General features: G+C 39.0%; 11 protein-coding genes across 29 annotated transcripts; 7 read left to right on the top strand and 4 right to left on the bottom strand.

The window, feature by feature from the left end:
• Positions 1-3,307: 3,307 nt before the first annotated feature.
• Positions 3,308-8,852, bottom strand: LOC121527179 (diamine acetyltransferase 1-like). The gene is made up of 6 exons (XM_041813982.1): positions 8,620-8,852; positions 7,561-7,612; positions 7,393-7,473; positions 5,638-5,739; positions 5,507-5,547; positions 3,308-3,778 (listed from the first exon to the last, which is right to left on the bottom strand). Exons 1-6 carry the CDS (start codon positions 8,680-8,682, stop codon positions 3,602-3,604), a joined length of 516 nt encoding a protein of 171 aa, XP_041669916.1. The 5' UTR covers positions 8,683-8,852; the 3' UTR covers positions 3,308-3,601.
• A 3,544-nt stretch (positions 8,853-12,396) lies between these two features.
• LOC121527178 (acyl-coenzyme A thioesterase 9, mitochondrial-like) lies at positions 12,397-26,873 on the top strand. 3 transcript variants are annotated; one of them, XM_041813979.1, is made up of 16 exons: positions 12,397-12,569; positions 15,474-15,568; positions 17,197-17,223; positions 17,870-17,915; positions 18,071-18,241; positions 18,319-18,356; positions 18,437-18,520; positions 18,696-18,799; positions 19,882-19,955; positions 20,119-20,186; positions 20,295-20,406; positions 21,644-21,734; positions 22,040-22,125; positions 23,253-23,340; positions 23,766-23,916; positions 26,265-26,873. In XM_041813979.1, exons 1-16 carry the CDS (start codon positions 12,556-12,558, stop codon positions 26,318-26,320), a joined length of 1,305 nt encoding a protein of 434 aa, XP_041669913.1. In that variant the 5' UTR covers positions 12,397-12,555; the 3' UTR covers positions 26,321-26,873. The 3 variants fall into 3 exon arrangements, with proteins under 3 accessions (XP_041669913.1, XP_041669914.1, XP_041669915.1); XM_041813980.1 differs by lacking the exon at positions 17,197-17,223; XM_041813981.1 differs by lacking the exons at positions 12,397-12,569; positions 15,474-15,568; positions 17,197-17,223 and adding an exon at positions 17,315-17,499.
• A 1,410-nt stretch (positions 26,874-28,283) lies between these two features.
• pdha1b (pyruvate dehydrogenase E1 subunit alpha 1b) lies at positions 28,284-42,174 on the top strand. Of its 5 annotated transcripts, XM_041813888.1 has the most exons (13): positions 28,284-28,443; positions 30,200-30,220; positions 31,166-31,321; positions 33,851-33,916; positions 34,086-34,259; positions 34,546-34,672; positions 34,768-34,859; positions 35,000-35,092; positions 35,186-35,341; positions 36,847-36,918; positions 37,206-37,273; positions 37,666-37,774; positions 39,822-42,174. In XM_041813888.1, the coding sequence occupies exons 1-13, from the start codon at positions 28,384-28,386 to the stop codon at positions 39,984-39,986; spliced, it is 1,359 nt and encodes a 452-aa protein (XP_041669822.1). In that variant the 5' UTR covers positions 28,284-28,383; the 3' UTR covers positions 39,987-42,174. The 5 variants fall into 5 exon arrangements, with proteins under 5 accessions (XP_041669822.1, XP_041669825.1, XP_041669823.1 ...); XM_041813891.1 differs by lacking the exon at positions 31,166-31,321; XM_041813889.1 differs by lacking the exon at positions 30,200-30,220.
• A 2,328-nt stretch (positions 42,175-44,502) lies between these two features.
• LOC121527168 (ribosomal protein S6 kinase alpha-3) lies at positions 44,503-129,449 on the top strand. Of its 6 annotated transcripts, none has more exons than XM_041813961.1 (22): positions 44,503-44,949; positions 58,983-59,042; positions 103,378-103,494; positions 105,435-105,516; positions 106,813-106,893; positions 107,063-107,142; positions 108,043-108,149; positions 108,764-108,801; positions 108,936-109,078; positions 110,243-110,313; positions 110,895-110,983; positions 111,873-111,937; positions 112,037-112,139; positions 112,250-112,374; positions 112,848-112,973; positions 113,050-113,139; positions 116,694-116,852; positions 120,527-120,688; positions 120,965-121,041; positions 121,188-121,305; positions 124,665-124,805; positions 125,719-129,449. In XM_041813961.1, exons 1-22 carry the CDS (start codon positions 44,887-44,889, stop codon positions 125,839-125,841), a joined length of 2,220 nt encoding a protein of 739 aa, XP_041669895.1. In that variant the 5' UTR covers positions 44,503-44,886; the 3' UTR covers positions 125,842-129,449. The 6 variants fall into 6 exon arrangements, with proteins under 6 accessions (XP_041669895.1, XP_041669896.1, XP_041669899.1 ...); XM_041813962.1 differs by having other exon boundaries at positions 112,250-112,359; XM_041813965.1 differs by lacking the exons at positions 44,503-44,949; positions 58,983-59,042 and adding an exon at positions 67,922-68,042.
• A 3,229-nt stretch (positions 129,450-132,678) lies between these two features.
• On the bottom strand, positions 132,679-138,581 carry LOC121527295 (protein krueppel-like). Of its 2 annotated transcripts, none has more exons than XM_041814199.1 (2): positions 138,045-138,581; positions 132,679-136,231 (listed from the first exon to the last, which is right to left on the bottom strand). In XM_041814199.1, exons 1-2 carry the CDS (start codon positions 138,558-138,560, stop codon positions 135,077-135,079), a joined length of 1,671 nt encoding a protein of 556 aa, XP_041670133.1. In that variant the 5' UTR covers positions 138,561-138,581; the 3' UTR covers positions 132,679-135,076. The 2 variants fall into 2 exon arrangements, with proteins under 2 accessions (XP_041670133.1, XP_041670134.1); XM_041814200.1 differs by having other exon boundaries at positions 137,579-138,180.
• Positions 138,582-141,381: 2,800 nt separating this feature from the next.
• eif1axb (eukaryotic translation initiation factor 1A X-linked b) lies at positions 141,382-153,492 on the top strand. The gene is made up of 7 exons (XM_041814376.1): positions 141,382-141,557; positions 144,030-144,113; positions 148,024-148,127; positions 148,330-148,380; positions 149,048-149,129; positions 151,607-151,698; positions 152,161-153,492. Exons 1-7 carry the CDS (start codon positions 141,542-141,544, stop codon positions 152,164-152,166), a joined length of 435 nt encoding a protein of 144 aa, XP_041670310.1. The 5' UTR covers positions 141,382-141,541; the 3' UTR covers positions 152,167-153,492.
• Positions 153,493-156,391: 2,899 nt separating this feature from the next.
• LOC121527042 (MAP7 domain-containing protein 2-like) lies at positions 156,392-204,379 on the top strand. 5 transcript variants are annotated; one of them, XM_041813716.1, is made up of 17 exons: positions 156,392-156,492; positions 157,711-157,794; positions 160,077-160,130; positions 162,732-162,892; positions 174,139-174,289; positions 181,330-181,419; positions 185,554-185,643; positions 187,427-187,545; positions 190,850-190,923; positions 191,015-191,214; positions 193,653-193,791; positions 193,993-194,173; positions 194,347-194,451; positions 196,781-196,844; positions 198,244-198,388; positions 199,230-199,524; positions 201,862-204,379. In XM_041813716.1, the coding sequence occupies exons 1-16, from the start codon at positions 156,456-156,458 to the stop codon at positions 199,519-199,521; spliced, it is 1,986 nt and encodes a 661-aa protein (XP_041669650.1). In that variant the 5' UTR covers positions 156,392-156,455; the 3' UTR covers positions 199,522-199,524; positions 201,862-204,379. The 5 variants fall into 5 exon arrangements, with proteins under 5 accessions (XP_041669650.1, XP_041669651.1, XP_041669652.1 ...); XM_041813717.1 differs by having other exon boundaries at positions 199,251-199,524; XM_041813718.1 differs by lacking the exons at positions 156,392-156,492; positions 157,711-157,794; positions 160,077-160,130; positions 162,732-162,892 and having other exon boundaries at positions 173,873-174,289; positions 187,451-187,545.
• A 2,995-nt stretch (positions 204,380-207,374) lies between these two features.
• Positions 207,375-223,347, top strand: zgc:112982 (uncharacterized protein LOC503771 homolog). Of its 3 annotated transcripts, none has more exons than XM_041814625.1 (11): positions 207,375-207,597; positions 209,685-209,728; positions 209,844-210,497; positions 212,094-212,858; positions 216,381-216,550; positions 217,228-217,348; positions 219,656-219,728; positions 220,366-220,487; positions 220,602-220,707; positions 220,813-220,927; positions 222,875-223,347. In XM_041814625.1, exons 2-11 carry the CDS (start codon positions 209,694-209,696, stop codon positions 222,886-222,888), a joined length of 2,175 nt encoding a protein of 724 aa, XP_041670559.1. In that variant the 5' UTR covers positions 207,375-207,597; positions 209,685-209,693; the 3' UTR covers positions 222,889-223,347. The 3 variants fall into 3 exon arrangements, with proteins under 3 accessions (XP_041670559.1, XP_041670558.1, XP_041670560.1); XM_041814624.1 differs by having other exon boundaries at positions 207,375-207,592; XM_041814626.1 differs by lacking the exons at positions 219,656-219,728; positions 220,366-220,487; positions 220,602-220,707; positions 220,813-220,927; positions 222,875-223,347 and adding an exon at positions 217,688-217,989 and having other exon boundaries at positions 207,375-207,592.
• Positions 223,348-227,092: 3,745 nt separating this feature from the next.
• Positions 227,093-239,229, bottom strand: lipib (lipase, member Ib). The gene is made up of 10 exons (XM_041814518.1): positions 239,124-239,229; positions 233,221-233,612; positions 232,575-232,683; positions 232,151-232,252; positions 231,969-232,058; positions 231,278-231,445; positions 231,100-231,189; positions 229,236-229,344; positions 228,455-228,628; positions 227,093-227,682 (listed from the first exon to the last, which is right to left on the bottom strand). Exons 1-10 carry the CDS (start codon positions 239,173-239,175, stop codon positions 227,598-227,600), a joined length of 1,371 nt encoding a protein of 456 aa, XP_041670452.1. The 5' UTR covers positions 239,176-239,229; the 3' UTR covers positions 227,093-227,597.
• Positions 239,230-247,038: 7,809 nt separating this feature from the next.
• Positions 247,039-256,163, bottom strand: LOC121527426 (stomatin-like). The gene is made up of 7 exons (XM_041814386.1): positions 255,933-256,163; positions 255,461-255,573; positions 254,561-254,633; positions 253,649-253,731; positions 252,375-252,578; positions 251,171-251,305; positions 247,039-247,511 (listed from the first exon to the last, which is right to left on the bottom strand). Exons 1-7 carry the CDS (start codon positions 256,015-256,017, stop codon positions 247,326-247,328), a joined length of 879 nt encoding a protein of 292 aa, XP_041670320.1. The 5' UTR covers positions 256,018-256,163; the 3' UTR covers positions 247,039-247,325.
• A 2,378-nt stretch (positions 256,164-258,541) lies between these two features.
• Positions 258,542-269,094, top strand: si:ch73-264p11.1 (uncharacterized protein LOC100000923 homolog). Its single transcript, XM_041814457.1, has 4 exons — positions 258,542-258,905; positions 261,007-261,070; positions 266,095-266,302; positions 266,381-269,094. The coding sequence occupies exons 1-4, from the start codon at positions 258,763-258,765 to the stop codon at positions 266,419-266,421; spliced, it is 456 nt and encodes a 151-aa protein (XP_041670391.1). The 5' UTR covers positions 258,542-258,762; the 3' UTR covers positions 266,422-269,094.
• The last annotated feature ends 3,409 nt before the right edge of the window (positions 269,095-272,503 follow it).

The raw sequence follows: 272,503 nt of genomic DNA on the forward strand, positions 1-272,503 counted from the left end.
CTTTTGAACTCTTAACGATTTTTCTTCAAATTTTTAACTGTCATAAGGCCTCATGGTCAGCATGCATGCATACATGATGTCTATGAATTTCACTACCACAGAGAGCAACAATAGGATACCTCACTGAGACATGTCACCTCCAGGCAGTAATTCTACTTTTATTTACATCTGTTCATTATTATGCTGAACTATTTGCTCTTGTTTTGTTTGTAACATAGACCTTTGATTCTAACATTTCTGACCCTTTCTTCCACTGTTTTATGGCCATCCTGGGATTTGATATCAAAACTCAAACAGTACAGTAGGTCAGAGTTACATCACTTCTGTTTGTTTGCTCAAACGTTACGTCAGCAGTCAGGAGAAATCAGAACCAGATGGAGGAAAAGAAAGAGGAAGTAAAAGAGGAATTTTAAGCATGAGACAGAACTCTTCTCATGACTTCTCATGTTTAAGTTCACCACAGAGGTTTTCTATACCACAACAGGAGGTCAGTGAACTCTGAACACACCGTCAGTCTGAACCCTTTCCTGTCACCTTAACTTAAACAACAAACAGCTGACAACAGAGAGACACAAAAGAACTAAAGGAGCATTTCAACAATTTTTAATCAATGCTGATTTCCCAGGATACTTGAGTCCATCTTTGGGTTTACTAAAATATCAATGCAGAAAGGTACAGTGACAAGTAAACTAAAACACAGCAGGTAAATAAGCAACTTCTATATGACTTTCAAGTCAAGAAGACGAATGAAATAATGAAAATATGAAAATAAGAATATAAACTAATATAAACCATAATAAACATTTTAAAAAATCTTCTTTTGACATGTTACATTATTTCATTTATTAAGGTAGGTTTATTTATTTTCAATGAATTGAATTGATCTATAACAATCTACTGTAAAATTGTTATAGTAGCCAATAGATAGATAGATTCCAAAAAGTTAGGGCACTGTGAAAAATGTAAATAAAAATAGGATGCCATGATTTTCAAATCTCATAAACCCATCTTTAGGGGTACTAGTGAAAAACAGCCAGAGAAACATTTTGTAACTGTATAGATTAACTGACAATGGATCAGGAACATGACTGAGTGTAAAAGGAGCATTTTAGAGAGGCAGAGTCTCTCAGAAGCAAAGATGGACAGAGGTTCACCAATCGGTGAAAAAACTGTCTAATTATTGTGGAGCAATTTTAGAAAAATGATCCTCAACATAAAATTGTGAAGACTTTGAATTTCCCACCATCTACAGTCCATAATATCATCAAAAGATTCAGAGAATCTGGAGAAATCTCTGTGAGCTAGGGACAAGGCTGAATGTCAATATTGGATGTCTGGGATCTTTGGGGATCTTTGGGCCCTCAGGGACCACTGTATTGAAAACGGGCATGATTCTGTAATGGAAATCCCTGCATGGGCTCAGGAACACTTCCAGAAATCATTGTCTGTTGACACAGTTGGCTGTGCCATCCATTCTTCTTTGGGGTAACATGGAAAACTGTTCTATGGTCAGATGAATCAAAATTTTAAATTCTTTTTGGAAACCACGGATGCTGTGTCCTGCAGGGTAAGAGGAGAGTGTGTTATCCTGGCACTGTTCTAAAGCCTGCGTCTCTGTATGGGGTTGCATTAGTGCCTAAGGAGTGGGCCTGCTTTCACAGAGATACAAAGTAAGGACTCCACTGTTCCCCTGAATGTTTCATTTGTGACAATGCTGTATTTATTCAGTTATGCAGTTATTTACATGCTTCATTGTCTCTTTCAGCTCACTTTGGTTAAGCCACTGCAGCAGATACTGTTATTAAGATTGGGGTAACTTTGAGACAACATAAGAGTTAATGAATTGCATGTAATGTTCACAGATAAAGTTGAGATTAAGACTTTATTTTTGCTACATTAAGATGTTTATCTTTCAATATTAAGACTTTATTTTTGAAATGCTGGAACATCACTCGCAAGATTTTACATTTTACAACTCCCTTCATTGTTTAAGTCTCATACTATTTGCAGTTATGAGAAAGAAAACATCCATTTCAGAGAAATAACTAATAATCTGTGCACCTTAACATGTTATTATTTCTGCACACAGCACAGATTTGACCTTTGTCACCCTCCTCATGGCGAGTTTTTTCCTCTCTGACCTGGAGAAATGTTTTTCATAACAGCAGCCTGCTGTGAATGTTTAACCAGACAAAGACTTCATAATTCAACATCTAAACAAATCTTTTATTGAGACCACAGGTCAGAGCTGTAAACGTCTGGAACAATTCTAAATAACGCCTTTTATCTCAGAGCACAAACAGTCCTTGCAGTTAACATCTGATCTCTGCAGAGACATTGGGCTAATTCAAAGTGAAACATAAGAAGATATTAATATTCTCAACTGATCAACTTTATGATGCTGTTTTTTTTTCTACTGGGGTCATCTTGTGCTGCGATAAGTGCTTTAAAACATGCTTCAGTTACACATTACATAAAGTTGCACTGAGGTCAAGACTTTGGACAAGACTGGTTCAATATAAGTCGAGTTTGTTGTGTTTACTGTCTGGAGCTGCTTCATACAGAAGATAAAAACAACTTCCTTTAAATTTTCACCCTTAAAACTTAAGAGCAAACATGATGAACCATGTCTTCAAACTTCTGCATGATTTTAAAGATTTAAAGCATCACTAAAGTCCTAAAATGCATCAATAAAAGTAAAGAGTCCTGCTGCACACACTGGACATGTTTTAATTGAAGATTGTAAGTCAAACATCTTTAAAAGTTGCACATTTTCACAAGAGTTTTTAAATTTTTTATCCACCAGCATTTTTAAATAATAACATCCTCTTTGATTTGTTAATAGTGAGAGTGTTAATTTTTTTGATAAACTTGTTCATTTTCCTCCTAAAACTCTATAAATATACATTGTTTGGCCACAGAAAAGTACTTTGCTCAAGTTTTTCCACATTTAGTTTCCTCTTTTCATCTATCGATTGATTTGTACTTCATAAACATCCCATACATGAGCACACATGCTGATTGTTTAAGCCAGACTGGAGTTAGCTGTGCCTAGAAACAGCTGAGCTGCATTAGTGGAACCAGTTGAGGCTTAAATTAAAGTAGTTCAAGTCAGGCCAATTCAGAAAAGCTCAGCCTTCCTTAGCTACTTTGATGGAATACCCCCTGTTCACTTCAGTTTAGCTCTGCTGTGCAACTCATACTTTGAGAAGAATCACAAATCAAACAGTGTTCGGAACCTGACATAAAGCTAAGATAAAAAACATTATTTTACACAGTTAACCTTCAGTAAATCAGACCACAAAGATGTGATTAATTGTTTTATTGCAAACATAAGTGACATAATCTCTTTTGCACATCTTTAACACAGAAAAACAAAGATTAATAAAAATGAAATCAGCAGAAAAATAAGTGTTTTTAAGCAACCAATTAGCATTAGATGAAAGCAATGTGAGGTTTTTAACTACAATTATTGTCTTTTTGATTAATAAAGAATTGCCCTTTTTTCTAAAGCTGAACTAAACTGAGAAGAGTCAAACACAAAGGTTCAACTCTCTGCTCTGGCTCTCACGCCTCCTCCTCCTGTTTCGCCAGGCCCTAGTCATTCCTCGGCCGGAGCGGCCATCTTGACGAGGCTGTCCTTGTCAAACCTGAAGAGCCTCCAGCCCTCCTCCTGGGACAGATCCTCAGCGCCACGTCGCTTGTAGAACTGAACGGACGGCTCATTGTTCTCAGCGACCACAAACATCATGCCGGTGCAGCGCGTCTTCATCGCCAGCTGGAAGAGAAGCAAGAATTAAAATCTGGGAGAGACAGATTTAAAAAGTGGTGACAGTGATTTTCTCTCCCTTCTTAGCAGCAGGGAAGTAGAGTAAGGGGGAAATTGAGTCGATTATATCCACTTCAGAGTAGCAGAGACAATTGCAGCAAACCCATTCACACAGCTGTACAGCTCTTCCACTGCACCTTTTTGTGTTCTTTGTATTTTTTAAATTTTCAACTTAGTTTATTTTAGCACCCTAACAGTAGGAGCCCTGCTAATAATTTTCTGGGGGGCCAGGTGGGAAGCTGTGGTAGGCGTGATGTGGCCCTTGGCCGGTTGATGATCACTGTCATCAACTAAGAGGGCAGAGTTTTATCTGCAGCCAGCAGAAAAGTAATTTATAAAAAGGCAAAAGACAATTCAGTTGTTAAAATGCAGCATTTCAGTCACTGCATTCATGGGTGGGGAATGTACCAGCTGACAAGTCTCTTGTATGATAATACGGTTTTATAAGGGTTAAAGAGAATGGTTTACCAAGGCTGCCAGCTTGAGCGCTGTCCATGTCTGGGAAACGCTGCCACTCCATCTACTAGTGCATCTCAAAAAATTAGAATATCATGAAAACATTCAATATTTTTTGTCACTCCTTTCTGAAAGTGAATCACATATATTATATAGACTCATTACACATACAGTGAAATATTTCAAGCCTTTATTTCTTGAAATGTTGATGATTATGGCTTACAGATAAGAAAACCCAAAATTTAGTGTCTCAAAAAATTAAAATATTACATAAGATCAATAAGAAAAGGATATTTTCAACAGAAATGTCTGAAAAGTATGTTCATTTTTATGCCTTCAATACTCAGTTGGGCCTGCTTTTGCATGAATTACTGCATCAATGCGGCGTGGCATGGAGGCAATCAGCTTGTGGCACTGCTCAGGTGTAATGGAAGCCCAGGTTGCTTTGATAGCGGCCTTCAGGTCATCTGCATTGTTGGGTCTGATGTCTCTCATCTTCCTCTTGACAATATCCCATAGATTTTCTATGGGGTTAAGGTCAGGTGAGTTTGCTGGAGATGCTGGTTTCATTTTCCAGCAGGACTTGGCACCTGCCCACATCGCTAAAGGTACCAAAAGCTGGTTCAATGACCATGGTGGTACTGTGCTTGATTGGCCAGCAAACTCTGAGCCCCATAGAGACTCTATGGGGTATTGTCAAAATATCCTTTTTTAATTGATCTTATGTAATATTCTAATTTTTTGAGATGCTGAATTTTGGGTTTTCTAATCTGTAAGCCATAATCATTAACATTTCAAGAAATAAAGGCTTGAAATACTTCACTCTGTGTGTAATCAGTCTATATATTGTTTTTCCTTTCAGAAACAAGTGACAAAAAAATTGAATGTTTTCATGATATTCTGATTTTTTGAGATGCACTAGTAAATGTTTGTATCTACTTTCAGTTGCTTGTTAGTTTTACAATGAATAAGTGATCACTGTCTGCTCACAAAGCTGCATCTGTCTTATCTATGCCTTTTTCCTCTCCAACACTATCTCTGACGGCTGTAGTGATCAAAAGGGGAAGGAGGACAGACTCCCCATATTTTATACCACTTCCTGATTTGTGAATGGTCCAGGCAGCATGGCCCAAAATTATCCTATGTTATGGTTCCTTCTGTTCACGCATTTATAACTGACTGGACTCTACTGTAAACTTTTATATCAGTAAAAATACTCACATTGCTGAGGTGCCGCAGGAGCCCCGAACCGATGCCGAGCCCTAGAAAAAAAGCAGGAGTACAACAAAAACCGTTTTAGTCAAGAAGAGGCCATCTAAAGCTGCTAAAAGTGGGTTGGAGTTTTTATTTACCTCTGTACTGCTCCATCACGTAGAATTCCTCCAGGTAAAGCTGCTTGCCAACCCAGGGGTCATACGTGAAGTAGTACATGGCGAATCCTACCACCTTAAGGCCTGCAGAGACACAAGATAACAAAAAGATAATTAAAGTCTATAGCTCACTAGCCAAATAAAACCAACAGTTAGGTATGTTAAATTGTCTGATTTTTCAAGGACCTTGTACGATCTAAAGTCATGTTTCTTTTCCAGCTCGGTTTCCATATGTATCATTTTTTTCAAGCAGTTGGCTGAACCATCTCATATTTTATCAGAGGTTTTACTCAGAGAATGCAGAAAGTATCAGACAAAGTCTAAATGATGTCACTCATATTGAAAACTCCATCTCGAACTAACTTTAAATCAACCTAGTAACAGACAAAAAGAGGATCCTCCTGACAGGCACAACACACTGACTTGCATTCATATCAGCTACACCCCGAATTATACAAAACTTTAATCCTTCTTAAGACAAAAATGTATGAGTTGTAAAAACATCCCCTCCTGTACAGTATGCCCCCATAAAGACATGAACTACTCAGATCAAAATAGTTAATTGCACCAGGCTGTTCTTCTGTTTATTTATGCTGTAAAAATTAACATTTAATATGGACGTGTGACTTCTGGTACTTCTGCAGGCAGCCTCTTGGAGTTGCAATTGTGTGGAGTTTGCTGCTTGGTTTTACTTCATATGTTTACACTTTATCTGTGTACAGTACTATGCGGAACTTTTAGGCATGTCTGGGACAAAAATTGAAACTGAATGAAAACGTAGATGTGAAAAGTAACCCTGCCTGAGGGCATCATTAGGCAAGGAGGATCGACACAACTCTGTGTTTTGGTTGCCTTTTCATGGGAAAATAATCTGTTGAAAAAATATTAAAGTCGACACCTTAAGGATGGAGTAAGGGATTGATGTGGTGAGTGAGCATGACTCAATGGACCATCTGTAAGGGCAGTAGGGTTGCTTTAAGCCCCTGGTCATGCTGGGGATGTCCCAATGGCCCATAAACCACTGGCAGTCTCCAGGCATATTACCAGGGGTGAAAAAGCTTGGACTAAAGAGATGTCGTCAAGCTTCACCTTGGCTGCTGAGTCACATATGTATGTCAACATATGTCAAACTTGACCACCCTCCCTCCAGCCCCAGGTTGTGCTCTGAATCTTTAGCATCCTACATGCCTAAACACAGGACTGTATATTTATTTGTTGATCTTATTCTAATAGAAACTGCAGTTAAGACTTCTTGTTGGCATTCTTGAAATAAATCAAGCCTTTGTTTTTCAAAAGCAACTGGATGTTACAGCTAAATATCCTGTTACTATATGAAGCAGGATGTATTCATTAGATATGAGTCAGAGCTGCTCACAAAGGAGCTTAACACCTAAAGTGAGGCAACTGTCTGACTCATTAACAGGAAAAACAAAGGCTATATGATCCTTTTGGTAAACACCTTCACCAACCATGAGCTCAAATAGATGTGCTGAGCTGGGAAATGAGATCAATGACAAAACTAAATGTGGTATTTAGTTTCATCTTTGAAAGCAAAAAAAAAAGAGAAAACCACAGAGTCTGCTAAAATACCAAAGCCATGATTCGGACATGAACAACATCAATCATCAAGCAACATACCTGAATATGTTCAACTTCACTGGCTCAGTCTGTGTCACAAGGTCTCAGTAAGGCTCAGTAACAAGCATGTTAACTCTGAGTAGGTGAGACTGTTCTTACCGTCACTGCTGTCCTCTCCTTGGATTTCAGAGATGATACAGTGGTAAAACGGGGTTTCACCAAAACCATCCTCAAGGAGGTCTACAAAGAGGTATAAAAAGTTAGCTCAATGAAAAGAATGCCTTTGCTTTGTGTTCATGGAGATTCAAAGGTAATCTAATCCCTTACCTTTTTCAGTCAGTGTCACCTGATGCTCCATCTCTTCGTATTTAGCAAGTTCCTGGAACAAGACAAAAGAAAAACATGTAATGTTTGAAGCCAAAATAACTCTTTTAAATATACAAATCAGCCATTTTAAAAGTAAGATACAGCATATTTTAAATACAATGGATTGGCTTAAATTAATTCATCTTTAATATACACTTTTGCTAATGATTTCTAGATGTTAGAATCACACTAAAACCAACTCAACCATGTTTTATGTTTGTATATGATCCTATAGACTCAAATTTAGGATATTAATACCAATGTCAGCATCCTGGGGGGGAGGGGTTTGAAGCTAGGTAAAAGCAAGAAACAGGAAAGTTGAACACATAACAAAAGTACTTAAAGAATACATAAAACCATCACTACATCCAAGATAACTACTATAACCAGTTATATTTGATCATATTTCATTATTTTGTCTATATTTTCTTATGTATTATGTTCTATAGTTTTCAAGGGTTTACCTTTTCACTTTGCTGTTTAAAAGTTAGTATTTCCCTGCTTTGTATGTTTCTTGATGAAAATATTTCAAGTTAAGACCCTAGTTTCAGTATAACATGGCATATAAATACCTTGTAGAAAGCTGGATTATTTTTATGTTTATATTTAACTTTTTTAAAAGTTTTATAGAAGTATTTGTAGCAAATACGTGTTGGCACCACAGTTGTGGGTCAGTAATACATATTATCAGGGTCAACCTTCATAAGAACATAAGCTGAACCTCATGACTGACCATATATGGAAACAGGAAATGAACAGTCTGCCATAAACAATAGGCCGCTGATAATCGGACATCCTCCGGACGTTTTACCAAGGCCATTTTTCAACATTTCACGGTGTAAGACATCATTTTAGGCGGAGTTTCACTTTAAATGTAGATGTAAGTAGAAAAAGGTTTATGTGAGAGCTCAAGTTCACGAAGAGTTCAAGTCTCACCGACAATTTAGCCGGCCGTTAGCTAAGCATCTTAACTCAAACCAGACGACCATTATGTTCGATTCACATCGTATAAAAGCCTACCTTCACCAGTCGTAATATATCAGGCACGTCTTTGGGTTCAGCTTTTCGTAATTTATACTCCATTTTCTTCTTTTGCTCTTTTTTCCTCTCGTTAGAAGTCCTCTGTACGTGAAGTGAAAGATTAATTGTTTCTTCATTCGCTTCAGAGTGGCTTTTCCCCCACAGTGAGCCTCGGATCCGGACGCGTTTGTCGAGTCGGGAACATGCAGTTGGGATCACCCTCGGCTGGGTCACTGCCGTTTAACTGAGCTCTCTTTGTTTACATCATTATATTTATACCCGGCTCGTGCTGGAACGCGATTGGCCAGTCTCAGATTTCTGACGAATCAGCGACACCCTCGGGCTGTGTTTTATCCAATTAGGGGAGAAGGTATGCTTACGTAAGGGCCTGTTTCCACTCAGTAAGTCGCTGGATCTTGTTTTGATGGTGAAGGTAGAAACTTAAAACTATTTTCTACTCAACGTTGAAGTGGAAATCATACATAATAAAATAGTTGCATTTAAAGTTAAAGCAATGTGAAGTTATACATACTTACTCGACTTGATTATTAAAGCACTAATAAGTGAAATATACTCAAATATAAAGTGCAAAAGTATTCCCGTAAACCTTCACAACAATTATTGTGCAAAGTCATTGCCTATGTTATATGCTGCAAGGACCAGACATGTTACTCACTCATTTTTTTTAGCTGTAATACACCAAGATATTACCCTGATAGTTTAACACAACCTTCACCAGTGACACAAGTGGAAATTTCCATCCCTCAGACACCAAGGTTAGGTAAGGCAAAGCAATGCTGTAACAAACCACAGCCAAAGTGATAATTTTAATCCAAGATTTAAGGGGATGTCCCAACAAGGTAGTTGCACCTCTATAAGGTTAGCAGACGTGACAGACATAATTTAGATGCAGATGATGAATCAGAAGTCGAGGTTATCGAGTATAATGGACAGACAAAAAAAATAATAATAATAATAAATAAAATAAAATGTAAAATGTATAAATTAGAATCTTGAAATGTGTATATGATTTTTTTTTCTTTATATCCTGAGGTTTTATTTTTAACTGCCTCTTCCAAACTTGTTTTGATTCTGATGTAGTCAGAGAAGCCATGTTGGGACATGCACTGAATAAGTGACTGTAAATTCTGCAGTATATGATATCAGTTTACATGATATGTACTGGTCTACATCCCCAATTGCAAAAAATGGGGCACTGTATAAAATATACAGAAAAACAGAATGCAATTTTCAAATCTCATAACCTCATATTTTATTCACAATAGAACATAAACAACAAATCAGATGTTGAAACTGAGACATTTAACCATTTCATGAAAAATATTAGCTCATTTTGAATTTGATGGCAGCAGCACAGAGAAACATCTGTGATTTAAGACTTGTAATTAATGCCAACAAGACCAAAATGATGCACTTGTTAAGGTCTATGTCACAAATTCAAGACAGTGCTCAGATTTTTACCTTAAATAATGAGGAAATTGAATGTACTCAAACATATAAATACCTTGGCTTTTTGCTAGAAGCAAATCTGTCTTTTAATCAACATATTGATTGTCTTGCAAAGAAAGTGAGGGTGAAACTGGGGTTCTTCTATTGAAACCAAAGCTGTTTTTCTTTTGTTGTAAGGAAGAAACTCATTCAGGCAGCGTTTTTGTCTGTAATTGATTATGGTGATGTTCTTTACATGCATGCAACCTCATCCTCTATGAAAATGTTGGACTCAGTGTACTATGCTGCCTCGTGATTTGTCACTGGTCTGGGTTTTCGGACCCATCATTGTGTTATGTATGAGAAACTCGATCGGTCTTCCTTATACAACAGAAGGATGGAACATTGGTATACCTTTCTTTATAAGGCTATTTTACATGAATTACCTTCTCATCTTTGTTCTCTACTGACCCCAAAAGCTGTAAGTAGCTTAATCTCATGATTTATCATGAATGAGATTCCCTGAACTCGTTCTGTCTTTGGTCAAAGAGCTTTTAATGTTTTTGCTCCATTGTCTTGGCCAGAATTACAGGGTCATCTTAAACTTAAGCATTGTATTAATTTAGGAGATTTTAAAGGTAGAATTAGGGAGCATCTGACCAGTGGGTGCATGTGTTTTTCAGCTGAAAGCTGCTGATTTGTTGATTGATGCCACCTTTGTTTTTTGTGTCCTGTTTAATGGCATGTGTGAAACTTATCTTGCTGATGTCTTGTCCAAGACTCCCTTGTAAAATAGATATTTGTGTCTTAGTGGGAATACTCCTGGTTAAATAAATATGAAATAAAATACAAAATAAACACATCTCAAAAAAGTAGGGACAGGGCCACGTTTACCACTGTGTAGCATCCCCTCCTCTTGTAACAACAGTCTGTAAATGTCTGGGAAGTGAGGAGACCAGTTACTGGAACTATTTGAGAAGGTTTTTGACTCAGTCTTGTCAGATGTAAGATTTTAGCTGTTCAACAGTTTGGGGTCTTCTTTGCAGGGTTTTTCTTTTTATGATGCTCCAAATGTTTTCTATTGGTGAAAGGTCTGGACTGCAGGCAGGCCAGTTCAGCACCAGGACTCTTCTACCCTGAAGCCATGCTGCTGTGATGAATGTGGTATGTGGTTTAGCAATGTCTTGCTGAAATACTGTAGTCAAGGCCCTATCTGAAAGAGTCGTCTGTAATAGAGCATATGTTGCTCTAAGACCTCTATCTACATTCCAGCATTAATAGTGCCTTTCCAGATGTGTAAACTGCCCACTCCATAGGCACTAATGCAACCCCATACCATCACAGATGCAGGCTTTAGAACTGTGTCAAGATAACATGCTGGATGGTCCCTCTCTTCTTAGACCACAAGACATGGTGTCTGTGGTTTCCCCAAAATGCCTCAGTCCATTTTAAGTAAGTGCTAGCCCAGAGGAGACAGCAGCATTTCTGGGTCCTGTTATCATGGCTTCTTCTTTGATTCATCTGACCACAGAACAGGTTTCCATTTTATCTCAGTCCATTTTAAATAAGCTTTGGCCTGAGACTTTACAAGATTATGTTGAAAGTTTTCTCAGAAATTGTCCTATAATTTCTAGATTCAGTGGTTGCAGACTGGTGAACCTCTGCCCATCCTCACTTCTAAAAGAGTCTGCCTCTCCAAAATGCTCATTTTATACCAGGTCATATTATTGACCTATTGCCATTTAACCTTATTAGCTTCAAAATGCTTCTTCAGCTGTTCCTCATTGATACCATGTACTTTTCCAGCAAATTGTTTTGCTGTGCCCACTTTTTTGAGGTGTGTTGCTGTCATCAAATTCAAAAAGAGCTAATACTTTAAAAATGAAATGGTAAAATGTCTCTGTATCAACATCTGTTAAGTTGTTTATGTTCTATTGTGAATAAAATATGTGTTTAGGAGATATGATGATTATTGCATTCTGTTTATTTACATTTTACACAGCACCCAACTTTTTGGAAATGGGGCTGTTACCTGTGAATTCTTGGAAGATAACATTTGAAAAAAAATATGAAGAATTCATGCGTAAATGGAGTATATGGGTAAATAAAACAGATGTGAACGAATCGTTAAAGGTAAATTAATTACTTAAAAATAAAAGAGAGCAGTAGAATCCCTTTGACTCTTCTGCGTGTCTTTATGTATCTTTATCTTATTCCCTTTTATTTCGTCTGTCACTCAAAAAGCAGCAGGACGACCGAAGTGACCTGCCCAAAGGCCTCAGTGAAGAAGAGCTATGGAACGTGCGTCTGACGTCATTCCGCAGCGGGCGAGGCCAGAACCAACACGGAAGTCGCTCTGTGGTCTTGACTGTCTGGTGCCCTGGCACTACGCTAAGGAAAAAAACTGTACTTCTAGTCATTTTTACCCATCTTTCAGACTTTGTTTGGATCACTTAAACTTTTCAATAGGACTTATCGGACACCATCATGCTCTCACCGAGGTTAGTGCGATGAAAAACACGGCTGAAAGGTCATTTAAGGCTATTCTCAGCCTTTGACGTTTGACATGCTAATTAAGGCAACAACGATGACTGAGAAAGCTGAGAATTGATGCAGGGACCACCTTGCATGCTTGTTAACCATATTTATCTGGGTGTAATGCCTTGGAGATTTCCTGCAGTCACATATATGAAGAAATCACCTCCACCTGTGAGTCTCAATGGGGCTCAAACGGGGTGGGGATTGGTGTCTTTGTAAAGGGTGTGTCATGAATGCCACAAAGTTTATTCAGACATTGGGAGTAGCAGGAAAAAAAAACAGTTGAATTTCGGTACGTGAACTTTTACACTAATTTTTACAACATTACATAGTTTAAAAAAAAAGCCAAGCGGACCCATTGAGCTTTAAGATCAACAGCTTGTAGTTTTAGGTCTTTAATGTGTAATAAAATCCATAAACTGATGTCTGATACTTGTAGCCTATTACAAGCAAACACATAAGGCAGTATGTTAGGCTTGTCACAGTCCCACAGTTTTCAACACTGACACATCCCGAATTCCCCCGAGGAGATAAATAAAGTATCTATCTATCTATCTATCTATCTATCTATCTATCTATCTGTGTATCTATCTATCTATTACTAGTAAAAACTAGTCGATATCCAAACTTGTGTAAATAAAATAGAGGTCCAAGTTCCAGATTTATTTCAGGATCAGAAAAAACAAACACACTGTCTTAATTGCACAGTAGTATAGACTGATATTTAAGGCTGATATTTAAGTGTTTACAGCTTTATTGGCCAATATTTAAAGCTGATATAGGCCCATAATAACTGCCAATATAGGTTGATGTTTACAGCTTATATAGGCTGATATTTACAATGGATAAATGATATAACTGGTAATAATTATACTATTAGCAGCTGATATAAGCCAATATTTACAGTATATATTGGCAGATATATACAGTCAATATATGCAGATATTTAAAGCTGAAATAGGCCGATATTTACAGCCAATATAGGTTGATATGATATTGGCCAATGTTTACAACTGTACAGACTGTTTTACAAGCTTTTTTGGGCCAATATTTACAGATAATATAGGTTTATATTTAAGGTAGATATAGGAAGATATATCGTTTGTAAATACTGGTCTAAATTTATGTATCTGCTAATACTGAAAATAAATTTTAAAGCTTGTATCTGATAATATCGATATCATACTTTAATATTGCGTCATCCATTTTTTAGGTGCTTTTAAGGGAAACAAATGCAATAAAATTGCAGGCAAACACTTTTGCTTTTACATTGCACAAATATGTTTTCAAAGAGTTTCTCTGCAACTTCTGTTAACCAGAAACAAGAAATTATTCAACTTTGATTCCCTATTACTAATATTATTGTTGCTGTGATTGAAACAGACTGTCTGAGTTTTACTGGAATCCAGTGGTGTGCATGGGGGGGGGGTCACCCCCCCTTGTGGCCCAATTGTTGAAAAACGTGCGCTAAAGTGCCCTCTTGGGAGCCAAAACACATGCTAAAGTGCCCTCTTGGGAGCCAAAACGCGTGCTAAAGTGCCGTCCTGGTTGACAAAACAAATGTAACTGCCCTCCTGGCTGGAAAAAACACACTAAACTGCCCCCTTGGCTGGTTAAAACATGATACACTGCCCACTTCGGTGGCAAAAAGTCATGTTTAAGTACCCTCCTTATTGGCAAAACACACTAAACTGCCCTCTTGGGTGTTAAAAACGCGTGCTAAACTGCCCTCCTGGTTGGCAAAATACTACTGTTGCAATGACTTTTATGTTGAGCCCTTTTTTGATCTATATTGAGCCAGAACAATATCTCACAGAACCAGTTTGAATTATCTGGTGCTAATATGGTGTTAAAATGCATTAGAATACAGGAAATGGCATCTACTTAATTGAAAATGTTCTGGGGGAAGACCCCCAGACCACCTAGGGATTTATTTATTTATTTCTCTGTGTTGTTCACAGTCCAACATTGAATCTACACAGTTCTGGTGGATGCTGATCCTAACTACCAACTAACTTGAGTAGTCTGTCTAGTTAGTCTGTTTTAAGGCTATATAATGTGCCATTTGTATAACATATAAACATGTCTAAAGTGCCCTCGAAAACACGCCAAACTTAGTGCCCTCTTCAGTGGCTAGAACTATGTGCCCTTTTTTATCTTTTCGCCACTGACCTTGAAAAAGGTCTGCACGCCACTGCTGGAATCATATCAAAATCAGAAAAATACGATGCTTTGTCAACCCTGCACTTGACATAAAGTCAGATATCAATTGGTAAAACCAAAAATGGATTATTTTATCTCTTTGCATAAAAACACCTTACAGGTTTATTATTTTCTTGTAAAAATCCTCTACATTAGAAGTTAAATTGTTGGCGCGCTGGTAGTCGAGTGGTTAAGGCGCATGCCATATACGCAGGCGATCCGGCCCGTGGCACTATTTCCTGCATGTCTCTCCCCGCTCTCTCCCCTGTTTCCAACTCTATCCACTGTCCTATCAAATAAAGGCAAAAAGGCCAAAAATAAAATCTAAAAAAAAAAAGAAGTTAAATTGTTGATTGGAGTAGATTTATTGAACAAGTCTGTATTTTTCTGTAGTTTATTATTCTTCTGTTTGAAAGAAATAAGAGCAGATGACTTATGAACCGAGCTGCTGACTTATCCAAAGTATCTGGTATCATCACTAGTTTTAAATGAGGCAGCAGACAGCGAAAGTGAGCTCAGCTGTTCAGTGTGAGCAGACAGGGTTTAACACAGATGTCCGGGTGGTTTTAAATAGAAGAGGAGGGAAACTGAGATGTAACTATTCCTAGGCCTTTAAGGTTGTCTCAGGGTTTGTTTATATTTGCATGTCCTTGTGTCGACTTCAGGTTCCTTCTGCTGCGGTCGGCTGCGTCCTTGACAACCAGGTCACTTTGCGCAGGGGGCGTGTCCAACAAGGGCAGGGCACCAGACATGGCTGAAGGTGAGACCATAAATGATGTTCATCCAAACAACTGTCAGTGTAATATTGTCAAATGTTTGATACTTCGATACTTTTCATTAGAGGCTGTCAAAATAATCACATTTTTTTAAAACTAAGATTAATCTCACATTTTTTTAGCAAATATTTACAGCCATTATGGGCTGATAATTGCAGCCAATAAAGGTTGTTATACAGCTGACATAGGCTCATATTTACAGCTGATATAGGCTGATAAATTCAGCCAATACAGACCAATATTAACAGCCATTATAGGGCAATATAGTATGATATTTACAGCCAATGTAGGCTGTATTTACAGTTCATAAAGGCTGTTTTTCACAGACGATATAAGCTGGTATTTACAGCCAATATAGGACATTTTAGGCTGATACTTACAAAAGATATTGGCCAACATTTACAGCTGATATAGGCTGATATTTGCAGCCAATATAAGCTAATATAGGCTGATATTTACAGTTGATATAGAATGATATTTACAGACAATATAGGCCAATTTAGGCTGATATTTACAACAGATATAGCCCAACATTTATGGCCGATATAGGCCAATATAAACAGCAGATATGGGCCAACATTTAAAGCCACTAGAGGCCAATATTTATGGCAGAAACAAGCTGATGTTTAAAGCAGATATGGCCTGATATTTACAGCTGATATAGGCTGATTTACAACCAATATAGGACAGTATTTACAGAAGATATGAACTGATATTTTCATCCAATATAGGCTGATATTTACAGCCAATATTGACCGATATCATTTTTTTTTCCAAATGTTTTAACTAAGATTAATCTCAGAATATCTGTGGGCTGATATTTGCAGCTGATTTTGGCTCTACATGTTATCTCAATTTCTTTAGTTCATCTTGAATAATTACACTTTGTGATGCACTTTTTAACTTCATTCTTGTGCATTTTAAAGCTGTTTCTGTTTTACTTTGATTTTTCTACCATCTCAAACCAAGGGTAACTGACTTCCTGTTTGGACACAGACCTGCTTTTATTTTGAAGGAAAATAAAATTCTTTTGGTAGATTGAAGATTTTAACCATAAGAAATAAGGGAACAGTAAAAAGTAAATGTTTGAAAAGAGAAGATTCAGATGATTTCTGACTTGTCCGCTGAGCTGTCTGTGTGTCTTTAAAGTGAAATGAGACATAAAGGAGCAGTGGTGGACTTATTTTACATCACTGTGGCTGGAGTGAGATGCTGAAGTGTCCTGAAAAGGGACAACAAAGCATGAGTTTGAAAACAGGAATGAACCAAGTATGAACCTTAATTAATCACTAGTATTGCATTGAATCTTGACAGCCCTAATATATCTTTTTTTAAATCTGCCAAGCCATCCCTTCATTTTTTATCATGAAGCCAAATGCCCTCAAACTTGCATGCCCAGCATCTTCCATGTGATTTGGTAACTTTTATAGATCATAAACATGTGATTTAATCTACACTGATAATTATCTTATGTGTTTTTCTAATTTAATAGCTTGTGGAAAATTATGTTTTATGATGCAACATACTGACATTTGTTTGATCAAATCCGAATTGATTGGTCTTCCCGTTTACAGATCCACTGATGTTTTGATCATTTTTCATTTCTCCACAGGAGATCCACTGTTACATGTGTCAAACGGTGTGTTGGTACCAAGACAAATCCTAACCCTCCAAAAAGCTGTAGTAATTCTGCTCTAATTTCCTGTGATTGCTCGTTTATTCTTCCAGCATGTTTGTGCACTGACTTGTCTGAATGAATGTTTATTTTTCTCTGAAGCACTTCCTGTTTCTTGTGCAGCAGCTTTTATGTTGCTCCTGAGTCTGGCTGTCAGTAGGTCTGGATTTTAAGCTCACCTGGGCTGGATTTCTCTTCCCACTCCTCAGTAGAGCTTAACCTTCCCTGCAGCATCCGTAGGTAGTCTGATGATCTTCTTCTTCCCTCTGAGCTTCAGTGTTCAGTTATGGCTGGTTTCTACGACATTCTGTCTCCTTCCACTGCTTCTTTTCTCTCTCTTGTCTCATACTGTCTCTGGCCTTACTATGCTGGAGCCTTCAGGAAAGAATTGAGGCATTTTACTGCTCAATTCATCATCAGACAAGACTTTACTCTCTGTAAAGTTAAATATGGCATTTCCGTGACTTAATATTAATGATATAGTTATGCCCCTTTCACCTGAAGTTTCCAGCTAAATCTAAAGCTCTGACAGAGGCGGTTTGAAACATGAAAGTAGAAGCTCTCTGGTTCTTTTAGAGGAGATCTGATTGTTTCTTTTTGTATTTTTCAGTGCGAAACAGACTAAGAGAAATTGTGGGAGCATCCACCAACTGGAGGTAATGACAGTTTGTATATATATTTTATGTAATTATTTATAATTTCATAAAATTCATGATCAACATACTACTCCGAAAAGAGAAAAATAAAAACTATGAAGATAATTTATGCCTCTCTCTGCAAGAGTTTTCCATGATATGTTTACTTTTCACAGTGACCATCAGCAGGCAATGGCAGAGCGCGTGTCGCTGTCGTCCATGTTGGCAAAGTCTCAAAACGACCTCCCAGCTAAAGGGATGAAGGACAGCTGCCTGGAGGTTCACCTGCCGCTCGGCTCTGAACCACAGCTCAGAGAGAAATATCTGACCTTCCACAACACTGTCAGGTACAGAAACAAACACACCAATATGAAGATTAACAAACTCAGACTCACCTTATTGTCTAACTCCTGCCTTTGTCCAGGTTTGGTCGGATCCTGGAGGACTTGGACAGTTTAGCTGGTAACACTGATAATTTTATTCAAACTAATCAGAGATTTAAAACTGAAACAGTTGTAAAAGTTTGTTTTGCCTCTCCCCAGTCCTCATCTCGTACTCTCACACTTATAATCCCACCCTGAAGAGGTCTCCTTTGTCCATCGTCACTGCCCTCGTGGATAAAATCGGTAAGACTCCTTTATGTTCAGGCTTCAGTTACAGCTTGATTTGGTTGTTTGAATATACATGAATGGAGTTATGGGAGTGCACTGATAAAGTAAAGAGCTATGAAGAGCAAGTTGATAAATGAAATTCCACATTCAATCCACACTTTAGATATTTCTGACCTTGTATCTCTTGCAGACATGAGGCAGCACGTCATCTATCCTGACTGTGACATCAAGTTCACCGGTCATGTGACGTGGGTGGGAAGGACCTCGATTGAAGCCAAAATGCACATGTCACAGGTAAATGCTTACTGTAATCTTTTTCCCACTCACAAACACATGAAAATAGGAAAATCTTTAAGTGTAACGTTTTAAGAAGATACTTAGTATTATTAAAATATAAGGAAGATACTGGGGAGAGAGTCCACCTACCTCAGCTACATAATCCATCATCTGCTAACTGCAAGCTCAACTGCAAACTTGGACTCATGCACGGGTTCACTGAGCAAGACAGTGTTGTTCCTGGTATCTGAGCATGCAGACAGAAGTCAGAGTCTTTCAATCCTTGGTCGTTCCAGTTTTACTTTTCTCCTGCAGGCATTGACTGATGGCCAGAGGTGCCGACTGGACTCTTTTGTGGCAACTTCTTTTAAGTGCATCTTTGGGAATTGTTTGGCAAGACCATGTTTTAATAGAGCGAAGATGGAAGTGGTCAGCTGCTTGATGTGGAAATGACAGCTGGGCTTTTACACTTACCTGGTGTCGCTTTCCTGGGCCTGATCCAGCTGGGAGGATACCTGGAGAGATGGGGCATGGGCATGGAGGAGGGCCAGAGCGGTATAGGACCAATTAGAAGTGGCAACATGCCGAACCCATGTATGCTCCCATATCTGACCTGACTGTAAGAGCTGCTGACCAACTAAATTCGTTTAGTTTAGTTTATTAAGTTTATTTGTGACAGGGAAAATGTACAAAATTACATTAGTCTCAAAAAAGAGAAAAGATGCTTTGTACCAGATTTAGCTTGCTAGCTAATTGCATCTGTAGTCCCTGGGCAGGTAAATAATGACAATGAAATACAGAACCAATCAATTGTCTACACACATGTGCATGTGCACAGCAACAATACACACACATTGTTTGACTACAAATGTGATTGTTTTTACATTTAGTGCAAAAACACTTAAGAAGAAAAGAGAAAAAAATCTCTGCTTCACAACAGATATGATCAGAATTAAACAGATAATAACTAATTTGTTTTTTTTCTTGTTTTTAACCTTTTCTTGTAAGGTGACCTTGAGTGTTTTGAAAGGCGCCTATAAATAAAATGCATTATTATTATTATTATGATAGTAAGGGTGATAATGTGCCTCTTTTTGCAGTACTATGATGGAGCTTACTCTCCAGTGTTGGATGCTACGTTCGTCATGGTGGCGCGGGATCCAGAAAATAAGAGGTAGGACAAAGAAAGAGCATCAACTTTGATCTGACTGTTTTAAAGGAATATAACTGATGCTTATTTTCTCATTCCTCTTTAGTCAGACTCTTCTTTAACTGATGCTGATGTTCTCATTTTTATTTAACTTGTTTCCATCCTCATGTCTTTGTCTGTCTTTCAGAGCAGCTTTTGTGAATCCACTGAAACCCGAGGGTTCAGAGGAGGAGAAGATTTTCCAGGAAGGAGAAGGTACAAGATATCAACATAACCTTATAGAAGATAACATTATTCTACCAGTTTATGAGACCCTTTTCCCCTCTTATCAGTGCATCTTCTGTTTGTGTTTGTGCTTTTAAGCCAACAAATCTCGCCGTCAGGAACTGAGCACGGCGTCGTTGCTGAAAGTGGCTCCTACAGATGAGGAGAGGAAGATTGTACACAGTTTGTTCCTCAACACCCTGGACACAAAGTGAGTCCAAAACACTGTGAAAGATAAATCTGCATCATGTGAGTCTTGGGGTGGAAATCATTCTCTAAATGTGTTCAGTTTCTTAATAATAAATCCTCAGTAAAAGCTTGCTGAGCTTCAGGTTTATAGAAATATGGCAGCACATGCAGGCAGGTGGCACAGGCTTGATGCTCTTTGTTACTTTTGTTCTATAGAGCATTGATGTTTTTGCTGTTGAAGGTATAATTTTTAGAATATTCACACAGAAATGCTCACATTAATTAAAACATGATGGCTCCTGTGTTATATATTTTCTAGATGAGTTCTTACATTTCCTCAAATACAAATACAGTTTTCAGTGCCAGAGAAACCGACATCTTTACAGTTATAACTGCAACTTTTTTTGCCATGGTGGCTTCTATCTTCTTCATTTATCTAAATTTGTCAAAGATAGGAGCAAAACATGAAATATAAATGCAACAAGAAAAAATAGCCAGTTAAAACATAGATCTTCTCCTCTATAAGGCTTTAAATTAAGTTATTTTACTTTTATAACATAACCCTAGAGGCTCTTTGTCCCCAAAATAATGTCAGAGTTCGGATTTGGCACCAGATAAAAAGTCTAAATTAGGAGACCTGGTTCAGTTTAAGCTTTAAAGATTGAACCTAAAAAGGGATATAACTGTTATTTATTTTCTTTGTATTTATATATTTATATTTGCCCTTTTATACATGATCTTCAGCTGATGTTGCTATATTTTGTGAAAGCTTGTTTTGAGTAAACAAAAGGAGTTTCTGGTGAATTGTAAGAGTTCCTTATATGAATAAAAATGGGGTAAAAGGAATAATAAATTTCATTATTGTTTACTTTGATTGATTTCTGAGTTGTGTCCACTTCTTTTTGGAGGTGTTTTAGCAACTTATTTGCTCTATGTTTTCCACTCTTCATTAATTTTACATTTCTTATCTTTATAGGAACTTTTTTACTTGTTTGAAATAGAATTTAAAAATGAAGGAGCACCATGAAGCGGCATCAGTTCTTTAGTAATCTGAAAAATTTGAATAAGTCTGAAAAACATTGGTTTTATCATCTGACAGAATGATTCCCATCTTTATTTAACCCTTATACCCCCAATAACGAGGATGTTTGCTTACTCACAAGAACAAAAACCTCTATTTTTGTGTTCAATAAGATAAAACTTATTTAAAGTGTGACTGTGTTTGTGTTTATTTGTATCTTCTTCTTCCTGTCGTTCAGGACAGTCAGTTTCCGCAGCAGAGTTCTTCCTCCAAACTCGGTGTGGATGGAAGATGCCAAACTGAAAGGACTAGAGATCTGCCACCCTCAGGTTGTTAGAGGCTTAATGCCTTTTCAAAACTCTAATATTTTTCTCTAAATGACATTATTTTAACCCCAACGGTGCTTGGAATATCATTCGAAACACCAGATTAATGTCTGTTAGCATAATTCACCATGTGCAGCCGGATATTAGATTTCTAAACAAGACGAAGGGCTGCTGTTCCTAACACTTCTCCAAACCATCGTCCCAGTTTTTGTCCAATCATCCAGTCCATGTCCTAGATTTATTCACTGGATTCAACAGGTTATTATATCTATAGCTATAAACATTTTTTTGTTCTGTTTGTCAACCAGGAGAGGAACATCTTCAACAGGATATTTGGAGGTTTCCTGATGAGGAAGGCCTACGAGTTGGGCTGGGCCAACGCCTGCTCTTACGGGTGAGAGCTTTTAACCTCCTAAGACCTGAGCTTAAGTAGGACTGGATACGTTTCTGTGGAAAATACAGCACTGAATCAGTTTTAGAGCAAAGGTTTTAGCTGTGTGATGGCCAGTTGGGCTGTTTTCGTCTGTCAGAAATTGTTTTGATCATTGAGAGAGGGATGGAGGAGTCATTTTTCTTCTTAATTTTTATTATGGAGTAAAAGAACTTTTAAGGCCAAGCATGAACAAAATTTCCACTAAAAGTTCAAAGCTTCTAGGAAATTTTCCTCCCTAAAATACACACATATTCCCTAAAATGTCTAAGAAATTATGTAAAGTTCGTAAACATGTATTCCATATAAAGTATAGTATAATAGTATAATATTTCATTACATATTACCCAAATATTTCAGTGAAACTTAACCATAACGCCTCAACATTAAAAAAAAAAAAGTTTCTCCCCTAAATTCCATTTAAATTTCTGAGAGTTCAAAGCAAATTCCCCATAAAAATAGATGTACATTCCCTGAAATTCCATGATAATGCCTGAAAATTGCAAAGAACCCCCCTCCGAATTCCCAATCAAATCCCCAAAAATTCATAAACTTGCCAAACTCCAATGAAAATACCTGAAAATCTCAAAACAAATTCAACCTCCAAAATTCAAACCAAATCCTCAAGAATTACATTTGTGGGTGTCAAATTTACATGAAAATGCCTGAAAATTTCAAAACAAATTTCCATGAAGATGCCCAAAAATTTTCAAGGAAATTTCCCTCAAAGCTTCTTATGAAATTCTCTGAAAGAAGCAAACATATCCCCAAAATCTCAGTTGAAATACTTGTAAATTTTCAAGTGGGTACCCCAAAATATCCAAACAAATTCCACCAAATTTCCATGACAAGTCCTGAAATGTTTCTACCAAACTCAAACATTTTAAGCAAATTACTTTTAACATCAATGGGCATTCTGGGCTCTTATCTAAAAAAACTTTAATAGCAGAAATTTTTACTGTGTTGTAGGAAAGCCAACATGTAATGTCCTCATGTGTACATGCAGGGTCGGGGAGGTTAAGGAAATCTGGAGAAAAATAACTTTGTTTTGTTGTCTAATTGTTTGTCTTTCTCTTCCTGGTGTGCTGCAGAGGGTGTCGGCCCAGTCTGGTGGCGGTTGATGATATCCTCTTCCAGAAACCTGTGGAGATCGGCTCCCTGCTGCTGCTCTCATCACAGGTCGGAGGCGTATTTCTGGACGTTTCGATAGAACAAACTCCAGTGACTCCTGGCCTTTGTGTTAAAAAGAAAAAAAACTAGCTTTCACAGTGTTATTGCTTATGTAAATCATAACTGTTGATGATAAATGTCTGGGATGGGTTTTCTTCTGTATGAATGATGTTATAAATTAAAAGTTGTTTAGAAGCAGCATAACCAGGCCAGATAAAGTATGTGTCAAAGGTCAAACAGAAAATATTTAGATTCTAAATGATAAAAATTAAGCCTATCCACTCACATTTTCCCCACTGCTTGTAGATTTGTTTTGTTTGACAAACTGTGGTTTCCATGTGTTTGTTTTTTTCTATTTTTGGTCCTTGATATCTTTTTTTATATTCCAACAGTTTCATCAGCAGCTTACATTATTTTGTGTGTCTCTGTTTCAGGTGTGTTACACACAGGGAAAGTACATTCAGGTTCGAGTTCATAGCGAGGTGTTTGACCCCCTGACCCGCCAACACAACACCACCAACGTCTTCCACTTCACCTTTGTCTCTGACCGGGATGTCCCAAGCATCATTCCAATGACATATGGAGGTAAGTCTGCCTCTGAACGTCGCCTGTTTTCACTCAGAAAAACAGAAATGTTTCAGCTTAGTGGTGATGGACTTAACAGCTAATCAAAGAGAGGTAGATAGTGTTGATTAGCTGAAAACATGGGAGAATTTATCGTCAAATAAATTACAAATACAGTTAGAGGTAACTCCTTTCAATGTGAAGGGCCACCACATCATACCACATCACACTGTGTCTCTCCTTGACTGCCAGGACGCTAAAAAAAAAAATCAGATTGATCAAGCTGATGTTGTTGTTGATGCTAAGTTGCATTTTTTGCAGTTAAGACATGCTATGACATGGAAACCATTGTTTATGCTCCTGTAGAGGACACAACTTTATAGGATACCAACCACATTTAAAAAAAAAAAAAAAAAAAAGGTTAATTTGCAATCTTGAGTTAAAGAACTACATTACCCACAGTCCTTGATGTCTTTGATTGGTGGAGCTCGCATTTACCATGGACAAACTTCACTGTATTACAATGTTTTTATTATCAACATTAAACCTAGAATAAGATAAATGCAGAAGGAACGTTGGTGTATGTTTTTAACGTTTGAAAATCTAACATGAGCAATAGATTAAGACAATTTCAGAGGATTGTGGTACTTGTGGTTCCATCAGCCTTAAGAGAGAGATTGTGCATATTCATGTACGTATGACTTTTCTCCATTTTCCAGTGCTGTATTGTTTATATGTTTTATTTATAATTTTTCAACTTTTACAAGAAAACCGAACAAAAGTGATAAAAGACAAACAACGTGGCTCGGACATATTAGAAAAAAAAAAGGAAAACGATGTGCAGAGCTACAATCGTACACTGTGACTCCATATGCTGTGCATTGAGTTTCGAGGCAGAGAGTTGTGTACAAATGAAAATATAAATGTAGAAATAAAATATTTTTGCATGCATGCAATGTTCATCCCACACTGGTCTTGTCGAAGTGAAAGAAATGGATCCCAGATAGCAGAAAAAGTCTTTATGGAGTCAGATCTTAAAAATCTGTGTCAACAAACTGATGGTTGTACAGAGGTCCCTGGTAGATTCATAAAGCTTCTTGACCTGATGTAAGATTCTGACAAAATGTTAAACATTAAAACTAAAATTCTTGGAAATTTCTGGTTTCTGTGGTTTTGAAAATAGCATAGTTGGTAGAGAGGAACCAGCCTCTAAATTGGCCTCCATACTAACCCAATAAGAGGTCCCTGGAGTCAAGGCACCTGGGGTCCCCTGCTGCCAGAACATCAGAGCTCTGAGGTTAGCAGCCCAATAGTAATACTTGAACACTGGTAGACCTAGCCCCCCTCCGACTTGTGTTTTTGCAGGTTGTTACGTGTGCCTGGCTCTGCATGTTTCCTCTCTCCCTGCTTTCTCTGATCTCCCTCCTCCCCCTACCTGTGGGCTGCAGCACACCTGTGTGCTGTTAGCACTCAGGGTGGAGGAGGGGGAGTATTAGAGCGGCAGGGGAGAGGAGCATGGAGAGCAGAGAGAGCAGAGCTGGGCCAGGCACCCGTGACACTCTCATGGAGAAGTGCGCGAGGAGGTTTGTTTTCTTGGTATTTAAGTAACTCTTTTTTTCGTTTAGTATTAATTCGTTCGGTTTAACCAAGCGTTTTGTTCCCCGTTCTCCTTTTCCTCCCTCCCCAGGCATGTTTAGATTGCTGGGTTTTGTTGTTTTAGTTTGGCTGTAGTCGTCGGTAGTCCTGTGTTCTCGTTGTGTTCTTTTTCTTGATTAAATAGTTAGTTCTTTTGGTTAGGCAGTTTTAGTTAGGGGTGGTGGCTGGTCCAATGGCCCATTGCGTGGTTAGCCACGTCCACCACCCCTCTTTTGTTCTTTTTGGCCGGCGGCTGCAGCCCTTTTTATTTCATTGATTTGATTAATGTTTAATTAACTAATTGACCTGTTTGTTAAAAAAATAAAAGCTTGGATTATTTTGGAACTCAAACCATTTGTCTGTGTCCTTTTATATGTGTTATGGTCTCTTTTGATACGAGCCTTATTTTTTTCCCGGTTTAAATTAATAATTTTTAAGAGGCCGTAACACAGGTATATTTTTGAGATCCTATAATTTTTATAAATCTTCCAATGCTGTTTTTGTGCAGAATAAGATGTTTTACTGTCATGAGTATTCATCTAGCTTGCTGTCGTGGTTCTTGGATTAAAAAATGCTGATATAAAGATTTTATGAAATGTCAGTGGAGGATTTGAATGGAATCAGAACCACTAATAAAGAGTGCAGTCACTGTTGAGCTCTCTACAGTTAAGCAAAGGTAAGATATTTATGCGGTTCTTCATCTCTGAAGCTGTTGTTTGTGTTTTTTCTGACAGAGTCGATGCTGTATCTGGACGGGAAGAGACACTTTAATCAGACCGTGGAGTCCTGAGAGCAGCTCGTCTGCAGCCCAACAAAGCCTTACAGTGTCTGACCCAGCTGAGTGAATGAGTGAGAGAGATTATTCACACAGAATGACTGCAGTTAGTACAGATGTTTTTATATCACACCTCATCTACTTTACACAGCTCACATGTTTAATATTGTTTGGTCTGTTACTTTATTCTGAGGGTTTACATACGGTTGTAGGGACAATGACTACAGAACAACAGCTTTTTTTTATTCTTTTATAACATATCTGCTCTTTATTTTTCTGTTGTATTTAGAGTTACTGTCGGCGTTTACAGCTGCATGTCTTACTGAAGAATAGACGAAAACGCCTCGCCTTACTTTACCTCATAGTCTTTATTCCTTTTCAAAGATTGCATGGCTTTACAGAAATGTTACATTTTTATATTCCACCGTCGCTTATACGCACAAAATTCTTTGACTTTTTTGAGTGAGGAACTTTATTCTGAATGTGTCAGACTGCTTTGAAAGGGAGAAGGATTTCCTAATGCTGTGTATTTACTCCTATGTAATAAAATAATTCTTATTTATCTTGACTGAAGAGTTATTCTCGTATCCTTTTCTTTTAGGAACAAGAGATTTTTTATGGGTGAATGTTATTTAAATTCAAAGTCAAACCTTGAATTCTTTTTGTTTCATGTATTATTTTTTGTGTTAAATCTGATTAAAAGAAACTTAATTATAGAAAAAGTAATGCCAATATATCCACACATTTTATATTGCTATATTTTACCATAACAGCTCAATTTCAGCAGATTTCTTGAGATTTTTCTCTTCTTTGTCTCAAAACAGAACCACTGGTTTTTGTTTTGATGATAAATAACTCAAGACCTCAAGATAAAAACTTGTATTTAATCCTTATCACTGGAAATGTAATCTATTGGCATACAGTGCATTCAGAAAGTATTGAGACGCCCTCCACTTTTCAGCTACAGTTGAAAAAATCTACACTCTGTACCCTATCATGATAAAGTGATTTTTTTTTGCAGATTTATTGAAAAATTACAAAAAGAAATATGACATTGGCATAAGTATTCAGACTTTTTGCAAAAACACTGTAAATTTAGCTCACGTTTCTCCCATTTCTCTGGATCTTTGCTGAGATGTTTCTACACCTTAATAGGAGTTCACCTGTGCTCAATTAAACTGATTGGACATGATCTGGAAAGACATACACCTCTCTATAGAAACCCCCACAGCTGACAATCAGAGCACAAACCAAGCCATGGGGTCAAAGGAACTGCCTGTAGAGCTCAGAGACAGGATTGTTGACAGGCACAGATCTGGGGAAGGCTACAAAAAAAATTCTGCTGCCCTGAAGGTTCCCAAGAGTACAGTGGCCTCCAGAATTCTCAAATAGAGGAAGTTTGGCACAACCAGGACTCTTCCGAGAGCTGGTCTCCCAGCCAAACTGAGCAATCAGGGGAGAAAGGTCTTGGTAAGAGAAGTAATTGTTCCTTTGACTTCATGGCATCTTTTTGTTGAATTGTAGGTAAAAGTGTATGGCGTTACAAGGCATATTAGACAATTTAATCTGAAGAGAATGTAGCCGGAACACAAACAAATATAAGCAAATGAAAAATAAAACAATAGTAGAGGCAAATGGATTCTTGTAGTGCCCTATTTTTTTGTAATATAAATATCAAAATATCCCAGGGATTTTGAAATGAAGTGCTTGTTATCTGCCAAAAAGCTTAGCAAAAAGGTTGTTTCTTGTGATGTCAACGTCCATTAATCCTTTTTTGTATGTAAATAATTGATAAATTCAAGAAAGGTGCCGTTTTTTAAGCAAAATTCTTACGAATATAGTAACAAGTATTGTAAAGGTGTATTAACGTGTGTTTTATTACAAACTTTTAATTTTTTTTAATAAACTGAATTTTAATTGGGCTTTCGTCAGCTATAAAACCCAGGAGGAACGTTTCTCTGATTCCGCCAGTTCTTCGCCGGCGACTTCCATCGGACGGACACTAACACGGAATTAGCAGCCTGCTGCGCGAATTAACACCCTTTAATCCCTCCAGAGCCGGGTCGTCGTTCAGTAGCATGCAAAATATGTTAACCATTATCTCTAACGCACTTTGCCGGATCACTGGCAGGAATGTGGTGAGTGGTCTGCGGGGAACCTTCGAGCTTTGGACTGGTTTAACTAGGCTGGACTGGTGGATGCTAACTGTTAGCTCTGTGCTGATGTTTGGTTATGAGGCTGACCTTGTAAACGGACAGAACATTAGCTTTGGAGGCTAGTTTGACTCCTGCTCGGCTGTCTGCATGTCTCATTCAGATAAACCCCATCTTTAGTGCCTGTTTTTCGGTGAATGATTAATCTGAATGATAAAGGGACCTGCTGTTTTTAACCAAATACCTACAGCCGCTCGGTGTCGTCGCAATTGTTCTTTCCTTCCTTTCTGTCTGTAAACTTTGATTTTCTCTGTATTTTTCTGCCCTTTTTGGGTTATTGTGATGGTTTATCTTATTAAAACAGATGGAGATGTACTGAGGTGATCAAAGCAGACCTATGTGTATTTAAAGTGTCAGTAAAGTTCATGTGAAAACAGACCGGTTCGTCTAACATAATTAGATTAGTGTGGAATAAGTACATCTTTCCCTATAATCTGATTAAAAGAAGGGGACTTTAATATATTCTAGATTTATTTCACATGAAAGTAAAAAAATTTTGCCGTTCTAATCGTGATGATTACAGCTTATGGAAAAAAATATCTCAAATGATGGAAAAGTACAACAATATTGTACTTAAATAAAATTACTACGGACGCACTGATACCACATTTTACCAAAAGTACAAATACTTGGGTACTGCTACTGAGTACAAATATGAGCACTTGATAATACCATATAAATGATACATGTTCTTCATTCCTCCTTAACTGTTGATTGGTGCATAGGTTTCATTCTCTTCTACTTTTGTCATCCTCATTTATATTAATAATCAACAAACAGATATGGCTCCAACTTGATGACATAAAAACATAATGAGAGAATAACATTATTATTTAAAATGGTAACAAGTCCAGTTTCTGCAACGTTGTGTGAGTATGAGTACTGAGACTTGGCACAGATACCCATCCCTAAAAAGTTGTGTTACTTTAATTAAAAGTAACTTAAGTAGAAGTAAAACTGCAGCTTTGTGAATCTTCTCAAATTAAAGGAAAAGGTAAACGCATTTAAAGAACTGAGTAGTTATATCTACAGACAAGGATTATGGCTAGGAGTGAAGGAAAAAAATAATGCTGTCTTTGAGAATAAAGTCAAGTACAATTTTGAGAAACAAACCTTATTAGACTGTAACAAACGGGGGATCTTGGACAACCGCACAGTGTTTATGGGCCAAAAGTTAAAGAATTTCTTTGTTGTTAAGTCCACTCCACTTCCTCCTTTTACATCAGTTATTGTTTTCGATTTTGTCCCAATGTCCGACAGGAGAAAGTTAACTGTATTTTAGGGGATAAGATATGTAGGTCTGACTGAAACACATCAGTACATCCACATTCAGTTTTCTGAGCCGAAGCACTGGCAGCAGCTTGTGTGCCTTTGTTTGGGTGTTTCATAATCAGCAGAGATCCTGCAGTCACTGGAAATGAATAAAGCTGGTTTTATATTTGATCATTTAGATCTTAAAGTGTAATGTAATGAAAATTGTATCAGCGAAAAGAAAAGTTCTATCCACTGTGACTGTAGGAGCCCTGTTCTTTCTGCAGCTTTGTGTTTGAAATCAGCACTTTTGCTTTGGCTCTTTCCCTCTTCCATCTTCACTCTCTAACACAATCACAGAGACACAACAATCCCTATTTATTTCTTGCTTTTCTCCTTCCTCTCCCCTTCTCCCTCGCCTGAACTGTAGGGGGCCCAAACAGTGTCTGAGGTAAGAAGCTCCATGCTCAGCTGATCTTTTGTGTAGGTCTGCTTCTATAGTTCCTTATTTTGTCAAAAAAAGCTCTTCTAAAGTGCTTTTTGATGTAAAAACTAAATGTTTTAATGGTTAAAATGATAACAGACTTTAATATTATCACACAGCCAATGGATCACAATAGTAGCTCTGTTTTTGGTTAAATTATCTCTCTGAATTCTTTGGTTTATTGTAAATGCACATTCCAAACATGCATTGCTTATTATTTAATTTTCTTGTCACAATGATGTTATTTATGGTGAAATTTACTGAACAGTGGTAGCACAGTCTAAAAGACATCCCAGGGATATTTCCCATTGGCACAACAAGTCGGGTTGTTTTTGTCCCTCAGCGTTCACGATAACTTTAAATCTTAAAAGTTACCACCCTGAGGGAACACTGATATATGACATTAAATAGTTCTTTCTTATTTTGCTGGATAAATGAAGGTTTTTGCTTAATTTTTTTCCTGAATGCTAATATTAGGATGAAGATAAAAGCTGGGACGTTATGTAAAATATGGTTAAAAAAAGAACCATGATTTGCAAATCCTTTTTAACATATTTGAGTGAATACAGCACAAAGACGAGGTATTCAATGAGTAGAAGGATGATTGATTAATTGATAATTGGGTTTGACCTTACCCTGCCTCCTTATTAATGTTACTGTAAAGCCCTCCAGTATCTAAGAGTTTTATGTTGTGCCAATGGTGCCTAAATATCAGAAGTAGACACTGTTGGGCTGTTGTTCCCTGCGTGTTTCTAGCCTCTAGCATACAGAGGTTGTCCTGTCTGTCTGTGTTCATTTTCCATGTAGCTGCTCCTGTTGTCACCTGTAGACGTCTCCTCACCTGTACCCCCTTTAGAACTCCTCTGGCTGTGCTGTGCTGTGCTCTGATTGGTTGGCTCCTGTGCTCCCCAGTTGCTGATTGACCTGTCAGAGTACGTGAATGTAACGTCGCCGGCAGCGCCCGCCTTGGCACAGACCCAGCGGCAACCACCTAAACCACCACCAGTCAGTGCTAGAGCGCCTGCTGCTGAGTTAGTTAGCAGCCAGAGCGACCAGCTAGACAGACCAGTAAGAACACGAGCAGCATCCTCCATGTCTGCCTGATCACTAATGGGGACTGGGACCTTCAGCTGTCTGTCTGAGCCGCTGTGGCTCGTTTTAATGTTAGTTTAAAGAAAATAACCTCTCTGTTTGCTCCTACTTTATATTTCTAGACTCTTTCTGAATGTTTCTGGTGTTTTCTGGAAAATGCTTGAAATCACAGATGAATGTGTTATCTTTTTACCTATCTACTGTTAAAATAAGGGCTGACTGAGTATGATTTGTGAGTCTTTCTCTCTGATGGTTTCTCTTTAAGAGTCAGAAGTCTACAACATCCTCTGAGCTATTGCTAACAGTTTCAAACATGCATGACTGTTCTTTAAAATCAAGTGTTTCTATATGTATATTTAATATAGGCTGAAGGTCTTTTTAAGCTGAGCGTACACTGTGTGATTTCAGGCAGACTCTATAACAGTTAGGGCTGAGTATTGCCATTGCCTGAATTGATTCAGATTCACTAGGTCCAAGTTCGATTCACGATTCAATTTGATCCACTTCAGTATCGAGGAATATTTTAGTTACATACCTCTTTTGCTTTAACATTCAAGAGATTTTGAGCAAACAAAAGTTGGAAGTAGTACAATGAACGTTCCGACAAGACACATTTTTAAAAATATCAAGGTTTGCATTAGAAAATGACCTCAAACTAGTAGTATTGACAGTATAATTTACACCCATGTGGCACATCTTGCACATATTTATCCAGCTCATATTGATAATGCACTCTGGATATTTAAAAAAATGCCTGGGCTTTAGATTCAAATCTGGAGTCTAGGTTTAAAGGCTTTTAGATGTATATATGAGGTAGATAAGATAATTTAAGAATTTTCTAATTAGTGCAAATGTGCACATGAGGTGAGACATTTTACCACTGTTTCATGGTAATTGAAAATACTGTCTGACGTTAACAAAAAAAAAAAAGCCCAAAGTTGGCATTTTTGCTCTGCTTTCACTATAGAGTCTGTGCAGTCTTATGTCCAAAATATCAAGTCAGGAGCAGCTGGCCTGACTTCCAAGTGAGTTGTGCAACTAAAAACTTGTGTCTGAATTGTCTGGAAATTGCACACTATACGCCTGGCTTTACTGGTGTCTGCATCTTCTCCTGTTTAATCTGCAGGACAAGCTTTACCTGCTAACATTGACCAGTTCTGTCCACAGCATTTAAGAGAGATGTTTCACTATGATCTGAGTTTATTTTCAAATATATATGTATAATTTTTCTAAGCTGACATGCCAGATAGACTGTTTCACATACACTATATGGACAAAAGTATTTAGCCGCTCCTGTTGTTGAAACATTTGTGGTCCTAAATGGGTCATTCTGAAGTGCTCAGTGACTCAGCCACAAAGCAGAAGACCACAAAAAATCACAGAGCAGGGTCAACAACTGCTAAGGCACATGAAGCGTAAAAGTGGCCAACTCTGCTGATTTCATAGCTGAAGAGTTCTAAACTTCCACTGGCATTAATGTTAACACTAAAACTGGCCAAACATCACCAAGTTTGGTGAATCCAGCAGAACAGTACCTTCCTGGCTGCTTTGTCTCCACTGTGAAGTTTGGTGGAGAAGGGATAATGGTATGAGGCTGTTTTCCAGGGTTTGAGCTAGGCCCCTTATCTCCAGTGAGGGCCAGTCTTAAAGCTTCAGCACACCAATACATTTTGGACGATGCTCTGCTTCCAACTGTGTGGAAAAAGTTTGGGGAAGGCCCTTTTCTATTCCGACATGACTGCCCCAGTTCATAAGGAAGGACTATAAAGACATGGTTTAATGAGTTCAGTGTGGAAGAACTTGACTGGCCCACACAGAGCCCTGACCTCAACTCCATCCAGCAACTTTGGGATGAACTGGAATAGAGACTGTGAGCCAGGCCTTCTAATCCATTCTGCCAAGAAGAGTTGAGGCTGTTAAAGCTGTAAATACAGTTGAATACTTTTGTCCATAGAGTGTAGCTGGCCAGTTCTGTATTTTGGAGTCAAGACAAAGAAATGACCTGATAATAAGATAAACCTGCTGAGTTACTTTCTTTATTTTTATGGCTGTTAGAGCATTCCATAGAATCAGTAATACCTTCTGAAGTTTGCCATTTTATTTACTCATCTATCCTGTATTGATTTATTTTATCCTGTAATGATTTATTTTATCCCCCAGCCCTACCAAGAAGTTGACTTTTGAGACAACTGAAACCTTGTTTTCTTTGCCTTTTCTGGATAAAAATTCACAGCCTCATTTCAGTTTTTTTTTTTTTACCATTTCACCTTGTTAGTGACCTCCACAGAGGTAGCTGGTAATAGACCAGAGTGAGTTCAAACCTGAAAACCTGATTATTTTTTTTCCCCCTCCCTTCCCCCTGTAGCCATCCTTACCTCCATGTACTGTGAAGAGGAGAGTAGATCACACTGTCTGTCAAAGATTTGTGTTTCCTTCTTATTAGTGATTATAGTCTTTGTATGGTTTTATAAAACTGTATTTTTTCTCTGTGTTTTTGATCACCAGGGGGCCAGAGTCGTGGTCTCCCGTTCCTTTGCTGACTTCACCCCTCAGGCCACATTTGACATCAAGGTGGGTCAAAACAAATCAAACAGTAGAATGAAGAAACTGAAAAGTGACTGTACTGAATAACAAATAAGCAAAACTTATCTTGCAAGCAGAGTCAATAGACTGTATACTAACTCATGCAAACATGTGCAGTAAATAAAGTTTTTTCGGTCTTTGTCTTCCTATGTGGTAGAAATGCGACGTACACCGTCTGGAGGAGGGTCCTCCAGTGCAGGCGGAGCTGACTCGGGAGCAGGGTCTGGAGTATTACCGGGTCATGCAGACTGTGAGGAGAATGGAGCTGAAGGCTGATCAGCTCTACAAACAGAAGATCATCAGAGGATTCTGTCACCTGTATGATGGACAGGTTAGAGCAAAAATATTCTAGGTTTCTACTGAAAGAAGTCTTGACTTGAGGCTCTAATGATTCCTCAATTCAGTGTTTTCCAACCATTTTTTTTCTTTGGTGCCCCCCCTACATGTACCTAAGAAAAGCAGAATGCTCCCAGGACCCAAGAGAGAAGAAAAAGTGATGCATGCTGTCAAAAATCAACATAGATTGATCTTTGCCCCTTGGGTCACATGATGTTTACTAATTCCTTTTTAAAGTATAGATTAATGGCAACATGACAGTCCTAGTGTCTTCCCTGCAGGAAGCATGTGCAGCAGGCATTGAGGCAGCCATCAACCCCACTGATCACCTGATCACCGCCTACAGAGCCCACGGCTACACCTACACCCGTGGAGTGCCCGTCAAAACGATCCTGGCAGAGCTAACAGGTGAGATAAAAAGTATCAAATCTGAAACTGCGTAGATGATTTCAACATTTATTTAATCTACGTTTGTATTTATTTCATCCACCTTTATTCTACAGGTCGTAAAGGGGGTGTGGCAAAAGGCAAAGGAGGCTCAATGCACATGTACGCTCCTCAGTTTTATGGGGGGAACGGCATCGTGGGAGCGCAGGTAAGAACAGAAAAGCATTTACATATGTAAAGTAAGCTGCACCACAGTTTTAAATCTTGACTTGGCATAATTATTAACAATTAAAAAGTCGTGATACAAGATCATCTTCTGATTAAAAACCTCTGCTGTGACTTGTTCAGGTCCCTTTGGGTGCTGGCATCGCTCTGGCCTGTCAGTACCAAGGCAACAATCAGGTGTGTGTCACACTGTACGGAGACGGAGCAGCCAATCAGGTAAACATCCTCCTGTTGTCTTTACCCAGATAGTCACACAGTACTCATTCATATGTTCATTAAAGCTCAACTCGTTGTGCTCCCATCCATCAGGGTCAGCTGTTTGAGTCTTTCAACATGGCCGCCCTGTGGAAGCTGCCGTGCATCTTCATCTGTGAGAACAACAAGTACGGCATGGGGACGTCGGTGGAGAGAGCGTCAGCTAGCACCGACTACTACAAGAGAGGAGACTTCATACCAGGAATCAGAGTGAGACACAAACATGAAGCTACAGGATGAATCTCAGCTCTGTTTGTAGAAGAAGTTCAGATTTTTAAACCTAGGACATGCATTGATATACAGGTACATCTAAGAAAATTGAATATCGTGAAAAAGTTGAGATTAATCTCATTCAAAGTTCAGTATGACTGAAGGGAAAAGTCTAGTAAGAAAAGGTGCACAAGTAACTGGGATGAGCTTAGCCTTCAGAGGAATGTCAAACAGAGCAGATTCAAGAACTTCAAGAACTCAAGAAGGGGGGCTTCACAAGGAGTGGGCTGAGACTGGAGTCAGTGGATCAAGAGCCACCACACAGACATGTCCAGGAAATGAACTACAAGTGGGGTGATCTTGGTGACAAGCCAGTCTGGAAACCCAGACAACATCATCATCTCACCTTGGCTAAGGAAAACAAGAACTGGACTGTTCCTCAGTGGTCTAAAGTCCTGTTGTCAGAAGAAAGTAAATTTTTAATTAATTTGTAAATCAAGGTCCCAGAGTCTGGGGGAAGATCAGAGAGGCCTAGATTCTAAAGCAATAGGAATCCAGTGTTTTTGGTTTCCACAGTCAGTGATTGTCAACGTTGTCGGCTGTTTACCAGGAGATTTTAGAGCTCTTCATGCTTCCATCTGCTGAGAAGCTTTATGGAGATACTGGTTTCCTCTTCACCTGTCCACAGTGAATCTAATACTACTAGAAACTGGTTCACTGACCATGGTGTTACTGTGTTTGATTGGCCAGCCAACTGGCCTGACTTGAACCCCATAGAGAATCTGAGAAGATGAGAGACACAAGACTCAACAATCCATACAAGCCGCAGGCTGCTATCAGAGCAGTAATTTTTGCAAAGGAGCTTCAAACAATAACTGAGTGCATTAGAGAGCAGAATTTTCTAGAAGGTCAACATTCCTGTATGAGAAATTGTTTTTGGACTGATGCTTTGTAATATTCTAATATTTGAAGATGGTGGATTTGTATATTTTTTGTGAGCTGTAAGCTGTGATCATCAAGATTAAAATATAAAAACCTCTGAAATATATCACTTTGTATGTGATAAATCAAGAATAAATGGAAGTTTCACTTCTTGAGTTAAATCACAGGAAGAAATGAGTTTTTTTATGATATTCAGTCTTTTGAGATGCACGTGTATTTTGGGCTCTAAAGAGCAGAACTCCTCTTTAATGTCGTTTTTTATGCTTAATCAGTTGTAGTTAAACTTTTGGGTCCTGGGCTGAAGCTGCAGTGTCTCTGTTGGCCGTACGCTGCAGCTGGCCTGTTCAGACCGAGATTATAACAGGAGGCTGACGATCCATCCTGGCAGTTGCAGGTGTGAGCATCCATACAGCTGTCTGATGCTCATGTATGATACTGCAGACAATTACACTGTTAGAAGATTTAATCAGATGTGCTTTTATGAATGCATGTTAACTTAATCACTGTTGTCTTTAAGGCTTGTTTGTCTCATGACCATATCCTCTTCTTTTCCCCATCTTTAGGTGGATGGGATGGACGTTCTATGTGTCAGAGAGGCCACAAAGTTTGCTGCAGACTACTGCAGATCTGGAAAGGTGAGCTAAGAACAGAATTCAGAATACTCATGTAAAGTAAACAAGCTGGTGGAAAGCTTGGGGATCATTATTTTTGTCTGTAGACAAAGTTTTCTCCTAGTTATGATGAAATTCTTTGGCTTGAAACATTGTTCTTTAACTTAAAAATAGTTTGATCCTCTAAAAGAATGCAGTGTGAGGTTATGGGTACAGAGTGAGTTAAATCTATAAGTGCTGAAAAGCAGCAGGGTTTCTCTGGGCATTGGGGTGTTTAAATGAACTGTGAGAATAACATGTCTACATCCCAGGGACCTATTGTGATGGAGCTGCAGACGTACCGTTACCATGGACACAGCATGAGTGACCCGGGTGTCAGGTAAGAAATCATTAACTTGTCAACCTGTGCACCTCCAAACAACTTCTTTTGTTGTTGTGTGTCTAATTCAAGTCTGGTTAACCTCTGAGTACAGGGATCGCTGTGTTATACATCCATCTCAGTCTAAGGCGCAACATTTCAGTGTAAAAATGTATCTGTCTATAACATCAGCTGGTTAAGTTGGAGGGAACAGCTGCTCAGAAGACTGTAGAAGAGAAAAGTCAAAATGAAAATGCTGGCTGCTTCATACTTTTCATACAGCTTCATGCAGAGGAACATCTTTTGATTGTGTTCTGATTTAGTGCATTGCATCCAGCATCTATCAGTGCACATTAAAAGATATTTGTGGCATACAGAAGTGTAGCAGCTGACTGTGATTTCACTTCCTGCAGCTACCGCACCCGTGAAGAGATTCAGGAAGTTCGCAGTAAGAGTGACCCCATCACCATGCTGAAGGACCGCATGCTCAGCAACAACATGGCCTCTGCAGAGGAGCTCAAGGTGAACAAAAGCATAAACACAAGTAAATCACACATAAATCTAGTGGCTATAAATGTTTTTAAAATTTACTTGCCCACTTACAGTGTTGAGGATTAGAGTTTTTCTCATTCTGATACCAGTATGGGAAATGCGTCCGATACTTCTTAAAATGCAGGTATTTGTATTAGCAAGTACATGAGCTTATGCACCGATCCATTTAGCTTTGGTTTAGCTTTATATTTTGCTGCATTTAGCCATGCTATTAGCAGTGTAAACTGGAAATCAATTCTTCTTCACTGCCAGAAAACACTGCATGCACGAGCTACCATTTTTAGATCAGTGAAGAAGAACCAAAGGACCCGCTGCAGCAGAAAAGATTGGTAGCTGCATGACGGTTTTTCTCTGAATGTGCCTTTTAGACCGGCTCTCTCGTACACGACAAGAAGTGACACAGTTTAACACACGTTGAATAACTTTTGAATCATAAATCGTTGCCTCTTACTTGTTTTTCCTCTTAAAGCTAGCCATGGTGCCTTCCCATTAATGCTATTGATGCCTTTGAATCCCTTGCAGCAGCATTTTCAGCGAGCCTGGAACTCGTGTGACTTTTTGGAATTTTAATGATTAAATTAACACCAGTAAACCTGATATTGGAAGTCTTATTTTTATCCATTGAATCCAATTACAATCATTTATTAGTGCTAGCTTGCTGACCGTCCTATTGTTTACCCTCTGTGAGGCTCTGTCAGCCAATGGCAGGCTGTTCCGTAATCACATCATGCTGCCTGAATAGAGCATAATGGAGCAAGAGATAGATAGAGCCTGTGATTCAGCCCCCTGTATTATTGTTGTTCTGCCATGTTCTGAGTCAAATATAGGTCTAAATTAATTTGCTAGTCTGAACAGTCAGTCCAGAAAGTTAACACCGGATCAGTACTCGGTATCAGCTGATACCCAACACCTTGGTATCGGAATCGGTATAGGGAAGGGGAAAAAATAGAATCAGAACATCCCTATTGAGAATACCCATAGTAGGTGTTACCTTCAACCAAAGTTGGGCAGTCACCCAGTTTTCTGACAAACAGAGCTCATGGGGAGTCTGTAAATGGCTTTTCACCTAAACACATCCATCGATTTACCACAAGGGCGTGTCCTCTCTCCCCTCCTCTTTATTATGTACACCAATGCTTGCAGGAGCATGCGGGAAGGCAGTCACCTGTAAAATTTTAAGCCCATACAGCTTTGCTATGCTTCCTCCAAGGTCTAGTGTCAGATCACAGAAAGGCTTTACCTGATTTAATTCCTGGGTGTGATGAGAACTTTTTAGAGTTAAGTGTTTCAAAACTAAGGAGCTGATCTTTAATTTCAGATGTAAGAGAGACAGCTGAGGAGTGCATCATTTATGGTGAAAATCTTGAGATTGTAAGGTCATACATATGTTTAAGCACATATTTGGATGATTAACTTAAATTTGATGTGAACACCAGGCTACAGTCAAGACAGGGCAACAGAATTTATCTTTTGCGGAAGTTGAATTCCTTCCCAGTCATTCCTGTCATCCTCTGTTGTTTTTATCAGTCTTTTTTTGACAGGCTTCTTTGTTTTTCTTTCATCTGCGTGTTTCACAGCCTCTCAGTGAAGGATAGAAACAAATTGAATTGGGGCCTCATACACAAAGGGCCCCTGAAGGCATAAGCAAACGTCAGTCAAACACCAAAATTTATTCCAATAACTAAGATGAGTATTTAGAATTTTAATGAGGTTCCCATGGTGGATAAAAAAGCATCCAAAAAAAAAAATGAGAAGGACTTCTGGACCTGCTTTTGAGTTCAAGCCCTTCAAAAAGCCTCCCAGTGTTGTCATATAAAAAAAAATAATCTAAGGCAGATCAATATAGAATTGTTGAATCCGTAGAATAATCCATCACTCAACTTAGCTTTTTTTGGCTTGTTTTACAAAGTGGAGATAGCTGTGCATTTATTATAGCCACGTTTTTGATCACACAATGATGTTGAAAAATGTCATGCATAGCTGCTTGGCTTAACACAAATCTTCTCTGTCTCATCAGGAAATCGATGTTGCAATCCGTAAGGAGGTAGAGGAAGCCGCTCAGTTTGCAACTTCAGATCCAGAGCCACCGCTGGAAGATCTCTGCAACCACATCTTCAGCAACAACCCACCGCTAGAGGTCCGCGGGACTCACCGCTGGTCCACGCTCAAGTCCGTCAGCTAGACTCAAACCCCTCACACCCATGCACCTTCACACACAGATATATCCAAACACTCCAACCCTCTGAGTCCTGCAGCTGCACCCTCACCGTGACTTTAAAATCGACGCTCAGCAGCTCCTTCCTCGATTCTAGATCATTCCGCACCTTAACAGGATTCAGCTTCGACCTGAAACCTGCCAGTTTTATTTATTTAGAGTTTTATAGAGAAATATTTAAGATGTTTTTGTCACTTCAGTTGTTCATCTGTCCAGTCTGGTGTTGCACTGTCGTCGAGCCTCTCTGTGCTGCTGAGTGTTAAAGCGTGCTCTGTGTGCACCTCATGTTTGAATTATTTCAGGGCTGCAAAATATACGCACAAAACGTCGCTGTCCTGTTTTCCTGTTTGTTCCTCGAACTTTTGGTAGCATTCTAGCATTTCCCCTGCTTTTGAATCTTCAAGACATGGAATAACGGGTAAAGAACCTTTTGGTGACTAGGAACCTGCAAATCTCAAAAAACTTGAGGAAAGAAGCTGGTTTGTACGTTCAACATGACAGTCTCATGGGAAAAAGATGTTCTCCTTCTATAGAGCTAAAACACTTTATCTTTGTGTGAGGTGACAGTGATACCCCCTGCACCACCGTCTCAGACCAAACTGCAAAAAAGTAATAGGAAGGAATCAGTATGTTTCTTGTAAAAAAGCTGGAAATGCGCAACAGAGCAATATGAACAAAACGAGTTTGAAACTGTGAGAGGAACAGAATACTTTGTAATTAAAATTCAGTTTTTTAAAATAATTTTCTGCAGCTTTATCACTAAAATATAAGCAACAGAAGCATTAAATTAACTATTATTGTTTTAACGAGGGCTGTCAGCATTAATGAGCAAATTGTGATTTATTAAGGCCCATAATTGGTGCATTCTCCTTTTAAATCGTGATTAATCTCACGATTTATTGTCTCTTTCATCGCCACAGTGATCTAAACCACCACTGCATCCAAATGTCTCATTTCACTTTAAAAATCTCAGACAGCTTGTTGGACAAATCTTTAAACTGTTCCCTTGGTTCTTTTTCAATCTATTACAAGTTCCTTTTTCTGCGTTAAAGTTCATTTTATGATCTTAATACCTATATAGAACCTATAGTTCCTTTTTTCCTTTTAAAATAAAAGCACGTCTAAGAATAAATCTAAAATGAAACAATAGTTTTAAAAGCAAAACTGTTGAATTTCAAAAGGTGGCAAAAAGGGAAGGTTTACTACAATTTACCCCAGAGATTCAGATTAACTATGATTGAAATTTTAACCATATGACAGCCCTACTGTTAATGTTTTTAGGCACTATTAAACAGGTTAAGCTACACATCTGAGTGTAATGGTCTCACCTTTACCTGCTACAACACTGAAGTAATACTCCTGTTATTTTCTTTTGATCTTTTAGTTTAGCAGCTAGGACCTGCTGAGACTGAGGTCTCCTTTCCCATGGTGCACTGCAGCAAAACAAATAAAATCAGAACAAAATAAACTTTGTCAAAAGTATGTGAACATACATTTAGACATGCAAACCCCTTTTGATAGTTTTATATTTGCACTGCAGCTGCTTCTACTTAAGTCACGTGTTATTTGTGTTGCCAATATCACTATATTAATATATGGATTTTAAAAATATACATCATGCTGACATTGGCCTTCCCTCATGAAAAGTCATTTTAATTTGAGCACTTTTATGCATATTTTGATGCTTATATGACATTTGCAGCTAAAAAAAGTTATTTATTCTGCAGTTGAAATATTTGACTATATCCTCCACTGCTGGTTTGAGGGTGTGTGTGTATTTATGTTGAGTTATAGGGCTTTACTTCGATGAGAATTTCTGATCAGTGGTGTCAGATAGCATTATAAGGGTTTTACTTTGCTGGTATTTCTTTCCTGTTGGTAAATGAATGCAATACTATGACTTTGTGGTTTTGGTTTAAAACATAAAGATGCACTAAAATGTGGAACTCCTATCGTGTTTTAGATTCTGAAGAGGTGAAACCAGCAGCAGCAGCTCTGACTGAATCTTGTGTTACACTTACCTCTTTGTTATTTACTCTAAAGTTTACTGTTACTGCACTCTACGTACAGAAATGAAGCTTTACTCGACTGTTAGTGTGTCTGTTGAACTGAGATGATGTTTGGCTGTAAAATAAATGCAGAAAAAAAGAAGGAAGAAGGTTTCTGTGTTTGGGTTTTTGGTGTCTGTCTCGTCAGTTGCAGGGCTGCACCAGAGTGTCACAGTATGACAAAAGTCAAACTTAAAACTTAAAACAGCACGTTCTAGTTAAGGTTAAATTATTCCCTTTAAAGTAAAAGTGTTGAAGGTTTGAGCATATTTTTAGAATAAGTGTCCAAAATATGGTTGGTGGGCATAATTGACTTAACATCACCATCATTATAATCTCATTAGTTTATGCTGTATATTAGCATTTTGTAGTTGTTGTTTTTTTTATATATATAAATTACACAATCCAATCTATGAGGCCCCCTTTTAGGGCTTAGGCGCTGAGGCCTTGGCCTTACGCCTCAGTTAGCCCATGCACTGGAACCATTGACTTGGGGTCAAATGTGCTCCATCAGCTCACAGCAAATTCTACAAATAAAATAAAATATGGCCTGTAATAAAACATGCTTGACTGTGTTGTGCTTTTTAGTTTCTATACTTGACAATGTGGCTGTGTCAATTCTTAAAAGAAAACTGACATAATTTTTCAGAAAAAACTGAGCCAGCAGGGTACATGTTTAACATATTGATAACTAAAATAATTTAATAAAGTTCTTAATTTATTACGCCCTGTTGAATAAAGACTAAATGATTACAGCAGCATGTAGCATGATGGATTGCTCTCATTGGCTGTATGTTGAGATGAGTGTCCTTTTCATCCCAACCAACCAGGGGGCTGATCCTGTGATTGTTACAGCTGACCAGGACCCTTCTGAGATCTGATTTGCTTCCCTGAAATACTTAACAATGATCGGCTATTCATCTTGCCAGCCAATAATGAAGAGCTGTGATGTAGGCTGTCGTTCAATCGGTAAGATATATTTTAGACCTAGACTGGTTTTACTAACTTTAACACTCTAAAAGGGAAGGATATCACAGGGGCCCTGTCATCCTTATATTTTTCTGAATGCTGCCCTCAAATAATAAGTTTGTATGCCTCTTTTGTAATACAAATGTTCTTAACACCATATGTGACCACTAGGTGTCAGCATCATGCTGTAAAATTAACTGGCACTATTAACAGTCAGCAAAGTATTACAGCTGAACAGCAGGTTTGGAATAACACAGGTGTGCTCTTATTTTATCAGTCAAAGAAAATTTGTCAATTCAAACATTCCAATGACTATAAGATCTGCTTAAGTGTTTAGGCTTGATATACACACATTTAGATCCCTTTACTGTTCCCTTTTAAAAATGATCCTTTTTAGAAGACTTGGCCCATTACTGGTTCTCTAAGGCGCTGGCTATGAACAGGTCTAGTCTTAGGGTCCACCACCACTTGATGTAAAATCACAAACCCAATTCATGAGAAATTGCAGCTTGGACCTTAAATTATAGAAGAAAAAAACACGACGGAACAGAGGAAGGACAAAACAAACATTCAAAAAGAACATCATTACAGAAGCCCTGAAAATAATTGCATTTATAGTTTTTATTTTATTTTGTTTCCTCGAATGTCATTTACTTTTAGGTTGGTGGATCTTGCAAGATTAAGCTGCTTCCATGGTAAAAAAAAAAACAAAAAAACAAAACAAAACAAAACAAAAAAGTTAATTATCCTAATAAAAGTACATAAAAATTCAAGATGTTGAGAAAACAACTAAAATTTACACATTATATCTATAAAATGGGGTAAAAAATATCAAAGATTTATGTCTGCTTCAGGCTGTAGGGCATGGACTTTTTGCAATACCCACTGAAAGCTGCTTTGCCACCCAACATTTTTTAAAATGTAATGTGAAATATGTTTTCGTTGTTTTTGCCACAAGTAACTTAAAGAGCCTTTGCAGTACTAATGTTTAAAAAAAAAAATCTCAGCATTTATACTACTAAATAATCCAAATAATATTTTCATTCACTACTGGTAATTTTTAGATTATATCAGTCTTTATATGTGTGATTATTTAAGTTAATTTTAGTGTTCAGTTATTCAGTGTTCAGTGATATTGTGTATACCCTCTCCGTATTAACAGGTTACTTATTGTTATTTTAGGTAATATTAGTTTTGTTACTACTAATTGTTGTCTGAATATATTTCATTAATAAAGTTATAATTCATTTATTGATTTGTTTAAATCTGACCCCTAACTTTTAAACTTTAGCCCATGTCCTAGTTAAGCGAACTGAACTTTTCTCATTACCTAAGCTTTATGAAGCATTCCGCCTCCTGACGTGACGTCAGCGTGACGAAGCGATCTGACAGACAGGTAAGCCGACACCGGCCGCCATATTGGGAAAGAACGGAAGTGAGTGAGAGAGAGGGAGAGCGGCAGAGCGAGAGAAGCAGATTGGGAGATAAGTGTGTGTTGAGTCAATCAGTTTCCGAAAAAGGGCGTCCTCCTCCTCCTCAGTCTCTCATGTTTGTCTCCACGGAGGAAGGGGCGGGCTCAGCGCCACAGCAGATCCGGAATCAGTAGGTGTTTGCTCGGCTCTGCTCGGCTCGATCTGTCGGTGAGCTCCGCGGGCGGTTCGGTTCTAAAACAGAGAGGTGTGAGGAAACGGAGCCGCGAAAAGAACCAAAACAGACTTAAACCAGAAAAGTAAGAAGAAGGGAGAAGCCGGGTGGACTCAAAGTGTCGACCGAGGGAGGGACGACAAACTCGGAGCAGAAAAGAGGAATAAAAGAAGAAGAAATAAAAGTAGAGGCAGAAGAAGAGAAAGATGCCTCTGGCTCAGTTGGCGGATCCCTGGCAGAAGATGCCGCTGGGGGGGACAGCTGGAGAGGTGAGACCTGATCCAAACACTCACAGACTTTGATTTGTCCTCTTAACTGACAAGTCACTTTCAGTATGGCTGTGGACAGGTAGTAGTAAACCCCACCTGGCTGAGAGTCACCATAAAACAGCAGTGACAGCTGCAGCAAATCAGATCTAAATACACTTTAACTTCACTGGGCACTACAAAATAAAGAAACACTGCGAATATAGTGGTTCATATTACACAGAAGTATCCTTAAAGGCACTAAAACCCAACAAAATGAGCTGTACTTTAGTTGGGTTTTAGTGTCAGTGCTTTACATTTTGTAATACCCCATATCAATAAAACTTTATAATCTCTCTATATCTATGAAAAAAGTACTTAATTAAGTAGCGATGCTTAAAAAAATATTTCTTCAGGCCTAAAATTGAGAAATCACAGTCTAAATTGCACAAAACATTGACAATATGTTGTGACAGAGACAATATCAATGTTTATGAGCAACTACAATGTTTATATATATATATATATATATATATATATATATATATACACATACATATAAACACATAATATTATTACTGTCCTTGCTCATATAAATTGTAATTTCTTATATGCAAACACTAATAAGTAAATATACGTCAGCTTAGAAAAAATAAGACGGTGTGCAGGAGTTTGTCAGCAATTATCACTGATTAAAAACAAAACAAAATCATCCCAAACTGGGTGTCTAGGACTATTACATTTTTGTTGTATTGTTATAGAAACGATTTCATTATATATTTTTTTACTTCTATGGTAATGAGGCTTAAAAGTCTGGTATTGCAGTAGCCATTTACAGTATTTGATTTGTTAAAAAATACACTGAATTCTCTCACTTGGCTCCAAAAGCCTCAAAATATTTGATATAAATCCCTTTATCTGTCTTATAATGCTTCTGAACGTGGCATTAAAGGGCTAATATGTGATTTTAACTCAAATTTATTTCAAGAAATGCTCTTTAACAGTGCTCCCCACTGCTGGGCCCTGCAGGCACTTCAGGTGGGCTGTGAGAGGCTTTTTACCTCATTTAAAAACCATGCATATAGTTTATAAAATACTAATAAAGTTTTAAGTGATTTTTATGTTATACTTGATTACACTTTTACCTGCTTTTGTTTAAGTTTGAAAAGTAACAAAACACAGCCAAATATTTAACCTACACTTCACCTTTAAATGTTTCTTGTCTGTTGCACAGAACGGGTGTCATGGTTTCACTGGTGCTGAATTAACTGATGACCCTCCATTAAACCTTCAGCTATTCTGCATTACTGTTTATGGAGGGTTTATGGAGTTACAGCATGCATGGAAATTAGAAAAGAAAATATAGGTGACTTCGCAGATGCCTCTTTATACAAAGTAAGCGCTGATGGCTCATTTATTGTACTTGATTACTTCTTATCAGTGGGCATTTGATTTCAAACCCTCTGTTTATGAAGTAAATAGGGATGCAGGATATTAGACTTTTGCAATATTCAATATGCCAGTATTTACAGATACTTTTCAGCTGATACGATGCTGATATTTAAATATGTTTTACAGACCTGCAAATTCAGTCCTTTGAACACACTTCAAGTTTTGAGGATGAACTAAGAAACTAACATTAGTCCCCAAAACAAACTTTAAAGTTAAAAGAATGAGGATGAATTAAGAATTAGACCTCAACTGACATAGGTCTGTTGGCCCCGCCTAAACTCCACTAATTTATCAGTAAACAACAAAAATTTACAGTTGATATATGCTGACATTCACAGTCAAAATACTGTTTATTAATATCAGCAGAAATTTTGATATCTGCCAATACTGATATCGATAATATTGTGCATCAAGTAAACCTAAAAGGGTAATACTTGAGACTCATGTTATGGCTGTAAAAGGGTCCCCAGAAGATTTTCAGGTCACAAATCAGCCCGCAGCGCACTGAAGTTTGGGAAAGGCTGCTCAATAACTTCATAAAACCGGCATAACATTATCTTAAGTGATGCAAATTCACTCTACAGAGTGGAGTACGGAGCAATAAAAGCATTATCAATCAATTACAGCTGATTTAGATAACTGTTCAGCCTTACAGGCTTACTAATGTACAATAATTCCATCTAGGAAGTTTAAAGGACTGATACAGCAAATATGGGTTTAAAAATAAAGTTTATCATTATAAACTACAGCTAATTATCTCCAAATGTAATAAGATATGAATATGAGCTATATTAAAGGGCAGTGCTATGGTAGATGAGTAATTAGGTGTAATTAATGCTTTGTAATGTATAGGATAATGCAGTGTATGGTTAATTAGATGCTCAATTAAGTTGCGAGTCTTGGCATCAGCAGCAGCTGGTAGAATTACACTTAATGAGGTTTTCAACTCTGTAAACAGGCAGCTGTGCATTATGGGAGACTTGTGCAGTATGTGTTTGATGTGATTAGTATATGCCGCACAGTTTTATGGTGTTTGTTCATTAAGTGCCTTTGTTTTTATTGATACCACGTCACCAGGTCTGCAGATCTATTTTTAATGCTGCAAACAGCTGATTTTAGGCAGCATTCAGGTTCAGGAAAGATTTATTTCAATTTTGAATGAAGTTTAAGAGTGTCATGCATTGGCATGTTTTTCATTATGTTATGTATTGTATTGTAATCATATGATGGTGTCTATCATACATTGTATTGTGTAGCTTATCATGGATTCTATGCATGCATTGCTGACCAGATCATCTTTTCATAATTGGTATCAGTGATATCAGCCCTGGTGACAGACTCAATACTGGTGTCCTGTACACCTAAATGTTGATTTGGAGAAGAAGAGGCGACCTGTTGGACAAACGCTTTTCACTTTTGCAATCAAAGAGAAATGTTGGCATTTTGAGAGATTTAAACCATGTCATTGTGTACTATTCTGACACTTAACCCCATGTTGTTAATACTGATACTGCCGTCTAGCTGAGTGAATATGGAGTGAAAAGATGTGGATGGGTAGGGATGACCTGCAGTGTAAAAAGAGCTTGGATCGGGGAGATGACAGCTGAGTAACAGACCGGATACCAGTCAATTGTGAAGTCAAATAACCCTTAATATAGTGAAGGAAAGAGTAAAATGTAGGTAACAATTTATTATACAGGTGCATCTCAATATATTAGAATGACATGGAAATGATTTATTTCAGTATTTCAATTCAAAAAGTGAAAAGAAGAATACTATGAAAAAGATCAATATTGTAAACTAACAGTGGTGTCCCACTCTAATTAACTACCTGCAAAGGTTTCCTGAACCTGTAGTTTGGTTCACTACACAGTCATGGGGAAGACTGCTGACTTGACAGACGGCCAGAACATGATCATTGACACCCTCCACAAGGAAGGTAAGCCACAGAAGGCCACTGCTAAAGATCATGACTGTTCAGAGTGCTGTATCAAAGCATGGTAATAGAGAGTTGATTGAAGGGGAAAAGTGTTGTAGACAAAGATGCACAATCAACAGGGATAGCTGCAGCCTTGAGAGGATTGTCGAGCCGGACCAATTCAAGAATTCAGGGGAGCTCCAGAAGGAGTGGACTGAGGCTGGAGTCAGTTCATCAAGAGCCAGGGCACACAGACGTATCAAGGAATTTGGCTACAACTGTCTACCCTTGTGTCAAGCCACTCCTGAACCAGAGGCAATATCATCAGAGTCCTGGGATAAGGAGAAAATGGACTGGACTGTTGTTCAGTGGTCCAAAGTTGTCTTTGCAGATGAAAGTAAATTTTGCAATTAATTCGGAAATTAAGGTCCCAGAGTATGAAGGCGGAAGCGACAGGTACAGAATCCTTCAGTGCTTGAAGTCCCTACAGTCAGTAGCTACTTTCACACTGCCTCTCTTTTCTGTGTCTGTTACGCCTTCTTTCCGCAACGCTGTTCTGTATGAAAGCGACCGTTCCGCAATGGGAGGTCGACCTTGCCCCACCTCTGATCCGGATCGAGAAGTAGTATCAGAACCGTAACAGACTTCTCCGCAACTAGTCTGAAAGGACGTCATGGCATTCCACAATGCCAAGTGTGCGCTGCTGTCTTCATAAACAGGAGATTTAAAAACCAGCGTGGTTTAATCGAGCGGCATTTCATCAGAGAAAACAACAGAGGGATAAAACAAAGAATAATGTAGATTAACTGGAGAGACTGCGAGGTTAGAGAGCTGATCACACTCTGTACAGGAGAGGAGAGAGCAGACAAATCTCTGCTCACAACAGCATCTGAAAAGTTCCATGATGTGTTCAAGTGAGCTCAGTACTCTGAATTTTCCAACCTCCGATGTGTATACGTGCGCTGTGACACTGCTTAAAGTCAGACCTTCAATTCAGAAACATGGAGGAAAAAAGTCTATTGGATCTAATCGATCAAAATGAATGTTCATGTTATTTTCCCCATATTTCATTTAGAAAATACAAAGTTTTGAACCGAGAAATCCAGAGTTTCAAGTTTCGTTGAAAGCAGCAGCTTGGGCAGCGTCTGCCATCTGATTACGGGACGCCGGAGTGTGTGTGTGTAAGCTCGGGCGTGCACGGCTCTGTTACACCTTTGTGTGAATTGCTCGTTGAGGAACAGAGACGGGCATTCCTTTTCACCTTTATTGCAGAATCTCTGTGTTAAAACGGCTAGTGATGGTTTGGGGTGCCATGTCATCTGCTGCTGTTGGTCCACTGGTCTTTATCAAGTCCAGAGTCAACGCTGTCCACCGTCTACCAGGAAATTTTAGGGCCCTTCATGCTTCCATCTGCTGAGAAGCCACAGAGAGATGCTGATTTCATTTTCCAGCAAGATTTGGCACCTGTCCACACTCCCTAAAGTATCAAAAGCTGGTTTGCTGACCATGGTATTACTGAGCTTCATCGGCAAGAAACTCACCAGACCTGAACACTGTTGAGAATCTCTGGAGTATTGTCAAGAGGAGGATGAGAGACGCCAGACCCAAAAACACAGACAAGCTGAGAAGGCTGGTATCAAACAATCTGGGCAGCATAACACCACCGCAGTGCCACAGGCTGATCGCCTCCATGCCACACCACATTGATGCAATAATTCATGCAAAAAGCATTACGTATTGACTGCATATAAATGAACATACTGTTTTGCATTAAACTGGCATTTTTACAGGCTAAAGATATATTTGGACCGATTTCACATATTGTGTTGAATCTAAGTTTCAATCAAGTCTTATTTTCTCACACCCAGAGTCAAAAAACTTTAAATATTTAACTTTTAAAAAAACATATTACTCGAATCAAAAGGAATTCCTCACAGTTAAAGAGCTGCTGGCAGTGAATGTGAGTTATTTTTAGAAGAAAAATGACAGAAATTATTTGTAGATTACCCAGATTGTTGTGGGGATTGTTTTGGCTGGATGATAATGTTGTAATGAGGTTACATAAATGCTTCCCAAGAACACTAATGGGGCCTAAAATGGTGCTCAGTGTTGAATTACCTCAAGGTGACATTAGTCACAAAATCCCTGCACATTGGAGGATGTTTTTAGTTGTTTCTGTTTCAGAATAAAACAGTCAGTCAGTGAGGGAAATCCTCTGCAGTGATCTGAAGCTAAAGATTTTAACAGTCAGTGTGATTGTTCCTCGAAAAGAGGCCTTGTCTTTCCCAGATTGAAACAAAAAGAGCTCCTGTGTCTGTTTTTTTATTTTTTTCCTCCTTCCTACAAGTTTTTGAATCCTGATAATGAGCGAAGAGGTGGAGCCAAACCGGGTCGCATGATTCAGGAAGAGCTTACGTCTGTGTGTGTCCACTTCCTGTATGAGGTGTCACAGGGCTGAGTATGTCACTCTGTGGGCAGATAGTGAATAATCAGTCCTGATTCAGGCTGAAAAATGCTCTGACTCACTGCCAGCTTTTCTCCTTCTAACAGGCCCCTACCTGTTCGTTGCTTTTCACTCATGACCTCTTTTAACCTCGCTGTCGTCCCGGCTCAGAGGATGTCAAAAATGTCAACCTTTGATTATTTTATGTACAACATTTTTAAAACTGTATGACTAATGTTGCTCAGTGATTGACGCTAAAAGTGGGCGATATGACCTGACATTTATATCATAATATAGATCTTTTTCTCTCTTTGCAGTAACTGTGTTATAGCTCAGTGCATACTGAAAACAGATTGGATATCTGATGGCTCAGACTGGATACAGAGGTGGTCTGAGATGCATTCATCCAGACTGGATTGGATGTGTAGACACAACTTGTACTGGCATGCATAAGTGTCTCACCCGTATACAAAAGCATGGCTTCAAATATAGCACTGTGCAGGCTGAAGTAAGGCGAAGATGTGGTGAGTAAGCTGCCTGAGGGCACCAGGCGAGAAGGAGGATTGACACAACCCCGGTGGTGCTCTGGATGTCCTTGCATATTACTAAAGGTAATATAATCGAGTCTACAGGGTATTGTCTGGGCAGGTAGCAGGATTGCCACAAACCTGGTTCCAGGGGCCTGAAAGCCACCGTTGGTCTCCAGGTGTATAACCAGGGGGGAAAAGCCCAGACAAGAGATGCCATCGAGCTTGACCTTTGCTCTTGAGTGATGCTGGTGTGTTGACATGTGCCAAGCTTGACTTGAATCCTTAGCACCCTACATGCCTGCAAGTTCTGCATATGACTGTACATTTGTCCATCCTCACTTGGAAAGACTGGGATTATTTGTCCAGTATTGCCCTTCCTGGTTTGTGTGAGCTACTTGTAAAGTGTTCTAGGATGGCTTTTAACACCAAGCAGGACTGGTACCCTTAACCGCTTTTCTCCCTCATTATGTGAAATTCATCCATGAATCCAGAGCATCTGTACTGTTTAGTAAATACACTTTATGGAGTGCAATTTTTGTTGAAGAGAATCTTTAATTTAAAACAAGTAAGCTGTGCAGGTAGATATGCAATATCCCAACTCAACCGCTTTGTCTTATATCAGTATTATTCAGCCGCATATTACATGCATAACACAATTTCTGATTTGAAATGTGTTGCTCAACATTCAATGGTAAGGCTACAACAGCTGATCTCTGTGAGGAGGTTTGTTGTGGATGATCTAAAATGAATAGAGCACACAATAATATTCACAGCATCAACTGCATAAAAGCTCTTGAAAGTAACAGGAGAGGTTCATATTTAACATGGGGTCAACAGTAGGTATAGGACACATGATGAAAATGTCACCTGCGGTACATGATGTGCACGACATTGCATTTTTTTTGTATTCGATTTGGAAATACAGAATAATTGTGCATTTTTATTGCTGCAGCCATGCAGCACCCTTATGTTTTCCTTCAGAAATGTCTGTAAATTTGAGTACATTACAGACTTCACCTATCCTGTGTGAATGCACCGTGCCAAACGCTGACATCAGGGGAAGTTCATAAATGACCAGAGGTCTGCAGATAATAGTTATTCTGCAGGAATAAGGCATTAGTCTAAAGTCACAGTAATAACTTGAACTTGAACTTCAGCTCCAACTTTCTTGTACCCTGAGGGGAATTTGCTCTGCAGCCACATTTTTTGTTATCAGTAGTGAAAATAAAGTGCTTTATGTAAAGCTGCCGTGAGAAAAGGAGAGAGCACATAGTTTGAATAGAGCAAATACTTCTGCACCATTTCAGTACTGAAGACTCTTTTCCTGGTTATTCAAGAGAAGATATTGGATGCATGGGACTTAAATTTTTTATTCTCTGGAACTGAATCAGATTCCAATATTATCTGATCTTTATTAGTATTGCATAGAAGTTTCTGGTGCTGTCACAACCCAACTCAGTGTTATGACTGTCTTAACCCTGTCTTCAGCGTGTCACTGTGCAGCGATGCGTCTGATAGCTGAGCGTAAGCCGTCATACAGGCTTTTTTTTTCTAGGCCACCGCTGGACAAAAAGAAAACACACACTGTCACAAACAAAGGAGTGTGTTTTGAAGTTGTGAAATGAAGGAGAGATGCTTCTGTGAGCTTTTTGCCCTGAAGGGAAGATCATTCAGCACAGACAGCAGAGAGGGGCTGCACTCATCTGCTATAATGTGGAAACATAGATGTGTGCAGATCAGCGGCTAAAAGCTTTAATGTTTTTATACTGAACATTAAAGTCCATCAGAAGAACAGGACGGGAAGTGTTGAAATGCCTCCAGGGCTGAAAGTGCTCATTACTTATTTGTCATTTTCTGACTGTGATGGAATCATTTTTAGCTGTAAATGAGCCTCAGCTAGAGCCTACACATTTACACTCAGGACTCTCAGGTTTATTTAGCTTCTGTCCTCGGTGTGGAGAAATTGTAAAAAGAAAACCAATAGGTGCAATTACCAAACCAACAAAGGTAGGACAGTTAAAAAGCAATCAGTATTCGAGGGTCTTGTTTTTTGCAAAATTCATAAAGAAGTCAAGAAAACAACATTTTTTAAAATCACATTTTAAATTGATGCACATGGCAAAAAATCTGTTATCTCGCAACTTTTGATTTTTTTTTTTTAAATAAAGAAGTGGAGTTATGTATTAAAAAGCCACAATATGTACAACCCCAATTCCAAAAAAGTTGGGGCACTGTGTAAAATATAGATAATAACAGAAGTCAATGATTCCAAAGTCTCATAAACCTGTCTTTTAATCACAATAGAATGTAAACAACATATCAGATATTTACACTGAGACATTTTACCATTTCATGAAAAACATTAGTTCATTTTGAATTTGATGGCAGCAACACATCTCAAAAAAGTAGGGATGGGGTAACAAAAGCCTGGAAAAGCAAATGTGAAAACATTTGAAAGATCGTTTCACAACTAATTAGGTTATTGTCAACAGGTCAGTGACATGACTGGATATTAAGGAGCATTTTAGAGAGGCAATGTCTGGGCAGAGGGTCAGCAATCTGTGAATAACTGCATCTAAAATTGTGCAACAATTTCAGAGAAAATGTTCCTTAGTGTAAAATTGCAAAGACTTTGAATACCCCACTATTTACAGTACATAATATCATCAACAAATTTGCTCACAGAAATCTCTGTGAGCAAGGGACAGGGCTGAAGGTCAGTACTGGATGCTCATGACCTTGGGGCCCTCAGGGGCCACTGCATTAAAACGAGGCATGATTCTTTACTGCAAATCACTGCATTGATTCAGAAACAATTCCAGATATCATTGTCTGTCAACACATTTGGCCATCCACAAATGACAGTTAAAGCTGGATCATATAAAAAAGTAGCCACAACTGAACAGGATTCAAAAATGCTGCTGTCTTCTCTGGACCAACGCACAATTGAAATGGACTGAGGCAACATGGAAAACTGTTCTGTGGTCACATGGATCAAATTTGACATTCCTTTTGGAAATCGCAGACGCTGTGCCTTGTAGACTAAAGAGGAGAGGGACCATCCAGCTTGTTATCCTGGCATGGTTCTAAGGCCTGCATCTCTGATGATATGGGGTTGCATTAGTGCCTATGGTATGGACAGCTTACACATCTGGAAAGGAACAATCAGTTCTGAAAAGTAGAAAGAGGTTTTAGAACAACATATGCTTCCATCCGACGTCTCTCAGGGAAGGCCTTGACTATTTCAGCAAGAAAATGCTAAACCACATACCACATCCATCACAACAACATGGCTTCACAGGAAAAGAGTCTGGACGCGGATCTGGCCTACCTGCAGTCCAGACCCTTCACCAACAGAAAAAGATTGGAGAATCATAAAAGTAAACATCCAGCAAAGAAGACCCAAAACTGTAGCACAGCCAGAATCCTATATCAGACAAGAATGGGACAACATTCTTTCCCCAGAACTCCAGCAGCTGGTCTCCTTACTTCCCAGATGTTTATAGACTATTGTCAAAAGAAGAGGGGATGCTACACAGTGGTAAACATGGCCATTTTCCTACTTTTTGAGATGTGTTGCTGCCATCAAATTGAACATGAGCTAATATTTTTCATGAAACAGTAAAATGTCCCAGTTTCAACATCTGATATGTTGTTTATGTTCTATTGTGAATAAAATATGGGTTTATAAGACTTGACAATCATTGCATTCTGTTTAATTAACATTTCACACAGTGCCCCAGCTTTTTTGGAATTTTGGTTCTTGAAAAGTGAATTTTTAATGCCCATGATATGTTACAGAGAAAGAGCTTCACCTGGTCTGACCTGGGACTCTGTTTATTTTAGTTCAGGTTCACCAGGTATGCGGATCTGCTTTGCATGAGGAAACTGATTAAAGAGTGGGCAGCGATTACAGTGGTGATAATGCTTATTAATACCAACTACATCCAAATACAGACTGCATGACAGTAAAGGGGTCTGATGAGGACAAAGGCAGACACATGAGGCCAAGAGACAGGACAGGAGTGTGCAGGTGTTCATACATGAACAGAAAGTCCGTTATGGTAATTTGGCGGCTGATGTAGCTTGTTTATCTAACAGAGGGCCGTTGGAGCTGCAGCAGTGACTCTAACACATGGTTATTCATAATGTGCTTTAAAAAGTATAGTTACCAATGATCTTTATTCATATAAGCACAATGACTAACAGACTGCGAGGATAGAATATTGATCGTCATTTATGTCTTGCATCTTTGTTCCTCTATCAAGTAGTTTTTAAGCACTATATGAAATATTTAATGTTAAAGTCTTATGTTCATGTTTCAGAAGGATCAGCAGGCAGCAGCTGTTGAGTGGCAGAACAAGATGACAGAGATGCAGAAATTGATCTGATGACAGTGTTGGAAAGAAGACAGTACAAGTTGTGTTGGCCATGACGTTGAGTCTTTAAATAACCTGTCCAGCTTTCATCAGCGTATAGTAAAGAAACACTGTAATGATACTGTCATAACTCTGTGACTGTTGGGCGGTCAGAGTAACTCTGTAAAAGTTGACTGGTAATTAGAGTAACTCTGTGACTGTTGACTGGTCATCATAGTGATAGCAATAATTTAACTTAAAATCAGGGAAAGTTCTGTCAAAGTAATAGAATTTTGTCTTGAACACAACATTTTAGCACTCTCTCCACTTCTGGTAATTAGACTACAGCAAACAGGCTTCAGTCAGCTGCAGACACCAGAGTACTCACTACAGGTGATCAGTTATGTTGGTAGCTGGTGAGAAGCATTAATGCTGATTTAACGATCATGTATTTTTTTAATTAAAATCAGCCAGGAGTAATTGGTTCCTGCTAAATCAGAGCATCTCCAGGTCAGATGTATTTGAATTTATAAATCTGACCCTGCTGGCCTGTATTACGGCCCTGTCCTCTCTGTCACCTTCGATCTCTCCCTCCTCCTCCCATAATCCATCACTCTTCCTGTCTGTTGTCATTCATCCCCTCTACTCCTCTCTCTTCTGTGTACTTCTCAGGCTTATCCTCCCCACGCTGCACTTACAGGGGAAGTAAATAGTCACCATAATGGCTTTTATTGTTATTGTTTTGTTGTGGTGGTAGTATCAGTGCTATCAGTGTCTGAATCACAGCTGCTGTTCAGCAGGGGAGCAGACAGGCTGATAATCTGCCTTACGTAATGCTAATTCATTCATATCTGTTTTTATTTTTCCTGTTGGCCGAGCAGACGAGGCGGAGGGTGTCCGAGTTTGGTGGCCCTGCTGATAAATCTCACACCACGTCCGTCTGTGGGATTTTATTTATTTATATTTTATCTGAACTCTTTGTATCCTCCGTCACTCGTAGTGGCAGGGACAGGTTTTTTTTTTTATGTCAGGACGCCTACTCGCTGAGCGGTGCGTTTCACCTCTGAATGCTTGATGGCACCGATTGAAAACAGATCATGAATGTAGGCAGCAGAAGGCCTTGATGTAAGCGAAGAATGAACCTTTAACAAACCTGATTTTTACTGTAAAACACAGCAGCTGACTGCTGAGCAGCGTTTAGTCACAAATGCAAAATCCACTCTTACATTTAAAGTTCACCGGGTTCATGTCATGCATGGATTAGAACTGCTTTTACTGAATTTTTACATTGTATCACAGGGCTTTATGGGGCATGGAGGTATCAGCCCGTGCAGCCAGGGAGGGGGGCGTTGAAAGGTTGGCCCTGTGGTTCACTAAACAAAGGAGGAGCAAATAAGAGGGCATTTGGAGGCCCTCCTATTGAAAATTTTTGAGCATTCAATGCTAAATTTCTTGCATTCAAGTGAATATTTTGGTGTGTAATGTCAAAGACAATCTTATGAGAGAACTGTGTTGAGGATGAAGCCTTTCAGGGTTGAAAACTTTTAATGTTTAAGTACAAAAAAATAGTGTTTTTTTTTGTTGTTGTTTGTTTAGAGATTTTTTTTAACCTTTGGCCTTTATTCAGATAGGACAGCTGACAAGAGACAAGAAATATGGAGAGAGAGAATGGGGAAGACATGCACCAAACAGCGCAGAGACCAAGAATCCAACCACAATAAACGTTCTGTCAGTCAGATTCATTAGAGGCCAAGCAGACATGCATGGAATCTGGTCAGTTCATCTGCTTCGCAAGGTTGAGGTGTTACAGCCATGCTATCAAAGATTCACTATACAAGAAACTGTTCCAGTCAAGTACTTGCCAGCAAGCAAAACACACTTCCAGCAAGCTACTCTTGTTTTATTTTATCCTTTTAGGAAATGCCCTTTTTTATTGATGCAAAAAATGACACTTACCGTTAATGACAGGAGTGAAAGAAGTAGTTGCAGTGTTGTTCACACAATTCATCAGATGGTGAAATTATGTTTCTTTTTGATGTTACTGGATTTTAGATCTAGTTTAAGCCGATACAGGTGTCTTTAAAGAGTTCTTTTGCTGTAGCACAACTAGTACGTCAACATTTTCCCTCAAATTTGGCCATTATATCAGATCTGAGTTTATCTAACAAGTCACTTTGTCTTCCCTGTTTAAATATCTTATATAGTTCAGCAGAACATTGATTAGACACAACAGATTAACATTGTTAACTGATATCTGTTCAGGCTAATGGTTGATTTTTGTAAACATGGTTGATACTGATGTTAAATCCCTAATGCTGTAGTAACAACAAGGATCAATTCTCACTAGCCTTCTCTATCATGTCTATGATTATCGAGCCTAAATTATAATAGAGTGGCTGAAAGCCGTTCGCTAATCTGATAATTCATGTTTTTATGCCTTTACGCTGGAGGCATTATGTTTTCCAGTTTTCTTGTGTGCTTAATATCTCAAGAACCCTTTGGTGGATTTTCATCAAACTCGGAAAAAATGTTCATCCTGACCCAAGGATGAAGTGCATATAGTTTGGAGGTCATAGGTCATGGGGCTCATGCACATCTCTTGCTTTTAATGTAATATCCCAAGAAAGCTTTGAAGGATTTTCTTCAAACTTTGCACAAAAATAAACTCTTACTCAAAGATGAAACAGGTCAGATTTTGAGGGTCAAAGGTTACAGTTGTTAGACTTCATAATCAGCACCCCAGCCCTTCTTCTTGACACCCTCTGTGCATTCACTGTCTGGTAATGTAGCAGCGAAAACCAAGTTTAACTTAATGAGGTCCAAGCTTTCTTTTCATATTCGGTTGTTTTAATGTAATTTTTCTGTCAGAAAATGATCAAACAAAAATTGCATGATCTTGATGAATAAAAACCTGAACTATAACAGTACAACATGACAACATTTGAGCTTCCCATCCTGAGGGTAAGGACACAGGAACATGGCCATGGTGGAAATATGAGATCTCAGTTTGACATCTATTATATTTCATTGTTTAGGTTATTTTTAGACGTAGATACACTAGAATTGTGTTTAAAATAAGAAAACATTCATTGTCGCTCTAAGTCTTCATGGTGTTCCTCACTTTTCAGTGCTCATTAAATGGCTGTAATACCTACATCTGTTTAACAGGACTGTACGGTGAGTTAATGCAGTGACATGTGGGTGTTTCCAGCCGTTGTTCAGGTAAACATGTCTAGACCTGCAGCAGTGACGTGGAGCCTCCTGTCAGGATCCCAGCAGAGCAGCAGTAATTACCATGTCACCTCTGCATGTCAGGTGTGTGTTAATGCGTGTCGTCTTTGTGTGTTTCATTACAGGATGCACATCACGACCCCGAGGACTCGGTGGGCGACGACGACTCTATGCCTGCATGCCCGGTGAGTCCTGTTTTTACTTCTCATGGAGCATAGCAGTGGCTGCAGGTTGTTTGGAGGCTTCTGTTAGTCTTTCCTCACATGGAAAGGGATTTAGTGTAAACACACAGAGCTCTATGTTTGGACTGACAACATGTTAACACTGATGGAAGCTGTGTCATTTCTACTTTCACAAACCTGTTTCCGCTCTAGAGCTCAGATTTTCTCTGTGATGATGTTTGAGAATACGGACGCCCACTCCTGCAGGATAATTGCTGGTTTGAAAGTAAGGCGTTGTGTGGCTCTTTATTAAAATCATGAGTCATCTTTAAGCTGAATAAGAGAAGATCCTCCCTCAGATCCCCGGTTCAGCTCAATGATATCATTCATTAGTGAAGTTATCATTCCACGTTATTTCTGGAATAAATGTGGTGGTTAACGCTGAAGGTAAACCCTCATTCTGATTCATTCTTCTTCTGCTGTGGCTTCCTCTGTCCCAGTTTCAAACTTTGTTTTGATGTTGTAACAGCTCTGTAAAATGTGCACGCTCAGGAGGAACTGTACCACACAGCACTGCAAAAAGGAAGTTTCTCTGCAAAAACAGGGCTTCATATTCATGTGAAATGCACTCGTTTGAAAATTAAACACAGCGTTACTGGAGCATATTTGTTACAGAAGTGGTAAAGGTCAGATTACATGGTCTTCCTCTATGTGAGGAGGGCCATGACCATGACCTTCACAAAACAAGAAACTGAAGCATCTCTCTAGGGAGGATTTGAACCCAAAAATCTCTTTTAAAGATACTTTTTTAGGGCCAAAGGGAAGTACATAATCCCCAGTAGACTACCACCATGACGACGGCTCCTATCCCTTTGCTGCAGGACAGAAAGATTTAGAAAATCTTTCATACCATCAGCAATTAGACTTTATAATTCTACCGTAAACAGATGAGAGAGACTCCAGACAATTGAATTTCCCGTCAGGGATAAATAAAGTTATTGTATTGTATTGTATTGTTTCACCAACAAACATGCATAGATCTTTACATAACATTTGTGGAGGGCTTGTCACAGGGCTGTTGAGGGTCACTCACAGGGCTGTTGAGGGGACACTCACAGGTCTGTGGAGGGCCTGCTCGCAGGGCTGTTGAAGGCCACTCACTGGGCTGTTGAGGGCCACTCACTGGGCTGTTGAGGACCACTCACTGGGCTTTGGAAAGGCTGCTCACAGGACTGTGAAGGACCGCTCACAGAGCTGTTCAGGGGCTGCTCACAGGGCTGTGGAGGGGGCCGCTCACAGGGCCGCTCACAGGGCTGCTCAGGGGCCACTCACAGGACTGTTTAGGGGGCACTCACAGGGCTGTTCAGGGGCCGCTTACAGGGCTGTGGAGGGCCATTTTACAGGGCTGTCCAGGGACCCAGCTGTTTCAGTGGGCAGGCCTGGCTAATTCTAACACCAGTTACTCACTAGTTTGTTGAAGTGCATCTACTGTTTCTCATCAACATTTCCAGGAGCTCAGCAAACTTTTTCTCTGTCACAGTCACAACCTGCAGCTTTATCATTCTTCTTTTGTTTGACTATTTTGTTCGTTCACTCTGTCAACTTCACTGATGTGTTAGAACAACTTGTAGGGGACAGAAAAACCAAACATTCTAGACCTTCTGTCGGGCAGCTGTAAGACGTCCTGACGTGGCCTTGATTGTCATACCCAACATGGGATAAAATTAGGGATGAACGATATTAGGCTCTTGTTGATATCCAATATGTCGATGTCCAAACTAATTTTATCAGATACAGATGCGGGCTGCACAGCGGTACAGAGGTTAGTGCTGTTGCCTCACAGCAAGAAGGTTCCTTATTCCCTGCCAAGTCAGGGCCTTTCTGTGGGAGTTTGCATGATCTCAGGCTTCCTCCCAACACCCAAAACTTTTTTTTTTTTTAATTGGTGACTCTTAATTGGCCATAGGTGTGAGTGTGAGCATGCCTGGTTGTCCGTCTCTGTATGCGACCAGCCCAGGGTGTACCCTGCCTCTCGCCCGCTAGAATAGGCTCCAGCTTCCAGCAACCCAGAACAGGATGCTGGAAACAGATATCTGAAACTATTTTGACAGAAAAGAAGAGGATTATGTTTAGTGCAAGCAGCAGAACTCTGTGCTGATTTGTCGTGTCAACATACTGCCTCATTAGAGACTCGTGGACAGCTCTGACCACATGAGAGTCCTCCAATATTGAAATGACTGAAAATGTCCATCCCTACCATTAACTGCCTAAACAGCATGCCTTCTGGTTTACAGTGTTAGCTGGATCAGTCTCCTGTGTTGTGTCCCAGTTTCATACTAATAACCTACATTTAAACCACCTCTCTAAATGTGCACAAACAAGAGAACAGTCTGTCTCTATCATAATGATTGTAACCCCTCTCTGCTTCTAACACAGCCCTGAAAACATGACTTTACATTCATAAAATGATGAGTTAAGGTATAAACCTTGACTATATCTACTTTAATTTAGTGATATTTCCCAGCAGGATAAAGCCTGCAGCTCTACGAATGTAAGCACACAGCTGTTATAATACCCTACACCTCCCAGAGTGTTCTAAACCACAGTAGGAGATTAAAAAATGACTTTTTCTCTGTCATAGGAGGAAGTTTGAAGATGACTCATCGTCTCTGATCTGTTTCGGTGTGTCTCTTATTGAGAATTCATTCTGAGTGAGCGCTGTCTGATAATCTGATTTCTCCGTCTGATTGAACCCTGACTGACACCAATCCAAACCAAATTAAATCCTGATCCGGACTGATACATTTGTCACCTCCTGTTTATCAAAGTAAAACTGGAGTGAGCCTTTATTTTGATGAAACTTGAGGCCGTGTGATGTCTCTGCAGCAGCTAATCTCTGAGCCAACTCATCCTGTGTTCACAAGGAAGCAGCAGAATCAGCAGCAGTTTAATGTGATCCTCTGCTGCTGCAGGAGCTCCTGCACTGCAGCTCAACACAGGCACACCAGCTGACTGAAGGCAGCAATGATGAATATTGAGTGTTAAAACATTTGCATCCCGCTCAATACATTCACATGCAAAGTTAAGTTGAGTGATAAAGATATTCAAGTGGAGCACTGGCCTTGTCCCAGTATGCATGCACAGTTGGCACATGTGTGTTGCTATGTCTCCTTACAGCTAGTTACCATGGACCTTCTCCCTGTTGACTTAGCTGACAAGCTAGCAAGCAGCCAACTGACTGTATATTGAACAGTTTAAACACATTTTACAGCTCTGTACATTTTGTACACATTCTGCTCTTCGCTTTGGTACCAATTAGCTCAACACCATCCCTCTGGCAGTGGCCTTGGCAGCATTAATGCTAGTTAACTCCTAGGTCAAAGCACACTGAGGACACTGTGGAGCATGCACAGAACACCTACTCCTATTTGGCTCTGATTGAGGAGTAAACATGCAAAAGAAAACTTGAGTTCCGACCACATTATTTAGGTCTGTTAGTCCAAGTCTAAGAAATTTGATTTAGGACGATTTCAGGTGGACTTCTAGGGTGCACTAACGTGAAACAATCCACACCAGACCTAGGCGTACCCCCAGTCTAGTTTGTTTAAACAGTGTGACCGCTCTGCACCACAGTGAAGCGCTTCCCTGGCCCTGGTGTGGATGGGAGAGATGGGGTTCAGCTCTGAACTTTTACTCATGCACACGTTCAGGCATGGATGTGCAGCATGGATGTATATCTGTTCCCCTCAACAATCATTTTGATCACTTGGAGGAGTCAAACCTGAAACAATGCCCTTCAAGGCAACACAGTGAATGCATTTGATCATTTGGGATTTATGCACAAGGTGCAATGTGTACTGGTGTTTAATAATCATGCTCTCAAACTCAGTGAACATAAATGTGATTAGGATTTATGTCATAATTGAGCATCTCTGTTAGGTACCTTATACTGGCTATAGCTACATGTTTTTATCATCAAAACCTGCTAAATAACTATCATGCATTGTCTAAATTGTGTTAGCAAAAGGGCTGCACAAGTAATCTAACCACACATCATGTCAGGCCATGCAATTACAAAATTGCATAAAAGGCTGCAATTATTTAAGTAGTACTTGAAAGGTTTATACCAGCAGATATGCCTTTAAGTTTAATGAAAATATTGTTAAGAAATCCCTCTATTTTTCCAAAAAAGAAATTTTTGAAGGCAGTACTGTAAAAACTTCAGATTTTGAATTTTTATGTTACTTAATAACCTTGAAAACTAAACAAGTAGACTCATGATACCATTCATGCATTATATTGAAATGAAAATCACAATAATGTTCAGTATAATTACAGTCGCACATTATTACCAGATCTTGGAGCACTAATTCCCATCACAATCTTGCTTCATTATTTTGCCTCCCATCAGGAGGAGTCACACAGATTCTGCTGCACAAATCTCACTTCTCTGACCTCTGATGATGATTTCAGAGAACTTAAATGCACACTCATTACAGAAATAAGAAAACATGCGATTTTGGTTAAAATCCAAAGCACAGAAGCAGCAGCGGGATTTGCACCAGGTCACCTGACTATTGCATGTCCTTGCAATATGACTACTGCACATTTGCACATTGCCATCGGAATAGAAATATGGTATATTAGTCAGCACTACTCTAAGTCATGCCATCTTGCTTTCATTTTGTCTGAAGATTTTGTCATGTTTAGGAAATGGAGTAAACCCCCCCCCCCCTTGCATTTTTGTGCATAAAAAATGATTTTGACAGCTTTAATTCTGTCTCTGCACAATTTTAAATACAAAGATTTTGTGTTTGACAGAACCATCACAGCATTATTTACCATGCATTTTTACTTATCTGGCCTTCCCCTCTGTGCCGTCCGTGGCTGGTTGGTGGTAGCTTGGTTTACATTAATTCTAGGGGTGGTAAAAAAAAAAAAGGATACATAATAGTATTGCAATATTTTGTCTGGCGATATATTGTATCATCTCCTCTACCAAGTATCGATTTTTTAAATTGATTGCTAATGAAAAAATAAAGTCCATTTTTTGAGGTAAACAGAGGTGACGGTCATACAGCAGGAGAAAGTAAGTACAAAAAACATTGCAGCACCAGGGAAAGGACATTAGGAATGCAAGCAGGGCATGAATGAGATGGACATGACACATGAGGTTTGCAAGAAGTGCTGCATGAAAATAAAATACTGCAGAAAGACGACAAACATGAAAAAGATATTGTGTTGCAATACTCAATGTATTGCAAAATGTTTTAAATTGCAATAATATCGAATCATGATCCAAGTATCGTGATAATATTGTATCGTGGGACCACTAGTGATTCCCACCCTTAATTAAGACTCACTCTGGTCTTGTCCTACTCTGTTTTACAAGCTTTTAAGAGGCAATATAACCCCTGTCACATGGGCTTTCTTCATGTGCTTGGTCCCTTAGGCCTTCACCTACACCTTAAATCAGGCATGACCAAGCTAACTACAGGCTTACTGTAGCCTGTGGTCCATTTTTAATTTGCCTGCTGCAGTCTTTAATAATAAATTGAATTATGGACCACTTTAGGAAGTGAAACGTGTTCTAAATTTAAAACAAGGTAGTGCTGCTTTGTGAATTCTGTTATCTAACATTTTGACAGCAGGAATTAATTAACATGCTTTTTAGTTTGTCAGCTTCTGCTCTTGTTTTGTGTCTGAATGTGGAGATGATCTGTCAGCGTCATTCTCATCCTGACCAGGTTGGTCTTCAACTCCTGAATCCTTAGCAATGATTGGCTATTTGCATCCTTAGCCATGAACTGAAGGCTTTTATGTTGGCTGTTGTTCATTTTTAGTATCAAGTGGCCCTGCCAGCCTTGTATTTGTCAGTATGTTTGGACCCTGGTTTAAATGTTGCTCGTGTTTAAACTCCTAAATTGGGAACTGTGTTCAAACTAGGCAATGTTTCACCTCAGCACTGCTGCAGCCCACTAATGATATCCAGCTTTCTTTTCTGGGCTGCTCAGAGACATGAAGTCTTGGTTGGAGAGACCATGAGTACATATGTCTTCATTTCTACCAGCGTAGAGCAGAGAATATGTGACAACCTGCAGACAACAGCCTCACGTCTCCTCAGAATCAGACAGAAACTGACGCCCATCTCACTCACAGGATTTCTAGCTGGTGTGTGTGTCAGTGGCAGCAGAGCAGCTGCAAGCATTGATTTTTAAATGCAGAGGAGATGGTTTATAGATCTGCTGTCTGAGAAGAGCTGAGCACTCATTACCTCACTCTCCAGAGTCGCAGCGCACACACACAAATGCACACACGAGCCTGCAGGCTGAAGCTGGAGTATGAACATCACAGTTTATGTCTGTGTGTGAGCATGAATATGTTAGAGAGCGTTAACGAGCCAGGCCGACTTTTCCACTGGATCAACACTGGGAGACTTGGTGTGTTGAGTTTGTGTATGTGTATTTGTGTGTGCATTTGTGTGTTTGCATTTGTGTATGTGCCTTCTCAGGTTAATTTGAGGTAATGAGGCAGCTCTCTCTCTCTCTGCATCACTGCTTGAAGTCATCTTAAATTAACTCTAGTACTCATTCATAGGGGATCTTCTATAAAATCAAACTTTGTAATTATTTCCAAACAGCAGAATAAAACTAACCTGATACAGGTAGTTATAACCAACCAATAAAGAAAATAATGAGCTGATCAGTCACCAATGACAGTAGTATTTGATGCGACTCTGCACTGAGTTCAGCCTTAGTTTGCTATGCACCTTCAGCCGAGAAACATACAATCACAAAGCCTCTGAGGTTGATCAGCGTGGCCCTGCAGCCTGGTGATTTCTGTCACTGACAGACTGTTACTGAGGCCCTCAGTGAGAATCTGCTCATCCCTGCCTGTATTAGATAATAACACACTCTTCAGATCAGACAGTGAGATGGCAAACACTGACTTCACACACCGACTGCTCCTCTCAGTGTTGAGTCAGTGACACACACACATATTTCACACACACACCACTGCCCCCAGCGAGTCCTAAAATGTTTTCCAGACAGCGTGAAGTACATCTCTGCTCCTCAGAGGGCCGACCAACATCTGCTGCCATCTGCTGCTGCTCTGTGTGTTTCTGTGTGAGTGTTGTAGAGACGCCGTATCATGTTTAGACCCAGGATGAGGTCACTGGTTCACTGAGACGGACACTGACCTCAGACTGGAACCAAAGCAATGAAAAACACTCACCAGGTTCACTGCTCACATGATTAGTTCACTTTTTTATGTACGCTGCAGGTGTTGTTTGGTTCTGTGTGCTTTTAGTGTACAGCTTCTTTGGCTAATGAAAAAAATCACTCTGCTGTATTTTTATGATCCAGTTAAAACTATAGCTGGGTGATATGTCCTATAATTTATAATCATATCTGTATTCATGGTATTACAATATTAAAGGAGATAATGCATAAAATGTATATTGAGGTGTTTATTTATTGATTTATTTATCATAGGGGACAGTACACATAATGAACATAGACATGTAAATGTGCCAGATTGTAGCCATAGGCTAGTTTCCATCCTTGTCCCCAGCAGGTTGATGGTCTACATGTAAAAGTGCACATAGAGAGAGCACGCAGGGCTTTACTCTACTTGTTCTGATTCTTAGTCGCTCCTTGGCTCTTAATCCTGCATACAGATTTTATCTTACATGACAAATAAGAATTTTGGATGTATTTTGGATGTCAATGGGGAGAAACTGCATCAGAGCAGGGGTGTCACACTCAATCACAGCAAGGGCCAGACTCTGGATTTAGGTCTAACCTGAGAGCCGAACAGGGTCAGCATTTAACCACAAACCATCAACCTCATTTCTACTATTAATAAGATGCAAAAGAAAACCTTGGCACTGATAATAAGTGATTTTGGAAATTAAAAAAGACAAAATTTTTAAAGGCTCAAATCTGAGATAAAAAGTACAACTTTTGAGAATTTTTTTTTTTAAATGAGTTAAAAAGGTCAAAATATAACTTAGGATTTAAAATTGAGTCTTAAAGGTCAAAATATGAGAAAAAAGCCAAAGTAAAGTGTGAAAAAGTAAAAGAAATGACTTGAAATTTAAAATTGTGAATGTAAAAAGGGCAAAATATGGCGTAACATTCAAAATTATGAGATAATCTTCAAAATGATGAGTTAAAAAGTCAAAATATGACTTAAAATTTAAAAATGTGAATTTAAAAGGTCAAAACATGATATAGAAGTCAAAACTGTGAGTTGGAAATGTCCAAAAATGACTACAAATTTAAAATTGGCCATGTCAGATGTCAAAATTTGGTATTAAAAAGCCAACACTAGATGTGGAAAAGGTCAAAATATAGCTTGAAATATGAAATTATGAATAGTAAAGGAAAAAATTATGAGTTCAAAAGGTGAAAGTATGAAATAAAAAGTCAAAGTAGTATGATTCATAACTTTGGATGTGAAATAGAAAATGTGAAAAAAATCTTTAATTCTTACTTTTTGTTTAATTAGTTCAACTGTTATATTTTTTTCAGGTTGTATGACGTATAAATCATAAAGGTTAAGTTAACATTTTTATACTGGAGTAAACCAGAACTGTTCCATGGGCCGGATTTGGCCCCCGGGCCTTGAGTTTGACACCCCTGGTTTAGCGCTACATATTCATATTTTCCATTTAACCCAAGGACCGTTTAACTAATCCTTGTTCTTCAGACATTAAAGTTAAGTATTTCCTTACTATCATTAATGAGGAGATGAGAGGAGTTAGCGTCCTCCCTGCACTGACACAGTTTCTCCTCAGAACCCTTTAATTGATTGATTGAATGATTGTATTAGCCTTGTTTAGGGAGCAGTGGACACACTTTAAATCCAGCATCAATGGCAGAGCAAGAGGAGAGGAGCTGGTCTAATCTTGTTGTATGATTGAACTGTTTCAAACCGGCGTGAACCAAATGAAGCTTTGCACCAGCCTGGAAATGTCGGCTTTGTTTCACATCTGAATGTCAGTGAACCAGGTCTCAGGTGAGCATGTTTGAGCTCTGTCCAGTCATCAGCTCAGCAGCAGAATCTCAAATGACAGCGAGACAAGCCCAACATGTGGACGAAAATCTGCTGGAGTTTTCTGCCTGACCTGAGAAGTCAAGAGAACATAAAGAAAAGAAATCACATCAGTGCATCAGAGAAAGTTCTCTGAATTCTTTTTTTTGCCGTTGCTGAGTTCAAACTGAGCATGAGTCAGCCTAAAGTTTAATTTGGTGCTGCCTTCAGGGGCTCTCTATAATCCGGCGCTGGTTTGCTGATCAAGAATGCTGTTTTTCTGGACTTTTCAGGAGGCTTCAAAGCAAAACCACAGGTTGATCTGTTGGCTGATAGGAGCTGCTTCGCACATGAGAATTAACCCCGAGGCCGCCATCATTAAATACAATAAATCAGAGCGAAAGAGTAGAACATTTTACACATTTAACATAGACTAACACCAAATTTTATTTTCCTGTTATGATCAGTTTTTATGCATTGGTTTGTGCATTTTAGCACAGTTTCATGCCCAGAATTTTCACTCAGAGCTGTTTTTTTATCCCTAAAGAGGAGTGATCATCCTCTTCATCCTCATATCTCTGCTGTTTGAACGCTAATTTATAAGGTGACTCAGAGTTGGGAGGAAACTGTGAAACAGGCGTGGTAGGAATTTCAGATCAGGACTAGATTGATGTGTTGACTTTGCATGGGTTCTCTGAACGTCTACGCTGCATGTTGGGTGTTAATTGGCTTGCTGACAAGTGTTAAACAATTATCACCTAGGTAACAAGCATCACAGCCTTCCAGTTATCAGGGAAAAGGTCCAAGGAAGTACTTTATTCTTTGATGACATTTATACCTGAGTAGAAAATAAAATATAGAGGTAAATGAAGAGGTAGAGGTAAATGAAAACAAGCTGGACCTCCAGAGATTTCTACCACTTACAAGTTTCATAACTGTGTAACTTTTTAGTGCTAATGAAGTGATGTTGTAAAGCTAAATACTGAAAAGGCCCTTCATCAGTTGTCAGATTTTGTGATAACATTAAACATGTGTGACACATAGTCTCCACTATGGAGATGTAGCTATATTTAAAAATCATAGGAGAAAAAACCCATCTTAGGTTCATTCTGAAACATTCAAGGCTCCAGGGATTCACTGATTGCTAGTCAGATGACTGACTCTACAGAGTCAGATGAACACTGTCAGGTAACTCCAACACTGAAGAACATTTACTCTGAATTGAGTTAGACACAAGTGTTAAATTTAACACTCAAATGTTTAACCCTTTTCTGCTCAAACAATGACCCATGTGGATTTGTGACTCATTACTGCCACCTTCTGCTCTGGAGTAAGGGGCAAATATGATTTATTTTACTGATGTTTTTGTACAACGCTGACTCAACACAAATGAAATTTGTAAATTTGAAGTTCTTGCATTTTATGCTAAATCAACATAATATAATCACAATCAACACACAGACTGTAGAAAGAATTGGAAAGAATTCTGTATTTCTCACTGGTGAATCCATCTTGCAATGCCCCCGTCCCAGTTAGAAAGTGACAGGACCAATCAGCAATGAGGGGCAGTACTTTGGGACGCGTTGGAGTCGTGATGTAAGCAAGCAGCAACAAGAGGCTGGTGTAGTTATGGCGGAAGAGATTAGCGTGGATGCTGCTAAAGCATCAGTTTTATCAGAACTTGACGACATTTCTTCGTTACAAGAAGAACAAAGAACAGCATTGAGTTCTTTTCTTTTCAAAAACAACAAAAGTCGGGTACTGACATGTCTACAGTCGCCATGGTTCGCGTTATGAAGTTCTATATGGAGTTTACTCCTTGGTAGCGGCTTCGTCACGTGTTTAGTTGCTCTGACTGGCCTGTATAGATGTGACAAAACGTTCATCCAATCACCCTCCGAGTTTTGTCAAAGCCTCTGCCCTTCCCAAAACGCTGTCTATGAGAGGTTTTCTAGGTGGATGTGTGAAACAAATCCATCTGGCGTGTCAGGTTAATCGAAACGATCGTGGTGATCGTGAGACACGTTTGTTTTTTTTCGACCAGGCTGTGAACGGGTTTATTTCTTGTGTAACAAGTGTTCAGACGGGACTTCCGGTGTTCCTGCAGCCAGCCTCAAGTGGACGCTCGCTGTATTGCAAGTTTTTGCACTTCCGCATTGGCTTCATTTTTCAGGACCAGAGGTTGCCGCTTGGATCAATCTTAAAACATGAATTAAATATGTAGAAACTACATGATAATATCTTGTAAATAACAAAAAGCTAGTTTGTTTTGAAGTATTTCAATCCTCTTTGAGATAACTTAAATAGTTAATGTCAACTAAACACTTACATATCTTTTACAGGGGACAAGTGATAAATTTAGCTTGACTTTATTGAAAAAAATTTAAACCGACACATTTTTTAAGCTTGATAAGGATGGATTTAGCACTGGTATCAGAAAAACCTAACTGGTAAACAACCCTTCCTAGGAGCATCAGCAGCAGATACTGAAATAATCATGTCTTTATGAGAAACGGGGCATGGTTTCTGCATCAGGAATCAGTTTAAATCAAAAATGGATTCTAAATGTAATCATGGCCCATGATCATGAATCAAGTAATGATACACTGAAAGATTCATATCTCTAGAACCAACATCTTTATGTAGAATCTGTGAATAGAGATTAGGACACCAGAAACGTACCATTTCATGCAGAGGCTGGACATTTGTTTACTCTGAGCCATCACGCTAATGTAAGAGAGTCTATTCTCTTTCTCTACACGCTGCAGCTGCAAACACAGATTAATGAAGTCAGACTCAACATGTGGCCTCTCGTTTGTCTCCTGATGACAGATTATTAAAGGCCACTTCAATTATTCACCTCTATGACAAGAAGGGGCGTCATTACAAATGTGGAAATGTAATGAACTTTCTCACACACCAGGAATCATTTTTCAGATTCAATAAATCACCATATGACCTCCTGGATATTTGTGTGTGTCTGTTTGTGTGCGTTTCTCTGTCTGTGTGTATTCGCCGCATTCTCTGGCAGATGGTGTTTAATCTTCTCCGGCCATCTGGACCGACTTTCTCCGGCGTCTTTTAAACGCCCACACACACAAACACATGGCACACTACTGCCTTCACCAACATGCTCAGGTGTGTAGTTGTGTGTAGTTATTTGTGTATTCGTGCTTTTGTTTGTGAGGGATCAAGTAGACGAGACATCCCGTGGAAAAAGTCATCCACTTACGCTTCATACGGTCACAACCTCTCCCCTTGGATCACCCAGTGGTAGACTCTCCTAGTGTGCTTGTTGTTGTGTGTTGTTTGTGAGTGTGTGTCTCGGTCAAGGACACAGAAACAGAAGGAGTGTGTCCAGGTCGTTTCTTTCTCCCTCTAAAAGGAGCTATTTTAGTGTTTGGGTTTGGCTCTCTGCGGTTATTTGTCTGCATCCGTGGTCATCCTTTTGTGTGTGTTGTTGTGTGTATTTGTGTTGTTTTTGTGCAGGAGGGAGGAAGTGTGCACGCTCAGGCCGAAACGCCTAAAATGGAAACCCTGGCCCCGCCCACGCTGGCGAGAGTGGTTATTGATGGGAGCAGAGGGAGCGAGCGAGAGAGGAAGTATTGATTGATAGGAAGAGGCACAGAGTGAGGGAGGTAACTGTGTTTGTGTGTATTTGTGTGATTGTTTGTGTGTATTAAAGTGAAGAAGATAAAATAAAAAGAGAAGAAGAAAAAGTGGTTTCCAGCCTCTCCGCCGAGGATCAGTTTCCTCTCTGGTCCGGGGCAGGGTCACAGAGTCTATGTGTGTGTTTGGAGCTCTCTGTTGTGAATGAGGCATTGTGGGTATTGCCATTGTGAGGTCATGGGTTGATGATGTAATCTGTGTAACCCGGCGCCGTTTTTCCTGAACAGAGCTTTCTCGCTCTCTCTCCAGGAAACTGACCAATCAGAGAGCAACAACAACAACAACAACAACACACATGCTCACAGAGCCACATTAACACTATTATACTGCGGTCACACGCCTGGCCACACGTTTTTTTTTAGATTGTTGTTGTAAATAATCAACTGTTAATGAGATAAATGAATCAAAAATTATAATATAGTTGTCAAAATTAAAGCAGCTGTATATTACAGACCTATTTTCACTAATAAATCCATAAGCTGTAAGATTTTTGTGTGAAAAACTTCAGCAAGAGTTAATCATTAAATGATTCTAGAAAAACTTGTGAGCTGTTGATTTGATGATGTTTTTAGTGTTTTAGAGTTGGTGTTTCCAGATTAAAAGACGTTTATAGACCTCCCTTTGGACTCAATTAGGTTTTATAATGTCCTTGGTGGTGATTGCCAAAGCCGGAGGTGTTGTGTTTTCAGCTTGTCTGTCCATCTCTCAGTCCTTGCAAAGGCGATATCTCAAGAAAAGTCTAAGGCAGCAGTGCTTCATCTTGCTCTTCTCAAGAGCCAAATGGACAACATTATATTTGTGTGAAGGCCAAAATCAAACCATCTGTCACAGCCCACAGTACAAACTAAATATCAAATTTTCCCAAGAAGCACAAATTTAAGCGAATTTAAAGTCACAAGGAGATTTGGATAGACAGAGCTCTATGCTCTGCTAGTAAGGAGAACAGGGGGTTAAAATAATATTGACAATAGTCAAATTAAAACAGCTTTCTATACATGTTTTCCCTTTCATAATTCCTCTTAATGTGAGTACTCAGTCTACATGTTGCAAAAACATCATTATTTCCTTTCTCTGTGTATCTGCCCATTCTTGTTTGTTTTCATTCTAGAATTAATTCATTGGAGAACCGCTGATCTCCAGCTCGGTGAAGTCTTCTCTGTTTAATATCACATCAGTGGGTTCAGATGTATTGATTATGTCACAAAAATCAATCACTCCCAACAACACGTTACGATTTAAAACCCTGCGAATAAAGGGGCTGTTGTTATGTTGATAACTGAAGACTTCTCCGAGTTTGAACTCAGAAAAGTGTTTTCTGTTTGTGCGTTTAGCGTTAGCATCTTAGCTAAACTTTAGCTCTGCAGTCTCAACAGGTGAGTTTTATGAGCTGTTGTAGTTCTTAATCACTTTTCTCCAAAGCGTACAGACGGGCAGACAGTTCCAAAGTTATCCTTCCTTCATTTAAAGTCCATATGACTTTTTCCTGAGGTGGAGAATTGCAGCTGGTAGACGTTTAGACGACAACCGCTGAAACACTAGCACCTAGCGAGCACTCACGGTGAATGAAACTCTTGTTTAAAGGTAAAAGGTCACCGTGGATTGCGTGAGATTACAGACGCTGAGCCAGAGCATGGCGGAACAGGCTATGAGACCAAACAGGAGAGCAAAGACAAAAATTCATGCCACATTTTTACTGATCCAGGGCTCCGTGGACTGCTGACGTCAAGATCAGTCAGTCGATCCAAAATTAGGTTATCTTTACACCACTAGTTTAAACAGTTTCTCCCTCTCCTTAAGCAGCTGCCTGAATCGTTTGTTATCAGTGTTGCTGTACGGTTCTTTGCAAATAAATCAGAAAATGCTCCTCCTCTGGTCGCATTTAGAAGTTGAGGAAAATTCTGACTGCACAGTGACATTCAGAGCCGGATGTGATGATACTCATTAGCTGTTGATGCTAAATGCTAACTTGCCTGGTGTCCTGTCATGTTAAGATGAAGATTGGTGTTACTGCTGTATTTTACCTTATTTTTGGACAGTTTGCATGTTTCTCATGTCTGACTCCAGTGTCTTTGCGTTGATGCTGATAGAATTTCTCATCCATGCTTGTTTGTTTTGATCTGAAGCGTGTGCTGCATCATGTAGTTTAGTGTCTACTGCACCCTATTGGCAGTTTTGTTAACTGCACCGTAAGTGATGTGACTTTCATTGTAGCATATTTAGCCATATCCATTCTATCACATCTGTATTGATATATATGTGAAAATATAAAGCTTTATAATTTTTACTATACAGGCCTAAGGGACAGGCAAGCTTGCACTTACTCTTAAATTTTGCTCTATTTTCATGTTGCTATCCCTGTCCCCCTCCCCCTCTTGCCTCCATACGATCACTTCTGCTCCAAGATTTCAGCTGACAGATATTAAAAATAAGCCTTCAAATATGAGTCTACAGACCTGACTACATGATGGCTCCATAGTAGCGTCCCTCCGGACCACATTGTGAATGATTGATTAATTTGTGCAGTCTGATTAAAACATCCTGTTTTCTTGTTGAGTTATGCACAGCAAAGATGGAGTAAATAAGATAAAAGAAAGACATCTGATATTTTTAAAGCAGTAAAATGAGATCTTAATCTAATCCAGTCCAGTAAGGGAGAAAGGAAACAACCGGAAAAAGCCCCTCAGACTGTAAATAACCTCCCCTCTGTGGCTAATTTAAACCTTAAATGTGTGGGAGAACACACACTAACATTAGAGCATGTGTGTGTGGATTTTCCCTACAACTATCGGAGGAGGAGGAGGAGGAGGAGAGATGATGTGGAGTTTCCCTCTGTTAGTGAGAGGAAGATGCAGTTAAACCACGAGGTATAGAGAGGAACAGAGCCCCTCCCCCACTGCAGAGTTTACCTGACCCGGGCAGGAATTTGGCGTGGACACTCGAAACCAAAAACCGTCAAAGCTCTATTCCTCCTCCTCCTCTTCATCCTCCTCCTCTCTGCCTCCTGTGGAATTTCATGTCCAAACCTCCCTGATCTTCCCCCTCTGTACCCACACGGATCATCATTTTCTTCTCCAGTTTGACTCATGTTGACCTTTAGTTTCCTCGCCTATAGTTTATATGTTCCCACCTTTCTTTCCTCCTTTCCTTTCCACCCTTTCTTTCTCTCCACTCTTGTCTTTTCCACTTGTATTTTTCGACTCTCTTTGCCTTTCCTTTCCCCCTTTTTTTATATTCTCCTACCTTTCCTTTTCCATCTTCCTCTTCCATCTCCTCCCTCAGTCACATCATTTTCTGTTGTTTCCTCCTCCTCTCTTTCCTGTCTCTCCTTTCCCTTCCTCCTCTTTTTAACCTCTAATAAGTGAAACCCTGTTAACCAGTGAAGTCTGCCTCAGCATCTCTCTAACACAAAGGATCCTTACAGTGTTTTTAGACTTTCTCTCAGGATGGAGTGAAACCTGCCTGGTCTGAACTGCTTCTTGTGTTATTTGGAATCATGTGAATGTGATTCTGTGGACCGTGGGAAAATCTGGTGGAGGTTTAACGTATTCAAAATGGGATATTCCCAACCCTCCTTTTCTCATCCCCACACCTTTTTTTGTTTCATTCTCCTGTCCACTTAATCAGTAACTTAAAAAAAATCCTCTTCTCTATCTGCCCCTCCAATTTTCTTCCGTTAATTTCTTTGCCTGCCTTCTCTTAATTCTTTTCTTTCATTTCCTTTTTATTCCATCTCGCTGCTCCTTTCCTCTTTCCTTTCATTTTCCTTCTTTTCCCGTCCGTCTCCCCTTTCCTTTCCTTTCCCCTCTTTCCGTTTCTTCTTTCTCTTTCCGTTACCGCCTTTCCTCCTCCTCTTTCCTTCCCTTTCCTTTCCTTTCCCTTCCTTTCCATTTCCTCTTTCTCTTTTCGTTACTGCCTTTCCTTTCCCCTCTCCTTTCCTTTCCTTTCCCATTCCTTTCCTTCTCCCCTTTCCTTTCCTTTCCTCTCTCCTCTCCTCTTTTGTTTCCTTTCTTTTTCTTTCCTTTCCTTTCCTTTCCTAATTATCTCCCCTTTCCTTTCCTCTATTCTTTCCTTTTTTCTTTCTTTCTTTCCCTTTCCTTTCCTTTCCTTCTCCTCTTTCCTTTCCTTTCTTTCTCCCCTTTCCTTTCCTTTCCTCTTGTAAATCTCTCCTTGTCTCCTACTTCACTCTCCTCTATTTTCACATCTTTCTTTGTTTTCATTTTTCCTTCCTTTTCCCTCATCCTTTCTAATCTTTCCTTTTCCTTCTTCCCTTCTTATCTACCATCCTTTGACTTCTCATGTTTATTTCTGATTTCATGATTTTTTGACTTGACTGTGTTATTAGCAGAAAGTAGGGCTGAACATTTTAGGAAAATAATGTCTTGTCTATTTTGAGCTCTTTGTCTTTATTCTGATAGGACCGCTGAAGAGAGACAGGAAACATGGATACAGAGTGGGGGGGGGGGCATGCAGTGCAGAGACTGGAAACTGATCCTGCAGCCAGCAGTCCACGACTTCAGCTTCTGTTTATACCCACTGAGCTAAAACCACAGCCCTTATCTGTAGTATTTTCAAATACAAGTTAAATATCATTCTACATAGGGCTGAATGAGTCTTTAAATAAAGACATATGGACTGTTGTGTTGAAGGGAACAATCATTTTTATGTCATTCTCACTTTTGATAAAATAACATTTACAAAATAGGGGAAACAGGTTTTTTTTTGCAAACTGTTCTAGAAAAGATTGAAACTTGAATATTTGCATGTATAGAGAATAAAACCTCTGCTAAGAATGATGTTAAACTGGTATTTTTGACTTACAGGTTAAAGAAATATTACACCTTCTGTAATTTGTAAATTGCACTAAGAAAAGTTGTAATTTAATCTAAATTTCAGTTAATTGCCCAGCCCTAGTAGACAGGTGATGCATTCATTGACCTGTGGGGAATCAGAGTTCTTTTTAATTTTGACGCTTTCACATAATCTGGTACATTAGAGGAGGGTTGATTTAAAATGGTCCACTACCTTCCTGCCCGTCCCACAGTGACATGGAGAGTGTTAGTGACGGGACGTCTCTGGGGACAGATGTGGTCCTTCCTGTGCAGATGTTGTTTCCAGGGAAACAATGACAGGACATGCTTTAATCGCTGCGATGAACAGCTGGAGGGTCTTCCTGTTGCTCCGTGTGTTAGTGTGTGTGTATTTCTGTGTATTAAGTGTGTACATACGTGTGTGTGTGTTTCCCCCGGCGTTCTGTGCTGTGACAAGTCCTTCAGTTAATCACTCTGAGCGGTGCTGTGACAGCACAGGAGCAGCGATGAAGACGCTTTTACTTCACGTTATGAACTGGCAGCTTCAGGTACAACTTACACACAAACATGAACTAACAGACACTGAAGAGACTCAGACTTAATTACAGGTCGTCTTTCTGCCTGTCTGTGTTTGTTTCATTTGTTGTGATTCACCCAGACTCTCTTTGGCTCACTGATGGCAGCCGTCTGTTAATATTGTTTTTGGACTGTGTGTTTTTGTCTAGCATGTTGTTATGAGCAGTCATCTAACTTTAACAGTGAAGTAAATTAATCTTGCTTTACTCCGTTGAATTTTCATCTGCGTTTGCTTATTTTGCTCACATCAGCTCAGTGATGGCATCCTTTTTCATTTAATCTGAGCAGATTTATTTAGTTTCCATTAACATGTATTCACAGCTCAAGAATATCTTTATTATCCCCATGGGACAGTTTGTTTCACAGCTTTTAGTACCATAAAAAACATCGTTCAAACTGTGGGACTAAAAAGAATAAAAAATGAGATACATCAGGGGTAAATGGAGGGAAATACTTTATAAATACATATCACATTAAACTTTTTAAAAGGCTCATGCTAGTTGGGACAAAAATAACTTTACAGTCAATTTGTCCTGCATGTTTGATGGACGGATCTGCCTGGACTATCACCAGTTAATCCAGCACCAGTTAAAACAGCACACCAGGGATTCTATGCAGCTAGTGGCTATGTTTACATGAAGAAAAATAACATGGAATAAACTGATCAGATAAAAAAGCATCATGTAAAACATGCCAACTGGAAGTTTCTGATCAAAACAGCCCATTCAGATTGAAATCTTAATCCAAACAAGATTGGTGGTTTAAGTTGATTGGTATTCTGATTGGAGCATATGCATGCTTTCTGCCAACATTGAGCATGTAGCGTTAGTTCAGACAGGCTACGATATCAAGCTCTGCCATTTTATTGAGATCAGCTGATCTCACGCAAGCCCTCAATAACTGACTGCAAGCTCATGCTAAGCGTCCTATTGGCTAATTGCACTCATGTTCCCATGTTCAAGCTGTAAAAAGAAAGAAAGAAAAAGAAATCTAATGTCACAGACAGGAAATAGGAGGAAATAGCACATTATTTTTGCATTCCATAAGATAATAAGTTTGATTCTTATCATTCACTTAGAAGTTAGCCTCAAAAATCAAGACAAAAAGACTTATCATGATCCTAATAATTTCTTCCATATCACCCACCCTTAGTGTGAACAGCTTCTTCTTCTGTTGCAGACAGACTAGACCACTCTGTGCACGTCTAAAAACTTTTATTCTAAGTAAACGTTTGATGCATTTGAAATCGCCAGAGTGATTCTTATTGGACTGAAGAGAAGTTTTACATGTAAACATCTACTGCTTGCTAACTCTTTGACTAAACAATATTTGACCTGAGTATGGATGGTGTAACACTATTTCAGAAATAGCACACTGCACTGATTTGTTCTCTAACAACATTTTATGGAACAAGGAAGGAGGAGATGAGGGTTCAGACTGTCAGGGAGTCACTCCTATAATTCCTTCATTTAACTTTAATTTGCACCTGAAAGACAGAAAAGGTAGGTAGACAAAGGTAAAAGGTAGACAAAGTGTTTCCTAAAGTGTGAGGCTCTATCTAGGAGGAATGCAATGTGAGTAAATTTTCCCACAGGGTTTCCCATCATGCTTTGTGTGATGTAAACAGCATAATTCTGCCGGAAGGCTTTGCACTGCACCTGAGACTTGTTTACATTTGAGTAAATCTGCAGCAGGAACCAGAGTGGAGCTGCAGCAGCTGCTAGCATGGAAACATCAGATGTAGAGACTTCTAGCGTCTGACTGTGGACATTTTCAGGAAGATTTAAAAACATAAGCTGCATCTTTTTATGCAGATGTGTGCATGTTTATTCATAAAATAGTCCATAATTTAATGTTTTTTCCTGGTTCCTGTGGTCTGGAGGAGATGCTGATCGCGTTTGAGGAGAAAGTGTGAGACGAGTTTCTGCAGCTTCAAACAAGTGATTTAAAATGTGGGGCAAACCAGAGAGCGACTGATCATTTATTTCTTCCCCTGGTAGAGCAGCGCCAGCTAACACACACATGTTGCATATTTGTGTGTGTGCTTGTGTGTGATGTAATTAAGAGGCTCAGTCGTCCTGATCAGAGAGGCTCGATTGGCAGCAGATGAAGCTCTTTGATTTCCTCTAATGAGGAGAGAGAGAGAGAGGAGATCAGAGAGAGGGAGGAGGTGAAGGCAGAGAAAGGTAGAGCGAGGTAGAGGATGAATGGAAGAGAGAGAGAGAGGGAGGGATGGACGAATGGACACAGTGGCTTCAATGTCCGATGGACCACTTTCATGTTTGTGTGTGTGTGTGTGTGTTATGGACGAATTACCATGGTAACGTGGTTGGCATGGCGACAAAGTTTTCGTCTCCTAGCTGTCCCCTTCCTCGTCTCTCGCTCTCTCACTCAGTCCCTGTGTCACTTTTTGCCACGGTCTCTCTCCCTATTCATCCTCTCTCTCTGCTCCTTCCATTCGTTCTCTACCTCACTCTACCTTTCTCTTCCTTTATTTTCTGACAAGTCAATTTAGTTCAGTTCAGCTAGTTTAATTGGCATGCATGGAAAACCTTTGTTTGCATTGCCAAAGCAGTGTACAAATAAACTACAACAACAGAAGAACACCTGGGTTAAACTTAAAATTCTATAATTATCATCTTTTTAAACATGTGTATAATGTGTATATTTGGTCACAACAGCTCACATAATCTGCTGCAGCATTTGCACACTGTTGCACTTGCACCCAGCAGGTATGGAGCTTCTGTTCATCGTTCATCCTGGTGAATTGTTTTTTTTTTACTGGTGAAAAGAGGATAGAACTTGTCTCTGATGCCCTTGTACAAATAGCAGATGGTCAGAAAGAGCAGCTCTATTTCCACCTCCTGTTGGCTGCAGCGGGTGCACTGCCTTTCCTCTTTTTTGTCTATGGCCTCCTCTCTTGATGGTGAGGTTGTGTTCACTGAGTCTGTACATGGTCAAACATTTTCTCAACTGTGGATCAGTCACAGTGCATATTGCATATTCCCTATCAAGGGAGCAATAGCATTACAGTTTGCTTTGTTTTGGCTGATTTTGCCAGTTAATTAACCCATAGGGGTGGTTGTGCACATTTTACACACCATTCATTCTTCATTTTTTCGATAATTTTGGCTGTGTTCATGTATATGGCATGAATTTTGGAAATATTGTGTATTTTTATTTGATCTTGTTATTTCCAGCTCAACTCCTACTGTAAGTCTGACATACACTGTTTACAAGCAAGAGTTACACTCAGGCAATGCACCATTGAAACCCCTTCAAACTGCGAATTTTGATCTCACTTCCATTAACCTTTTCATCCCTAGGCCCTTTTTAAATGTTCAAGCTTGAAAATGACATACTCAAATACAACTGAGTATTTATCTGCAACTACGAAGTCTACAGGAAAAAGCTTGGCATTAATGTAAAGATAACTCTTACAGATTTCAGCAGATGTGTAAAAATCTCTGTAGAAGTTACTGGGATGGCGTAAATAAAGATGGAAAATAGCACCACTGTTTTTTTTTTTTCATTGTTCATTTGCTGTGATCTGTGGGCTTCAAACAGTGTGTGACAGGAATCTGTCGATGGACTTTGAGACTGCCTTTTAAAAGTTTTCCTCAGAGGAGAGCTAGCCCCAGATATGGGGCTTCTAGGGATGAAAGGGTTAAAGCATAATGCATATATTTTATCATATCTGGCTGTCAATCTGGGCTTTTACCTTGTATCTTAAATAATAATTTTTACTACTCTCCAGCAGCGGATTTTTTTTTATTGAAAAACATGGTGGCATCACGGCAAAAAACTGGCATTCAAAGGGTTAAAAACTTAAAAAATGTATGAATATTTTATATCAATAATCAGGTCATTTGTAGGTGAAAAAATAGTTAAATAAACTAGAAAAGCACTCGGAGAGTGCAGACCTGCGCCATTATCCCTATCTCCCAATAGTGAAGAATCCTTTAAAAAATTACTGGATCGAGACGGTGATCCAGATCACTCCCAAAATCTAATCAGTTCTTCCTTATGCCATTTCTGAAAATAACTTTTTGAGTTATGTTGCTACCAAACCAACGAACAAACAAACTAACAAACCCTGCCGATCACATAACCTCATAACCTTGGCAGAGGTAAAAATACAATAAAATATGACTGTATAATAATTTTATAGATACCTTATGAAAGGCACATTTCGGCACTAAGCAGCTTGAGTGTGACTAATATTAAAATAATCCTACCTGAGGGTAAGAAATTTTCTTTTTTTTGCTGAATAATTTGATTTAAGCTGGTTGGTTCTGTGTCTGAGGACTCTGCAGGTGAACAGAGTCTTGTTTTCCCTGATTGTGTATAATCAGTGAATAGGTATACCTAATAAAGTGATGTAAGGGAATGTAGGAGAAACGTGAAGAAAACTGAATTTTTTTTTCCTTTTTTACAAAAAAATTAAATAAAATCTACGTATATTCAGTCAGGAACACTTTTGTCTTATAGTTAACTATTTTAGTGCTAAATGGATCTACAGTTTTACTTGAGGGGGAAGGCTCTGCTTAAAAGATGTTCCCTGTGTTAGTTAAGCAGCATGCTTTGACTTTCCAGGGAGTACGTGGCTAGAAACTCCAATATGGATAGATACATTTATGACAATGCGTATTAAATCAATAAAATGAGTTTAAAAGCAATGAATCCATAGTAGCATGAATCTGAATATGCTATAAAGGAGGAGGCTGGGGTGGAGGAGGTGAAGCAGTGAGGTGCATAGTGAGAAGTACGTCATATTTAAACATACTGCTGTGTTGAGAGAAGAGCTGTGATTGACTGTGGGAGCTGGGAGGTGATAATTAGGATCTGCTGGCTGTCAGCTGAACACGGCTGGGTGTACAGTGTCCTGCATGAACTAACGCTGGGCTTGGTTTAAGCTGTCAGCATTATAGACACCAAAAAGGCTGAACAGCCTCAGTTCCAAAAAAGTTAGGGCGCTGTAAAAGTTTAAATAAAAACAAAATGTAATGATTTACAAATCTCATAACCGTATTTTATTTACAATTGAACATTAACATTATATCAGATGTTGAAATTGCATATCCTTGCAATGTTGCAGTGCCACAGTATTGATTAGAAAATAATCCTGATCTTGATGTTTTTACTTGTAGTCATGTAGCCTTTATGACCATCCTGAACAAAGTCTCCTGACTTGGTCTTCATCCCTGTGTTTCATCTGGATCTTTTCTGGAGTTTTCTCTGAGCTTCTCTAGAGATCAGTTACGGCAAAACCAAGGAGAATACACACACCCCTTCATCTACAGCTACTGTGTGTTTCTGTGTGTGAGCAGCGGAGCTGAGATTGAAGATCTCGTCTTGCAGCTCCTGAATTAATGATGATGTCCTCCCTCTGCTCCTCGTCATCAATTCTTAATGCTCTCCCTCCCTCTGTCTCTCTGATAAACGATAATGTTCGTCCTCTGATGTAAATCCCAGCAGCATCTATCTCCTCCATCACATCATCATCATCATCATCATCCTACATCTCTTTTCTTCTCAATCCTCATGCTTTTTAGTTTCATTTTTATTCTAATGCCTTTTTAGATTATTAGGCCTGAGTTTTACAGAAGTTCCAAAAGTTCAACTTATGCAATACAGTGTTTTTCTTCATCATATTCAAGAAAGCAAACAAAACAGGAAGCAGATTTGACAGTAAAATGTGAAGTTTAGGTTGCATCATAGCAGTTTGGTCCCATCTCAGCAAAGATTGTTCAAATTTTCTGTTATTAGTTCCAGACTAAAATGTTTGCATGTTAATTATGACCAAACGAGTGATAACTGTAAATATCAGCAGTAAGTACCAATACATTTGTTGACATGTAATCCATAATGGTATCATGAGTCTACTTGCTTGGTTATTGAGGAAAATAAAGAGAGTAATGATAATTTATAAAAACATACAAATATTAAGTAGCATAAAAAATACAATATGTGAAGTTTTTACAGTACTGCTTTCAAAATAAGTTAATATTTTCCAAAATATAGGAAAATCAAATGTATTCTTTCAAAGTGCAATAGAAGCTCTATTATAAACTTAAATGCCTATCTGCTGGTATTTTTTTAAACCTTTCAAGTGCTGAATACACCAATATTTGCAGCTGCTAATGCTAGCCATGCTATACAGAGTATATTAGGCTCACATACCTGCTGACACAATGACCCTGCATGACTGTATTCTAAGTATTTTCTCCTCTTTAGACTAGTCAGTTAAATGCAATTTAAGTGGGGGTTTAGCTGAAAAGGGAAATTGATGCTTAGGGAACATCCTTAGTCTGGCTAGGGGTGGGGAAAAAAATCAATACAGCATAGTATCACAATATTTTGTCTGGTGATATATTGATTGTCTTGTCCACCAAGTATTGATTTTTTTCAAATTAATTGCTTGTATGAAATAAGGTCTGTGATAATGGAAAAATAAAATCAATTGTTTGGACAAACGTTTGTCCAGTGAAGTCAGCAGAGGTGGCGTTATAGAGCACAAGAAAAGCTAGTACAACAGACGGGGCAGCACCAGAGGGAGGACATTAGGAAGCAAGCAGGGCACGAATGAGATGGAAATGACACGAGGTTTGCAAGAAGTACTACATGAAAAAAAATACTGCAGAATATGACAAACATGAGGGCAAGACTAATGCTAACTCAGCTAAAAAGTTAAAAAAAAAAAGGGATAGATCGCAATATATCGCAATATACACTCACTGTATTACAAAATGTTTAAAATCGCAATAATATCGAATCATGACCCAAGTATCATGATAATATTGTATCGTGGGGCCACTAGTGATCCCCATTCCTAAGTCTGGCCTGTGGGTCTTTCACCGCATGTCATCCTACTCTCTCGCCTCTATTTCCGCCTCATTCCACAGTCCTATCTCACTCTAATAAGGACAAAAAGCCCCAAAATAAATCTTAAAAATCATGTTCAGGGCTCACAGTGGGCCTCCTGGAGTGTAGCACCCTAGGCAACTACACATACCTGATGTTACAGCGGTACATTTTGCTGATATTTGATAACCTTACAAAACAGATGGATCCACTATACTCCTTGTCTGCCATCAGGCTGATCACTTTTGCAAAGCTGGAGTCTGAAACATTTGTACCAGACCTGAGAATGGTTCTGCTCCGCCCACTGTACTAGATGCGGCTGCCTGTGTAGCGATTAGCTCGTATGTAGCTACAGTGGCAATTTTATCAGAACTGGACCACGTTTCTTTAAGAAATGAAGAGAAAAGATCAGCACAGAAAGCTTTTAATGATGGCAGAGGTGTTTTTGCTCTTCAGCATGAGTTTGGAAGAGTCAGGGAAAGGGGGGTGTTGTTATCGTTGTGTGTGTTGGTATATAGAATGTCTGCTAGCAATTAGCTCGGATGTAGACAGTGGCAGTTTTATCAGAACAATAACATATTTCTTTACCAAAACAAGAGGAAAGAGCCACACTGAAAAATCTCCGTGATGTAAAAGATGTTAACACTCTTCTTCTGACCTGCTTTTGCTTGGGTTTGTAAATGTTTCAGGTGGAGTTTTGTTGTATATGTCGGTCTATACAATTGCTGCTAATGCTGAAGCATTTACCTGGAATGAAGCTGAAAAAAATAAGCAGTTTTATCAGAGTTTTGCCACCTATTTTTATTAAAAAAGAGAAAGAAGAAACACACTGGCACTTGCTCTTGGCAGAGAAGATTTCGCTCTTTCTTTGATCCGCCTTGGCATAAGTTTTATCCACATCCCGCTCCACTGCATATGCAACGGCAGCATTTGTACTGGAGTTGCACACGCATACAAACTCATTTCATCTCTTTGCTCTGATTGGCCTGTTATGAATGTGGCAGAACATTTGTCCAATCACCTTCTGAGAAATTTTTAAAAGTCCTGCTCTTCCAAATTGCTTTCTGTGGGAGGTTTCCCAGATGAATGTGAGATAAATCCATGCTATGCTGTATGACACAGTGTGTCTGGCTGTAAGGTTAGATATTTGAAGATACTGCTAAATATATAGGTCCAGTTTATCAGCTGACATTTTAATATCTGCCCATACCAGTGTCTATGGATCCCTAGATTAGATTAACTGTGCATCCAGAGTATTCGTCAACTCTGTGAAACACTGCACTACATTTCCCAGAATGCACCTGTCAGTCAAACAGTGTGACATCATCTTTGGGTTCCTCATTGATGTGTTCTCAGATTCTGTAGATGGAGCTCTCTGCCTCTCTATCAGTCACTGCTCAGAGAGAGGGAGGGCGAGCGAGAGAGAGAGAGAGAGAGCGCACCCTTACAGTCATGTATTTTTACTTCATGGAGACAATTGAGATGTTTCCCACTCTCCGATGATTGAAATGCTTCATAAAAACATCTGAATGAACTCTCTGATGTTTGACTGATAACACAGTGCATGTGTGTACTTCCACAGGTGTAGGTGTGTGTGTGTGTGTGTGTGTAGTATGAGACCAGTCAGTCTTTAGATTAGTGTATCATATAAACAGGATGACATGTTTTACACCCTCAGAAGACTTTATCACATTCATTGAAAACATTTTTATCACTTTATGAACTCCCTGATCTCCAACAGGTGACCGTTAGCTGTGAGTGTGTGTGTTTGTGTGTTTGTGTGTGATATTTGATCCTCTGGTAAGGCCAGCGGAAATGCACTTTCTGCCTCTAACCTGACAAATCCCAAGCATGTGAGTGAGCCCGTCTCTGCCTCGGTGTTTGTGTGTTTGTCCTGGCCATCCGGCCCATTAATTTGATTGCGTAACGGGCTTAGGGCGGCGCAGATCGTCTGGAATGGCATGCCGCTCACTCAGTCCATGATAGCTTCTGCCATGGAGAAGCTTTACACACACTGACATTATAGGTTGAAATCTGAGGCGTTTGGCTGATGCTCTTTCTAACAACCAGTCGTAGTGAAGACTACAGTAGGAAAAGCTTTGGATCAGGTGGATTTAAAGGAAGCAGCTCTTTCAGTGTCACTCTCTGACACACAGGCCCTACAGGGATAAGAAAACAACAGCAGTCTGGTTGGTATTATTACCAGAGTCCCACTTGTATCTATTTTTATTAGCAGAGTTAATCAGGGATCTGACAGTGGTGCTGGAAATGTGGCCTCTCTTTCTCTTTAATTTCCTCTCTCTTTGTCTTAAACAGACAACCACACATGCACACTGTTGACACTCTTTGTCCATCACTGTAATAAACTGTCAGCACCAAACATTTGTTCCTTTAAAGCCAGACTGTGCTGTAAAGCTGAACACTCACTGCACGGCTCTAAGCTCGTTTTCAGGCCACATTTGTCCAGCCAACAACCGTGAAGTTGAGTCCTGGTTCAAGGCTTGTCATGAAGAGTTATTTGTCCTCATAACCCTCAAGTGTTTGCTGTCAAAATGATTATTTTACTGCTCCCTATCCTGTCAGAGCCTACACTAGAAATGTAAATATCAAACATGGTTGATATAATGGCTTACAAACCTAAACATAAAGGTCCTCATTCACCAACAGCTTTAAGCTTTTTTTGGCAATTTAACACTTTCATATAATTGATACTATGTGCGTCTCTGAGATCTCATGTTTGGGGGATCTTTGCTTTGATTGATACCAACCAGAAAAATCTCATATTAGACCAATCAGAAAAATGTCTCCTTGGCAAATCCTAACAAAAACCTAGAAACTGACTAAATTTGTTGCGACACCCCATTCATAGTTGATGTTGTGCAGACACGGCAGACTCAGGATTCAAAGGACAGAAAATCCTTAAACTAGGCGCACACATCTTTAAGAATGAACTGATTAGACATTGAGGTAAGGTCACTGTGACCTCTAAAAGAGCTTTTACCATGATTTAATGATTCAAAACTCGTCATGATGATAGTTCATATAAATGATTCCTAATCAGATAAAACGATGCCTTATTTTCCTGAAAAGGTCAACGGTCACCTCATAATGGCACCATAATGTGATAAAAACACTTCTCCAGTCAGTGTGTGGATCAATTTTCATCAGAGTGATCATCAAGGAAAGTCTGTGGGGAACTTCTTCACATTTAGAGCAAAGTTCACTTACACTTTAGGATAAAGTGATTGGATTTTAGTGTCAAAGGTCAAGATCATAATGATGTCTGCAGTCAGTATACTTTCTGGCCAACAGGTTTTTACTTTAAAAAAGCAAATCCAAAATCAGCTCAGTTGGTAGCAGACACTCGTGTACAGAGGCTGTAGTCCTCGTAGTCCCCCCGCTCTCTCTCCCCATCTTTCCTCTCTCCTTTGAGCTGTCCTGTCCAAAGAAAGGCAAGAGCATGGAAAACCCTGCTCTTGGCCTTTCAGGCATTTTTATATCGACCTGAGAATCAAAAACCATAATAAAAAAGGGCAGTTTTTTTGTTTTCAGTTTCTTGTTTTTTCTTTTCCAAGTGTTCTTCATCCTTTCATTGCTCTTTATTTTTCATTATCTCTGTCTCCAGTCTGCTTCACCTCTCTTTTACCCTCTTTTTGTTTGAATGGAAAGCCATGCTCTCTTATGGAAGGTGACAACAGGTGGAGGTAATCCAAGAAATGTCACATATCCTGGTCAGCTCCACTCTGGCATTGTGGACATTGTGTTTGTTTGTCGTGAAGGGGGGAAGTGACAGGTGGAGGATATGGGCCAGGGTCTAAGTTCTCATTGTTTTTGTGTGATACATCAGACTATAGACTGAGTTACATTGAACTGGATATGGAGTTTAGGGTGTTAGATAAGCTTGTGCGTCAGTGATTGTTTCCTGTGCGTCAGGAAATAAAGACCTGTGTTTTTCTGTTTTACATCATTACATGGTTAGGATAAAGATTTTTACATTAAGATCTAATAAAGGATGTAGTAAATTACCTCTTTGAGGTCTGGATAAACCAATTTTACAATCATGCCGCCCCTACGAGTGTATGATTAAATTGTTAGTAGATTACAGACCCAGTCGTTTCACATTACACGCTCAAATATTTGCTCTTTAATTTTCGTAGCTGCTGCATTGTGCTGTTAATAACTCAGGGACAGCAGGATGGCAGGCTGTAAACCTAGAGGCTCAAAAATAACCCTCAGTCTTCACTGATAATAAGTCGTACGCCTCTGCACCGCCGCAGCCAGGGCCGGAGGTATTATGAGATTGGGATGTCCCTGAACGGCCGTCTGGGGCAGCTCTTGTGAATGTCATACTTCAAGAAAGCTTTGAGGGTTGACCTTTGCAGAGAGCAGACGTTTATTCAAACTAGTTTGCACAAACGTCTGCTCTGACAAAAAGAAAAGAGTAGACTTTGGAGGTCAAAGGTCAATGGGCTGCACGTTCACCCCTTGCTTTTGAATGTCATATCTCAGGAACACTTAACACAAGGATTTTCTTCAAACTTTGCACCAACATCCACTCTGACTTCAGGGTGATTTGTGAGCTCAGATCTCATGAGTACAGTATTTGGAGAATGCACTCAGAGATTTGGCACAATGCTACACCAGACTAGGGAATAAACTGACTAGACTTGGGAGGTCATGGAGCATTTCCACCTCAATTGTAAACCTTCCAGAGGCCGGTCATGGTTCTGCACTCTCACTAAGAAAACTGTACTGTGTCCATGCATGCTTCTCTCCTAAAGTTCAGTTTGTTTTAACCAGCGTAAGTGCTCCATGCAACTCTCATGCACAGTCCTGGCTAAGGATGGTGATCAAAACTCTGACCTGGTTTCGTGAAATACCCGAAAATCAATAATGTTTTAGCTTACTGATACTGCTATCGAGTCTCACAGGCTCTGTGACGTAACATCATTTTAAGATACAACTGATGTAAAAACATACATCAGTTCTTTCTTAACATCAGCAAGAGTGAACATGTTACCAACGAGAATCTGTACAAAGTAACACCAAGGGTGAGCGAGAAAAAAGCTGCCAGGAGGATGAGACTAGCAGGACACTGCCAAAGACATCAGGAACTGCCAGCTAGCAAATTGATGCTATGGGAACCAACACATGGGCACCAGTCACAAGGTCGTCCCACGATAACATACGTGGATGTACTCAAGAAAGACATAGGAGTGCAAAGTACCGAGGAGCTGGCTAGATGTATGGAGAACCGGGATGACTGGAAGCGGAGATGGCGGGCTCGTCTGAGGACGACCTAGTAGTAGTAGTTCTTTCAAGGGGAACATAAACTGAAAGCACGTCAATATTGTGCATCACCAGAATGAACCTTCAACTGTCGGCTTGAGGAAAAAAAGACGCCGCCTGCAAGGCGCATGCCATCATATCTGCCTGTGCTGGGAGTTACAGGTGCTCATATCCCTCTCTTTAGCTGCTTCAGAACAGTTTTCTTCTTCAGCTGCTCAGATGAATGCTGAAAAATGTTCCAAAACTTTGTAGCAATTCCTTTTTGTTAAAAGTGTTAATCCAGTGTAGAAATCCGTGGCGGAATCAGCAGAATTGAAGTTAATTAGCGAACTTAACAAGCAGAAAGACGGGAAATATGATGCGTTCAGGTAACCTCAGTAAATTAAGGGACTGTATACTATATGTTATGATGGGTTCAAATGTCACCTAAAAGTGGGGAAATTTTGTTTTTGACCAGAAACCTTAATAAATACAGCTGTGACTATGAAGAATGTGTTAATATTTGAGGGATATAAAATAGATAGCTTTTTAACTCAAGCTTTACTCAGCTAAGACTGCTTGAATGTAAATATTTGTCTCCATTTTGTTTTTCCACCAAACTATGGAAAGTATTGATAGTGGGATCGATAAGGACTGGAATCAATGAGTATTGATAAGGGTATCAATATCAATAAAAATTAACAATCCCCATCCCTAGTCCTGGCACAGATGAACAAGGTGTGATCACCCATGCAGGAGCACAGGCATGGACTTTAACGCTGATAGACTTTTACGCCCATTTCAGACTGGGTGCATGTTTGCTGCATGGCGACTGCAGTGCATGTCCACTCTGGCCCATACCAGGATCATGTGGGCTCCTGTCTGTCTTCATTAGTTTTACCTTGATTAATCTCCCTTCAAATGACTTGATTCATCATATAACTGAGCAGATAAAACTCAGCTTTCTGGACAAGTGAGGTGAGTTTTCTCCCCATAAAAGCTTATCTTGGTGTTAACCATAAAAAGCCCAAATCAAAAGTGTACTTGTATTGACTTAAAGTACAGTTGTGCAAACAGAAAACTCCAGTAACAGTTGATTTTTGACACGTGGTCCTCATTAGTAGGGTTGGTATTGTTTGGGTTTTTCCCTGATACGGTGGCTAAAGCTTTACTTTTTAAAGGTGCCGGTGCCTTAAACGATGACAGTGTTGATACCCTTTAAAAAGAGTGTTTTAGAAGTCGTCAGCTGACTCGTTTTCATAAATGGTTCAGAAATAAGATGCCAGTAGAACATGTAAGTTAAGGAAACAAGTGTAACTTCTTTATGGCACATATTTCATGCCTTAGTTATTGTCATTATTGAATTAAAAGCGACTAAGTGAATTGTTCAACAGACTAAATTTTTTTAACCTTGCAAAGCATATGGATACACCCGTTTCCTTGTTTATCACCGGCGAATCCGTCTTGCAAAGCTCCCATCTGAACTGTTTTGGCCCAGTTAAAAAGTGACAGGACCAATCAGCGATGAGGGGCAGTACTTTCAGGCGCAACAGAGTCATGATGTAAACAAGCAGCAGCAAGAGCTGGTGCAGTTATGGAGGAAGAGATTAGTGTGGATGCTGCTAAAGCACCAGTTTTATCAGAACTTGAAAACAGTTCTTTGTTAAAAGAAGAACAAAGAACAGCAGCGAGTTGTATTCTTTTCACAAACCACAAAAGTGGAGTACTTACATGTCTACAGTCGCCATGGTTCACGTTATTCCTCAGTAGCTGTGCACGCAGCTCAAAAGCAGCTACGTCACGTGTTTTGTTGCTCTGATTGGCCCGTAGAGATGTGACAGACAGAACGTTCACACAATCACACTCCAAGTTTTTTTTCAAAGCCGCTCCCTTTTCTCAAACATTTCCTATTGAAGCTTTCTCAGATGGATGTGTGAAACAAATCCATCTGGCATGTCAGGTTAAAAATTTTTAGCAAATAGAGTAAAATGAAAGAGTAGGGAGCCCCTTCAAAAATGTCAAAATAGTATAGTCCACCCCCAAGCACTGCATGGGGGAGCAGAACCTGGTGGAGAGGAGAAAGGTAGGATGATGGAGGAGAAGAAAGCAGGGATGGAGAGCAAGATGGGGATGTTAAAGAAGAAGAAGAAAGCAGGGAAAGAAGAGCGAGATGAGGATGATAAAGGAGAAGAAAGCAGGGACAGAGAGCGAGATGAGGATGATAAAGGAGAAGAAAGCAGGGACAGAGAGCGAGGTGAGGATGATAAAGGAGAAGAAAGCAGGGACAGAGAGCAAAGTGAGGATGATGGATGTGAAGAAAGCAGGGACAGAGAGCAAGATGAGGATGATAAAGGAGAAGAAAGCAGGGACAGAGAGCGAGGTGAGGATGATAAAGGAGAAGAAAGCAGGGACAGAGAGAGAGATGAGGATGATAAAGGAGAAGAAAGCAGGGACAGAGAGCGAGGTGAGGATGATAAAGAAGGAGAAAGCAGGGACAGAGAGCGAGATGAGGATGATAAAGAAGAAGAAAGCAGGGACAGAGAGCGAGGTGAGGATGATAAAGGAGAAGAAAGCAGGGACAGAGAGCGAGGTGAGGATGATAAAGAAGGAGAAAGCAGGGACAGAGAGCGAGATGAGGATGATGGAGGAGAAGAAAGCAGGGACAGAGAGCGAGGTGAGGATGATAAAGAAGGAGAAAGCAGGGACAGAGAGCGAGGTGAGGATGATGGAGGAGAAGAAAGCAGGGACAGAGAGCGAGGTGAGGATGATAAAGAAGGAGAAAGCAGGGACAGAGAGCGAGATGAGGATGATAAAGAAGAAGAAAGCAGGGACAGAGAGCGAGGTGAGGATGATAAAGGAGAAGAAAGCAGGGACAGAGAGCGAGGTGAGGATGATAAAGAAGGAGAAAGCAGGGACAGAGAGCGAGATGAGGATGATGGAGGAGAAGAAAGCAGGGACAGAGAGCGAGGTGAGGATGATAAAGAAGGAGAAAGCAGGGACAGAGAGCGAGGTGAGGATGATGGAGGAGAAGAAAGCAGGGACAGAGAGCGAGGTTAGGATGATGAAGGAGAAGAAAGCAGGGACAGAGAGCGAGGTGAGGATGATAAAGGAGAAGAAAGCAGGGACAGAGAGCGAGATGAGGATGATAAAGGTGAAGAAAGCAGGGACAGAGAGCGAGATTAGGATGATAAAGGAGAAGAAAGCAGGGACAGAGAGCGAGGTGAGGATGATGGAGGAGAAGAAAGCAGGGACAGAGAGCGAGGTGAGGATGATGGAGGAGAAGAAAGCAGGGACAGAGAGCGAGATGAGGATGATAAAGGAGAAGAAAGCAGGGACATAGAGCGAGGTGAGGATGATGGAGGAGAAGAAAGCAGGAATTCTGAGAGCTCTGGCTGAAATAAAAATCAAGGCTTGGACGTGGCGGCCATGCACCCAGTCTGAAACAGCTGTTAGAGAAAATATTTGACCAAAATGACTCAAAATAAACCACATAGTGAGTGAAGTTAGTCATGTTGTCTGTGTTTTTCTCCACTGTGCTGACTCTGTGAGACCGAGCGTCTTGTAAACTGCGTGTCATACCATGATGTGATGACGTGTCTCTGCTCAGGCCTGGTTGGGCTTGGAGCAATGGAGAGTGAGAGCAGACCAGCAGAGGACTGAGGAGGGGGGACAAGCGTGCTCCAGCACACTACTAGTTGGCCCAAGTCTGAGTTCTGCTTATTATTATGGCAGCCAGATTTTCTGAAACTCAAACTACATGATCATTTCAAACATTAAAACAACTAAATAAAACAGCATGGTGAGCTGTTGCTAGCTTCTGCTCGTGCTTTATTCTACATCTGTTTGGTTTTTTTTTCCACCAAAAAAGTCTAGATGAATTAATTTTCTGTGCAAATCTAATTTTATTTGTTATGATGTAGAAATGCAAGCAGGATGAAGCTTTTCTGATGCAAGCTTTTTCAGATATTTAGATTTTTTTGTGGGTTTGCCTTTATTTTGATAGAACAGCTGAAGAGAGAGAGGAAATATGGGGAGAGACAGGGGGGAAACATGTGCCAAACATGCACTTAGACTGGGAATCGATCCTGCAACCATTATGTCGAGGACTACAGCCTCAGCACATGGGTGCCCGCTTTTAACTATAAAAAAAATTCCTTAATTCATGATTAAATCATTCTGCTTTTTAGCTAAAGAAACTTTGAAACCTTCAGGATGATTATTAAAGCTTCCTTTAAATCAGTGTGCATTAACATCTTATCTAGTGGCTGCTCAGAGAGAACATAAGAGAGAATTTATGAATTAATCTTTAGATTTAACAGAATTATTCAGACTTTGTGGATATTTTTGACCAGATTCTGCATGTTGAAGTTTGTCCTGATAACCTGAGGTGAAAATAGAGTAGGGGACTCTGGACGTCGTGGTGTTTGCTCATTGGTCAGACAGTTATGTGAGCGTGGGTTTTTCGGGAATCTCCAGGACACCTGATGGAAACATGAGGTTGAAGGTTACAGCTGTATGTAAGTACAGAGGAGGGGGTGGGGGGAGCCAGAGGGGGGATCCCACTTCCCATCCTGATTTAGCCCCCCCTCCTCCTCCTCCTCTTCCTCTGGGTATCCCCTCTCAGTGAGTCACTGACATGTTTGCCCGTCCCAGTCCAAGTCGCTCGCTGCTGCTGCTCACAAACGCTGTGAGCTTCACTGAGTGATGACACACTGCACAGCCGAGGCCAAACCGATGTGTTTGAGCGCCTTAACCCGCCTTGTCAGAGCGCTAAGGAGCCGGCTGAAGGCGCTCAGACGTCTGCTGCTCGCTGGGACGCCGGGGGACCATCAGGGGCCAGAGCAGGCTTTCGATGGGCGGTGGGAGCGAGGCAGGCTGTTAAAGGGGAAAAATGAGGGGACGGTTTTAAGCTGCTGTGGACCAGAACTCACCAGTCTGGCTGTGAGTAGTTCTCTGAGTGTTTGTGTGGAGTTTATGAGTGTCTGAAGCAAGTCAGGCAATGCCAGATGAGCATTATGTAAGATTTATAAACACAAAGCAATCTTTTCTGTGATTTTTGACAGGATTTTCTGCTTTTCTAAGAGCTGTGAAGTTTGTCCATCACCTCTGAATTTGAATAAATGTCAGTGGACACCCAGAAACTTTTTCCTCTTGTCCATAACAATATTACTTACATGTAAGGTTGTTCAAATTGAATTCTTGTCTGTGTTATGTCTTTTAATGAGATGTTTTTCAGTATTTCCATGATTAATTGTATTTGGAAGTGCAGAAGTTTACTAAAAGTGGAATGAATGCATCAAAAATGGCATGCAAACTCCTGCATACTGCTTACATTACATGCATACAATGACAGTGTTGAAGTACCAAAATGTTGCAGAGTATTTGTGATATTTAAACAGTGTCCTAAACCAGAAAATGTCACAATAATCCAGTTTCATGTTGAAAATGAGCATTTTCCCCCATACTTTTTAGTTGACAAAGTTGTCAGAAATGGTCCCTTCTTAATTTCTTATTTTTCTGCATATTATTATAAGGGAAAAAACATCCAAACCTTCCTGGCCCTATGTGAAAAAGTCATTGCCCTCTAAACCTAATAACTGGTTGTTCCATCCTTGGTGGCAACAACGGCAAGCATGCATTTGTGATAACTGTCAGTGAGTCGTTCACATGACTGTGGAGCAATTTTGACCCACTTTTCTTTGCAGAATTGTTTTAATTCACCCATTCTTGGAGGGGTTTCCGGCATGAACGATCTTTTCAAGGTCATGCCACAGCATCTCAATCAGATTTAAGTCCAGACTTTGACTTGGCTGCCCTAAAAACCTTAATTTAGTTATTTTTTAGTCCATTCAGAGGTGGACTTGCTGGTGTGTTTGTCCTGCTCCATAACCCAAGTGTGCTTGAGTTTGAGGTCATGAATTAATGGCCGGACATTCTCCTTCAGGATTTTCTGGTAGAGAGCAGAGTTCATGGTTTCATCAGTTACAGCAAGTGGTCCAGGTCCTGAAGCAGCAAAGCAGCCCCAGACCATCACACTACCGCCATCATGTTTGACTCTTGGTCTGATGTTGTTTTGATGAAATGCTGTGTTAGCTTTACTCCAGATGGATCAGCATGTACACCCTCCAAAAGTTCAACTTTTGTCTGGTCAGTCAGCAGAATATTTCCCCTAAAGTCTTGGGGTCATGAGGATTTTTTAGTCAAATGTTAGACGAAACGAGCCATTGTGTTCTTTTTGGTCAAAAGTGGTTTTGGCCTTGGAAGTCCCCCATGGATGCCATTTTTGCCGAGTGTCTTTCTTATGGTTGAGTCATGAACACTGATCTTAGCTGAGTCAGGTGAGACCTGCACGTCTTTAGATGTTGTTCTGGATTCTTTTGGGACCTCCTGGATGAGCCATTGATACGCTCTTAGAGTCATTTTGGTAGGCCAGCCACTCCTGGGAAGGTTCACCACTGTTCACAGTTTTCTCCATTTGTGGATAATGGCTCTGACCATGGAGTCCCAAGGCCTTTCCAGACTGATAGACGTCAGTGACTTTGTTTCTCATCTGTTCTTGAATTTCTTTTGATGGCACCATGATGTGTTCCTTTAATACATGTTTTACAGTTAGGCTAATTCATGATTGAACAAGGGGGAGTGATGACTTTTTCACATAGGGCCAGGTAGTTTTGGATCAATTTTCTTCCTTTAATAAATGAAATAATCATTTAAAAACTGACTTTTGTTTTTACCCAGGTTATCTTTGTCTAGTATTAAAATTAGTTTGATGATCTGAAACATTTAAGTGTGACAAATATGTAAAAAAAAAAAAAAAAAGAGTTGGATTTGAGCCTTTGGAGTTGATGTGTTTATGTTTGAGATCAACTGACGTGAGGAGATATTTTCAGATAGCAGATGGCACACAGGCAGAAGTGTGCACTTTTTATCAGAGTTTTTATGTTTATTCTCCATACCAGCAGTTTTAAAGTCATGTTTACTCTGTTTACTACATAAAGATCAGAGAAAGAACTGCTGACATCCTCCAGTCACAACACGGTCATGTATGCATGGTGTATGTTAGTGACTAGTGAGAGAGTGTCAGTATGTGTGAGAGGAGTCAAAGGATTCATGTTTCATCACCCTCGTCCTCTAACTCTGACGTGTCCTTAGACATTCATAGGGCAACACAAACGGCTGGACTGTTTGGATGAAAACAAGTGGAGGGAAGGAGCTAAATATTCACTTAGTTCTAGAAATGTTTAAAAGTCCCCTGTTAGGAGTCACAGTCCTGCATCCATCAGTCTGTGTTATTGACAAAGTGTACTTAAAGTAAAAATAGTCTCACTCAGCAGCTTGTTCTTTTTAGGTGATTTTATTTATGGTTTTGCTCTGATTTTTTAACAGTTTTCTAATTTCATGAAGATTTATGCTTCTCAAAGTTGGGAATGTGGGGGTCTGATCCTGCTATCAGATATGGTCCGATACTGACTCAAACAGGCAGATATGGCAACAAGACAATACTGTAGGTCTGTACTCTCATTCAGGGACAGGCTGGCCATCAGAAGGTTCAGGAGGACTCCCAAAAAGCTCACCCAATCCAGGCCGAACCAGCTGGTGGTCATCCAGTTTACATTTTTTCATTTCTTATGTCAGTAGTTGGTTGTTCCTCAGGTGGCTGTCACACAGGCCAGTCTAGCCCAGCACAGACAGAGGTACAGAGGTGTACACTGCCGGTGAGACTGGGACAAAAACCTCCCCACCCAGTCTCTAAAAGAAAGTATTGCAATTAGGGCTGTCAGCATTAATGCATTAATCACGATTAACTGAGGTCCACAATTACTGCATTATTTTTTAATTCTGGTTAATAACATGCATACATTTCTTATTTCCATGTTTATCAGTCAGAACTCACGCCCCATCTCAGCGTTTATTCAGGACTTTAACCTTTAAAGAACCCCCCTCCCCAGTCAGACACACCCTCAGTCTCTGGCTGATTTCCTGTCAGAGTGGAGGTTAAAAACGTGTGCAGCGTTTATGTTGATGTGATCTGATGTGTGTAATGTGTCCGTCGGGGAGGTCTGCTGCTCTAAACATCATCACACTGATTCTTCTGAGGACTCTAATCTGATCTGATTGTAGAGATGCTCTGCTGTCTTCTCTGTGTTTACTGACTGAACAGCGTGTTTGGTTGAGTATTTGCCCATTTTGTTAGCTTATGTGCTATGCTATAGTTCCTCATAACTGCACCTATTTATGTATGGTACTTTTTCATCGATTCCCCCTTTACCAAACAAAATATAGGTCTATTTATAACAAAGAGCAGAGGCTGAGACCAAAAAACATTTCTATAAAGGATCCAGGTCTAGTTACTCAAAATAGTTTGGAGAAATGTAAAATCCCTTATGATATGTTGTGTGACATTGTGTGGAGTCTTATTGTTTCTGTCCTTATGAATCAGTGCATTTTAAGGGCCTGGACCTGGATCATTTATTCCAGTGATTTTAGTTCAAAGTCCCCCTTGTTTTTAAGTATTCCCTTGCAGTTTTAGGGGTGCCAGAAGCACACCTATTGTCTCTCTTTTTTTAAGTTTACTTGTGATAGACCATAATTTTTCTATTCCTTACCCAGTGGTTCTCAACCTTTTCAGCCCGCAACCCCCAAAATAAAGATTCCAGAGACCAAGGCCCCCCCGTACCAAGGCGGTCCATAAAGGGGGATATATGGGAGAGCTTTCTGGGGCCCAGCCAGACTGAAAATTGAAATACATTAAGAATAGCTAAAATGGGTTTATAATGGAAAAAAATGGTGGAAAAAGTGATGAAATTGGATTTTAAAAGTTTAGAAGTAGCAGGAATGGGTTAGAAGTGCCAAAAATTAGATGAAAGTGGCCAAAATAACCAAAAATGGCAAAAGTGGGCAGGCATATTAAGTGGTTAAAGGGGATTATGAAGTGGCTGAAATGGTGTTAGAGTGCCAAAAATAGGTGGAAATTTGGTGAAATAGGATGAAAAATTGATGTGAACTGGCAGAAAAGGGTTAGCTGAGGCAGAAATGGGAAGAAACGGGTGAAACTGGCAAAAATGGTCTTATCAAATTGTGAAATGTGGTGTAAAAAGTGGTAAAGAGGGGTTAGTGGGGGCAATAATGGGACAACAGAGCCAACAATAGGCGGAGAGTAGGAGGATTTGGTTTAGGAGTGGCAGAAACAGGCAGAAAAAAAGTGGTGGAAAGGGTTTAAAATTGTGAAAAAAAATGGGGTTTAAGTGGCAAAAATGTGTTAAAATTTGGTAAAATTGGTGTAAAGTGGCAACAGTATTTAAAACAATATTCTTAGTTTTTTAAGGCACCTGGAGACCCCATCTCAGTGTCTCGTGACCCCAACATTGAGAAGCCCTGCCTTACTGACAATGTCCATATAGAACCACTGCACTGAGCTCTTCCTGCAAGACTAGGAACTGCCACAAAAGACACACTGCTGAGTAGTGTTTGGGCAGGTTAATGCAGAGTGGACACACCAATGCACAAAACTGTAGTACAGAAATGACGTGGTCACAACAGCGTAGATACACCGTAGACTGTAAGTATAAACTTAGCTTAAGATGTGCAAGTATATTTTTAACAACAGTGCATACAGACCTTCACGCTTCCCATAGTGAGGACAGTAAATCAGGGGCAACCTGTGATTGAAGCCACACAATCAAAGAAAGGATGAGTTCATTGTTGACTTTAACTCCTTAGTGAAAGAGCATAAGATCCTGAAGCTGGGACTGTTGAGAAGTTAGAGAGCATCTTTTTCTGGTGGCAAATTCTGAGACAACAAGCAGAAAAACTCCTCATGTCTGTGCAACAGTTTAGTCACATTTATACATGTGTTTGTGGGTCTGTTGGGTCTGTTGTCAGTCTGTGCAAATGTTTATGTGCACAATGCAAGTAAACCAGATCAGGAACAATAACGTGAGAGAGACGGGTAGATATTGAGGTGGTGTTTGTAGGAGCTGTGCATCAGGTGTATGTGCAAGTTTTGTGTTTGTCTGTTTGGAGCACAGGTGCAGGGTTTGCAGTTTTAATCCTGTGATTAAGAGGTGCTACATGAGCATCCTGTCACTTCAGCTCTGATCCTCCATCTGTGCTCTTCTGACTCACACGCACACATAAATTTAAGATGGCATTATTCCTAAACTCGTCATCTTTTCAGAAGTCTATTTTCTCAGACAGCGGAGAGCGGGCTGGTTTTGTTTTGTTTTTCATCAGCTGGTCTCTCTCTCCATCGTTCAGCTCTGTTTGATGAAGAGTCTCATTTACAAACAGTGTGATGTTTCAGATTCTGGCGCCATTGATATGCAGTGTTGATGGTATGTTACTGTGCGTGTGTTGCTGAGAGTAAAGCCGGGAAACATTTAGGGAAGGGCTGCATGAATTATAGAAAAAATGTTTATGTCGAGTGCAAGATCAGAAAACTCAACATGATTGTTATTTATAGGTGCATCTCAAAAAAATTCATGTTGACTAAGGCTTAGCAGCTAATCAAAATTAAAATTAAATCACAATATGTCCTTCTGACATTCTTCTAGTGATGGACTGTTGTTGAGCTTGTATTATTTTAAATGCTAGTATGTTTGTTTTTATCATTTGTAATCTGAACCAAACAGAGAAAGTCTTGAGAATCAAACAGAAAATCAAAACGAACTGAAACACAAAAGTCTACAAAATTAACACAACTGAAAGGAGTGGAAATGACATAGATGATCCTGGAGGCAGTTGAAATAGTGAAAGATGAAAATATGCAGGAAAAGACAGTCTGATATGATAGTAAAACCATATAAGAAGATAGCATCACATAACAAAACAAAAATAAGAAGATTAATAGCAGATAAAAAGAGAAGGAGCGGGTAAGTGAATTAAAAACAGGATATTAAGATGGCAATGGAAGAAAAAGCCAGGGATAAAAATAGTAAGAGCAACAAAACAAATGAAAGTGTGATTAAAAAAATAAGTTAATGGAAGCGACACATGAAAGCAATTCTGAAAAAGCGAGTTTTAAGGAGTGAATTCAAAGATGTTACTGAATCTGCAAGCCTTATCTCTTCAGACAGGTCGTTCCAAAGTCGAGGGGTCCTGACAGCAAAAGCCCTGTCTCTTTCAGATTTGAGTCTCGACTTTGGAACGACCAGGAACCCCAGGCCCAAGGATCTAAGGCTGCGTGTTGGCTGCGGGTCAGCATCTCAAAAATAATACCCTGATACCCTGCCGACCAATGAAAGGCAAGAAATACGTTATGGAAGTTGTGTGATTTATGTTTTATTTTACACTGGTTTCCTCAAAAGTATCGATTCAGGCACTGTTTAGGCACTGGCATCATATGAAAAGCATCGATTCATCAGTTTCAGTGTTTGCGTTAATGCCAATGGAAGTTCTGAACTCTTCAGCTATGGAATCAGCAGAGCGTTGGAGACTTTTACACGCCTCAGCAGTTGTTGACCCTGCTCTGTGATTTTGTGTGGTTTTCCACTTCATGGCTGAGTTGCTGTTGTTCCTAAATGCTTCCACTTTCTAATAATATCACTTATCATTGACTGTGGCATATCCAGCAGAGATAAAACTTCACAAACCGTCTTATTGCAAAGGTGACATCCATTACAGTACCATGCTTAAAGTCACTGAGCTCTTCAGTGACCCATTCAGGATCGCAGATGTTTGTAGATGGAGACTGCATGGCTGGGTGAGGATTTTATACACCTGTGGTTTACTTCAGTACAGTGAGTGTTTTTGCAGCTTGAGCTTCAATGTTATAGCATCATTATGATTATCAGGTTGTCAGGTGGAATAGTGAGTTGTAGCTGTGATGTCATGATGAGCTTATTATGGGATGGTTTAATAGCTGAGGGATGGCACTGAAGGCCCAGGTATAAAATGTGCAACACATCACTGAAATGTACATCTATTCTCAATTAATCACAAAGTTAAATATTTCAGTGTTTGTTTTTCTTTTAACCTTCATGATTACAGCCTAAAGAAATCTGTAGATCATAAAATATTTATAAGTTTACTCAGTTTAAGTTTGTGAATAATTTTCTGTTGCACGTATCTGCAGCCCCTCCCTCTTCACTGTTATCCCATGGGTGAGAGAAGTGCAAATCAGAGCGGAGAGAGAGAGAGGTGAGAACAGTAGAAATAAAGATAGAATAGGAGAGAAAGTAGGAGGGATCCAGGGGGAGGAAGGGAGGGATGATTCCTCTGAGGGAGAGAGAAAAAGGGCGAGAGAGGTAGACAGACTGAAAGAGAGAGAGAGGAAAGAGTGTCAGGGACGAGCAGAAGCCGGCTGCATCCTGTAGCCTTACAGTTATTTCTCAGGAGCATGTTAGCACCACAGAGCCTCATCCGCAGTCGGGACTACAGGACCCATAATGCACTGGGTTACCCAACGACCAATAGGTCACCCACCTGGGAGATACAGGTATGGAGGAGAGGGGGAGGGAAGCAGTAGAAGAAGGCAGGAAGAGGGGAAAGGAGAGGAGGAAAGGAGCAGATCAGAGCCGAGTGCATGATGGGAAATGTGATCACTTGTTTACCTGTTTCCTTTTTTTTTTATCATAACCTGTACACGGAGTGGAGCGAGCTTTAGGAGGAGTTTGAAGGATTGATGATTCACTGAGTACACAGTATGGTATCATTAGTCACTCAGATACAGCGGGAAAGCGAGCAGGTATCGGGGGTGGATCCATGACAACTGTGCCTTCCTGAATGTGTGTTATGATTAGAGCGTTTGTGTGTGTTGTGATTTCCCACCGAGTGGATGACGAACACTCGGGAACCCTGCTAAACCTGTCGAGTGATTCACGGACATGTGGTGAGGACCAAACTAGAGGAAAACATGCTCAAAACCAGTGATGGACAAATCCAACTTTCACCAGTACAATACTAGAGCTTTTAATCTTCTGATACCAATACAGATCTGTTATCAGTGTTAAATTTCTAACCTTATTCTTCCATGTAAGATTAGACTAGAGATGGAGATTAAAACCCAATTCTGCATTTTTCAAAACCCCCAAATCAATCGTGTTTGAGCGCATTGATGCTGTCATTAAGACCTTTGGTTTCTGTGACTTTGTATACCCTTGTGCAAAAACATGCTTCAGCTCTGCACATCAGCTTTGTACACAAAAATAAACCCAAATAGGGCTGGGAAATTAACTGAAAATTAGATTAAACCACAATATGGCCTGCTGCAATTGTCAAATAGCAGTTTAGAACTTTTTTTTTCTTTTGCAGCAGAGATGTTTTGCATTACAGATCATGCAATCATTCACAGGCTTTTTTTTTAAGAATGGTCTACAAAAATCCCACTTTTTGTACATTTTCTTGTTAAATATAAGAATGACATAAAAATTGTAACTCCCTTCAATAGATCAATTCTTAATACATTTGCAGTATGAGTCAAAATCATCACAATTAGATATTTTTCAAAATTGTTAAGCTCTAGTTTTATTTTATATTGTGTTGGTTATAATATAGAATGAGTTATTGATTGTGTTTGTTGGAAAAAAAAACATAATATAAGGAACTTAAGAAATAAGCGCATATCAAATCGCAATTGCAATACCGGGGGAAAAAAAAAAATCACAATTAGATTATTTTCCCACAATCGTTCAGCCCTAAACCCAAATGTGGCGTCTTTGGGCTGCACAGCAGCCCAGGATTAGTGCTGTTGTCTCACAGCAGCAAGGTTCCTGGTTCACTTTTCGGTCGGGACCTTTCTGTGTGGAATTTGTATGTTCTCTGGGTACTGCAGCTTCCTCCCACCACCAAAACCATGCCTGTTAGGTTAATTGGTGACTCTAAATTGGCCATTGGTGTGAGTTTGAGCACGATTGACTGGCAACCAGTCACAGGGTGTAGATTTAAGAATCCGATTCCATCTTGTACATGACTCTGAACCACTAATTTTGTCTATTTGGTGAATATAAGCACTTTATGTGCTTGGATGCAGTTAAAAATCCAGAAGAACTGGCTAAACCCAGCTTTCACCATGTTTCATAAAAATCAAGCCTCAACTTTCTGCTTAGTCTTCCTGAAAAACAAAGAAAAAAAGACTAAGTGATCACCTTTTTGGTCCAAAATAACGACTCTGACCTTGTTCTTTTTATGTGTTACAGGATGACGTCCCGATCAAGGAGATCAACATCACCAATCACGTGAAGGAGGGATCGGAGAAGGCCGACCCCCGACAGTTTGAGCTCCGTAAAGTCCTGGGACAGGGCTCCTTTGGAAAGGTCTGTGTCGATCATTGTGTTTATTCACTCTTCAGTGCTTGTGTGTGAGTGGGCTCGAGTGTGTGCGTAAGTGTGGGTTTCATTTCCACTCAAATCCCCGTAATGTTTCCCTCTTGGCTGTGTTTGAGAGCCCGTTGCTATGGAAACGGCAGGCTGAGGGCCCTTCAGACTCCCGGTTAGTATCATCATCTTTATGAATGAACAATTACAAGCACGCTTGAGCGTTTTGTGAGTGTGTTTATGTTAATTTACAGGAGAATGATCCAGAAAAACTGCCAACCCAAACAAACTGACTCTCATATACACAAACGTACACAAAATTACAGAGTACACACAATATTTAGACCACACTGAAACTCGGAGGCCTCTCCAGACAGCAGCACTGACTCTTACTGTGTTGACATGAAGTGATGTGCATCATAAAGGTGGATAATGCATTTCCATCTCCTTGTACAACCCTGGTACCATTCCTATTTTATTCAAGATCTATTTTTGGGCTTTTCATGCCTTTTTTGAGAGAAGGACAGTGGATAAAATCCAAAACGGGAATGAGAGAGTGAAGGAGAGATATGAAGAAAAAGGAGCTGCAGGCCGGACTCAAACCAGGGCCACACATTTTGAATTTAATGGTAGCAACAGATCTTAGAGTGGTACTGATGAAAAACAGCTGGAGAAGCATTTTGTAACTAATTAGCTTAATTTGTTAACAAGTAAGTAACATGGCTGAGTTTAAAAGGAGCATTTCAGAGATGCAGAGTATCTCAGAAGTTACTATCAATAAAGAGTAAAAGCCACAAAATACATCTTTTTTTAAAAACAGGCATGATTCTGTACTGGAAATCACTTCATGGGCTCAGGAACACTTCCAACAATCACTGTCTGTCAACACAGTTGGCCATGCCATCCAAGTTAAGGCTAGATCAAGGAAAGAAGAAGCTATAAGTGAACAGGATCCAGAAATGTTGCTGTCTTCTCTGGACCAAAGCTCATCTAGAATAGACTGAGGCAAAATGGAAAACTGTTCTGTAGTCAGTTGAATCAAATTTTGAAATTCTTACTGAAAACAAAGAACACTGTATCCTGAGGACTAAAGGGGTGAGGGACCATCCAGCTTGTTGTCCTGGCACAATTCAAAAGCCTGCATCTCTGATAGTATGGGTTTGCATTAGTGCCTATGGCCTAGGCAGCTTATATGAAAAACAAGAGAAGCCTCCAGGGTTCTTTCTCCGTTTTTGTTGTTATTTAATTTAATAATTCAAAAAAAAAAAAAAAAAAAAAATCACAGAATGAAGAGCCATTTGGAAGCCAAAATTACTGAGCTGAGCCAAATGATCCAGATCTCTTAAAAGAGACAGATTTCCCAATGCAACAAGAAAAGTTTGATGGACATTGGTTGTAGAAGCACAAACAAGTTTAGGATTCATTTTGACACACTACTGAATCAAACTTGGTGGAAACAGACTATATGTGAGCATTGTCTGACTGCTCATCTGCTGGAATTTCACTGTGAGTTTTTATTGGCTTTTTGCCTTTATTTTCTAAAAATAGCTTTAAAATAGAAATAGAAATAGAAATAAAAATTTCTTTAAAATAGCTCAAGATTGTTGTTTATTTACCCCACATTTCCACCAGTTGCCACAGCCATAAACAGCACAAAACTTTGAAAATGTAGCATCACTTCTGTATGCAGTAATCTCTTCCTGATCCTTCTGGAGTTCTTCAGTGAGACGTGACATCATCTGCTAACAGCCTATAAACTCCCCTGTGTTTGATCCATATCATACTTTGGCCAAAGTGTGGCACAGATCCGTTATTAGGCTACAGCTGACTGGGAAAAGGTGGACAAGAGGTCTGATATCTGGTTGGCCACACCAGATTTGGGCTCATGTATAGACTAACTAGTATATTGTTAACTCTCTGTATGTTTTGTGTGTTTTTAGGTGTTTCTGGTGAGAAAGATCACAGGTCCAGATGCAGGTCAGCTTTACGCCATGAAAGTCCTGAAGAAAGCAACACTGAAAGGTATGAACAGACTGAGAGATGTAAGAGCCCTTATTTGAAATTCTTAATCTTAATGTTTCTGCTGCTCTCAAATCCAGTGAAATTGACTGTTTTTATAGTTGTGTATTTTGGAAATCTTAATAGGAATTTCTAGGGGAAGTTTGCTTCTTAAATTTGAAGGGCATTTTCAAGGGAATTTGGGAAATTTGTTTGGATATTTGAGGGGAATTTGTTCAGAAATTTTCTGGCATTTTCATGGAAATTTGTTAAATGTCTTTAATTTTTGAAAATTTAAATTAAATTAAATCACTGGGTAGGATTTTCTTGGATTTTTTAGTTTTTTTTAATGGAAATTTAGGATGTTTATTTGTAAATTTTGTGGAATTTGTAGTAGGGGTGTCCATCAAAAATTTTTTAAAAATCATGGAAATTTCAGTGAATTTATTTTTTATTTTTAATTTCTGTCATTTATTTGTGATTTTTTTTTTTTTTTTTTTTGAGAATTTTATTTTAAAAATTTGAAAGAATTTGCTTGAACATTTTCAGGAGTTTACGTGGGGTTTTAGGGGAAATTTTTCATCGTTATGTTTAGGCTTTATGATAAGGTTTTATAAACATTTAGGGCATATTTGAAGAAAATTTGGACACATTTTATGGAATACCTTAAAAAAAATATTATATTTTCACATAAGAGTTTAGGGATCTTTTGTGGATTTCAGAAAGGAAAATTTCCAATAAATTCAGATCTTTTAGTGAAGGTTTTGTTTGAGCTTGGCCGAAAGAAGTCCTTATGGTCCATCATTAAAATGACAGACCAACTGGCTGCCGCTCAGCCAAAACATCTGCTCTAAAACTGACCCAGGGCTGCATTTTCTGCAGAAACAAGAATGAAATGTTTTGGTCCTCTCAGGTAGGAAAATGTTCACAGGTTGATTCAGAGTGTTTGCTTTGTCGTCGTCGCTTAAGATGGAATTTCACACCTTAACATGAGAGGAAACACAGATACAGACATGCATGAAGAAAGGGAGTTATTTTCTTTACGTGGAGCTGAAACTACATTATGCTCCCATCCTTATCTCCTCCTCTTCGGTTAAATCTGACTTTCTTGTTCCTGCTTTTCTATCTCCTTTTTTAAAATTCCTTGTTGTTGGTCTCCTCTCCCTTTTTCTCTCCTTGTTACGCTGTTACTCATCAGCTGCCATCTGAGAGTGTCTCCAACCAAAATACAAACCAAATAAGGCAGTCTGTTTTATTTTGGCCCCTCACTAAGAGCTCTATCTGGTGATTTATGTGTTTTTCCACTCTCTCTGTTTTCAGTGCGTGACCGAGTCAGGACGAAGATGGAGAGAGACATCCTGGTGGAGGTCAACCATCCCTTTATTGTCAAACTGCACTATGGTGAGTCAGCCAATAACAGACTGTCCGTGATGAGTCATCCAACGCAGCAGCCAATCAGAGCTCATTGTTTCACTCTTAGTAGGCAACAGATCTTCCAGTGGAAAGATCCAACAAGCAGTAAAAGTCTCAGACTTTATTAATCATTTTAAACTTTCCCTTCTTCCTTCAGCCTTCCAGACAGAGGGGAAGCTCTACCTGATCCTGGACTTCCTCCGAGGAGGAGACCTCTTCACTCGTCTTTCTAAGGAGGTAATACGGCTCGCTCTTCACTTCAATAGGGGATTTTTTTTTCTCGGTACCACCTGCCCCCCCAAACATTATGGAAAATTCCCCTAAACATCCAAACGAATCCTGTAAAATTTATAGGATTTTTTTTTATTTCAAAGGACACAACCCCCCAATTCCCAAATGCAAAATTTTCATAAAAATACCTTAAAATTTAAAAGCAAATTCTCCAAAAATATCTTCAATTTCCATGAAATTCGTTGAAATTCAAAGCCCCCCCCAATAAAAAACGAATCCTAATCACTGAAGAATACGTTTTCCATATTCCTATGAAAATGCCAATAAATTTCAAAGCAATTTTCCCCCAAATTTCCAGTGAAATTGTCCAAATTATACAACTATTTACCCAAAATTCCGTTGAAATACTTAAAAAAAAATCATCATTTCCCCCCAAAATCCAAATTCCTTAAATTGTCAATGAAACTTCCTGAAAATTTCATGGCGAATTCTCCAAACATTTCAAGCAAATTACTAAAACTTCGATGAACATTCTGAACAATTACGTCAAAAATTCTAAAACTATTACTGTGTACTGTGTACTGGGAAAGCCAAATGCAATGCCCTTATATGTGCATGCAGGGCCTTAGGAGGAGGACAGGAGTTACGCCTTCTCTCTCCTCTGCTTGCAATCTGTCTACGACAGACACTAACTTGAACATTTTATCCAGAGGATAAAGGGACTTAATACCACCAATTGCAGAGACTCTACCACTTTAAAGCAAATATCCTGCATCTTTGTGTCCAGTTGAAGATGTGTTGTTTCTATATATATTTGCCCTCCTGTCTGCATGTTTTTCTCATCTCTCTCATTCACTCAACTACATGATTTTACCGTTTCTCTCATTTTTGATCTGTGTGTTCTAGGTGATGTTCACAGAGGAGGACGTGAAGTTTTACCTCGCAGAACTCGCTTTGGCCCTGGATCACCTTCACAGCCTGGGCATCATTTACAGAGACCTCAAACCAGAGAAGTACGCCTTCCAGGAAACACACAGATTCACAAACAGTAACTCCTATCTGACCTATCTTCACTCTGCTTTCTTCTGGTATCCTGTTATTATACCTCATCAACTGTGAAAGTCAGAGCTGGAGGCATGATTTTGGGTTGTCTGTCTGTCCATCCTTATGAGCCCAGTATCTTAAGAATGCTTTTGAGGGCTTTTCTTTAAACTATGCACAAATACCCCATCTAACTTCAAAATGTATTGATATTTTATGGACCAATTTGACTCCCATTTACTTTACTAGCTCTGTAATCCAAAGTTTATTATAAAATATGAAGCTACACCGTTAAATACAGATCCATATCAAGCACACTACCACAGAAACCAGCCCCTTCCTCTTGACCCACCACTGTTATTTCACTGTGTGGTAATGGTTTAACACATGTAGGCATACAGTCTTCCCTGGTGGTAGTCTTAGTTTAAGTATATATGGCATGCATGCTTAACATAAGAGAGCTTTTATAACAAAAGTTAAAATTGCACTTTAAGACTTAGACACCAGTACTCACAGTCATGGTGCATTCTGGTTTGCCTGTAGACATTTCCTTCAGACTATTAAAACCTTATTTCTGCCTTTTCAGCATCCTCCTGGATGAGGAAGGACACATCAAGCTGACCGGTGCGTAATTTTATATCTGCGTTGTGTACTGTGTGTTATTCTCTGTGTATTATCTTCTTTTAAGCCCAGCTTCAGGCTGCTGCTGTTGCTGCTGATAACTCCTCTAACACTGATTTCTGTGGGTTTGTGCTCAGACTTTGGCCTCAGTAAAGAGTCCATAGACCATGAGAATAAGGCGTACTCCTTCTGTGGGACAGTGGAGTACATGGCTCCTGAGGTGGTGAACAGACGAGGTCACACGCATAGCGCCGACTGGTGGTCGTACGGGGTACTCATGGTGAGAAGATGCTGATCGCAACTTTGGTCAAACTGCTGGTTAATGGGATGCAGGAAGAATATGTTGTGAAGCTGTTTCCTTTACCAGTACGGTTTCTAAAACAGTAAATCTAAAATAATCTGATTTTGATAAATGAAAATGACTTTAATTGTCAGAGTGGTGGAACTGTATATATAATTAGTAAGTTGGGCTTCACATGTATTTGGAGGGTTTTCTTTGAAAGCTGCCTTTAGGATATTAAGCTATTTGTTTTGCTCTGTTAATCTAGTTTAGCATGTTTTCATTTGTAAAAAAATACTTTATAACATTTATTGCAAAAAAATTGGTTTCCTTTTACAGTCCCAACTATTTATCAAACATCCATTCATTCATATTTTCATGATCCATCTATCCATCCATCAATCTTTCCGTACATCCATCTGTAAATCCATCCAACCATCCTTCTATTAACCAAGCCATACATCTTTCGTCCATCCATCCACCTTTTAAACCAATCCATCCATCCATCCATAAATTCATCATCCATTCATCCATCCATCCATCTATTTACCAAGCCATGCATCTTCTGTCCATCCATCCATCCATCCATCCATCCATCCATCCATCCATAAATTTATCCATCAATCCATCCATCCATAAATTCATCCATCCATCCACCCATCTTTAAACCAATCCATCATCTCATCCATCCATCCATAAACCAATCCATCCATCCATCCATCCATCAATAAATTCATCCATCCATTTCATCCATCTCTCTATCATCCTTTCGTCATCCATCCATTCATAAATCCATCTATTCCTCCATCCATCCATTCATCCATCCATCTATGCATGCATCCATCTGTCCACCCACTGGATGCATTCATCCATCATCCAGCCATCCATCCATCATCCATCCATGCATGCATCCATCCATCCGTGCATTCTTCCATCTATTCATTCATCAATCAGTGCATGCATCTGTCCATCCATCCATCCATCCATCTGTCAACCATCCACACATCCATCTTAAATTTGTAAACACTCTCATAGATCTGCTGTCCTAAATCTTAGATCTAAAAATAGTCACATGTATCAGAGCCATTATAACACATTTAGTTCCAACAGAAACTCCTCTGAGGTGTTGAAAATAACAATGACTATGCATTTTTTCCCTCCTAGTTCGAGATGCTGACGGGAACGCTGCCGTTTCAAGGCAAAGACCGGAAAGAGACGATGACCATGATCCTCAAGTAAGAAGACTCTTCATATCGCCCTCACACTCCTATCCAGTCAGCTCCTAACAGCTGTTATTACAGATAAATTTACAGCTAAGAGGAGACGGAGAGCTTCTCCTCCCTCCCTCTGTCCTCCATCTACAGAGTCAGCCCAGGGGAAGGTGAAGGGTTTCTATTAGAGGAGATAAAGAGCAGCACTCAGACGAGGACGGTGGGGATGGACAGAGCAGTGGACAGATAAGACAAATGGACTGGAGTGGTTGTTTGATGGCAGTTTCTACCAGAGAGGGAGGAGAGGGTGAAATAAGATCATGTAGGAGGAAGTAAGGGAAAGATTCATGTTGGAGAGAATATAAAAAAACATTCACAGGAAATATTAACCCATCTCTCTTTCACTCTCTGTGTCTGTCTGTCAGATAATGCTGAGTCGACTCTCTGCAGACCGCTGAGTGTGTTTCCTGTGTGTTAGCATACTGCTGTCTAGTCTTTCAGATTCTTACAGTTTGATACACAATATGGACATGAAGCAGATATTTTGATGTGCAATAAGAGCCTGATTTTATTTCAATATGAACTCTGTGTTTTTGTTTTCGCAGGGCGAAATTGGGAATGCCTCAGTTTTTAAGCTCAGAAGCTCAAAGTCTCCTCAGGAACCTTTTCAAACGTAACCCTGCCAACAGATTAGGTATAACTTTCTTTTTTTGTGTTTTTCCCCCCAAAAATTAACAGAAAAGCAATTCATTGTACATGCATGCCCTGAATCATTTCTTAAGATACTGCATACATCATCAAGGGATCCTATTTGAATAATGGAGCAGAAATAAAAAAGAGCATTATGCTTGAATATTTCACTAATTTTTGGGTAGTTGCCTAGTGAGCAGGAGTAATCTGATATTATAGATTATATAAAGAAAAGTGGGCATAGTTACTCTGGCCTCACTCATTTTTTGGTATATGGCCTTTTGGAAGCATTCATTTTGACATTTTGACATTTGACATTTGTGTTTAATTAAAGCAGCCAGAAGTGAGCATATTAAAATAAAGTGACATCTAAGAGTTAAAAGGAAAATGTAGGGACTCATATTAGCTGAGGTGGCAGCTCACAGGACCTGCATCATTGCAGGTTGTAATTAGGGATGCACAATGTATATATTTACAAATAAATTATCAGCCGATTTTTCAAATATTTTTGAAGTTTTGTGATCTGGCCTATAGTTTATTATAACAGGTAAAATCCACCAATTATAAAGGTTTTCTTTTAATTTCTCATGAGACTGCACATTCTGAAAGAGTAGGGGGCGTGGCGGTATATGTTCCACCATTAAGCACAGGCAGAAGAAGCAAAATTATTGCAGCTGCAGCAACTTCAGTACAGATGAAATGTCACCGTCGACACTCAGTGTTTCATGGCATGTCCCTTCATAATTATTTACCCACAAACACTGGAATCTTTTGACTCCAACCTTTCTAAAACATGCTCTTAAAATGTGAAAAAATCTACCACAGAAAATAGTTTGTGATATACTGCCCTATCTCCTCCTAAGTTTTGTTTTTGGTTTTTTTTTTTCTCGCAGGAGCCGGACCAGACGGTGTGGAGGAGATCAAGAGGCATCAGTTCTTCGGCACCATCGACTGGAATGTCAGTGTCTACATTTTTAGAAACAAACAGAAAGACTTATTTCACTGTTTTTCCCTCAATTATGTGCCTTGGTTTTCTAATTTTTCCTCCTTTGTGCAGAAACTGTTCCGCAGAGAGATCCACCCTCCCTTCAAACCGGCTGCAGGACGACCTGACGACACTTTCTATTTTGATCCTGAGTTCACAGCGAAGACACCCAGAGGTACAAACTGTCACCTCCTCCTCCTCCGCCTCCTCCTCCTCCCCTTCTTACTTACTAATTAAAATCCACATTTCCTCTGGACCTTCATCTGTTCTCTGTTTGTGTGTCAGACTCCCCGGGGGTTCCTCCAAGCGCCAACGCCCATCAGCTATTTAGAGGATTCAGCTTTGTGGCGATAACAGAAGAGGACACACAACCTATACCCAATACTATTGTACAGGTACACTCACATAAGGTTAGACTCTCAATTCACTCACTTTATTAGCAGAAATGTGAAATACTGATACCGATGTGATTATTAAAGTCAGATCAGAGCACTTGTTAGCTGCTATTGGAAGATCTCTTAGCATTTTGTGTTATTTTTTGTGGCTAGAATGTCCTGTTTTATCTGGAAATAAAATTAGAAATAATGAAATACTCCACAGTTACACAGATAACTGAATTAGGCCTCAGTAACCCAGAAACTCTGTTTGTGGCAGCTGTTTGTGGTTATAAAAGAGGAACAAAACCAGTGTTTCTTTGAGGACTATTTCTGTTTAAGAATAAAGTTTCATGATCCAGGAATGGCCCAGTAAAGTTCAAGATCCTAAATAATGTATTTGTGTATAATCTGTATATATAAGAAATAGGGTGCATCCAGGACTGCCTTAATCTGTTGATATAAAAGTTTCTAATGTGATGTTTTTATTTGTGTCTTTACATTTATAGCAGCTGCACAGAAGCACATCTCAATTCTCAGACGCCTATGAGATCAAGGAGGATATCGGTGTCGGGTCGTACTCCATCTGCAAACGTGGCGTACACAAAGGAACCGGCATGGAGTACGCCGTAAAGGTACTTAAACACAAAACAACCCTACGATCTGCAGCTCTTTTTCTGTCTTTAAGAACTCATTGTGTCTTTGTTTCAGATCATCAACAAGTCCAAGAGAGACCCGACAGAGGAGGTGGAGATCCTGCTGAGATACGGACAACATCCAAACATCATCACCCTCAAAGATGTGAGTAAGACTGACCTTCGATCGTAACCAATTTTAAAAATTATGTTAGAATCATCTGAACTCACACACGAGATGATCATTTAGGAGTTGTAAATCATCTAGCCTGATATGATCTAATGTTAAGAGTCTGGTGTTAAAGAAACCGTATTTATTTAAGGAAAAACACAGCGGTTTAATAATTTCATGCATCATTAATGCTGTAAATTCTGTAAAGGTTTGTCCTTGTAGCTGGTGGATAAACAGTCATTTTCAAGCGTTATATTAATGGTTTGAGTTTTTGGGTGACTCACTCTTAATGAGAGTTATAAATATCACCGAGCTGTGGGGTAGAAACATTCTCGCTTGCATCACTTCCAGGAATGATCAAATCTGCGCTCATGTTCAGTTCCTTTGTTAAAAAAGCTGTTAGAGATGATTCAGCGTGTTGTCTAAGATTAGAAAGAGAGTGCCTTATGTTATTTACATGCTGTTTTAGAGAAGATTAGCTCTCATATTTTTCAGAGAGTCACTTTGTGGTTTTCATCTTTAATACCAACTAATCTGAAATCAACATGCTTCTTGTCTTTTCTGATTTTAAATAAATATCACAGAAAAATCTTTGGCTGAAACTGAATCTAAGTTTTGGTGTTTATCATTAGCATTTTTTTGTAAATGATTTTCTTAAAAATGTGCTCAGACTGAGTAGCAGTTAGGTTGCATATGGAGGCTATAATCATTCAAGCAGGAAGCCTAGTCCAAGTTGTGGCTCCTTTCCTGCATGTTATTCCCCATGCTCTCACCTCGATTTCCTATTCTACTGACTGGTCCCAATATTAAGGCTACAGTGCATCGTAATGCATAGCTTTACTAGTTTCAAGTTTATTTTGGTGACTTCATGTGTTATAAAGATCAATATTTATTATGTTTGAGGAAAAATCTGAAACTATGTCAGATCCTGTGTTGGGTTTGATGATTGTGACTGCACCTGCTGTAATGACAGCGTGTTCTACACTGGTGTTATGGTCAGACTGTTTTAAAGGATGCGCCAAACTTTTGATTAGGGCTGTGTAATCAATCGACATTTAGATTAAATTGCAATCTGTCCTACTGCAATTTTCAAATCGCACAAGATGCAATATTTCTTTGACTTATAATGTGTTGAATATGACTTATAATGTGTTGAATATCACAAGTTTAATATATTTTTTTGCAGCAGAAGTCATGCTCTACACATAATGCAAACATTCAACTGTGATTTTTTTCTATCAATACTTGTAAAATATCGTTCTGTCCTTGCTTTTGTACATATTTGTAATATTAAAAAATGAGAGCCATAAAATGATTGTTTCCCTTCCTCCCTCAATTCATATTGAATTTGCAATGAGTCAAACTAATCTCAGTATTTTTTCAAAATTGTTCAGCCTTGGTTTATCCTATCAAATATTATGTTGGTTAAATAAAAATATTGCTTGTTTGTTGAGAAAACATAAGATGAGGAACTTAAAAAAAAAACAAACAAACAGAATTAATCGATTAAATCATTATCTCAATGTTGGGGGGAACAAATTGCAATTGTATAATTTTCCCAAATCATTCAGCCCTACTTTTATTACAAAAACACGTCTTAAAAAGAGTCTAATACACCAAATTCACAGTAAACCATTTTTGCTGTTGTTGGCTGGTTGCCTTTGTCAGTCATTGTGCTATCCCTACCAAAGGCCAAAATCAATCAATTGATGAATATGCTATATGGACAGTATTTGTCCACACCTGTTAATTACTGAATCCATGTGTTTCAATCAGACCTGTTGCCACATGTGTATAAAATCAAGCGTCTAGCCATGCAGTCTCCCACTACAAACATTTGTGATCCTAATTGGGTCATTCTGAAGAGCTCAGTAACTTCAAGCGTGCTACCTTGATGGATGCCACCTTTGCAATAAGATGGTTGAAAAGTGGGAAATGTTTAGGAACAACAGCCATGAAGCGTAAGACCGTGTGAAATCACAGAGTGAGGTCAACGACTGCTAAGGCACATGGTGCGTCTCCGACGCTCTTCTGGTTTTGTAGAGGAAGAGTTCTGAATGCAAGCATGAATACAGTGTGGTCGGAGCTTCGTGAATGGGTTTCCGTGGCCGAGCAGCTACAAGCTAGCCTCACATCAGCAGTCCACAGAGCGTTGGATGAAAACACACCGACACTGGACTGTGCAGCAGTAGAAACCTGTTTTGTGGACTGACCAATCACGCTTCTCTGCAAGAGGAGATGAACATTACCTGCCTACTGCACTGTTCTGACTGTGAAGTTTGGTGGAGGAGGGATAATGCTATGAGGCTGTTTTTCAGGGTTTGGACTAGGCCCCTTATCCCCAGTTGTGATGCTTCCAACTTTGAGGCAACAGTTTGGGGAAGGCCCTTTTCTATTCCAACATGAGTGTGCTCCAGAGCAAGGACTATTAAGACATGGTTTGATGAATTTGGTGTGGAAGAACTTCACTGGCTTGCAAAGAGCCCTGACCTCAACCCCATCCAGCACCTTTGGGATGAACTGGAACAGAATGAATGGGCACAAATTTCCACAGAAACACTCCAAAATCTTGTGGAAAGCCTTTCAAGAGGAGTGGAGGCTGTTATAGCTGCAAAAGGGTCAACTCCATATTAAAGTACAGGGATTTGAATACAATGTCATTGCTGAATACTTTGGTTCATGTAGTGTTTCTCCATGTCCTCGAAAATGTTGTTTCTTTCAGAATTTTGGGTGTTATATGTAGTTAAGGAGTTGGTGGTGGGTCCAGACTCTAGACCGATTGAGAAGCAGTGCTCTAAAGGAACTTTTACTAAGTCTGTGGTGTTACAAATACACATTAAATTTTTACCATGTGAAACAGGGTCTTAGTAAAGCACCGGGGACTTTCTTTCATCCTCCAAAAGGTCCCTGCTTTAGGGTTCATGCTTTATTAAAGTGTCAGGACTTTTGCTATGATGCTTAAACTGCTTAAAAAGGAAGACAAATCTAAACAAAAGCAGCACAAATGTGTGGAGGCTTTTCTTTCTTTGTTTTAATTTCTGATGTTCTAAAATTGACCTGCGCCCACAAGATCAGTCACAAACAAAACAGAGGATTCATTCATACATTAGCACACTAATCTTTCTCATCTTGGTGTTTTTAAAGCTCAAACACAGACAGCAGTGGGTGTCAGGAACCTTTTACTGCCTTTTAAACTTTGCTCTTTATGCACTAAAAGTGTGGGTACTTAGGATGGAAGCTCTGGTAATGGTTTATTCAAAGAAAAGGGAAAATGGGTTGATAACTGGAACACAAATGAGGTTTTAAGCCTTTTCAGACTGAATATTTCTAATATTTTTGAGTTTATTGTAACTGTGTGACTCATTCGTGCCTGTTGGACCCATAATCCTCACACCGCATGTTTAATCAACTCTGATGGAACAAATGTCCTGAATAACCAGGCCTGTAGCTATTATTTTGTTGAAAAATTCAGATTTAATGAGTAAAATGTCTAAATAAATGAATTCATGGAACAATCATGTGACTAAACTGGTGTTTTGGTGACGCAGGTCTACGATGACGGCCGCTCTGTGTATCTGGTGACGGAGCTGATGAAAGGAGGAGAGCTACTGGATAAAATCCTCCGACAGAAGTTTTTCTCCGAGCGAGAAGCCAGCGCTGTTCTCTACACCATCACTAAGACGGTGGAGTACCTGCACGTACAAGGGGTGCGTCACAGTTAACATTAGTCACCGAGACCAGTCCTGCTGTTTTAAAAGCAGTTCTCTCTTCCAAACAGTCACCTATATTATGGAGGTTTTTCTACATTTCTACAACTAGTTTTAGTACCAAGTGTTGTTGATCTTTGTAGTGTGTTTAAGCGGACATTTCTAGACTGATTGATGAATCACTGTAGTGCAGCACACAGTTTTACACACTGTTTTATTGTATATAGTGATGCTGTCCGGTCTAAAGAAAGATTCCCATGTCTCATTGTAGCTAAAACAATATTTCTGGAACAAAGCAGTAATACAGTGAGGGAAAACATCTTCATATTTTCACAAATGCCTTTCTGTATTGAAAGATAACTGATAATATTTTCTTATTCAAGATATTGCGTCACTTTCTATAACATTTGTCACCATTATTCAAGAATCTAATACCGAAAATGACAGTTCATCCTCCCATCCTCTTCTGCTTCACGGGGTTGGGTCATGGTGGCGGCTTAGGAGACAACCTTCTCCCTAGCAACGTCTTCCCGCTCCTCCTGGGGGATCCCAAGGTATTGCCAGACCAGAACCCCTCCAGTGAGTTCTGGGTCTGCCCTGGGTTCTCCAGTCATTTGGATGTGTTTTTAAAGAGCAATGGAACTAGTTCAAACTCCCTTTGGATGTCAGAGCTTCTTACTCCATCTCAAAGGCTGGCCCCGGCCTCTCATTTCAACTTCATTTAATCTCATTGTTTCAAACTCTACCCAAAGCTCATGACCAAAGATGAGGGTTGGAATGGAAATTAACTGGTAAATACATTACGGTTTATCTCCAGGCATAATCTCCACAGTGCAGCTGTCTGTGCTGGTGGTCAGTCTGTCAATCTCACAGTTTATTCTACCCTCACTCCTTAAGAAGACCCAGAGATACCTGCCTTCCCACACTCAGGGCAAAGACTCACTTCCTTGACCTTGTAAAGTTGATGGATTGTCCAGATTTTATGTCTTTCATCAAACAGATCCATCTTGCAAAGCTACAACCTGAAACAGTTGTGCCAGATCTGCAAACAGACCTGACCAATCAGCGTCAGGGGAGGTTGCTCTGGCTGTAGTTCAGCTGAAGTGGCTGCAAGCCTGGAAACAATGGTGGCTGATGAGGAGATTAGTGTGGATGTAGCTGTAGCATTGGTTTGATCAGACATTTCTTTATTAATAACAGAACAAAGACCCACACTGAAAAAATTTCTTGGTTGAAAAGTTGTTTTTTGCTCACCTTCTGGCCAGCTTCAGCAGGGGTTTAAATTACCCACTTGCTCCACTGATAGTGAAGAATAATAATGGCTGCCCATTATGTAGTTTAGTCCCTGGGGCAGTGCATAGGTTTGTTGCTCTGGCCCATTATGACTGTGACAGTCCAATCACCCTTCAAGATTTTTTTGAAAGGTTCTGTCATGGTTAGTTTAGCTTGGTTGGTAGAGCAGGTGCTTATCTACAGAGACTTCAGTCCCTGATGCACTGGTTGCTGGATTGATTCCTGGTCTCAGCGCTGTTTGGTGCATATCCTTCCCGTTCTCTTTTCCTATATTTCCTGTCTCTCTTCAGCTGTCCTATCATATTAAGGCAACAAGCCCCCAAAAAAATCATCTTTAAAAAAAAAAAAAAAAAGAAAAAGATTCTGTCTTTCCAAAACCATCTATCGGATTTGTCAAGTTGTCACTTCCCATGTAAAGGAAACAATCCATTGATTCCCGGGATAGAACCATGGGCTCAGACTTTAAGATGCTGATCCTCCCCTGACTGATTCACAGTCAGCTACAAACAACCCTGCTGGACGTTTCTGTTTTAAGACACCAAAAGAACCACATCACCTGCAGAAACTTTAAACCTTTAAACTTCTTTTGTATAGACAAAAGAAACCCGTCTGGGTACTTTGCCCAAATGATGCCAGCCCCTTCCATTTCTGTAGTAAGACATTCCTTAAAAATGAATGGCAGTCAATGGGAAAGATTGGATCATTAGGGATTTAAAAGCTTAAAATATGAAAAACGTACAGTTAAACAGTCATTGAGATACAAAATCCAACAGCCAGTGAGGTAAACAAATAATGTAGTGCATTTAAGAAAAAAAAATTTATAGCAATGTGAAATAAACAAAATTATAGATGCACGAGGGTGTGTTCAGACTCCCTCTGTCAGACTGGACAACCAGTCCCATCTTGTGACTGGAGATGTCACAAACCGACATCACATACCTTATGTGTGTTGATCATAGCACATAAATGTGGTTAATAAGTTAGTGAATGTGTGAAAAAGCTTTCAACAGGCAGACAGACTACAGCTCCTGCTGTAACAGAGTGATCGCTAGCTTAAACTCATTAAGAACACTGCACCACATTAGCCCGCTTTAGTCCTCTCTAGTTTCAGCCAAAGACACACAACTCTTCTTTGACACCCTTTTGTCATTTTCTAACCTATACGGCCATTCAGTCTGAAGGCCTGTTTGCTCCCAAATGGGGGCGTGGCCATATTAGAAAGCAGGAAGTGACATTGCATTGCTGTGATCTATCTGAGAGCGACACACAATCTATATTCTATATATGGTTCTCAATTTGGGGGTCACAAGACATTGAGAGGGGGTTGCCAGATGCCTTCCAAAATAACAAAAAATAATTTTAAATGATGTTAAAATGTATCACCCATTTTTATTAAAATGTATGCAAACAATTAGTTCAATATGAAATAGAAACATGGTCATTTAGTGTGATTTATGCTGGAATCAAAGTAATGTTTAACTAGAATGGCCGTCTGAGGTGGCAGACCCACACCTAAGCAACGCCACCGAGGAACTCACGCTCCCATTGATTACTGTTACGAAGTCAGAGAAAAACTGAACAGGTGCACGGATCATCACCAAGATCTAATCGATTCTTCCCCGTCACTATCCCAATATTCCCTGAAGGTTTGTTGAAGATACAACTTTCCGTTCTCGAGTTATCTTGTACACATACAAACAAATGAACAAACAAACAAAAATACAGAACCCTTTACATAACTCCCTGCCGATTTCATCGGCATGGGTAAAAATTCCTTTGAACGTAAGTCTGTACTCAAATATATTTGAATGCGCATGGCTGTGTTCAACTCTGTTTTAACCACTTGCAGGAACTGTGGGGGTCCCTGGTCTCTAGCACCTTTATTTTGGGAGTTGTGGGCTGAAAAGTTTGGGGACCACTGCTGTAGTCTACAGGATTGTAGTCTGTCCTATGTCTGTTGAGTTGGGCTGCACAGGTGGCAGTGGTTGATCACTGTTGCCTCACTGCAGCAATTTTTTCTGGTTTGAATCCTGATTGGGCAGGGTCTTTCTTTGCTGAGTTTGCATGCATAAGTACTCTCTGGATAGACATGCAACAGCATGCACTTTAGGGTAATTGTTGACTCTAAATTGCCCATACATGTGAGTGAGCAAGTCTTATTGCAAGTCAGTGACAGCTGGAATTGACTCTAGCTTCATGGCCCTGAACAGAATAAGCAGTGAAGATTTTGGTCATTTTGAAATAAAGTCTAGAAACACAAGATTTAAAAAAAAATCCTCTCGTACACATAAAAATCTTGCTGTGTTTTCCTTCTTTGGCACATTTTTCCTCTGAGTTTATAAACTTTAACAACTGACGTGTCTTCTCTGATATGTTTTCAGGTGGTTCACAGAGATCTGAAGCCAAGTAACATCCTTTATGTGGACGAGAGCGGGAACGCTGAGTCCATCAGGATCTGTGACTTTGGTTTCGCCAAACAGCTGAGAGCAGAGAACGGTCTGCTCATGACGCCTTGTTACACCGCCAACTTTGTTGCACCTGAGGTATCATTGTACACCCTCTGTTTATCTTAAGTTCTGTTCAGACTCCTAGTTAACATAGTTTCATGTCAGTGACTGCCAGTCTGCAGAAACACCTTTAAACTTCCCTTTTATGACTATTAAAAATGTCTGTGGAGTGTAAACATGTGCCTGAGATGTTTGAACTGCATCATCCAGGAGGTGTTGAAGCTCTGTGATGCAGGAGCGTGCAAAACAAAAATGAAGCAGATGTTTAAATAAATGCAGTGAAACATCAAACTGGTGTTTTTTTTCTGGCAGGTGTTGAAGAAGCAAGGTTACGATGCCGCCTGTGACATCTGGAGTCTGGGCGTCCTGCTCTACACCATGCTAACAGGGTGGGTGAAAGAAAACGCTTTTTTTAAAGCTGTGGTTTTTGTGAGTTGGAAATTTGGTACTTCCGAGACAAACACTGCTTTGAAACCTTTGATACTTCAACAAAAAACACCCAGGTCATCTAAACATAAGCTCTTTCTGTCTTCAGGTTCACTCCTTTCGCTAACGGCCCAGAGGACACACCGGAGGAGATTCTGGCTCGAATCGGCAGTGGGAAGTTCTCTCTCACTGGAGGATACTGGAACTCTGTGTCTGCTGAGGCCAAGGTGAGAAAAGGCGCAGAAATGCAAAGACAGGAAACGGTCCCTCAAACTTGAGCCAGTACTCGTCGCTCACAATAAATCCAGCCCTCAAGTTGCTTTGTCCTTGAACCACACCTCACAACTCTCTTGTGACTTGTCTTGAATTAAGTCATCATTTCAATTTTATCACCATCTCACAAGATTTATTTACTAAATAGTATATCAGTGTATTCTTCAAAAGCATGTTTATGACAACACGGGAGAAAAGCTGTTAAAAAGCACCAACATGGCTAATTCGTTCATTTTTCTTCATTCATCTTATCACCTAAAACAGTGTGCACATTTGTGCTTTTCAAACTTGTCTTGTCTTCTTTGTTCAATAATTTTTTCTCCCATCTAAGGTCCACACTACTGCATTTTTCCTCAAAGTCATGTTTGTGGTTGAATTTCTTTTTGGAAATTTGGCTCCTTATTACTCATTTAGGAAGTGTTGGTGGGTCCTGAAGGTAGACGAGTTGATAAACACTGCTTTTAAAGCATGTTTATAAAATTTGAGGGAAAAAAGGTGTAAAAAAGGCACTGCTAGCCTCTTAGCTTGTGGATATTTGGCACCATATTCATGCTTATCAGCTACAGGTTGCACACACAATGTAGGGATACCAAGCCATGGAAAGAAAGCCACAGAGATGATATATGGGCTGTTGTTTGGGCATACACTGTGCGAATTTCATCCGATTCAGCCACAACTTTTGAGTTGTACGACTCAATTGGAAGTCACACCGACTTTGAGTCGGATCGGGTGTCATTTGTCATGCTGTGTACAGGGGGGATGCGACGGCAGACAACGATCTGATTACAGCCCGACCAGCAGCTCCTGACTGGTCAGATGGATATCTGACATGTTTGATATTTTGGTTGTACGACTCCAGACCCTCCTACAGTCAGAGCAGAAACGCGAGCAGAATAAATAACTTTGGAGGATTTTATCCTTTGTAAACTGTCAGACAGCGTTCTAAATTACCATGGCAACAGCTGGAACGACTTTCTGATGCACCCCCACCTTCACTATGATAAAGGAAATAAACAGTAGGAAATATTCCTACCTCTGGACCTGCAGCTGGCACAGATTGTGATGCTTTTTGTGTGTGTGGGATAGAGAAATAGCGGGAGAAACAGAGAGTGAGATAGAGGATATGACTGGAAACACTTCATCCTCAGTCTGTGAGACTTTTTTAAAAAGGAAACTGTGGATTTCTGTCACAGTCCGTTCTGACCTCACTCTTACAGTGCGAGCACTCAGCTCGGGCACGACCATTGGACCTTATAGTGTGAGCACATAAATCATGCGCGATGGTCGGCGCATTGTAAGTGATTCAAAATGCACAGTTTGAGATGACATTCTGCCACACCTGTTGTACGGTTGGCTTGAAATCACACAGTGTATGCCATACTTAAGAGGAGGGACAATGACTTCTGATGTCAGTTCATCATGGAAGATGTACTGGTAATGCAGAGTATGAATGTATATACGGAAGTGCAGTCACCAAAGTGCATCTTAAATCCGTGATAATGCATTGTCTAAACCAGTGGTTGTTATCTTGTTTAGAATCAGGACCCACCACTCTGTTCTTAAAAGAGAATTTCTTCAATTTTTAAACCATAACAAAATGTTCCTAATGAGAAACATGGCCGTTTGAACATGAGGTGGAACAAAAAGTCTGACAGAACGAAAAGATTCAGACGTCCTTCAAAATAAAAGCACATCATAGACTTTTTACCACGTACAGTATTTTCTTCAAAGCAAAAATCTGGGTATGTCTTTGTGAGCCACTTTAGGGTCCCAACCTGCCAGTTTAGAACCACTGGTGTAAAAACCCCCTCTGTGACACCTTTTTAACTTCTTTCAAAGCTGGCATAGATGGAGGATCACTTTGTCCCTCAGTGACATTCATGGTGAAGGCAAAACGTCACAGAGGGGTAAATATCACTCTGTTAAGAGTTGAATCAGCCCACTAGCTCCCTCAGTGAGGCCTTGGGTTGAGAACCAGATGTTTCACATCCCCGTCAGACCAGGACTTAATCCCAGGGCACCTCTTTCTTCTCCAACTTAGCTCTTTTCCTAGGTTTTGCATGTTCACATCAAGGGGCAGGATATCCCAGTTCTTTGTGAATCATCAGCAAGAAAGCTGCTTAAGACTCAAAAAGAATGCTGTTTGAGCGCAGGGCTGCATGGCGGTGCAGGGGTTAGCGCTGTTGCCTCACAGCAAAAAGATTCCTGGTTTGCTTCACAGTCAGGGCCTTTCTGTGCGGAGTTCTCCTCGTGCATGCGTGGGTTATCCTCGGCTTCCTTCTATTACCAAATACATGCTTGTTAGGTTAATTGGTGACTCTAAATTGGATGTGAGTGTGAGCGTGCCTGGTTGTTTGTCTCTATATGTCAGCCCTTAGATTGACTGCCGACCAGTCCAGGTGTTCCCCACCTCTAGCCCAATCACAGCTGGGATAGGCTCAAGCCTTCCGGGACCTCAAACGGCCTAAGCAGAGTAGAAAATAGATGGATGTTTCTGTGCCATCTAGTGAAGTAGTTGCATCCGTTTGAGTAAATACTGTCAATGACTACTGATAACATATAAGGAAGTTGAAGGGTTGTCCTATTTCTTCACCACTACCCCTTGTAAGTCTGATTCAAGAGAGAAGGGGGCACTTGAAATGGAGGGGTTGGGGTAACAGAAATGGGACTGTGCCCAAGACTAGAATTTGGCCTGGTTGCTGGAGAGTAGCTATTTCTCTTCCAGAGTACTGCCAAGGTGCCCTTTAAAAAAGCACTGAACCCTCAAACCACCTCACTTTAACACCTCTCCATTAGTGCATGTCCATAGGGTCCTCTTGGAGCAGAAGCAAGTTCAAGAACAGAGTGTACGGACTGTATATCCCCTTGAGACATTAAAAACATATATCTTCTTCTAAATAAAATATTTAAACCCTGCTGGGGATAAGTGAGAAAATGCCTGTCACAAAGCTGAAACAGGCTCATGAAAAAGGGAGGTTTAAAAGTTTAAAGAGTTCAAACAGAGCAGTGATGCAACAAACATGTAATGGTCTGTAAGATAGGATGCTTTTTTGTAAAGTGAATAAAGTATAAGAGTTAAATAGCACAATTTAAAAACAGCTGCTGCAGAAAAATGCTTTATTGTAGAGTACATTTATAATGAATCTGAATCTACATTGCTCTTTACTCTGTTAAGGTGGTACATTCCAGATTTCCTGACAGGAGATGAATATTTTTATGTTAAATTGTGCCTTTTAATATATAAACAATCTAAATATTTCTGAATATGAGCTTTTCCAACCTTGATCTTACATGTGATGTCTGACCCCCTCAGGATCTGGTCTCCAAGATGCTTCATGTGGACCCTCACCGGCGGCTGACGGCGGGTCAGGTCCTCAGACACCCCTGGGTGACGCACAGAGACCAGCTGCCCAAATACACCCTCAACCGACACGACGAGCCGAACCTCGTCAAGGTTTGGCTCTGCTCTATTTTATCTGCAGGTTTTTGCACATTTACTGCAGGTTAGAAATGGAAAAAAATCATCTTACTCTTCATAACCAGAAATTTCTAGTTTTTTTTCTTAAGTCTTATTTTAATTTTCCAGCAGTAACAGAGCTTGTTTCCCAGTACATCAGATTACTTTATCTCTTAGTAACAAAGCCTGTTTTCTCAGGATAATGGAATAAATGTCTACCTTGTTCTACAGCCTAGTCAACATGTTGGCAGGATTTTTTAAAATCTTGAGGTTATCCTTGTCTGTGTTTGAAAGCAATTCTGTTCACACATGTAACATTTTAAAAAACATCAACACCAGAAAATACAGAATAATGGGTGCATGGATCTTCTGTTTTTGTATGAAACAGGTTTAAATATTGTTTGACTAGGTACAAGAATCAAGTCAAAGTTTATAATTCTGGTACCTAATCACCCAAAAGTATAAATACCTGTGTATTTATACAGATCTGTTAGATTTAGTCTGAGTTTTAGTCTTGAGATGAAAATGTTTATTAGTTTTAGTCACATTTCAGTCATTTTTAACCTTTAGACTAGCTTCAATTAATGAAGACTCGAACATTTGCCCCACCCTCCAAGACAGTGTGGCTGCATCCAGGTTCATTCAGTCAAAAGTCCTTTGATTTAGTCATAGGTTAAAAACCTTTTTTTCTATTTCTTTGAATTCATTTAACTATTAAAAATTCAAGATTAAGGCACTATCAATACTTGATTTAATCTGAAAGGCTTGTCCAGGTTGAAGTAGCCTTGCAACAGTTACTAAGAGAGGGCAGCTCTTTGATTGGTAGATCAGCAGACCAATCAGAGTGCAAACAAAAGGTGACTTGATTAATTGCTGAGTATTCTGACGCTCTGTTTGTGTCCTCCCGCAGGGGGCGATGGCGGCCACCTACTCAGCCCTGAACAGAAACGTCCCACCGGTCCTGGAGCCGGTTGGCTGCTCCACACTGGCTCAGCGCCGAGGGATAAAGAAGATCACCTCCACCGCTCTGTGACTGACTCCACCCTGCCTCCCTCTCCTCCTCCTCAACTCCTTACCTCGATCTGACCTCCCACGGACCCTAGTCATCCTCACTCCCTCCTCTCCGGTCCGGTGGGACAGACTACTGATGAACCCAGGAACCGCTAAAGCCAAATAGGAACACAGAGACCGCCTCCTCCCCCCTTCCTGTCAGGCCCTGCACCTGAACGGACTCTTCTGATTGGATCTCCACACTGAGAGCCTGTGGTCTCGGAGGCTCAGCCCTCTTGTGGCGTCTTTGCTTTGGACAATCAGCGCAACAGGAAAATAACGTACTGTATTTATTTCCTCTGAACAGAGGGAGTGTGGACATAGGAACATGGTTATCTAATGTATGCATTTAAGGAGCTATGATCATCGTTATTCTGCTGTCATCATGGGTCTGCATAGCTGTAGATCCAGTATTTAAACCTCAAGTAGCCTCAGAGATGATGGCATCTACAGAGAAGGACAGAACCAACACTGGCTCATAGATTCAGAGAAGAAAAACCAAGACTTTGGAGAGAAAATGAGCATTTGCTCCCTCTTCAGCTCAGACTGGATGATTTCTGGGTGTCATCAAGTCTCAGGAGACGGATTTTTAAACATCTCACTCCTCTGGTTTTCAGTGTTTTACTGTTTAGTATGTCCAAAAGAACAAAAATGTATTAGGTCGTCTTATCATATGGATGGCTTCATATTAAGATTCCAGCAGTTTGTTTAAATCTAGCAGTCTATGTCAGAAATGAGGGTAAATTTAAGGAATGAAGCTTTGGCCCTGGAGATTTGACATAAAACTACAGAAAGCAACCAGAACAATTTACATTTATCTTACATTTATGAAAACATGGCCTTTCCAAGCTGTAATTCCGGCCTAAAACTTCAAAGTTTGTGGCACCCTCTGGTGGCTAACTAGGACTGGCTTTTTCCTGAATAATTAGCGTCTCTAAAAATGACACAAAGGCTGTAAGGTCAGTGCCAAAGTAACAGAAAATTAAATAGCAATTGTGATAACAAAGTTATAATAGTAATAGAAATAATGGCATTGTAATAGGTTAAAATAAATATACTTATTCATCTGGTAAAACCAAGGTGACTTATCAGGCTGCTTGAGCTCAAACTGTTGGACTCAATTCTTAAACAAGCGGGTAAAAACATCCGATCTTCTGAAGACTCAAACCGTCTGGGTGTGAGAAAACATCAGCCACTCCTTCTTCTGTATAAGCTGAGTGATCGTCTGTGAGAGCAGCAGACAGGAGCTGAACTGTAAATATGTCAACATGTACGAGCAAAAAAAAAAGAAAAAAAACTCAGGTTTCTATGAAATAAGACAATGCATTTTTATATGTGGAGCGAGGGAGAGAGATGTAAATAAGCACACAGGAATGAGTGACAGAAGGGAGGAGAGCTTTTATCAGACTAAAGAAGAGTTTTATTCCAAATGTTGTCATCCATGCTCTTAAAGTCACTCGTTTTGTCTTCCGGAAACATCACTTTTTCATACAACAGTCTCTAATGTCTCTTGTCACTTTAGTCTTCTGTCAGCAAAACCCTTTAAAAACTCAGCTGTGTAGCAGAAAACAAACATGTAAGAACATTCCAACAGCTTCAAAACTTCTTAAAAGTTTAGATACCATGTTGGAGGTTCAAAGGGGAGAAATTAAAGTAAACCCAAATCTACAAAAAAGACAGATTTTACATTTCAAGATTTATTGATCCAAATGTGTGTTGTTGTATGAGACGTTTTGTACACTCAGCAGCAAGCACCATGAGGCCTGGGTTAATCCAAAAAAGTTGGGCCGCCCCCTGTAGGGATCAGCATGGGGATCAGGTGACAGGCAGAGCAGTAGCCTTGGGGTCCTGATCTCTGGTGGCGTAGTCTTTTACAGGCATATTGGTGCAGCAGTGACATCTGTGTTGTGCCAACAGCTTGCATTCCAACCATCACCTACGGCCATGAGCTTTTTTTTAATGACCAAAAGAATGAGATCATGGATATCAGTGATTGAAATGAGTTTTCTTCGAAGCATCCCTGGACTCAGCCTTAGAGATAGAGAGAAGCTCTGACATGTGAATGAAGTTTAGAGTAGAGCTGCTGCTGCTTCATGTGGGAAGGAATCTGTGAGGTGTATTCAGGATGCCTCCTTGTGGCCTCCCTGTGGAGGTCTTCCAGGCCAATCCAAGCAAGCCCACTCCAAGCTGGAGTGATTATATATCCCATATGGTCGGGGCACACCTCTGGATCCCCCAGGAGGAGCTGGAAAATGGAGCTGGGAAGAGGGATGTCTGGGTTGACTTGCTTTGTTGAAGATGAATAGATGAAATGCCAGTTTTAGCATTTAATTTTTAGACAACGGAAAACATTTTAAGAGAGATCTTGATCGATGTTACAGTAAGAAAATCTCATCGAAAACCCTCTGTAAAAAAAAAAAAAAAACAAAAAAAAAAAACAAAAAAGGAAGCTATTCATTCTTCATATATCTAATCTGCTCCTGAAATAAGCCAGGAGGCTAGTGCCACTGATCCCAAAATGCATTGATATTAACAAGTCACGTCTGTGGAGGGCCTGTTCACTGGGCTATTCAGACATCTCTGTTGCATCATTCAGGATTTGAACTTGCACTGGATTATTTAGATTGTTGTACTTTTATGGAGGTTAAGAACACTGACTCTGCCTGCAAAAAGAAACCAAATGCCACTCTTCTGAACAGAGAAGAAATAATAAGAAATAAGAATTAATTGGCTAACTATTTTTGATAGTTTGGGTGAACTTGTACTTAAAATATAACTAGAACTACCGCTTTATGCTTCTGTATATGCCTTCACAAGGTAAACAAATGTCAGACAGTAAAACTTTAGTAGTGAGTCTAGAACGCAGACAAAATCTTAAGGAAATTGCTCAGAAAGTGTTTGAAATACAGTAGCCTAGTGACCTTAATCTTTACACATAACCTCCAACATCTAACCAGATCATCCTCCAATTAGAACAGACTTAAGTGCAAAATTTGAAATCTCTCTCAGTAATGCCTCCAGCCCTGGTTGAAAAAAGTTTTCAAACACTCAGATGTGAGATAAAACCTCCAACATGGCCGTCAGAGGATGTCTCATCGTATTAAATCCATGTCTGATCAGGTGTTTTAGTGTTTTCCTGTACCTGTGTGCCAACTCTCACCTGTGGGGGTTTAAACTTTCTGGACGAGCAGACTGAAGACAATCAGCGAGCACCAACGTCACTCCGTCATCTTTACCTATGAACGATTATTAACAGCTTCCTCACCTGTGCTCACCTGGGTGTGCTTCAACACAAAGGGATGAACTGCTCTGAGACTCCAGATTTTCTTTCTTTTATATGAATATGAAATATATAAATGTTGATTATATTGCCTCAATTTTGGATGTACAGCTCTGGGAAAAAGGAATGTAAAAGATTTTTTTTTTTCTGTAATTATGAACAGGGGAATAGCTTTCTTCTTCTTTCTCTCTCTCTCTGTCCATCTTCTTCTTCTTCTGTCTGATCCTATTCAGCCCTGCTGCTACACCAGCTCTCTGTTTTTGTACCTGCAGTGAGAGTTGGACTTTCTATTAAAAGTAATAAAAAGAATAATCAGCTAATAAATGCATCATGTCTCTTATTCAACATTTTTGCTTCTTTTAAAGCTCTACTCTACTTACTCTAGTAAGATAAAACACTGTTATAAATGAAAAAAAATGAAAAAAAGACTAACTTAAACATCTGTAGACATATAAATAAAACTAAGGTGAGCAGAAATTAGGAGATGCACTAAAGTTAATTTTTTAACACATAACTAAATACAGCACAAAAGTAATTTCACATGCTGATTAGGCATTTTATTTATTGGTTATTTCAAATTTAATCTGCATGTATAAAATTTAAGAAAAGTTAAAAAGATGTTTAATGGTGTGAAATTTATTCAAAACTTAAGGTATGACCTGGGACAGAAGCGCTTATCAAGACTGGAAACATGGAAATATGAACCCTAATTCCAAAAAAGTCAGGACATTGGGGAAACATGCAAATGAAAACAGAATGCAGTGATTTACAAATACTTTTTAACTGAATGCAGATATTTAGTGTCTAAACTGATACATTTGATTGCTTTTTGTGAATATTCATATTCTGAATTTAATGCCTGCAACATATTCCAAAAAAAGTTGGGATGGGAGCAAGAAAATACTTTAAAACATTGGCTCAGGAAACCCTTTAGAGAACTACTGTCAGTTAACACAGTACTTCACTGTATCTACAAATGAAAGTTAAGACTTTAACATGCAAAAAAAAGACAAATACCTACATATATCAGCAACCTCCAGAACAGAGGGGGACCATCCAGATCGTTATGAGTCCATAGTTGGGTGCATTAGTGCCCATGATTTGGGTCACTTGCACATCTGTGAAGGCACCATTAATGCTGAGAAATACATACAGGCTTCCTAATGGCCATTGTCCAGGCCTACCGCATCTTTTATGGCGAGATGGATCAGGCCCCAAGAAAGTGCCAGGTGCCCGTAAAAGCACAGCTGCTATTCCCAGATCAAGCAGCTGACCCTTCCCACCTCCGTTCTCCTGAGCATGGTTTTGCCAATGATACCCAAAAATGTGCCGGAGAGAGACAGCTCCTCTGGCCATCAGTGAACATCCAGTCCTCACTAGGGTGAGCCAGGAGGACCAGAGACCAAAAGACTTTTGTCCACATGCTCAGATACCATGAATGCCACATTAACTGCCCCAAAGAGGGTGGTGCCTAGACTGGCCTCTATGCAGTCGAGACCAGTCTTCCACTGAAAAAGTATGGAGCATTATGAAGCACAAAAGACGTTAATTGAAGGCTGCACCGTTGAGCAAGTGTAAAGGTGCTCCTGTTCCAACTTTTTTGGATCACGTTGCAGGCATCAAATTAAGAATGTGTTTATATTCACAAACAGCAATCAAGTTGATCAGTTTTAACATTAAAATATCATCTTTATGCTGTATTCAGTTTAATATATGTTGAAAGGGGTTACTAAATCAGGATGTTCTGTTTTTAGTCACATTTTAAACAACGTCCCAACTTTTTTGGAATTGGGGTACGTGTCATTGTGCTTAAGTGTTAGACATTAGCATGCAAACAGTATTACTTGAGTCATCCCTGTTTTTAAACTAAATTCAGTCACAAAAACCCTAAATTCAGCATTTTCATTTAAATGTTATAAATGTCCAGCTTAGTATTAAAAAAATGACAATGTTGACAGCAGTTAGAAGTGTTTCCCTTTAATGTGTCAGAAAAGTAAAAAAGACATGTTTAACATTGCAGAGACGCTCTCTTACAGTAAAGAATAAAAACTAAACACACCAAAGACATCAGACTCCAAATAAAAAACTTTCTAAATGATTGCTAAAAATAGAGTTTCAGTTCATATCAGTGTTGATGCCCCAAACCCAATTCATATTTAGTTATTTAAGCACCTTTTATACAGGTTTTTATGCTAAAACCTTAGATTTCTCTAAAATAATAACTCTTATAGCTTCATTCAGAAACAGATGAACATTTGTCAGATCACTCTCATTTACAGTGTTTGTTTATTCATTGATGAGTCTTCAAATTCATGTGCCAGGGTCAAACATGAAAATGTCCCCTTGCTTCCTGTTTGAACATACGATCATTAAGAGACAAAACACACCCGTTATAGCTCTAACCCTAATAAGGTCCAAATTTACATCTAAAAGGTGCTTTTATGCAATGTGGAACCAGCTCGCCTCATCTCTACTCCTTTCTTAGATTTCCCATCAGGGATTGCACCTGGTACTTCTTTGGTTTCAGCTCTGGTTCTTAACAAGCTAAGCTGACCCCAGAATGTGCCGTCAAGACTGTGCCGGTTACTGGGTGATTTAAAGTTCTACTGGGAGCATCACAAGCTCATGTTGGACACAGGAATCATACCTCTCTTGTTGTTGACTTCTCAGACTCTCCTGTACTTATCAATACTATTTTGTAGCGCTGCTCTCATCAGGCCACGGAACAAAACTTCTCATTTTTGGGTGCAGATAGCCTAGTTGTGCACCCCATGTACATGGGCAGCCCAGGTCCAAGTCCGGCCTGCGACACCTTTCCTGCTCATCTCTCCCCCACTCTCTCATTTCTGTTTCTGACTCTATACACTGTCCTCCTCTATGAACAAAGGCACAAAATTACAAAAAATATGTATATAAAAAACTTGTCACCTTGCTGCGACAAGAAGCAAGAACACAGGTTCATACAAACTGAGACAAAGTGCCTGATACCTAAACTGAGCAGAGACGAGCCAACCAGGACCAGTGTTAAAGGTGAGACTGAACAACAAGGGGTTCTGAAATGTCGCATGGGCTATAAAACATTAGAATATAGTATTTTTCCAACTTTTAGAGTACTTTTGAGTTTTTCCAATGCAAATAGATTTCAAAGATGCAAAAATGTTGAAGAGATTCTGCTCTTTAGGACAAAAAATAACTCATACTGCTAAAAACAATACTTTTCATTGATGCATATGTATTTAAATCTTTGCCAGTTCATTTCTAAACATCAGGAAATTAACATGATGGCTTTTAAACAGATTAAATTCTGACAGAGCGATTCCTCTCAAAGGTGTAGTCGAACTTTGCAGAGATTGATCATATGGCATGCTTTTATTCTGTGCACTAAGCTCACACAGTCCTGACTGAATTATACAAGATGGATTTTTTTATGCACAGTGGTTGCCACATTGAAGAAGCAATTCTGAGATACAACTGACAGCTTATGAACAGTCTTAACTTTTTAAATGACATATAAAGAAGAGCACTGAGAGTCAGATCATCTCCATAATACCTTCATCTTTAAAGTGAGGATATTTACATGCATGCAGGCTTATTTAACAGGATATAACAACTTTGATCATAGCCTGTGAAGAGGAAATTTAAACTCTGATTTCTTGTAGTTGGACCGAGATGAACATCTTAGTTCTTTAGCTTGATGCTAACACATGATGGAAAATGCTAACAGATTTAACATTCTGGTGGCAGAAATTCTAACTTAAGGAACATCCTTTTCACTTGTGATACCATGAAGAGACTCATTTACGTCACAATTTTTAGTAAAATGGTTCACAAGGTTTACTTGAAGGCCCTCATCCCTTTATACTAAGAATGGTGAGGTAAAATAAAGGAAAGCATTTATTTTTTAAGAGAAAATAGTTGCACAAAAATGTTGACTTTATGTTAATGACTTATCGAATACTAAAAATCATGGATTGTTCACTACAAACCACATGTACTTTGCTGACATTATCCCAAATATTCTTTTTAAATCCTACCAACAACACCTTACACTTTGTTATAAGAAAGCAAGCTTAGAACCTGGGGAATTATGTGAAAATCCTTTAGGTCTACAAAGTGAACTTTGGCTTAAAAGCTTCAAAAGTTTTGCAGATGTTAGTAAAAAGCATCAGTTTAACACAGAGAAAGAAATCGCCACATCTAAACAAAGGTGCATAATATAAAAGTATTACATTCTTACTTCAGCTTTCACTTTCACGGTGATTGACTGCAAAGTTTTCTTTCTGTTTTAATGTTTCCTGAGGTCTTGCACTGCAAAAAACACAGGTTTGAGTTTACTTCAAGACAAAAAGTTGTCACTCTTAAGAGTTTCAATCAGATCTAGAGTAAAAGGGCTACGTACACAAAAGGCCTGTAAGATCTGAATTCATTTGAATTAAGGTGATAACGTGGAGAGATGTTCTTTGATGGGTGATCTCTGGCCACTCACAAGAAGCCAAGCCAAGTTTATCGTTTTAAAGATAAACAAAAAAAGGTGATTATCTACAAAGAGTTTCATCCTTTCTTATATTTATTGGGATTGCCAGATACTGGTTAAAACCTACAGGGAATCAAGGACAGTCCATAACAATGGATATGTTAATTGGAATGGAAATTGTCTGAAATATCTTGCTTTTCCAAGTGAAAACAAATTTTCAAAAAGAACAAATGTCCCCAGTAAGGTGAAGAGTTCATGGTTGACTACTATATACTGGAACTACTGATGCTTTTCTTTTAATTGGCTACAATTAAAAGTTAATTTAATATAAAACAATATTTACGCTTTTTTTTTTTTTTTTTTTCAAATTTAGCATAGCTCATTGTGGGATCATTATTTTCCTGTCCTGTAAACTAAAGGAAATCTGCAGCAGCCCCTTCAACAATTCAAACAAAGGTGGAATCTTTTTCCTTGAAATGCTTAAATGCAGCCGCAGCCTGCATGTTAACATCCTCCCTGTTTTACATAATGCCCCCTCTGTGTAATTCTGCGGCATGAAAACACATTTAGCTTCATACACTGTACCTGGGTTTAGTTAGAGTAATAGAAAATACAGTATATAGTATTTACACACACAAGCACCAACTTAGACACCAACGAAGAACAAATACAGCATGGGGGGGGGCTGACCTTTTTCATACAACCTGGGTCTTATTGAACTAGAGCAGGAAAAATGTGGCATACATTCTGAGACACGCGTGTTTTAATGGACACAATACAAGACAAGCTTTTAACCTCATGATTCATGTTGACATGGTTCTTGTTCTTTTCAACATGGAAAAAAAATAAAGTGTATATGTAAAGGGAACAAGGGCAGTAAATGCGGTCCTCTCTGACTTTCTTCTGGTTGTATTAGCTAGCTACAAGTGTGCACAATGACACAGCTGTAGGTTTATCTTCTGCAGGTAAGCAGCAATCTGCCCAGAAGTTGGAGAGAACGTTTATGCTAAAGTGACATACTGATGGATGCTTCAGTGGTAGAATTTTTGTGTTATGTTACTCATTACAACAAAATTCATCCAAATACTCTAACACTGTACACCATTACCCCTGACACTTGTCCCTGTGCTGACTGGCTGCGAGATCCAGAGGCAATGTTGTTTATCCAACCTGTCTGCTTTAGAGGAAGTTTTCAGATATAAGACACAAATTGTTGCTGAAAATCTCTAAATATTAGTAAGACTAGATTTACTGTGAATGCTAAAAGTAGAAGACTTCACCACATGGCAACAGTAAGAAGTAATTTATGAGGAAACTTTTAAGGAGAGAATATAAAACTCTGTAGGTGTTCCACCTGTCCAAACATAAAAAACTAAAGTTCAGTCGTAGATGCACAAGTATCAGACATTCATCTGACAAAGATGAGGTCACTGAGTTGTTTGAGTCAAAAAACTGACAAACATGTCAGAAGTCAGAGTCATCTGTAGCCGAGTTATCGGCGGTGGCGGCAGGGACAGAAGGAGTCAGTGGCGGGGTTTCACCAGGCTCTGGCATCCCCTTCTTGGGCTTATCATGGTTTTTGATGTGAACACTAAGACCTCTCTCTGTGATTTCGTAGATCTTACACTTGGCGCAGTAATGCGGCGTCACACCAATATGCTTGAACTGATCAGCCAGGTACGAGTCAACTGTCTTGAAGTTTTTGCTGCAGAAGTCACAGGACGGAATGATGCCTGGGTGCTCCTTCTCCATGTGCTTCTTCATGACCCACTTGGACCCTCTGAAGCCCTTCTCCTCCACCTCGGGGTTGTTCTCTGACTTCTCTGGGCAGATTTTACATGTGAAGACTGTCTCGGCATTGACGTGCCGTTTGGTGTGGGTGTCCAGTAAGATCTGACTACGAACCGGCAGCTGGCACCAAGTGCAGAAGAACGTTTTTCTCCCCTCCAGTTGGTGTGTTGATTTTAAATGAACAGCCAAACCAGCAGCTTTCTTAAAGCGCCGGCCAGGTGGTGGACACAGGGAGCAGACAAGAGATTTCCCATCATTCATCTTCATCATATCATTATAGTCTTCTCCCAGCTCTAGCACGCATTTATTACTCACAATCTCCTCCTTTTTCACATCTTCCTCTATCAACCTCCTCTTCATTGGCATCATCCTTTGTGGTTGGGTGGATATGGGATTCACAGGTAAAGGTGGTCGAGGAGCTATCCGTACAGGTAAAGGAGCTCTGGTGCTTTCTCTGACCGTGGGATGTTTTATAATCGGCTTTTTAGGGGGGAGCGACCTGTCCACAGACATGGTGAACTGGTAGCTCTGTCCCTCCTCTTCGGGATTTGAATATTCTATGACATAAACGCCATCATCGTCCTCCTCTACAGCGATCTCATCATCTGCCGGCATCGAGTACTCCATCTCATAGTACGCCGTAGCGCCCTCTCTCACCTTCCCCACAACATTAGACTGCTCCTCTGCGATGTGTGTGTCATCAATTCTCACCACAGTGATCCCGTCCATCCCGGTGTTACTGTCCCAATTTGTGGATCCAGACACAATAGAGGACGGTGCCACTTTTCCTGCTGGCCCTCCTCTGACTGCCCGGTGTCCAGACGACATCTGACACAAGAGAAAACAAATGTTCAGTGGCTTAGGCACATGGTGAACTGCATCAATAAAACAGTATACAAAAAACGGACAAGAAAAAACACGGGTTGCACTAACACCACATTGTTCCAGACCAAGTACAAGAAAAACTACTTATATTTAAATACTCACTGATACTGAGTACAAACATTGAGTACTTAATAATACTACAGCTGCTCTTAAAGGTATTTTAAAGTCACTTTGTTTTAAGGTAAAGAAATAAGAGTGAGGAAGTAAAGGGTTGTGCATTAGCTCCAGTTGAACTTTAGAAATATCTTTGTTATAACAAGAGTGCCTTTTATTGATATTTAAATTCTACATAACGTTAGTGTTTTGGTTGTCTCGGATTGAAGTGCTACATTTAAACAGGGATTGTTGCCTTAAATCTTTCTGATTCCATTGTATATGATCCTGTGCATATTTAAGTTTTTTTTTTTTTTAGTTCTGTTTTACAGCAGTGTTTACTGTACTATGATAAATACGATAAGCCTGAGAAATCTAGGGGTTATTCTTTTTACTTCTTCTACTTTTTACTACTTTCTTTTTGTAAACAAATACCATTGAAACTATAATCAAGGCAAATACGAGTATCCAATCAGGACTCAAAATCTGAATTAAAAAATGTTTTGGATTGGGGGCTAAAAATGCTAAAAATGTTGATCAGGACAACCCTACTGGATACTTTTCCTTTAACCTCTGGTTTGATTTCTGAGACTACATTGAGAAAAGTTTATAGTGACAGGGAGGGAAAGTTAGAGAACTGAAATATTTAGGATTTCTTATTTGCAGAATTTGAATAATTTATTTCTGAAAATCCTCACTTCTTGTCTTGTCTTAAACTTTTTCATCCATTTCAATGATTATGTATTTCATAGGAATGTACATTATTCACTAAACCCTGTCCTTCCATTGTTCCTTTTGTCAGTCACTGTCCTTCTCCCTTTTTTAAACACTTTGCTTTATAAGTACAGTTTGAGTAATCCTAGCTGCTACTAATATACAACTACTGCTAATAGTATTTAAAGTTATTTAAATCTTACTTGTTACAATTGTATTTTTCTTTGTTCTTGCAAAATGATGGGTAACTTTAAACAGTCTCTGATTACAAACATACACGGTTAAGGGTCCTCTATTGTTTAAAACACATGTGGAAAGAAACAAACCTGTTAACAATAAAGTTAACTCAATTAACACCGAATTATCTTCAATTTATTTCAGTTTAAGGAAAAGCAGGCACACTACGACTGCTAAAGTCTTCCATTCTAAAGTTCTCTCTTATTTATGATAAGCGTGAATATTTATAAAGACATAGTCGCTCACCATGATCCTGCTCCTGAAGTCAGCCATCGCAGCCTCTGTAGATGAACACAACTGCAGCTAGCTTAGCCACAAATGACCTAACGCACCAGGGAGCCTGCAACTCCCTGCCAACAGATTTTTTTTTTTTAACTTTGCACCCTAGTTGGCGATTTAACGGAAGACACAAACAGTTGAACTGCAAAACTAAATTTTATTAAAACGGAGATAGTCAAGTCAAACTCGCTACAGGAGGGTAACTAGCTTTCGATCAGAGGCGGGCGGAACGCAACCAAAATATCTACTTCCTCTGCTGAAAAAAACGCACCAGGGTCACCGGGCGCCCCCTTGCGGTGTGGAGGGGTAACACTGTTCAACGTCGTTGCTTACGTTCATAACAGATAGATTGGCCAGACTCATGTCTGTCAGTAGGCCAGTCCCACCCACTAAACCAGATCCAGCTTTGTTCTGGTTCCTAATCTCTACTTACCGGTGCCTCTGTTTGTTTTTGGCTTTCCGGAGGTATCTCAGTAGTGGGCTCCGGTATCTTGTGAGGATTCGGGGGTTGAGCTATGATTGGAGTTGGGATTGGAACCGGGGTGATAGTCGGTGTAGGGGGTGCGGGACTTGGCGTCGCATTTGAAGGAGCTGGCACCACTGATAAGTCCTGTTTCTCAACCCTAACGACTTCAACAGGCTCCTTTGGTAACAGTGTCCTCAGCTGGGGAGTCGTTGCTAATTCCCGCGTTGCAATCTCGTCTTCTTGCCATTTTTTAAAAACAGCAAAACTGTCCTCCATTTTCTTGATTAATCGGAAGCACGACTTACAAGTCCGGATCGATCTGAAGTTATCTTTCCGTAGCGTTAACCCCAGCGCTTTTAGTCTCTCGAAGACACTTTTCTCGTTCAGAAACTTGGCTACTTCAAATACTTTTCTTGTGTTCGCGAAATTGCCGTTAATGCGCAAATATTCCTTACAAAAACGGCAATAATCGTGAACTGACATGATAACGGCTGTCTGTCAAGCTCGCGCTTGGTACTTTACTATGGTTTACTTCAATGCAGCGGCGCATCCCTACTACGTCACATGTTTTGTTGCTCTGATTGGCTAGGAATGGATGTGACGGACAGAACATTCACCCAATCATTTTCCGAGCTTTTTTTTTTTTTTTTTTTTTTTTTTTTATGGTCCTGTCCTTTCCAAACAGGGGATGGATGTGAGGTAGGCCCATGGGCTACTCCCTGACAGGGGTCATCATCTACATTTATTCATTAATACAGGGGCCAGATAACAAATACATTTATACAAGGTATAGATATACACTACATTAATACAGGGGCCAGATATCATCTATATTAATACAGGGGACATATAACAAAATTTATACATAGGGCAGATATCAGCTACATTTATACAAGGATCAGATTTTCTTGGCAGATGCTGTGTGGGCCAGTCTTTCAAGTACACTAGAATAAACAAAAGTTTTTGTCCAGTTAACACATAATTCTTTAGATCAGAGGCTCTCAACTGGTCTATCCTCAGGATCCACAACCACAGCTATTAGAAACAGAACGATTCACCTCTGAAATAAAGTAAAATACACAGCAAAATTGACATTGTTAATCAAACTCAGAGAGTCCAACTTATCTGGAGTTACGTACCTCTGTCCACTTTTCATCATTGATAGTGCCTTTCCAGATTTGTAAGCTGCCCCAAAAGGCACTAATGCAACCCAATACCATCAGAGATGTAGGCTTTTGAACTGTGCTCTGATAACAAGCTTGATAGTCCCTCTCCTCTTTAGTCTGCATGGCAGTGCGTCTGTGGTTTTCAAAAATAATTTCTAATTTTGACTTATCTGAGCATAGAACAGTTTTCCATTTCACCTCAGTTTGTTTCAAATTAGCTTTGGCCCAGGAAATACAGGTGTGTCTCTGAATCCTCTTCTATTATGGCTTCATCTTTGCATGATCCAGCTTTAGTGGTCAAATGTGGATGGCACAGCCATGGAAGTGTTTCTGAGCCCATGCAGTGATTTCCAGTACAGAATCATGTCTGTTTTTGATGCAGTGCTTCCTGAGGGCCTGAAGGTCTCCAGCATCCAATATTGACCATCAACTTTGTCCCTTGCTCACAGAGATTTCTACAGATTCTCAGAATCTTATGATGATATTATGGACTGTAGATGGTGGGGTGTCTTTGTGATTTTACAATGAGAAACCTTTTCTGAAATTGTTTCAAATGCAGTTTGGAAAGCCTCTTCTCATCCTTACTTCTGAGAGCCTCTGCATCTCTAAAATGCTCCTTTTATACTCAGTCATGCCCTGCACTGGCAACTGACCTGTTGCCAGTTAACCTAGTTGCAAAATGCTCCTGCTGTTTTTCATTAAGAGCACTTTCTTTCACAGCCTTTGTTGCCCTGTCACATTTTTTTAGATGTGTTGCTGCCATCAAATTCAAAATGGGCTAATATTTTTCATGAAATAGTAAAATGTCTCAAAATCTGGTATGTTGTGCATGTTCTATTTTGAATAAAATTTGGGTTTGTGAAACTTGAAATTCAATGCACCCTTTTTTATACAGTGCCCCCACTTTTTTGTAATTGGGGTTTAACATACAAAACAGCATGATTTTCTGTTGTTTTCCAGGGATCTGGGAAAATTAACATATTTATGGAAATATATGTTATTTGCATCCTAAGATAACTAAAGTGTTTAGTCTAATTCTTCAGAAAAAAAAAAAAAAAAAAATCAATTAACACTCACTGCCCAGAGGCACAGGTTGGACTCCTTTGTGACAACTTCACTTTGGCACATTTTTGGGTAACATTGGTAAGACCATGTGATGTAATGCTGATGTACTTAGGAGAGTGAAGGGGGTAAAGGTCAGCTGCTTGATACAGGAACAGCAGCTATGCTTTTACAGGCACCTGGAGTGTTTTCCTGCGTTCGATCCATGCTGACTGCATACTGAGTGGGTGCCCAGGACCCGGTGGGCTGGCCCATACGCCTGGAGCAGCTGTGGAAGTTGTAGAGGGGTCAACTGGAAGGATACCTGGAGAGATGGGGCATGGGCCTGGCCTTGGCCTGGAAGATGGCTATCAGGAGGCCAGGGCAGGACAGATCAGGCATATGCTTCCATATCATACCTGACCTGAATTTTTCTGTGTATTTGACTTTGCTATAGCGATGTGACTTTACCTGAACAACATGGTTGGAGATCTGTTCCCTTATTTCTTTTCTTGCCAACATGGAAAAATTATATTTTACAGTGTAACTCCTTAGTAGATGCTCAGTACTTTTTTTTATTTAAATACATTTTACTTTTATTTGAGAAGATTTATAGACTAATGATTTTACGTTTACTTCAGTAAAACTTAACCAGAGTAACTGTTCTTTTGCTTGAGTACAACAGTTGTATGTTTTCTTTCTTATTCTTCTTTTCTTACTTTTCTTAATTTATTTACAAAAATGTTGAATTATTGATTAAAAAAAACAGTTACAGTGATTTGAGTAACAAAATTACTTTTCCCCAACCTCTGTCTTTACTTATAAATTTTCACCAAAGTAACTGTAAACTATTTTTACTTTAGTACACTAAACTCATACTCTTTCCACCGCTGAAACTGAACATTCATGTAAAAGATTCTTGTTCGTCTTGAATCAAGTGTCATTTGATTCTTCATTTAGCCCTCTTACACCACCTGTAATCGTGCGGGGTAATGGGCCTTTATTGCTGTCGGTTGACCGTTAACGGCAGTCTTTTGTCGCTGTTACAAACAACTTTAACAATAAAGCACTCGGGTCTTGAATATCTCGACTAGCGCATGCGCAAACCGGCGGAGAGAATCAGAGTCGACTAAGCTATCCTCTGGTACTGTTCAACCAGTTTAGCTCAGTGCTTTAGCTGACTATTGTAAACAGTTATTGTTTAACAGAAAATCGTTTCTATCGAGCGGAATTTAAGTGACCGAGGCGTGAAAGAATATGCCCAAAAATAAAGGTAAGTGAACCAAGGAGACGTTAACAGACGTCTCGGTGGTGGTAATTGTCTTCGCGCGCCGTGAAGACACACGCAGTGAAAACGTGACACCGACCAGCTAAGGCTAGTTAGCTTCATGAATTATGGTCACCCCACAGCCGTCAGGAGTGTTTGAGTATTTTAAAGTGACTTTACACCAGTGTGGCTGAGTTTATGGTTGAGTTAAAGCCAGGTAAAGGTGTTCGACACCGTGTAGATGCTAGCCGGCTGCGTTGCTAACGTTTTGAAATCCGTTACTAGCCGGCACAGCTAACTAGCATAAATGCTAGTTAAACCCCACCCGATGTGGCCCGTGACAGCTGGGACTTTATTTCACCCATCAAATTAGCAACTGACTGTGTATCAGGTCGTTGTAATCACTTTAATATTCAGTTTAGAACCCCAATTTAGTCATACCTCTGTTAGACGGTGAAATCGTAGCGATTTAGCGAATAAACGTCAATCTAAAACTGGAAGCTAACATGACTCGTCTGTTTATTTCTTATCTACTGTCTACTTCCCACTCAGGTAGATGGTGGATGACATAAGCAACTGATTTAATTTGATGTCAAAACTGTTCTTAAGCAGCTCATAGGGACGAAAAATGTGTCAAAGGTCAGAAATGTCAATGCTACTGGGCTTGGCGATAATGGATCAAAATTAGTTGTGCTATCGTTGAATGCGGGTACACGTTGTTTGAAACAATTCTTTGTTTCTGTTTAGAAATAACTAAAACAAAGTCAGTAGTTGGCAAAAATCCCCATGGGCTTAGTGTCAAAGCCAAATTTTATACAGGTAATACACAGCCAGGTGTACAATAACAACGCGTACACGAAAATTACTGGAAAAAAAGACTACCGTTTTGTCTAAATCTTCATCAGCTGGATTTGACTGGGGTTTTTGAGGCGTCCAAAGTTAAAAAGTCTGATGGAGGAGAGGCAAAACGTCTTCAGGAACCTCAGTCAAGGCCAGTGACGAAGATTTGGAACACATTTAAGTCCTTAAAACAGATCTTAAAGGTAAGGGATGATAATGAATAAAGACAAAGACTTCAGCTATCATAAGTCTTTTGGTCCAGCCTAAAAGTCCACGAATTGATTTGTTCTCACAGCTGATCTAGGCAGATTGTTATAGCCAAAATAATCGTTGTATATATTGGCAGATATGGACATTTCTGCCAATACTGATAAATCACTTTATAAACTAGTATCTGCCTATACTGGTATCATATCAATAATGCTGTGCATCCCAACTTTTTTACTTCTCAAGTTTTGAAATTGTAACTGTACTCTCACTTGAGTACTCTTGAACTTAATGGAGTTCTAGGCTGGACCAACAGATCTACATAAGCTAGTTTTTGTCTTTATTCATCATCATTCCTTACACTTCAAAGTCTGATTTGAGGACTGAAATGTGTTTTTTCATCCTCGAAATTTAAATTGTGTGTTTAGGGGGCTTAAGTTTTAGGTCTAAACTTCATTGTAATACCAGTATTGTCCACAATTATTTTGTGAATACCACTGTAACAGATATTGGCAAAAATCCCATATCTGCATCCCCACAAAATGGCAACCGTACTCACAATTTTTGTACATGTAAAAAATTAAGAAAATTTTGTGAGGAGGTTTTTGAGGTTTTTAAGATTGTATTCCATCAGAGTTTTACAAAAGATCCAAACGTGGCCATACTGGGCCTAATGACTGCTGGCATTGATAGAAAAGTTCAAAAATGCATTTTTATAAATAATTATATGATAGTGAATAACAGTAGCTATTAAATGTATTAAGGGTCTGAACCTGGATCCCTGAGCATATACAATATGGATTAAGAAGTTGGAAAAATAACCTAGGCCATTAGACTTCTTTAAGAAGTATTTCAGAAAGAAACTGATGCCGCCGGGCAATGAAATTATTATAGTCCATCTATGCACTCTTAATTAAATATATACCTTTTCCCTTCCCATTTCAGTGCACATCTTTATACATAAACATATATACATAAACACACACACAGATCCTCTTCCTAACCCCACCCTCTGATCCTGAATTTATTTTTGTCTTTTTCAATACTCAATAAAGCACTGCATTTGGAGTGAAGCTCTTATTTGATTTGCTTAAATTTTAATCAAATTTAATTAGTCGATATAATTTGTTGATTAAGAACCCTGTAGATACAGCTGTAGGATTTCAAAAGATGGAAAATATGGAAAAATGTTGAATACAACTGTACATGTTGCTGAAACTGTAATAAAAAAACTAATTAAAACAAAACACAAAAATGTCTATATTGACCAGTCTTGTGTAAAACCAGCACTTTGTTGCCATTGTGTTAAAACCTGCATACTTAAAGAGAAAAGGATGTCACTTTAATCAAGAGCGAGCTGATAACTACAATGAATAAAATCCACTAATTATAAATGGACAACATAATCTGATTCTTTCTGTCTCTTCATAGGTAAGGGAGGAAAGAATCGGCGACGTGGAAAGAACGAGAATGAGTCTGAGAAGAGAGAGTTGGTGTTCAAAGAGGACGGACAGGGTGAGTATTTGATCAGGTGATATTTTTCAGGTGATTTTAGGTCTGCCAACAAATGGCTAGGAAATAACGTCAAAATCATCAACTCAAAACCACATCTGTGTCTTTGTACTCTACGTTTTTAACGGTATATTGTGAAAGTCAAGAAATAGAAACTGTTTGAATGTGTTTTACTCAGGTCAACATGGGACACATTATCAACTCTACACGTACCATATGGAATACAAAAGAAATGTGAGGAGAAATTCTTATGCTTTGAGAGCAGGCAAACTTGACATTTAAGGGTGTCTCTAATATTCCATCACCTTACAGTTATTTGCCAGTTACTTTGATAATTTGGAATTATTATGTTTATCACTTTAAAACCTAACAGAGGAAATCCTAATGAGCATTTTGTACTTTATTCTCATGTTTTATACTAAGAATTTTAATTGTTGAATCAAAGTAGTTTACAGACTTCTTCATAATACAAGTGCTGATGGCAACAAGATTTAGATACATCCAAACATCTGGGAACCAGTGTTAAACTTGGAGAATAACTAAAGCCTAAACATGAATGTGTTTAGTGAAAGACCTAAGCCCAAGAGCTTGATTGTGTGCAATTCCTGCCAAATTCTAATTCAAAGGTCCAAACCCAGATAAATAAAACTAATCAAAAATGCTCCTGGGTCTTAAATGAAGAACTTAAACATAATTCAAATAAATTAAACAACTTTATTTACCCTTGAGGGTAGTGATTCCCAAAATTTGTCCTTGGCTATTTCCTTGGAACCCCCCCTTACTCTTGCTGAAACACCCAGGACTGAAATGGAAAAACGTGATGCCTTGCTGCCAAAAAAATAACATCAATTTAACAACACTTTTCCTTACCAGAAAATATTTGTATAAACTATCCATCAATTGTGTCTTTTTTTTTTTTTTTTTTACCAAATCTAATTATGACAACTTCAGAGCAGACAGAGCCTCAGGTTTGGAGCATCTTGTACATGAAAAAACATGAACACTGACAGATAATATATACAGACAATAATATTATACTAAAGACAGAGAGCAGATAAGGTGACTTAAGGTCAAAAAAGAAAACAGATATTGTGGAGAATGATAAATCAATGATAAGGAGAAGTAAACAAAATTTACAGCAGTGATCTTATACCTGTTTAGAAATGTGAAACCCAAGGAACATTAAGTCATTTTACTGCAGAGAGGAAAAAGGATTTTAAATACAGAACAGATAATAAATACCACTGTTAAAGGATGTAAATTCAGGAGAGCATTGCGCTTTAAAACTGAGAGCATCACTCAGTGGTAGTATCTGCCTGCAGTCAGCAGTGTTCACAGTTTAAACTGCAGTGCAGAGTGCTGCCAAAATCCCTGTTGGCAAAGAAGTTAGCAGAATATGAGGAGGAGGCGTCGGTGAGTTAAGGAAAACCTTTAAGACGTGATGGAGAAGTAGTTTCATACACATAGTTTTGTTTGGAGTAAGTGTATGGCGTTTATTGTTGAGGACACTCATGTGAATTGTGGCACATTTGGTGTTGCATGTAACAGCCTTTCATGTTTTTCACATTTTTAATACTGGTTGTTTTTGTGAGCCTGTGAATGTATATGGGGGGTTAGGGAAGCCCAACATGACAAATAAATGTACAATCTAGGGTGTGAAACTAACATCAGCCAAGCAGGTAAATAATCTGTTTGATGACTGACTTTGAAATAACTATGCACCACATGGCAGGTAGATGTTTGTACCACAATATTCGCATGTAAGAAACTATGCCGTGTTTAAACAGAGTTTGATGCAGCTCTCTTTGCAACATAAGTCTGTGGCTTCAACGCGGAGATCTCTAGTCTCTCTCTTATGCCAATGTTGAGGTGAAACCAACACACAGAGCACTTGTAATTCATGGATTGATAAGAATGTATCATTATGGTGTAAATACATTTACTGCCAGTAAATCCCTTTGCAGATTTTTAGAGAAATGAAAGTAGCTTTTCTAACCATATGTGCCATAGAGATCAGCTAATACAGCAGTTCTCCTGGTTCACCCTTGTGACTGACAACAATCAGTAACTTACTGCTATAACATTATCCCACAGCCTGGTGTTGACTGATCCATATAGACTCTTTTTAACAGTGCCATGTAAGGAAAGACATATTCCTTAAACAAAGACTCCTTGGTAATTGTTTGTGCAGCACAACACCCAATACAGGGGCAGTTAGGGGCACACTCACATAAACTTAAACACACATATACTCTACATTAAATTAATAAATGCTCTCCTTGAAATTTGCTGCTCCTGTAAATTTTTTTCTTGTTAATATTGGAGATATATGTTTTTTTAAAATCAGGGCCGATACAACGTTTAAAACAATAATTTAGCAGATGGTCATTACTCATGCTGATGTTTTTTCATGACTTCCTTTGGTGTAACAGTCCCACTGTGACAACATTTTCTTTCATGTTTTGCCATAAAACAAATCAGTTTGTCTCTCTGGTCATTTCTTCTGCTCAATAATAAATTTCTGTTGTTAGGTATTTGAAATACCAGCCTTATTGTCAGGACACAACAGATGAACATCAGCTACTGATATCTGTTCATGCCAACATTTTTTGCCCATGACTAATGTTTGCCAAAAGGGCCGACATCTGCAGACACATTAAACTACAAATAGATCTGTGCATCACTAGTTAATGTTTAATCTGCTGGCAGGTTGTAAAAGCAGAACCTCTACTTCATAATTCAGGAAAAGTTTGTCTGTCTTAGGGTTCTCATCTGGTCTAGAATCAAGACCAACCAGTGAATCAGGACCCAAATGTCTTAAATTTTGCAATCATAACCAAGTGTTTCTTATGTGTAATGGGGCAATTTGGACTTGAAATGGAACAAAAGATGTTATGAAATGGAGATGGAGACATATCCTTTTGAAAATAAAAGCACATCAAATAATTTGAGCCACATAGTATTTTCCAGGCACACATCGGCATCAACTGAAAATGGCATTGTGACCCACTTTAAGGTCCTGACCCAACAGTTGAGAACCAAGGGTCTATACCTGGTTTAAAGTAGGGCTGCAAGGATTAGTTGTCATAATCGATTATGGCGACTATAAAAAATTAGTTGGCACAGGAATTCAAGTGCCGACTAATCGTACTATTGTTCTGATATTGGTAAAATCAAATACCCGCCGGTAAAAACTCATCTGTACTTGCAGTTCACTACTCAAAGAAGAGAGCCAGCCTCACACCAGAACATGCTGACATGTTGTTCCTGCACTGCAATTTAAAGAAATTATAATATAATAATAATATAATCTATTATTCAGTCACTTGGGCTAGAAGTTTGATTTGTTTACATTAAGCTTTATTTGTACTTTTGGACTTTGGATGGGTTATTTGCTTTATTTACTTTTATGGACATAACAGTCACTTTTAAGAAAGCCATCCTTTAGTTATTTGTAACCTGCAAGGCAGGTGAACTGCTACTATTTAAATTGCTACTATTTACGTAAAATAGGGATCCCAAATAGTATGCCAAATAATCGCGATCAATTGACTAACCGGGAAATTTATTGATAGATTAGTCGACTTAAAAAATAATCATTGGTTGCAGCCCTAGTTTGGAGCTCCACCAACATGATTAACTCTGGCACCTGTTGACTTAAGTAAAAACATACCAAAATGTCTATAAATTAGTAGAAATCTTTGTTAAATGTTAAACTGTGTCTGTTTAACCTTTTTTAAAATGCTGACTGCAGCAGGAATACATGACTTTTTCTAAGTTCTTACTTGAAGTCTTAGAGCCTGTTGTTTTACCAGGTTAGCCACGATTGTTTCCTATCATCTGAATATTCTCTGAACTCATTTCTCAGTTCATACCCTTAAAATGCTGCATCCGCTGCTCTTGTGTCTTTCAGAGTATGCTCAGGTGATTAAAATGTTGGGGAATGGACGTCTGGAGGCCATGTGCTTTGATGGAACCAAACGGCTTTGCCACATCAGAGGAAAACTCCGGAAAAAGGTGGGCATCTCCTGACTGTCCTCTCTCACCTTTATCCTTTCCAGCACATACAGGAACCCCCCATCATGACGTAATGCTGCATCAGCATGTTCACAATGGTCATTCAGACCCATTCATGGCAGCATAGACTGTGGGTGTGAGGGTCACAGAGTGCTGTATGTATGACACAGGGTAATCTCTCTGCTCTGCTGTGTTCCTCTAGGTCTGGATTAACACGTCGGACATCATCCTGGTCGGACTGAGAGATTATCAGGTGTGTTAATCACTTACATATCACAGAGATCAAACTGTTGACTTTAAAGTCAATCTGATTGTCTGGGTGAGTTTGTGCTTTGAGATAAATAAGCAGCAGCACTTCTGAAGCTTCTAGCTCTTTAAGAGTTGTGATGCTCTGCTGTGGGATAAGAAGAACCAACTAATAAAAATGTCTTTTTAAAAAATAGAACAAGGCACATAAACGTACTGATATCATAGGATACAGTAATACTATAATAATTAAATTTTAGGATATGAAGTATAAGGGGATTTTGTTTGTACCATTAAATCTAGAATGATACAACTTGACTAAGTTTGAAATTAAATTGATTTCATAAAAAATTTCCTGATTGATTCTTGAATTATTCATAATTTTATCTGTGGTAATTATGCTGCTTAACTTTAAGCATTTGTGCCAGTATGACATGCATTGCTTCTGTTGTTACCAACTGTGTTCTTAACTGTTGTAGACAGTAATTTATTATATTATTATCTGAAATTAATTATCATTAAAAACTTTCTGTGCATAAATGCTTACATTACATCTGGCTTTCATATAAGTAACTGAGATTTGCTGTATTTCTGTATGGATAGTTGGGTCCCGTTTGGTCACATGGAGCTGCCTCTGTCACTAAAATACAAACATTAAAACTTTTAAATTTCAGGATAACAAAGCTGACGTCATCCTCAAGTATAATGCAGACGAGGCTCGCAGTTTGAAAGCATATGGAGAGCTGCCAGAGCACGGTGAGTTAAATGACACTCTAGGTAAAAACACTAAATTTATTTAGTATCCCTTTATCTGAGTGGGTCCTAATAACCTAGCAATTCCATAATAAGAAGTGTAATTATCTGTTAATTTCCTAAGAATAAGGTGGTAATAACCTAGTTATATGTCTGCATTTTACCAAGTAATAATAAAAAATATGGAAATATTAAGGAAGTATTTACAGTGCTTCACAAATTTATTAGACCACCACCCAAAGCAAGGTTTATGCCACAGCTGCCCTAAATGAACAGCATTGGTAATTACCAAAATCATTTTTTATGTTTCTGCAATGGTTAATACACCAATATGTAGAAGCTCTTTAACCCAAGTGATATTTTCAGTGCTAAAGTATCATTATTGTTGTTATCCATGAATTTTCAAATGTACTGATTTACACAAAAACTGAAAAAATAGAAAAGCACATTATTATTTCTTGATTAATATGTCAAATTATAGTTATTTACTTGCATTCCTGAATAGAAAAATTAGTTGTAGTGGTTGAATGTTATGCTTGATTAATTTCTGACTTCTCAGAGAAGCCCAGTGAGCCGGCTGAATCTGGGTATAAAAAGGTGAATTCAGTTTGAAATTCCTCATTCCTGTTCAAAATGGTAAAACGTGGAGAGCTCACTGAAAATGAAAGAGTCCGCATTAAAGCACTTCATGATGCTGGATGGTCTCTGAGACAAATATGACAGGTGGTCTAATAAATTTGTTAAGCACTGTACCTAGTAATAACTAGAGGTGGGAATCTTTAGGCACCTCACGATTTGATTGCGATTCACAGGGCTTTGATTCGATTCTTAATCGATTATTAATGGTTTGTTTGTTTTTTTAACATTTCTTTTCTCACTGTGTCCAACATAATAAAAATATTGTGTTTGTGTATAGAAAGAAAAGAGACAAATTATTACATGTCCACTATCCTCTAATGGGAGATGTGTGTAAACTGGAAAGTTACAATTACACTGAACCAAAGGTAGAAGCATCCTTTCCTTGTTACATATCTGAAATGACAAACATAAAAATGTCCTTTTCAAAAATGAACAACTGGTAATCCAAACCTTGTTATTCCCTGTGTGTCAGAGTTCCACTTTTCGTTCTGGCTATTCCACAGTATTGACTATTTAAATAATTGATTATGGGACATTTATGAATAGAATCAGAATCTTCCACCTCCAAATCATGATGCATGTAAGAATTTTTTTTTTCTCACATCTATAGTAATAATTTATTAATTACCAAGTAATTCCTCTTAATGTGGTGGCTATTTTCTTGTAATAAGGTGGTATTTTACCCTTACTCTACCCCTTTGCCTACCCCAACCCCAACCTCTAACCCTAAGAATTACTTGAAAATTATACCAGAAGGACTCACTCTAATTTAGTGGGCCAAAATAAAGAAATTACCTGTGAATTATTGAAAAACTTGTTTGGAAAATTATCTTAATTCCCAGAAAGTACTTGGTAAAATACCACATAATTACCAGAGAATTGCCACAATGTTAGGAGGAATTACTTGATAATTTAAACATTATTGCAAAGTAAATACTTCCTTAATATTACAATTTTTTTTTTTGCATTATTACTTGGTGAAATACCAAATTATTATTAGGTAATTACTGCCTTATTCTCAAGAAATTACTAGATAAGTACAACATAATACTGTATAATTACTAGATTATTTTTGGCCTACTAAAAGTGCTTCTCTTTATCTTCCAGCAACAATACCATCAGTGAAACCTTACATGTAGTTGCTGACATTGAACAGCAGAGGTCCTTGTTGCCTTGTCATCACAGCTCCTTACAGATAACAGCGTTTGTTGCACTATCAGTTTTCTGTGAATCACAGAACAGTAAAAACATTAAATTTACTCTTATCCAGAATATAAATAAACTTAAGTAGCAACAAACAGGGATCCTCTTTAAAGAAATAAAACAAATAGATAAAAAACAAAGACTTTCTCTTGGCCTGTAGCTCTGCAGAGGAGACAGTGTTAAGAGCATGATGTTTATCCAACCCATGTTTTCTGGCATTGCATATAAATTATAAGGAATAAGAATGGAACAACCCAGGACCTTTGAAGTTTTACATCTGGAAAATTTAACATGAGGAAAGCCCAAATGCAGCAACAGATATATGGTTGAAATGCATCTAGCAGCATCAAAGAAAGCGATAAGAAAATAGTGCAATTAGGATCCCCTCACTCAGAGAAACTAGTTGGACTTTGTGGAAGAACTACACAGTAAAAATTACACCTATGTTAATGCTTTAACAATAATTAAGATCCCAACAATAAAGAACATAGCCTGACTTAGTAGAGACTAAGTGGACCTCCATTTACTGACACCAAGCTTTGTATTTTCTGTTTTTTGCTACATAAAAATTTAGTAAAATACATGTTTTGAAAAGGCATTTTGTCTGTAACATTTGCCCTTGTGTCACCTTTTCGCAGCCAAAATCAATGAGACAGACACCTTTGGGCCTGGAGATGATGATGAGATCCAGTTTGATGACATTGGTGATGATGATGAAGACATTGATGATGTAAGATTCTTAAATTACCATCAGGTTTCTCTTTTTTCTTTTTACCTCTTGTGCTTTATAGCTGTGGCATGTCAGATAAGAATACGCAGATACTGGTGCTGCCACCAAGCTTAAAGTACTTGTACTTACAAAACATTGCAGATACCGTACTTGATACAATTTTTATAGCATCATGTTAGCTTACATGATGTGAGTTGGTAAACAAAGTTGGGCCATGTCTGCAGTTTGGTGGTAATTTTGATATAGATATCAAAAGTAGATCAGACTGGAAACTATACAAAGACGTATCTGGTATCAGTGCTATAGAATAATAACTTGAATTAAAGTGTATGATTTTCTAAGAAAGTAAAGGCTGGATGATTCAGTGATGTGTGATGAATGTAAAAGCAAACTATTCCAGCCAAAAATGCTCAGAATGACAGTGACAATAATTGAAATAACTTTTTTTTTCTGTCTTTCCAGATCTAAAGACTTGCTACTGGAGGGCGAAGGTGGGATTTTACTCGAGATGCTCTGACTGGGATATTTTGAGCCGATACACCACACCAATAATGATTATTTTTATTAAGATCAGCCTATGCCAATCCAATACACTTAATAATCATACAATATGTTTCTTTTTATTCCAGTTTGTAATACATCTGTGGGCGTATTTGCTGTTTTGGAGAACTAAAAGTGCATTTTATAAAGGGGGTAAAGAAGCTACATCAGTACTTGGTTGATTGTTGAACATGAGATGCTGCTTTAGTGAGACTGTCTGTTATCAGTCGCTGTAGAAAGACGCGTTTCTTTCTCCTTCATGCAGTTGGATTGGAGAATCGGTAGGCTGATCACCAGCATCTTATCTCATGTAGGGTGAATATCGGGATCACTGCTCGATTTTTTCCCCTTATTTTGTCCTAGCATTGAACAGCAAACCTGCCTAGTCCCATTCACAGAGGTTTTCTTCAATTTCTTCTTCAATTTTTTCTGTATTAAAGGAACACTCGTTTACTCTTAGAGGCTCACGCCGATACCATGATTGCAGAATATCTCACAACAAGTGCGTCATCTTTTTAAAATGTATTTATATGATTTCACTCTATGTGGAATTTAGTAACAAGTACAGAATCTCTGGATTCGACAATAAAAAGATTAAACATTTTGTTTTGTTATTTTTCCTTTGGCAGTCTGTATCATTGTAGCCTGTAAGACAGTTTGACAGCTGTTTATCAACGATGAAGATAAAGATAATAACACTGAGTATGGCTCTGTGTCTCTCTAGAGGTTTCACTGAAATTCCTCTGATAAAGTATTTGAATAAACTATTTGCTCGTTTTAGATCCACCCATGGCCGATTGAAGGCAGTCCCACTCCCCTGAAATTTAAAAGAAGAATCAAAATGTATTTTTCTATTGTTTCCCTTTTTTGTGTTTCTGTCTGTTTTGTTTCCATGTTCTGTTTCGGCTGCTCGCTCTGTGGCTTTGACACGGTGTGAAGCTCGGCCTGGTCTGCCACTCTTGCTTCATGCTGGAGCAGCGGTTCCCAAACCTTCACCACAGACTCACACACCAGTAAAACCTCAGTCTTAATCTTACACGGATAAACAGCCAAATATATAGAACTTTATCCCCCCCCAAACCCCTCTCTGGAAACTGCCCCATGTTTCCTTAGGGGGCTGAGCACCTCAGTTTGGGAACCACTGCTCCAGATCAAATGGGGCTCTGTTGCTGCTGTTGCTGTAACTCTGATGAATAAAAAATGTACTATGATGTTTGAAGGCTGGGTTTCCAATAAAGATCTTAACTCCACTGACAACTGTTGGTGGTTTTTGAGATGCTTGCTGCACATCCTGAGCTGGTCTGAAGGTGGCGTAGCTGAACTCAAGTAGAACAAGCTTGTACTCCTCAGTATTCAGAGCCAAGGGCGTCTATGGGTGCTGGATGCTGACAGCGAACAAAATGTCTGTGCAGACAGAAAACATATTATTAGCAGGAGTCAACCCTCACAGTAAATCCACATCACTGCTCTTTATTTGGACCTGATTTCTTACCAGGCTGCCGTTTGTGAATCCTCTGACTTTCTCCCTTTTTATAATATTTGAAAATGATTTTTTTTTAATCAAGCTCAATGTCTTATTGTTTGGACTCACAAAACAAAATATATTTCCAGGATTCTCCTTGCATAAGACGTTAGTACTGACAGGAAAAGTCTTTAACAGCTTTTAAACAACTTAAGACTTTCTTTCAGGCACTTGTAATTTTTTTAATGCTAAATCTTCACATAAATCAGCCTAAAATTTATTATTCTGTCACACTTTATCAAATGATATGATAGTTTGCTACAAAACTTTGTACGTACTGCTTATTAGGGAAGTAATAGATGAATTACATTCAAAAATCAATGCTTACAGTACAATGACTTAATAAAGAGTGAACAAGAGAACTTCTCTACCTGCATCACTGCTGCAGTCAATGTTTCCTAAAGAAGAATACGCTGGTATAATAAGAAAAAAAAAATAACTCTGTTTCTACCATTATGTTTTATCACAATAATACTCTTTAATGTAAAAGCAATTTTAAGAATGGCCATGTTTAGGCTTATTTTAGACCTGGAGAATTAGGAAAGGAAAACTTTAAGAAATCTTTAAGAATTAGGAAAGGAAAACAACACAATTTATGCATCCCTAATTTGTGAGCTTCTGAGCGTTAAAATAATGCATGCACAGCAGATACCTGTGAATTCACTCATGTTTGTATGGAAGACCATTTCAGCCAGTTAAAAGTAATGAAACTGAGTATTAATGACAAAAGTATGCTTAATTTTATTTCAGAACTATGAGAAACTGTAGTTTAAGTTATGAAAAGTAATTTTTGTTCTGTTATTTTGTAAATTGCATTTTGTCATCAAGTCAAAATTATCCCAAGAGAGCCTGGCTGTAGAATTCCAGGGGGGATTTTCACAGTTCTTGGTGGGATTGTGGACAGGCTAGGCATATATTTTTGTTAGAAAAGCCCGAAAAAGTGTATTTTGCATAATATGTGACCTTTAACATCCGAATGCCATATATAGGTATATGTGCTACACAGAACGCCAACTTTTATTTTGTTTAAAAGATATCTTACTGGGGTATTTATTCCTTGCCAACATGCTTTATGTTTAGCTCGTATTCACTGGAGGCACTACCTGGAACTTTAACACTTTTAGCAGCTTTTCTCTCTCAATATGTGAAATTCATCCGCAAAATTAAAATTTTGGTATACTGTATAGTCCTTATAGGGTTCAGTTTTTAAAGAAAAGACAATGGAGGGGGCACTTGACCAGATTGCCTCTTGGACATATTCACTGTTGCCACACCACTTGAATAGGTGGTGCATGCATTGATGGATGTTCAAGTGTGCGTGATAATAAATGTCTGGTGTCTGCAGTTAGGTGCCCCTCAAAATAAGAGATGAAGTTAAAACCAAAAGCAAGATTGTCAAGAGTTTGATTTTTCTTTGTAACTGACCTTTTCTTTCTTCATTCTTGTTAAAACATTTTTTGTAAGAAACAATGCCATAATTTGGACATTTTAAATCTCTGACTTTATAAATTATTTTAAGTTTTAATTTATGAGTATGACCATTTATCTCATACAGTGAGCTTTACATCACAATTTCTAATTGATATCTCTTAAATTAGACTTTTTATTTGATTATTTTCACCCAAGATAAAACTCTTAAGAAAATCTCAAATTTTCTAACTGGCCGCAGTGGGCTTCCGCAAGTCTGTATCTGTATAAATAGTAGCAGGGAAATTTTAAAAAGTAGCTCAAATTATAATGATACGGATTAAACATGGTGATTAAGTTGATGAATTTCTTCCACTCAGTAAATGATCCTGATTGTTTTCATGCTCGCTGACTTCCAGTGAAATAAACAGTAGAGTTATTTATAGATCTGCCATCTGACATGACTCAGTAGACTGCTCTGTGTGTTTCTGCGTGCTGACCCATATTGTTTGTTAAATTGATGACGTAATGCGCCGCTGGGGCTCGGATTGTGCCTGGCACGTGCGCTCCAACACGAGCCAGGCATCGTCGCCAAAAAAGGCACGTGAGGGTTTAGATAGTGGTTTATGACGACTTTAAACGACATCAGTACAGTTTGGTGGTAATATGAAGACATGAACGTTTATTATGCTGTATTTCCTACCATTTGATGCTCCGCCGAGCATTGCTTCTTATGCAGAAGATAGGCGACGAATAACGGTGGGCGTGTGTGGTGAATTTCGGCGCATTAATATTTAAATTAGCCAACTGTGATACGGTCAAGGTGACACTTTGCATTTTTACTGTAAGGTACCCCAAATAAACTTATTAGTGTTCAACTTTATAGGTAAATCACTTCGCTTGAATAGATTAAAATGATGGCGTTTAATATTCACAGTAAAGATCATTGTTTTTTTGTGTGTGTCTTTTACAGTATCTTCTTAAGGTAAGAGAAACGTAGATCCGAACGTTTACACTTCCACATAATTCAAACATGGCTTCAGTATTTTCGTTAGCTCGTTTTATATTAGCAAATGAACCTTTATTTATACATTTAAGCTAGCTTTAAGGCATATGAAAGACCACCCTCCCCTCCCCTTTCCTTCTCCATAGGCTCCTCACTCCTAGCATCATATTTTCCTCCGTATTTTCCTGAGTCATTGTGTTGCACCGGGCAGTCTCCGGTGGGTCTCAACGGTTTTCTGACTCCTGTCACTGGTCTCTGGTGAAATTTTCGACGACCTTTGAGATGACTGAGGTGGCCTCAAGCTGCACTGAGATGACAGGTGAGGAAAATACACACTTATTTCTACATTGACATAAATACACACGAAGAAAAAGGGCGTTAAATATCCCTAATAAGCCAAAAATATCAATACATGTGCCATATTTGTGTTCTTACAAAAAGTCGTTAGTAAAATAGTTCCCCCTTAGAATAGCTTTTGTACAGTAATATCCATTTTATTTATGACTTGATGTTGCTATAATATGCTTTATATTTGATATGTTTTTATTTCTAACAGAACTGGCAGAGAAGGTTTTTGCAACCTTATTTGGTCTATGGGGAGAAATACAATGCAATGCAATGCAAAAAAGACAATATTTGGAAAGCATTTGCATCTCGGGTTTTTAAAGTTAATGTTAAAAGCATAATTTTACGTGCAATATAGATGTCAGGAGTTTAAGGGCATGCCATCTCCATATGTTGGAAAATGTTAAAATCTAGAAAAAAATGTGCATATGCATACAGTCTTTCTGATTAATAGGAAAATTTGGATCTCTGGACTAAATCTTAGTAAATGTACTGTAAGTTGTTGGCATGTATATAAAAGATAAGCACGAACGCATATGGATGCTAATTTTACGGTCTTACATAATATTTTTCCCTATATCACTGCCTATTTTGTCCCAGAGATAGACAGCCTTACTGCCACATGCTCCATAATTAGCCTTTCCCACTTAAATGCTTATTATCAGCTTTGTTTTTCATTTGTCATCACCAAAAAGACGGTATTACCGCCTTTTGAACCTGACGTATATTTGCAAGTGATGTAATCTTCAGAGAGGATTCAGCCAAGTAGAAGAACTCTGGGGATACTTGAGATTTAGCCTGGATTTGCATGTATTTGCATATCTAATGGCATAATATGAGTGAGCAGAAGTGGTTGAGAAGAGCAGCCGTCTCCTCCTGGACGGTGGTCCATAGTTCTCCTAGGGCTGCTTTTATTTCAGCTTGACATATTGAGGAAAAACATTACGGAGAGAGAGCTGAGAGTGACACTCAAGGGTCCCACACTGATAGCTTAAACTGACGCCTGACCCCAAAGGCGAAATGGTGATTGACAGGAGATTTATTGCATTTACACGCCATGACTGCCAGTACTGGAGCCTCTTCTGTATTGATAAATGCAGGCGTCACGTTCTCCATTTAATATTTTCAGCTGTATTTGCCTTTTGGCCAGCTGTGGCATGAATCATGTCTGACTGCTCTCTCCCAAACACAGCGCTGGCCCCTCCTCCGTCAACGCTGATCACCAGTAGGAATGCTTCTCCTTGTCGATCACCATCCAATCACAGGAGCCCTAAAGGTAAGTTTCTAATCACATTTCAAACGCTTTGATGTGCTTCCAGTATCCTCATAATCTGGGACAGACAAAAAAAAGAAAATATGACAGCCAGAAGATGAAGACAGCACAGACCGAGTGAAGATGCTGCAGCTGAATATGGTGTTTGATTTCTATTTTGGTCCATCTTATAGTTATGATCTTGACTTATCTTTTTGTTCTTCTATTCACTACTGAATCCCCTGGAGTTTTGAGAAACTATTTTCATTTACATGAAACATTTTAGTTGACATGAAAAATCCACGTGTATCAATCCTGATCTCCATGACATCAAAATCACACAGGATTAATGCATGCACACTGGCTAACACATTAAAAACAAAACAAGAGGGCATTGGTTTAGCAGGTGCCCATATACAGAGACTATTGTCCTCAACGCTGTGGTCATGGGATTCACTCCCAGTCTTAGCGCATGTTTGGTGCATGTCTTCCCTCACTTTCTCACTATTTTTCCTGTGACTCTTCAGCTGTCCTATCAAAATAAAGACAAAAAGACCCCCAAAAATAATATAAAAAAAACCGAGAATATACAATATGAAAGGCGGCACTATTCTGTAAGGCTTTGGTTTCAAACCTGTGGTCAGAGTGAATTTATCTTAAGGGCTATATTGTTTTGAGGTGGGGTGGTGGCAGGGGCTTAAATGAAAAAAGGTTGGGAACCAGTGCTGTAAGGTACTTGTACTTTACTTGACTGTTATCATTTTATACAACATTATGCTTCTCAGCGTTCCTGCAGATCCTTTAAAAGTCTTAAATATTCTTAAATTGCACAATTGAAGTTAGCACCTTTCTGTGCAGAGCCAAGGAGTTTGCATGTTCTCCCTGTGCATGCATGGTTCTCTGGTACTCTGGCTTTCTCCCACCGTATTTAAATGCTAGGTTAGTTGGTGACTCTAAATTGGTAGCGTAGGTGTGAGTGTGCTACTGGTTACTTGACTGGCAGCAAGTCCGGGGTGTGCCCCACCTCCCCTCCAGTTACAGCTGGGATAGGCTCCGACTACCCCAAACGGGAGAGGCTACCAGGTTGCCCACTCAAAAATTGCCCATGATCATAATGGTGAGTTTCACAATATTTTGAGTAGAGGAAGAAATGTCACAAACCCTAAAAGAAAAAAAAGGATTTGCTGTTTCTCCAAGCTCATGAAAATTAGTCCTTTAACAGATACACAGGAACAACTGCCTTTATTCAGATTGGACAGCTGAAGAGTGACAGGTAACACTGAGAGAGAGAGAGCAGGGGGAAGACATACACCAATCAGCAATGAGACCAGGAGTCTATCCTAGGACCAGTGTGAAGAGGAGCACAGCCTCGTACATGGGCACCTGCTCGACCCACTGAGTTTAACCGGCTCCCAGTGTGATTAAAATCTTGTTGTGATCTTATAGATCAGGATTCATACCTGCAAAGTGAACCTTAACCAAAAAATGTTCAGGTTACTTGTTCCCATTGGTAGATTTGATTTGCAGCCAGCAAGATAGCAACATGCATGATGACAGACAGACACCACAGAGAGAAGCAAAAATATTTATAACCTGCAAAAACATGATAAAAATGATCAAAATGATAAAATTACTCAAGATTTAACTAATCAGGGCATACAGGAGAGGGAAACATCAATAACAATGATAAATTACTATCCTCTTGAATTAAGCAAGATTGAAAATGAATTAAGGACTTAGATATACATAAATAAACATGTATTTGAAGAGTGTTGCTGCAACTTTTTTAGTTCAGTGATAGCTGCAGTAACAAAGCTGTTTCTGTACTGCCCTGTTCTGCACCTTGGGACTAAAACCCACCATCCAGGAAGAAGCTGAAAAGCACTGTGAAAAGGAATTGGTATCTCTGTTTGAGATATCTGTTGTGACTGTCTAGTATAGAGGGATGTTAGGTGGAGCTATGACTCACCAGTCAGCCAAATGGACCGCTGAACTATCTGCTCTAAAGAGAATTTTTATCTTTTTGGATGTGTGGCCAACTTTGCTCAACCTCCTTGCATATGTATCAATAAAACACTGACTGTGATTGCTTTTATTTTTTAATCATGCTCACATGCTTTCACTTGAATACAGATTTTATTGCAGGATTTCTGACTGTCGTTGGGTATTTCTTTCGTTTTAAATAAGTACTGACTGAAGCTAAGGATTTAAATTCTTTTTTTAAATAAACTAAATATAAAAAGGTGACTTCATCCAACCCAAAGGAAGCTGAACTAATAGTTTATTTTTTATCCGCCTGTTTCAAGGTTCTCGACATCATTTAGTAAAAGAGCGACAGGACGACAGAGAGAAGTCACAAGGTAGGACGAACTCTCCAGCTGGTGGAGCTCTGTGTGGTCTGTCCTGTTCATCTGTCACTGACACACAGCCATGCACACACATGCTTTTTATGCAGTGTGAGTGGGGGCGTACTCATTTATGGTGAAGGAAGCAGTCAGATCCTTTATGATTAACACAATGGATGTTTGCTTTGATTCGAACTGATGTAGTGAAAATACATATCTTTTTTGGGAGAAAAACTTGCACTTCTGAATGTTAAAACCATTAAATAAAGGTCCAATTATTGCTCTTGTTGATCCTAACTGTACCACACCATCCTCATCAGTAGACTGAGTTTGCTCAGTTGCCATGGAAACATGCATGTCCACTGAAAGGCTGCCTGGATCATGAAAACATTGACATTCCTATCGAAGAAAAATTCAAACTGCTTACAGGGCTCATGTAAGATTTTTTCACACTCAGACCTTTTCTGGAGTAAATGTTTACATTTACACCTGCAGTAAAGACACTATTTCATAACAGATGGTTCAAGGATTTAACATCATTTGCCAAAATCCACAAGTATTTCTCATTTATGCTGATTTCCTTGCTTTTAGAGCAGTGAGTACAGGAGTAATTTTCAATCTTCATAGTTTTAGTTCAGTTTTAGCCCAGTTTTAGTGGGCTAAAGCCACAACATTTTATTCTTTACTTTAAGTCACAACATTTATTCTCATTGAATAAATTATTCAGCCAAACTGTAAAATTGATAGAAATGTCTATCACTATTAATGCACTATCAGTACTTCAATTTATTTTAAATACACTGATGGAAATACTGACTTACCTTACATGCACAATGCGAGAATGTCACTGATTTGTAAACATTCATCAGTACGGTAACATTGTAGTAACATTTTAGTCTCCTTTTAGTCTCCTTGGTGAAAACCAAACTTTTCAACAGAGTTTTCCTCATCTAATATCTATTATCTATTTTAGCTGGTCTTAGTTTTATATTACTCATGGAAAAAGGTAGTAATTTTTTAGCTTTAGTCAATAAAAATTATCACTGATCTTGAGGAATACAATGCAAACAATAGGCCATTAAAAACAGTTATAGAATAATTCTAATCATAAATATGAATATGCCATAACAACTACCAACAGTAGTAGAATAAGGCTCAGTTTGTGTAAAATATAAAGTAAAAATAGTTCATGTAAGACTGTTTCACAGGCTTAAAAAACCCTCAGAAGCCTGTTGTTAATCGACCCTATGTCAAGTTCCACCCTCTGTGGTTGCACTGAATAAGTTAGACAAAATTGCTTTTATTTACATTAAATTGATTGGATTCTTTTATAAATGTGAACTCGGTGAAAGAATAAAAAGGAAATGAGGAAAACTCAAAATTTAAAAACTTGTTAAAGATGTTTTAATTTTGTTTGCGTCTACAGAAAGATGTTTCTGTTAAACGTTGGACCAACGGGGTTTAATATGTAAAAACCATTCAGACAGATTTTGTGGAGTTGACCATCCAAGGGCCTCGTGGTGCTGTCTAATCTTAGCAAACTACACTGTTATAGTATTTTGATGTATTTCTTCTCCTGAGCCTATTAATGTAGTTTGACTAATCTTGTATACACACTGTACCTCTCCCATGTTACACTTAGTTCTTAATACTTAGAGATAAACAAAATGCCTTATACATTCTGATGTGCTTTACTAGACCAGCATTAATGTTACGTTTTAGTTGATGTCATTGTTAGTTAGCTAACATTACAGAACTGCAACATTATATTATGATACATTAGTATCATTAGTATGTTAAACATTACCTGAATATCACATACTGTCAGTATCAACAATGTTTTCTCTTACTGTCATATATATATATATATATATATATATATATTTTTTTTTTTTCTTTGTGACTGTTGATGGGTTGAATTGCCGGTGTGGTCATTCACAGAGTTTAATTCTAAGAAGGCAAGGATGGAAAATATTCCAGGATTATGATGAGGATATCTTTAGTTACTCTTGCAGACTCTTGGTGGTTAAGAGACCATTTAGAGTGTCACCCAAGGGTCAGTTGTCTAGGTTGTTTCCATCCATCTTTTAATACCAAGTTACTTTGCCTCTGTGTGTGTTTGTTTTATTTTGCATGAACATGAAATTGCCCTTATTTTTAATCCAGATCCTTAATCTTTCTACCAGTAAACTGGAACATGCACATCATTATAAAGAAGATGTCCTTTTAGTGCTCTCAGCTCTCAGATAGTGTGGAATCATGGGAGTTGTTGTCTTCACTGATACAGAGCAACAAAAAAATCTACCCAAGGGGGGCTAAGGCAGAGGTCATGTTTTATTTGTAAAAGGTCACACAATGCTTTTTTATTTGAATGAAAGTAGGAGGGACCTTCACTTAAAGGCATGCCCGTGTAAAATAGACTAATACCTTCATTAAGTTCCGTAGCATATAGGCTAATTCGTCCTATTTGGCTTTGCCATAGGAGTCAAAGTACATTTTTCTCAGATATTTAGTGCAGAAAAAGTATTAAATTCTCCTGCAGCACCTGTGCTTCAACACAGAATTTATGTTAAAGCATTTCAACAAATCCCCTGTGTGCTGTGCATATTTGTTCAGAGATATCAGAGCTGCTGCGGGATAAAGAGCGCCGTGTGCAGCAGCAGCTGGAGCGCTGTGCCGAGGAGCGAGGCAGGAAGATGGAGGAGCAGAAGAAGAAGGAGCAGAAACGCAGAGTGGCAGCTGAGGAGAAGAGACGGCAGAAGCAGGAGGCTGAGAAGGTCAGAGGACTCAGCACACTCATGTTTGAAAACACTGGGGAAACAGAAAAACATATTTGTTGTTAAAATCTCTTGAAGTACTGCATTGTAACTGCTGTGGCAAATATTCACAATCTGTTGGAAATGATCGGAAACAGAAAAAACGAAGACTTTTTTTTTAAAAATGCATTTTTCTAAGTGGTCATGAGGAGGAATTTTATATTACGTGTCCCTCTCTCTATAAATCCTTCATTGTTCCTCTTCTTAAACCAAAAGATAGTGGAAAAAAAGCCTTTGCACTTGTTTTCACTCTCTTCTTTCTCCTTTTTCTCTCTCTTTCGCTGAATTTATTCTGTGGATCCATAACAGAGTCTGTCTGTTTTTCGACTGAACTGGAGTTTAAATGAATACCAAGTAATTAATGCAGAAGCTGCAATGACTTTCCGTCAGCTGACTAATTGTGTGCATTCAAGTGTATCATGACAAGTTTAGCTGCTTTTCTGCATCAGACTTAAAGCTACAGTGCATTCACTCTGAGTTCACAGCTGCAGTCTGTCTCTCTTTTTTCATCCACCTGCAGAGCATGTATCTGCAGGATAAAAAGTGACTGCAGATCATCCACCTAATTATATGACTTGGCCCCCAAAAGACCCAGTGGATGGTTCCTACATGGATATGAATAAATCTTTTCTGCCTAGCTTTGACTAGACTTTAGAACAGACTGATTAAAATAAAAAGAAGGTTGTTACGCTATTGCTGTGGTCAAATGAGCTAGCCAGCTCCTTCTTTTTCTTCTCCTTTCTTCTATGGCATCCTGACTTTTTTTTAAGGTCCTGGCATGGCAATAGACAGTCTTAAATTACTAGTCTTGTATTGTTAAGTCCAGTGGACCAACCCACTGCATTAACTACAAAAACAAGCATAAAAAATGTAAATTTAAAAAGCATCTCTACTGCTTTAATATCAGCCAAAAATAAAATGTGCTCATTGCATTTTTGTTTTAATTTTATGTTGTTTGAAAAGGCAGTTTTACAAAATGTACCGAATCCTGAAATTTTTCACAGCAGAACCTTTTCTATTTTTTGTGCTTCTGTGCACAAGAGGTAACAGTTATAAGTCACTTTGCCTATGTGGATCTGCTCAGTCAGTCCTCCATACATACTTCCACGAGTGTCCATCCCTCTGATACCGTCAGCTCATATGTACACACTACTAGACCTGTCATGTAAACTTAGCACAAAAAATAAGGAAATTTGTGTTTGGTAGATTATTTCTTTGTTGTAACAATGCTTCTTGGCAATAAATCTTATACCGTTGGAAAGCCTGTTTATTTCCTTTTTAAATGGTGCCACGTTTTTAAGGATCATGCATTTGTGGGATGAGCAGCAGAGCTGAGTATGTGGGCTGCGCCCATGAAAAATTTACCAAATCTTCTCTGCCATTGCCAAAAGCTTATTTTGCTGTTGCTATTGACTCTTGTTTTGAGCTTCTGGTACCCCCAGGTGCTGCGAGGTGCCTGATTGGCACCTGACTGGCGGGCAACTTCAAGCTGGCATGAGGAGGGGGTGCCAGGCTGTTGTGGCTGCGTATCGTTCTTCCATACGCTACTGAGGTTTCTGTTTGTTATATGAATACATTTTTAAATTGCCGATATGTCCTGTTTCTTCAAACTTCAATCATCCAATCCACCAAACACTAAACAAGAGTCAATGGCAGAATAAGCTGTTTGGCATTGGCAGAGAAGATTTGGCAAATTTTTCATGGGCTCAACCCACATACTCAGCTCTGCTGCTCATCCCACAAATGCATGATCCTTACAAATGTGGCACCATTTAAAAGTGTAATAAACAGGCTTTCCAATGGTAAAAGATTTATTGCCAGGAAGCATTGTTACTACGAAGAAATAATCTACCAAACACAAATTTCCTTACTTTTTGTGCTAAGTTTATATACATATGCTCTGTGCAGAACTTTAGGTATGTTTGGACCAAAAACTGAGGCTAAAGTAAGGCATGGATGTGGTCAGTAAGCTGCCTGAGGGCACCATCAGATGAGAAGGATGAATGACAACCCTGGTCGTGCTCTGGGTGTACTTGCATATTACTGGGGGCATGGGAAAATAAAGAGAACAAAGTACAAAAACCTTTTCAACAGAGTATGGGGTGGATATGGCAAGTAAGCATGGGCTAGTGGCAGACCCCCCCCAACACTTTATGTTTGAATATGTCTGCTTTCTAGACCAACAGCATGTCTGACTGAGAGAAAATTCCCTGATTTTTAGACATATCAGTGCTGTACTGAGTCACATGCATACCTTAATATAACTGTTTTTGATTGTGCTCTGGCTTCATATGTTACTATAATAGGGACATCGGTAGCTCAGTGATTGGGCACCCATACTAGCTAGTGAGGGTCTGAGAAAATTGAACAAATATTCATTCAAGGATTTAAGAAATCTTAGACATCTCCTTCCTGTTTAATTCATAATTCATTCTGTCTATATTGTATTCCTTTGACCATCCTCCAGGCTGAATCTGTTGGATGTAAGACTCCTTTGTTCCTGGTTAATGCCTTTTAGATCATAAATAAATCTCATCATTGCATGAGTCATGAGTGGGCATCACTTGGCCGAGCAGAACCATTGACTCACATTATTATAAACTCTTTGTGTGCATCAGTTGTCCTTTGTGTTTGAGCAATAACTGCATCAGCTTTGGGTGTCACATAAATTATTAGTACTTGTAGGAACAGTTAGCAGCACATGAAGGGTTAACGAGCCGGTGACAGTCTGATCCACAGAGAGTTCCCCGTTTACCGCTGTGGGTGGGGGGGTGGGGGTCACTGTTTTTTATTGATTTAAGGGCTGTTTGCATGCTAACAGCCCCTCCCCCTCTCTTCCCTCCACACACTCATATACATAACTTAATGGCATAATGATTGCTTAGTCTCATAGGGCGATGACATCACCGCCAGCATATCATGTAGCGTTTACTGGAACAGTCAATGCTCGCTGTGCAGTGACAAGCACATATTTCACCACTGAACAGGAAAAGATGTCAGACAGGATCAATACCTTTTTATAGAGAGAAAAACGGAAGAATAAACACAGGATTTAAGCCTGCTTTTAATTTAGTAAGCTACTTTATCAGTCTTAGATTTTTTTAACTGTAATAGTTGAGTATACAAAATATAAGAAAGTTAAAATTGCCTTTTACTGCATAGACTTTCTGAAAGCATTCCTTTTAACAAACATAAAAAATAGAGAAGGTTTTAAATTTAAATTTTTATGTAAATAAAATACGAATATATTCAATAAGCTTGTTTATGTTAGTGGTTATGCTTGCTTTACTATTATGTTGATTGAGTTTGGAGGTAGTCTTCTGCATTTCCTTTAGTTTTAATATCTGATTTGCCTAGACAACATAAAGATGAAATTCAACAAACATTGAATTATATCAGATTTATTTAGTCCCCTTTTTGTCCCAAATGGACCATTATATTGAATTTTTAAATAAACACATGCACATTAAAGGCAGAAAGCTAACCTTTGAAACTGCCAGTCATCTACTAGAAAACAGGCATGCTTTTTTATCTTGCTTACACTTAAGCAAAGTGGGGGTTGATGATAACTAGACAGATAAAAAAAATGCAAGAAATACATCTGACAATTATACATATAGTAATGTGCATAAGGTTTAGGCATGCTGGGTGATAAGGATTTGTCACAGGGCCATTGTGCAACAATCTGGGGCTGAAGGGGGCAGAATCGATCTGACACATGTTGGCACACTGTACATGTGTCACTCAAAAGCCAAGGTCGAACTCAATGGCATGAGGTAACATGCCCAAAGACTGCCAGCTGGAAGCTTACTTCCTGCTTGTTTTTTGTTTTGTTTTTTTTTCATTGGGGCAGGGAGCATAAGAAAGTCATTCCTGCTGTTTTCATTGTGATTTGAAAGGTTGTCTGACAGTCAACAAGGGGAAAAATACCCCAAAGTTGAGGATTCTGATTGTGATTCTGCTCTCACTGTGGAACTGTGAGCAGTAATTCAATCAAAACGTCAATCATGTCAGAAATTCATCTGACCAGTTGGGAGCAGCTAGTCGGACAGTTGTTGGATTGTGGACTGCCATTGTATCCCCCTGTATAATGCACGTCAAACTGTGCCTGATCCAACTGTAAGTAAACGGGACTTCCAAGGGAGTTATGCAACACAAAAACCGTGTCTGAAAAGAATAAAATTTGCACAGCTTACGCCTGGCTTTACTCCGGCCTAAAGGTGTGGACTTTGTTATTTTTTCAACAGATTATTTGCCTATCATCTGGGTAATATACAAAGACATCCAGAGCACTTCCGTGGTTTGTTTCAACCCTTCTTCCTGCCCGATGGTGATGCCTTACTTCAGCCTCAATCTCTGGCCAAAACATGCCTCAAAATTCCCAAAGCTTCTACAAGCAGAGAGAGAGAGAGAGAGAGGCAGAGAGAGAGAGAGAGAGGGAGAGGCAGCATACAGCGATGGGGGATTGAATGAGAAGGATTGCTCAAACAGAGCAGTGATACACAGAGACAAGATGTTGTTTCCTGATCGTTTCACAGCTGATACACTCAAAATAAGTGAAAAATACACCAACACACCTGCACAGTCATGAAGGAAGATTCTGGATTTTGTTTGACTGATGATGAAGACTCTCTCCTCCCTCTGTGTGTCTCTCTGCTCCAACCTTCTGTCACAGCCTTCATGCCTGCTAACTTTTGAATTCACTGGTCAGCTGGTCAAAACATTTTATTGAGTCTCATAAACATCTCATAAAGATGCATGCGGTAACGCTGGTGTCTGTTACAAACAGACAGGGAGCAGAGGGGTGAGAGAGTGATGTCTCCTGGTCCATGGAATTTTCCCTTTACATCCTGACCTGCAGACTGAGGACAGTCTCACTCTTACAAACACTGACACGCATTAAATGACCTAAATAAGGGAACAAAATCACTGCAGACACTTCCTGTTTTATAAATGATCATTCAGAGGAAATATTTGATTTTAGGTAGGCCTTTTAGAAGTTTTTTTAGGAAAATTATTTCATCTTGCCTTTTATGACTATAAGCAGTGTGTCATACTTTGGTATTTGTCTACTTTTTAGTGAACCTTTCTTTCATGCACATCGGAAAAAAAACTAAATTCTCCAATTTTGGACGTCCAGGAGATCATTTTTGTTATGTGGCATCAAAATGTGACAATATTGTTTGGTTTTGACTAGCATTGTAATAAAATTCTAAATTCTGCTGTTGTCACAACTCTAGTACTTACAAAAAAAAGGACTGAGGTATTAATTTCTTTTTGGCAAACAGTTTTTTGTAAGAGACAAGATGAATCTGTTGTATCACCATGGATTATCTATTTTTCTGCACTTTATTTTATAATGTACTTTATTCTACACTGTTCCCTGCTAAAATCAGTAGTGCTATTGTTGGACAGATTCAGCCATAATCCTGTCTGACAGAAAATGACTGCAGCACCCAGCAGTCTTTGATCTGTATCTCTATTTCATCCATATCTCTCTCCACCTCGCATCTCTCCTCTCTCTCTTTTAAAAAAATCTCTCTTCTTCACTCCTTGCCACCACCATCCCCCCTGTCCTGTCCCGTTGTCTTCCCTCTCTCATGCAGTCTGCGCGTGACTCTGCATGCACCTTCAGCAAACACACCCACAGTGCTGATGTGAGGTATTTCTATTCCTCATGTATAGACAGTATATTTTGGAGCAGTGTATCAGCTTTAGTGTGTAGGTTAGATATAAAACTGCTTTAAAAAGCAGAGCATTAATGTGGTTGACTGACGTATGGGCTGTGGTTGTAAATAGAAAGCAGAAAGAGAAAAACAGATGAGCCAAGGATAAAGATAGTCATCTCTGAATTGCATCCTAGATTTTGCAAGCAATATCTGCACGAGAACATTGATACCTATACCAATGTTCTGCCTTTACTATGTGGAAAATGGCACAAAAATGCAGTATGGATGCCAACAAGACACACAATTTTAAAAAAGCAATATTCTAAAATGAACTATATGCAAACAAAATTTGTGCATTATTGTGCACTTGTGTATTGCTAAAAGTTGTGTGCCAACAATGCTTAAAAAGGTCCTTTTCCATCACATAAAACTGGTAAATATCTCAGTAGTCATTGTTGTATATCATCTGTTCAAGAAAAATCAATATATTTTCAAATGCGACATAGGGTAAGATGTTAAGTTATAACAGGTCTAATGCTGTTTACAGTAATGGACCACAGTACCATTTATTTGAACTGTTAAGTTTCAATCAGGAAACGTTCATTTATGTATTTGATTTAGGATCATTTATATGATTCATAAAAATCTAATGATCTTGATGTCTATTTGATAACTCAGCAGCAACTGTATAGAAGTCCTAGACACCCAATATTTTGCAATTTTTTGTTTTTAATTAACAAAAATTGCAGGCCAACTCCTGCACATTGTCTTAATTGCTCAAATACATTAATAACATATGAAAAAATAAGTGGAACTGAAAGGAGGGAGGGTTTCTCACTCTTCTCCCTCTCTTTTCACCACTAAGAAAGTCAGTGGCTGGCTCAGTTAGGGCTCCACAGCATCAACCTTGAAGTAAAAAAAACTCAACCGACAATCAGAGCATAAGGCATTAGAAAAGTGTGGTCCAGCTGCACAACCTGCTGGAGGAAAGGATGCTGTAGTTTTAGCAATCCATGTAATGTTGACTGGAAGAATGAGGATCTTCTTAATGACTCATTTGTCATTGTGCTGCAGCATGCAGTCTGTAGCAACAAACTCAGAACGTTAAACATCAGACTGATATCTGGTACATCTTGTCCAGCAAAAAATGTATTATTAAGACTTTTTCCTCTTGCCTGCTGTGAACAGTAAAGTAGGATATAAATATAGGATAGAAATGATTTTTGTGTGTGTTTGCAGGCTGTCAGAAACATTAGCCACCATTAAACTAACATTGTAATTGTTGTGACAGTGTTTTGTGTTGTAGAAGGTGGTGTGTCCTTTTTTTTTTTTTACAGTGTTACAGTTGACACCATAACACCTGCAGCAAACACTGTCACTACTTCTTAATTTAGAAGCTGCAAAACTCAGTGTCTTACATACATGTAAGACTCATGCCAGAAATGTGTTTTCCATTCACCCTTCTTTTAATGATTATCTGCTACCAATATTTAGTTTTTGAATCACAACGATCCAGTATTATATATAGCTACAAGGTCCTTGAAAATTGTGGTTATTATTCCTAGGCTGTTATCTTTTTCAGTATTCCTTATTCAGTATGATCATAATAGAGGCATTGGATTTCAGAAATTGGCTTTAACTCTGTAATAGCTCATAAGGTTTCCTTCAATATCTGCTATTAATAAAAACATGAATTATGTATAGACACTGTGCAGTTACTGTATAAATTCAACACATATTGATGGTATAAAGAAAAGAGGCCACTGGATTTATCTCTTCTTAGATAAAGAGCTGCATATTAATAAAAACCTGAATTTAAAGCAGCTAATGAAAGATTTAGTTACACTGTTCACTCATACCACACTCCTAGACCAAAACATATGCTTTGGATACATGAAAGTATATCAAATAACACCATAAAATCAGGATACCATATTCTATATTTCATACCATATTCATATCCATGTAAAACAACATCTTTAACATGTGCTACAGGATCTGCAGTAGTTGTACAGTTGTAGTAACTTTCAACTGGCAGCGTAGGGCCCACATCCAGCACTCCACCTCACTCAGTGTGACCCCCCCCCCCCCGGACAATTTAAGATACCAATAAAATATGAACTTGAAGAAAATGAAAGATAAAATCAGCCATGAAAATATAAAAATATAAACATTTATCTTATAATATTTGATAACTGGTATATGTTTGGTTCTTTGAAATATAATTAGTTACAATTGTCTGCAATTTTTTCTGTAAAACTTTTTTCATCCATTACTGTATGCACTTGTGAAAATGAATACACAAAAGACAAAATTTTTTTTAAAAAAGATATTAAAATTACAAGTAACCATTATGTTCACTGCATGGAAAAGCAACTTCTAATTTATTAATTCTGTCTTAATCCCATTCAATTAAAATTTTGTTTTGCACTTGAGTTTAAAAATAGAAATCAGTAATTACTCATTCGGGTGATTAATGGGAAACACTACTTTCTCAAAATCATTTCAACATAATTCTGCATCTGGAGGTATTGATAAAAGTCTTTTTTCTCTAACATACAGTGCCTCCCATGGATGCTTTACCCTTTTTTGGATTTTTGGAACTCGATCATGGTCGATGTTATTTGGCTTTTTGACCAAAAAAAGGACAAAAAATTTCTCAAAGTGAAAACAGATTTCTACAAAGTGATGTCAAATAAATAAAATATGTAATATGAAATATGTGACTGCATAAATATTCACCCCCTTTAAAGAGACTGACCTAGATCAACAGAGGTCCGGTTCATTGGTGCTAGTAGTCTCAAAATGAACGAAATAGGGATCACCTGAGTGCAATGAATGTGTCTCAAGTGATTTTATTGTAAAGACGCCTGTGTCTGGAAGGCCCAGTCACTGGTTAATCAGTATCCCTGGCTACCATTACACCAATAAGACAAAAGAGCACCCCAAGCAACACAGAGAAAAAGTTATTGAAAAGTATAAGTCAGGGGATGGATGCAACAACATTTCCAAGGCTCTGAACAGCTCCCAGAGTTCAGTTAAATCCATTATCGAGAAATGGAAGGAATATGGCACATGTATAAATCTGCCTAGAGCAGGCCGTCCTCACAAACTTAATGAGCATGCAAGAAGGAGACCAGTGAGAGAGGCCACCTATGACTACTCTGAAGGAGCTACAAGCTTCAGCAGCTGAGATGGGAGAGACTCTGCATGCAACAACTGTTGGCAGGGTTCTTCACCAGTCACAGCTTTATGGGAAAGTGGCAAAGAGAGTTCACCAAAAGGCATGTGGGAGACTCCATGGTCAAGTGGAAGAGATGAGACCAAAATGATTTTTGGCCATCAGAAAAAAACGCTATGTTTGGCGGACCCCAAACACTGCACATCACCACAAACTGTGTAGCACGGTGGTGGCAGCATCATGCTGTGGGGATGCTTCTCTGCAGATGCCCCTGGAAGGCTTGTAGAGAAAAAAATGGATGCAGCAAAATATAGGAAAATCTTGGAGGACCATCTTATTCAGTCTGCAAGAGAACTACGACTTGGGAGAAGACTTATTTTCCATCAAGACAATGACCTGAAGCACACAGAGAAAGCTACACAGAAATGGTTTAAAGACAACAAGGGGAATGTTCTGGAGTGGCCGAGTCAAAGCCCAGACCTCAATCCAACAGAGATTTTGTGACTGGACTTAAAAAGGGCTGTTCATGCTTGATCTAAGTGCATCCTGACAGAGCTTGAGCAGTTTAGTAAAGAAAAAATGGAGTCCATATGTTTGAGCCTGATTAAGACCTATCCACACGGACGCAGTGCTGAGACAAATGTGCATCTACTAATTACTGACATCAAGGGGGTGAATGTTTATGCAGTCACTTATTTTACATTACATATTTTAATTTAAGTGACATTAATTTGTTGAAATCTGTTTTCACTTTGACATTAAAGACATTCTTTTGTAACCTGACATGCCAGATGGATTTGTTTCACACATCCATCTGGGAAAGCTTCAATAGGAAACGTTTGAGAAAAGGCAGAGGATTTGAAATAAACTCAGAGTGTGATTGGATGAACGTTCTGTCTGTCACATCTCTACAGGCCACAAAACATGTGACGTAGCCGCTATTGAGCTGCATGTGTGCAGCTAGTGAGGAATAACGCGAAACATGGCAACTATAGACATTTCAGTACATAACTTTTGTCGTTTTTTTAAAGGAAAACAACTCACTGCTGTTCTTTGTTCTTCTTTTAACAAAGAAATGTCGTCAAGTTTTGATAAAACTGGCACTATAGCAGAATCCACGTTAATCTCTTCCTCCATAACGGCACCAGCTCTTGCTGCTGCTTGTTTACGTCACGACTACGCTGCGCCTGAAAGTACTGCCCCTCATCGCTGATTGGTCCTGTCGCTTTCTAACCGGGCCCAAACGGTTCAATTGGGAGCTTTGCAAGATGGATTCACCAGTGAGAAACAAGGAAACGTGCTTTGCAAGGTTAATTCTTTTGTATTTTTTTCAGAAAAGCCAAATTATATTGACCATGATTGACTTAGAATCAATAAAAGGGTAAGACAACCAAGGGGGTGAATACTTTTAAAAGGAACTGTATGTTTTTTAAAACTAAGCAGGTCACCTTCTTTCATTATGCAGCATAGATCTGTTCTCCCTTTAGCTGCCCACTCCTTGAATCTAACATGTTTTCTCGCTGTAAATTCTGAAATATAAGCACAGCATTTAAGCATTGCAATATCTTTCTCTAGTTTCTTATAACAGCTGTCCATATTTTAGAGTCTGTTAATCTCATGGGTTATCAAATGCATTTGTATGACTTTGTGGAAGAGTAATTTCTTATTAGTGAAGGCATTTTGGGTCAAAAACCCTACATTTTTTTATCTTAAAATTATGTTTTTGAAATACAAAGGCTATTCAGAGTGCTTTACAAAGACAAAGAAGGACATTTGAAACAAATAGATATGAATGAAAAAAAATCAATGAAATCAGAGAAATAGCAAAGAAAATGGAGATGAAACCAATCAAGCCAGTATCAGTATCCAGTCCTCCCACTCAGTGTTCGTGTGGAGGCATGGTCCCTGGTGTATGAGTGAGTATTCATGCATGTAGGTGGGGGTGGTGACGGGCTGCATTTGGCTTCTTCCTGTCTGATTAAACTGCTTCGTGAAACAGAGCCTGTCGTTAGGGAGAGAGAGGGAGATCGAGGAAGATAGAGCGAGAGAGAGGGAGGGTGGGGTTAACAATTGCGAGGTGAGCAAGAGAGAGAGAAAGAGAGTCAGAGCCACCTAGAGGGAGCGGCAGACAGAGAGAGTAGGAGAGAGAGAGCTGCTGTGTTATGTATCACTGAGCGATCGAGTGCTGGTGACCGCCGGCAGACTCATCACAGAGGACGGAGGGGCGAGGCTGCTGCGCCGTGGATGCAGTAACCATGGCGCAACCATCTCCCTGTGCATCGCCTGGCGTCCGTCGCCGTAGTGATGGCTCAGTGAGAGAATGTCTCTTCTTCCCTGTTTCTGAACGCAACGAACAGGAGCGGCTGGAGGCCCTGGTACGCCGGAGAGCCGGGGGCGCCGAGAGACGAGGAGGAGGAGGTGGTGGAGGCGGAGGGGGGGAGGCCCGAGACCACCTGGATAACAGGCCCAAACGCTGGACGTGGGGAGGACCGCCTGACGGAGTGGAGGGTGAGTACAAGGGGATGGGAAAGAGATGATGTCACTGGTTGGTTTGTTTAAAATGCAGACCAGAGTAGAGCAAATGGGTGGATACTGAAGGGGGCTGGGAGGTCTGGAGGTCAGAGGGAAGAGACAGAGGGGGGGATGGTGGGATGAAAGGGTGGCAAAGACAAAGGTGGCTGATGGGGGAGAGCAGGTGAAATAAGGATAAAGACAGGGAGGTGGGAGGAGGAGGAGGAGGAGAAGTGATTAAGGTATAGAGGAGAAGGGCAGCGGGGGGAAAAGGGTGTGGAGGCTGCAATGCAGGAGCTGCTCAGCACTTCGTCTGTGAACCTCATCAGGGTGAGAGGAGCTGTATTTACAGTCACGTATGTAATCAGGTGTGGGTGTCAACTGATGGTTTGGACTGTAAAAGTGCCACAGGTGTGTGTTTATGTCGGTGTCATTGCTCTGTTGTTTTATTTCTGAGCTGGGAGGTCTCATTCCCAGAGGAGCAGGAGTTACACATCAACCTTGAATGCACCAAGGCCACTCACATAAACACAGAAAAACTGCGACATGAGGCGGTTCACTCTGCCAGCATCCATCTCTTTTTAATTTACTCCTTTTCTCTGTCGTATCACATCATCTCTGAGATATTTCAGGCCGGTGGGAGGCCACAGCGCCACCAGCCAGGCTCCAGATCCTGTGGTGCATTCATAACGCCATCAATTATTCACAGCACCCATCAGGCCTGGCGGTTCTGGCACTGACATGGGATCAGCGCCTCGTCTGGCTCCGGCCGGGCTGACTGGCAGAGATGCTGTTTTAGGATCGGTTGGGCCGAGCAGAACGCTCACTGCAGCAGAAAAGGCAGCATCTCATCTTACAGCACCACTCGATTAAAGGACAGACTCTCACTAAAGACGCAGAAGTGTGTGTATGTGTGAGAGTGCTGCGTATTTTTCTCTGGTTCTGAGTGGTCCGGTTAGAACCCTACGCAGCTGCTTTTCCTGACAAAATGTTCTGTCCATCATGGCAGTTGTTTCTCCTCTCAGGGACGAAACACAGCTGTCTCATTCATGTTTGCATGTTTTATGCTCTGAAGACCCAGAGGAATTTGGAGGAAATGGATTATCAAATAATAAGCTGTCCTTTAGACTATAAATCAGCCAGCTATAAAAGACTGCTTCATGACTAGTAGTGCATTATGATGGAAACTGACAGCATGAACATGATGGAACACTAAAACTACAGCTTTACCAAGTAATACACTAAAGTCAGGGTGCTGATTGTGTCGTAGTTGTGTCCATGTGCCCCATCTCCAGAGTTTGTTGTCCTAAAATAGGGCAGCCTAGGTTCAAATATGGCCTTGACTCCTTTCCCATGTGCTGTTCCCATCTCTCTCTCCTCAGATTCTGACTCTTCCACCACCCTATTCACTAAATCAATAATATTCAGGCTTTGTTGATTGCTTATGTCATACCTAGATCAAGCCAAATCTGAAGGGATACCCTCCATATTCATTACCTTGCCAAACAGCATTTTTAACAATAGCTACAGCATCTTTCATTTTTGTGTAGTTTTAGTAATAATGTTTGGATGTAGAAAATCTCAAAGTACAATTAGACCTGCTTCAAGGCACATTATGTGTGAATCAATCAATTAAAAGCATAAGAAGCCCAAAACCAAATCTTACATCAATAAATAATACTGTAAAATCAACCGAGGTTTATATCTATAGTTTAAAGTGCTTCATATGCAGATTCAACCAAATTCAAACCATCAACCTGGAGCTTTACTTTTAATCAAATTGAAAATCCTGAAGGTTTCAAAGACACCATATCTATATGAAAATAGTATGAAAATATGGACCTTAAAGTTAGTAGAGTTAAAAAAACAATATCTCAGATATTTGCATTTGACTAATTGTGTCGCTAAAGGTGACTGGGGATACCCAAGTGCCAGCTGCCAGCCAAATAGCCAACTACTCACTTGATTACAGCTGGCTACATTTAAAATTCTTTGACCAACAAGTCGAAAACTGCTTTCCCTGTACATTTAAGATCGATTTCAACAGCATATGGACGTAGAAGAAAGTCGTTAAAAATGTCTCTTTGCAACTGAAACGTGAAATTTATTTCCTTAATTTGGGATATTTCTCATTGGCTGTTATCAAGGTTTGTGACTTAGCTTTCAAACCCAAATCTTTCTTTAGCTTAAAGAGTAACTAAACCTCAGAGTTTCAGCTGAGGTTCATCTACCCTAACCTTGCAAAGCAGATGGATTTGCCTGTTTCCATGTTTCTTGCTGGCAAATCCATCTTGCAAAGCTCTCATTTGAACAGTTTGGACCCGGTTAGAAAGTGACAACACCAATCAGCTTCGAGGAGCAGTACTTTCGGTCGCAGCAGAGTCGTGACATAAGCAAGCAGCGAGAAGAGGCCAGTGCAATTATGGCAGAAGAGATTAGTATGGATGCTGCTAAAGCACCAGATTTATCAGAACTTCACGACATTTCTTCGTCAAAAAAGAACAAAGAACAGCAATGAGTTGTTTTCTTTTCAAAAACAACAAACGTTATGTACTGAAATGTCTACAGTCACCATGGTTCGCGTTATACAGCTTTCTATGGAGTTTACTCATCGGTAGGGGGGCAGTCAGTTTGGGCATGGGGCTACGACGTCACGTGTTTTGTTGCTCTGATTGGCCCATAAAGATGTGACAGACAGAACGTTCATCCAGTCACCCTCTGAGTTTTTTTTTCAAACACTCTGCCCTTTTCAAATGCCGTCTATGGAAGGTTTTCCAGATGGATGTGTCAGGTTACATCTACCCTAGAATTAAAAAAATATGCCTTCTGAATGTCATAGAAAGGGCTTGGTGGGAGGGGGGGTTAGACATGGCCATCCCCCTTCCTATTGTCCCTGATCAGCCGCAACATTATTTAGTCTATGCTGCTTTTTAGATATAAATACTAGTCATAATGTCAGAACCGTTCAGAACGTAGGTTTATGGATGAAAAAAAAGTAGTCTGAGAGTTTGGACACTCTGAAAGTCTTTAAAGCTGTAAACAGAATTCTCCCTTGCAACTCGTCTCTTACATTAACTCGCTCAGTTTTAAACAGACCCTTGCAACTGTTTGAGCATTACATTGCATGATCATGCATGATCTAGCCTGAATTTTTGAAGAATTAGTTAAAGGGATACTTCAACATTTTGGCAAATTCGCCCATTGCCGTAATTCCTAGTCGGTGCAAGCTGTTTCTAGATCTGGGGGGGACCGATGTACCAGCTGCGTAGCTAACTTTATGGAAGCAGACGTTTTTTTTTTTGCTTTGCCTCATGGCTGCTGCACTGTGTCACTCCACCAAGTGGTTTACTCAAGAAATAGTTCTGAGTATTTTCTTCATGTGTCTTAATGTTACATAATTGTACGCTATTATTTAATAGCGTGGTGAATGTGCAGGTCACAACTTGTCCACAAGAGTGTTTTGGAGTTGTTGGATTGTGTATTCGATGAGTTTGATGAAGGAAAGCAAAAAATACTGTCTGCTTCCATAGCGTTAGCTGTACAGCTGGCATATCGGTCCCCCCAGATCTAGAAACAGCTTGCACCGACAACTAATGGAAAAGAACCTATTACTAAGACTATAGGAATTATGGCAATGGGCGAATTTGCCAAAATGTTGAAGTATTCCTTTAATAACTCCATGTCAGGGACGTTGACACTTGTTTCACTGAGAGCCACATAGATCCATCCATTCAGCTATTTTCCTTTGATTATTTGCGGATGGGTCAAGGTAACAAACAAAGGACTATAGGCTATAGTTCCTAGTTTTGACACCCCTGCTTTATGTTGTCCCATTTCAAAAATAAATTCCCACCATTAATCCTGGCCTAAATATTCACCAGATTGCAGGGAATTAAGTGTTGGATGCTCCAAATTTCCTGAAGGAGGGCCCCCTTGTGCCTCTCTTTGTTTAATGAAGAAGGGGGGCAAGCAGCCAGACTTCCTTAACTGGTTAATTTTTTTCTGTTCAGGCTAACTACTCCATATGTCTGTAGAAAGCCTTCAGAGTTTTCCCCCTTTTATGAGGACATCAAATTGCTGTTGATGGTAAAAGTGAGCCATCTGCAAGCAGAGCCATGGGGACAGGGCTGTCATGTACCAGGATGTTTTGGTTGCTAGCATCTTTGGCTTTGTTCTGCTGCATTCTTTAGTGGTTTACTCTGGGTGGAATAAACACAGATGAATATTTATATCATTCAAAACACTTCACAGTGTATGTACTTCCTAAACATTATCTGCACAGGAAGGATGTAGTTTTCCTTATGTGTAGCGTTTTTTATAAGACAGGGATTATTAGTGAGAAAAGAAATCCAAACTGAATAATTCTGAAGTTCATGCAGTATTAATGAAAGTACTTGTATCCTTAAAAACACTAAAAGCTTGATTTTCCATGTTTGAAGAGAGAGATGTCAGTTGTTCTGGGATTAATCCAGATTGAAAGTTACTAGAGATGCCTGGATTGTTCAAGAACTGAAGAACTGATCATTATTGACAGATTTTCATTAAAAATTCATGATTGGTAGATTGGAACTGATTCCTCTAATCAACAGTCATCAGAACTGATCACCTGTGGTTAAAACTCCACAGTAAGAAGCACTGTTTGTGTGCTTTAGTGTAGTTATGTCAGTTTATTGAATTTCCTGACAAAAGCAAACCAGGACTGTAAAACAGATTTAAACAAAATTTAGTACCTTCAAGTGATGACTTGGATGATCTCTGTCACTTTGCTGCCGCTGCTGCAGGTCAGTGGTCCTTCTCTTGAACATATATCTGTAAAATTCTGCCACCAGGGGGCTCTCAATCAAAGCAGTAAATTGATATGAAAAGCAGAGACCAGCGTTGCTCAGCTCTTATCTCCACAGCTTTATTCTTATTTTGACTGAGGACTATTCAGTAAAACAGGAGTTTATTTCCTGAACAGTAAACTGTTTGGGTTTCATTGTTTAAGTCCACATAATCAGGGAGAAATCCTTTAAACAGTGCCCTTTCAAGTTCGCAATGCTACTTGCAAAATATTTTGGGATCATGAGCAGCGCAAACTCGAAAGACCTCTTTTAACAATTTTCTTCTTTCATTATGAGAAATTGAATTATGCAATTTAAAGTTTGACTTATTTTGTTCATCAATTCACCATACAGAGAAGACCCAGTCTCCACCCAGCCTTGTGGGGTACGTTGAGGAAAGTAGGGAGAAGTTCAACATAAAGCTGGGGGTACGCTGTGCAATTTCCAAATGACTCAGACATGAATTTGAATTTACACTGACTTTTTGCATGATTGTGTGGTGTTTGTCGTGCAATGCACAAGGGGAAATTTCAGCTGGCAACTGCCCAACCACGGACCAATCAGCTGCTTCCAACTGGTTGGATGGATTTCTGACATGTTTGATATTTTGGTCATATGACTGCACACTCTTACACAGTGAGAGTGGGGCCATGAGTGGAATCCTCAACTTTGGGGCATTTTTCCTTAAAAAACTGCTGGATAACATCTTTATTCACCATAAAGCAGGAACCCCCCCCCCAGTAATGAAAGAACTAAACAAGTGGGAAATAGGCCAAGCTGCAAACCTCCAGCTGACACAAATTGTGATTCTATGTGTGTGTGTGTGCGTGAGACAGATGGAGAAAGCAGTTTTGCAGCTATTTTAATTGTAAAAATAGACAATAGATCTGACTTCAGCCTCTATGTATCAGCCCAAATTACACAGGCACCACACCGTTATCATACGACACGCCTAAATTGCAGCCCCCTGGTATTTCACTGCCAGCCAAGGCCTCAGGACTTATTCTACTCCAAGCTGCTACTACAGCAGCCAAAGTGGACAAAACAGCTGTTCTTTTAGGAGAACATTCCACCAGCTGTGGCAGGCTGTTTCAGGAATAGATCAGCGGCGTAAAGGTGTGTCCACACATCTGGCCGCCAGTGTGGGTTTGTTCATAGTAAAATATATGTCATATACAATTTAGGCCCGCAATGTGAGCACAGGATAGAGTCGACTGGAAATGACAAAATGTACACCTTACAGGGTTGAGGTTGGGCGAATGAACTGGCAACTGTTTGCAGCCACCATAACATGGCTTTCCATATTACAATTATAAAAAATGAAGAGTATCTCTGGTTATGAGAACTGTTGAAAATATTTTAGGTAATGTAGAAACTCAACTAAAATATATCACAGTAACAGCCATTTCAGAATTGCATTGCTGTGTGTGAAGTTTTTTGTTCAGCTCTGTTGAACAGAAGATGTAAAAGCACGTTGTTGCCTGAATCAGGACGACTTTTATGCTCCTCCTGCCATCTGCAGGAGGTCCCTGTACACTACAGAGCTAAGTAGGCTGACAAACAGCTAAACCAGGTGCTTTAACAAAACACCAAGTATGATGGCTCTCATCTGTTCTCACTATTAGATGATGGCAAAAAAAAGAGATCTGGGCACCCTATAAACTACTTAAAGAAGATTAAATCCTAGTTGTTATTGATGCTTTTCTTCATTTATTTTTTCTTGCACCACATTGAGATTGATCAGTCATGATGGGGAGAATGTGTCTCCAGCTGTTGGATGCATTAAGATGCAATCTTGTAAGACATGTAAGGTCTTGGCATTTTTGGTGATCTTTGCTTTTCTCGGTCCTATCATCACTTTGAAGTTTGTTTTCAAGGCCAAGTGCTGAAGTTTTCAGATTCTACCCAATGGATATTTTGCAGATTTATTTTTAGATGTGTCCTCAGTTTTCTTTTGAATCTGCAGCCTCACAGCTTTCCTGCATGTTTCACTTTGTTGGTTAAAAGCTTACATGTTGCATCTTGAATCTTATTTTGTCTGACTGCCTGATTTAAGTTTCTGATAAGGCTCTTCTTGCTGGGATTATATTTCTTTACACTCTGTCTTATGTCCGTGTGGAAGGAGGTCGTCTGCTGTAGTGTGAGTGACCAGGCTGAGCGATGAGTGCTTGTGTAATGCTTTGCTTTCTCCGCTCTGCTTCACCTGCTGCCCAGGTAACCCTAAGACCCCGCCCTGCCATGCCATTGGCTCCGCACAGCCCAATGAGCTTCCTGCTGCTTCCAGTGCCAGCCAGTCCCGTAACGGTACAGATCACATGACTCTGTGTGTGCCTCACGCTCCTACAGCTCCCGTGCCGCCACTGCCTCACCTGCAGCCGTTCCTCCGTCTGCATGCTGCTGTTTACTGTCCTGCAGTGTGTTCATGAAGTGTGTGGTCTGTGTTTGGTGTTTGGTTGTCAAAATGTTTGTTGTTTTTTATATTATGTGTTTTATAACAGTGCAATCTCCATTATCTGATTAACTGATTGTATCAAGAAGTTCTAAAACTTCTGTGATATTTTTAAGTCAAAGACAACAAATAAATTGATCAATGATCAATTTAGTGCAGTGTTGGGAAAGCTTTATTATAGATTCTGCCTTTTTTCACCTTTTTCCACGTATATAATTCATGTTTTCTTTGCAAAGTGCTGATTATCCTGGATAAAGCTCCTTTATAGAGATTAAATCAAACAGCTTTATATGAATCACCAGCTCACTGATTTTTTTCTCCAAATTCTCACGTACAAATCATGTGACACAAATGCAGCTAATGAAGGTGGAAAAATACGATGAGATGGAGTATTTCCATAATGTTCTCCTCTGGAATATGAATATCTTGTGGAGCCACTGCCTTCCACTTCCCACCCACACTGAGAGAAATAACACACATGGATGCACACATATATACCACACCCTTATCACAACAAAGAGCTGCTCCACTTCCCGTTTTCCTGGCTCTCGGCTGTGTTTAGTGATGCACACATTTCACTCTCAGCAGGGAGTCTGGTCTGTGTAACACCCTTTTGCACCACACAGACACCCCTAACAGCACATACACACATGCAGACAAACACTGACTCTATGCATCATAGCAGACATTTACCCTCCAGCTGTGTAGGAAACTTATTAGACCCCACCTCACCTCCACACAGCCTGCTGCAGTCACAGAAACACAAAGAACCACCAGGCATTTCCAATCAACTCTGTTTCATATTACAGTAGATCCTTGCAGATATCAGTGTTTTTTTCCCCTGTTTTCTCTGGTTTTACCCCTGAGCAGTGTTCCAGGAAGAATTCAGATCCTTTACTTCTACAACTGTGCTTATACCACACAATGAAAATACTCTAATATTTGTAAAAAGAATCATAGATTGAAAGTCTTACTTTTGTAGGGGTGTGTTTAATATATTAAAAGCATCTCCATAGAATATGTTTTTGATAAATATTACATCCAAATGGTTATTTTCCATTTTTAAAATTCAAATTAACATCCCTGCACATTTCCTTTGAAAAATTTCTGACACCAACGCAGGTTGGTCTGAAAAAAGTTAGAGTTAGAGCCTTAGTCAAGCAACAAGTTTAAAAAAGGCAACAAGAGTTTAAAAGCATCCTCTGTCATATTTTAGGGATTTTGCAAATAGCTTGAGTTAATTCTTCCATCTCCACTTTTTAAAGTGAGCTATGGGGGCCAGATAGGTTTGATTTGTTTTCCCCTTAATAAATAAAATTATCATTTAGAAACTGCATTTTCTATTTACTTGGGTTGTTTTTGTGGGATATTAAAATTGGTTTGATGATCCAATACATTTGAGTGTGATAAATATGCAAAAAAATTGGGAATCAGAAAGGGGGCAAATACTTCTTCACGGCACTGTAGGCCGATATTCACAGCAGATACAGGTGGTATTTACAGCCAGTATTGGCGGAAATTTACGGCAGATACAGGCCAACATTTTCAACTGATAAAGGCCTATAATATCTTTGGGGGATGAAGGCCTACAGCGTCAGTCAATAAGGCTGATATTTTCAGCTGATTGAGAGTAGATCTATAGTTGATATATGCTGAAATTTACAGCTGATACAGGCAGGGAAGATGACAAGTAGACAAAGATAGAGAAGTAGAAAGAGGAGAAGAGGATGATGAAGGAGGATGAGCTAGAAGAAAAGAACAAGAGGGAAAGAGGATGAAGAAGCAGAGCACGAAGCTGCTAAGGAGTAAACTAAGCATTGTGAGCTTGACAGGTTTCATATCAATACACGTTTTTTACTATCCATGGAGTTAGTTGGTAAATTACACTCTTGCTGAAGCTGGTCAGGAGAAGAGTTCAAAAGTCTTTTCCACTGAGAAGAGCTTTTAGTGTGGTTCTTTGCTCTTCTTTGAATAAAGAAATGCTGTCCAGCTTTGATCAAACTGCTGCTATAAATTGTTGATGTTACACATCACAGTAAAGAAGTCCAGACGTGGGGCAGAAAGTAATTTCTGCATTGAGAAGCGCTGTCAAAATGCTGAAGTTTATTTGCTGTTTATGGCTCGGTTAACCGTTCACATTGTGGGTGAAAGCAAGTATCTTGAGCTGCATTACAGCACAATTGACAGCTAATTTAACTCATATAGAGGTAAATTAACACTTTAAAGTGTCTTTATTTACAATATGAGGTGGGTCTTCTCTTACAAGAACAAAGCAGAGAGTCAACCTGATAGTAAGGCAATGAAAACTGATGAAGTATACACACTATATATCCTTTAGGAGCACCTAAAGTCAAACTCTAACATAGTAAATAACTTCACCCATGGTGCAAATGTGTTTCACATCAAAACAACAACATTCCACCAGAAAAAATAGCAAAAAAAACACAAAAAAACAACCTGAGTAGGGATCGCTGAACAACGGGAAACATCCAAATACAACTAAACACGTATAAAACACATCTAAAAACTCTGCCCAAGGGCATGATGGGAAACTCTGCCCATGTATCCCCAAGATTTGAGATGGCAGTGAGTGGAGAATTAATTTGTGTGCTATTGTGTCATTAGCAATGGTGAAAATGGTACAAGAGTATAGTACTCAAGTAAAAGTACATCTACTCTTGTTAAAACTTACTTCAGTAAAAGTAAAAGTACTGATTTTAAAATGTACTCAAAACAGTACAAGTACACAAGAAGCTACTCAATTACAGTAATTTGAGTAAATGTGAATGGTAACTTTCTATGGTTGGTCATTTGTGATATCAATCACCTACGTATAACCTAAGGAAATCAGTTATCTCCTGGGAAAACAACTTAAAAGTGTAGGGCTGATACTTAGTGTATGTAGTAATTTTCATAAGTGTGCAGGTCCTGAACAAACTGTCCTCCTTTCATACTGATACCTAAAATTTGTGAGTTATTGGGAACACATGACTGCAAACAAGCTAGAGCTGCATCCACGCTCTCGCTTCAGCTAAACCATAGCAACCGCCTCTTTATCCTTAAATGACACTGATTGGCTGGGTTATTCTCTGACCAGGATCAAGCACATCATCTTGAGGCTTTGCACGATAGATTAGCTTACCGACAGACCTGGAATCTTGATGACTGGCTTTGCAAGGTCAAAATTATAATTGCCAAAATATAGTTGTATGAAATATTTCTCTTCTTCATTTACTGTAAATGAATGTTCCTGATAACTGTTTAAATATTAATTTGGGATTTTTTTAGCCTTTATTTTGTAGGACAGTGGGTAGAGTAGAGAGTCAGGGGAAGAGAAGAATAATATGAACAGAGCTAATGGTTGGACTTTTCACCCAAACTGACCTGAGGGTTAAATCTGCCGTACACTAGGACAGGACTAGGACACTAGGACATTGGCCCACTCTATCTAACATTTTAAGACAGAGCTTTAACTTTAAACTGAAATTGTGAATTGATATTGCGTGGTATTAGTACTTTAGTAGAAAAGTAAATATGTGAATCCTTCCACTAGCTCTGGTTTATGGTAGTTAGGATGTAAAGTTGAATGTCCACTGAATATTGTGTTGTGATTTCCTGGGTGTTACAGTGCCTTCAGGGGCTGTTTAACATTTCCCCTCATGTTCGTTGCTCTGCAGCGTTCGCCTTTGTATCACCATCCTCCATTTCATGATGAAGCAAGCTGCAGCGAGACTCTGCTCTCCGTTCTGCTGCTTCATTTCTGTCTTACATCACCAAGGTTAATTTATTCTGCAGCCTGCATGGCTCATCGATAGGCAGGATTATTTTCTGTGTGAGCCTGCACTTTTCTGTTTGTTGTGTGAGATTGGTTTATTGAACCTATATGTGACGTTTAGATCAGCCCTCAATGCAGCAGCAGTAACAGTAAGCTCTCTGATTCACTGTCATGTTTGTGTCTGTGATTGTTGTTTTGTTTTTTTTTTAATCAGTTGGTGACTTCTTGTCTCCAACCGTGATGGAGCAGCAAATCAACAAACAGCTGTCCAACTCTTCAGCCACCCTGCATTCACCAGAGAGAGGTAAGAGGAAGCCACGGTGCAGATATGATTAAAAAAGAATTTTACATCCTCTGTTTGCAGCTCACTAAAAGCTTTTATTTTCTCCTTAACTTAAATATTTTGCAGACTTTATAGTTAAATCCTGAAAGAAATTGATCCTACTTTTTCCCTTGTATAAACATAGGAAATGCCAAACAAAAAACACAAAAACCACATGGAATAGAGTATAATTTTTTTTTTTACAGTGGATGATGCATGCTGACAAGAGTTAAATGCAAGGAGAGAGCAGTAGAAGACATGGCATACTATGGTCCCATAGAAAGGAATCATGCAAGTCAAACGTTCCTTTTTTTTTGTTTTTGTAAGAAAAATTGCCTTTTTAAGGCCATTTAATAGCCATACAACCCAAAATACAACAATTTTCCTTAAATACAGCACAGCACTGCCACAGTAGATGTTACAGAGGGGCACCAGAGTATGTAAAAGCTCTGCTCAAGCACCATGTGTTATTACTGTCGTCTCTTCTAGGAACCCTAGGCACATGGTACCAAATAGAGAATAACTATCAGCATGATAGCACCCTTGTTTACGATTTATGAGGTGAAATGCCTTCCTATTACAACCTGCAATGGTGGAATGTTTCAGAAATATGTTCTGCCTCTTCCTTTGGCTGTTAAGTCCTCTAAGCTTATTGTATCATATTTGATGCACAGTTAAATGAGACCCCTAATCAACATGATCAACACATTTCTTTTAATCCCCCGAACCATCTTCCATTTGCTTTGTGTTGCTGGGTGAACATTAGGTTTCCGTCCTTCCTCCAATCTTTTTTTCCTTTTCACTCCATGAAGTTATGATGGGAGTAGATTTTCATTTTGAAACGTGTTTGATCTAAAATAGTGGTTCTTGACTGATTTAGCCTAAGAACCCAAAACCAAACTTTAACCACAAATCATGACCCACAATTCTTGCATTTATAAAATCATAACAAGACCCATACACGCTTTAATAGTAATAAATAAAATCTTAAAAATTAATTTTATAAGTGACAGAGAGCCAGTGGAGGAAAGCAAGTATAGGAGAAATATAATGTCTGTAAAAAAACAGTTAAAACCCTGGAAGGAAATGCTCCACATCATTTTTATTCTCAGACATTGCATATAAGAACTTATTGAAAGAGCTGTCCAAAATTTGGACTTGTTTTGTTTATTAATCAGAAGAGCAAGCAATGTTATTAAAACATATGCTGCACTTGTCAAAGCGTCTCATTGCTTTTAGTTTTCATTGTTTTATCCATATCAAAGATCTACACAATCTAAGACTGACTAATAAGTGGCCAATCTCAGCCTCCTATCTAGCCAATCTCCCATTATTTCAATTTTATTTAAATAGAGTTGTGTGAAAACATACTGTTACTGCTGTAGTAAAAAAAAAAATGACACAATCAAAGTCAACATTTTTGCTAAATACTGATTTTTCTTGTCTGCTGTGGTTAATTTTAAGAGCTTAGCTCCCAAAATAAACCTGTCTGAATCAGCCCCAACATGTTACTCAGTGTTTAAGATGTCTTGGTAGTTAAGCTCTTAATCTCTAATGTTGAAAGTATGACGTCTTTGGATTAAGGATGAGAGTGAGAGTAATATAAGGAAAATGTGTTTCCATATTTTCCTGAATATTTTAATCAAGTTTATCCTTCTAATTTTCCTGTCTCATCTTCACCATGTCTTTGTGTCGTTGTGGTATTTAAATGTACATTTGTGTTCATGTCTATTTGTGTGCATGTGTGTTTTTCGTGACCTGTCAGTGTCTTTTGTCGCCCAACGAACAGCTTCCCCCAGCAACCACAGACCGAACAGAAGTTCCTCCAACCGCAGGAGCATCGCTGGATTCCCAGAAGAAACATCCAAAGCCAGAACACCCACGGTTAGCCATCAGACACAGAAACACACAGAGAAAGCATGCATGACCTCATTAACAGTGAGCTGTTGGGGGCTTAAAGGGCATGGTTGGAGGTGTTTGTGGGACATTTAGGTTTTTATGATTATTTAAAACTCACAAATGTCAGCAACTGTAAATTGGAGTCACAAAAGTTGTTCTGTGCTAAATAAACATAAAAAGACTCTGTAGAACTGCTGTATACTCATGGTGACAGCTGAGCCGTTAGGCTGGATTTAAACTGCACGCCAAATGTCCTGTTTACATTTTAGCATTAATGATGTGCTTAGTGCATTAAGATACCAAGTGACTGTGCTTTGTCCATACTATTCATTAATAATACGTCTTCAGTGACTACCTGGTATCAGAACTCACTTTCTTATTCAGACAGCCCATACTTCATTTCTGTGGCTCTCTTACCGTGGGCTGGTATCCCTGCATGCTGTGTGCAGTGAAGCTGCTGGTGATAAGAATGAAGGGGGTGAATTAAGAGACTTGCAGTGCCTCTTTAACTGCTTTTCTCCTTCATATTGTCTTAAAGATGTTTTTGAAGGACACGGTAACACACGATATAGCATATCAATCTTGTGAGGTTCTGGTGTCATTTTCAGACAAGCTCGTTCACAGAGCTGGCTCTTTTTTGTAAATGACAGGATCAGGCTCCTATTTAAGAGATGGTTTCTTTGTTCCAAGTTTTGTCATTTTAAAGATATGAAGAAGGCAAATTGTACCATAAGAAGAATAGTTTGGGAGCTGAAAGGTCGAATGATCCACATCTCTAAATAGAGCCGGAATTCCCATCATTCCAAGCAAGCCTAGATGGGCATAAATAAGCTAGCATAATACCACAGATCACAACAGCTATTGAGGAGAACTTTAATGTCTGGCAATATGCCTCCATTCCAGTCCTAATAAAGGAATCCCAGACCACCAGTGTTGATTTTGTCCTCTAAGACTATGACTAAAAATGTTCGTCAACTGCCTTTTTTCATAAGGAAGACTAGACTCAGACTTGCAGGAAACAGATCTTTGACAACTAAAACTCCTTGAAAAGTAAGTTTCATTTTTGTCAAGATAACTAAAATTAGACAAAAATGTACTTTGGTTTTCATCTGACATTCAGAATCAATGATATTTCTCCACTGTGAGTAAATCTGTCAAAACACAACACATTAGTAGCTTTTCTGCCTCTCAGCTGTAGAAAGCAGGGCCCCTGGGTTCGGCAGAGTGTATAGAAACTACCAACATGATTTGGTACGAGGTTCAGGCAAGAGAATAGATATCTGTAATAAAAGCAAAGAATTCAATGTAAGGACCTTTTATTTAACTCGACTAAAATACTGTGGGCTGAAACTATAAAGGGTAGACATGACTACAATGTGAATAAAACTAAAAGGCATTTAACCAAAGATGGAGACTAAGACTAAAACTAAAAATAGCTGTTAAAGTAAGCACCGCAGACCACTTCAGATGTCAAACATTTTCAGTATTAGAACACTGAATATTACCTCTTTAGATCCAAATGCCCAAATTAGATATAAATCCATGTTAATGCGGAATAATAGACCTGAATCTTTTTTTTGTTTGTTTGTTTACTTGGATCTGATTTTTTTTGTGACAGTTTGAACATCTCAGTCACATTGAATTTGATCTTTTCAAACCATATTTAGCACCTTCTTTTCATGGGAATCCTTTGAAGTGAATGGAGGACTCTGAAACAGGCTGGTTTATAAAAGGTGAAATAGATAGCTTTTATAGCCCCAAAGGAAAATTTGTTCTCACATACTGTAAAAACACAAACACCACTACATCACTTAAAGACAGAAGCACACATGAACACATTAGCCCACATGAAGCATGTAACATAAATGCAGGGCTGGGTTTGAAGTAGATGGAATAAATGTTTAGTGTGGGCGCTTATTGAGTGCTGTAATGGCAAAGGGGCCAAAGCTCTTACTGAGGCAAGCCCTTCTCCGTATTAAATGTCTTATCTGTGGTCTGATGGCAGCAGTGTGAAGAGCAATTGAGGAGGTAATGGAAGTCATTGTTATTGTTTGTCCTTAGCTAGCTACTGACGTAACCAGACAAATGGAAAAAATTAGACATGACCAAAATAATCAGAACTGAGCTTTGAATCTTGTAGTGTGAATGCAGCGTAAGTGCTGTTGTTGTTGTTGCTGTTTTTTTTTTCAAATAAGAAGACATTTACAGTGAAACCTAAAGGTTTATGTTTGAAAATAATCTGAAGAGCATTTTCATGTATGCACTAATGCTGCAGGATTCAGAAATAATGTGCAATTACAATTATTCTGAACAATATTGCGATTGTTATTAAGTTATGATCCATAAATGGTATCTTGAGTCTACCTACATTTTATCAAGGAAATGCAGAGAACATTATAGTCTAGAGGTGTATAAAGCTCAACTCAAAGCACAAATATTTAGTAGCATAGAAATACAAAACCTCAAGACTGACAGCAATGCTTGCAGAGTAAGTGAATATTTTCCACAAAAATACAAGTTTTTTATCTTTTTTTTTTTTTTGAGAATAAAGGTGCAATACTGGCACTATTGTAAACTTCAAGGCCTTTCTGCATTCATTTTTGTAAACCTTTGAGGTACCACTTAATATGAAAATAATTGCAACCTTTTATGCAATTCTGTAATTCCACAGCCTGATATTGCAATTGTGATAAGTTTAGGTGTGCAGCCCTAGTTTTTTACACAGTAAAAATGTTGTGGGCAGAGCCTGCTGTAACTGGTGGCAGAAAGTTAGCTAAAGGTAGCCGGAGGTCAGTTCATGGATAACAACTACATACTGGACTAATGTGGCTGCTGGCTAGTATTAACTCTTTGATCATTTTTATTTTATGTTAGAATAATGTAAATCCCTACAGGTATGGCTGCTGATTCTATATGTACTATCACACTATATTAGCATCTGCATTAGCTTCAAGGAGCATCTTTGACAATATTTTATAGCAGTGTTCCTATTTTGACATCCTTCAGGCAAAATAAGACATTTCCCCCGTTATAAACCAGATACTGGTCCATGTTTCTCTCCACTTGATTCAGCTGTTTTTCTGCCACCACAATGCTTACGCAGCGGCAATGACATAATCATGCCCTCTCCTCCAATCTAATTGATTTTTACTGTTGTTTCTTACTAAGACTCCACTTCCCATGAACCTTAGAGCTTTATTGTTGGCAATAAGACATAACAAGGAAAATGTGAAAATCTTGTTTCTTTCAGTGTTATTGTTAAAGTTATATTTGTTAAAATTTCTTGCAGGGGGAGACTCCAAACACACCTGTCCGTAGTTCATCCTTCAGGTCCAACAGCAAAGGCCCTGCCACTCCTAAACGGTACCTAACACACAAAAACTTACCAGCCTGACCTGGATTATTTTACAGATTACCTCACATCTTTATGTTATTGTGTTTTTTTTTTTTTCAGGGTGAGGTCAAATAGGAGTCGCGCCCAGTCGCCCTGTTCCCCCGGACAATACCCTCCGTCCCCGCTCCGGCAGAGGGCGACCACGCCGGGACATGATGACAGGAACCACAGAGATCACAGCACCCTGGAGAGGAAATCAAACAAATCTGAGAGCTCTGAGAAAAAGATCCCCAAATCCACCAGCAGAGAGCTGAACGCAGGTGAGGAAGTGTGTATATATGTGTGTGTGTCAGTGCTGAGCATTTATTTATAGCAGACAGCTGTGAGACATTTTGTTCTTCTACTGTCAGTATGGTGGATCAAAGCATTCAGCACATTTTCAAGGTGCAATTGGAGATTAAATATATGTAGTTGTCACATTTTCACAGATGGGCAGTGAAATCCAGTGACTGTATATCAAGGATAAGAAATAAAAACACTTGAGTATTAGCTAATCAAGACACGGCAAAATCCAGTGTGTAAGACACACTTTTGCTAGGCTGACAAGGGTTGGTGCCACTTTTTGCCATTGTTTCTCCCTGGTTAGAATAGAGCTCAACAGCAAGGTTCCACAAGTAAAAATCCCGTTCATTTTCTCCATAGAGGATTTTGTTAAAAGCCATATTTTCAGAAGTATCTAATTTAGACCTATCACAAGCTACCTTAGTGATACAGGCTCCTGTACAAGGCAAAAGTTTCCAAAATGTCAACCTTGTTTCAAGAAAAACAGTTTAAAACATACAAAAAATATTTGGTTTGAAAGGTTGAAAAAAGTCCTGAATGACAAGTAAAATGTCGAATTGCAACGCATGGGGGGATATACTCGTGCATCTCTGTATTTTATGGCACTTTGTTGAAATGTGTTGTTGAGTCTCTTAAGACAATTTACTGCATTTCTGTAGATTGATAAATCGTAATTGATGAATTCTTCTAGTTTTCTTTAATTGCATGTTGATCATGCAAGAGGTTTGTCCCATGAGCCTGCAATGGGATTTTTTTCTTAGTTGAAAAGGAATGAGATCACAGACAAAAACAACCAAAGTCAGTGACACTATATGGGTGAAAATATTTGGCCACACTGGTTAAATATCGAATTCAAGTGTTTCAAACAGACACTATCCCACAGGACTATAGGATTAAGCACCTAGCCATACAGTCTCCATCTGCAAACAATTATGATCCTAAATGAGTCGCCCTGGAGAGCTCAGTGACTTCAAGTCTGGTTCAGTGATACATGCCATCTTTTCAGTGAAGATGATTGGTGAAATTTCATCCCTGTGCTCTGAACTTCCACTGACATTAATTTAAACACAAAAACTGTGCAGCAGGAGCTTCATTAATGGGTTTCCATGGCCGAGCAGCTGCATGAAAGCCTCACATCACCAAGCCCAATGCCAAGATGGAGTGGTATAAAGCATAGTGACACTGGACTGTGGAGCATTAGAAGTAGGTTCTGTGGAGTGATGAATCACACTTCTCTGTTTGGTAGTCACATGAGCAAGTCTGGGTTTGGAGGATGCTGGGAGAAGGTTACCTGCCAGACTGCACTGTTCAAACTGTGAAGTTTGGTGGAGGAGGGATAATGGTATTAGGGTGTTTTTCAGGGTCTCATCTAGACCCCTTATCTCCAGTGAAGGCCAATCTTAATGCTTCAGCATACCAAGACACTTTGGACTATGCTATGCTTCCAACTTTGTGCCAAAAGTTTGGGAAGGCCTTTTTCTATTCCAACATGACTGTGCCCCATCAAGCACAAAGTAAGGACTATAAAGATTGATTAGTTCAGAGAGGAGGTACTTGACTGGCCTGCGCAGAGCCCTGACCTCAACCTCATCCAGCACCTTTGGGATGAACTGGAACAGAGAATGTGAGCCATGCCTTATGGTCCAAAATCAGTGTCTGACCTTATAAATCCTCTACAGAATGAATGGGCACAAATTCCCAAAGATACAATCCAAAATGTTTAAGAAGAGTGGAGGCTGTTATAGCTTTAAAGGGGCCAATTCCATATGAAAGTACATGTATTTGAATACAATTCCATTTGTAATGCTCAGGTGGCCTTTGGATAGTAATCATTTTGAATGAGTAATGCTAATTTGAGAAATGAAATATATTTGTATGAATAAAGCCTTTGCTGTTTAGACAAAAAACTTAAAATCTGAAAGCAACTCTTTTGGTTTCTAAGAACTAGTGCTTGGTGAAACATACTTGTAAGTATTTTTCAGTTGCACTCAGGGATGCACTGATGCATCGGTTTAATATCGGTAATGGATGACATCAACCCTGTTTATATCAGCTAATGTCAGCAGCTAATTTTGTATCTGTTGTTTTCAGTCAATTTAATGATGGCATCTATCATGGCTAACTGCTGATTCAAAGAAGAGAGCTTTTACTTGGCAGAACAAATCACCTTTTGGGCAGACTCTGATCTGTTTGTGTTTGAGAAAATGTTGGCATAGAATTCTTGCACCAAAAGAAGTACTTAAAAAATAATAACAGCAGTGAGCTGGATTGTTATTTTAAACATTGGCATAGACTCAAATTTGTACAATTGATGCATCTTTAATTACACACTCTTCTGTAAGATTTGCCCTGACAAGTTTTCGCTAAGTCATGCTGCATCACCTCCTCCTCACTCCATCTTTCTGGTCTCCCTCAGAGTCTCCAGGCACACCCACAGGCAGGAGTGTCGGTGGGACGACGGACGCTGAGGAGGCAACCAGGCTGCTGGCAGAGAGGCGCCGTCTGGCTCGAATACAGAAGGAGCAGGAGGAGAGACAACGGCAGGAGGAGGAGAGGTCTGTGTGCCTGTGTAAAAGATCTGGCACAAGAAGATTTGAATTTAAACTGATAATCAAATAATCAGATACATTATTATTTAACCCAAGCCCTCTGAAACAACCCTTTGGCTAAAGATCAATAAAAAAAAATGCCTGATCCATCTCTACCTTCCTGTTGTATGGTCATCTGCTCTGCTCAAAGTATATCTGTGTATTCAGGCTGAGAGCAGAGGAGGAGCAGAGGAGGCTGCAGGAGGCGAGAGAGCGACAGGAGAGAGCTGCACGGCAGGCGGAGGAGGAGAGAGCGAGGCGGGAGGAGGAGAGGAGGAAAAAGGAGGACGAGGAGAGACGACAGAAGGAGCAGAGATGGAAGGATATGCAGGAACAGCTGGACAGAGAGGTCAGAATTCATCAAAATCTTGTGTTAATGTTCAGGTCTCTGCAGGTTCTTAACATTATAAAACCCTTCTCGAGTTAATTTAAATACAAACCACAACCCAGCCATGCTTATTTTTCACTTTAAGCATGAAATAATGAAAGAGAAAATGGATGACCGGTTGTTTGTTTCTTCAGAGGGAGGAGGCGTTCCTGCGAGCCCAGAAGGAGGCGGAGAGGAAGCGACAGGAGAGAGAGCTGCTGCACATCCAGGAGGAGCAGGAGAGGCAGCAAAGGAAGAAGGTAACACAAACACAAAAAGTCTCTTGGACTAAGAGAGGCTGAGGTGAGTGGAGCTGAAGGAGGATGGGGAGGTAGACAGTTTGATAGTTGTTTAACATTTGGGGCTTCATTCAAAATGTTCATGACTCACAGGGCCTCTTTGAGTGTGTGGCACCCTGGGGTGGTACATTTGCACATTTTTACATTATGTAAGGTGCATATATGATTTTCTACATATAGCCGTTATATTGGCTGAAAAATATCAGCAGAGATTTTCATGCCTGTTGACACAGATATTTATTTTTAAAGCTAATATCCTCTGATACTGATGTCATGAATATTAAAAGGGTATACTTATGTAAAACAATTATGAATAAGAGATGGAATCTTTTAATTTTAAATTTCTAAAAACTCAAAAAGGTGAAAGTCCTGTGATCTTAAGCAGCAGCTGCAACTTTCTCCACGAATCGGGAGCAAAAATAAAAATCAGTGTTTCCTGTTTCTGATCTGACCTGTGGAAGATGTAAAGGTAGCTTAGGAGGTAGTTTGAGGAGCATGTCTGATAAATTCGATCTAGAAATGGAGAAGCTCTGTTAGATAATGCGGTCATTTTCCTAAAAGGGCTTCATACATAAAATTATGCCAAGGAAAATATGGTATAATCTGGAGAGAATACCACCCAATTTTACTATATAAGCTCCAGTAATCCAGTTAGAAATCTTTATGTGGAGGGATAAGTGGAGCCATTACTGCTGTGTAACTAGATGAAGGGGACAGTTTAACCTTGTAAAGCTGATGGATTGTCCAGATTACATGTTTGTCATCAGGCAGATCCAATCTTGCAAGGTTTCAAGCTGATACGCTTGTTCCTAGTCAGAGATGACCGGACCAATCAGAGTCATTTATGAGAAAGAGGCGGTAGCTACAGCTGTGGTTTAGTTAAAGGGACTGCAAGCGTGTGAATAATGGCAGCCGGTAAAGAAGTTAGCGTAGAGTAGGTATAGCAGCAGTTTGATCTGAACTGGGCTACATTTCTGTATTTAAAGAGGAGCAAAGAACCACACTGAGTGGGAAAGAAGTTTTTTTCTCTTTATGAATGGCTTAAGCAAGAGTTTAATTCACCTACTGACTCCACTGATAGTGAACGGTGATAAAGGCTGCCTGTTGAGCTCATGTTCAGTTGTAGTGACAGACTGAGCATTCGTCCAGTCACCCTTCAAGATTCTCTTGGGAGGTTCTGTCCATGGGGTGTTGCCCAGTGTTGGGAGTAACGTGTTACTAAGTACTTAGTTAGGCGTTACAGTAACTCCGTTACTTTTCATGGTAACTAGTGGTGTAACGCGTTTCTTTTTAAAATCATTAACGCTGTTACAATTACTGAAAATTTAAATCACTCATTACACGTTACTTTTACAGCCGACAACTCTGTGATGAAGGTCAGTAAACATTCAGTTCGGCGGATGGCGTGACAGGACCTTAAGCAAACCAACATCCTGTAAAAGAAAAACCGAGTGACAGCACTGAGACACACAAACACAGGCACTGAAGTGCATACACACATCATCGCTGAGCACTCGAGTGTGAGCTTTCTATCTTGTATACGAGCATTAGTATTCCCTCCTTGGGATAAATGCCAAAAAAGGACAGGGAAGGAAAGTTTTTCACCGCCAAGAACAGTGATTTTAACTTCACAAAGTACTGAGTTAAAAACACGCTTTAGCTAAACTAGTTTCCAGATAGCTGGACGCTACAAACACCAGTAACCTAAGTACAGCTCACGTTAGCACAGAAGACCAAGCAGGGAGGAGCCACTCCATGCAAACAACCAAGGCTGGATTTTAAGATACCACCAGCTGCAGAGTGTGTGACTAAGGAAGCACTAAACAGAGTGTTAGCAAGGTATGTCGTTGAAGAAATGTTTCTGATGTAAGCTGTAGAGTTCGCTGCCTTCAGAGGAATAATGAGAAAAAAACAGATGAGAGGACAAATAGGATCGTCATACAGAAAGACACTCAGAGAGTAAGTGTAAAATCGTGTAGAATAATGAGGAATGAAGCAAAAGAAGTAATACTTGAGTTCCTTTTCAAAATAACTAGTTAATTTTACAATGCAGTATCTCAGTTACTAACTCAGTTACTTTTTGCAAGCAGTAACTAGTAACTGTAACTGTTACTATTTTTCAGTAACTTGCCCAACACTGGGGTTGCCTTGACAGATGAATATGTGAACCAGCTTATTTGGTGCGTCATGTTAAGGGCACTTTGACGTAATGAAAAAAACAACACCATAACGACATGTAAACAAAGACTATATTGTGGGGTGTTTAGTTGTATTTTGTGTGTTTTTGCAGAGAATTGAGGAGATTATGAAGAGAACAAGAAAGAGTGAAGTGGAGCCGCTGTCTGCTGCAGCTGGTGAGTATCAAAAGAATCCACATCCTCAAACACGCCATCCTAAAACCTCACAAATTCAACAATGTTAGGAGGAATGAATAATTAAACTGAGTCTTAAAAGACTAATAAACAGTGCAGAAGACTCAATATCCAACATGAAGCACCATGATGAAGATTAGATCTCATCTATTTATGTCTGTTTTGTCGCTCTTTCCAGTTTTTTCATCTCCATTTTCCATCGTCTGTTGACCTTGTTTGCTTTTTTTATGTTTTGTTGTTTATCTCTGTGATGAGCTGCTTTCCCTCTGGTGTAATTAGTTTCCTCTAAATTGAATCAGATCAGCTGCAGAGTGACTCAGCAATGAGAGGCAGACAGGAGAACAGCGCCACCCAGTGGTTATCTGGCAGCGAGACAAACACTGATTACACTGCAGCATTTATTGAACTCTCTGACACAGACTGGGTTATTTAAGGACAGTTTCAGCAGCCAAGAAGCTCCAGAGGAAATTTAATATACATATAGTTTTAACATTACAACCTGAGTTTCAAAACCAGCCAAACAAATTAGATAGAAGGGGATGCCTGAACTAAAGCGTTTCACTACCTTTACAGTGAAATATTAACTTAATATATCATTGACCTGTTTAATAATTGTTATAAAGCATTAGATGATCCTGTTACACATTTAATTTAGTCCATTTAAGGGAATCCTAAGAATACATGCATTTTATTTCCACTGTTTCCTGGAGATACCTGATAATGTCTGATTGTTCTTTGTGGTCTTGACTCATCTATCTTGAATCTTAAGAGCAACAAAAGAACAAGCAAACCAAAAAAACAGTCCAAACTTCATTAGAAAGAGCAAAAGCCATTCTTGCCTGTAATTGTGGCCTGAAAATTATTTTCTAGCTTGTCAGAAGAGTATGCTGTTATCTTGAGAAAGCAAGATTTGTTATACCAAGATTCAGAGAAGAAATAAGTTGGGATTTTGAGGACTTATCTGTAAATGAGTATCTTTATCTCATTATCAAAGAAAATGATGTGGTTATCTCAAGTTAATGAGAAAGATAAGCCAAAGTCAAGTTGGAAAAGCTCATTATCACTCTAAAATGGAATTGATAAAGTGTATGGATGGCTGTCTGAGTAGGGCTGCGTTGTGTGATCGTTTTCTTGTTTGCCATACATCAAAAGAAATAAATCTATTTATTGATTTTTTATAATTGCATGATCGTGGCTGAACAGGTAGGGTTTATTGTCTGCCTGTGAGCTTATCAGTGATCCAATGTTTAGAGAACAGGGGGCTGGACAGTGTTTTTTTCTTGACTGTCCTATGTGTTCACTGTTGTTGTAAATGTTTGCTTTTTTTTTAGAAAATAGAGAAGATCTTGTTCACAACCAAGAGCACTTTTTTGTTTTTCAGCATCTGAAACGAGGCCAGAGGCTGCGGTGGCCTCAGAGGAAGACGCTCCGACTCCAGCTGAAGCCCCCGTCATCATGCTTGGACCGCTGGAGAACAAGAGCTGCGTGGACGAGCTGTCGGACGGAGTCCAGTCCATGGATGTCAGGTGAGACATCTTTGTCTGTTACAGATATTTTTCAAAGCTAGTGCTTCTCCTTCATAAAGTATAATTCAGAGAAGACACATTCTACGGTTTTTAGTTTGTCTGCTCTGGAGTGACTCCACACAAACATCTCAGTTTTCTCCTACATGCAGCTCATCACCATTCCCTACTGCTCATCTAGGCATCATAATAAATTACATTGTCTTTATTTTTGCTGTACAAGCATTGAGTAAAAACTGGAGATCAGCAAGTAATATGGTGTTAAAGTATTTGTATTACAGTTGATCTGTACAGTCCTCCTCTTTTAATAGCCATCTGCTGGGGTTCTAGGTGTACCTGTCTGACCTTAAAGCCTAATTGATGCTTCTGCAGTGAAGCTATGCTGTAGCATACACCGTAGGTCTGTGAACCCCTTAACCCTAAAGCGAGGCCAACACAGGCCTGCAATCCAGACTGCAAGACCTGTGATTGGTCGGCTGGGTAGCACTGGTGACAGCCAATCTATGAGTAATATTTACTCATAAACTAGTGAGATAAAGACTACAGACAGTGATACAACTATTTCAATCTACCCAAAAATATCAAAGGTGCTTCTCTTCTTCATCTTCTTCTTCATCAATATAGGATTTTAATGAAAATAGATGCAGTTATTGTTAGGAATAAAGACAGAAAATTTAAATTTTCACCTACATGTACACACATGGGGAATCTTTCATCCAGATCTCATTCCAAAGCCCTTTTTTTCATAAGAAACCATAAAGACTCATGATTGAAGACTGAAGCTTTATTTTGAAGGGTTCATATTAATAAAGTCTCCTGTCTCTGTCATCATTGTGTCTTGAAGTTCTCCATCTGTCTCCATCAGTCCTGTGTCCAGGGACGAGCAGGCAAGCGCCCACGAGTTCTCACCAGTCACAGAGGGGACCAACGGCTGCCCCCTGGACCAGCTAATGGATGTGGATGCCCACGGGCGAGGGCAGCGTCAGGTCGCAGAAACAGCCCCGTACCCCAAAATGCAGGCCGGAAGCGGGGTTGGAGACCTCAACAAGAACCTGCTGATTCAGGGGTACAGTGCCGCCTCTGAATCCTCACAGCTCATCCACAGCATTGGCCCGAGTAAACTGGACGTCCAGTAACAGGTAGAGATGACCTTCGACCTTCATGTGCCCATGAATAATGTGAAAACATTTTTCCTGTGGAGAGGATGTCTGTTATTTTACTGCACAGAGCTTTATTTATAGTTGTCTCCAACATTTAGGATTTGTTGCTGAACCAGTTTATTCTATACAACCACTAAAAAATTGCTTTTACTTATTTTTATCAGGGTCAGTGCTTATAAAACACTTCCTAACTAATAAAGGTCACTTTAAGAGGAAAGCAGCTAATTGTTAGGCTTCATACTAGGATACCACATCTTGCGCACTCACCTTCACTGAGTACAAAATATGAGTACTAAATCATACCATTTAAGTTGAAGTAAACAGAAGAAACTTTTGCCCTAAAGGAAGGATAAGCACTTAGTGAAAAAGTCCCTACACCTAGTTAAATCCTTACTATTTGTCTCTAAACGTCAACCTTGCTGACTGATGGGAGACAACAAGACAGCAAGATTATTTTAAACGTTCATTCTATTTCATTAGATGTTCTTCATCCCTCCTCTCAACAATTTATCCCTGCAGGGTTCTGTGGGAATTTGTGCCCATTTGTTCTGTAGAGCATTTCTTATGTCAGGCACTTATGTTGGACCAGAAGACCTGGCTTGCAATCTCTGTTCCAGGCAAATAAATAAATCCCAAAGGTGCTTGATGGGGTTGAGGTCATGGCTCTGTGTGGGCCAGTCAAGTTCTTCCACACCAAACTCATCAAACCATGTCTTCATAGCCCTTGCTTTATGCTCTGGGGCACAGTCATGTTGGAACAGGAAAAATTGTTGCCACACAGTTGGAAGCATAGCATTGCCCAAAATGTCTTGGTATGCTGAAGCATTAAGATTGGCCTTCACCAAGGGGTCTAGACGAGACCCTGAAAAACACCCCCATACCATTATCCCTGCTCCCCCAAACTTCACAGTTTGAACAATGTAGTCAGACAGGTAACGTTCTCCAGCATCCTCCAAACCCAGACTCACCTATCCGACTGCCAAACAGAGAAGCATGATTTGTCACTCCACAGAACACGTTTCCACTGCTGCACAGTCCAGTGTCGCTGTGCTTTACACCACTCCATCCAACACTTGGAAAAGGACTTGGTGATGTGAGGGTTGCATGCAGCTGCTCGACCATGTAAACCCATTCATGAAGCTTCTACTGCACAGTTTTTGTGTTTACATTAATGCCAGTGGGATTTCAGAACTTTTCAGCTATGGAATCAGCGGCACATTCAAGACTTTTACAAACCATGCTTTTTGGCAGGGTTGCTGTTGTTCTTAAACGCTTCTACTTTCCAACAATATGTCTTACAGTTGACTGTGGAATGTCCAGCAGTGATGATATTTACCAACCATCTTATTGCAAAGGTTGCATCCGTTATAGTACCACACTTGAAGTCACTGAGCTCTTCAGAATGACTCATTTAGGATCACAAATGTTTGTATATGGAGACTGCGTGGCCAGGTGTTTGATTGTATACAACAGATCTGATCAAAATGCCTGAATTTAATAATAAACAGGTCTGGCCAAATACTTTTGTCCGTGTAGTGTAGCTGCATCAATATCCAATAGTGGTATCCCTATCTGTGCAAATTTAAACTATTTTTGTATGACAGCAAAACAGATATTTTTCCTCTCAGCTCCATAGTATATTTTCTGCATGAAGTCAAGGCAAGCTTCAGTGTGAACTCAACAGGATATATTCAGGAATTCACCATGTGAGTGAGTAGGGGATGATGTTTATGTTCTTCAACTGGAGCAGAAGGGAGGTAGTAAAGCTAATGATCCGTGTGCTCGTTATAAAGCTGTTCTGTTATGGTTGCTGTTTGCCAGTATGTTCTTGCACACCTTTTTGTTAATATTGTGAATGTGTCAAACTACACAAAGCACTGATACAAGGGAGAAAAAATCTCAGATAGCATCATAGAGCAAACTTTGTTGCTTTTTTCTCCAAATTCTTGTTGTTCTTTTAAAATCATAGACCCTTCTCAGACAGCCTGCCCCCCTTATCCCCTCCAGCAGAGATCATCTGCAGCTGTGAGATGCATATGTGAAAGCTTTACAATCTGATTTCCTTATTAAGAGCACATGCAGGGTTCTGTTAAAGCTGAAACTTGATATTGTGTCGTTTGATGGACAACACAACTACAAGCTTAATTTCACCTTCATTAACCTGTCCAAAGTTGAGATATCTGCAGCTTCTCTGTTCCTCTGGTCATAGATACACTTAGGTGAATAATTTTAGAGATTTATAGAAATTTTGCTAATTTTAGAGAATAAAGAGTTTTAAATGATTTTCTCTGTTTTCCTCCTCCTCTGTCTCTGCAGAGGACCCGGGCGGCTCAGGAGAATCAGGAGCCTGGAGACAACAGATCAAGAAATCATCACTTCTGTCTGCAACAAAAACAACAATAATCATCATTTCCACAAGGAACAAGTGCTGAAGAATTCACACCACAACCGTAAAACAAAACTTAAATCACAGCAAAGCTTCTGGCAACTTTTGAGGCAGTGCAGGTGGGCAACTTTGACTCTCACAGGTGGCAAACTCATGTAAATGTTAAGTGTATTTATAAATAATCGTAAAAGAAGAGGGATCAGTGTTCCTGCACGTTTGTAAGATTAGCTGTTAGGCTTTGGAAAAGAAACAGTCAAAAACATGAGAATAAAATCATCAGAAAATAGAGAAGACATGCTGAAACTTGTTCTAAAACTTGCGGTATAGGTTTGGGTTTGCATTAAACGCACTTAAGAGCCAAATTTGCTCACACTAATCAACCTTTTTATCTACAAGTGATATATTATTCTACACTTAAGCCGTCTTACAGAACTCGGATGTTGGACTGCATCTTTTTAAACCATCATCTCCTCCACATGTGCCCCAGCTGAAGCTAGAGTTGCCCAGCTGTGCTGCCACAAAATATCACTTGAAATCATCCGCTTAAGTCTCATCCCCGCTTTTGTAAAACTCTGTAAATAGACGTGATGGTGGAGGAGTCCAAGCGGCTCTGTAGCAGTAAATCTGGAGGGAAGCTGTAAAAAAGAGACACAATCGTGTAAATCCTGTGTAGCATCTTCAGTGAGGACTAGCTAGTGGAGCTGTTAATGGTCGTAGCTGTGAACCGTGTGAGAGTTTCTCTCTTCCTGTCGGTGTTTCTGATGGTTCCTGTGTGTTTATATCACCTCTGACCTGCTCTACTTTCCTGCCATCATGGCGCTGGAGAAAACAACCCAAACTCCTATTTTATCACTTTGTTTTTCTGCTGCTTATCACTTGAATCATGGATGTTTTTGAGGAGGTGAAACAATCCACAGCAGGAGCATGGAGGAAGCCAAGGAGTGGGCAAAACACGCCAAGTGTCCTGCATTTTTATCTGGAAATATTGACACACTATTATGTTGTGTATTTGTCCAGCACTGACTGTGACCACGCTAGCTGCAGTTTAAAATGTGCACTTACAGTAGATGTGTGTTTCACTGCTCTGAAGGCGCTCAGCTCATTGCCCCCAATTCAAATATACCTCACCGATCGAGAACAGACTCTGGTGTGAAACAGCATTCACCGCCTCGCAGCTCATCACCTCTGAGGCCTTAAACCTCTGTGCAGTCAAACGTCCACCTAAAACGACCCGTCCTTTGTGCATCATGCAGCATGTGCTTTCAAAGGCCCTTTTTCCACTACAAGAAGCTGTAAACAGAGAAAAGAGAACCATAAATGTGCAAAAAGCAAGGCTGTGATTGATTTGCAACAGCACCTGAAAGGAAGAAATAAAGAAGCAATGGAGAAACATGCAAAATATGAAATCAGGATTGGATTATCAGCACGGCATAGCATGATAACCTTTGGCTGCTACAAACTCTAAATAATCCTTGAAACTGTGGTTCACTGTGCTGATAACTCAAGCAAACATTATTGAAATATAAAGAGTCTTAGGATTAACAGACTTGTGCCTCACTCTGTTAAAGATCAGTCACAGCAGGATGTTTAGTTTAACATGTTTGAGGTGAGCCTGTCAAGATAAATGACATTAACTGTGATTAATTAAGGCTGATGAAAGGTGAATTACTCTTTTAAGCACATAATTTGATTTACCATATATGTTAGTACCCAATGAGAATTCGTGGGTTCTAAACTCAGTCTGCATATATTTAATAATGTTGCCTTGGCTCAGAGTCCCAGAGAGTCTTTTTTGAAGGTAATGACTTAACAGAAATAATTTCAGCTGCTAAGAAGGTATTTAAAGTCTTCTTCTGGTGGAAAAAGCAGCCATTTCTCCTCCAAGGCGCCACATTGAGTCCAACACCTATCACTGCTGCTAACTTCAGCTCATAGTTTCATGTTTCTCTCTCTCTCATTCGCTCATAACTCCTCCAGATTCTGCTGAAGCTCATTCATAAGAGGGTCTGTTGGGTCCCTGTGTATATGAAGTAAAGATAAAGGACATAATGTTTATCCTAATAGTACTTAACTCTGTGACACTGCAGCTTGGTGGAATATATCATTGTAGATGTGGTGCATGGAAAACTGCTGAAAAAGAACAATAAAACTTCATCAAGCCATTTGTGTCAGTGAGCTGGAGAAACAAACAAATGTAAAATAAAGGAGAACTTTGACTTCGTCAAAGAGACGAAGCTGTAATGATGTTTAGTCTTTGACTTTCATGATGTGAAATATGAACTGACAAATCTAGTGTAGGGCTTAACCAATGCAGCCACTTTAATTTATCATGATATCTCACTGTGTGTTGACTTTCTGCTGCACTGACATTAAAACTGATCTGCAAACACTGGACTGGATGTTTATTTAATTAAGACTCATGTACAGCTGATTTAAAACTGACACCACTTAAACCACAGAGCATGTCATCCTGTGTAGTTTGTCATCTTTCAAATTAAAGACTGTCACCTGTTGGTTCTCAGTAAGAAATTATCCTGTAAAGAATTAAAACATCATTATCAGTGTGAAAATATGGGGGTGTCTTCATTTGATTTGATTAATAAGCATACTATTGATGAATATGGATAATATATGGGTTATTGTTTTTGAATTATCAGACTCAAACAGTTTGACATTTAAGAGCATCTGCACCTTACTGATATTTGAGCACAGATTGCAACAACACCCAAACAATAGTTTGATATTGGTGATTAAAATCATGACCTATGTCTAACATTTTCTGTCCTTACCACTAGGGCTGCACGGTAGCACTGTCAGCAGATATTAAAATTTCTGCTGATATATACTTCTATACTTCTGATATATGGGTTGTAAGTATTGGTCATATTTACAAATACGTTTGTGGAGTTTTAGGCAGATCCAACAGACCTACAGTATGTAGGGCCTTTAACTTTAAAGTGGATTTTAAGGACTGATGTTTAAGGTCTGAACTAAATTTATGCAACTGTAACGGCTCAATTAAATTTGAAAATATCTGCAAAACAGATATCAGCAAGACCTAAAAAATAATGCATTCTTTATTACGAGCTTTAAAGGGAACTTTTTTCATCTTCTGCACACATATGACTGGATTAGCAGTGGACTACTAGTGGCCGAGGGGCCATATACGGCCTCCCTCCTCCCTTGTTGAAGCCTCCAAGTCAATTAGGGCACACTCACACTTGCTAATCTGTACCATTTAGGTAGTGTCATAAAGAAACAAAATCTGCCATTAAGGAGTTTACATTCATCCAATGATCAATCATTGACACCATTACCCTGCAAAGCAGATAGATTTGGCCATCTCTGTGTTTCTCAATGGCGAATCCATCTTGCAAATCTCCTATCTGAACAGTTTGGGCTCGGTTAGAAAGTGACAGGACCAATCAGTGACGAGGGGCAGTACTTTCGGGGGCGGCTGAGTCATGACGTAAGCAAGCAACAACAAGAGGCCAGTGGAATTATGGCAGAAGACATTAGCGTGGATGCTGCTAAAGCACCAGTTTTATCAGAACTTGACATTTCTTTGTCAAAAGAGGAGCAAAGAACAGCACTGCGCTGTTTTCAAAAACAAGTCATGTACTGGCATGTCTACAGTCGTTATGGTTCATGTTATGCAGTTCTCGATGGAGGTAGCAGCTACATCATGTGTCTTGTTGCTCTGATTGGCCCGTGAAGATGTGACAGACAGAATGTTCATCCAATTGCCCTCAGAGTTTTTTTTTCAAAGTCTCTGCCCTTTCCCAAACGCTCACTATGTAAGGTTTCCCAGATTGGCTCATCACGTTACTGACACCATGCACAAAGAAAAGGTAGAAATATTTATGTAATGATAATTAAATTGCTAGTTTTTTGGTGTTCTTGTCTTGACATTAAAAGATATAATAATTATCGATTCTGTAATTAGCTCATTAAATCAAGCATCACTGTTTGCATTTGGGTTTGAAGCATATCTCTGCTAGAACTTCAACCTGCTGAAAACTACAGACCTGCAGCCAGCCTAGTGGAGCAGGGAGTCTTTTTCCCCTAAAAACCGACCTTGTTTTGCAGTTTCTTCCCTTATTTTTGGAGCTTCAAATGACATGCAGCTGTACTGTAAATTGTGTGCACAAGTTCTTAAAGCAATCATTAATGGAATCTAGAGTGTTGCTTTAACAAGAAAAGAGCTTCTGATCAGCCTTGATTTTTCCAGAAATGCAAAACTTCTGCCAGTATTTATAACCCATAGAACTGATAGAATTGTGTCAGCTGAAGTCTTTTGCTTTATTCATCATCATTCGTTACACTTTAAAGTCTGTTTTAAGGACTAAAATGTATTATTCGTTCACCCTCAAACTTCAAGTTGTGTGTGTTCAAAGGCTTAAGTTTTAAGGTCTGAACTACATTTTAATATCGGTATAGACATTTTATCTATTTATCGATTTAAAAAATTGATATTCTGGACCGCTATCTCTCAGGGTGTTCTCATCAAACCCCCTGAACCCCCCTTCAGGCTACAGGCCTGAACTACATACATTGCCAACCGTATTTGCCCCCTCTTTTGATTCCTGATTTTTTTTTTTTTTTTTTTGCATGTTTATCACACTTAAATGTTTTGGATCATCAAACCAATTTTAATATCTCACAAAGATAACCCAAGTAAATACAAAATGCAGTTTCTAAATGATGATTTTATCTATTAAGGGAAAAACATCCAAACTTACCTGGCCTAGTATCTAAAGATACCTCATTCCCAATAATATGCTCTTGGCTGTCATGGGTGCTGAGGAATTACAAATATAACAATTGGCATTTGGTTGCAAAAAAAAAAAATGTAAATTTCTAAATGTAAGAAAGAATTTACATTCCAATTTACGGTAACTTAAAGGATTAATAATCATTTAATTTATTTGGTATAAATAGAAGCTGAATTGTGGTATCAAAAAAGCTGGGTGAATGTTTTTTTATTTCAGTTGTTACTGATAAGAGATTTACAGGAATTCTAGCCAGTTGAAGATGCACAACAGATAGTTTTATTCTGAAATCGCGAAGCGGAAGTGTAAAAATCTGTTATTTATGCCGGGTTTAAAAATGATATTCTACTGAACCGATTTTTTAAGTCATCCTGTTTAATCATTAGTACGTTTAAATTAGTATTCGTTTAGGACTTAAAATATATTTCAGTTCTTGAATTTAATTTGCTCTCTTCTGTCTATGATATAAAAGTTTCTCCACACCAGTCACCTCTGGATGGATTAATAAAGTTTTTATAATTTTATTGAATAAAACTGAATAAAAGCTTGGTCAACATTTTCTATTCTAATCTTTGTTTTGGGTTATTTAGTTAAGTTTTACTGTTGATTAATGACAAATACTTTTATTCTGAAGACCCGAAACGGAAGTGTTAAATCGGTGCTTTATGGCGGCTGTGAAAACCTCCGCCTTCGCCTTTAATACAACTCAGCCATTTTCTGGAAGACTTTTATGGGAAATTCGATACAGTTAGCTAGCTCTTGGATATATCTGGTTGGAAATAGCGTTATAAATTTTCAAATCTATTTTATTGGGTTCTTAGTCCAGTTTTATTTTACCTCACTTTAGCGACCGTTAGCCGCGGTCCCTTGGCGCGTGGCTCGGAGGAAGGTAAGGTAACTGCGTAACGTTAGCTGCTCGCTAGCTTTAGCATTAGCGAGTGGTTAGCTTCTTTCACAGAACAGTTTGTTCACACTTTGTTTTGGATAACATTAACACTAAACCATCATGGACTATCCCGTTTTGTATGCGTATCCATGATAACCTTGCACGTTTTGGGCGGAGACGTTTAGAAATAGTTAGCTCGTGTGCTAATATGCATACATGCACAACTACTGCAAAGCTAAAGCCCAATAGTCCATGCATGGTCAGTAGGGCTGTGATGTTGTGCTGTCACCCAAAAGGAGTTTGAGCCACATCATTCCAAACTGGTTATATTCTATAGCGTTGTAGCAGATCAGTGCGAAACAGTTTTAACAGGAAAAGGCTTTATGAAATTAGTAAAATCCGTTATTCCCACGCGTTCTAAGTGATCCCCTTACTGTAAAACGTGAACGTGTTGACTAGTGATGAACTTTTACGGATACTATGCCTACACTATGTGGACAAAAGTATTTGGCTGCCCGACCTTTACACCAGCAGGGGCTGTGATGACACGGCCTTCCAATAAATGTACTTTCATTTGGTTTTACTCCCTTTGTTGCTATAATAGCCTCCACTATTCTTGGGATGCTTTTAACAAGGCTAGGGAGTGTTTCCCATTCATTCTGTAAAGCATTTATTAGGCCAGGCACTTATGTTGGAGGGGGAGGCGCGGTTAGCAATCCCTGTCCAGTCAATCCCAGAGGTGCTGGATAGGGTTGAGGTCAGGGTTCTGTGTGGGCCAGTCAGGTTCTCAGGTCCTTGCTTTGTGGACTGGGGCACAGTCATGTTGGAATTCCCCAAACTGTTGCCCCGAAGTTGGTAGCATAGCATTGTCCAAAAGTCCTGGTATGCTGAAGCATTAAGACTGGCCTTGGAGATAAGAGGGCCCTCCCTCCACCACCAAAGTTCACAGTAACGTTCTCCCAGCATCTGCCAAACCTAGACTCACTCATTTGACTGCCAAACAAAGAAGCGTGATTTATCACTATGCTTTACACCACTCCATTTGACGCTTGGCATGATTTTCTAGACCTGTGCAGTGGGTCTAATAGAAACACCTGATTTCAATAATTGACAGGCATGGCCAAATGCTTTTGTCCATATAGTGTATGTTTGGAAAGTCTGTTGCTGAAAAAAGCTTTTTTTGTTTTTTCAAGGTATCAGTGTAAATTTGATAAAAAAAAATGTATCTTTTGTTGAAAATGTACAATTTATATACATATCTATAAGTTTAGACAAGCCTAGTTATTGCCACCTCCAGAATACAGAATCTAATTTAGCAGGGGAAAGAGGGGATAATTAGATATAGGACTTTTCCTGAGAAGCTGTTTGAGCCCAATGTTTTTCCTAAATTGAAACCATATCTGGAGAGTTCTGAAAACTACCATGTTTTTAATAAATTGTGAGATTGAAAGGGGGAGACTCGAAGTGACCAGTGCCGCAAGAGATGTTTTGATTTAAGATAGGCCCATGTATGTATGCTGTTTAAACACTGTTAAGGATTTTGCTCATAATTTTTTAAATGTTGAAAACTGGAAGGTTCCCAATGTTGGATGCCTTTGACTTTTGTTTTGACTGTGGCATTCAAACAGATATAGATATCATTTGATTTTTGCTTGAATCCAAATTTGAAATCCTGGTATCAGGGCAACTATAGTACTAGATGGACTCCTGTCATGCAACAAATTGCTAGTTTATTACTTTCATGGACTGCAATTTCAACAAGTACTGTCTAAGACAACAGACCTGCAAAATATACCCTTGCGTGTCATTTAATTAATAGTGTGGATGCTCAGCATCCCCACTAATTCAGATTGCAGGTGTTTGGTCATTGTTTTCCATTTGAAAATAAAACTTTTCCACTGCACCTCTCCTATTGTTCTGTATTTTTTTGGCAGCAAGGATTGTTAAAATTAACATTATTAAACAGGCTTTCTCCATCATAGAAATGTGATGAAATTTGACAATGAAGAAAGTGACCCTTGGTAGATTTTTTCCTCCAAACATTCTCATCAGATGAAGTTGATGAGTTCAAACAAAAACTGTCCTTTTCTTCTAGGTTGACAAAATGTCGAGACCACGTTCTGGATCCCCAAATTACAGGTAAATTCAGGCTTTGATCTCTTTGATGATTCACCTATTTATTTATTGTGTTAAACTTAACCCTGTTTACTTAAGATCTTAAGTGACATGAGTCTGTAAATATTTGCTTTCTCAGGAGGTTCCCATGGGAGGAACCTGGATTTGATCCTTATAAAGTCGTTGCCGAGTTGGAAGGAGAGCCCACAGACCGCAGACGACCCCACCACCACAGAGGAGCTTCTAAAGAACACTGGAACTACACAAGGGAAAACATGCATTCAGAAGGTCAGAGAAGATCTCCTTTCCAGGATGAACGTCACCGTCGCCCAAACAAGGAGGAGTTTTATCACAGGAGGCCATCACCTCATCATGATGCACATGGATATGAGGAAAGGAGGATGTCCCCCCTACATGATGGAGGAGAAGATGGAGTGAGACGCATAGGAGGGTTCAGAGAAGCATACCCAAACTTTGGAGACAGAGGAAGGTCACCTAACTCGCCTCCAAGATTTAAGAGGGAAAGATTGCCGCAGAGATCTGATTCGGACCAGAGAGAGCCAGGGATGGGCTGGAGGAGGGGGGGGCAGGGGCAAGGCAGAGGAGCAGGGAGGTACAGTGACCACAACCCTGGTGCGAGGTTAGATGACCAACGAGCAGGAGTAGGAAGGGAAAGAGGAAGGAGGAGCACACAGGGTCTGCACAGAGACAGACAATGGGAGGATTCACACCAGGAGAGGAGCCCACACTTTAAAAGGCAAAGAAGAGAAATGGATGACACCAATAACCCGGGGTAAATTTAACGCCAAATGCTTTGCAGCACTGTCACTGTGAAAAAGGAATCGAAGAATGCAGAAGATTCTCATCTCTCTTTTCTATTGCGCAAAATTCTTCCTTCTAACTCATCATGATTTATTTTTCTTCGTAGCTCAAAAAGTATTAATCCTACAAATATTGCATGGCTTGAAGTCTTTTTTTTTGCCTTTAACATTTTTTTTAAATCTAAAAATCCTGGATGTTTTATGTTGAACATCATATTATGAAAGCACATGGCTATTTGAAAGAAGACATTGTTTAAAAGGTCTTTTTTGCTGTGTTAATGGAAGAGATGCCCCAATCTTTTTTTTTTTTTTTTTGCTGTCAGTACTGATCATCTACATGTGAGAATAGCGGAGACTGATCGTATGTTGCCTTGTAGCTCACTGGGACCTCGTACAAGTGGCAAAGTCATCATTTAGTCAACAGCAGGCTTTTACGTGCTGAGAAAGGAACAAATATTACATCCAAAACAACTTTAGTATTTAAAGTTTCTCACAAACATCTAAATTTCCTATTCTTGAAGTTAAATTTGAACACATGATTGCATTGTAATTACCTTCACCCAGTAGTTTTAATGAGATCTTAAACACATCATAATGTAATGTTATGTTGCCTTGTTGATTTTGTTAACTAGCTTTAATCCTGTCAGTTTCAATACTGGATTCATATTTTTCACTAACAGGACTCCTTAAAAAGTTTCGGGATTTTACCATGGCTGCTTTCAGCGGAGGATGATATCTGTCCTGCAGAAGCAGCACATGAATTGGTGGTTATTGTCAAGCTGACGGTCTAAAGTGCAAAACACACCAACATGCGTCAAAATGATTGCCCCATTATTATGTATGTACACAGCCACACCAGTCTCTGCCAGACTTGTGCACTCGCTGCTTCGCAGCACTTTATGGCGCTGCTCTATTCCTGGTTCAGCCAACTGCAAGTGGCAAAGTGTTATCTGAAAAAACAGTTGTTTTGTCCATCTCAGCTGCCATAGTAGCCGTATGTTTAAGAGCAAAGAAAAATATATTTAGTGCAATTTGTTGTTAAAGGTGTAGAGTAAGTGGGAGGCCTCAGCCACTGGTGAAATACCACTGCTCCTATCATTTTTTTAACTTAACTGGTATGGCCAGGAGACAAGCCCTGAATGGGATCTGGACTCTGGTATCAAGTACCTGGACCAGCAGTGGTGGTATGGAGTTTGACTGTTGATGCACTGCTGTTGGTTTGTGCTAAGGGTGTGCTGCTGTGTTTAAGGCTTTAAAGGCTGTGCTTTAGTTGAATTTGATAATTACGCTACACACTGTACTTCTTTCAGCTGCAGACAGCAGAGTATTTACCACTGGTGATCAATGACCAGAAGCGTCATTTTTTTATAAGAATGATGGCTGATTTTAATGATTAGTTCCTGGTCATTTGGGGCATCTCTAGTCAATAGGTAAATCAGCCATTTGGTTTTTAAAAAATTTAAAACGTTGAAAGATAATTTTAACTGTGAGTTTAGAACCAGGTGAAAAGACATTAAAGTTGCATGAATCGCTGTTGAACAGTGTCACCTCCTCTTATGCCGTCACAGGTACAGGAATGAGGAGCACTTTGGGGAACAGCATTACTCGATGGACTCACCCAGAGATAGGTTTCAAGGAGAACGTCAGGGGAGCCACCCCCGCGGAGATAGTCGGCACTCAGGACCCCTCATTGTTGAACATGATCATGGCATCCCAGACAGAAGAGAACCGGCTCGATGGGAACAATTTGATGATCGCAGAAATCACAGCCATGACTTTGAGGAGCACAGGTCAGGAGATCGGGAAGACACAAGACCACGACATTTTAAAGATGATTGGAGGGATTCCAACTATCATGAAAGAACGAGGACCCCTGAAGAAAGACCAAGCCCTGCAAGTTATGGAAGTCGGGATAGTCCCATGAACCACAGGGGGAGAGGAGGCTTTCGTCCAGCAAGAGGGCGTGGTAGCCGTGGACAGTTTGGAAAGACTGGGCAACCTAGAAATAAACCACATGTACAGCATTCCTTCCAGGGAAATCAAGATAACCTTGATGAAGGACCAAGACAAGGGTACCAACCCTTTAGGGACAGTTATGAGGATCCCATTGAGGAAGAGCCCAACGTGGCAGAAGAAGATAGACCTCATAGATGGGAAGCAGACAGGCCCAGAAGTCTGAATCGAATCCCACCGCATGGGATCAACTTGGACCCTAAAATGCCCCGTCAGAGGTTACAGGAATGGAAAGATCAGAAACCCAATAACATGAAGGTCGTGACGGAGGAAACGCTAACCATCAAAGTGGACATGAGCCAACCCGTAAACAAAAACAGGTACGGTATTAACATTTATCAAATCATTTTTGGTGAGCGGTGAAAGTTCACACTTCTCTTTTGATGCTTGCGAAAAGACATGGAACAAGTGAAGAAACAGTCGGAGTCTGGTAGAAAACAGAGATAATCACTGGTCATCTCTTTTTTTCATGCAACTGGAGATGAGTACAGTTTGGATACTCTGCAAGAGTCTAAACCTCTGCATCAAACATTTTACCTTATGGATACTGAAATTTGCTGCTGGTCCTAAAGTCTACCAGTTGTATTTGCTGTTGCATCATATGGCCAGGATGCTTCAGGGTTTTCATGAAGCGACAGCCCAACATGAAGTTGCCTTCAAAAGAAACTTGTTGGATTACCCTAGGAAGAGACACATTACTTGTTGCTGAAAACTTGTATGAAGAAGACTGAAATTCTTGTGCCTCCTGAAGAAATGAAACCACAGTTGTCATTCATATACTGAGCAGCCCAGGGGGCTTTTTCTTATAAGATGCATGTCATTGAACAAGGTAACACAACCTGCAAATCCAGTTGTATGGCACTCACCACAAAGGAGACATTCTCCCACCACCTGGAAACTTGTTTGAAATGTTTGTTTTCATAAGCAACTATCAAGTTGCTGTTGAGTGGAGGCACTAGTGAAATGGATGGATCTGTGGATCTCGTGTGCAGTTGCAAAGCAAGACCTCCAAAAGCAGACTTGCAACAGATTGAGTTCTCAAATGATTGGTTGAAAACCCAACAAAACAACACCCACTGAGGATCATTTACACTTGGACAAGTTCATAAAGTTAACTCTGGAAATCCTGAAAAAGAATATGTGTCATCAGTTGCACCAAGTTCTCTGAACAGTCTTGAAGTTTCGCAGAGATAAGAGGCTGATGGAGGAGGCCACAAATGAGAAGTAATTCTCTAGAATGAGCAACCCACGCTTGCCAGTGCAATCTGGTATTAACCATTGGATATTAAGCATGCTGCTTTTTTTTATTTATTTTTATTTAAGATAACTAAAGAAGCTTGACTGCATGGAAGGATGGTCAAAAAGTGGACCCTTACACCACCACTGGATTTTCTCAAAAAGGTTTTTCAAAACACGAGCAAATTAGGATTGATTCTTTATTGAAGCTTTCCCCCCTAAAAACCTCTTAAAATGGATGCTGCTTGAGTCATCACTCAGTTAAATAACTTCAAGATGTGACAGAGACCTCAAAGGAAGTATTTGCTTTTGTATTTGGGACAAACTAACAAAAGATGCTGAACTTTCCATATTGGAATACCAACCAAGACATGCAAACATTGCCCCCAGTACATGGAACAGACCCTCTGGAAAGAACCTGCATATTGAGGCCCCTGGATGGGATCACTTTCACAGTTTGCATTAAGGATTCTCTTACTTTGGAAAAATATCATTCAGTGTTTGTGAAGTGGAATCAGGAAAGGTTAAACTAACAGGGCTGACACAAAGTGGAAACATGTTACCTTGTTTGAAGGAGGGAAACCAAACAGTGCTTGAGGAGAAATATGGCACTCTCTGAGAACAAAGCTGTCCCATATTCTGTATGATCAAGCACCATTGATTTATTTGAGAGGAGATGCGCTCACTGGCTTTATTTGGACTCAAAGAAGAAGCTATGAAAGGAAGGACATACCAAGAAAAACGATGTACTACACAATGAAGGAGAAAGTCAAGATCTTTGACAGGAAGAGGAGCTTGACAGGAGATTTTGGACATATGTTAAATCTAAATTTGGAAATAAAAGTGTGCAAACAGATAACCTATATATTATGAGGGATGAAGAGGAGACAAACAGCAGCGGACAGAATTCCTTTAGCCTCAGATAAGCTTGGCGCATTTATGTCCTTGTCTTCTGCCTTACATGGTCAGATACTGATTCTAAAGAAAGTGATACTACAGAAAGACGATCTAAAGCATCACCACTCTGGATTATGGACACTTGTCCAAGCTCAGACAAATATGTACAGTCTAAGGAGTTTTATGGTCAGCTTTCTGTGGGATCTGATGGATAAAATGCAATCTTCTAAAGTCTTTGGCTTTAAGGAATAGTACTCAAAAACACCTCTTGAAGAAAATAATGCTTAGAGCATACACTTTGGTGCTGTTTGAAGGAAAAAGAATGCTTGTCAATGTATTTCCGTTGGAAGCCAAGTGCATACACACCAGTCAATCCTGGGGAAAAACAAATGGAGGAAAATGAAGAGGATTCTCATGATAAACAGAATGGACAGCCAGTTGAAAGAGAAATAAAAGTCTTGAGATTTGGAACAAGCCAAGGAGTTGATGCCAAAAAAAGGAAATGTCACTGTCTCAAAGGGAAAAATTGGAGCAACATTGACGCTCAAAAAGAAGCCTTGATCAAGAGATTATGTGTGGAGAAATTACCGCATCATTGTTCATGAAGAAGGACGTGATAAAGACTGGAATTATGAACTGCATAAAAGGAGGCAGTGAAGCATTATCAAAGATGCTCAAGACGAGGAAACAAACAGAACCACTAAATGGAGGAGGAAGAAACGTGAACATAATACTGTACCCACAGAGTCTGTAAATATTTCAGTTTCCTGCAAAAAGTGGTGTGTTATGAAGGTTGCTTTTTGAAGAAGCTTGTTTCATGTGCAATATCCTGGGTTTGCAGAAGAGAGAATGGAAGTGAAGGTCTCCGTTTCAAGTGAAAGAGCCAGAGGAGTTGACAAGGAAAGCTGTGGCAAAAGTTGACAATATTCAACTTGGCAAGAACATGGCTGAAGTCCGATGCATTGGCTGAGATTTAATCTGTAGACCTGAGAACCAAAGACCTGATGCCAAAAAGAAGATCCACTGATTCACACATGAAGAGAAATGTGAACTTTCACCCATTCTTTAACTCACCTGACCAGGAAAGGTTTAAACCAGATAACAGTGAATTCCTCTGGCTTTAAGCTTAATCCCTCATAATACCCATAAAATACCCATAAAAACCTCATACAGTTTAGTATACATTAAGGGTGAACAACCCCTTTTTCAGTCACCAAACAGGATTTAGTTATGGTAAAAGTTGTCAATAATGGAACTTTTGAAAGGTAAGTTTGTTGGGTAAGGTAAATATGTTGTTTTTTTTTAACTTCTTTGACAAGCGGTGTCAGGGACGAAATATTTTTTTTGATTCAATTCATTTCAAAACGAACAGTAGTCATTGATTTATGTCTTTTTCCCGTTTTAAGTGGCTTCGAAGGCTAAATGAAGTGTTTTAAGTTCTCAGTAGAATATATCATTGTGAACTTGGTTTTTTTAAACAGCTTGTTAGCCTTTTAGTGCTGTAATGCATAAATAACTTATACACTTCAGGGTCATGCAGGGTTTCCTCCCTTTCAAAGATAAACATGAATGGTAGTGACAGCAAAGCTACATATTTTTAAGATAAACTAGGTCAAATTTGACCTCTGCTTGCTGAGATAAAGAAAAAGCACACCTTTCTAGTTACCACTTTTTTGTTCTGGGTTGATGGCTTTATTTTCCTCCTGCAGCCCGTTGTGTTACTCCTCAGACAGACAGCTCTCTCTAGACCTCGTCAACGTTGGTCGTCAGCGTTTGGACTTCTTGCCCATGTTGGAGCACTCGGGGACATACAGAGAAACAGCCATGCATACTGGGACTTTTGCTCAGGAAATCATCACTCTGGTGCACAGTGTGAAAGGTCAGTAATAAATCCAAACATCTCATTTATTTCCTTTAATTTTGGTATTTCAAATTGATGGCAAGGAGTGTTTTTAGGCAGAAATTTCAGTGTGTTCAAACTCACAGCATGATTTTGTCTAAAGAAATACTCTGCTTTAAACTAATATTTGTTGGCATTTATAACCTTTGAAAACTAGATTTCTATTTCCTATTTCACATTTATCTGTTTGCAATTTCTTGACACCAGCTTTTCTGCAACTTGCTGAACTGAATTGCAGGTAGCATTGTCAGACGGTGCGGTTCGAGCTGCAGTTATTCAGCTCGGACTGCTGTGATCGTCTAAAGCGACATTCTAAAACAGTCTTGTTGTAGCTTGAAACTTTGGCCTGAACTGGGCTTTAGATTCAAAGTCAAATGTTCCGTACATTGGTGTTTTCAGCTTTGTCTGTCCATTGATTGATAATGGGTGGTTCCATACAGACCATCGCATTTTTTGGTGGCTGATGGGGATTTTGTAGAGGCTTTTCTAACACTGACAGCTCCATGGCTTTCTATTATTCAGTAATGCTTGATCGCATCAGCGTATCAGTGTTGATTGAATTGTTGTGTTTATTCTATGGCCTGAATTGTTTTGTAATTGAAGCACAAATGCCCGTCAAACTGAGTCTTAAAACAGTTTTTAATCTGTGTTCACAGATCAGTACTTCAGAGACACTGGGGTCACTCTGAATGAGCGTTTCTCAGCTCCTCAAAAAGGCGGATACGCTGAGGAAGAGACGGAGGAGCTGACGCTGGACGAGAGGTTCAGTTCAAACCGGTATGTCTCAGTCATTAACAGGCCTGTTTTTATGATGTCTGTGTTTAAAGTAGTGCTTTCAGTCAATTAGAAAAATTTATAAAATCTAAAGAAGTAGTGAACACTTCAACATTTTTTTCAGCTGTACAGTGAAGTATCTGACTGAACTATGATGAAACACATCAGTGCTGGTGTTATTCCTGACATTTGCACCAAACTGATAAAAATCTGCATTTTACGACTTTTAATAAGCTCAAACGGACTTCTGTTCTGAAAAATCTTTTCTGAAAAGGTGTGGCTTGTCACAAGCTTTATCTAAAAGGTAGAATATTACCGCCTCTAACTGACTTTACCATTCAGAGACCACTCCCATCCTCTCCTGCCTGCACCTGCACTGCCCTGGCTCCGAGAGCTCCAGCTTTAGTAACGCCGGTGCTGGAGCAAACGGCCCAAACAGGTAGTGCCCAGGACCACCCCGGTCTGTCACCACTCCACAGCCTGCTTCACGGGAAAAATCCTCCACCTCATAAGATCGCTCTGAGGTAGCAGTGCTGCAGGACTTCACTTTCTGGCAAGGGGGTCACTGTCACTCCAGCTTCATCTGGAAAGCCACGTCCTTTTAAAAAAGAAAAAAAAAGAAGAAGAAGAAGAAGAAAAAAAAGGTCCTTGTCCCCTCCTTCCTCTCAGTACCAAACTGCTCACTTTATGTGCATTTTCTGAAATCTTGAAGTGGGTGGAGTTAGCTTTGAGCTGGGGTTCACTTACACTTTAATTATAGGCTTTGCGATTTACCAATCACATATGTCAATATTTAGAGAAGGATTGCATTACTGGTAGATTTAATGATAATAGCAACAAAACAATCAGATAATGCATGTTTCCTAATGCTGTCAAAAACTTTTTGTTAGCTTTTCAAACAGAGGAAGAACAGACTGAAGGCAAATTGTTCACTTACAATTCAATCTAGGGTGGTGGTAATCTGCTGAATGTGGATTTTTTTCATGGGATTATGAAAATTAAGTGCACAGAAAATTTTTACCCATGTTTCAATCAAAGTTACAGAGCTACTTTGAGTGATGGCGTCAGAGTGTGATCAATCAGCATAGATTTTTAATTACGTTTTTGAACGCTGTGATTAGTTAATCGAAGTTAATCGAAATTAATCGTAAATTTGACAGCACCAGATTAAGCAATTAGTCAGCTAAGGTTGCTTTCTTTAGGTTGCTCCTCCTAATCCCCACTTTACTCTTTTACAAGATCCTATGCAGATCCCCATAAAACCTTGGAAAGTCTTTGATAAGATTTTTAAGCCACTCAATGTCTTAGAACAGGGGTGAAAAACTCAGGGCAAAATCTGGCCTGTTGTACAGTTAAACCTGGCCAACAAGATCATATCATGTTTTTAATTTTGCATCTCACAATTATGACTTAAAGTTATGATTTTGACTTTATAGCTCATATTTTGAGCTTTTAGGTTCACAAATTTAAATTTAAGTCATATTTGGACCTTTTTGACTCCTTATTTCAAATCTTCTCAAATTTTGACCTTTTAAACTCTTGACTTTGACTTTTGTTTCCACATTTTGACCATTTTAGATCTGCAGTTTTAATTTTTAGCTCATAAGTAACGTTTAAAAAATGATTGCACCTTTTAATCTCATACAGTTGCCTTTTTAAAACATTATTTTGGCATTTAATTTTTGTGATTTTGCCTTTAGAACGAATAAGTTTTGCCATTTTATCTCAGATTTTGAGCCTTTAAACTTATCATTTTGACTATAAAATCCCAAAATCATTTATCATTGGTGCTGAGGATAAATGTTTGTAAAATGTAAAAGTTTTTCCCCATGATTTATTACCATTGAAAAATAACATTGACAGTTTATGGTTAAATGTTGACCACTCTAAAGTTTTCAGGTTAGACTGAAATTCAGAATCTGGCCCCTGCTGTGACTGAGTTTGACACACCTGTCTGAGCCTGTCTGACTTTTACCTGAGAGGTCTTAAATTTTACCCAGATGTGTGAATGCCTTATCAAATCAGCAGTTTAGTTAGCTAGTAACATTTTTAGGATTCTCCTTTTGTTCATTTGCTTGTTCATGACACAAACAGCATTAATGGCTGAATTTTAGGCTGAAAGAGAGAACTAGAGGAGTTAAGCTGTTTTGTTTTTGTTCAATTGACACTGATGGCTTATGTTGATTGCTTATGGCTGATGTTTAAATCTCCTCCTTGTTTAAAGGTTCTTGTTAATTTAGATGTATGTATATTCTTTACCCTAAAGCTGTGTACACTTGTGAAAACCATCTGTTTCTTTGCTTTTTGCAGAGGTTTCAGTTTAAACATGAACTCACTGCTCGATGATGATGAGCCTCTATTCTCCAGGCTGGGACCCCTGCAGGTACATAAATACACTCCAAGGTTATAATAGTTATTTTTCATTATTTTTTATTTTTATTTTGCCATTTAGTTTAGTTTAATTTAGATTTTGCAAAAATGCTTCATTTTATTTTAGTTTTTATTAGTTTTAGTGTTCTAGTTTTTTCGAATACATGTCAGGGCTGAGCATCATACATTTTTAAAAACACATTTAAACAGGCTGCTCTTCACTTATCGTTTTATTTATTTAAATATGATGCTTGAATACAATGCCAGACATAAAACTACCATTGTGCAAAGTCTTAACCAATCAATTCAGGCCATTTTACTCTCCCCAAACTAGGGTATAGGTGCCAGTCAGTATGGTTGTGTCAAAGACTAAAACTAAGGGTATTGTCTCTATTTTTATTTCATTTTAGTTAGTTTTGTAAGCACACTATACAGTTTTAGTTAGTTTTTTTGGTAAAGCTTAGTTTTAATTTTGTTTCAGTTAACTAAAATGATTTTGGAATTTTATGTTTTAGTTATTTAGTTAGTTTCAGTTAACCCTAATAACCATGCTACACACTCTAAAATTCCTCTTCCAGATCATGGGCTGTTATAATAAAACATTGACTTAATAGATATGTTTCTTATTCAAATTGATTATGTGATGACAGCCAGCGCGAGGCCCAGGGGACTTGAGACACGACCTGGAGAGGAGGAGGCAGGAGAGACTGGAGGGAGTCAAAGTCACCATACTAGGAAACAGCCCATCACAGCGTCCACAAGCCTCAATCAGGTGATATTTTTATCCTTACTGCTTCACATTTACCGTTATCAAATTAATCCTTTAGTCACTGTTTGCTAAATAATAAGTAGAAGAATATTTTGTCTAAACTGTTGTTTCTGTCAGTGATCCGGGTCCAGAGTACAGTGATCGAGACGACATGGCTCAGATGGAGGATGAAGAATTCTCCAACTGGCCTGAACAGCAGAACAGGAGGCGAGAAGGAAACATGGTGAGTTATAAAGAGTTTAATAAGGTTCGGTGTTCATACCTTTTAGGAAAGTGAAGAACACATGTCTGAGTCACACAGGGTCTTTGTATTTCTCCCATCCTTTAGGGACCAAGGAGAGGCGCCCCCTACAGACAGAACAGTGGCCCCCAACGCAGAAACAATCGCTTTGGCAATCGGCTCGGACCATTGAGGCGACAGAACTTCCGCAACAACTCTGGAGGTAAATTAACATCCTGATATATTTACATAAGAAATACTCGAGTTTTTAAATGTTTGATTGACAGAGCTATAATGGAAATCACAGAATTTCTGTCACCCCAAACTTGACTTTTTAGTAAGTAAAAGTAAATAGCTTTATTTTGTTTTCAAAATGAAAACAAAATGATTTTCTCCAAACTTCACTGCATAAGAATGTAGTTACCAGGCCTTGTTACCAATATCTGTGGGTGTATGAATATGCAAGTACCGTCAAATCCAGAGTGTATGTCACCCTGGTTTCAAGCCACCGGATTTTTCAAAGCCAGGGACTTCGGGGACAAATTGTGTCGATTTCCATTTTCCTTGAGTAAAGTCCATGCCGTGCAGGATTTTGCACGACCATACAGTATTACCACAACTAAAGACTCTTACCATTTTTCTAGAGAGGTTATTTTGTAGGCCTTGGCGATATTTCCAAAATAGAGAACCTCAGATTTTTTTCACACCAGTCAGATTTTAAAATCTAATTGTCTACTTAACATTGCAATGGGTGTGAGGATTAGAGAGAAAAATGGATTTTGACAACTCATGTTTTGATCACTGAAATTGATCTTCTGTAGACACATTAGATACAAAAATAGTTGGTGGATAAAACCAGTTTCTGTCCCAGGGCTACAACTATTTTGCATTGATATGAATGTGCAGTGACATTTTGACTTGGATCTTTGCTGTGTCTTGAGCAAAAATGATTCTGAAGACCACAGCTCTAAACAAAAGGAGAGTAAGAAAACCTGATAGTAATCTACCGGCTGGGCAGAAAAGAAGAATCAAGACTGAGTTAAACTAAATGTTTTACAAAGTGGATCATTTAGCGGCCAAAGGGCTTGATGTTTACTTCAATACTTATCTTAAACAGAACTATTTTAGTGAAAATGCTGCTTTACATAAACTGAATGTGTAAAAAGCAACTTTGCTGTGTCAGCTTGTATTTGCAACTTGTTCATGCCACCACCTAGTGGACAGAAACATGGTTCTTGCAGATAGAAAGAAAAGCTACAATTTACAAAAAAAGGGCATAAAACATAACAGATGGTGTGCAATCTTACTGAAGTCACCAGCTGCAATTTTAAAGGAAACAACTAGTCCAAAAATATATGAAATAGATAAATTTGTTTTCAAAACAGCAGCCACTGCTGTGGATTTTTGGTGAGAACTTTATTAATTTTAACTGCAGAAATATGAAGAAACCAATAAAAGATAAGATTTTATTTCTCTAAAGTGATGTTGATGGTTTTTGAAAAAATATTAAGTGTATTTAAATCTTTTTAAACTGCATTTTGAAATTAAAAAGACTCCAAAGACAAAGATGAAGTCAACAATTAATGCGAGAGAATATTTTTTATTATACATAGAGTTAGGTGTGTTTTTCGAAACTCTGAAGATTAAAAACAGTAATTTTTTGTCATCGTTTACACAAAAGAATTAATTGTGCTTTGTATAAACATTATTTTGATTTGATAATAAATCCTCATCTTTATGTTGTATTCAATGATTTTAGGCATCTGTGCAGAATCATGTGAGAAAACAGTTTTAGCCATTAGTTGCATCCCGCCCCACATGCAGCATCTATCTCGGCTCAGAGTGACACATTTAGCCAGATTTTTCCCACGTTGAACTCTGTTTGCTCCTGTTGTGTAACAGCCCTCTTGGTCTTTCCTGGCAGCCTCGCATTGAGTCTTATAGGTCGAGTTAGGAGTGGAATATTCCCTCTGACCTGCTGACAGGTTGCTGTATTTAAGGAGGTTTCCCTGATTCCTTTTAAACCATTTGAGCTGCTGAAATCCCATCTTCACACCTCTTCTCTCTTGTCCCTCTTGTCCTCTACTGCTTAAATCTTTGCTTATTGTTTCTGCTCTGACTTAGATATATCTGACTTCTGCTCTTTCTATTTTCTCTTCATCTCTCGTAGGTCCTAACTGGTGATCAGATGGTGGAATGAATCCGGTTTGGATTGCTGTTCATTTGTAAACAACTTTTTATTGAATAAACACCAATCAAATGGAGCTATTTCCTCTTTTTAGGAGCCAAATTCTGCCCATGTTGGTTTACATCAACAGCACATTTAAGAAGAAGTCTCTGTTTGATCTTCAAACAAGCAAAGGCGAACTGATCTTTTGATTTAATGTGAAATATTGATAACTGTAGATGATTTATGCCCATACATGTTCTGTTTGTTTATCTTTGTGTATTTGTTTGTTTCAGTCATACATATCTGTGTTTTCACAGTAACACTTTACCTTTCTGGAAGTGATTTCCTGATTATAAGCATTTTTAAGATTTTTAATCAGGCGGTTCGATATATCAGGATAAAGTTGCTGTAAAAAATCTGCAGCTGAAGATTGGGAAATAAAAATCACCATGGGACATAAAATGTTTTGAATTTATTCACTGGGTTGGGGGATGTACCCTGAAGCAAGGTTTAGAGGGTCAGTGTGGTCTGTGGTCTCAAGTCTTAGACCCAGTTTATACCTCACAACCAAGCAATAATCCGTAGTGATTTGTGGGGTTACACGTCATTGGCACTGAGGATGATTTGACATCTGATGACTACAAAGGTAGTCTGGGATGCCTTCATCCAGACTGGATCATTAATCTAGACACTATAGCATTGACATATACCATGCTATGAAAAGCACTTGCCCCCTTCTTGATTTCTTTTTTTGTTTTTTTTTGCATATTTTTCACTCTTGAAAGTTTCTGATTGTTAAACAAATGTTAGTATTAGACTTTAGGTCTTAATAATAAAAAGGTATAGATAAATATGAATATAGTAAGTATATTATACATAAGTGTAAATGAAATAAGTCTTTAAAGTCATCATCCTGGCTCCATAAAAAGCCTTAGAAATGTCTTTGTCACCCTTTCCGGACTGATAGGTGTCATTGACTTTGTGTCTCATCTGTTCTTGAATTTCTTCAGATCAGTGATAATGCCTGGGTGTAGGTTGTGAAATTGAACTCAGCTTTTCAAAAAATAAGGTTCCAGGGTCCAAGATTAACTACCAAGAAATGCCAAATGAGAGTAGCTTTTCTGTTTGGCAAGTAAATTTTAGAGGACTATCCACCATGATGCATGCACATTTTTCAATGCAGTCATGCTGGCAGATAAATACATAAATTATCAAAGGTGCAACGTGCTGGAAAAGCTTGGATTTGGTCTTGGACAAAGTGTATGAACCCTGGTGTGAGAACTTGTCGGTTTTATACTCTTGATAAAACCCAAAGTTGTATGAGCTGTTTTAAAGAAAATTGTCAAATACAAATTTGAAACTAATATTTATTTCAAACCATGTGTGAAAATACAGGATAAAAAAAAAGACAAAAATTCAACATCATGACAGAGGACATATTCATACCAGCTGCTCAGTTTCTCAAAGTTACACCATTCATTTACTGATGCACAAGTCTTAAACACTCTTAAAAAACATTTACATGATTCTTCTTGACTGTCAGATTTTTCAAATACACAATCTACACACATTTAGTTATCATCCTTTGTTTCATATCTTCACACCTTTATACAAAACTATTGCAGAACCCCTTATATCTGTGGACAAACTTCATAGCAGCTTAAAGCAGCAGCTCTAAACCTTCAGGTCCAACCCCCAAAACTTTCTGACTTCTTAATTCTGAAAGAATCTTTAGTTTTGCCTTTTGTAGGAGGATTGCAAACCAAAACGGCTGAGAGCTGCCTGAACAAGGCACACAAAGTGACATGTTTTTGCGTTCTGTTCTTTATTACCCTGAAGCCATTGCAAAGTAGCAAACAAAAAAATGGAGCAGAGTCGCTCAACTAAACTTTAAAATGAGCCACCCAAGTTGATTCAGGCATCTGATCAGAATGCCTTCTTGTTGCCTCCCTGTGGGGGTCGTCAGGGTGCATCCAACAAGGGGGAAACCTCAGGGCAGATCTGTAATTCACTGGAGGGACTGTGTCGCATCTGGCTTGAGTTTGCCTAGGGATCCCCCCAGGAGATGGAAATGGTTGCTGGGGAGTGGGATGTGTGGGTGGACTTTATTAGCCTACTGCCAACACATCCCGACCCCAAATAACCAGAAGCAATGTATGGATGGATAAAAAAATAACTTTTCCATCCATCCATCCATCCATCCATCCATCTTCTTCCACTTACCCAAGGTTGGATTGTGGGGGCAGCAGCCTAAGCAGGGAAGCCCAGACTTCCCTCTCCCCGGTATCCCAAGGCGTTCCCAGGCCAGCTGAGCGACATAGTCTCTCCAGCGTGTCCTGGGTCTTCCCCGGGGCCTCCTCCCAGTGGGACCTGCCTGGAACACCTCGCCAGGGAGGCGTCCAGGAGGCATCCGGACCAGATGCCCAAGCCACCTCATCTGGCTCCTCTCAATGCAGAGGATCAGTGGCTCTACTCCAAATCTCTCCTGGATGGCCGAGCTTCTCACCCTATCTCTAAGGGAGAGCCCAGACACCCTGCGGAGGAAACTCATTTCAGCTGCCTGTATCCGAGATATCGTTCTTTTGGTCATAACCCACAGTTCGTGACCATAGGTAAGGGTAGGAACGTAGACCTACGGGTAAATCGAGAGCTTCGCCTTTTGACTCAGCTCTTTCATCACCACGACAGACCGATGCTGAGACTGCATCACTGCTGATGCCGCACCCATCCGCCTGTCAATCTCCCATTCCATTCTTCCCTCACTTGTGAACAAGACCCTGAGATACTTGAACTCCTCCACTTGGGGCAGGATCTCATCTCACAATAACTTTGGTCAATCCCAATTTTATGTTAAAGCTTTAAAACTTGTCTTTGTTTTCCACATAAGTTAGCATTTTTCAGAGAAAAGTCCTGCCTCTTGAAGTATAAAATACAACCCTGGTTCCAAAAAGTTGGGACACTGTAAAATTTATATGAAAACAGAATGCGATGATTTGCAAATTTCACAAAACAATACAAACCCATGTCTTATTAAAAGTAGAACCAAAACAACATATCAGATGTTGAAACTTCATTTGATTTAATGGCAGCCACACATCTTGAAAAAGTAGGGATGGAGCAACAAAAAGACAGGAAAAGTAAGTGGTACTAATGAAAAACTCCCATGAGGAGCATTTTGCTACTAATTGGCTTGATTGGCAACACATCAGTGACATAACTGGGCATAAAAGAAGCATTTTAGAGCAGCAGGGTCTAAAGAGAAAAGATGGCAGAGGTTTACCAATCTTGGAAAAACTGGGTCTAAAGATTTTGGAACAATTTCAGAAAAATGTTCTGAATGTAGACTTTGAATATCCCACCATCTACAGTCCATAATATCATCAAAAGATTAAGAGAATCTGGAGAAATCTATGTGAGCAAAGGACAAGGCTGACGGTTGATATTGGATGCTGGTGATCTTTAGACAACTGCATTAAACTAGGCATGATTCTGTACTGGAAACTTCATGGCTCTGGGACTCTTCCAGAAACCATTGTCTGTCAACACAGTTGGCCGTGCCATCCACAAATGACAGTTAAAGCTGGATCATGCAAAGAAGAAGACGTGAACAGGATCCAGAAATGCCGCTGTCTTCTCTGGGCCAAAGCTCGTAGAAAATGGACTGAGGATAAATGGGAAACTGTTCTGGGGTCATATCAATCAAAATTTGAAATTCTACTTGGAAACCACAGACACTGTCCTGTGGACTAAAGAGGAGGGGGACCATCCAGCTTGTTATCCTGGCCCAGTTCTAAAGTCTACATCGCTAATGGTATGGGGTTACATTAGTGCCTATTTTGTTAAAAGAAGAGGGAAATGGTGAACATGGCCCTGTCCCTACTTTTTGAGATGTGTTCCTGCTAAAAAAAAATTCAAAATGAGCTAATATTTTTCCTGGAATAGTAAAATGTCTCAGTTTCAACATCTGATATGTTGTTTATATTCTGTTGTGAATAAGATGACACTTAAAAATCATTGACTTGTGTTTTTATTTAAATTTTACTCAATTCCCCAACTTTTTCAGAATTGGGGTTGTAATACCAAACATAAAAATAAATAATTTCTTTTAAAAAGGGGATATCAAAAACTCAGATTTTGAGTTTTTTTTGGGTGAAGTGGTTAATGCAAACAGGCCTCATTAAAACTGTTATCACAACTGTCCTGGTTGGTACAAGCATCTTTAAAGTGTTCAGAAAAACAGCTGTTTCAGCTCTTTGAGCTAATTCAAGCTAAGCTTCATTCATGGATTTTGGCTGAGAAGTGAAATAAGTTTTTGCCCTATAGAGTGAAGGGTAGCTCTGTATTTGGAGTAAGAAGGCAGCCAGAGACAACAATGGATATTCAGAGACCAAATTTCACTATGATGGAAGTCCCAGCATTTCCATTATCTTGCTTTGTATCTTGTTGGGTTTCCAGATCTCACAGTTTGACTCATAACAGTTAAGTCAAGAATAAAAAGCCTGTCGTTAACAGCAGTGCTGTGGCTTCAAATATCCATAACCACATGGTCATTCTCCAGAAACCCAGGTAATCCACAACATCAGCCAAATTGTCTTCATAATCCAGGGTGGAGGCTGCAGCCACTCCTGTGGAAGTCAAACCAGGGTCCAGGAGACCCTCCGCTGGATGTGACTCCATAGAAGAAGAAAAAAATGAGGAAGAGGAGGAGGGTCCTGTCTGCGAGTCAAAGTCGAGAGCCACAGGGTAAAGGTCGAAAAGCAACCTCCATGTTCTCCTCCATGATGATGTCGTAACGGCACATCACAGGCCTGAAAGAGGTAAACAGATTATTAATAAGCAGCTACTTTGTCAAATGTGTCTGTTTCAAGGTTTTTGTGCTTCTGTTTTTATACTCTGACGGCAAGTTTAGGACTGCTAATCAAGCAAAAAATAGGAAGGTAGACCCATGGTCCTTTCTGTAACTGTCAAAGTTATCAATATTTCTTGTTTACACTAAATCAAGAAAATAATCCAGACATTTAGCAGGGATGTTTAATGCCTGAACAACATAAAGCATGGTTGATAAGGACAAAATGTCCAACATCAATATATAATAGAACATAAACAAAGCCCCCCAACTTTTAAAAAATTGGGGCTGCACAATTTAGACAGTGTGTAGTAGTTTGTCTGCGATTTGTAAGGAATAAAAACAAAAAAATTATGGAGTATTGGGTGTCAAGAACTCAGGGTCACATCTGACAGGGAAGGGTCCTAAGCATGATGCATGATGCCTTCTTCACTGAAGACCTGTGGGAAAAGCTTATAACATTAACAAAGAGCCTTTAAATATCTTTTAAATTTGTGTTTTATTAAACTGAGTTACTTTTTACTTTAAAGAAATACTGGCATACAAAACGTTAAATTTAAACAACTGAAACATTAACCAGCCACATATTTGTTTAACTGATCAATATTCTTGTGACTGATTCTTTTAAGCTGGAATATGATCATCATGCTTTTATATATAACTTAGACTATGTTCAGATTTATTGTAAAGCTTATTGTCTGTAACTTCAGCAGCTCTGTGGGTGCAAGACTGACCTCTCAGGGCGATCCAGTGGAGTGAAGCGGATCCTCAGCAGTCTGATTTTGTACCGAGGTCCAATCACGTTACCCGTGTTGATCCTCAGGGAGATTTTCTGAACCTGCTGCAGATCATCGTCGAACTGAGCCAGCAGCCGAGTGGAGGTGTACTGCTCGAACCTCAGCAGCTTACTGTGAGGGGTGAAAACCAGGATTTAAGGTGAATGGTGCTTCAGAATGCAGGATGAGTAAAGCTAGATATTCCACTGCAAACAAAAGAGATGTCTCTATTACCAGCAGATGACTTTTAACTTCTAAAAATATCAGTAAAATGAGGCCGTTGCGGTCTTCAGGATTGACTCTCGGTGTGGGGTGATCACATGCAACAGGTAGGATTAAAGACAAAGATTTACCTCCACTAGACCTCTAAAGATGTTTATACTAGAAATTAATCCAGCTAATCCTGTTATCTAAATGAGAAAGAAAGCATTCATTAACGTCTCCTTTCTCTGGCTAAGCTTCTTATAGCTCCATCCTAGAAAAATTCCAGAAGGTGATGCAGATAAAGGAGAAGTTTTCTCTCTATAGCACGAATTATGGATTCATCTGGCACCGAAAATAGTCTCCAAGAGGGGCATCATTCCTCTCTTGATAAAAGCTTCCTAATATGTTTTTTAGAGATTTGCTACTAAGAAAAGTGTAATTTTAAAAAGTTCTGATTATTTTGAAAGCAAGTTGAATTAAATGATTTATGTGTAATGTACACCTCTGTAGGATGATTGTAGGATGACAGACTTACTGGTCTATTCGAGCCTCAGTGAAGTTTCTACCGCTGTGCAGCCGGATGTAGACGACACCCCAGCGGAGGTACTGATTCCAGGTGACCATATCCACTCTGTAGCTCAGCTCTGAAACACAAAACACAAAACAGACAGTATTTTAGTCCGAGGAATATTCTGACCCATAAAACCAACTATCTATCAACAATGAGATGAAACCTTTTAAATGACAGGAAAGCATCCTTTTTTGGCTGACAGCTGAGGTCAGCCTGACTCATGGGTCTGTATGTGACTGACTGACTGACTGACTCCTTTCAGAGCCATACATACAGAGTTGTGCTACAGGTGGGGTTTAGTTGTACTGAAAGCTGCTGGTAACGGCTGCCTCCAATGCGGTGATTACCTCAGATAAAGCTTTAGCAATGTGTCCATTCAACTAGAACTGGACCATGTTTCTTTGTGAAATAGAGAATATAAACAACCCTAAAAGCTTTTCATGTTGGGAAAGATGTTTTTGCTCTTCCACTGACCTGCATGACCGGCATGAGTATGTGATAGTTAAAGGGAAAGGGGTTACTTCTTGTGTGAATGCTTGTATACAATGGCTGCTAGTGAGCTTGGAATTAGCCACAGCTGCAATTACTTTATTTTATTTCTAGAATTTGCTGCGGGCCAATCAAAAATGGACCACGGGCTGCATTTGGCCCCAGGGCCACAGTTTGGACAACCCTGGTCTAGACAAACAGGGATCTTTGGCAACAGAAACCCTAGGTGATGGGAGAGAATAATCGTGGTCCATCACAAGTAAGAAGTACAAATATAAATAAGGTTCAGTGTCCGAACTATGAAATCATTACTGTTGCAAACTCAAGTGTATTTTAACATTTAGAGTAGGGGTGGGAAATATTATTGAAGTTTACATGCACTTTACTTTTTCAGTGTTTATACAGAACTGTCATGTTTTTTAGTTTTGTACTCCTTGTGCACAAACAAGTTATTATTGTGCAGATTTTTATTTTCAGATGTTTTATTGCTAAAAAATGTGAGGTGACCTACCACAAATGTTCACATGGGCATGAATTTAATTATTAAAAATTGTCAACAGGTCATTTGTGTATTTCTACTTCTTACTGAATCAACATCAAAGCATTTAAATCAATATCTAATCGATATCAAATTGAATCGTGAGGTTCTTAGCAATACCCAGCCCTAATTTAGAGAGCATGACACGGGTTCCGATTTCTCCTCAAACTTTCCCTCTAAACCTGCCTTTGTTCATAAACTGCTTATATGTTCTCTGTTTGTGCTTGCTCTTAAATCTTTAGTTGATTGCTCAAATTTCCTGTGCATATAAAAACTTCCTCTGCACAAGTAAGAAAAATCGGAACTCAAAATAAACAAGTCATGCTCCTTTAAAACCTTAAAATGTGCTTTTTATTTTTTAGCTGTAATGCATTACTCTCCAACTGCAGCTTTTGCAGATGAGCAGTCAGAGATTTCTGTTCTCTAAAAGACAAAGGGTTGTGAAAAGAAGAGTTCTCAAACAGAGAGAAGTGGTCAAAAGTTGGACTGGTGTTCCTGCTGACTTCAAACCAGTGATTGTGACAGTCATCCAACATGGGTGAAATACACACACAAGGAATGTGATGTCTGTATGACATCTCTGGTCTCAAGATGGGGTCATTCGGCCTGTATGACAGAAAAAGTCTGAGCATTCACAAACACCTAAAACTTTTTTTTGTAATGTCATATTTCTGATCCGTGCTTAGACAAGTTTTGATTGTTAAATTCCTGTCACTCTAAGTTTTTTTGTCCATTGACCATTAATTAACATTTAAAGTTTGTTATTTGTAAAAACTAAAGCGAGAATTCAGAGTGTCTCACTCCTGTAGGGCAGCGTGGCTGTGGTGCTGAAGAAGACTTTGGTCTGTCCGAGCTGCAGCAGAGCTTCTCTCCACCGGCTCATGTCGTAACCTGCAGAAGAGAGAGCACAGAAGGTTAGACACATGACCTGTATCAGTTAGTGTAGAGAGCAAAAACTCTAAAACGTCTGACCACGAACCTAGCACGGGACAGGGCGCAGGTTTGAAGGCCTCACACTGCAGACAGCGGGCATCCAGGAAGTCATTGTAGGACGAGCAGGGGTAACCAGTGAGGCTGCAGGTCCGGTTTAGAGAGCACAGGAAAAGGAACACGGAGCGCTGGTGATCACACACAAAGTAGGATTTACCTGTAAGAGAATGAGGGGGATATTACTCTGAGCACAAATGCATCATGGGAGTGTTTTGTATCAAATCCAAGCAGTAGAAGTGGTTTGTATTCACTTCACGTTTCTCAGCAGGAACATATTTGTCTGAAATGCAAATTATGTCAAATTTTTTGCTGCATAGAAACATTCAGAGATACTGAATGGACTCAGATTAAATGCATGCAAAAACAGCATGCATTTAATCTTAGTCTTTTTTATGTTGGGCCCTTGCCACTTCTAGATGGGGCATAACACTACTTTAAAGAGTAGGACAAATCTTTGTACCATCTACAAACTACATAAAACTCATTTCCAAAGAGTTAAAAATAAAAGAAGAGGCCGACTTCCCCCAGTAGACCTTAAATGTAATTAAAATGGGGTCCTCATTTCTTTAATTTACTCTCATTCTGAGGTAAAATGTCCAGAGAGAAAAATTTCTGCGGTAAGCATAGTTTAATGATTGTGTTTAAAGGCCTGTTGTTTAAACTTTAGTGTGCATTTATACCTGAAAAGATGGTTTTAGGACACCCTGGTTGGTCAGCTCCTCCATTTGCATAAAAGTCAATATGACCATGAGTTCCTCTCAGCCCAAAAGCTGCACAGAAAACCCAACAAAACAGATTCAGTGTCAGTCTAACATGTTGAATTGTTGTTTGATATACTGGTCGTTGAGAGTTTGGCCCTCACAGTTCATGTCGGTGTGAAGAACGTCCACAAACATGGCGTCTGAGGGGTCGAGCCTCTCCTCTTCTGCAGCACTGGTGAACATCGGACCTGCTGGGTCCAGACCTGGAGGACAAGAGGACACATTTTTCCATACCATTTAGCACTTTTGTTTATCAGACATTTGCACTCAAGACCATGTTAAGATATACTTGAAGAGGATTCACATGAAGAGATTTATAGGATGAAACTGATTGTGTTTGCCTTTCTGGAAATGTGTTTACAACTTTTTCTCTCTGAAGATTTAACTCCTTTTAAAGTGTTGTTTTCCTGTATATAAGAAACGTTGAACAATCTAAATAATGCAAAAAAGTTGTACGTATGTATACCAACTGTTAATTATATCAAGTATTTTTTGCTAGTGTTTCTCCTTTTTTATTATTTATACCTGTGATACGTCCGATCCTTCCTTTCAGGTTTGCTCCTACGAATCCAGCCAGGTGAGCTCCCAGACTCACACCGATGAGGTGAACCGAGCTCAGAGAGGCTCCTTCATCCTGGAGAAACAAAACATTCAGAACTCAACTTACAGTGAAGGTACACAGTTTGATATCTTTCGGTGTTGCTGCAGCCAGCCTCAAGTGGACACTCGCTGTATTGCAATCTTTTGCACTTTCGCATTGGCTTCATTTTTTTCAGACCGCAGACTGCTGCTTTGTTTGGGATTATGAAATGCCTTAAAAATCTAATTTTACTCAGAAGCTTAGTTGCAGATGACACTTGATGCATTTCTGAATTTTAGAGAGGAAGAAAACAAGGAAATTCAAGCTCATAACCAGGTTAGTCCAGGTTAACAGTAGTTACTGGGTGACTCGCAGCATTTACTGAAAACCTGTTAACCGTGGGACAATTGGAACCCAGAAAAAGCTGAAAACACCAAAGCTACAGAGAAGAGAAATGAAGATTGTTTCTTGGTTTTGGTCTTAAAAGTTCTTGAAAAGTCTTAAATGGGATTTTAGATTTGTGTATCATTCCTATAATGTGCTGAAAACCCCAAACATTGAACTAAAAGAGACTAAAAATCTCTAAATCACCTCCATGGTCATGATGAAACCCGTCAGGTTGTGTGCAGCATCTCTGGTGTAGGTCACAGCGGTGAAGTAGTTGAGGTTGGCGGCCCCTTTGTTCCAGTCCACCACGATGATGTTCATGTCTTCCTGCTCGGCCAGCAGGTGGACGATGTGGTCAATCCAGATGGGGGGCGCCCCCGTAGGACGATATCCATGGATGACAAAGACAGTGGGAAGGTGAAGCCTGAGGAGCGGCTGAGAGGAAAGGTGGTGGTGGTTGAGCTCTCGGCCACAGTCGAGGTTGTACCGGGTGTAGAGCAGCAGGCGGACGTACAGGCTGGTTCCCATGAAACAGTGCGACAGGTTTAAGTCTGTGAAGTTATCACAGGACTCATCCGCCCCGTTCTCCTCCTGACCTAAACAGAAAACAGCAGAGGTTTTATGTATTAGAAAGAGAGCTGAGAATAAATTTTATCCACCATATACACTTTATGTATTTCTCATTAATTATGCTTATGCTAATGCGCCATTCAGAGGAAGTTCAACCCTTAAACCCATCAGTAAACATGTGACTACAACATGCTGTCTGCCTCAAGGAATAAAGAGCAACCTCTGGGTAACAGTTAACCTGCTGTCTGCACAAGAAAAACCCAGATCCTTTCAAAGAAAAAATCTCAAAAGGTGCCTATCACATTCATTACTGGCCAATTAGAGCAAGAAAACATACAATTAAAAAACACACTGGCCCAATTGCCTTCCCTAGCACTTATTAACAGCAACACGTCAACGGTCAAACTCCCCTCCAGCCACGTTTGAGCCTGTTCAGGGCTCTCCTGAACAGGTGAAAAGAACCTTCTTTAAATATCCAGTTCTGTTATGTCTGCCACGCTTACTGTATATCTTCGCTCATTGTTTACAGGCTTGCAGTCACTTCAACTAATGCCATCCATAGCTACCACCTCTTTCTCCTGGACAGACACTGAATGATTCTTTTACTGGGAACAGCTCATCAGCTTGAAACTTTGCAAGATGGATCTGAGTTTGTTGGAAAATCTCTCATCCTAATAGTTCACCTTAAGTGAGTTATTCACACTGAGAAGACGACTAAATGTGAATTGCAGTGAGTGAGTCATTTTGTACATGCACTCCTGATATTGCCTAATGTCTAACAGTGTTAAACTGTATATCTGACAGAATAAGCACTTTGAAGCTGTCTTCTAGCTCTAAGTCATGGTTGCAGACCACATTGGCCTAGCAGTGCAGCAATAACTCAAATAATCAATCTAAAATTCAGCATAAATACATCCCTTTGGCATTATTGGATCCAGAAATTAACACAGTGATTTTGAAGAGACACCAGATACTTGTGCCCTACAGGAAGGATCAGCGCTCTGAGAAGAAATCCCTAATCCATTACTGTTTGCTTCCACAAGTCAACCCTGCAGACTGATGGGTGGCATAAAGCCAGCACTTCGTCAAGTGAGAACCTTCCTTTGCTAGTGTTTCATCCGGTTAGTCCCATAACACCTCCACAGGGCTGAACAGTGATCTCCAGCATCCTGGAACCATCTTCTGCTCCTAGAGCTGTACATCTAAGCTTTTTCCTTTCATATGCTTCCTCCACAGAAGAGTTGATTCCCATTGTCCACGTGGACTAAAAAAACTAGTGCTTTGGAAATGCAAAATAAAATGGAAAGATATAACCTCACTGGAGAATCAATGTTTCCTCAACATAAAGAGCAGATAATCTTGTATATGCCAGTTTTAAGACACATTCATAGTTTTCTTTCAATAGTGTTTTACTGCTGTTCATTAAGATAAACAGTGTTGTCTTTTAAACTCCAGTAGTCATGGTTTTTTAACCGGATTTGGTTTCACAAGGACTGTATGAGCACCTTTGACCCTGTTTTTATCTAAATGCTCGCCGTTTGAACAGGTTCCAAATCCAGACTTTGAGTTTAAGTTTCAATCCGTCTGACTGGAAACGCCGCGATCAATCCTTAGTCTGGTAAACGCCGCTGAGTAAGACGTCTTTAGCTCAATGATGTTGGGATTAAGATGCCAGTCAAGGTAATGTGGAGTCCCCTTTATCCTATTTAAAGTGTCTTCAGCCTGCCTATGGTGGTTTTCACACTGAAGAACGCCCACTCTCATGGTTATTCTCCGTAGTTGAAATGTAATGATGGAGCATTTCTGCTTCCTTTTGATGGATTTAAAGCTGCTGATAACATAAAGGAGAGTCTCTGGATTAACTCTAGAGAAATGTATTGATATTTAAAGTAGATTTAGCTGAGACTGGCTGGTCAATCTAGTTAGTCGGTGTTATCCTTTTAGTGGTCTCAGGTAAACAGAGTGACTGACTCATGTTTGCATAAGTCACGTCATCTTGTTGGCCAAAGTCTGCCTGAAGTCAAGATCATCAGGTCTTTTTTTTTCTTGGCATATTTTATCTTAACTCAGTCTTTAGCAGCTTTTAGCTGAGGACTTACTCTGAGTCACAATGATGCTACACCAGAAAAACAGAGACCTTAGAAAGTGGATTTGTCTTATTTTAGGACGCCAAAAATTTTTGCTGTTACTTTAATCTAAAGTCAAAGAAAAGGTCCTGAAAACAAACTATTTCAAGACAATAATTACTCATAGAAAGTAAAAAGATTTGTTTTAATTTATCGCAAGCAGTGAAGGCCTTATTTTTACTTTTCATATCTTGAAATGCCATGATTATCTGGACAAAAATAAGTGTATTAAGATATTTAGACTAGAAATTAGATAAACATACTTGCTACAATCCATTTTAGTTCCAACTTTAGCCTGAAATGTTTCTTTGAAACGGTAACCCTTGTTGAGCAGGCATGATAGGCGTAACACTTTATAGTGCTGTTTTCTGGCAGAAAGCCCCGACCACCTCCGGTGACCGGTCTTGGCTCGGTATTCTCAGTCTAAACATCACGACAGAGACAAAGAGACTTAACACACATTAATGAAGGAGGGAACAAGAGACATGGACCATGCAGTTGGTGGAACAAGGACATGATCTTTGACTTGATTTTAGTTGGTGGGAAGCATTTTGATTTACAAACAGTATAATGTCTTTCATTATGTAGCTTTAGATATTAAAGATATGTAAATATTTCTAACAGGCCTATCAGAGCAACAAAACATATGACATTTTATTCTTGTGCCACCACTGAGGAGTAAACTACATCACTTAAGCCCAGCAGGCAGTCATTATTGTTTCTAGCTATCAGTGGAGCCAGCTGGTAATTTAACTCTTGTAAAGCTGGTCAGAAATAGACCAAACATCTTTCCACCAATACAAGCTTTTTTCGCTCTTCTTTCAATAAAGAAATGTTGTCCAGTTCTGATAAACCTGCCACTATAGCTGCATCCACACTAATCACTTCACCAGTCACCATTGTTTACAGGCTTGCAGTTGCTTCAACTAGACCACTTCCGTGGTCACCACCTCTTTCTCCATAAATGATGCTGATTGGTTCAGTCATTCCCCAACAACTAGTTGTTAAAAGAGGCCTGCTATTGTCCTTGTCAGACCTCAGTTATGTTCAGGCATTACAGCACCCCATAGTGGACATTTAATCCAGGCACAGTTATGAAAAGCTAATTCAGGGCCCATTAAATCAGGACCTGGATGATGCTGCCTATGTGCTCCTGCATACTACTGAGTTCTTCACCTCTAATTTGCATTCAGCTAAGCAAACCACATTAAACCAACACTTACAGAGAAAAGGAGGAAGCATGTATCTCCACTTTGTTCAGTAAGTGATTTTAAGTGAAGGACCATTTCTTTTCATGTTCTTGCTAGACATGCTGTAGTGGCTCCCAGACAGCCCTGTGCTTTTCTGAATCTAGATATAGCAATGTGAAACACTCATGTTGATGACAGCTATGGCAAATATATTGGCTTTAATATGGTTTATAACTATATACTTAGCCACTGTTTCTGAATAATACTTCTAAATACTTTTTTATTTTTGAGTAATTTGCTAAATAAATGAAGCTTTGCATAAATTCATGCAAGACACAGTAGTTAATGCCAAGCTGATCCCGATTATCATCTCCCAGCTCCCACAGCCAATCACAGCTCATTCTCTTAACACAGCGGTCCATTTAAATATGACGTATGTCACTTATCCCTGTTTGCATCAATGCTGATGTACCACACTGTTGCCGCTGACAAAGCTTAACCTCCTCCACCCCAGCCTCCTCATTTATAGGGAGTGTTTAAGAGTGTAAGGAGGGAAGAATATTGAATTACTGCTGGTGAATCCGGGATAATTAGTAATTTCGCACGGGTTTGCCTGGAAGCAAATTATTAACCAACTGCTGATTAACCAGGGAAAAACCCAGGACACAAATAGTAACTAACGAGTAAATAAGTAACTAACTACTGATTTACTAGGAAACAAATCAGTATCTAACTACTGATTTACTAGGAAACAAATGAGTATCTAACTTCTAATTTACTACGAAACAAATGAGTAACTAACTGCTGATTTACCAGAAAGCAAATGAGTGACTCGCTGGTAGTTAACATGGAATGATTGTATAACTAAATGCTTGTTCATCAAGAATAGACAGTTAGTAATCCCAGGTTTACCAGGGAACGGAATTGTTACTAACCAGTTATACTAGTTAACTGAAGATAAAATAACTGCTCATTAACTCAGGATATAATGAGTAACCAAGCACTGCTTTACCACCAAACACATGATTCATTAACTGCCAGTTAACTAAAGACTGAATGAGTAATAGGTGCTGGTTAATCAGGAAAGGAATGATTGAATTACTGCTGGTTAATCTGGGATATAAAGAGGAACTAACCACTGGTTTATCAGGGAATTAATGATAAACAAACTGCTGGTTATCCAAACTCTAGTTAACCAAGAAACAAACATGTAAATATCTTCTGATTAACTATGGAAAGAGTAACTGCTACTTAACCAGGGAATGAATGAGTAGTAGTAGTTGTAGTTCATCACTACTTAATATGCCAATTGTAAGAAACTAAATTAATTGGACACTGACTGGTTACTAATTAGATGACAACAGTTAGATAAGGCACTTAACATTTTGTTTAGTTGTTAGATGATTAATGAGGACCTGACTAAGTTAATGTTTATTTAATGACTAATTAGTGAGTAACTCAAAGTGTACAAAGTAGCTGTTTACTTTTAGGTGATCATCCTGTTGGATAGTTAATCAATACTCAGTCATTACCTATTTATTCATTCACTTGTAACTATGCCAGTTTTACTGTAGGTTAACTGGTTACTTTGTTCTCTTGTAACTGTGTCATTTTTTATGTTTCTTATTATAAAATGTTACCACCACATCTTATAGCCCAGACTCCTGGCTAATGGTACAGTCCAGCTGTAAACAAGACTACAAAGAGCGTGTGGCATCAAACCAGTACTTCCCAGTGTCTTCTGGAGTCCTGCTCTACAATTAGCTCACAGAGGAGTCCGACACTGCCCTCAATAGGATCAGGCTGCTATAAAAAACACCTCATCCCTTCACCACCCTCCCTGCTGTGAAAACAAGAGGTTGAAATGGCCTCAATCCAGCCCCAAACACACACATTTGTCACCCCAATGACTAGCTAGGAGCCAGTGTGGTCCTGACTTAGTTTATTTTTACACCAGCTGACAGAAACAGAAGCAAGTTTTTATTTATGCTTTAATGGGGAGCAACTTTAAATAATCTTCTAGTACTTACCTAAGCTTTTTCTATTCACAGCCGTACACTTTCATTGTTTTGGTTTTTTTTTTTAGAGCTACAGGTGTTTTTGTCTCTGTGCTGCAGGATCAGTCCTCTCTCTGAGAACTCTGAGATGATTCCAGTTTTCACAGTGAAAAAAGTTCTTACTATTTTTATTCATTAAAAAGACATGTTGGTGTTTTTCCTACCTTTGCAGAGCACCAGGAGTCCCAGCAGAGCCAGGAGCCTGCGAGGCAGCATCCTTCCTCCAGCTTCAGAGACGACAAGGGAATGATCGAGGTAAAGAGTCAGAGAGACAGACAGAGAGAGAGAGAGAAGGGGCTCTGAATGCAGAGTGAAGGAGTGACTGAGTGAATGAGGGAGGGATTGTTAGTAGAGGGAGGAACAGAGGGAGGAGGGAGAGGAGTGGAGAGGAGTTTTCTTTAGTTTCTAAAAGGAGAGTGAGCAGGACGGATGCATTTTCAGGAAATCATAGTAAGATTCGTAAGGAAAAGGCCTTTAAAAAAGCTTTAAAGGTTGTATTTAGTCATGATAAAGAGATAAAAGGAGGAAATAGATATAGAGTTTGCAACGTATGTGAATTTGAGAACAGGAAGTTATGCAAGACAAGGAGTAGATTCCTACTTGGAATACCTACCCTAACATTGTTTATTGTGCTATTTTTGGGGCGCATTTCAACACCATGGACAGAGAATGTGGGCCAAACTATTATTACTAATTTGCTTTCTTACAAACAATAATCTCATATTTAAATTCTGTGAAATAATTGAGCCTGTTATCTTTAGTACTTGGTTAAGGTTAGGAAAAGATCATACTTTAATTGCTTCATATCTTTCTCTTAGACTCTGAGCGCCCCCCTCTTTTCTGTTTATGAAGTAAATTGTAATTATACAGTGCTTAACAAATTTATTAAACCCCCCCCCAAAGTAAGGTTTACACCACAGCTGCCCTAAATTAACAGCATTGGTAATTACCAAAATCATTTTTTATGTTTCTGCAGTGGTTAATACACCAATATGTAGAAGCTCTTTAACTGAAATTATATTTTTAATGCTAAAATATATATGTTATTGTTATCCATGAATTTTCAAATTTACTGATTTACAAAAAAACTGAAAAAATAGGAAAGCACATTATTATTTCTTCATTAATATGTCAAATCATAGTTATTTACTTGCATTCCTGAACAGAAAAAATTGTTTTTAGTGGTTGAATGTTATGCTTGATTAATTTCGGACTTCTCAGAGAAGCCTAGTGAGCCGGCTCAAATTTGGGTCTAAAAAGGTGAATTCAGTTTGAAATCCCTCATTCCTGTTCAAAATGGTAAAACGTGGAGAGCTCACTGAAAATGAATTAGTCCACATTAAAGCACTTCATGATGCTGGATGGTCTTTGAGACAAATATGACAGGTGGTCTAATAAATTTGTTAAGCCTGGAAATCAGTTAGTCTTTATTTGTTTAGTGCCAATCCATAACAAATGTTATCTCAAGAAACTTTACAAACAGACCAATCAATCCAGTCCACCATGAGCTCAGCACTAAGCAAAAGATAGTGGAGTTACAGAGGCAAGGAAAACCTTCTCTGTTAATAGGTGACAACAACTAATGCGCGATACAAATAGAACATAATTTAACAGTTTATTTTTAGCTGGGCTGATCAAGTAAGGACACCAAATTGGTTTAGTTGTTAAAAATCTGTCATTTAAAGTATTGCTAATGACTTTGTTTACTGATGTTGTATTGTGCTGATTATTAGTCTCTGTCTGTTGCTTCTCTGTGGTAATGTTTGCCAGAGGTAGTAGTAGAACTACTTGACTACACTGGGACAGTGTCCCATTCAAAGTAAAAGTCCTTCATTCAAAGTATGACAGTAGTCTCATCAGTAAGATCTCAATGCACAGTAGGTTTAAGAGTGAGAATTAAGGCAGCTTAAAGCAAAACTCTTTTAAACTGGGTGTTTAGCATATGTTTGATTTTTGTGTGTTAGTCCACAGTCTGTCAACATAAGTTTTTAAAAATAATCATTTCTAATTAGGGCTGTCAGCATTAATGCATTAATACATATCATTTAAACAAATTATAGTGTTTATTTTGAATTTACACCTTTCCTATTCCTGATTTAAAAACTGGATTTCATTGATTTGGGCAGAACATTGGTACAGTGGTTAGTGCTGTTGCCTTACAGAAAGGAGGTTGTTGTTTTAAGTCCCATTAGACGATATTCATAGACATGCACATTAGACTGATCAATAAGTCTAAACTGCCCATAGTTTTGAATCCAGAGTGTACCTCACCTGTCATCCTGCGACTGCTGGATAGGGTCTTTCCCCCAAGACCCCATTAGGGAAAAGTGATTTAGGCAATGGATGGATGGACAGATGGGTGGTACACAGATGGATGGATGGATGGATGTATCGATGGATGGATGACATCTTTGCCTATTTCATAGTTGAAGGAAAGTCTTGCACTGAGATCTGTTTGACAAAGATTCTCTAAAAATCTTTTAACTATTTTGTAAAATTAAACAGAAACAGACTTCAGTAGTAAAATATAAAAAGCTTGTTGTTGGCCTATATTTCTTCTCTGATTAGTGAGGTAGAAATCTGATTGTGTGTAATCTTTGCTACTAAAGATGGAGCTCCACTGGAGATGGTTATTAATAGCTCCTCAGACTCTGACCACACTGGGCCCAGCCCATCCTGCCCTGTACTCACTGAATTCAACATAAACACATATAATTTAACATGCAGTGAGCCGGCACTGAAGGCAGGCTATGAAAGCACTTCAAAAGCAGTAAAACTGAGACCAGGGTACTGTAATACAAGAGCACAATGAAAACTTACTGTAAACCACTGACAGAAAAGGAGCTCTACGGCTTAATTACACTCTCAGCATGTTTGTTTATCTAGAGGAATTAAAAACTCGATAACCTGTGATACAGCTCTGATCCTCCCTGCAGCCACTAACATAGAAGAAAACTAGAACAACAGACTGGCGGTTATATTCCTCCACAGACAGTGAGAGTACAGTGGTGGGTCAAGAATAAAGGCTATTCAGAAAATGTTTCAGTTTATCTTTTAGCCAAGAGTGGGCATTTGTGCAAAGAAAATCCCTCAAAGTGTTCTACTGAAAACTTGAGGCACAAAAAGCCCCATTCTGTGATAATTAGGATCATTAGGTTTAGTCTGTGCCAGTGATTTTTATAACCTGTGATATTAAAGGGAAACAATATTCATCTGAACAGGAAGAAAAATGTATGTACCAATCAGAAATAGGAGAGAAACTGCCCTAAATCTTGTCCTTGTACCACCAGGGCATTCATGTGTTTTATTAATGTGTGTTTCAGGGTCTGTGTAGAGCTGATCTGCACTCTGATTGGCTGGTGAGCAGCCAGGTTAAAGGTCTTTGTTGGGTCACGATGTTCTGGCCTGTTAAAGAGCTTACCTACGAGGTTGCACTCACTGTCATCTGTCACATGACTTTGTTAAAAGAGGCTGGTGTGGAACGGCCCCAAAAGATCAGCAGTGGAAAGAGTAAAAGAATACACCAGAAGTACTCAAGTAAAAGTTCAGTTACTCTGATTAAATCTTAGTAAAGGAGATGTTTAATTACTTCTGTAGAAATCTACTCTAGTAATAAACCCTAGAGATGGTGTGAAACTCCAGTAGATTTGTAGTTTGTGAAATACTTAGACCAGCCTGTGTGGCACCAACAACCATTCATCTTTCCTCCTCATTCTGATCCTCAGTTTGAACTGTCTGCATGCTTACAACGGCTTTTTAACATTATGCAAAGACTGGCAAAATCTCAGGTTCATGCTCCACATGACCTCAAGATATAGTTGTGCAGGTATGCATCAAAGGAGGTCTAAATGTACTTTCAATGATAAGAACAGGAACAACCCTCATTCAAAAAAGTTGGAGCGCTCTGTTAAATGTAGATAAAAACATAATGCAATAATAGTCGAATCTCATAAACCTGTATTTTATTCACATTAGAACATAAACAATATATCAGATGTTGAAACTGATACATTTTACCATTTCATAAAAAGTTTTAGCTCATTTTGAATTTGATGGCTACAACACATCTCAAGAAGTAGGGACAGGGTAACAAAAGTCTGGAAAATTGAGTGGTACTAATGAAAAACAGCTAGAGAAGCATTATGCAACTAATTAGTTAATTGGCAACAGGTCAGTAACATGACTGGGTGTAAAAAGAGCATTTTATAGAGAAAGTGTCACTCAGAAGTAAATATGGACAGATCTCACCAATCTGTGAAAAACTGCATCTGAAAATTGTAGAACAAATCATCAAACGGTTCTGAGACTCTGTAAAAATCTCTGTGAGCAAAGGACAAGGCTTTAGATCTTCAACCCCTTGAGACCACTGCATTAAAACCAGGCATGATTCTGTACAGGAAATCACTGCATGGGCTCAGGAACACTTCAAGAAAGCATTGAAGCATTGTCTGTCAACACAGTTGGCTGTGCTATCTACAAATGACAGTTAAAGCAAAGAAGGAACAGGATCCAGAAATGTTGCCATCTTCTCTGGACCAAAGCCCATTTTAAATGGGCTGAAGCTACATAGAAAACTCTTCTTTGGTCACATGAATCAAAATGTACAATTCTTTTGGGAACCACAGATGCTTTGTCCTGCGAGCTAAAAGAGCAGGACAACAATGCAACTCAATGCTAAACCACATTAAAGTGGCTTCACAACAGAAGGGTCTGGGTCCTGAACTGGCCTGCCTGCAGTCCAGACCTTTCACCAATAGAAAACATTTGGAGAATCATAAAAGGAAAATTCCAGCAAAGAAAACCCAGGACTGTTGAGCAGTTAAAATCCTACACCAGAGAAGAATGAGACATCATTCCTCTCCCAAAACTCCAGCAACTGGTCTCCTCATTGCCCAGACATTTACAGACTGTGGTTAAAAGAGGAGGGGATGCTACACAATAGTCATGGCCCTGTCCCTACTTTTTTGAGATGTGTGGCTGCCATCAAATTCAAAATGAGCTAGTATTTTTCATGAAATGGTAAAAAGTCTCAGTTTAAAAATAGAGACTGTGGATTTGTGGAACACTAAGCAATAAACTGGCGTGCTGTTTAAAAAAAAGATCATTTATGGCTGATATTTCACCAATAGAGAGCTTTTATTTTCTAAGTTTCACCTGGCCTAGAGACATATTAAAATATTACAGGGTGCTGAGTTTTAGTTATGATGCTCTTCTAAGAGCGGATTAAGCACTATTGGGTATTTATGTTTCACATTTGCGTATGTCATGTACTTCTCTGGTTTATCAGAAGAGATGTTTAAAATATTTTGTGTACTAGCTGTTATTTCTTTTAGCTAAGGACTCTTAACTGTCGCTACCTGGATCCTACAAATGACTAAAACAGCCTCTGATTGCATAGATGCACTGTTGCTGCCATATCACTGGTTGATTAGATATCTAACTGTTGAACAGCTGTACCTAATAAAGTGGCTGGTGATTGCAAGTGGGGTAAACATTTTAAAAAGGCATATCTCTTGCTATTTGTGCACATGAAACAAAAATAGCGTTTTGCAGGGTTTAAATACAGATGTTTGATAAAAAGAGGCACGCCAGCCGAGCATCAAGAAAAACAGTGGATAAACCCGTAAACATTCCATTTTTAAGGTTAAAAGAGTAAATAAATAAGCAGGAAAGTGAATAGCTGAACTGTAGTTATAGCACTGTGAATGAACACAATAAATTGCACTAAAGTGAATGGATAAATAGAATTGAAAATGACAGGCCAGTGAAAGTAAATCTGACTTAATATAAAGGGATTGGAGGTAAATAAAGGGTAATAGAGGTTTCTATGTAATTGCTAATCAGAGCATGAGTACTGTATGGACATCAGTGCTGTGATAGGCTGAATACGATTCAAATAAAATCACTTAAATGGTTTAATTGGGCTTTAAGTTGTAGATTGTGACGTTTAGAACAGGTTTAATGGAGGTCATGATAAAGATGGTGGAAGCCAAGATCATTAATAAGGATTAAAACCTTCTCGGAGACTTCTTTTACCAAACCTGGGCTCATAAAATGAGTTATTACCTCCGCCAAGGAGGTTATGTGATCGGCAGGGTTTGTTTGTTAGTTTGTTAGTTAGTTAGTTTGTTAGTTAGTTAGTTTATTAGCAACATAACTCAAAAAGTTATGGACAGATTTTGATTAAATTTTCAGGAAATGTCAGAAATGGCATAAGGAAGAACTGATTAAATTTTGGGAGTGATCTGGATCACCGTCTGGATCCAGGAATTGTTTGAAGGATTCTGCACTATTGGGAGATAGGGCTAATGGTGGAGGTCTGCGCTCTCCAAGTGCTTTTCTAGTTCTCTCTGTAAATGAGTCAATCACAGGTTGTTGGTTAAAAAGGTCAGGAGGTCAGCTTGGTCTGTATGTTCTATTATAAGAATCTTCAGCTAAAGCTGCTGAGATAATCGCTGCTAAACCCGTGAACCTGACCATATTCATGTGTCTGCACTATTAGGTAATGATAATTGGATGACCCAACATTTCCGTTTTCTGACACCATGAGTGGTATTATCAGTTATTACTGACAGCGTTATGTGTCTCCTCTGCTGCCTCAGAGCAGGGATGTTCATATAACTGATTTATGGTGTCACATCTGAGCCTCTAAGACAAAGAACGACGATGAGTCAGTGAGGGATGCTGGTCAAATCACATAAGATAGAATAAATGCAATGACATTTTTAAGAAACAGCCTTATAGTCAGTTTGTCCATCGGAAAGGCCTGAAAAATGTTGGTTTTGATAACCATGACCTGGATGACTGAGAACCTACACAGATGTTTTGCCTATGCTTTTATCTACACTGACTTTTCTTATTGACTGTTGATATATTTGTGTAAACTTTACAGCAGATGTTTACTAAAAATATTTCAATATAAAATCACAGCTTTCAAACTTCAGCTGTACTATGTGTTAAAATTAGAGGTGTACCTTACTGACTTTTTGCTGATATCTGATCTGCCAATACTTCTAAAGTCATCTAAGCCGATACTAGTACAGATATGTAATGTACTTATAAAAGTTTTCACCTCCTTGGAAGTTTCGCGCTTTTATGTTTGTTATAAATCAATCATAGTCAATATAATTTGGCTTTTTTTACAAAACAAAGTATAAAAATAATCTTTAATGTCAAAGTGAAAACAGATTTCTCCAAAGTAATGTCCATTAAATGAAAATATGCAAGGAAAAATAAGTAACTGCATAAATATTTAGCCCCTTTGAAGTGTCTGACCTGTTCTGGAGTGGCAGAGTCAAAGCCCAGACTTCGATTCAATATTGATTTTAGGCTGGACATGAAAAGGGCTGATCTTGCCTGATCCCTGTGCAACCTGACAGAGCTTGAGCAGTTTTGCAAAGAAGAATAGAGTAAAAATTTCAGTGTTCAGATGTTTGAGCCTGATTGAGACATATCCACTCAGACTCAGAGCAGTGATTGCAGCCAGAGGTGGATCTAATAAACACCGACTTGAAGGTGGTGAATATTTATGCAGTCACTTATTTTAGATCACAGAAATTGACATTACTTTGTAGAAATCTGTTTTCACTTTGACATTAAGAGTTTTTTTTTCAAACAAGCCAAATGACCTTTTTGATTTATAAAATCAATAAAAGGGTAGAAAATTCCAAGGTGGTGAATACTATTTATGGAAACTGTACATCACTATGGCTGCAGGGAGACACTATGGCTTAACTAAAGTGTGTCGAAAGGGACCATTTAGTATGAGATTAATGAAAATTAGTGCAGCAATTATGGACCTTAATCACAATGCCAGCCCTATTAAAAATGCATAATAAAGTAAATCTATTGGTTTCTTCATTTATAAACCAATACCTTTTCCTAATGGTACATGGTTTGGTATAAACTGAAGGACAGAGTTGGGTAGTTTTCATAGCTAACTACAGCCCAAATAGATGCATTAAAAAGGTAAAGTCTGAATGTCCTGAAGGAGCTCCAACTGCATCAATAAACACTTAAAAGATGAAAAAGCTTTACATCCTTTTTTCTTAACAACACATTTATTTAGAAACGGCACATTAACTGTCCGAAAACTTTAAATGAGCTTCAGAAACCCCCAGATACATACATAAATAGATTTAAACACTGAAAATAATATAGCATTATTTTCTTAGCAGAATACCTGATGTGCAGTAACTATATGTTTATAAATAATCACAAATACTCAATACTTTTAATATACTCTGCAAACATCTCAAAGACTCTTTTACTAAGTTAGTGAATCTGTCTTGATAAGTTTGATATTTGGCTCAGTTGACCTTTTTCTCTCCCTACAGAGATGTTCAGCTCCTTTAACTGTTGTAGACCTAAGGCTGATGTGATAGAAGCATGTCGAGGAGTTCTATGGGGAGGGAGAAAACCACGATGGAGGCACTGCTCTGGACGGTGGTCAGCGCCTGCAGGTATCTGAGCTGGAAGGCAACAGTTGACAGTCCAGACGCAGCTTCCTTTAAAGCACGAGAGGCCTTCACCTCTCCTTCAGCCACAATCATCTAATGAGCACAGAGAGAGACAAGAGAGGGTCAAACAGCAGTGGGTAAACCTCAAACAGCCCTTCATCCTTACAATCAACATCAATAAGGTCAATCTTTCAAAGAGAGTCCTCTGTAGTCGGGTGAATCAAACTGATGTTTGAATGAAGAGGTGTATTAAGGGACGTGTTGGCCTTATTGTTAATAGAGGTGCCAGTTTTGCTCAGTTGGTAGAGCAGGCGTCCACATACAGGGGCTGCAGTCCTCTCATAGTGCTTTCAGACAAGGTTATGGTTCTGGTTCCGTTCTGGAGTCTCAGAACCTTGGTGCTTTCTAACGAACCAGCTTGGTTCACTATAGTTCAAGTGGAACCAAAGTGGGAAGACGTTGATCAGGCGGTTTCTTGAGTTTATTAATGATTTGGTCTGGCATTTGGGTGAACCCAGCCTTCGTCATCTCTTCCCCTTGTATGACTCTCCAGCTTCACCTGGAATTCTGGTGATGTCCAAACTGTATCTGATTGTCTTGTCTCCTCAGCAGACCACTTTTTCTCTATGTTCTGCTTGTCTTTAATATGACACACCCACTGATGATGTCACAGCTTGTGAAGAAGAACCAGCTACTTTTTGGTTAAAGCTGTCCACCATTTTTTCAGGTTCAAAACCTTTTTTTTTTTTTTTTTCTTCAGTTTGAAAGTGCCGGCCAGTTCAAAATTAGGCTTGGGAGTTGGAACCGGCACAGAGCCCTGCCATTCTGGTCGTAGGTTCAAATCCTGATCCTGGCGTATGTTTGGTGCATGTATTCCCCTCTCTCTCTCTCTCTCCACATATTTCCCATGTCTCCTCAGCTGTCCTATCCAATAGGGGCTAGGAGCCCCCAAAAAGAGGACAGTCTAACATCAACTCCCACTCTCCAGTGTGGCCATGCCATCATTTGGGTAAAAACCAGTCCACAGACTAAATGTAGGAGGATTAGAGAACAGCGATTAAACACTACTACATTCTGTTCTATTTGTCAAACAGTTTAAAAACCATTATTTGCTTTTCATCCTCAAAGGACAAAGGAGTATACAGGAAGAGCTCTATCTTGGCTTAAACTAGAGAGGAGTAGAGTGGTCAAATGTGGGAGTGGTGTGTTGCTCCTGTTGACTTTTAGCCAGCGATCACTCTGTGACAGAAGGAGCTTTAGTCTGCCTGTCTGTTAACAGATTCTTCACATATTCACTAACGCACTGATCACGTTTAAAAGTTAAGACATAGTTAAACACAGACATAAGGCATGTGATGTCAGTCTGTGACACTTCTGGTCACCAAATGGGGCTGGTAGTTTAAGAGAGAGAGGCTGGACAGACTCTTATAAAAAAAGATTTTTGTTTTTTTTTTAATGTCACAATACCAGTCACTTTTCATGAAAAGTCAGCATTTTTATGTTTAACTCACTGGCCATTGAATTTGAGCTCCTAATAACCATTAAACCAGTGGTTCTCAACTAATGCATTAGGTCCTAAAAGGGGGTCACAAGTGTCTTGGAAAAAATGGTGGCAAAAAGACCTATGTAGTACTGAAGTCCTTTAGTGGACATGCATTTATACATTTGATTTTACACTGTTTTATCACGAAAATTGATACATTCAAATGTTTTCCCAATATTCCAACTCCTTTATCTTCTCTTCTCAAAATAGCTAAACTGCTGTTCCCACGATAAGGTAATTTGCCGAGATCTCTGGAAATGGGAAAAATTACCTGTTATCATGGGAAAATGGGGTGCAAAACATGTTCATTTTCTCCTCTCTTTTTCACTTATATTTTATTCCATCCAAGATCCAAACTGCAACAAAATCCATTAAATAAATGTGCATTTTTGAACTTTTTAAATTTTGGGTCTCGATTTGTCATTGAAGAAACTGAGAACCATTGCATTAAACTTTACTGTTTTGAAATTTAACTAGGGCTGTCAAACAATAAAAAAATAATGGCGGTACTTTATCTCATCTTTCATCACATTTTAAAATTCTACTAATTTGCATGTAAAATTGCTTTTGTTTCTTCTTGGATTTTTGCAAAGCGTTAAACTGCAGATAATTGACTTCCTGTTTTAAAAGACAGTTAGAAACTTTTGGGTGGATCAAAGATTATGATATGAACCCAACCACATACAAAGAAACATTTTATTGACCAAATAGGAAATAAGTGAAAAGTAAGAAGGTAAATGTTTGATAATACAAGTTTTAGATGGCTTTTACTTGTCCACTGAGCTATCCATGAAAAAGTCTGCTGCAAGGGACAATAAAGCACAAGGTCAATCCCAATTTTAAAGAAGTGCTAATTATGGACCTTTACTGCAAAATGCATCAATGCTGACAGACTTAAATTTAAGCTTTTACTCCTCTAAAGATCCCATCTCTTCCATTTACTACCATTCAAGGAGCTGGCATCATTTGGGCAAAGTACCCGGGTGAATTGCTCTCATTAATACTCATAGTTTAGTCATTAGCTGGCTGATTAGCTTTTAATGAGTAAAGCTAATGAGCCAAAGTTTTTTGCAGACACACCAGTGCATGTTAATTATTAACCAGAGCTGAGCAAACATCCATAACCCTTTAAACATTCATTATCAGCAGTAAGTTTCAGATTATTTTTTTATGTGGAAGCTAATTTGAAAAATAAAAATTGAAAACTCCAACTTCTGTTAAAATCTGTTTCTTTTGTATTACTGCAGAATTTAGTATAAACAATTTATAGATGATTAATATTATCAATTAAAACTGATAAACAAACTGAATTGAATTTATTAAAGGATAACCCCCTGAGATGTAGCATCTCATTTTCGAGGGGGTTCCAAAAACACAGATACAACATAAACAACATAAACAGAATTACAAGAGAAACGATACATATTACAAACAAAACTAGCTCACTCACCCAATCCCACCCACTTCCCCTACCTTCAGATGTACCAAATCATTAGAGACAGTGACCAAGATGATTGATAGGTTTATCAAATGAGGAGAACACATCGTTGAATTCGAGAAGAGCTGTTGTAGTTGGGAAGTTAGGTCTGAAGCCAGATTGAAATGGAGACAGAATATTGAACTGATTGATATACTGAGATAACTGGATAAAAATAAGTTTCTCAAAAAATTTGGAAGTTGAACAAATGATAGAAATTGGATGGTAATATATATCACAGATGTTGATGTACTTCAGTGGTAAAAATAAAGTTTTTAAGGCTAAAACATCTTAATAAACTTGTGGCCACAGTTTAACAGCCACATGGTCACAAATAATTACTGAATGGGCATGAGTTATTTCCTGTTTTTATTCATGTTATCACACAGGCTCCATATAAAAGAGCTTCATAGAGCAAAATTGTTTCTTTTACCAGGCTGTAAACATTTTTTTATTTATGTGGTTTAGTGTGTTATTATAGTAAAGGGTCAAATGTCGCCTGAAGACTTTTTAGCTGCCCTTTTAATCATGGTTTAATCTAGCTGCATAAACAACACTGACACACCTTCAGAGTGTTTAGTATGGAGTGGGTTTAAATGATGCAAAGGATTTTTTCACTATCCCCAATGCAAACGATGCTTTACAGAAAGACTTAAATCTGCTGCTCTGAAGTCAGCAGAGGGCGTGTGAGTGTGTCTCTATGTGTGTTTTTGTGTTTACGTGTTCACCTACCTTGGCTCTGGCCTTCCTGGCAGCCTCGGCTTCTGCAGCCATGCAGCGCAGCAGAGAGACGGGGAGGGTCAGGTCTTTTAGCTCCACTCGCTCCACCAGCACGCCCCACTGTCTTGAAGCAGCACACAGCGCCTCCTGCAGGACAGAGCAGGCAAAATAAATTCCACATACTAGATACTTAAGTTCCTTTCATAGCAGGTTAAAGTAAAGCATACTTTTAAAGGGGTTTGATATTTTAGAATGACAGAGCTGCAGGAACTCTTGAAAATCTGTGGCAAGGTGGGTCTATTCTGGTAAGAACAAAGCAGAGTCAACCTCATAGCGAGGCAATACATGCTGATGAAGAATACCCGCTATATGTCCTAGTGTCCTATGTGCTTAAGTCACAAGTAGGAATTCTAACTCAGTGGAACTTCACTCATGGTGTTACTGAGTCTCACATCAAAAATAACAGCTGTCTACTTGAAACATGGCCAAAAGAACCTCAGCAAGGATCACTGTAAAACAGGCAACATCCAAACACAACTAAACACATCTTAACACTCTGCCCAAGGGCATGATGGAAAACTCCACCCCCATTCCCCTAGATTTGAACATAGTCACAAAATAGTCAACAGAGGTGGAAACAGGAGTATTGTACTCAAGTAAAAGTACAGTTACTCTGGTTAAAACTTACTTAAAGGTGCAGTGTGTAATATTTAGCCTAGTAGCATTTAGCTGAACAAACTTGGTAAAATAAGTGTTTAGTCATCTAAATTCAAAAATAGCTATTTGAAAAAAATAAATAAATAAACAACAACTCAGAATTAAACCCTCAATTCATACATAGGGAAGGTCCCCTCCATGGATGCCGCCATCTTGGATTTTTACATGTTTCCATGGTAACATAGAGGAATTCACATTACAGATACACATTAAATTCAACTGGTTGCCACAGTTTCCGGCAGAGAAATGCAATCTAGAACCCACTTCTAGATGTTGATATTCAGTTTTACACACTGTACCTTTAAGTAGAAGTAAAAGTACTGATTTGAAAAATGTACTCAGAAGTAAAAGTACACAAAAATCTACTCAATTATAGTAATTTGAGTACATGTAATTAGTTACTTTCCACCCCTGCTGTGCAGTAGTTGGACAATGTGTTTCCACACCATCCAAATACTCATATCTTAAAGGGAGACCATGATTAAATCATCTCCCTTACTTCCATTCTCCTTGCGATGCTCAGTCTTTGAGTTAGTACGTCTTTCAGAGTGTATGCTCCTAAAGCAGCTCTCAGGGTCGTCTGGGCCAGTGTGTGCGTCGCCTTGTAGCCATTTCTAACCCGTGTCACCCAGAGGGAGGGGTCCACCACCCGATAAAACACAACAGCAGCCACCTTTAATGGCACCCCGTCTGCAGTCAGAGCCTGAGCGAAAGGGGAAGAAATTGGAAGAAATCATGTGCTGTGTAACTTTTTTGATCATTTTAGGGATGGTTTTTTTATTTGTTTTTCCTTTTTAGATCAGAAGTATTCCTGCTGAAATTAGGGCTGAACAATTTATGATAATAATCTAATTGCAATTTGATATGTGATTATTTTTTAAGTTCCTCATTTTATGTGTTTTTCAACAAACAAAAGCAGTAAATGATTCTATAAAATAACCAAAACAATATCAGATTGACTAAACTAGGAATGTTCAAATTTTGAAAAAAATATCTAGTTTGATTATTTTGACTTACATTGCAAATTCAATATTAAATGTATTGAAGGAAATGATCATTTTTATGTCATTCTCATTTTAATTAAGAAAAAAGAAATATATGAAAGTATGATTTTTTTGTAAACTATTCTAAAAAAATTGACACTTGTATGATTGTATGATGTCTCGTGCATATCATCTCTGCTGCAAAAAAGTTTAGTCTGTTGTGTCGAAACACACTTCAGGCTAAAGAAATATTGCCCCTTCTACAATTTAAATATTACAGCAGCCATATTGTGATTTAATCTAAATTTTGAGTAGTTCCTCAGCTCTAATTTAGATACAAAAACCTCTTCTTCTAGAGAGCCCTAGCTGTGACAGCAACACGTATGACAAACAACAGAAAATAACGAAGGTTATATCAACGGAGAAAGTGACATGTATGTGCACTGGTCACGTGATCCTTAATTCTGACTTTAAAATCTCCCAAACTAAAACGTCGCTCATGTTTAAGGTGACCCTGGAGCTCAGACCAAGACTGTGGAGAAAAACATTAAAAGCTATTTAACCAAAAACAGAGCAAGTTTAAAGAATTTCATTAAAAATAAATACATGAAACTTACATCACAGCTAGTTTTGTAGTCAGTAGAGAACATAAATAAGAAGGCAGTTCATGTAAAATCCCATTATAAAGAATGTGTATTGATTTAGTTTAAAGGTGCTGATAAGAGCTGGTATCCTATATTTCTGCACTGTGCAGCAGTGCTGTCTGCCTGATAAAAGAGCTACTGCTGACCTCTTGTGGCTGGATGTTGAAGGAAACAGTGCGCAGGTCCACTTTCTGGATGACGTCCAGCCAGGGGATGAACCAAAACAGACCTGCAGAGATACAGTATTTTAGAGAGGCGGTTCTCAGCTGGTGGGTCAGGACCCAAGAGAAGGTGACAGAGTTCCAGTGGCATTGGTGGCAAAGAATCCATGATGTACAAATACCCTAAGCGTACATATATCAATATATTGTATATACTCCCGTCATTATTTTTCTCTTTTGCAGTCATAACAGGTCAATTTAGTTTGTTTTCTTGGTTGTGATAAAATGATCAGACCCCCCCAAAAATGTCAGCATCAGAGCTGTACTGTCTTTAGATTATTTGTTATGAGTTTCCTCAAATGAGAAGAAAATGGCTGCTAAAGTTTTACTAGAAGCAAACCTTTTGAATTCAAAATATAAAAAATATCCCCATACTTTATAGTTGAACTCTTGTTAATAAATCAGGTCTGTGCCCTTCCTTTAAAGCCTGGGAACTACGAACTTTTAAGGAATGAAGCTGCTACCAAAAGTGTTTGAAGAAAGGAACAAAAATATCACAATAAAATGTCATGTAAATTGGAGTTTTGCGGTGAGCAGACATTTTTTTATCTTTGGGTTTTTCTTTTCAACTTAGTTTCTGCCCACCTTCGTTTGAATGTGGTATGCAAGGCTTTATTCATTTTCCCCAGTTTGTTTATTGAATTTTCTTAATTTTCCAGATTAAACATGGGGGAAGCCATAATTAAATGGTCAACAATAACAGAATAAACACAAACAACAGCTCAGATAAATATAGTTACACAGAAAGCTACAAACAATCATTTGTGATACATTGTCGACAGGTTACAATTCAGAGACCTTCCTTAATAATAAATGGAGGAAAGAAACGCCTCTTACCGGGTCCTTTGGCTCCTCCTTTAACAACACGGCCCAGTCTGAAGATGACAGCCCTTTCATACTCCCGAATCACCTACAACAGACACAGATGTGTACATTTTTTAATATTTGGTCAGTTTGTTTGCAGCAAATCACTTGCCAGTTGCCCCTAGAAGGATTAATGAAGTCGTCTGAAGTGGCTTTGGCCTTTAAACTATTCCATGATGCCATTTTTGCCCAGTCTCTTTCTTATGTTGAATCATGGACACTGACCTTAACTGAGTCAGTGAGGCCTGCAAGTCTTTAGATGTTGTTCTGGGTTCTTTTGAGACCTCCTGTATGAAGCGTTGATGCGCTCTTGGAGTCATTTTGGTAGGCTGGCCACTCCTGGGAATGTTCACTACTATTGACAGTTTTCTCCATCTGTGGATAATGGCTCTCACTGTGGTTGGCTGGAGTCCCAAAGCCTTAGAAATTTTGTTGTAACCCTTTCCAGACCATTAGATGTCAGTGGTTTTGTTTCTCATCTGTTCTTGAATTTCTTTAGATGGCACCATGATGTGTTGGAGATATTTTAGCCTACTTCACTTTGTCATGCAGGTTCTATTTATGGGATTTCTAGATTGAACAGGTCTGGCAGTGATCAGGTTGGGGTGTGGCAAATGAAATTGAACTAAACTTTCCAAAAAATGTGGTCAATCATAGTCAATTCGTGATTTAACAAGGGGGGCAAAGACTTCTTCACATAGTGCCATGTAGGTTTGGATGGCTTTTTCCCTTCATAAATGAAATAATCATCTAAAACCTAACTTATGTATTTATTCTGATCATCTTTGAAAGAATTCGGGGAGGTTACAAATACGGTTACACAGCACTGTAATTATAAAATGGTTATTTATTTGTTGTTTTTAAATCAGTTACCTGAGCACACTTCCAGGCTGTAATGGGGAAGGTGAAGATGATGAATACCACTGACAGCAGGATCAACACGGTACCAAAAACCTCGGACACTCCTCTGCTCACCCTCTTTCCGTCTATAAACAACAGAAACAACAAAACTCAGCCTAAAACACATGCGAAGTTACGCAACGATAGCTTAAAAGGCTGTAGCTTGTAGCGGCTTAAAAGGTGACCGTGCTAACTGATGACTTTAATCCCACTGCGTGGGTTGTCGTAGTTACAGCTGATGTTGCAAACGCAAACTTTCGCAACCATTGCTACCGGTTTGTAATCTCATCAATTAAATATCAATGTAGCAAAAAAAAATTAAAATAAAAAATAAAAAATAAGTCACACTCCGTATTCGATATCTAACGTAACGGTCGCAGACGTAATTTCCTTATGGCCAACAGTTAACACGATCACCATTTAAACCGATACACCGACCGCTGACCTCTCAAATTGTGATTGGCGTTTTCAGTCGTATTTTCCACACAGACATCTCCAACTCTATTATTAATACCAGGCATTGTGCTCATGCACAGATAGAATTAACTTTTAGTTAATTTATGGTCTGCGATTTTAGTACGTATTCGGATTTTTAACCCATCTCACTACACGAACTGACCGGTAGCGGTGTTGGTCCCGATTCAGTCTCACAGTTGCCAGGCAACAAAGAGGCACCTTTCTTTCTTTCTGTCTTTCTTTCTTTTTAATGGCGGTTTGCAACCAACTTTTGAGTGCATTTACCTCCACCTACTGGCCTGGAGTGTGGAACATGAGATGGTCAGATTGCACAGAATTAAAACAAACAAACACACAAACAAACAAACAAACAAACATACAAACAAAAACCCTATATCCTATTTCCTAAACCCGTGTCCTTCAAATATTTCATTAAAACACCTAATCCTTTTTGCGATGTACTCCCTAACAGATTCCCCAACGACATTTCCTGTTTTTCTTTCTCCAGCATTTGGATCATCTCCAGTCGCTCCTCCCTGTGCTTACTACACTCCAGCAATACATGATGAACTGTATCTGGTTGAGTACATTGTGAACAAATACCTGTTGGATGTTTAAGAGGCACCTACAACCGGAAGTAAATGATATACAGCATTGCCATAATGTATGTATATTATGTCTGTGATATACCATTTTCTTTCTTTTCTTCATCCCCTTCTTTTTTATTTAACAGGAGTGTATCATCGTTTTTATACTCAGGCAGCATACAGAAAGTCTAACCTGGATATGTCTGACATTATGGCTGATAATCAAATACATCAGATATAACATTACATTAGGCTATATATATATATATATGTGTGTGTGTGTGTGTGCTTAACAGATTTATTATACCACCACCCAAAGTAAGGTTTATGCCAAAGCTACCCTAAATAAAATAGTTTTAGTGGTTGAATGTTAAGCTTGATTAATTTTGGACTTCTTGGAGAAGCCCAGTGAGCCGGCTCAAATTTGGGTCTAAAAAGGTGAATTCAGTTTGAAATCCCTCACTCCTGTTCAAAATGGTAAGAGGTGGAGAGCTCACTGAAAATGAAAGAGTCCGCATTAAAGCACTTCATGATGCTGGATGATCTCTGAGACAAATATGACAGGTGGTCTAATAAATTTGTTAAGCAGTAGACAAAGTTGTGGTCAAAGAGGAAAAGAGAAAGAAGCAGCTAAACCGCAGGGGTGCTTGTAGTTAACTATATGTATGCCTAAATGCACAACAGCTATAAATTAGAAGTAGGTTAGTAGTAGAAAAAGTGTAAAATTTAACTTTAGCTTGATCGCGCATAGAGAAACCCAACAGCACAAACAGAGTGATGCAATACGCTCACCATACCTCAGCCGTATTGGTGAATTGAGACAGGAGGGGGAGCAAACTGAAGCAAAAACAGCAATTTAGTTTGGGATTTTATTGAAAATCTGGACATATTTATGATTTTCTCATGGTTCCAGTTTCGGACCAGTATACGCAAGAAGTCCTCTGAGAGGTATGAATGACAAATGGAGCAACAAGGAGGTTTGAAAATCAGGACATACATACATCCATACAGACAGACAGCTCTCCAATTATAGTAATATGATTCAATTAGCTACAAATTGCTCCTCCAGGTGTTTGACATTAGTACCACCTACTTTTCCAGCCTTTTGTAACCCCATACCTACTTTTTGACAACAAAATGAGTTTTAATATTTTTCATGAAACTTCAACTCCAACTTAGACTTTCAAATTTATTGTCCCCTAAGGGAAATTTGCTTTGCAGGCAGATAAAAACATAGAACATAGGAAACACAGTCACATAAGTATAGAAACAACACTGAAATGATTTAGTACACAAATACCCTGAAGGACAACTGAGGACAGAACCATCATTACATTGTAGTGGGAATTTAGCGTATCATAGCTGTTCACTTTTAGGATTTAAATTCAGTTGTGTAATGGCTTTATTTATAAATGAATTTTCCATCCTGTTAGACATGAAACAACATCTGATATATTGTTTATGCTTTATTGTGAATAAATATGGGTTTAGAAGATTGACATTCATTCCACTTGTTTTTTTTTTTTTTTTGTTTTTTTTTGCATTTTACACAATGCTCCAACTTTTATGGAATTGGGGTTGTATTTTCTCTTTAGTTTGGTTCTTTGACCACTGCTCAATAAACACATGTTTTTATGTAGTTGCTTGTTGAATTGAACTTTTTTAATCTAAAAAAAACACTTCTCATGCTTTTACCTTTTTAATATTTTTTTCAATGCCCCGTTTACCTAAAACTTTCTCAGCCCTTTCTTCTGTTCTGTAGACAATAAATTCTACAACTTTTCTCTGTCTCTGTAACATGTGACGACTAAGGCTCTGACTCTGGCCTGTGCAAACGTTTTATATTACTCCTGTTTCTTTTATTGTGCGTTCTGATTTTCACGATATCACACTTAGTTTTGTTTCTCCTGCTATTGCACATTTTCATATATATATGCATACTCACTTCCTGTGACACTGTCAGCCCAACTCTGTGGTTTTCTTCTGCATTAGTACTCTGTCGCTCTGCTGAGCACCTCCACATGTTGATTGCTGACTTCTCTATGTACTCCTAAGACTTCAGAGAGACAACAATCAAATAAACCAGCAGATCTGGATTTATGGAGCCTGGATTACAGCTGAGGGAGGATTCAGATATGTTTATCTTAGAAATGAAGCAGCTGTGAGAAAGCAGAAGGAGTCTGGTAAGAGGGATTTGGTGAATGTCTCTGTCCGTTACAGTCTCTCTTCACCATGGCAGCAGCTCTGCCGATGTGTTACCACGGAGCCATCAGTAAGAGGGAGTGTGAGGAGCTGCTGGGGAAGAAGAACAAGGATGGAGCTTATCTGATCCGAGACAGCGAGACCATCCAGGGGGCCATGTGTCTCTGTGTTTAGTGAGTACTATACTCTGTGCCAGATTTAGATTAATCTAAATGTTTTAGCTTCCTTCCTTTTAGCAGCACCTGCAGGGCTAAAAGTACTACTAATATTTATTTACCATGCTCCATTTCAAAGTACAAACTTTCTCTTAGTATTCACACTAAGATTGGCAGTGGCATTTGTGATAGATGGTTCTGGTGCATGCATCAATAGTGCAAATACTCTTTATTTGTGTTCTCTGATCATATTTGTCCTTTTTGTCATCAAAAAGCAGACTTTTTAAAGGAAATGTTTAAGAAACTTACTTTAGGGATGCTGCAGCAAAAAAAAGAGAAAAACAACGCTTGTATAAATTAATAAATTTTCAGTCCACATGTTTTAAACCACACATCGTTCGTTATTTTACATTAATATTTTTTCAAACTTGTTTTGCATTTATTTTTAATCAAGATGACTCCCTATGTAAATATCAAATATCAATTATTAGTAGAGATGCTGAATAAGCATCCACACTAATGTTTTCTAGTTCTTTATTATTCTTTTAGAAATTTAACCCTTTTAAATGCCTGTTTAGGTGCAAACAGCCTGATGTTTGTTTTTGTAAAAAACATGAAATATTCTTTATATACTACATGCAAATTGAATTTCCTTGGAGGGGATTAACACAGCTTTGAATTTGTTAATAATTGGCAACAACTTTGATTTATATGTTGTTATTTTTTCTAATTTTTAGATTTTAATAAATTGCAAAACTCAAGAAGTTTGTGATTAAAAGTGGACGCCATACATAAATAGCTGTGAAGAATATGTATTAAACTGGTATTTCCGAACACAGTTTGGTCAGAGAAGTAAATCACCCTTTGCGGTTTGAAAATTGCAGTTGGACATAATATGATTTAATCTAAATCTGGGAAAACTGCCCGGGCCTAGTTACTATTTTTTATCAATTTAAAGATTTTGAGCAAGTGTTACATGGGTGCTCCTATAGGAAACTTGGAAAAAAATCATGCAATTTCCCCTTATGCTGCAAATTTGAAGCAATGGATCCAGAATGAAAGCCAACAATCATAAAACGCATGTTTTTTGTCACTGTGATGGCTTGGAGGGATCAAAAATTGCATTTTTTAATGGATTTTAATGGAGCATTCTTGGTCACCAACACTCTGAGTGCACAGAGCTTATTATTGACCAGTTATACTTTCTGATATTACAAATTTCAAAATTCTATTGAACAAATATATCCTCTAAAATATGTTTTTAGCATTGACAAGGTCAAAGTAATCAAAAAGAGAAAACAGAAAATGACTAAAAAGCCACAAAATGGCCTCAGCAGCCTCTAAAGGTTAATGAAAGATAGTATACAAAAGTGCGAAACTTAAAAAAAAAAAAACACCTATTCAATGAGAAAGGTGCTTAGGAGAGGAATGAATCACACATTCAAGCGAACTCCTGCACAATCTCTAAGCTGAAAGTTGCCAATATATCTGCACAATTTAGACAGTTTGAAAAAGTTAGCTTGGAAAGTTTTTAGGTAATCAAAACAGGAAATGGCCCCAAATTGAGGAGCTAGTTCTACTTTTGTTTAATGGCAGTCATATTGAAAAAGAAACCTTACAATGTGCTTTTCCCCCAAAGCGAAATCAAAGCATTCAGCATTTAAAGTGTTGTTATCACAATCAAAACAATGCAATTTACAGAAATATGTAACAAGAAGTTTAAGTAAAATATTTTATTTTGAAGAAAAGTCTAAAACTGGTCCGAATCAACAAATAGCACCATGCAGACTCTGGAGATAGAAGGACAAAGATGGATCATTTCAGTATTTTTGACTTGAAACGGTAACAGACTTACAAATAGATGTGCATTTCAGTGTTCAGATAGACCTGTCACCCTCTATCTGTTATGGTCTGGTCAGGTTTCATTGTGGTTTTTAGTGCAATCATGTAATAGTCATTTCATGCACACAGTATTCATGCATGGGACAAAACATCAAGTATAATTGAAGCAACGATTTGAAGCCAAAATATAAACCATCCACAGCTAAAAAGCTGCTGCTAAAATTGTTAAAATCATTCAGATTTGAATAATCATGATGTGTCTTCTGTGTCTTTGCAGTAAACAGAGGGTGGTGTATACCTACAGACTGCTGCAGACACACACTGGAAACTATACTCTCATGGTAAACACACACATGCAAACTCAGACATAAACACATTATTAGCCCTTTTTCTATAATTATGCACATACTTTTGTTATAACATTTCTTAATAACTTGAGTAGACATTGTTTGAATTTTTTTTTTCTTCACATATGGCTGAAAAAAAATTAAGAGCTAAACTGTAAATGTGAGCTCATGACCACAGCTCACAACACACAACACAAAAATACCACAACTCAAGCTCATCTAGGTCACACCCACACGTTTGCTGCTGAATTAGCAGAACATTTTCTCAAAAACAGTACAAATACATCATCAATGACAGCAGCACCAACACCCCCAGTTTCATATTCTAAATTTAGCATTACTTGTTTGTTTTTTTTTTTCAAGACAAAGGGAACACTTACTTTAACACAGAATAACAGGGTCACATGACAACAGGTAATCTAAGGATCTTTCAGAAAACACTGAAATTTATTTTTAACATAATTTAAAAGGAACAACTGGCACTAAAACTGAAAACAAATGAATCGAGACATTAAGCAGGCATAAAGAGAAACGTAGAGGCATTTGATTAAAAAAAAATTGTACAGTAAGGTTATATGATATGATAATACAATAATATGAAAATGGTGGGATACCATATGCTACAATAATACAGTAATACAATATGATGGAATACAATATGATAGGATAACACAATAATGCGGTATGGTGGGATACAATATGACAATACAATACGGTAGGATACAATACGATAAGTTATGATATGATAACATACCATTCAATACAATACTGCCATATGGAAAGATACAATAAGATACTATGAGATATTAGACAATATGATATGATATGATACATGATATATGATACAATACGACACAATACAATATGATAATATGATAGGCAGGATACAATACAATAAGATATGATACAGTAAGACACAATACGGTAAAATACAATATGATATAATGTGAAAGGATACCATATGGAATGATATGAAATGACATGATACAATACAAAACAACATGATATTACTATACAGCTGGATACAGTATGACATGATACAACAGGATATAACAATAGGATACTGTATGATACGATAAAACATAATAGGATTATTCAATACCATAGAATACAGTACTATACAGAGGGGAACAAAATGATACAATAAGATGTGATATGATACAATATGATTTGATATGAAATGATTCAAGACAATAAAGTTTGATAAAATGTTCTATGCAACATACAATATGAAATAAAAGGATGCAATGATACGATACGGTGGGATACAATACAATTAATACCATAACACTATACAACGATACGGTGGGATTCAATACAATATGATAACACAATGATACGGTATGGTGAAATACGATACAATATGAAAAGGAAACAAGTTAATACGATACACTGGGGTAATATGACAAGGTGGGATACAATATGATACGATACGTTTCGATACAATACTAAGATACTGATGGATACGATACAATAACATGTTAACACGATACAGTGGGATACACTGGGTACGGTGGGATTCAATATGATAAGATATGATAACACATTAATGTGATACAGTGGGATACAGTACGATATGACAAGAAACGATAACATGTTAATATGATACTGGGATACTATGATACGATAAGATAGGAAAACATGTTAATACAATACGGTGGGATACGATGCGATACAATAAGATACAATAACACGTTAATACAATATGGTGGGATATGATGCGATACGATAACACATTAATACGATATGGTGGGATCCGATATGATAAGATACGATAAAACGTTAATGCGAAAAAGTAGGATACTGTACGATACAACTAGATTTGATTACACATTAATGTGACACGGTGGGGTTCAATAAGATACGATAACATGTTAATGCGATATGGTGGGATACAATACAATACGATGAGATACGATAACACCTTAATATGATACAGTGGGATACAATACGATATGATACGATAACATGTTAATACGATCGATGGGATGCAATACAATATGATAACACGTTAATACAATATGGTGGGATAGAATATGGTGGGATACAATAGGATACGATAACACAATAACAGATATGGTGGGATACAATATGATTACAGGACAATACGATAAAATATGGTTGGGAATACGATAGTATGAAAAGAAACAATAGTATACAATATGGTACAATACAATGCCATACAAACAGTACGATATGATATGATATAATATAATATGGTAAAATACAATACAATGCAATAATCTAATACCATTTAATATGATTCAATACTACATGATACATACAGCTCAAAGTGATATGATTCTTTACTATACAATATGATACACTATCTAAAGGTCTGATTTATTTCAGTACCATACAGTATTATATAGAATTATAGGATATGACACAGTAGGATACAAGATTCTATAGTTAGCAGGTTTCAACATGGTAAGTTTTGATAAGAAACAGTTCTATCTGACATAGTAAGATAATGAACGACACAATGCTGTGCAGTAATATTATTTATGCAGTACTTATTGTCCCCATTGGAAAATTTGTCATGGACCATAGTATTGCAAATATTCAGCCACATGTACCATAGTACTACCAATAAATAAACATTTAAACGCTGGAGTTCTGTACCTTAGACTGCAAAGTTAATAAAAGACAGTAAAGACTGAAAAATTGAGTAACATACTCTCAAACAGTAGATGTACAATATTTCTACTTTCTCATAATCCAACATGTCTGCACTTGGGGATCACTGAAGGAACATTTCAGCCCAAATAATGGAAACTCAGCAGTTATCAGGGCTCCCCCTCATCACAGGAAACTCCTCTGACGTTGGCTCAGACACAAAAACCCTCACAGCTATGAACCACACTTTTACTCAAATGGACTGTTTTTATGAAGGCTTTTCCACTCCTCTCTCTTTAGTCAAAGGTTAAATGCAAATAATATTGACTCACTGCCCACCTCCTCAAGTCTTTTTTTGTAATTGAATTATAACAGAAAGGTCAAATGAAGGAGATGCTGCCAGAGTTTGACAGCTATAGAGACCAGATTTTTCCCCTGTTGTCTTACATGTTTCCACTCATATTCAGTATCATTCTGAGCTCCATATACGTCATGATTTTATCTTTTCAAATGTTATTTCCACTTCTAAATATTTATATCTGGTCAGATCGTGTTATAATATAGCCTGCTATGTGTTGCTGTGTTTCCATGTTGTCAACATTTCCTCGTCTTACATGTGAGATTGAAGCGTTTTGAGGTAAAGAGGGAACTATTTCTTGTATCTGCAACAGCAGACTTGTTTTTGAGGCTGGTTGTCTGTTTTTCAGTAAAATGATGGAGGTGAAATTGAATTAAAACTTAGTACACAGGTGGAAAAAGTTAGCCATTATATTTTAGACTATCCTGCTCATGAACATGCTAAAACCTTGACTACATTTTTTTGCGTGTTGGTGAGTGTGTATTCCTCATACCTCAACTTTTGGTACCAGCTGATTATGAGGTTACTTATCAAATATAAGAAATGTGTAATCTCTGTTTCTATGAAATATTTTTGACATTTCTGATGAATGACCTGCCTGTCTTTTATGTTGTTTTGTTGCCGCTGATCAGATCTCTCTTGAGCTTTAAACCTGCTTCTTAAATCTCATATCTTTGTCTTTTGCACATGAAACGAAACATAGTGAGTCAATTAGAGGAACTATCATCAATATTTCTAGACTATTACATGACATTTTGTACATAAAAGGAACCAATAGACGTAAAGATATGGGATTCATCCAGCCTGATTGAATCAGATTTATTCTTGAATAAATTCTGCAAAGGTTTTTTTTTTGCAATAAAACCCATAATCTGCATGGTTAGAACAATGCTCTATAGATGGTGGACTTGGTTTTAGATTTCAGGAATAAAGCTGCCGCCCCTCCAATCCTCTGTGACTCCCTAGTTTCCACTGGGGGCGCTCACATCCAGGACCCTTAGTGTGAGCTGAACATCAGCTCTCTCATCAAGAAAGCTCAACCGAAGATGTACTTCCTGCAGCAGCGAAAGTTGATGATGGCACACTTCTACACCACTGTCATCGAGTCCATCCTCACTTCCTCCATCACAGTCTGGTCCACTGCAGCCACAGTAGCATCTACTGTGGCTGCAGAGAGGGGGATTGGCTGCAATCTCCCCTCTACCCATGGCCTGTACGCCTCCAGAGCTCTGAGGCGTGCAGGTAAGATAGAATTACCCCTCACACCCTAGATATGGACTTTTTAGGTCCTGCCCTCTGGCAGGACGTTGCAGCCCATCAGGACCAAAACCTCCCGTCACAAAAACAGCTTCTTCCCCTCTGCTGTCGGCATCATGAAAAGTACTCTGGCCCTCTCCCTGCAGACTCACTAAACCTCAGAACCAGCAGACAAAAAAAATGCATGCCTGTACAGACTCTAAGTGTCACATTAACACACACTGGACTTTATCTTTTCAGTTTACAACTGCCCACTGTGTGTGTTTTATCCATCTCTAATCAAACGCTAGCAAACCTGCACATCTGTGCAGTTTCTCCTCTTTTGCACCTTTGTACATACTTTTGTCATGTTTATATTGTATATTATATTGTAACATCAGGTCACTCCACATAAAACTGGTGAGATCTTGATCGTTTTTGGGTTGATTTGATAGCTGTAGGGATTTAAAGACAAAAGATATAAAAATCACAACATATTTTTGCTAACCACATTTTCTGACTATAATCAGCTTTCTGGGGCCTGATATGGCCACTGGGCCACCTAGTTGATCATCACTGTATTAAAGTATCGCCTTTTATATTTGCATTGCCTTTTAATATTTTCTTCTTCTTCAGTTATTCCTGTGCTGGATCAAAAACCAACTCATAGTCTTTGAATGTGAAAATCCTTGGCAATAAAACTTGATTCTGATCCTGATTTTTTCCTGTGTTTTTGTTGTTTTCCTAATCTCTAAGACTTTTCATCTCTTTTCCATAACTAAAGGACATCCTTATTCCCTTTCAGGCTGCCGGAGGTATGAAAGAGATTTTTTTTAAGTCTTTGGATGAGCTGGTCCGTCACTATAAAAGGAAAAACCAGGGCCTGGCCGTGCACCTGCGGCACTCTGTGAAGAGGAAGACGGCTCTGTTGATCCAGCCTCGACATGCGCCTGAACCCTCGGCATCACCGAGACAGCATAGAGGGGTACCTGAAGAGGATCATGACTACGAGAGTACGTCAGATACTGTACATACTTTTCTGTATGTCTGTTTTATTTTCTATGTCTGACTCTTTCTTTGTTTTCCCTCAGATGCTCCGGCCTCAGAGTATGTTGAAGTCTTACCTCCATGAGGACCTCCAATCGTTAATCATCAAACTCATGAGGAGACATTTAAGAGGAATAAGACTGAACTTTGGGAGATGTTCCCTGACTGGATCAAATCAGGGATGAGAAATAAGGACAAATGGACAGAAGAACAATGCTCCTCATCTACTTTTCCTCCTCATAAACTCTATGTTCCTGTTTTGTCAGTTGTTGGAAAACTGTCCTCAAAAGGAAACATCCCAACAAAACTTCGCAAGGATGGGCATGAAAGCTCTAGTGAACTGGAGAGAATGATGCATCTTTGATATTTTTTTACTGTTTTTACACACCTGCAGAAAAGATACCACAGCTACTGGTGCTTCTTAGACAGTTTAGCATGCTAACACAATATGGAGTTATGTCAAATGCTCTCTTGAGTTTACTGAGGATAAATTATCTAAGAATGTGTCTGACCAGGAAAGTTCTGTTGAAGAGCTCCTCAGATCTGAAAGTTTCCAAAAGTTTCTGTAATTAACTTACACTCAAATGTAATGATGGTTAACCTTTTTTTAGACAGATTTAAAGAACAACATAAAGGTTTTTTTTTTGGTTGGACAATAGCATTCAGCTGCCTGACCATTGCACCAGCAGGAACTGCAATGACATTGTATTCAAATCCATGTACTCTAATATGGAGCTAGCTCCCCTTTTGTAACTATAACAGCCTCCACTCCTCTTGGAAGCCTTTCCACAAAATTTTTGGAGTCTTTCTGAGGGAATTCGTGCCCATTCATTCTGTAGAGCATTTATGAGGCCAGGCTCTGATGTTGGACGAGAAGACCTGGCTCACAATCTCCATTCCAGTGCATCCCAAAGGTGCTGGATGGGGTTGAGGTCAGGACTCTATGTGGGCCAGACAAGCTCTTCCACACTGAACTAATCAAACCATGTCTTTATAGTCCTTCTTTGTGCACTGAAGCACAGTCATGCTTGAATAAAAAAGGGCCTTCCTCAAACTGTTGCCACACAGTTGGAAGCATAGCATTGTCCAGAATGTCTTGGAATGTTAAAGCATTAAGATTGGCCTTCACTGGAGAAAAGGGGGGGGGGGGGACAGCCCCATACCATTATCCCTCCTCCACCAATCCTCACATTTGGCACAATGCAGTCAGGCAGGCAATGTTTGCCAGCATCCGCCCCACCCAGACTCATCCATCTGACTTCCAAACAGAGAAGCGTGATTCATCACTCCACAGAACGCTTTTCCACTGCGTCACAGTTCAAAGTTGGTGTGCTTTACACCACTCCATCCGATGCTTGTCATTGCGCTGGGTGATGTAGCTGCACAGCCAAGGAAACCACAGTTTTAGTGTTAACATTAAAAGGAAGTTCAGAACTCTTAAAGCTTTTATTTTGTCAACTAAGCAAAAAGTTGGCGACTTTTACACTCCATTCATCTTTGCAGTAGTTGACCCTGCTCTGTAAATGTATGTGGTCTTCCACTGTGGTGTTTCTGTTGTTCTCAAACTCTTCCACTTTTTAATAATGTCACTTCTAGTTGACTGTGGAACATCCAGCAAGGATGAAATTTCAAAAAACCCTCTTCTTGCAAAGGTGGCATCCATCACAGTACCACGCTTGAAGTCACTGAGCTCTTCAGAACGTCCCATTTAGGATCACAGATGTTTGAGAATGGAGGCTGCATGGCTGGATGATGATTTTATACACCTGCGGTGACAGGTCTGTGCATTAATATGAGTGTTTTACAGTTATATTACAACTTGTCTCCTGTTGACATTACTAGTGATTACCCAGTGACCAGACCAGCCATGGGGCTTGTGGTCCATGCATGATTATATTTTTGAGTAGGAGCATACTGGCTACATACACAGGCATCTGTGAAGGGTTCAGAGCTAGACGGACCACAATATATTATGTCATAAATTTAGTGCAGAAGTATGAATTAAGCCTCCTCATATGGTGTAAAATCTGTACAGTCAAGTACAAATTTTATTATCTAATGCAAGCCACATTTCATATTATCTTTTTAGTTTGTTGTGGGCCAAGTGAAAGTGAACTATAAGCCATTTTTAGCTTATGGGCCATAGTTTGGCCATCCCTGATTGAAACTGTGTAAAAACACAGCACAATAAGATATGGGAGCTAAATATTTAAGCAGTTGACTGATTGTCGCCTGATCTTGACTGTCTACATTCTCTGCCCTGAACTTCTTCTTTCTTGGAAACTTTAAGCTTGTGAAGTGCTAAAAAAAGATGAGAGGGTCAAACTGAGACCAAGTTTTTGATGTTCATGTGGTTCATGTTTGTCCATGCTTGCAAAGAGACCAGTACATGCTCAATACATACTACCGCTTTTCAAACCACCGCACATCCTGCATCTTCTTCACATGCTGCTGTCACTTAGTTTTTTTTTTAAAGCATTGCATAACCAGAAGGGTATCCTTTTTGGACCATCATTTTGTTTTCTTTGAAGATTTATAAGTGTTGCATTTTTTAATCACATGCATTTTCCTGTCTGGTTTATGTTTTGGCATCCTTTGACCCAGCACCAAAAATAAAACATCAAAGACAAATAAACGCGGAAAAAGTCTGTGGTGGGTTTTGAGAGTATACGCATGGTCTAACCACAGTTTCCACACAGACAAAGCAGCAGCTAAAACACACAGACAAGGACCATAGTGGGCCATAATGAAAAGCGCTCTATAAATAAAATGTATTATTATTATTATAGTGTACCACAGTCTGATATATTTATTCCCCTGCTGCAGCAGTTTTGGTGAATATGTTGCATCTTCTCTCAGCTACATAACACAACCTTACCAATCATTAGTTTTACAAAAAACAAGTCAGAGTTCAATAAACACTTGAATGCCCCTGCTCTTTGTGAACAAAATAATTGATCACATTTGCTTGTAACCTGTCATCATGCTGTAACTACTACCAATTCAACATGTCAACAACATGTAAGTTCAACATGTAAATGAGTCTATATTCAGTCTTGGGCAGAACTATTGACTTTTACTTGATGCCTAACAGGAATGAGGTCAGAACAGTAAAGGACTTTAGATCTGGACATCATACAGTATTCTACCATAGGCGTAGTTTGACAATATCCTGGGGCCTCATGCCTAAAATGGCCTTACACTGAAAAAACAAACCCAAACAATCTTCTTAATAATGAGATAACAATTCAGACTCAGTTTTTAAAGTTTACCCAATACTTTGAGTAAATGGTTCCTAAATTTAACAACTGCAATAGATTCAAATAATGTACGATTCTACTTAAAATTTCAAATAGATTTAAAAATGTATCACTCAAAAGAGAGAGTAGTTACACTTCATCAGAAAACAGGGGAGAATTAATATAATGCATTTTTTGCTAATTGGCTTTACACAGTAATATTCTTTACACTTTTTCACTCAAATGATGAACAACCATGGTATTGTGGCTGTCCTGAATGGCTAAAGTTATGAAAGAGACAGATAATTGAACTCAGAGCTAAGAATTTCTCCTGGATTGAGCTCTACTCACCAGTTGTACAGAACCAACATCTGATTCTACAGCCAGAGGTCACTATCTGAGTAACTTCACTCGTGGTGCAAAAGTGTCTCACCAAAAAAGCAACACTAATACCAGGAACATCAGCAAAAGAATCTTTTAAAGGCTTATTATGCTTTTTTTTTTGCCTTTGTTGTAGAGTTAGGACAGTGGACAGAGTCTGAAAGGGATGAGAGTAGGGAATGACATGCAACGACAGAGGCACAGGTTGGACTTGAACCTGGGTCACTTGTCTACCAGGGTGTGACCTAATCACTTGGCCAGGGGTGTCCAAACTATGGCCTGGGGGCCAAATATATTCTAAAAATAAAATGAATATGGCCCACGTTAGAACATTAAGCTTGCACTTGATGGTTTTGTATCTCAGAGTTTCCATGCTAATTCTGTAAACAAAAATTTTGACAAGAAGAATTGATTGATTTGGTGTTTTGTGATTAAATTGAGACAACACTAAAATTGTTAAACATATTGGGCACCGAAATGATAACAATATCTAGATTTATAAGGCCCTGATAAATTACAGAATCAAATTGAAGCACCAAGAGCCAAATTGTTGAAAAATACTTTTGCAAGAGCCACAATCTAAGTGGTGCAAAGTGGCAATTAAAACAAGTTCAAGGTGACAAAAATGGTCAAAAAGCAGCAAAAACTGGGAGAAAAGTGACAAAAATGGGTGGGAAGTGACCAAATTAGTTAAAAGTGGCAAGAACGTTGCAAAAAATTAATGAAAAGTGAATAAAATGGGCAAAAAATCAGAAAAAAAGGTGGGGAAAATGGGCAAAAAGTGGCATTTAATTGCAAAAGGCAGCTGAAATGGGTGAGAAGTGACAAAAAAGGGACAAAAAATTGCAAAAAGAAGGATAAGTGTCAAAAGGGGAGAAGAGTGACAAAAAGAAATGGCAAAAATTTGGCTTATAGTGGTAAACACTGGTGAAAACTGGAAAAAAAAATAAGTTATAGGTGGCAAAAATGGACCAAAAATTTGGAGAAAAATGAGTGAAAAGTGACTAAAATGGGCATAAATCAGGAAAAAAAGGTTGGAAAATGGGTAAAAAGCATGAAGGAGTGGCAAAATGGGAAATTGGTGGCATTTAATTGCAGAGGCAGCTTAAATGGGTGAAAAATGGCAAAAACTGCAAAAAATAGGTAAAAAATTGCATTAGGCTGGATAAAAGTGTCAAAATGGGCTAAAAGCAGTAAAAATGGAATAAAAGTAGCAAAAAAATTGCATATAAGGGCAATGGAAATTTGCAGACAAAAAGGTTGTCATTTAAGTTTGAAAAGTAAAGCCTACTGTGTAAGTGTGGGAAACAAACTGATTAATGTGACTTGCAATGGATAATTTATGAGGTGAAATTTTCCTTTTTAAGGTTTTCTGGGGTAATAATGTTTCAAATTAAGACATAAAAGAGCCACAAATCATCACAAATGAGCCACATGTGACTCTAGACCCACATGTTGAGTATCACTGATTCAGGCAGTCTTTTTCCAAAAGAGAAGCAAAAACTTACCTTTTCATTACAAGAACACTGTATTTCATATGTAGTGGAGTTAATTTTTAAAGGTAAAGTCTTTAGTGTCCAGTGAAAGGAAAAGCATGGAGTACTTTCATGTTATATGTTATGCCCATTAACAGTGCAAATTCCAAGGAAACATCTTCAGTGTTACACAGAACTTTAATGCCCTCCATCTGCAGTCCATGACTGGACATCTGGTGGTATCCCCTTGCTCAACATAGATGCTGTATATACCAAAGATTACTTGGAAATCTCCCCCTAACTTCTTCAGTGATTGCACACCATGGCCCTCCATCACAACAATTTATCCAACAACACTCTTGGGCAAAGAACAAGCATGATGCATGAGCACTTTAGAGTATACCCAAAGTTGTTTGATAAAGATTATTTGTACTGCAACAGTTACTATCAGAAAATATGTAACGTAGATAAACGCACCCACTATTAATCTTGCTAACATATTTTCTATGCGTAATTTAGGGAATTAAACTGAATAAAATTTACTACACACAAAAATCCTTTTTTACTGTGTAGGTATAGGCAAAGCCGTACATTAAACTCTACCTTGGGGCCTCACATTAGGCTTTGCCTGAAACCTCCAAATTACATAAACTGTCCTGGGAATAAATGTGAGATTCAACATTAATTAACGCTGTAAAAAATGCGATTTATCAGTGGCACTCACTTGTTCATTTAAAGTAAAATCGTTGCCAATTTCATATCTGGCTTAACAATTCTCATGGAATTTGGAAGAAATGCTTAAGAAAGTAAAAAAAAAAAATCCATTTTTTCCTCAATCAACGAGATGTTTAATTCAGAAAAACAGTCCTATTTCGAAAAAATATGTGTTTGTTATCTTAGTTTTTGTCGATTGATTTAACTTTATGTCGCTTGTATTTTGTTTTGTACTGTCAAGAAAACACCAACACCCGGTTCTTCTTCCTCCCCAGATTACGCTAATTCTCGCGTGGCTACAATCAGAATTTCCAAACGAGGGTCGGGGGGATCCTGTTAAAAAAAAATTGTATGATTT

This window comes from Cheilinus undulatus, linkage group 19 (assembly GCF_018320785.1).
Source record: "Cheilinus undulatus linkage group 19, ASM1832078v1, whole genome shotgun sequence".
Taxonomy (NCBI): domain Eukaryota; kingdom Metazoa; phylum Chordata; class Actinopteri; order Labriformes; family Labridae; genus Cheilinus; species Cheilinus undulatus.

Bases quoted from the DNA above. Each gene is read 5' to 3' on its own strand.
- lipib (XM_041814518.1), bottom strand. From the start codon at position 239,175: ATGCTGCCTCGCAGGCTCCTGGCTCTGCTGGGACTCCTGGTGCTCTGC. The intron at 232,253-232,574 runs GTATAAATAATA...CTTGTCCTCCAG, and splicing joins AAGGATCGGACGTATCACAG to GTCTGGACCCAGCAGGTCCG. The intron at 232,059-232,150 runs GTGAGGGCCAAA...TTTTCTGTGCAG, and splicing joins TCTTCACACCGACATGAACT to CTTTTGGGCTGAGAGGAACT.
- LOC121527168 (XM_041813960.1), top strand. From the start codon at position 93,947: ATGACACACTGCACAGCCGAGGCCAAACCGATGTGTTTGAGCGCCTTA. The intron at 103,495-105,434 runs GTCTGTGTCGAT...GTGTGTTTTTAG, and splicing joins GACAGGGCTCCTTTGGAAAG to GTGTTTCTGGTGAGAAAGAT. The intron at 116,853-120,526 runs GTGCGTCACAGT...ATATGTTTTCAG, and splicing joins AGTACCTGCACGTACAAGGG to GTGGTTCACAGAGATCTGAA.
- eif1axb (XM_041814376.1), top strand. The intron at 144,114-148,023 runs GTGAGTATTTGA...TGTGTCTTTCAG, and splicing joins GTTCAAAGAGGACGGACAGG to AGTATGCTCAGGTGATTAAA. The intron at 148,381-149,047 runs GTGTGTTAATCA...TTTAAATTTCAG, and splicing joins TCGGACTGAGAGATTATCAG to GATAACAAAGCTGACGTCAT.
- LOC121527295 (XM_041814199.1), bottom strand. From the start codon at position 138,560: ATGTCAGTTCACGATTATTGCCGTTTTTGTAAGGAATATTTGCGCATT. The intron at 136,232-138,044 runs GTAAGTAGAGAT...CTCTTGTGTCAG, and splicing joins AAAAACAAACAGAGGCACCG to ATGTCGTCTGGACACCGGGC.
- LOC121527426 (XM_041814386.1), bottom strand. From the start codon at position 256,017: ATGAGCACAATGCCTGGTATTAATAATAGAGTTGGAGATGTCTGTGTG. The intron at 255,574-255,932 runs GTCAGCGGTCGG...TGTTGTTTATAG, and splicing joins CGCCAATCACAATTTGAGAG to ACGGAAAGAGGGTGAGCAGA. The intron at 254,634-255,460 runs GTAACTGATTTA...TGTCTGTTGTAG, and splicing joins CAGCCTGGAAGTGTGCTCAG to GTGATTCGGGAGTATGAAAG.
- LOC121527178 (XM_041813979.1), top strand. The intron at 17,224-17,869 runs GTGTGTTGGTAC...TGTATTTTTCAG, and splicing joins ACTGTTACATGTGTCAAACG to TGCGAAACAGACTAAGAGAA. The intron at 23,917-26,264 runs GTAAGTCTGCCT...TTTTTCTGACAG, and splicing joins CATTCCAATGACATATGGAG to AGTCGATGCTGTATCTGGAC.
- pdha1b (XM_041813888.1), top strand. From the start codon at position 28,384: ATGCAAAATATGTTAACCATTATCTCTAACGCACTTTGCCGGATCACT. The intron at 30,221-31,165 runs GTAAGAAGCTCC...TGTGCTCCCCAG, and splicing joins GGGCCCAAACAGTGTCTGAG to TTGCTGATTGACCTGTCAGA. The intron at 37,274-37,665 runs GTAAGAAATCAT...CACTTCCTGCAG, and splicing joins ATGAGTGACCCGGGTGTCAG to CTACCGCACCCGTGAAGAGA.
- zgc:112982 (XM_041814625.1), top strand. From the start codon at position 209,694: ATGTCGAGACCACGTTCTGGATCCCCAAATTACAG. The intron at 210,498-212,093 runs GTAAATTTAACG...ATGCCGTCACAG, and splicing joins GATGACACCAATAACCCGGG to GTACAGGAATGAGGAGCACT. The intron at 216,551-217,227 runs GTCAGTAATAAA...CTGTGTTCACAG, and splicing joins TCTGGTGCACAGTGTGAAAG to ATCAGTACTTCAGAGACACT.
- LOC121527179 (XM_041813982.1), bottom strand. From the start codon at position 8,682: ATGGAGTATAAATTACGAAAAGCTGAACCCAAAGACGTGCCTGATATA. The intron at 7,613-8,619 runs GTAGGCTTTTAT...GTCTTGTTCCAG, and splicing joins ATATATTACGACTGGTGAAG to GAACTTGCTAAATACGAAGA. The intron at 5,548-5,637 runs GTAAATAAAAAC...CTTTTTTTCTAG, and splicing joins CGTGATGGAGCAGTACAGAG to GGCTCGGCATCGGTTCGGGG.
- LOC121527042 (XM_041813716.1), top strand. From the start codon at position 156,456: ATGACTGAGGTGGCCTCAAGCTGCACTGAGATGACAG. The intron at 191,215-193,652 runs GTGAGGAAGTGT...GGTCTCCCTCAG, and splicing joins CAGCAGAGAGCTGAACGCAG to AGTCTCCAGGCACACCCACA. The intron at 193,792-193,992 runs GTCTGTGTGCCT...CTGTGTATTCAG, and splicing joins CAACGGCAGGAGGAGGAGAG to GCTGAGAGCAGAGGAGGAGC.
- si:ch73-264p11.1 (XM_041814457.1), top strand. From the start codon at position 258,763: ATGGCAGCAGCTCTGCCGATGTGTTACCACGGAGCCATCAGTAAGAGG. The intron at 258,906-261,006 runs GTGAGTACTATA...GTGTCTTTGCAG, and splicing joins GCCATGTGTCTCTGTGTTTA to TAAACAGAGGGTGGTGTATA. The intron at 266,303-266,380 runs GTACGTCAGATA...GTTTTCCCTCAG, and splicing joins AGAGGATCATGACTACGAGA to ATGCTCCGGCCTCAGAGTAT.